This window comes from Choloepus didactylus, chromosome 19, assembly GCF_015220235.1.
Source record: "Choloepus didactylus isolate mChoDid1 chromosome 19, mChoDid1.pri, whole genome shotgun sequence".
Lineage (NCBI taxonomy): Eukaryota > Metazoa > Chordata > Mammalia > Pilosa > Megalonychidae > Choloepus > Choloepus didactylus.
The window spans coordinates 24,046,069-24,334,196 of record NC_051325.1 but is presented as its reverse complement, the minus strand read 5'-3'; the positions used below and the strand labels follow the sequence as shown (position 1 = coordinate 24,334,196).

The 288,128-nt window shown below is 40.1% G+C and overlaps 2 protein-coding genes and 1 long non-coding RNA gene across 3 annotated transcripts; 2 read left to right on the top strand and 1 right to left on the bottom strand.

The window, feature by feature from the left end:
- Nucleotides 1-61,697: 61,697 nt before the first annotated feature.
- MKKS (McKusick-Kaufman syndrome) lies at nt 61,698-69,181 on the bottom strand. Its single transcript, XM_037812421.1, has 4 exons — nt 67,786-69,181; nt 64,816-64,991; nt 63,754-63,864; nt 61,698-62,337 (listed from the first exon to the last, which is right to left on the bottom strand). Exons 1-4 carry the CDS (start codon nt 68,768-68,770, stop codon nt 61,897-61,899), a joined length of 1,713 nt encoding a protein of 570 aa, XP_037668349.1. The 5' UTR covers nt 68,771-69,181; the 3' UTR covers nt 61,698-61,896.
- A 12,768-nt stretch (nt 69,182-81,949) lies between these two features.
- On the top strand, nt 81,950-278,103 carry LOC119516178 (SLX4 interacting protein). The gene is given in 9 exon segments (XM_037812422.1): nt 81,950-83,502; nt 98,982-99,037; nt 213,189-213,278; nt 218,091-218,211; nt 251,234-251,311; nt 254,058-254,146; nt 271,819-271,922; nt 273,064-273,179; nt 273,182-278,103. Coding segments are annotated over 8 exon segments (1,197 nt in total). The 5' UTR covers nt 81,950-83,502; nt 98,982-99,010; the 3' UTR covers nt 273,754-278,103.
- Nucleotides 262,338-265,098, top strand: LOC119516179. Its single transcript, XR_005213216.1, has 3 exons — nt 262,338-262,776; nt 263,865-263,895; nt 263,980-265,098. It is a non-coding gene; the product is annotated as an uncharacterized LOC119516179 (long non-coding RNA).
- Nucleotides 278,104-288,128: the final 10,025 nt, after the last annotated feature.

Genomic DNA, 288,128 nt, shown 5'->3' with positions numbered 1-288,128 from the left:
GCTTGTGACAAGGGCAGAGGCATAAGGCACAAGTGAAAATGAGTCAGCACTTTTTCAAGCATCTGCTTGAGTCACATGTGTCAGTATCCTATTGGCCAAAGCAAGTCACATGGACTATGGATGAAATAAGAATCAAAGGGGAGGGAAATCGACTCTACCTCTTGGTGGGGGAAGCTGTAAAGCCACATTGGCAAAGGGAATGGATTCAAAAGGGCTGAAGAATTGGGACCCAGGGCTTTTCTAAGGACTGGAAGCCCCCTCTATTAACACTCAGGGATAGGGGACCACAGAGGTAAATCTAGATGTGGCATGTTGAAAATGACAAGCACCTGTCACTGTCAGTGAACTCAGTCAGCTTAGAAAGCCAAGAATTAAAGTAATAAATAAAGCGTTAGATCCTGAAATGTCTTAGGGCTTCCAAAATTAGAGATTCTCTACTCTCTGGGCCAGAAAATGTTCTCATTTGTTTTATCTCAATGAAACAGAAATTGCCGCAAATGATTTCACTCTCCCTTTAGTTCCCTTCAAATGCTATTATAAATTATTTATTACCTGGTACCTGCTCTGGGTGGGATTCTCCAACAGTCCAAATAACTCTGGACCCTGGAGCTAGCATTTACACTCAGAAGATGACACAGGAAATGCCCAAGAGGAAGCAGAGCTTGTGCTACTATTATCAGGGAAACCATGCCAATAGTCAGATGCTGGGCAAGGGGTGCTGGTGGGGTTTATGCTCTTTTTGTATTTTTTCTTTTTAATTTTTTGATTTTTTTACTCAGGACAGAAATTCCAAAATTCCTAATGATATCCAATCATAATTTTAACCTTTTTGGGATAAGAAAAGACAAGCATCTCCCTAATTTCTGGAAATATAAAAGTAAGGAAACAGGATGTTTAAACAAGCAAGGGCTTTTAACAGAAGGCCTGCAGATGTTGCAGGTTTCTTTCCATCTCTGCAGATCTCTGGCCCTTCTCTATGAAGGGGCAGGAAGCCTTGGGGCTCTTTACTCAAGAACAGTAGATAAAAGTCATGGTCTGGCAATCCCATCTGTTCCCTTCAAGAAGGCAACGTTATAAAATAATAATATCAGGGCCCCAGGCAGCATAGTTTCCCAAAGGCCTCTGAGTTAACGTAACCAACATTTCCTCCTATATGTAAGCTTGGAGATGGGGAGTGGGAGGAGTAGGCAGACAGCTGGACACACTGTCTACACTGGCACGTGGGGTATAAGAAAAGCTACCATCTGTGCCAGTGCTGAAAAAATGATGATGCATAGAAATGATTTTTAAATGTTCCATCAGGGTACAATTGAATTGCCTCCTTAAAAAAAATACTCATATTTGATACATATGCCGGTTTGGGTGTATTGTGTCTCCCAAAATGCCATGTTCTTTAATGCTGTCTTGTGGGGGCAGATGTCTTAGTGTTGATTAGGTTGGAAACTTTTGTTTGAGTGTTTCCATGGAGACGTGACTCACCCAACTGTGAGTGACACTTGATTAGGGTGTGACCTGTTGATTAGATTAGTTCCATGGAGTGCTTGGAGTTTTGGACTGCTGACACTGGCTGATGCTTTGAGATGCTAGCCCAGAGTTTGCTGCAGAGAATCTAAGAGAGATGAAGCCCAGAGTTTGCCCTGGGATATGCTAAGCAGGACCCCCAGGTTCATTAGAGTGAATCAACCTGGGAGAAAGAACCAAGAACACACAGGAGCTGAGAGAGGAGCTGAAACACAACCCGGGATCAGCAGATACTAGCCATGTGCCTTCCCAGCTAACAAAGGTTAGGTTGATGCCTTGTTTTGGACACTTTTAAGGCTATAGAACTATAAATTTATAACCAAACAAACCCCCTTTATAAAAGCCAATCCATTTCTGGTATTTTGCATAATGGCAGCATTAGCAAACCGAAACAATCCATATCTCTTACTGTAATGATCTCCATATATCCTTCATTATTTCTGTAGAATTCATTTCATGAGAAGTATACATGAAATAGTAACAACTAAGAACAAAGCTCTTTAGGGAGAGACTATGGTGTTTTTGTTTCTTTTGCTGACTTGATCTTTATTTCTTGTGATTTCCAAAATGCTTTCCAGATGAAAATTTTCCTCTCACCTGTTTTAGTTGCCTTAACTGCTCAAGCATGTACCATGAAATGGGTCAGCTTAAACAATGGGAATTTATTAGCTCACAGTTTTCAGGCAAAAAGAAAGTCCAAATCAAGTCACCATCAGGGCGATGCTTTCTCCCCAAAGACTGTGGTGTTCTGGGGCTGGCTGCCAATGAACCTGGGTCCTCAGCTTGTCACATGGCAAGGCACATGGCGGCATCTCCTGGTCTCTCCCTTTTCTTACATGTTCCACTTCTGGCTGCCCCCTCTGTGGCTTTCTTCTCTGTCTGAATTTCATTCCATTTATAAAGGACTCCAGTAATAGGATTACTATTCTGACCCATTCTGATTGGCATGGACCACACCTTAACTAAGTAACATCATCAAAAGGTCCTACTTCCAGTGGGTTTACAACCACAGGAGTGGATCAAGTGTAAGAACATGTTTTTCTGGGGTATGTACAGCTCCAAATCACCAAACACACCCTGAAGAAATATACTGCCTGGATAACTAGACACACAGGTAGAGCAAGTCTATCAGTCTGCCATCTACTCACAGGAGGAAAACGGCATGAATTTGCCAGAATACCCAGTTGTCCACATTTCCAAACCCAAGAAAAATTGAAATTCAATTTCTCTCCTAACACTCATGTAGACTCTAAAGAAAATTCTGAGAATAACAATCAGGGTGATTATAAGCACAACCTGAATTCAGAATGACTTGCTTCAGAAGCATTAAAAGCACGAGAGGGAAAAAAAAATGCAGGGCGGAGAATCAAACATGCTTCTCCCAGGTACAATTACACATTTGAAATCTGTTACCTTACCATGGCACACTTCATACTTAATTTCCCGAATTTTGAACTACTGTCCCCCTACTCCTTTGGTGAAGCCCTTCAACAACGGTTTTACCTGGCTTCATGCCACTGCATTCAACTCCTAGTACTCCTCTGTGCACATGCTGCGAGCTCACTTCCCCAGATCAGAAGAAACAGCAAAGACCAAGAAGAATTTGACCAGGTCTTGAGCAGAGATGCTTAGATGTGTCCTTTCTGGTCGACAGAAACCAAAAATTGAACTTAACTCCAAAGAGCCAGTGCCAAGTTTGAAAGCAGAAATTTGGCCTCCTGTTGTCAGAAATTTTAACAAATACATATTAAGTATCTACGGAATGCTGCAGGCTACAGGGAATGTAAAGATGAATATAAGGCATACTTTCTGATCTCAAGAAGTTTATAATGGAGAAGGAAAATAAGAGCCAAATAACCCTAAAGCCGTTCTCCAAGTGTGGTCCTCATCCCAACAGCATCAGCATCACCTGTTAAAATGCAGATTCTCAGACCCCACCCTCGACCTTCTGAATCAGAATCTCTGGGTGTGGGACCCAGTAATCTGTGTTACAACAGTCCTTCCAGGTGAGGCTGGCGCTGGCTAAAATTTGAGAACCCCTGCTATAGCAAGCAACAGAGCACCAGTGCCATAAGAGAGAGACGAGTAAGGGGAAAATAGCATTCATTTTGGAAAGAGGACTTCCTGGTGTGGCAGTATTTGGTGACACTTTGAAAGTGAAGATACTGAAATGTAGGCGTGGAGTGGAGAGAGGACACTCTGGGTAAGTGAAACAGTGTGAGCCAAGCAACAGAATCAGGACACCAGAAGGCAAATGGAAGAGTCTAGATTGACAAGGATGGAAGGAGATGGAGGTGAGGATCAAAAGATAGGTTGGGGTCCCAAGCTTCGGGCTAGGAGTGTGTCATCTAACTCAGTGGATAAGGAAAAGCCACTCGAGGTTTCAAGCAGAGGAGTAACAAGATCAGAGCAGTGCTTTTGGAAGAGTCATCTCAACGTTTCCATAGGATGACTCAGCATAAGAAGATGGAGAGTAAAATTAGGGAAACAACTGAGCTGATAATTGCAATAGTTTGGGAAAGTGGTAAGTAAAATTTCAACTACAGGGTTTGCAGGGGAAATACAAAAATGAGGAGAAAAATTGAGAAGATTTGAAAAACTGGGCAAACTTTGAAGAACCAGATCAATAGGATTTAGCAAGTAAATTAGAGTTAGGAGGAAACAAATGGGAAGATTAATAATAGATTAGTCACATCATAAATCAAAGAATGAGAAAATTAGGAGGAAGAGCTTTTTTGGGGATGATTTTTTTTTTAACACAGTTGACATTGTGTGGCATTGTGCATCATGAAGTTGGGAATGCAGGAATAGAGTTTATGCTAATATCTATAATATTTTGACCACATAGGCTATGTCTGGCACTGAGCTAAGCACATGAGCTATATAATCTCATGCAAACTTTATACTGATATCTGTGGTCTATTGGTGTGGAGATGCCACATCTGAGGTTTAAATGTGGCATTCTAATGAGTGATTACTTAGCTATTAAGAGCTACAACTATGAACAAGAGCTATGAACTAGGCATTATTATGCACACTTTTATCATTTGAATTTAGGTTCTGTTGCATATAACAGAAAATAAAAAAAAAAAAAAAAAAAAACAGTGGCTTAAGCACACAGGGTTTATCCTAGCATGTAGAAAAAAAAATAGGATGGAGGCAGGGCAGAATAGATACAGCAGCTCCACAAGTCACCAGGTAGCCAAGTTCCTTCTAATTTTCTACTTCAGCTTCCTCCACTGATGGGAGTCCATCCTCAAGGCCACCTCATCATTCAAGATTGCTACTGAAACACCAGCCACCAGAGCAATGACTGCTTGTTGAGAAAAAGGATATAAAGAGCGAGAGGTTGGAAGAAAGGATCCTGGAGAGTGACCTCAAGGAGGGGCCTGGAGGATACACAGGAAAGAGAGAAGGAAACCTCCAGCACCATGTCAAGGAAGGGAAGGAAATACAAGGTTCCAGAATGGAAGATGTCGATAGGGGGTGCCCAATGGTGCCGACCATCAGGACTGAAAAATACTTGTTGAATTGGAGGATTTGACATCTTTGGTGATCTTCAAAAGAACAGCATCATTCAAATGTCCCATGACAGCAGATCTCAGAGTCAAGGAAATATTACGTGGTGAAGTAGTAGAACGATAATTTGTCTTTCATGAAATTTTGTGATACAGGGAAAGAGAGAAATCGGGGTAGTGACTGAGTTTAGCAGGATTGAGATAATATTTTCATTGCTTAGAAGACCTGAACTCAATATTCCTTTATGACATCAGGTCTCACTATAGACTAGATTTAAATCGCTGTTCGAGTGAGTGGGTGGAGGCAGCAAAAAACACCTCTGCAGCTCCAGTACAACTCCTCCCAGGCAAGTCAAAGCAAGCATTTAAAGGGCTGTTATTACACTCTTTAAAGGCTGTCTGATAAGCTTAATTAAGTTTTGTTTTTCCCTCCAAAAACTGGATGGAAACTTAACCGGTTCTGGCTTTGGGTTCTTGAAGAAAATAAATTGCAAAGTGAGAATGTTTCATTAGCCTCCTGCCCTCTCCAAGGTCAGCAAAGGCCCTCTGCGTGCTCTGCAAGGCTGCAGAATCTGGGATGGTAGGGCTGCTGCTCCATTTCAGCAAAAATAGATACCGGATTACAAGGCATTGCTCCTTTTACAGCTGACTGAGGCTCTGGTGCAGGAGATGTTTCATTCTGCAGTTGCAAATACTGTAGAGAGAGAAGTTGGCTGCAGGGCAAAGTGCAGTGTTTTTATCATTTCTTTATGAAGCCGTTTTCTCCCCTCAAGTGGTGCATGCCCAGAGGATTTTTTCTCCCCACAACACACAGCTGTTGCTTCTGTGGTGCTCTGCATGCATGACTTGCTTTGAAGGCTGTTAACAGTAAAGATAGATAGTTGGATCAGTTCTCTTGGTGCCTTTCATTCCTTCCTCGATAACCTTCCACTACCACGCCCAAATCCCTCCCAAGAAACCTTCATACTACACCATTATGAGAGGATGGCCAAGATGGGAACATTTGCATACCTTTGTGTTTCTAATTTTCTAAGCAAATCCAAATCTTCTGAATTTAAAACAGCAACTTTTTTATTTATTTTTACCATATTAGCTATTTTGTGTAGATTTCCCTGACATGCATGCTTGTTGAAATTAAGCGTGTTTCATTTTTATCTTTTTTTTTTTTTTTTTAGCCTTCTGGAAAGAAAGTTATTTAACCTTTCTGAGCCTCGGTATCTCATCTGTAAGTGCCAATAATGTAAAACTTGTAGAGTTAGCATCATTATAATTAATCTACATAAAAAGCACAGCCCAGTTACCCACATATTTGCACACGCAAATACTTCCGGTGATTGGAAGCTTTAAATGGCTGAGATTTATGGTATGTAAATTTTACCTCAATAAAGTTGTTAAAAACAAATCATGCTTTTGCATAAATGCTTTTGCATAAATATTTACATCAACTATATCAACTATGGAAATAGCTAACCTGGGCACCCAGAAGAGTATTTACAGGTTTGACATATGTCCATCGTTTATATCTTTAAAGTTAAATAAATAAACAAATAATAAATGCATTGCTTTCTTTCAGAGCTCGTTCTATAATTCCAACTCTGAAACTACAAGAAGGCCTGCCTTATAAAAACTCCTTCCAAGCATGATTTTAAAAGAACCATAGTATGGATTATCTGTTAAAGGTGCAGGCTGCCTTCCTTGGAGGGTCATTCAGAAGGTCACTTAATCCCTAAACACCTGACAGTCTTCCTCTACTTTGCCTGCCTTGCTTTGGGCAGTATCGGGAGGAACCCTGGGTTGACATTGAGAAAAAGCTGGAGAATCCTTTCTGACGAAGGTCAAACACAATCATCATTTATGGTGTACCTACTCAAAATTGTGGCGCAGCAGCCATTCCTATTTCAAGCTGTAGAGCAGAGATATTTAAACTTTAGTTTCAAAATAAAGTGTGGCATGGAGGAAAAGATACACTTACAAGTTTTTCTGGCAGCCCTCCCTGTTTCTTTTTAAGGATAAAGGAAATATTATTTGCTTAGCTTGTTTACTAGGGCATTGTTGTGTGGAGAACAGCAGGGAAAAGACAGAAGGCTTTAAGTTAAGAAAACTAAATTAATCTTCATGAGAAGGAGAAGAGAAGGGGCGGATAGGGGTTAGTCGTAGTACAACTGGAGATTTGGCGAATGAAAGAAAAAGATTCAGAAAGAGCCTTTAGGAGTGCAACTTTGGGTACAGGAGGGAGTTGTGTAAGAAGGATTATTAGGAAGGCATGTTGGGTAGAATGCATGTGGTGTTTCTTCATCTTTCTGTGGAAAAACTTGTTGCAAGAGTTTCTTATTATTCTCCAAGGTTTTAGATGCAAGGCTCCAAGATTCACAATCAAAAGGCTGAAAAGGGAAAACAGAGTAGGTTAAGACAGCTCAGTCTATTCAGGTCACAAAAGCAGTATTTTTCTCTTAAAATTTTCCATACTGTGGAATACAAGGTAATTTGCAGTAAGGGCAATGATTAAGCAAAGAGTTTTTTAAAGCTTACTTTTCCTTCATTTGATTTCTCCAGCTTTCAAATGTTTTCTGCTCAGTCCATCTGTTATTCTATTTTGATTGTTTTTGACAAACAGATGAAGGAGAACGCTGGTGCTTATTCTGTTTTGCATAACCCTAAAGATACAAACATTGTTTTGGTCAGGTTTTCTTTTGTAGGGAAAAATTGTTGAAGACTGAAAGGTACCAAAAAATTACTGGGTGTTTTCAATGGAAAACTAGTCATTGTCTAGCATATCCTTCCAAATTATCTGATTCTATTGGGTCTCTATAACTTTCACTGGATTTGGGCTATGTAGCTCTGTAAATTGCAGATAACTGATAGGAATGCAAATTATTCTTGCCTGTTGTGAGAAACAAGCACTATTCCTAAAAAAGGAATAAACACTCACCCGATTGCAGAGAAGAAAAGAACTTATTCACAATCTTGCAAGAACCGCGCACAACCAAAATGTGGGGGGTAGCCACACGGAACAATAGACCCAGCATTATTTATTCTCTCGGACTAACCTCAAGTCCCTCCCTTGTTTATCCAGTGGCTGGATACTTCAGAGGTTACATTCTATTTGACAAGCCTAACTAGCCCAGGCAAATTTGAAACATGCAGCCTGCCCAAATTGGAAACATTTGAAAAAAGTCTGGGTGCAAACTTGAAACATTTGAAACAAGTCTCGCCTCTCTTTCCTTTGTTCTTTAACTGCAGAGCCAGTCTGAGCTATTTTAGGAACCTCTACCCACCCTCCCCCCCAAGTCTCCACCTTGCAAGGATAGTGGGCGGATAAACAGGACTGGCCACTGATTACAGCTTGGCTTTTTGACCCTCTGCCATTCCCCTGAGCTGCCCCCACCCTGTGTGTAAGCTAAACTTAATTCTCACACCCATAAACATGCCAATGAATTTGGTGGAGGTTCAATTGATTTCCTTCCTCCTATGAGGAAGAAGCCATTTTTGTACCAAGTAAGCAAATTCAATTCATTTCAGCATTCCCAGTAGCCTACATAGGTGGCTGCTCTTTGGATTCTCCTTGGAACAGATCTTAACATTTTCTTGGTTCCTCATTAATTAATGAGATACAATCACTGACACATGTCCATTATTTATTTGTATGAGAGTCAAGAGTTTATCTTTTCTAAAAAATTATCCTTTAACACTGTCATAAATTGACAGCATTTAAGCTCCTAGGAGCCCAGCTGCAAGTTAGGCTTACTTGAATTTGATGGGACACAATGAAGTGACACTTTCCTTTGGACTGTGGCACAGCAGTGGGTAGCTGGGAAACTGCATGGCTGAATTGACCTCTCCATATCTAGGTCAAGAGTCTCAACTGTGCACATTTCCAGGGAAACCCAGGGGAGCCTAGTTAGATCTGCATGACATTTTTAACTCTGACATTCTGTTTGACTTTCAAGTTTTGCACAGGAGGGAAAAAACCCCACCATGAATCCAAAATGAAGCTGAATAATATATTTCAGCTCTGCACTGCATCATCTAGTCTTATGTGAAAGAAACTCCATTTCAGTTTGCAATGACCTGCTATTTGGCATGAACTAAGCTGTTGTGCAAAGGTTCAGCAGGTACAGACATTGCTGGGAACAAAAGGGGAACAGAAGAGTTGGAAGTATCCAACTCCCCTGAGGGTTGTTTTGAGGGGAACTATATTTAATGAATGGATTTAGCTTACTCTGAAAAGTTACTTTAATTCTCTTTCATTTTCATGTATGAAAGTAAAAGTAACATCGGAGAAATGTGCTGACAACTCCCAGTGGATTAAACACCTGCCATCTTGAGACAGATGTTGCCAAAAAACAGAAAATGATGCAAAAGGTTTATTTTGCGCACATTATCCTATCAGAATTAGAAACACATGCCATGTACTTTCTACTATTCTCAAACTTGAAGTCACATTGTCTCATTTAGATTCAATGTTTGGTCTGTCCAAGGTGCCCTTGGCTTCTTTATTACGTTCAGATGGTTTTTACTTGTCTTTGGCTCTTGGTTAGGGGTTCGGAAATTACAGCCTGTGGTCCAAATCTAGCCTACCACATGTTTTTGTAGAATCCCATTTTATTGGCATCCAGCCACACCCATTTGTTTATGTTTGTAAGATGGCTGCTTTTGCTGCAGAGTTGAGTAGTTGCAATAGATGGTCTACACAACTTGAAGTATTTACTATCTGGTCCTTTACCCAAAATATTTGCGGATCCTTGATCTACGAATGGGGTGTTGTCTAACAATGAAACTGAAGGTCACACGCTTTTTTTTTTTTCCTTCCTTCTACGTTTGGAATAATTTTTTCCCACCTTAACAGGAAGCCTTAGTAAAAAAGCATGGAAGTAAAATCAGCAAAATTTCTTCAGGGAAAGGGTACACTAGAAGCAATTTAAACACTGAATATATGACTGAAAATTATATGCATTGCAGCTGACAATGAAGTCGGTTTGAGATATTACAGATTCTCAGACCCTCCTTCAGAATTAGTTAACATATTGCAGGCAGAGAAATACCATATTTATTTCTAAAAAGAAAGTTCATGATCATTTAAGTCCTCAGCACTTCATATTACTCACTTCTCTTTGATTAAAAAAAATCATCCCGGATTGTAATATGCAGCTCACCCATATTCTGATATATTTTCCCCAAGAATTTGCTACATGTGGAAGGCAGCAGGGAATTACCTTTTAAAGAAATAGTAGCTTCTGACTTTAACTTGATAAATGTATATACAAAAGTAAAACAAATTTACACAACTGATTATTATTTGGAAATGATATTGGAGCCAGGGTTTTAAAATATCAGTCTAGACTAATTCCAGGCCTTGTCACTTCCTCAGATGTCATCAGGCCTGGTCTTCAGTGGAAAGAACTAGGGCATTTATATGCCAAACGGCAGAAGGAAACTCCAAATAGTGAAAGCCCATAGAGAAAGAAAATACAGAAACAAAACAAGGGAGCTGTGCTGGTTTGGATGTATTATGTCCCCCAAAATGCCATGTTCTTTGATGCAGTCTTGTGGCAGCAGATGTGTAAGTGTTGATTAGGTTGGAATATTTGGATTAAGTTGTTTCCATGGAGATATGACCCACCCAATTGTAGGTGATAACTCTGAATTATTTCCATGGAGGTGTGGCCCTGCCCATTCAGTGTGGGTCTTGATTTAATCACTGGGTCCTTTAAAAACACTGGCACAGACCCAGAAACTAGCTGCCTTAGCTCAGATATGCTTGGAGTTGTGGACCCCTGAAGTTGGTTGCAGCTTAGAGAGACATTTTGAAGATGGCCATTGAAAGTTGACGCTGACATTTTGGAGAACGCCATTTTGAAACACAACCTTGGAGCAAGCAGACGCCAGCCATGTGCCTTCCCAGCTAACAGAGGCTTTCCGGATGCCAATGGCCTTTCTCCAGTGAAGGTACCCTATTGTTGATGCCTTACCTTGGACACTTTATGGCCTTAAGACTGTAACTTTGTAGCCAAATAAACCCCCTTTATAAAAGCAAATCCATTTCTGGTGTTTTGCAAAATGGCAGCATTAGCAAACTGGAAGAGGAGCTTTGACTAAAACTTTTAACTTCTACTCAATACAAACTGGGTGCCCAGAAAAACTCACCCTTTTGAAAGTAGCTCTCCTCAATGGTTGAATGCGGTACTTGCCCACACGGAAGATCAGATGCGGCTGGTGTCCCACTATATCCTATATCCCCCTACTTCCTTTAATAACCACTATTTTGCTGTCCTTTGGGGACCCCTCTGGTGTACAGATGCTCCAGTTCCTTTACCCCTCAGGTAGAATAACCCCGATGATCTATACTGGCTTCCAAAGTTTCCCCACCAGTATTAAACTCCAAAACAGTAGCTGGCTTATTAATTTAAATATTATTAGTTCCTTTGCCATCCCTTGTCTCATTTCCATATTCCCCAACTAGCATTCCAGATCCTGTTCACAAAACATTCATTCACTCATTCATGCCTTTCAAGTATTTCTATATTTTGTAATTTATTGAGGTTTTCTTTTTCCCTAATTTTTGTAATGTGGTCAATTTTCATGAATGTTTCATGGGAAATTGGACAGAATGCTCTATTTTCAGAGTACAGTATATATATATATTTCAACCAGTTCTACTTTAAAATTGCTGTTCGGTCCTTCCATATCCTTTCTTATTTTTTCATTCTCTCAAACTATTATAGATTGAAAGAGTTGATTTGAAATCCTCTACTACCAGAATGCTTGTCTATTTCTCTTTGTATCTTCCATAATTTCTGGTTTATGATTGTTGTTGCTATGTTACTTAGTACATAGATATTCATGACAAATATTTTATGTGCATTGCACCCTTCAGAATTACAAAATGCCTGCTGATTTTGGGCTGAATTCTACCTTTTCTTAGATTATGATCATAATTCCTCTTTTTTATTTGCTTTTTCCTATTAGAATTCTGCTCAGCTTTTACTTTTGACCATTCTGTATCACATTTTCAGGTACAACCCTTATATATAGCATAGAGATTGTGTTTCCTTTATAATCCAATCTAAAATTCTTCTTTTTTTACTGTAGTATTAAAATATGTAATATTTATATTTATTGAGATGACATGTTTGGTCATGATTCTGTCATAATATTTCACATTTTCCACTTTCATGTATTGTAAAGATTTTCACTATGTAGTCTGTTTCCTTTGCTCTGTTTTCTATATGTAGTTCTGAGATTTGGGCAAGTCTGCAGTTCAGTTCTGGTGGTTACCTTTATTAATGCATTTAATTCATGCATAATTGTCCCCTCCCATGAGCAATGATAAAAATAGCACCTTTCTCTTCCTTTCCCACTCCCTTTCTCTCCTATAATACCCAATTTTAGTTGATAATATTAGCTTACTTACTGTTAACTTTGTACTGTTAAAAATGTATATATATCTAATACTCAATTAGTCAGCTTTCAATGATGTCCTTTGATTCACAGTTATTAAAGGTGAAACAATTAGCAAATCTATTCCAACTCCTGTCTTTTCCCCCGACCCCGATTTTTGTTAGTTGTACCATTTTTGTATTGTCCATGGTCACCTCAGGTGAGCCCATCACCTTCAGAAAGTGCTTTCTGGGATCTGTTTTTCTCTGTGTACTCTCTCTAATCGCCATGCTTTTGTCCTTCATTTTCTCCTTTCAGCTCCTGCTCCTCTCTGCTGTTTTTTTTAATTTTGCAGTCTCTGGATTATATTTGTTTTCTAGAATCATTGAAGATGGAATTGGTAGGGAGTGTTTTTTTTTTTTTTCATTCTCTTTGAAGATTTTGTATAGTTTTCAGGAACAGAAGAAGAAAAGACATTTACTTATGTAGCCTTATTCATATTAGAAGTCTCTGGGTCTGTATTTTTGTTGTTTTGCTTTCTGATCATTGAACTATTACTCTATCCATGTAGGATTGAGTCTTTCTGAAACATAAAAGGAGTGACTCTAACCGCAGGAATTGTAGGTGTGTTAACATGACAATGAGGCAATCATTTAAGGGGTAATCACCTTGGCAAATCCCAGATTCTCTCTGTTCTAACAAGGCAATTACCTGGGCCAACTTCTAACCATTCCTCATCTGGAAATATCCTTTTTCCACTCTGCTCAGTTTTGCAATTCTAAATTCACAGAATTATAGCTCATTAGCCATAAAAGGGATGCTGAAATTTATATTCTCAGAGAAATTTCAGCCAATAATATTTTTAATGGATGAGAAATGTTTTATACTTACTCTTAATTACTCAAGGAATTTTAAAAATTTGGACATGATGGTAGTTCTCAAGATGAGAATGACAGTAGATGAACATTTCCACTTAGAGTACTTTGGAAAAGTAAAATAAATTGTAAAGTTTTGCTTGTTCAAAGTGTTAGAGAATTGAGGAAAAGAAGAAAACCTATTGGTTAGGTTACTTTTACTCATTTTCAATTCCTGCTCCTTTCTATAATATTTACCTAACTCACACAAAATTGTGACAAGTGTCTGATGGCAATTGACTATAAGGAAATTCCAGTCACTTTTCTATTATAAGTCATAGAGCATGACTTTCAGCATAGTCTTAGTTCTATTCTAAATGTATGGCAAAAAAGAAAGAAAGAAAGGAAGAAAGAAAGAGAGAGAGGAAGGAAGGAAGGAAGGAAGGACAAAAAGAAAGAAAATACACAAGAACGCTTGTTTATTTTGCTAATACAAGGAACCTAAAGATTATTCCATGTTATAGGTTTACCTGAAATGTCTTTACATTATAAAGAATTCCAAACTCAAAGAAGAGGTAAATCAGGGTGGAGTACGAGGGATAGGGAAATGCATTTAATAAAATGATTACTTAAAAAGCAAGATAGACAACCACAAAGATCACTCCAGGTATTTTGTTAAACATTGGCATTCAACTTTCAGGAACACCTCTCCTAACATAAAAACAACTAGAGGGAGATTAGTCCTCTAGATTTTCTTCTTCTCTATGATCAAGCCACTTCATTCAAGAACTTTTCCTCATTAGCAGCCATGTATCAGTCTGAGAATTAAGTCTAAACATGGTGAGCCTAGAATGTTGGTATCACCTAAGATGCACTCAGTTTCCAGGGACATAAGCTGGAAAAGTGTAGTGCATGACGGAGTCCTAAAAAAAGAAGCACAGGATATGTAGGAACATAGCTATAAGCTGATTATTTTCAACAGAGAAAGCTTTGTATCTATGAGCTCAAAGCTGGTTGTGGGCAAAATTCCAAAGCAAATGAAGTTCATCTCCATTCATCTCCCCATCTTCCTCCTTGTTCCATCCCCCTCTACATCCTGAGGTATCCAAACTCAAAACCTAAAGCTGTATCTCTGAACTCCTGCCCAATTTCAAAGACATGAGTCCTAGAATTTGGCTGCTTCTTGTGGCTTTCTCTGATTTCTGGCTTCTCTGACTGTGGTGGGAATTCCTCTCTTTATAACGCCTCCAGTAATACAGATTAAGACTCAATTTGATTCAGTTTGGCCACACTTTAATAATAGCATCTTCAAAAGATCCTGTTTACAAATGGGTTCATACCCACAGGAATGCACATTAAGATTAAAACCTTCCTTTTGTGGGGGACATGATTCAATCTCCAACAATTGTCGATATGCAACAGATTCTGTCTCCATTGACCTTTCTTTTCTTCCTTATGAGTTATTTATTTAACTGGTGGTTTCATCTGAAGTTGCTAAGGCATCGAAGATAGAGCTTGCTGTGCCTGGAAAAGACGCAAAATCTATTTATGTTCCCAAAGCATTTTCTTTTAAATTTGTGAAAACATTTAATGAAGTCAGTTAATTACATGAACTGGTTGGTGAGAACAGAAATGTCAATATAAGCACAATTTTCTAGTTTACTGCATAGCGACAGACATTACCTGAAGGTAGACGTTGGTATGCATTATATATATATATATATACACACACACACTATATTATACTGATCTTTCTTTGGAAATAGCACTTTTCTGATATATATATTCCTTGTAGTGACCTGTCCATTAGGAGCCCAACATAATCAACATTTCTGAGCCCTTAATATGTCCCAGGCATCATTCTAGGTGTTTTATTAAATTATTAACTCATTTAATCTTCATAAAACCCAAGCAGGTAGTTCTCTCTGTTTTATAGAGAAAATCAATGCCTTTGCACACCACTCGAGAGTTCCCAGTCACTCCTGGAGTTAGGCTGAGGCCATGTGTTTAGTTTTAGCCAATGGGGTGCGAGCAGAAGGTCTTCTCCATCCCTCCCTATCCTAACTAGAAGTGGAAGTCCTCAGACAGTTTTGTTTTCAGGCATGGTCAGTTACAAGGGCCTCTGGCACTTCTATCAGAACTTGTATATATGGTTATGGAATCCAGAAGAAAGATGGGAGCTGGAGACAGAAATTCACAAGTCATGGAAGAAGATAAGACCACCCTGTGTGGAGACTTTCTCTCTGTACTGGAGAGAAAAAGGGAAGGAGAGCAAGGAGAGAACCTTGAGGAGCAAGACCATTCAACGTGTGGAAACAGGAAGAGGAGTCAGTAAAGGAAATGGGAGGCATGGCCAGAGAGCTAAGAGCAAACACAAAGAGCCAGATGGTGAAAGAAAAGAGAGAAGAGTTCCAAGAAGGAAACGATGATCAGCTTTGCCAAATGCAGCAGAATATCCTGAGAGAAAAGATTTTTCACACATCACAGGAATGGGTGGGTAGGACAGCAATCTGGTCCAGTAGAACAAATGTAAGTTTAGTAGCCAGAAACCCCTGTGTTCAATCCTTGCTACACCACTTACTGGGTCTCAGGTTTCCATCTATGAAATAAAGAATATTATGCCTACCTCATACAATCAGTGGGAAGATTGACTAAGATAATGTATATAAAGTACGTGAGACGTAAAAGATCATCAATAAATGCCAGGTGCCCTCCTTGGTACTTTCCAGCTCTTTCTTCTATCCTTCAATCTTTTCTTTTATTGCCTTGGACTTCAAATAGTAAACTTTTTGTTTGGGGCAGACAAGTATTTGTCTCCTGGAGTACATGGTGTACTCTGGTGATCTGGAATGGAATGTTCTGTTTTAGCACCTGAATATTATTTGGTTCACTAGTGACCTATCCCTATTTCAGCATTTTTCAGATTGTTTTATAGTTGTTTTTTGCCTATATCTCTTCCTTCTCAATTTCAAAATCCTCAAATGCCAAGACCTTACATTTTCTTCTTCAAATTTACAATATCTATTATATTTTCTATCTATTGCTGCTTAACAATTTACCCCAACATTTAGCAGCTTCAAACAGTAAACATTTGTTTTCTCACAGTTTTTGTAAATCCAGAATCCAGAAGCCTCTGAGCTGGGTGGTTTGGGCTCGGGGTCTCTCACGAGATTGCAGTCAAGCTGTTGGTTGACTTGGGGAGGGTTTCACTTCCAATCGCTCACGTGGTTGGTGGCAAGCCTTGAACCCTTGCCACATGGGTCTCTCCATTGGCTGCTTGAGTGTTCTCATCACACACTGGGTGGCTTTCCCCAGAGCAAGTGATCCAAGAGAGGGGGAGCATGCGAGAGAGTGACCAAAATGGAAGCCACAGTCTTTGATAACCTAATCTTCAAAATGACAGACCACTCCCTCTGCCATAGTCAACTGGTCACACAGATCAACCCTGGTACCATGTGGGAGGAGACTACCCAAGAATGTGAAAATCAAGAGGCAGGATCATTAAGTGCTACACTTGGAGGCTGGAGACCCCACGTATTGCAGTGCCTAGAACATGCTGGGTGTTGAATAAATATTTGGTAATTAATGGACTAATGAATGAATATTCATTATCTTTTCCTTCTCTTCCAATTTTTTGTGATAGTTTACCTGTGTTTTTATTTTATCTTATGTTGTTATGATAACTCCATTAATGGGGGGGGCAGTTGTTATTTGTGGAATTAATTCCTTGGGAACTGTTTCTCTACATTGGAGTATTAGTATTTTTCATATTCTTGGCTTTGTCATAAAATGTTTAATAGGTTCTCTCTCTCTCTCTCCCTCTCCCTCTCTTTCTCCCTCTCTCTCTCTCTCTCCCTCTTTCCTTTTTCAATTTTAGATTCTATATGAGACAGAAATTCCAGAATCAACTTACTTTTGAAAAAACCCTCAAATTACCCTAAAAAATGGTGTGTATCTTTTCAAGTGTAACACAACCAGTTTTTCCTCCAGAGTTGGAACTCTCTGTCTGGTTAAAGCACAGTGAAAGTAACTGGCTTGGAGTCAGGGAACACGTTTGTATGAACAATTGTGTATCTTTAAACATAAGAATTATATTCATATCAGCTACACAGTAGATACAGACTCATGCACACACAAGGGGCAGTCGGGAGCTGGGGGAGCTTAGGGGACAGAGGTTCACATCTCCCATCTCACAGTGACTGTGGGACTCACGCTCCTTTAGTGGAATGGCAGGTGGAGCAACTTAAAAGGTTGTTCGTTCTCTCTCTCTCTCTCCTTTCTCTCTCCAAATTGAATTTGTAAGTTAAATACATTTATGATTCAATACTGACATTTTGAAATGTACAGAAGTTTTCTGATACATCTGTCATCTGTAAGTATTGAATTATTAGATTTATAGGATTTGATTTCTCACCTTATGCTTCATTTTTCCAGCATTTCAGAGCTTTTCTTTGCTTGCTGATTGATGCTAACCCACTGTTGCCTCAGAATTTTTCTAGTTTCTAACACTAGAATACCTGGAAGCCAAAGTGCTTTTCATAGAATATGATAACACATTGAGAGATTTTATTCCCACCATGCAAACAATACTTTAGCACAAAATTACGTGTTTGGTTACTTTATGTTTATAATGATAAGGAGCATTACATATAATTAAATTTATATAGTTTGAAAAGCCACAGAATATCACAAAGTATACAAATCCAAATCTGTAAAAATACATGTACACAAATGAATAAACTTTCGAACAAACCTATCCCTTAACATCTGTTTGTATTGTGCTCATTTGTCTAGTTGTCAGCTAGTACTGCCTGGCAGATAATCAATGGCATCTGACAAACATTTAAGAAAATGTAATATTAAAAGATATATATGGTAGAAAACAAGTTTGAGAAAAAATCTCCTTTTCCAAACAGGAAGATTGTTTCCTTTTAGCAATGTGCTCGCTCACAGAAGACCAGCATCCCATTAGAGCTGAGTCGAGGGTCCCAAACTATCTTGTGACCTGAACAGAAATCTGTAGGTCATAAAATCCTGAATGTCTGCGTTCCATTATCCTTGTTAAGAAAATGCTATCTGAAGCCATGTTCTTTAATGCAGTCTTGTGGGGGCAGACTTATTATTCTCTTTATTAGGGTGGGACCTTTTGATTAAGTTGTTTCCATGGAGATGTGACCAACCCAACTGTAGGTGAGACCTTTTGATTAGATCATTGCCATGGAGGTGTCTCCATCGATTCACGTTAGGTCTTGATTAGTTCACTGGAGTAATTTAAGAGAGCTCATGGAGAGAAGGAGCTCAGAGAAGCTGAGAGAGACATTTTAGAGAGAAGCCAAGATATGTAATCCAGAGTTTGTACCCTGGGGAAGCTATGAGCAGACATAGACCCAGACACCTGGAGATGCAGACAGAAAGACAGCTGGAGATGTTAAGCTAAGAGATGAAACCCAGATTTTGCCCCAGAGAAGCTAAGAGAGGACTTCCAAATGCTTAGAGAAAAACGCCCCAGGAGAACCAAGCAGAGAGCTGAGAGAAGCTGAGAGAGACAGAATCCCAGAGACGTTTTGGAGAAAGCCATTTTGAAACCAGAACTGTTCCAGTTTGCTAATGCTGCCATTTTGAAAAACACCAGAAATGGATTGGCTTTTGTAAAGGGGGTTTATTTGGTTACAAAATTGTAGTCTTAAGGCCATACAGTGCCCAAGTTGAGGCATCAATAGGGTACCTTCACTGAAGAATGGCCATTGGCGTCCAGAAAACCTCTGTTAGCTCGTAAGTCACATGGCTGGCATCCATTTGCTCCCAGGTTGTGTTTCAAAACGGCATTCTCCAAAATGTTGCTCTTGGGGCATTTTGTCTTCTCTTAGCTGCAGCAGCTCTTCAAATGTCACTCTCAGTTGCTCTGAGGTCCTTCTGTCTGTGCATTACTTTATATGACTCCAGTGATCCAATTAACACTGACCCTGGATGGGTGGGGTAACACCTCCATGGAAATTATCCAGTCAAACATTTCACTCACAGTTGATTGAGTCACATCTCCATGGAAACACTCAAAGGATTCCAATCTAATCAACACTAATACATCTGTCCCCACAAGATTACATCAAAGAATATGACTTTTTCTGGGGGACAGATTGTATGCAAACTGGCACAAGAACCCAGGAACAAAGGACCAGCAGACACCAGCCACATGCCTTCCCGCTGACAGAGGTTTTCCGGACACCATCGGCCTTTCTTCAGTGAATGTCTTAATTTGAACATTTTTATGGCCTTAGAACTATACATTTGTAACCTAATAAACCATTCCAGCAGCTTTAGCAAACTGGAACAGGGGAAATTTTAGGTTATGTATATGTTACTAGGATAAAATTTTTTTAAAAAAACACAGGACTATATAATACAAACAGTGAGCTCTAATGTAAACTATAGACTATAGTTATTTGTACAATTATAACAATATTTTTTCATCAGTTATAACAAAGGCACCATACTGCAAAGTGTTAATAATGGGGACTGGGATGTATCTGGAAACTATATATTTTCTGCATGACTCTTCTGAAAACAATTTCTCTAATAAAAAAAATACATATATATATATACACACACACACAAACACACACACACATATATATAATTTTTTTTTTTAATTTCTCTTCATTCCCAAAGACACAAAGTAGTGGAGATGCAAACATCAGTATTATAGGGCCACTGGCCAATTTAGCCAGATAATAACTTATCAAAGGTTTTTATTCTAAATTCCCCAGTAATAAGATAAAATACACTTTTAACCTCACCTAAAACTAATCTACTCTGAAATCTCTACATGCTAATAAATTCTAATGAACACTCTTCACCAATGTTAATTTTTCAATTTCATTACCATTCATCATTTCAGATGTTATTAGTTTAATGTCATTCCTTCCAAACAACTCCATGATGTGAAACAATTTTGATTAGTTTCAACCTGTTTTGTTTCAACACGAATCAGAATTGTGCAAGAGCATTAAATTCCGTTAGAGCCCCCTTTACTCCTGTGCCATTTTGTCATTGTGGTATCGTCAACATCCCTCTGACTGAGGTTAATAATATTTTGTCTTAGCCTGGTTTCCTCTGAAAGCAGAGCATGAGATAATGCAAGTAGTTTGTTTGGGAAGTTATCCCAAGGCGCAGGCGTGAGGGATAGAGGAAGAGCATCAGGGCAAGAGGCAGAGATGAAACAAGAATACTCCATGTGAGTGAGCCACCACTAGGCAGCAAGACTTTCAAAAGAGATTTGTAAGACACATCACAGGGACAAAAGACGAAAGTATTTACCCATCCATCAGCTTCCATCCCCCATTGGTTCAGGGCCATCACCACCCCTGCCGCTCACATCAGGGACATATGTAGGTGCTGAGCAATTCCCACGGGAATTTCCACAAAAGGGCCATGGCTGGACTGAGTGAGTTGTACCTCCATGAACTTGATCACGGTATGTTCTAAGCTGGCCACTGGAGAAAGAAGTGGGGCTACAATGATTCACAGATGAGCACAAGAGGTGTCTGGTACACTTTTACTTTCTGCTAGGATTCAGTGATCTCTTTCCTGCTGCCAAGTGGGTTATTCTTAGTTTATGAGACTTGACAGACAACGGGAGGAGGATGATATATTGAGTGAGACTGTTGGTTTTAGATCAAGAAACCAGGCTTCTGACCTTGGACCAGCCACTTCCTGTGTTCTCCAATCTCCTCATTTCTATAAGAGGAAATTGATAACCCCTTTTCCCTCATGGGTTTACCATGAGGATGAAATGAAATAATATACAGAAAATGGTTAGCACGGGGCATGGTACATAAGAAGCACATGCTAAACACTGGCAATTATTATTCCCAATTTATGGAAGCTCTGTCATGTAGCTCTACAATCACTCCCACTCCCAATAATAACTCTGCTCTGTTAAGTTTCCTTTTCAATTAAAAGAATAAAACTTTTTTTTCTTTTTCCAAAATGGTCAGAGTAAAAGAGTTGGGAATAAAGAGGTACCAGCTCAATTTAATTTCCTTTGGCAAAATGGAGGAAGCATTTATGTTCTACAGATGTTTCAAACAACAGCAAAAAAGCAATCATTTAAGTTAGGCTCCCCTAATTTAACACATTAGATGGAGTGGAGTGTGATTACCTAGAAGTACAATCAACAGTTCTCGTTCTGAAGGAGTTAAAATTCTAGCAAGAGAGAAATGACATTAACGTGAACCCCCACAGTATGAAAAATAAATAAGTGGTCAAGAGAGCAAGCAAAGTACCATTGCAAAGCAGTTCTTGAATAAATTAATAAATGATTTCTTCCAACATTAAATGCCAGTGAATGCATTAAATGCCAGCTTTGAGAGATTAGGGAAGTGTTTACCGGAAAGTTTCAAGATCAGGGTTGTTGTTAGAATTTAATTTCATTGGTAAGAGGGATAGATAGAACAGGAGCAAAGCCCTAGAGACAGGAAAGTTAAGGTGTAGCCCTAAGACAATTTGTTCACCCTTGCTCATGTTTTAAGTTTGAAATGAGCAACAAAATAGCAACAGCAAGATTAAAAGGGTTTTGTGTTTATTCATGGCCTTCTCATATGAGTAGACTGTGTTGATCTGTTGGAGAGTTTATTGCGTCGATGGAGGAAAATATTTTGAGGTCACTTGTAGAAATGAAATCTGTGGAGTCAATGAATTCAGGAGAAGGTGTTCAGGTCCCCCAAGAACTTGTGGAGAAACAGATAAAACAAGGAGGAGAAAAGTGCAAATAATTTACATTCTTGAAACCACAAAAGTGAATTGATCCAGAACACAGTTGGCCAAATGCGAGTCCCAGAGACACTGAATACTTACCCAGTTGGGGTTGCCTTGGTGAGGTCTGCCCTCCCCCATCTGCTAATGAGAAAAAACATACCCAAATGAAGGAAATAGTAATTAGAGGTGGTTCTATAATGGTGCATTCCTTTGCTCAAGTTGGGTGAGGCACTGAGAAGCTATTTGGAAAGCATTTATGTTACAAAAAAAATGAAGTTGAGCAGAAAACAAATTTGAATTACCTAGAAAATAGCTAAATTGGACTTTTCTGGGAGTTTCTGGGCCCAGGTGACGTCTCTCTCCCTGACCTTGGTCAAGGTCAGTCTATAATAAATTTAGTAATGGCATATCCACATGGTTTTGCCTATTCTATTGGCATTGCTGCCAGGAAGGAACCTTGAGCTTGGAAATGAAAAGACTTGGCTTAAGAGCACAGCAATTGCAGGCTGTGCCCTTTACTCTCACTCAACAAGACTGGGCCTCCAATATGGTAGTGGGAATAGTGCATTAAGTCATTATCAGTGGCTGTCATTTCATTTGACCTTCACAACCCCAAGAGTTGAGAAGAACATGTGTTATCATTCCTATTCTATAAATGAGAAAACTGAGCTCCAGAAAGATTAAACAATTTTAATAGTCACATGTCTTCCAAGAAATAGATGCTCTGACTACAAGAAGCAACGCTGACCAGCTCTTCATGAAGCAACATTTTTCTATCTTGTCCATGAACAGTTTCCGGGATATAACTTGCTGGGTCTCTTTTCTGTACTTAGTATGTTTAGGACTTGAACAAAGAGCCCCATATGGTCTCTCAGGAGGCCAACGTATTTCTCATTCCCTCCAGTGTTTCATTTTGCTTCGGTTGATCAATAGTTCATTTCTCATTTCGGGTTTATTAAAACACAGCTCCTCTTCCCAGACAACGGGAAGTCTGAATCAACAATAACAATGTTTGTAGGCAGAGATTCTGCAGAGGGATGTACAGTATGAAATTGCTATGTGAAGAATCTATTTGATAACATTCTAGAATTCTGTAAAAAGGCAAAGCCAATACAGGGCTCATTGCCATAAAGCATAAACACTGTCCTCTATGGTTGATTGCCTTCCTAATGGAGACAGCTCTGGTATGAGGAAGAAAGTGTGCTTGAGTCTCTTCGCTACTGCTTACCAACCACGTTGTGTCAGTTTGGATATATTATGTCCCCTAAAACACCATTATCTTTGATGCAATCTTGTGAAGGCAGACTTATTTTTGTTGATTAGGTTGGAACCTTTGGATTAAGTTGTTTCCATGGAGACTTAACCCACCCAACTGTGGGTAATGCCTTTGATTGGATTATTTCCATCGAGGTGTGGCCCCATCTATTCAGTGAGGATACTTTAAAAAGAGCCACACAGGCCAATACACTTCCTGCAACTGAGAGACACATTTTGAAGATGGCCATTGAAAGCTGACATTTTGGAGAACGCCATTTTGAAACGCAGTCTGGGAGCAAGCAGACACCAGCCATGTGCCTTCCCAGCTAACAGAGGTTTTTTAGATGCCAATGGCCTTGCTCCAGTGAAGGTACCCTATTGTTGATGCCTTACCTTGGACATTTGCATGGCCATAAGACTATAACTTTTTAACCAAATAAACCCCCTTGATAAAAGCCAATGCGTTTCTGGTATTTTGCATAACTGCAGCATTAGCAAACCGGAACACATGTGATGAGGGGGATGGCTGAGCATTGGACCTTAGCTTTGTCTTCAATAAAATGAGGATAGTGTTAAAATTATACCAAGTGCAGCATCACAATCTCCACCTGGTTACCATCCCCTGGCCACCCTAACAGCTGCATTCTGTAATAAATAGCAGGAGAATTAGGGAAAAAAGAAAAAAGAGCCTAGACCTTAATCATAATAGTTATCCTAAATATTTGATCCTCTTTTATTTCCATCAAATTTCCATTTAATTCATTTTAATTTATTTCACAATACTTAGAAATGAACTATTTAATGTTTGTTGGAAGGCCTTTGGACTGCAAGTAAATGATATTCATTTCATCGTAAAGCAGAAGCGTAAAGGTTTATATAGTTTATGTAGTCTTTTGTGCTTCCACTTTATAAAGAAGCAGATTCCTGCAATCATCATGAAATAAACACATAGAATCCAAAAAACTGTAGATAGAAGTAAGCTTGTAAAACCAACAGGTATGGATCAATTAGCTTTGGAGAAAAATAATGTACTCTGATAATCCTAGCCCCAAGGATTATCATCCCTAAAAAGCTATATGACCATCCTGAACATTTCACATAGAATAATAAAAATGCCTAAGAAGCCTCAGGAAATTGGAATCAAATCATTCGGCCCTTGTTGTAATTTAGATGGCACGGGTGGCTCTTGAGTTAAAGAATTAAAAGCAAAAGTAAGAAACCTAGCCATTAACTCTATAGTGGAGGAAAACTAGTATTAGTCTCAACTTTTTTCCAGAAATTCAGTTCTTGAACTGAACGTGGAGAAGAATGAAGGTAGTCACTGAATGAGGAATTTCATTTATATTTGTGATACTTAGTCATCTAATTTACTTCAGTCTTTCAGTTGAGAAAAGCATCTTTTGATTGAAAATTGCATTTCCAGAGCCCAATGAGAGTGACAATTTTGTGAAGAAGAAGCTACCTCAAAAGTTTTCAAAGTTTTCAGGTGACAAAATCTGAAATCATGATGCTTTTTGTGAAATACAATGAAATACTATACTTTTGAACTCTATCACACATGGCAAAGACTGGCTCGATGCACATCAGTCTTGTTTCCCGTTCCTGGCTCACAGGAAAACTACGTTTTCCAGCCTCCCTTGCTCTTAGGTGGGAACCATGTGACTGGGTTCTGAGCAATGGAAAATGAGTAGAAGTGATGTGCCTGGACATAAAACCAGCTGCACAATCCTCCATGTTCTCTCTTCACCTTTTTGGCAACCCTGGAGACCACATGTTAAAGAACACAAGATGAAAGGGGCATGGATGCCTGAGTCACTGCCTGAGAAGGCCCTCCAGGGGGCCAACCGACCAGAAAATTCCATGTTAGATTTTGCATGAATGAGAAATAAATCTTTATTGTGTTGTTAAGTCATGGAGATTTGGAGATAATTCATTACAGCAGTTAGCATTGCTACTCTAACTCAAGTATTGGTAAACTATGGCTTGGATGTAGGCCTCCTGATTTTGTAAATAAAGTTTTATTGGAACACAGCTATGCCTATTTGCTTACAGACTGCCTATGGCTACTTTTGCTCCACAATGGCAGGGTTGAGTAGTTGCAACAGAGAAGTACCCACAGAGCCTAAAGTATTCATTATCTGGTCTTCTAACAAAAAGTTTGCTGGTTCTTGCTTTAACTAATATACATATTAATTGTAATTTAGTTCCAAATTATATTTAGTTGTTTTAAATTTAAATGTAACATAAAAGGCTCAATTAAATTAAGAATTAGGATAGTCACACAATTAGCAAAATAGGAAAAGTCTGACAATACCAAGTATTGACAAGGATGTAGAGCAGCAGGAACCCTTATGTACTGCTGTGTGTAAATTATATGCAAATTGAAACAAACAACCTTGGAAAATAATCAGGCAATATCTAATGTTAATTGGATAAATAAATCATGACATTCATTAAATGGAATACTATACAGCAGTGAAAACGAACAATCTAAAGGTGCATGCATTAACATTAACAGAAGTGAATCTCATAAATATAATATTGACTAAATACAGCAAGTTTCAGAGGGTACATGGAGTATATTACCATTTCAGAAAAGTTTTAAAAGATTAAAAAATACTATATATTGCTTAGGGATATATTCGAGTATGAATGATAAATGCATGGGAATGTCAATCACCATATTTAGGACAGAGGTTCCTCTGAAAGGAAGGAAGATGTAGCTGGGGAGGCAAACATGAGGGCTTCAAATGTCAAGGTGAAATTCTATTTCTTAAGCTGAGTGATGGGAGCATGTTATATTATTCCCGTATTACTCTTTATACCTTTTTGTATGTTTTAAAATGTGGTAATAAAGTATCTTTTATTTTAGAAATAACATTTAGCACAAATAAATTGTTTTAAGTTTAACATTTAGCACAAAATAAATTGTTTTAAGTTTACAAAGAAGAGAACTATTTAATTAAATTAAACCTATTTACTTGGTGGGCTTATTATTAACTAGACCCTGAGCTACTCCAATTCTTAAAAGGTGAATATGCAAATGAACTATTTGCATTTGATAGAAGGTGCTGCTCTCTTGACCTTAGATTAATTCAGTCTATGACTAATTTAGAAAAATAGTGAACAAGGGTCTTGAGTTCCTACGCATTGATCCAAAGTGAAGAGATTATTTTGTGAAAACACTAAGATAACTTTGCAATAACCTAACTGCATATTCATACCACGAAAGTAATTCAGTTGCCTCAGATTCAAAATTCAGACACACTGTTGCTATAGTGCAGAAAGGTCTATGCTTTGCTTGAGGTTGTTTCTTGCTACCTCTGAAATCTATTGCAACCTTTTAATTATACTCAGTGTTGCTGGTTCTACCTAATTATTCTCTAGAGGCGGATCAGAAAATACAGATATGAAAATAGAGCTTGCGATTTCAGTGGAAACAGGTTGGTGGTGGGAAGTGAAAGAGACTGAGAAGTAAATGGGCGATCTATCTTCGTAGTCCATATGCAGAATTAAGATGTTTACAGTCATAGACATTTATGTATTGACACCTTCCTTATAGGATTTCTAATAATAGCTTTATAGCATTTTACAGAAACAGTAATTAACAGGTCTTGGTATTTCAGTTTCTGCTGATGTCTATGCATGTTATTCACTTTCAGTTTGCAAAAATATTCATCCAGTTTCTCAGGATTGTTTCTAGAACGGCAAAAATGGAAGATAGAGTAAATGAAAACCTTCTCTCCTCTGCTACTTCTAGGGTTCTATTTTGAAGAAAGCATGTCTTTTCATAAACTGTGCTTTTTTTCTTATGACAAAATTGAATTTTGGAATGCTACATACACATGCTTCTTCTGTAACATCCCTTGTGTTTAGAGGTCAAGCAGGTTTCTAGAAAAAAAAAATGATCTTATTATGAAATGTAAATGTTGAAAGAGAACCTTTCTTTTACCTTTCAGTGCTTCAGATCAATTCTGCAACCTGACACATTTAGATATCTAGAGGATTTTTTTTTTAAACATCCTCATTTTCCAAACATTTTCAGCATCTTATCAGGAAATTTAGAAGCTGCTGAGCCTGGAAAAGATGAATTTAATCTCAGTGATGTCCTGGGCCCCCAAGAGCCTTTGAGAAAATGCTAGCTGCTTGGAGTTACAAAGCCTGGGAGTAGATAACAGTATATCAGGGAGATGATCTTCTTGCAAGTTTCAAAATCACAGCCATTTCTTACCCTTGACATTACGAAACTCAGATGCAATACGGCCCAGTTCATGTTTGTCATGTTAACCACCTGCACCGTGTCATTAAAGATATGAAAGCCTGAGTTCTGTCAAAGACGAAAACCAAACAAGTCAGGAAATTGATTTTATTCAGATGATCTTCATTGGGAGAACACCCAGTGTTTTGGCAAGTTAGTTTTGCCTTAAACTTTTGTAAGGAGGAGTGGACAAGTGTTTTAGTTTCCTTATTTCTAAAGCAAATACCATGCAATGTGTTGGCTTAAACAATGGGAATTTATTGGGTCACGGTTTTGAGGCTAGGAGAAGTCCAAAATCACGGTGTCATCAAGACGATGCTTTCTCCCAGAAGACTGTGGTGTTCTGGGGCTGGCTGCTGGAGATCTGTGGTTTGGCTTTTTTGCCACATGGCAGTGCACAGGGCAGACTCTCCTGGCTGCCAGGTTCTATTGACTTTCAGCTTCTGGCTGCACCTCGTGGCTTTCTCCCTCTCTGTGGCCTTCCCTATAAGTCCTTCAGTAATGGAATTAAGACCCATCCTGAGTCAGCTGGGCCACCCCCTACCTGAAGTAACTTCATCAGGAGGTCCTGTTATAAGGGTTCTTGCCCACAGGAATGGATTTTTAAGAACATGTCTATCTGGGGTACACAGCGCCAAGTTTACAGGTGAGGTGCTTTACAGTTAGTATTGTTTTGCAATCAGGGGAAGTCTCAGTCAGTCAGCTGAATAGGAAATGTATGTCTCTGAGTCTAGTTAGATTCAGGTGGACAAATAGTTCTAATCTCAGCTAAGCACTTATATGGCAGAGAACAGGGAGGTGGAAGGTGTGTGCCTGGCTTTGTCAGCAGGTTCAAGAAAAAGGGGAAGGGTTTGGGTTTGACCTTGTCACAGGTAAACAAGTGAGTCTTATCTGATTCGTATGGGGAAGCATGGCTCCTTGGGGTAAGTCGTTTCCCAGAACACAAAAGGATGAGGGGATTGCTTAACTGTTGCTATTTTCTGGGAGCACAGAGATCATGCAAAGTTAAGATTTGTCAGCGCCTTCATGCATCTGCCCATCCCACCCACACCAAACTGTCCACCTTTTCTGAAATCAAAACCAATCCTCTGTTGTCCGATTCTACCTCGTTTGACCATTTGCCAGCAAAACATCAGGACTGCCAAAATTCGATGCTGAAAAGGCTGAACTCCCAATGTTGGCCAGCCTTTCTTTATTTTTTTTATTTAAATTTTTATTCTGAAATAATTTCAAACATATAGGACAGTTGCAAATACAATACAAACCCCATACAGAGAACTCCAACATCCCCCACCCCCAGATATCTGTATCTACCAATTTTACATTTTGCTACCTTTGCAGTACCTTTTATTCTCTTTCCTCCTTTCCTTCCTTCCTTCCTTCCTTCCTCCCTCTCTCCCCCCTTCTTTCTTTCTTTCAACTATATCTATTATCTTTCTAACAATTATCTATCTACTCACTTATCGTCTTCTGATCATTTGAGGGCGGGTTGCATATATCATACTCTTTGAACTCATAATCCTTCCATGTACATTTCCTACGAACAAGGATATTAACTTATGTAATTAACTTAACTGCAGTTAATTCAAGAAAATTAATATGGATGTAAAGCTTAAATTTTATATTCCAATTTTTCCTTATGTCCCCTTTGAGCTTTTCTCTTCCATTCTTAGATCCACTCCAGTATCATGTATTGCATTGATTGTCATTAACTCTTAATTGACTTTTTTTAATTAACTATATGAAAAAGAAAATTTTTTAAAAAAGATATACAATTAAAAAACATTTCAAACAAACCATAACAAGGGAGTAAGAAAAAGACAACTAACCTAAAATAACTACTTTATTTCCAATATGTTCCTACTCTACCCCAAGAAAATAACCTAATATAGCAACATTTCTGTGAACTTGTTCCTACCATACCCATCAGAAATTAACAAACTATAGTCATTCCTGGGCATTCCCAGGATGTTAAATTTATCCATGATAGCTTATCTGTTCGTATTGGGTTATCATTCCCCCTTCCTTAATTGCTCTCTATCACTAGTTCCCCTACATTCTACTTTATAAGCCATTTATTTTAGGAGTGTGTTGTTTAACATCCAGGTGTTTGTGAATTCTAAGTCTCTGACGGTTATAGACTTCTAATTGTATTCCATTGTGCTTTGAATAATTTCAATTTTTTTAAATTTATTGAGGCTTGTTTTATGTCCCAGCATATGGTCTATTCTGAAGAAAGTTCTGTGATCACTAGAGAAGAATGTGTATCCTGATGATTTGGGATGTAATGTTCTATATATGTCTGTTAAATCAAATTCATTTATCAGATTGTTTAGGTTTTCAACTTCCCTATTGGTCTTCTGTCTGGTTGATCTATCTATAGGACAGAGTGATGTGTTGAAGTCTCCCACAATTATTGTGGAAACATCCATTGCCTCCTTTAGTTTTGCCAGTGTTTGTCTCATGTATTTTGTGGCACCATGGTTGGGTGCATAAACATTTATGATCGTTATTTCTTCTTATTGAATTGTCCCTTTTGTTAGTATGTAGTGGCCTTCTTTGTCTCTCATAACATCCTTGCATTTAAAGTCTATTTTATCTGAGATTAATATTGCTACTCCTGCTTTCTTTTGGCTGTAGCTTGCATGAAATATTTTTTCCATCCTTTCACTTTCAATTTCTTTGTGTTGCTGTGTCTAAGATGAGTCTCTTGTATGCAAAATATTGATAGTTCATATTTTTTGATCCATTCTGCCAATCTATATCTTTTAATTGGGGAGTTTAATCCATTTATATTCAATGTTATTACTGTGAAGGCATTTCTTGAAATCAGCCATTCTATCCTCTGGTTTATGTTTGTCAGATATATTTTTTCCCTCTCTCTCTTAATGTCCTTTAATGAACCAATATTGAATCTCTTTAGAACTGAACCTTTCTCCGTCTCTCTCTCTCCTTTCTTTGTTTCATTGTCGGTAGGGTTCCCTTTAGCATCTGAAGTAGGGCAGGTCTTTTATTAGGAAAGTCTCTCAGCATTTGTATGTTTGTGAAAAATTTAAGCTCTCCCTCAAATTTGAAGGAGAGCTTGCTGGATAAAGTATCCTTGGTTGGAAATTTTTCTCTCTCAGAATTTTAAATATGTCATGCCACTGCCTTCTTGCCTCCATGGTGGCCACTGAGTAGTCACTGCTTAGTCTTATGTTGTTTCCTTTGCATATAGTGAATTTCTTTTCTCTTGCTGCTTTCAGAACTTGCTCCTTCTCTTCAGTATTTGAGAGTCTGATCAGAGTATGTCTTGGAGTGGATTTATTTGGATTTATTCTATTTGGAGTTCGCTGGGCATTTATGCTTTGTGTATTTGTATTGTGTAGAAGGTTTGGGAAGTTTTCCCCAACAATTTCTTTGAATACACTTTCTAGACCTTTACCCTTCTCTTCCCCTTCTGGGACACCAATGAGTCTTACATTTGGATGTTTCATTTTATCCATCATATCCCTGAGGTCCATTTCAATTTTTTCAATGTTTTTCCCCATTCTTTCTTTTGTTCTTTCATTTTCTGTTCTGTGGTCCTCAAGGTCACTGATTTGTTGTTCAGCTTCCACTATTCTTGTACTATGAGTATCCAGAATCTTTTTAATTTGGCCAACAGTTTCTTTTATTTCCCTTAGATCATCTATTTTTTTATTTACTCTTGCAATTTCTTCTTTATTCTCTTCTAGGGTCTTCTTCATGTCCTTTATATCCTGTGCAATGCTCTTGTTGTTTGTCTTCAGTTCTTTCATTAATTGCTCCAAGTACTGTGTCTCCTCTGATCATTTGATTTGGGTGTTTGGGTTTGGGTTATCCATATCATCTGGTTTTATCATATGCTTTAAAATTTTCTGTTGTTTTTGGCTTCTTGGCATTTGCTTTACTTGATAGGGTTCTTTTAGGATATGTAGGATTATTCAAGGATGAATCTCTAATTTGTCAGATCTATAGCTTTATGGTATACACTTTCTCTAACTAACCTGCAGATGGCAGCCACAAGTCACCTATTCCCCTCAAGTCAGTTCTCCCCAACTTTGTCTTTGTGGTGTATGCCGGTTTGAATGTATTATGTCCCCCAAATGCCATTATCTTTGATGTAATCTTGTGTGGGTGGACCTATCAGTGTTGATTAGATTGTAATTCTTTGAGTGTTTCTTTGGAATGTGCCCCACCCAGCTGTGGGTGATGACTCTGATTGGATAATTGCCATGGAGGTGTTGCTCTGCCCATTTGGGGTGGGTCTAAGTTGATCACTGGAGCCATACAAATGAGCTGACATAACAGAAGGAACTCAATGCAGCTGTGAGCGACATTTTCAAGATGAGCCACAGCCAAGAGGGACACTTTGAAGAATGCACAGGAACTGAAAGAGAAGCTGCAGATGATGGGACAGTTTGAAGACAGCCATCAAAAGCAGACTTTTGCTCCGGAGAAGCTGAGAGAGGGAAAATGCCCCAAGAGCAACTAAGAGTGACATTTTTGCGGAACTGCTGCCTAGAGAGGAACGTCCTGGGAGAAAGCCATTTTGAAACCAGAACTTTGGAGCAGATGCCAGCCACATGCCTTCCCAGCTAACAGGTTTTCTGAACACCATTGGCCATCCTTCAGTGAAGGTACCCGATTGCTGATGTGTTACCTTGGACACTTTATGGCCTTAAGACTGTAACTGTGTAACCAAATAAACCCCCTTTATAAAAGCCAATCCATTTCCGGTGTTTTGCATTCCGGCAGCATTACCAAACTAGAACATGGTGTGTGGGGGTCTGGTTCTTGCAGGGTCCAATTGGTGCACCAAGTTTGGGTGTGTTGTTGGTGCTGTCTGCCCTGAATGTGGGGCGTGTGTCTGAGCAGTTAGGGAGGCAGGACAGCTTTAATAATCAAACCTCCCAGGTGTTCCTGGAGATTTAGGGCTGTTGCAAGAGGCTAAACCTTCATTTCAGTCTCACCACAGATTGCCTCTGCCGCTGACCCACAAGTCTTTGGTATTGGGGTATGGTCCCTGGGATTTCCAAATGGGTCCCTGTTCCAAGCTGTGCCCTTCTAGGGCCTCTGCTGAGGGAAGATTGTGCTACATCACAAGTGTGTGCCATCCCTCAAGGGAAGTTCTGGGCTGCTGGGCCACACAGGGGCATTCCCAGCCTGCTGTAAGGATGGCTGAATGGGGTGTGCCAATTTCTCCCTTTTTGCACAGCTCTGCCTTCCCAGCTCCGGGACAATTAGCTGTGGGTATGTGAAAGGCTATTGTCCATGCCTGACCCTGTGGCATGTGCGCGTGCCACTGGAAACACTTCCTGTCACACTGAGTTTCTTGGTGCGGCTCTGGGCTGTGGCCCCGGCACTGGGCAGGAGCATTCCCAGCCTGCCGGGAAGATGGCTGCAAAGGGCGTGGTTTTTTCCCCTTTTGGCTCACCTCTGCTTGCCTCGCTCCGAGACAATTAGCAGCAGGTGCAAGAAAGGCTATCTTTCACACCAGACATTGAGGTGTTAGCACAGCCCGTTCCTGCCACACTTCACTGTGCAGTTCTCGCTGCTGTATCTGCAGCTGCTTTTGGGTTTTATTAAAAAAGAACTAGTCTGCCTCCAAACGCCAACCCTCGGTTTCCCCACACCACAGCGTGGCTGCTGGATATTCAGCGGCTTACTCACTTGTTTCAGAACACAGACTCCCAGTTTCACCAAGTTCACAGTCCCTGTGCATTTAGCAGAACTTGTCAAGCTGGTGCATCGCTGGAACTGGTGTTATGGGTCACTTTATGGCTTTTATCTAGTATTTTTCATGTAGGTGTTTTTTTGCCCTGTCTCACCTAGCCACCATCTTAGGTTCTCCCCAGCCAGCCCTTCTTTATGTTGAGTTAAGCTCCCAAGAATTCACACATAAATCAGATGCTTATAAATAAGTTGGATGTTGCATAGCAAAATGATGATAAGCCTGTGCTCTGCTTTCGGTCTCACTCTAAATCTTCATTCTGTGTGATATTTACTAGTATTTTCAAGAAACTTTCTATGCTTCTGTTTTTTCTTCTCTAAAATGGGGATACTGCTCCTTCCACTCTTACCTGGTCATAATGGGGATTAAATCTGATGTCTCTAAAACATCACTTCTCAAGCTTTAATGTGTATCAGAATCTATTTTGAGGAAATGGTTAAAATGATGATTTTGACTCGGTAGGACCAAGGTGGGGCCTGAGACTCATTTCCAACAAGCTTCCACATCATGCTGATTCTGCTGGTCCTCAGACCACACTTTGAGAAGCCAGAGTCTAAGCCCTTGACAACACTGCCTGATGCACAGGCAGCAGTTAATAAATAGGTATTCTTTTTATTAGATTATACACCTGTGCATAAGGTGTAGTCACTATTAGAGGAAGCTTGACATGGAACCTTCTGCAAGTTACGTATACACCCTATATATTCTTTGCCTGTATGAATGTCCATAAGTGTAATTGCAAAGAAACAAAATGTATGAAACATATGTGACAATCACCCTTGAACTTTGCTGTCTCAAGTTATGTGTCTCATCATTAGATTTTGCTAGAATTGAGGATACATTCTCACTCAAGGACTGTACTACTCTTGAATGCTTCATTAAGTTTTAATACCATATCTTCCTCACTAAATTTTGATTTCCCTAACCTGCTCCCTGAGAGCTCAGAAATGGTCAAATCAGCATGTCTGGTTTTGCTAAGGGAAGTAGATCCAGAAAGTATAAGAAAGGCCATGACTTTCCATGACATTTTTTCATTTGAAGCCTGGAGCTTACTTTAAAATATGAGATTACTTAGCAAGGTAAGGTTGTCGCCTGTGAGGATCTCCACAGACATAAGACAGAGGGCAACTTCAAGTATCTAAACTGAAAACATTACTATGCAACACCTGTTTTTAAAAGCCCTTTGGAACTACCATATGCGAATAGTGGGAATGTAGATTGGTACAACCACTTGGGAAAATGTGGCAATTCTGTGGATAAAAACTTGCAAACTCGGCTTCTACTTCAGCGTGCATATAGGCAGAAGACTGCCTTTGTCTAAACTCCTATTGAAGACGATGGGAATGTCTTGCTTTGCTATGCTATGTTCTTGCACATAGTACATTCCACTCCCAAGGCCAGGCTTATCTGTTGTCCCTAAACAGCCTTGAGTGCCAGCACGTCTCCCTACCCCAAAAATCGCAATAAAAACTGAGATGAGATTTGCTGGGGAGGACACTCTCTCTTGAGTTGTTCTCACTCTCGCCTCTCTTAACTTTTATCTCCAGTAATTCATTGTGTCACTGTGGTTACTGCTGGACGGGAAACCACAATTGGTGCCCTATGTGAGGCACAGCATCAGGATTTCCAGGTGAAGCAATCAGCATGTTTAGGAGGAGAGAATTTCGTCCAGGCTACAATTTTTCATCCCTAAAGTAAAGAACAGCGGCGCCCGCTTGGGATAGCTGCCGAAGTGCTTAGTTTCAGCGAGTTTTTCTTTCATCATGAGCTCAGGACTTATAAAGGAACAATCTCTATATTTTAAAACCTTACAACAGCTTTTAAAGGCAGCTAAGTGCCCTGTAAAGGAAGCTCAATTACTTAATCTACTTCAAACTATTCAAGCTTATTGTACTTGGTTTCCTGACCGAGGCACTTTAAATTTGGAATTTGGGGAACAGGTCAGCTACGTCCTTAAGAAGAAACATGAATTAGGAAGCAACATATCGGTCTCAATCTTAATGACCTGGGGGCTAGTTCATACCACCCTATGTCACCTTCAATCGTCCCTTCAGCCCACGACTCCCCCTGAGGAGCCTGAAAAAAAAAGGCTGCAATTAGGAGGAAGATTGGCCACCTCCGCCTCCTCTGCCTTTGCAGGATGAGGAACACAAAAAACAAATTTCTATTCCTGACAATTCTCCGTGTCCTGTAATGGAACAATATAACACCTATACATTCCGTTAATCCCTGCCAAAAGATTGTTTATTACTGTTTCAGAATGCATTAACTAAAGTGTTTTAAATATTTAGCATTATTCTAACAAGTTTAATTTTAATGGTAATAGCATGTTGTATAAAAAGTATAAAGAATGTTTTTCTAATGGAAAAGAAAAAGACAAGAGCTTTGTCCTAAATGACTGGTTGTTTAAAAATGTGGGATACAGCCTGCATGGATACAAAAAGTTGCAGAAGGTTTGTGAAGGGGGAAATTTAGTTCTGTAGTCAAAGTTAAAAAATAAATACAGAAAGCTGTAAAAGTTTGTGGAAACAATTATTTCTGTGGTCAAAGTTAAAAAATGGTAAAAATTAGTAATAACACTGCTTAACAATGGAACCTCACAACTTAAAAAAAAAGAGTAGTTTTATAAAACAAAATAGCATTAAATATTCTAACCACCACCTAAAGCAGTAATTAATATTCAGTGTTGTATGTATGTGCTTAATAATTCACAAAATATAACTCCTGCTGTTTTACTATCAACCTAGCCACTATCTTCCCACTTCTCCTATTCTACTTCTCATCATAGTAATTGTATATTGTAAAATGTTTGCTTAAAAACAATTTCCAAAATCACTTTAGTAACTTTTAATATAAAATATTTTTTAAAATGTGCTTTATTAAAAGTTTCCTTAGATTATTAAGGTATTATTTCTTAGTAAGAAGTTATAAAAATGTTTTCCTGAATAATCAATGTAAAAAGCAAAAAATCTGTTTTGTCAAAATAACTTCTTGCATTTCATGTTAACTTTATCAAGTCCTTGGTGGTTTAAAAATATTGTCTTCCCACTTTTAAAAGAGCTAAATCATTTCCTTAACTTTAGTTAAAAATATATATATATATTGTTTCAAACCTAACTTTTAACATTTTGCTTTCTCAAGGTCAAGCCCTAAAAAATATCTTTTTATTCCCAACAGTTACAAAGAATTTGTTCATTCACCCTGAAAAAAAATGAAGTGTTAAAAATGATTAAATTCATGTAATATAAGTTGCAAAAAAAAATGTGTAAACAATGTTATAAAAATAAAAAACTTCTAACCTTTTAATTACTGATCTGCATAATATCAAACAACAATATAATACTGCTAGTTATAATTTCAGTTATTTTTTAAGTGTTATCTGTCACAAAAACAGCCAAATTTCCTTGTAAGTTACATTGTTTTACTCGAATGCTTTTCTGAAAGTGCTTGCAATTAGCTACAAGTCAAAGCTTCATCAACAACAATAACAAAAGACTTAAAAATAAGCAAGATAACTGCCATGCTTTAACAGCAATTGTAGTCAGAAAATGATCTGAATTCTATCATCAAAGTTCCTTAAAAACAGAAATGTCAGTAATCAACACCGTCAGTAATCAAAACCCAAATATGAAGAACTAAGAACTACTCATCGGCTTTGTTGTCGCAGCCTCTGCTACAAACCCTTCTAATTCCAAAATAAAATTTTTAAATAAAAAAGGGGAGATGTGGGAATTCTGTGGATAAAAAACTTGTCAACTCTGCTTCTACTTCAGCGTGCATATAGGCAGAAGACTGCATTTGTCTAAACTCCTATCGAAGACGATGGGAATGTCTTGCTTTTCCACACTACGTTCTTGCACATAGTCCATTCCACTCCCAAGACCAGGCTTACCTGTTGTCTACTTGCCTGTCGATCTTTGTGTCATAAAGGTCAAAACGTCCTGCCTCCCTAAACAGCCTTGAGTGCCAGCATGTCTTCCTACCTCAAAAATCTCAATAAAAACCAAGATGAGAATTGCTCTAGAGGACACTCTCCCTTAAGTCGTTTTCACTCTCGCCTCTCTTAACTTTTATCTCGAGTAATTCATTGCATCACCGTGGTTACCACTGGACAGGAAACCACAGGAAAACTATTTGGCAGAATCTACTAAAGCTGAACGTGTGCCTTATAACCTAGCAGTTTCACTCCTAGGTATGGATCCAGCAGAAAGGCATATATATGTTCACCGAGAGACATGTACAAGAATGCGTGAAGCAGCATGATTGTAATAGCCCAGACTGGTCACGAGCCAAATATCCATTACCTTTAGACTGTTCAAGTCAAGTGGCCTTTAATATTCTCACACAAGAGAATACAACACAACATTGCAGACAGTTGAACTACAACCACCTGCAACAGTGGATGAATCACTCAAATACAATGTTGAACAAAAGAAACAAACAAACAAAAAAGAAATTAAAACAAGGCAAAACAAAACAAAACAAAATGAAGCTATGTTCCAAGCAGCTGGGTTGTTACCCTTGGGATGGGGATCATAAGAAAGATTTCTGCAGTGCTGGCCATATTTTATTTCTTGATTTGGGTGCTGGTTACACGGTATGTAAACTTTGTGATGTCATCTATCTGTTCACTTCTGATTTGTGCACTTTTATGGATATATACTTTAGGCTGGCAAAATTTGCATTACAAAAAACTCTGTGACTATCACTATCACGTCTGGAGTGCTATGGTTTTCTCTGCAGTATGCAAGAGGAAGAAATTACTTGCTTCTGAATTTTTACCTTTGTATCTGATCTGACACATCTTAGCTTAGAAACACAATGCCAAAAGGAAAATTCTCTGGAATGTGCTGAGAAAGGAGGGCTACAGCCTCTCAATTTCCATCTTCTTTTCACTAACCTGTTATGATGCCTTACAACAGCCAATTAAATAATCACAAGAGATTCATGAGAGCCCTCCCTTCTTCCTAAGAAGGAAAACATTCAAGGAGTAGAGAGAATCCAAAGATTTTGGAAACAAAATCAAAAAATCTGAAGAAAGACCAGGGAGATTTCTAGAAGCTGCTAGAACAATGGGTCTGTCTGAGGGTGGGCCAAGACATCCTGCACCACCCACCAGTAACCGCATCAAATGCGTCAATGTGTATGAATTAAAAGAAAGGAAATAAAAGGGAGCCAGCTGTAAACTGCTTGGGGAATGAATCAGCATTGGAAATAATTAACCCACATGCACAATGCCACATCTAGAGTCTCCCCCCACCCCACCCCCACACTGTCTAAAAATCCAAAATTCATCTCCCCACCCAAATCAGTCTCTTAACTTATTCCTTGCAATTGCTTTTATCACAAAGTCTGATTGAGGCTCTGATCCTGGCTCCTGAGGGGCCACTTTTCATTCCAATTCCAGTTTGCTGTGAGAAGAATTTACGAAATGAGCTTTTTCAGTGTAGATCAGTGATGTCAATCATTTGTTTCCCTTCAGCTTTTCCCAATTGCTGTTCGCTCTTTTCTTCTTCTATTTTTTTTTTAACAGCAACTTGCACTTCATTGTTTAAAGCCAAAATCTCTTATCCATAATGCTCAATCAGAAAAAAGCTCTGAAAACTGAAAATTTCTCTTAAATTTAATGGCAAAATGGGAACTCACATAAGGTTGTGTATAATGTCAATTTATCTTGCTTACTATGAATTTTTATATGTTTTACTGCAGAGATTTAAATGTGTTCATTACAAAGTGCTGTTTCAGACTCCCCTGGAGGTGTAATGCAATATGTAATACATGGATGGCCTTACCTTTCCAAACTCCAAAGCACATTTGGGATTGTGGGGCTGTGATCAACAACCCTCTTTAATAGTGGAGATGAACTTGATCAGCTGTTGTTGGAATTTGGGTTAAATTAAGGCAATTGCCTCTGGCCATAACTGTTGTTAAACATGGATATTTTCTCCCAAAAGACTGTGTTAGTTTGAGAGGTCAGAACCAATATTTAACTTTAAATTCAAACTTAAAAGCTAATCCCAAGCTGCTGCCTACAGGACTCTGATTCTTAAGTATCAGATCTTTTTCCTACTGATAAGATAAGTGGGTGGGTGGAGAATGTAAGAAGAAAAATAAAATATGATTATAGCAAACTTTTGATGTATCACCTTGGATGTGTATGAAGCAGATGATGGGAAATAATTTTCAGGAATATGTTTGGTGTGGATTTCGTAATTGATTGGGGTTTTGAGAGTGACGGTCTTAATAGAGTCCATTGCCTCCCTCTTGAAAGGCCCCCTTGTGTGACAATAAGGAGATTGTGAGACTTTCCAAAGTAAGATTTCCGTGTTTTATGGTCTTGAACTTTGAAGACCATGAGTGTCATGCTTAGCTCAAGCTGAGCTGCACAGCCATGTTGCATAGAGGAGGGATGGTAACTAAACCAAAGTTAGAACCTTGGTTCCCCACCTTGGTTGCAAATTGGAATCACCCTAATGGCAGCTATTTTAAAAAGATTGATGCCTGAATCCCACCCTCAGCACCTCAGATTTAATTCTCTGGAAGGTTCTTCGGCTATCAGAATTTTTTAAAGCTCCCCAGGTGATTCTAACAGTCAGGGTCTGGAATTCTGAGTTTCCAACTTGTGGCCTGCCCTAGAGAATTTGGACTTACCAATCCCCACAGTTGTATGAGGTAATTCCTATGATAAATCTCTTAATATTTACGTGTGTGTGTGTGTGTGTGTATCCACACCCTGCTGGTTCTATTTCTCTGGAAAACCCTGACTAACATAAGGGGTAAAGGGGAGACAGGAGGTCTCAGTGGTGTTTATGCTAATTAAGAATTGGAAAGGAGCTCTCTAGACAACAGAATGAGACTTAGGTCTGGCCGCAGCTGACTAAACATAATTCCCATGTTTCACTATCGGGAAGGAGAGTCTTGCATAAGGTCCAGTCTCCAGTCTGGGGCACAGGGGTCCCTCAAAGTCCCTGGTCCTTTATCAGCTTCAGCTGGTTGGAGACAGTTATGATGAAACACAACATTCAGTTTTATCTTCCAGGAAGCACTTCTCAGACTTCAATGTGCACACAATCTGGGAATTTTGTGAGAATGTTGATTCTGATTCTGCAGCTCTGGGATGGGCCTGAGATCCCACATTTCTAACAAGCTGTCAGGTGGATTCGTTTGCAGGGCCAGAGCTTTTTGAGCTTCAGAGTGCATGGCAATCACCTGGAGGGCTTGTTAAAACAGCGCCCACCCTCAGAGCTTCTGATTCCTTAGGTCCTGGGTGGGTCAGAGAGTCTCCACACCCTCCTAGTTCCTCCCAGCTGTCACTGCCGGACTCAGGAACACACTGTGAGTGAGTAGCACTATTGTGGGCGAAAGAAAAAAAAAAGGGGAGGGGGTCAGTTAAATTTAAAAGGCATGCCATCTTATTGGAGTTACTGTTAACAACCAAATATGCATTTTCAAATATAGGCAAGCATCTACATATAACTTGGGGTAAAAATCTCCTTTGTAAGCTTTATATGTTGAAATTCTGTCAGCTGAAATATAATGATGTATCTATTACTACAGAATAAAAATGCTACTCTAGTGATTGTGAAAGCTATTAATTCTATGTACAAAATCAATCCTTAGAAACTTTCAAATTGTTGAATCAGTAAGGAGATAGATGGCAACTAATAAGAATATTAAGAGAGAATGCCTGTGCTAGATAACTTTAGGAAGAGCTCTGTCCTTTTTGAGCCAACAAATATTTATTCAATTTTAAACAATAATGGAAGGCAAAGTAATTGAGATTATATACAAAACATATTTTTAATCTTTGCAGAATTATTAGGTTATTATCTCTTATGACATCAAACAAAATAACCTTTAAACACAGTATTTATTTTTATTTCATTATTTAATTCCATTCATGCCATGAGTTTTTAAAGAAGAAAACCTAGCCCAGAAATTCACCCTAAGTTGGTGATAATTTGGCTGCAGCCCAATATTTATTTTAACATTAGGCCAGTTGGCGTTCAGCCCAAATGAGTATTTGGTGCACTTCCAACATGGATCTAAAGAGCTGAATCTGGGGAGCTCCCAAGATTCTCAATCATAAAACGGTCAGAGGCTTCTACTCCTTGTAGAATTCGCAAGAACAGAAACAGCTCGCTCGTGCTCTCCTCTCCCCTAGCCTAGTCTCCCTTAATGGAGTCGGACGGCTCTTCTGAAAGTTTTGTGAGAACTTGAAACCAGTATTTTGGTCAGCCTTCTTCTGAGGAGTAGGTGAGTTTAGGGTTGGCAGATTAAGTACAGAACACCCCCCAAAAATTTGAATTTCAGATAAACTATAAATAATGTTTAGGATAATGGTGTCCCGTGCAATATTTTTGACATTTCTATATTTTTATTTGCTATATCTGCTATATCTGGCAATACTAGGTGAGGGCCCAGCTTCAGGAAACTTGTCATAAGAGCATTTCTGAAACTCAGTATTTCTTCTCTTCTAACATCAAACAGGAGGCAGGTAGACAAAATGACAGCTCCTTCAAATTCATAAGCTATGGCATAAAAGCAATTTGGGAAGGGCTCCATGTTTTAGGGAAAGTGTTACCTAGTTGTTAAAACACTAGTTTAAAACTGAGATCAACTTAGTTCCAGTCCAGTTCTATCATAGACTAGGTTTGGGATTTTGAGCCAACCATTTATTCTATTTTATAGCTCTATGATGCAAATATTTGTAAGACACCTTATTTACAAATGCCACCAGGGAAGAAAAAATGCTGCCAATTAAACTATGACACAATGCTTAAACACCACTAATTATAAGACATATTTATTTCTGAGATATTAAAACGTAGAAAAAATGAGTGTCTTGGAATTGATAAAATATGGTATTTTGACATGCCTCATTTATATAATGAGAATAATTATCATTTTCTCTCCTGAATACACATAAAGATCAGACCTAAGAAATTAGTAATCATCTCATATTTCCCAGTCTAGTTGTAAATTGTACAACATGGCACTTTTGCTTCCAAGTAGAATGTTTTCCAGTAACTGCTCCTGTAAAAGTAGCATAAAGGGAGGTTAAAATTTCTTACAGTATTTTTTAAAAGGCTCTTTATAATATGGATTAAAACTGTCTTTTGATTTACTGGATGAAGAACCAACTTTATGATAACACACTGTCCTAGTTTGCTAATGCTGCAGAATGCAAAACACCAGAGATGGATAAGCTTTTATAAAACGGGGGTTTATTTCACTACACAATTACAGTCTTAAGGCCACAAAGCATCCAAGGTAACACATCAGCAATCGGGTACCCTCACCGGAGGATGGCCAATGGCCTCCAGAAAACCTCTGTTAGCTAGGAAGGCAGCTGGCGTCTGCTCCAAAGCTGCGGCCTCAGAACGGCTTTCTCCCAGGATGTTCCTCTCTAGCAAGCTTGCTCCTCTTCAAAACATCACTCCCAGCTGCACTCTCTTTTCTCTCTCTGAGTCAGCTCATTTATATAGCTCCACCAATCAAGGCCCACCCCGAATGGGTGGGGCCACGCCTCCATGGGAACATCTTATCAGAATCATTGCCCACAGCTGAGTGGGGCACACTCCAAGCAAATCTAACCAACACCAAAACTTCTGCCCCACACAAGACTACAAAGATAATGGCATTTGGGGGACACAATACACTCAAACCGGCACACACACCGTAGTCCAATGTTGTTTAATTAGAAGGAAGCTATATCCATGAGTTTGTATCATCCACTTGCTCAACCATCCACCCAACACTCACCTATTCATATATCTGTCGATCTATCTATGCATGTACTTGTTCATCCAAGAATCCATCCAACATTTATTGAACTTCTATTCTATGCCAGACACCAGGCTACACTTAAAAAATACAAAGATGAAAAAGTCCTTGCCTTCAAGGAGATGCCCAAAAAAGTACTGCAATACCTATTAATAGATTAGACTTTTTGCATCTGCAAATTTCTGGTAACTAACTCACGTGTTCTTTCACCTGGAATGCTCTCCTTTCTCCTCTCTGACTATTCAAACCCCACCCATTCTTCAAAAGTCAACTCAAATTCTACTGTTCTATGAAGCCTTTCCTGGCTATTCTGAATCTCCCCTTTTTATGCAGTCCTAAATTGTTTAGAATATTTAATTTGGCTCCTTATTGAGTGTTGTCATCTCCAGTTGTTTCATATGCTTAGATTATTCTCATAGGCTATACTAAAATTTTTTTTTATATCAAGGTCTATCTCATTCTTCTGTATCATTTGCAGCATCTAGCTCAGTGCCTGGTAGATAGGAGGCATAATAAATACTGAATAAGTGGATGAATGAATGAATGCTTCGCCCTGTGAGGAGTCCACCCTCCTTCTTTTGGTGCTTCATTGACGTTATAAAAGCTCCACACTAAAGAATTGTCCAGGCTCTATATAGGCTGCCATAGTCTTTGACTTTGCCATCATTCATTTCAAACTCAATTAAACAAGCATGAATTATATGGCCTTCTTATTTACAGTGATGCCTCATTCAGCCAGAATGGTAAGAAGTAAAGGCTGTTCTGGTGACTTGAGGTTTAAGCCAATGAATTTTCTGTTATGCTTTCTGAGATCTATCCACATACCCTCCTTCCTGCCCTCAGTAACCTGGAAGAGGGTATAAGGAACAACAACAAAAATCTTTCTCCCCTGTTAGCTCAGCTTCACTTTTAGATACATCACTTCTCATTGGATAGAAATGGAAAGCAACTAATGTTTGTTACTTTCTACCCTTTTCATGGTACTTAACACAAAGCACTTTCTTTAATTTTTGAAACATTATGAAGACTATTGCCATATTTTACAGTTGAGAAACCTGATGCTCAGAGAGGTTAGAGAAATTGTGACAGGTCAGGCTGCTGATACAATGTGTGGCAGAGTCAGGATTTGAACCCAAGGCCCTCTGATGCTAAGGCCCTTCTAAGTCTTCCAGAGGCTTAAGTTCTAGTTGGCTTACATGCCAGTTGGGGAGACAGACAAGAAAAAGCTGAATAAGTAAAACATTTAGTGTGTTAGGTAGTTATGACAGCTAAGGAGAAAAATCAAGCAGGAAAGGGGGCTATGGCTTTCCTAAGAGGAGGGGAGTTGAAATTTTAAATTTTAGCAAAAGGTCTACTGAAAAGCAGAATTTTTGACTAGTGACCTGAATTAAGTGAGGGGTGAGCCATGTGGAAATCTGGTACGTTGCAGGAACAGGAAGGGACCAGTGTGGTTGTAATGGAATGAATAAGGGGGTGAAGTTGGAAAAGAAGTCAGAGAGGGAACGGGCCAGCCCATGTGGGGCCTGTAGGCTTTACTAAGGACTGTGATGGGACAGCACAAGAGGGTTTGAGCTAAGAAATGCCATGATCTAACTGACTTATTTTTTCTTAACTATTTTATTAACAGTATCTCCTTTCCCTATAAATTAAGAAAAGACTTGGTGGGGGTGGGGGGCCAAGGGTGAATGCTAGGAGACCAATTAGGAGGCTGCTATGATAATTTAATCAAGAAATAATGATGGCTTGGACCAGGTGGTGGCAGTGAGGATGAGAGAAGTGGGTGAATTTGGGATAGATTTAGAAGTAGAGTCGTTAAGATTTGCTGATGCACATGAGATATGATAGAAAGAGTCAAGGGTGACACCTGGGCAATGGGAGGGATGATCTTGCCACTAGGATGAAGAAGACAGTGGGAGCTGCAGGATTTGGGGAAAAGAGCACAAGTTCAGCTTTAAAGACATTAAGAATAAAATGAGTGTTACGTGTTAATGGAGATGTTGGCTGGGAATTGCCTATAAGTATCCTAAGTTAAGAGGAGACGTCCAGTGTGCAGCTTAAAGATGGTGTTCAAAGCCACAAGACTGGATGGAATCAACTAAGAAGAGAACAAAGGTGAAAAAAAAAGAGAAAAGATCCAAGGACCGAGCCCCGAGATGTGGCTGTAATTATCTCCATCAGAGCAGAACATTCTGACCTGCCAGAAGTAAGTGCTGCCCCAGCTTTCATGATCCTGAAAACTTAAGGCAGGATGGGGAATCCATTTGTAGTTGAAATTACAAACATTCATCGGATATCCTTGTTATTAGGGAGAAAAGGAAAAAGAGAGAGCTTTGGAGGTAAAAATAGAGAGTTTTCTGAAGTGTTTTGTCATATCTGCAAAAAATCTCTTGCATGTGGCATGGGCACCATCTATTTAAAATTCCCCTCTAAGACAAGTGGGAATAACAAGAATACGAAAAGCAACCTTGGTACCTGAGGAAGAACCAGTGTCACAGGCTGTGGCAGACTGTATTTTCCAGAGTGGCTTCCATAATATCTCCTATCCCACCTGCTCCTCTTTAACTCCTCCCATGGAGAAGTGGAGTCTGCGTTTCCTCCCCTTGAATCTAGTCTACTTGCAATTACAGTGACAGTGATGCCAAGCGACTTCTGAAGTTAGGTCATACAGGATGATGCCATCTCCACCTGGTTTCTCTCGGGACACGTGCTCTGGAAACCAGACGCCACGCCATGAGGAAGCCCCAGCTGCGTGGGGGGTGCTGTATGAGAGTGTTCTGCCTGGCAGCTTCCTCGGTGTCCCAGAGGGTAGCAGCAGCAACCAATGTGAGGGAGGAAGACTTCGAGAAGAGTCTGTCCCAGCTGCCAGCTGCCTGCAACCGCCTGTGAGATTCCCGAGTGAGAACTGACTTGCTGAGCCCAGTGAACCCCTCCAAACCGTGAGAGAGAAAATAGCAATGCTAAATGATTGTTGCTGGTTTACACCACGAAGTATAGGGTGGTTTGGAGCCATAGATAATCTATACGCAGGGATTTCCTATGACTGAAATTTTTGCTGCCTGATGTGCAATTCTTCTTTCCTTGGGAGTAAAAACTGGGTGAAATGAACACGTTGGAGGAGAATGTGGTCCTCAACCCCATTTCCATTAGCCTCCCACAGGACCCTGGGCAAGTCCTGTCACCTTTTTGGCCCCTGGTTTCTCATCCATTAACAGAGAGAGCAGATTTAGATGGTGGCAGGCTTCTGTCCAACCAAGTTTTTTGGTTTCTCCTTTCTAACATATTAAACTTCCATAATTGATACTCCTCAGATTTGTTCATTTCAACATTTTATGCTTCAGTTTTTAAAAAAGTCTCAGCCCCCAGTGAGTTAAATCTTCATGATACATTTCAGTGAAGAAAGAGTAAAATTGTCAGCAATTAAACTCCAGGCTAAGATATGAGCAAATTGATTTGAAATAACTCTAAACTCATCAGGAAGCACCTTTCACTCAGAAAATGTTCTCAAGTGTTTTAAAATGTTCTGCTGTGGACAATTACCTGTCACTGATGATTTTCCCTCTATCTTCCTGAGGTTGAGAATGATTTAAATCAAGCTTGCAATTTCTAAGTCAAGGCTTTCAAAGTTAAGAAGCTAAATAAGTTCCTGCATTTTAGCTCCTTCTGCTTTCCCTATTCCCTGAGCTGATCCTTTACCCTGATGCTGAGGGGAGCTGATCCCCCCTGCCCAATACCTACCACTCCTCTGGGCAGGTTATAATGCAAGAGAAACTGACCAATGAAGAAAGGGCTGAAGACAGGAGAAGGTTTGCTTTATTGTAGGAAAAAGTGTTTTTTGTTGGTTGTTAAGAATATGGACTTTTCCCCTTTTATTTCTCTCCAAAATACTTTTGTTTAACTTTGCTTGATAATTGTGTGTGTATTAAACCCAAGCTTATTTCAAGCTTATTTATATACTGTATTTTTATGTTAGGATGATGTCTATAATTATTTCCTTCTAAAAGTAAAGGAGTTGTTTACAGTAGGAGATGGATGAAAATTCTCGGAACCATCTATCATCTTGTTCAGGAGCACCAAGATGGGATGTAGGAGAGCCAAGGGGATGCAGGTCAGAAGTATGCAATTTAAAAATTTCCTAAGTGTGTGAGCAAATACACCTATCTCTTCTCCCCTTTTGAGCACATCCTACATTAATTCTTCCAAAATGATTCAATCTTACCCACATATATGTAGTTACTTGATCTATGACAGAGGTGGCTTTGCAGGACAGTGGGGAAAGAATAGTCTTTTTAATAAATGGTGCCCAGTAAAATGGCTATCCATATGGGAAAAATGTAATTTGACCCCTACACACCTTATTCAAAAATCAATTCCAAAGGGATTGCAGATCTAAGTATGAAAGGTAAAAATAATGGAGATTTAAAAAAAACATAGAACATCTTTGTGACCTTGGGTAAACACATACTTTTTAAACAGAATGCAAAAAGCATTCATCATAATGGAAAGAATTGATTAAATTGTGCTATATTAAAATTAAGAACTTGAATTCATCCAAATTCAACTGTAAAGAGAGCTAATACACACCCCACAGAAAGAAATAGTGTTTGCAATGCATATATCTAACAAACAATTTTTATCCAGAATATATAAAGAACTCCTACAAATCAACAACAAAAAAGACAAGGCAATCTGAAAGAAATAGGCAAAAGATTTGGACTCCTCTCAAAAGAGAATATTTAAATGGCCAATAAATATTTGAAAAGGTGCTTCACTTCCTTAGTCATCAGTGAAATGCAAATTAAAACTTTACACCCACCAGAATGACTAAAATCCAAAAGGCAGAAAATACCAAATATTGGGTAGGCTGTGAAGCAACTGGAGCTCTCACAGACTGCTGGGGGGAAGAGTAAGAGTAACCCTTGGCCATATCTGCTAATGGTGGATATAAGTTTACATAACCCAACAGTTCCACTCCTAGCTATACACACAATAGAAATGCATATATATACTTACCAAATTATATGTACAAGAATGTTCTTAGCAGCTCTTTTCATAATAGCCAGAAACTGGAAACAACCCAAAATGCCCATCACTAGAAGAATGGATAGATAAATAAATTGTGGTCTATTCAGACAATGAAATACAAAATAACAATGAAAATGAAACATCTACAACTATGCAAGAACAACATGGATGAATCTCACAAACATAATGATGAGTGAAAGAAGCCAGATTAACAAATAATACTTACTGTTTGAGTCCGTTTAGTTTTGCCTGATTTAAGCCAGATTAACAAATAATACTTACTGTTTGAGTCCGTTTAGTTTTGCCTGATTTTCATACTTTATATAATCTATGGGTTAAGTCAGGATAGTGGTTTCTCTTGGGAACTAGTGGGGACTGGAAGGGGACTCAAAACAGGAATGTCCCATTTCTTGATGTGGGGGCTGGTTATTACGTATGTGTGGTCTTTTTGTGAATTTTCATCATGCTGTACATTTATATACACTTTTCTCTATGTATATTATAGTTCAATTCAAAGCAAAACAAAAATACTATCCAGTCTTTTGGAAGATTTCAACTCAGAATGTAATTACAGGTATTCTCAAATCATAAATTCTAAAATTCTTACAGGTATTCTTAAAAATGATAGAGTTAACCAAATTTGGGTTGTTTGTTTAAAGAATTCAAGTAGAAGCAGCTATTTTAAGGAAGGGTGAGGCAAATCCTTTGATAAAGAGAATAATTATTGCTGATAACATTTTGGTGTTCAGATATTCTCAAAGTAAAAGCCTTTTCTAAGATCCCCTTTCATACACTGATTTTCTAATCAGTAGCTGCAAAATAAAATTAGAATTAAATTCTGTTCACTTGAATACCTAATCATTTTAAGAACTTATGAAGATTTCTCAGTTATGACTTCACTTTTCAATGCTTTTTCCACCTACAGTGAGTCAAGGTGCCCCACAATACTGTTTTCAACTTCAAAAATTATAATAGCACTTAGAGGCAGAAATCTGAAGGCAAACTCTATAAATATTTTCATGGCAATGATACTATCAGAAATTTGAAAAAATTATCACGGCACTAGATAATTTAAATATTTTAAAAAAGCTTTCTAATACTGAATCAGTATGATTTCTTCTCTAAATTGCTACAGGTCTCTTCTGATAGCAAAATATTTGAAACTTCCAAACATATACAGAAATGATATAGAATAATGAATACTCATGTACTCATCATACATTTTCACCATTTATTAATATATGGCCAATCCTGTTTCATCTATATCTCCACCTACTTCCTCCCTAACCTCACTTGGTTTTAAAAAAAATTCTGCACATCATATTTCACCTGTAAAGATTTCAGTATATATAGAGAGATCTTACTCTCTAGAGAGGGTTACTCTTACTCTCCCCCCAGTATATATAGGTCAATATATTGATTACATATAGATACATCTTTTAAATAATGACTTGTTGTAACATAACCATGATATTATCATTACTAAAACAAACTGATATAATTCTTTAATATCAATTAGTGAGTCAGTGCTATAATTTTCCTCATTGTTTCATGTTTTGTGTTTTTTCTTCCCATTACTTTGTTTGATTCAAGGTCCAACCAGGGTCCATAATTGCATCTGATTATTATAGCTCTTAAGTCTCTTTTAACCAATAGGATCCTCACCTCTTCTACCTTTTTCCCCTGCCATTATTTGTTGAAGAAATAGGTGGTGACATCAAAATTTAACAAGTTGACTTCAGTGCTATAATTCTATTTGGATTTGCATTTACTGTTATTCAAATGTGGTTTCTTTGTTGAGGTGGGAAACCAATATTTCTATTACATTCTATGTTCTACCAGAACTCCATTTGGAAATGGAGTTACATTGCTCTGCCCCATTAATAAGTGGCTTTATCAGCAAATATTTATTGAGTGCTAAGCTCAGTACGTGCACTCTCATTATTCCATTCCATCTCCATAGCACCCCATGAAGTAGCTATTACTGTCCTAATTTTACAGATGAGGAAACTGAGTCACAAACAAGTTAATTTGTCTGTTGTCACTACCTAGGAATTAGGAGAACTGGGCCTGAAATCAAATTTATTTAACACCATGATCTTAATGACTATACTGTTCTATGAGCTTAAGCTTCTAGAAAATACCCCCAGTAATAAAGTAGAAGGAAATGCTACCCTTTCAGACCCAATTTGCATATTTTCCTAATAATGTTTCTTTTTACCTTTATTGCTTGAAAGTGGCCTGTGGCTCAGCAGCAGAAATGCAGAATCTCAGGCCCACCCCAGATCTTCTAGATCAGATTCTTTGGGGGACAGTGGCCCAGGAATTTATAATTAGCTCTCCAGGTCATCCTTAGGCTAGCTAAAATTTAAGAACCACTGTTTCGAATTGTCCCAGGCTGGTGATCAGCTGCTTGGTTCTTCTATCTCCTGCTTTGAGGCCAGTTTAGAGATACAAAGACGGTTGCATCTCTGGGTTATGTCTTTGGATTTTATGACCAGAAGAAAGTAATATAACTCAATGCTCCTCTCTCTTCCCTGGGCCTCTTCTTCTTTTATCTTCTTTTTCTTTATCATTTTTTCATGTGCTTTTCCATTTTCTTCCTTTTCCACTCCTGCTCTTGGACTCTGTGCGGCTACTGTGTTAATTCAGAACTCCTGGATATGGAAAAATATACACCCAATGCGATGGAAATAACCGGAGAAGCCCCTCCCTCTCCGGGGTTTATCTAAAGTCTGCAAGTCTCAGCCCGAATGGGCTTGTCTGCTCCCTTTCCCCGGACAGAATCAGTGACAGCCACATTTCCCTTCTCCTGGCGTCTTGAACACACCCCAGGCCAAACTACGGCGCTTGTCACAGATCCTTGAATGCCTGCTGCTCCCCCACCCCGCGGGTTGACTTTCAGAGCCAGTCACTACCTTGTTTGCCCCTTTATCACCTCTTCCCCCATGTCTAGCACACAGGAGGTACTAAAAGGTTTCGGAGTGCCCCATTTGTTGAAAAGACCATTATGACTCAGTTCAGTGACTTTGGGGAAAAAAAAAAAAAAAGGTTTCGGAGTGAATGAAATGAATGCAATGAGTCTTTTCTTCAGCATGCATGTGATGGCCTAATCGCCACAATACAGGGGTGGCAGTGGGTGGGCTGGGGGTGGGGTAAGAGGGGTTTGCGAGAGAAATGCACAAGCCAGAGTTCTGGCTACAACTGTCCCCACCAGGTGGGGGAAGGGGAGACAGGGACAGGCTCTTGTTGCTGGTGGGTGCAGAACTCCATTAGTCACTTTGGCAATAACGAGGTAAAGATTCCACCAGTGGAACCCATCTGCTTGTTAACCTCCTGTCTCCTGTTTCCCAGTGGTGAAAGTTTAACGGCCCTCACCCCATTCTGTCTCTGCAACTAGGTCTTCTTGGAGCAAGAGAAAGAGAAGGGGAGATGGGGAGAAGAGCGGGGAAAGAGGAGACAGTGAAGACCCTTGACTGCTATGAGGAGAACAAGATTTGTTTCTAGTTTAGTAATATCTGCAAAATTTCTACTCTTGAGAAGCTTTTCTCTAGTAAGCATATTTCATATTGCCTTGAATCAACTTCTAAAAAGTACTGAGCCTATTTTAAGTTATGCAAGTAAAATATGCTCACTGTAAACAATTTGAAAAAACACAGAAAAGTTGAAAGATAAAAGTCTCTCATAGTTCCGTTACCCAGAGGAAATCATGAGTAATATTTCTTATGCTATTTTTTTTCTTTGCAGTTAGAAATAAAATTCTATGCAATGATTTAATTTGAAATCTACACCCAAATGGTTCAATCATTTATATATGTTTAAAGTATGTAAAGTGATAAGGGATTGTACCATGTTATATAGAATTTCTAAATTTCTTGGAAACGGGAGAATATCATGGAACAAAATGAAACTTACTCACTCTGTGGTTTAGTTGAGGCCAGAGAAGAGACTCAATCATTTCATAATTTGAAAATCAATACACATTTTAACTGAAAATACTGATACCTGGCCATTTAATCTAAATGTTTTCCTCTTTAAAGAATGTATTTTTCTAGAAGTAAATAAATTGTGATATGTTAAAACATCGTTTGTTCTTATCTACAGAGTGGCCATACCAAAGTCATCATAATTTTATTCATTTTGACATAAAACTCTCATAAAAGCCATGAAATTTGGTGGGCAGGAATGGCAGCCCTAGGAAAACTAAAGGTTTTGAAGATTAAAGTAACGTACCTGTTTGACTGTATCTTGAATTCAGAGTTGCACAAAGGCAGTTTAATACACCTTTAGGCAGATTTATTTTTGTAGCAATAGGAAATTTAAAAGAAAGACAAAGGCAGTGGCTTCCACTTCACTGAAAATAAAAGCAATATTTATTTTAAGAGTCATACTCATTAAACTTTCTTTATTCTATTTGGATGGCAAGCTGTTATTAACAGGAAGCCAAATGTTATTCACAGCACATGTTCAGGGTCATCATTAACTGAGCAAGACTAGCATTTTTGTGGCTTTTCAGACACATACCCCAATTTGGCTTAGTTGTTCCTGCTATTTTCTCAGCTTGCTTGATATATTTTAGGATGTAGACTTCAAGCAGAACCTTGAACCCAAGAAAGGGTCTTTCTTGATGGGAATTTCCAGGTCCATGTTATTATCAGAAGTTTTTTTTGTTTGTTTGTTTTTCTTTTTCAGAGATTTCACTTGAACAGTAAAACTTAAGGCTTTGAAATTGATAATCTTATGGAGATAAAACCTCTAAATTATTTTATATATAACTTATTTTATGTGTAATTTCAAATATTGGGGGCATTATTGACTACAGTCCTTGGTTCTAGTTCCCAAAAGGTGTTTCTTATGGAATAGGGAGGGGTATGAATTTGTAAAAATTGTAACATTACCAAAGAAATGTTCCAACTATCCCTCTTACTAGTCAAATTGTACGGTTGGTCCTAGCCAATTCAATGAGGGTCAGAAAAGGAAAAGAAGAGACAAAACTCTCATTATTTGCAGATGATGTGACTGTTTATCTCCAAATCCAAGAGAGTCAATGAACAACTTATTAGAACTAGTGGAGAGGTTTAGTAAGGGACCCAAATAAAATTTCAGCATATAAAAATCAATGCCCTTTCTATATATCATTCATGAAGGTATCAATTATATCCAAATACCACAATTCCAATTAAAATCCCAAATGCTTTTTAAAAAAAAAATTTATAGACTGTTTTTTAGAGCAGTTTTAGGTTTATGGAAAAATTGTACAGAAAGTGCAGAATTCCTATATACCTTCCCACCCCCACCCCACACAGTTTCTCCTATTGTTAACATCTTGTATTAATGTGGTAGATTTTTTTTGCAATCAATGACCCACTGTTGATATGTTATTATTAACTAGAGTCCATAGTTAATTATATTGAGCCACTCTCTGTGTTGTACAGCTCCATGGGTTTTGTCATTATGGCATGACATCCATAATATCATATATCCACCAACAATATCATACAGAATAGTTTCTTTGCCTTAAAAATGCCCTGTGCCCCACCTATTCATTCCCTTTCCACCCCTGAACCCCTGACAACCACTGATCTTTTTACTCTCTCTATAGTTTTGCCTTTTCCAAAATGTCATATAGTTTTAGTCTGGCTTCTTTCATTTAGCAATATGCATTTGAGGTTCTGCCATGTCTTGTAGCTTGATAACTCATTTGTTTTTACTGCTGAATAACACTTATTGTATGGATTTACCGTATTTTGTTTAACCATTCAACTTGTGAAGAACATCTTGGTTGCTTCCAAATTGGGGCAGTTATGAATAAAGCTGCTAGAGACATTCATGTGCAGGTTTTTGTGTGGCCAATTGCTGGATTATGTGGTTAAGTCTACGTATAGCTTTGTAAGGAACACACTAGCCTGTCTTCCGAAGTGGCTGTACTTTTTCCATTCCCACTAGCATTGAATGAAAGTTCTGTTGCTCCACATTCTCACCAGCATTTGGTGTAAAGTTGGTACTTTAGCCATTGTAACAGATGGTAGTGGTCCAAAGGATTTTTCATGAAATTTAACAAGCTAATTCTAAAATTTTTATGAATCTCCAGAGCCTTGAACAGTGCCTTTTACCATAGTAAGAGTGTGATGTGTTGATTGAATCAGCGGATGAACTGCTTCAATAACCACCTATACGCAGATGCCCACATACTTATTTTTCTAGCCAGATTCAGCTTCTGAGCTCCAGAACTGTACATCCAAATGCCTTCTTAATCTCTTCACTTGGATTAGCAAGAAAGCAATTCATATTCATTATGTTCGAAGCAAAAAGTTTATCCCTCTTGTAAACCCAGCCCTCCACCAATTATTAAGTTGAATAAACTAAGAACAGGAAGCTCTCTTCAGCCATTCAACTGTTGAATATATCTACTGAATATTTCTTGAACCCTTTTGTGTTTCTCCTCTCTGCTCTCATTACCAGCTACCGTGATTTCTTGCCTATTCTAGTGAATAATTTTCCTAATTATTTTTCCCTCCACAAACTCACCCCTTTTCCCCCTGCTGTCCTCCCACCTTAAATAAAAACAAAGGAAGGATTTTCATTGCTCTTAGGCTACAGTCCAAACTCCTAATTGTGGCTCCTGGTCTGGCCCTTACCTACATCTTCAGAATCATTTTGCGCTCTCTAAGCTTTAGCTATAGTGGCCTTCTCTCAGTTCCTCACAAATGTTATGTTCCCTCCTGCTGCAGAGCCTTTGTACATGCTGTTCTCTCTTCCTAGAATGACCTCATTTCTCCTTTATCCTATTTAATGAATCACCTGTAAGATCTCATCTTGATCATCTTCTTTTCCTTAGGTAAGCTCTGCCTGATTCCCATTATCTTCTCTTAAAGCAACCATGTATTTTTTTTCATCATAGGGCAGGAAGTAAATTTACTTTATGTGGGTGATTTTTAGACTTTAAGCTCAATCAGAACAGGGACTGTGTCTTTTCCTTCCTGCCCTGCTATCTCAAGCTATGGTGCTGGGTGCTGAATAAATAAATGGAAGAATACGGCTCGACAGGAAAAATATATGCCCCATGACTTAACGTTGTAGGCAATCAGTAGGTTTTATTGAATGAATGAGGAGAAACTTAATCTGGGTCTAAGAAACCTAGAACCCTGGGTCAAACACCCAACTGCAAGTGCTATGTGTTTAATTTCACATTTTGCAAAGCAGCATCCCAATATAATTAATGCATTCATTACAAGGAAAATCAAAACAGAAAAGAGTCAAATATGAGGTGATACTCTTCCATGCAGGTAGTCAGGATTCAATTTAGAGTAGAGAATGACAAAATACTTCTTATAACGCTCACTAAAGAGCAAAAAATAGTATTTAAACAAGAATTTGAATTCATCTGTTGTTTCATATGCTATAAATTTAAAGATAAAATTTTCCATTATTTTTCATCATCAAGTAAATGTAGCTTAATTTAATAAAAAGTCCATATATAGGAAATTAATAAGTAAAACAAATAAGAAAGTTTAGTAATTTCTCTTGAGAAATTACATGAATTTGTTTTAGTAAAAACAAGTCCTTTAATTTTAATCTTGATAAGTGATCTAAGAATTTTCAAGTTGTTTACATAATTATAAAATAGAGTCAACATATTTTGAGTATATTTACTCATCTATTTTGTGTATATTTACTCATTTCTTATGGTCCCAAATATGTAGATAAGAATAAATGGATGAAAAAGTTTTTTGTCATATTTTAAGCACCATTGAGAACAAATGTTAATAATTTGCTGACAAAAATGTAATTCATTTTTTTTAAGTCTAGGGAATATTAAATTCCTTTGCAATGAAATCACTTACTCAACGCTCATAAATGTATCTGATGCACTGACAATATGTGAAATGTAAAACATTAATCAGTGTTTCTAGTGGACCAAGACTGTCAGGGAGAGTTCATAAATAAGCCCATTGTATAGTCGCTAAGATATCCTAATAAAAGAAATGGAAGGCTCACTTAAGTTACTAAACCTGCAAGAGACTTTAAAATTAAGCAAATGATTGAATATACTTGTAACCATTCAACCAACTTTATAAATTTGTAATTTTGCCTTATCTCAGTTATATTTTTAAAAAAATCTTAATTTTTTTCAGAACTTCTAAATTAATCAGAATTATCAGCCTGGTGGACCCTACTGGAAGATTTTTCTGATTGCAAAATAATTACTAATCATGGCTCCCATTTATTGGGTGTTGATTATGTGCCAGGCTCTGGGCTAAGGGTTTTTAATTCATTTACTCTTCACAACATGAGGTTAAAAATCTCACAAGTATTTAAACTAAGGTCTGTTTGTCTTAAAAACACCAGAATTGCCAAATATGTCAAACACCTGTGCCAAGCCATCTTCTATCTACATAGATTGCATAAATGCACTTATTTCCTCAATTCCATAAAAATCTATAAAGTACACCATCAACTTAATAATAACTTTTTTTTTGGCATGGGGAAAAGAACACTCTGGTAATGTACACTTTGATTTTAGGACATTCCAATTTTAGAAAGGTGAAGTGTGAAAAAAGTGAAAAAAAACCTCACAAATCATAAAACGGTCTATATATTGAGAATTTATAAATAGAAAATCTTTCTATTCAAAATAGCAACAAAACAATGAAACACTTAAAAATTAGTAAGATAAATACAAGGATGTTCATCACATTGTTGTTTATAGTAATACAAAAATTGGAAACAGCCTCAAAGTTTACCAATAAACTTTATAACTGAAATTTCTTCAGATACTAAAAATGATGTAGGTATAATCATTGTATCTGTCCCTGATGTTCATGCCACATTCAGTGAAATAAACAGATTATAAACATAACATACTATTTGAAAAAGTTGTACACAGAAAAAAACTAAAAGAACGCATAGGAAACGTAAATAGTGGTCATGTCTGGGTAGTAGGACTACACTTGACTACATGCTCTGTGAGTCCCACATTTTCCTTTTTTTTTTTTCTGGCTGATTGATGTTTTCCAAATTTTCTACTATTACAACAAAATGTTTATAATAATTTTATGAAATTAATTTTTAAAAGAAAATATATAAAAAAAAAAGATGTCTTCCATGCTAGGTGATCAGTCCTGAGGTCAGGGACTGTGAGTAAATCTTTTTTTAAATGTCCAAAACCACTGACTGTTGTGACTGGCAAACAGCAAGAGGTCAACACTTCCCAGAATGAAGTCACAATACTTAAAAAAAGAAAAAAAGCTAAGGGCTAAAAATACAGGGTATTCATCATATATATTTTCTCCATGTTAATTTTTATGAGGAAATTATCAAGTTGTTTTATTTTCCTTTAAATTCATAATTTATTATAAGTAATGGTATTCAACTGCTTTTAGTGTATCTTGTTGATTCTCTCTTCAATATAAAGCTTAAGCTTGCATAATAGAAATGGTTTTGAGGTCTTGCATTCTTTTATAAGTATTACTATAGTCTTAATAAAGAATTGTATAAATCTACTTGTAATCCAAAAATACAGACTAACATTGGGTTTAGATACATCTACGTTTGAATTTTGTACGAGTGGCAAGAATTTCTGAGGATTATGGGATACCATAGTCATTAATTGGAAACACTGAATTACATGAAAACAGTTATAGAGATATCAGATGTTCAAAATATCCTTTTTCTTCAGATTAAGAGATAGATTTATTTTGACAGCTGAAACGGGGCCCTGTAGGAGATGTTTAGTCTCTTTGACTATTCCCCCAAAGACTCTCAGAAAAGAAAAACCTAACTAAGTAGATGTTTTGGCAGGGTCTGCATTGATTATGGGACTGATTTTTGTATATGATAATCTTAAAAAGTAACCTACAGGATTTGTGTGACTACAAACAATACTATTTAGTTTTAAAGTTACCCAAAGAACTATTTAACAATATAAGAATATGGAATATGATATAGGCACTTAAACTTTCTATCATGTGAATGCCTACATAGCTTTGATTATAAAACTAAATGAGTTCATGGATACCTATGATAATATATAATACATAGTTTAGATATGGAAAATACTTCACTCGACTGATTTAAAATGTCTACCATATAAAGATCCTTTAATGTAGTATTAATGGAAGAATTATATTGATATATAAAACCAAATAAGCACTTTGACTTAAAAGGCTCTTTTAATTTGCTTTAGTTTTCCAATTTTTTTCCTTGCTTCCAAAGTCTTAATGTCTTTTGATTAAAAAGATGCTAATCCTGTTGGACTCCTATGGTTCAATAGACTTTAATACTACATGCTCTGTGAGTCTCACAAAAGTATTGAGCAGCGGTTGCTGTCTTCATTCTCTCCGACATTACTCTCTTTTTCCTTCTTCAGAGCTATCTGGTCCGTTTCCTGAGGTAACTCATAATGCAATCTTCAGCCCCCAATTTTACTTAAAGTCACAAAACAGTGCCTGAGGCTAAGTTGCTTCTTTTCTTGTCATTTATTTCTGCCACAGTGAGCTCGTCTGAAATTATTTTCATCAAGAATTTTGGTTGGTAATTCATCTCAGGAATTTGATGATTTTCTTGAAATATTAAGGTAGTTTTTTCATTTGCACTGTCTTCTAATAAGGATTGTAAATAACTTCGGGAGACGTAAATGAATTTGTAAAAATATTTTAACAAATTTACGACATATACAAAGTGAGAGTGTTCATGTTTGACTGGATTTTGATGTAACTGAATTTTATGTTAAAGCTAAAATGACAGAGCTAAAAACAGCTATCATGAGAAGTGGAGACCCTTAAACTATAAGGTCAATTACAGAGATTCACTGTTACATCAATATTTGGAGAAACCTGGAAATGCAGAATAGGACCAGGCACTCAGGGAAACTTTCATATTCCTCTGTGATACTCTCTTAAGTGCCTGTAAATACTCCATCATAACCATCAAGTGTGATGATGAACACTGCTTTTATGTTTGGACTGATGTTGAAAACGCAGGAGTATGGCATCGAGAACTTTTTTCCCACCTGCGTGGCCAAGTTTTCAGTAATTCTAAATTAGTTTTCTCCCTGCCTTTATTAGATATCTATTGTTGGGAGTTTTGGTTTCCTAAAGCTGCCAGAATGCAATATACCAGAAATGGGTTGGCTTTTAACTATGGGGATTTATTAAGTTACAAGTTACAATTCTACGGACATGAACATGTCCAAATTAAGGTATCAACAACAGGATTCCTTTCTGGGGGAAGGCTGCTGGCATCTGGGGCTCCTCTGTCACATGGGAAGGCACGTGGCGATATCTGCTGGTCCTGCTCTCCTGGGCTTTGGTTTCAATGGCTGTCTCCAAAATGTCTCTCGACATTTCTCTCTTAGCTTCTCCGAGCTCTCTGAGTGTCATCTGTTTTTTATCCTCTCATAGAGGACTCCAGCAAGGGGATTAAGACCCACCTTGAATGGGCTGGGTCACATTTCCATGGAAACAACCTAATCAAAAGTTCCCACTCAACAATAGGCCTGCCCCCACAGGGATGGATTAAGAGAACACGGCCTTTTATGGGGTACATAACAGCTTCAAACCAGCACACTGGGTAACAAATTACAACCTAAACTTGGCTTAAAACATTTATTATCTCAGATTCTGTGGGTCAGGAATCTGAGAGCAGGTTAGCTAGGTTCTTTGCTTCAGGATTTTCCATGTGGCTACAATGGCAGGGGCTAGTTATCTCAAGGTCCCACTGGGGAGGATCCCCTTCCAAGTTCACTCTGTGCTGGTTGGCAGGTGCACTGCGTGGGCTGTTGACCAGAAGCTTCCCTCAGTCCCTTGCTTATGTGGGCCTCTCCACAGGGCAGTTCACAACATGGCAGCTATTCTCCAGCAGAGTCACCCAGTGAGAGATGAAGAGAGAGGCACTTTTATAACCTAATGTGGGAACTGACATCACTTCTGCCGTATTCCATTCGTAACAAAGTCACTAGGTCCCACCCATACTCAAAGGGGCACAATACTAGGAGGCGGGATCATTGAGAGCCATCTTAGAGACTTCCTACCATGTGCAAAATACATTCACCTCCTTCCTAGTTCCCCCAAAGTCTCAGTCCATTACAACATTAGCTCAAATCAAAGGATATCATTGAAATTAGATCCAAGTTGGATGAGGCTCCTTGGGTGTAGTTCTTTACGTATAACTCCTGGACTATAGTTCCTCTCCATCTGTAGACCTGTGAAGCTAGAGACAAGTTACCTGCTCTCCCAACATACAGTGTTGGGACAAACATAGGATAATCACCATTGACATTTCTGTTCTCAAAGGAGGGAAATGGGACACAAAGGATTCACTAGGTCTAGCACATACTCAGGAAGATTATGCAAGGGCCTGAAAACCAGGAGGTTTTCAGGAACATTGGAGCCATCTTGGAGGTTGCCTACCACACTGCCCTTATAGTAATAAGAGAAATAAAACTACAGAAATATTTTATGAAACTGGAGACGTAGCTGGTTTTTCAGTATACATGGCATTGCTGTTTGTATTGTAATTTTTTTCTTTGGCTAAGAGTAAAAATTCTTTTAGATTTCAGGAATACTGTAGGGAGTTTCTTAAAATTACTGTCTTCCTTTATGATAGCTATACATATGATCATTGACTCTTATGTTGCTTAATTTTCTAAAATATTTAAAATGTTTTCCTAAAGTTTAATATAACATCTGTTATGGCCCATACTTATTTCTCTAGCTGCACTCCACGTTTCTTCTTCCATTTATCAATACACCTTGCATTTGCCATAAAATTCAAATGATATTCCTTGGTGCAACATGAGTGTTTCCACTTTGAGTATGGGAGCTGTTCTAGTTTCCTTCTTTGCACTATGGACTGTACTAGAGAAATAACATTGCCACTTCTTTTCCATATGCTGCCTTCTGAAGTCTTGCAAGGATATTCCTTATTCTCTATCAGTCTAAATCAGTGGTTCTCAACCAGGGGCAGTTTTGTCTCCCAGGTGACATGTGGCAATGTCTGGGGGTATTTTTGGTTGCCAGAACTAGAGGAGTAAAGGCCAGGGATGCTGCTAAGTATCTTACAATGCACAGGGCAACCTCCTACAACAAAGAATTATTATTTGGTCCAAAATACCAGTAGTGCCAAGTTGAGAAACTCTAGCCTAAAACAAACCAGTTGTTCCTTCCACTTAAATGTGAAGACAAAAAGTTATTTCACCTTTAGCTACTATGTGCATCTTTTGTTCCTAACCACACAATTCCTCAAAATAACAAAAATGAAAAACTGTGATATGAACTAGCAATGTAGATAAACTAGGTTTTACGTTAATTACTTTACGACTGAAAAATATAGCTTCAGATAAAGGACACTGAGAATACTGAAATTTTACTAAATGTGCAGTTTGAATACTTTCTTTGAGCAATATGTACTGGGTACTTTGTGATACCTTGGAATATAATTTTATACTTTAAACATATTTAATTATTACTAAACTATAATAAGGATACCAAAACAAGAGTATGGATTAGGATTTTTTTTTAAATTTCTGCATGTCCTTAGAATGATGTCAAAATAACAATTCAGAACAATGTATAGTGTTATCTGTGGAATCCCCAAGATTACTATAAGATCTTTCATAAGAGTTTCATATTTTTATTATTCTATGACATTACTATTCAAAAATCATACTTCTTTCCTTAAATAAGTAAATCTATAATTTTTTGAATCATCTATCCAAATATGCAAAAAAAGGAATATTGTGAGATAATGAATACATTCAATATTTTTCTTGATTGACTAGTATTTTTAAAACAAGAAACATGCTATTTTTTTATGTTAATTTTTATCTTCAATGACATATGCAAGATCCAAAATCAAATTGGCTGTCTCCACAGCTACCTGCAGGCCACTAAGCTTAGCAGTAAAGCAGTCCAAAGTCAGATTGACGACTGAGTCAGCAGCTTCAGGTGGGAGGCAGTTTTGTGGGGCAAAATGATGACGGTTGCTTCTTAACAAAGACCAGCTTAGTTCTTCCTGGTTGCTGTATAATCCACAGCCACACCTTGAAAGCAAATCTGGCCAGTTACCAACAGAGGGAGAATTTGAAGGAACTGACCACAAGTGTCCATACTTCATGTCAATGAGAATTTCACCTCCATCATGCTCTAAAGTGCCAGCGAGAGATTCGAGAGCACTGCAAAATGCTTCTGCAATGAGTTGAAGTTCTGTTTGAGTACATCCACCATCTTTGAGAATGCTTTCTGGCTGGTTAAGAATCTGAAGAGGAAAAAAAAAACCATTGAAAACATATGCAGAACAATTACTGATATAAAACTGTTTCTGAAAAATAGAATATCTGATCAAAACCTTACTTATAAGGTTACTTCTTACTTTATTTACTTCAGGGTTTGGACCATATCTTCAATGCTGTATTGTAGGTAAGCATTTATGGAATAATTAATCAGAACTATAGTGCACTAAACTTATAGGTGTATAGGTCTGTTGGCCAGGCTGCAATCCCTTACCCAGCTGGATATAGTAAAAATGTATACCACCAGTCATATTATCAAAATAAGTGACTCAGAATAAATCCCATCATCATCTTACTCTGCATGAAAGTGGGTAGTGTCTACTTAATATATGAAGGACAACACATCATGCACGTGTTTTATATACACAGGAAAGTTCCTAAAGAATAATGTCCCAACTGAAGTATTTATTTATATTCTGCAAAATGTTTGTGATTTATTTTAAAATGAGAACCCACTTATCATTAAGACAAAAAACATTTATGGACATGTGCAATTTTCTTATCAGTGTTTTAAAAACAAATATTTCTCTCTTTAACGAAAAGCTAGTATGACTTAAGAAACTGGTTTTCAGTTTCACCATTATAAAGGTTAATCCTAGAAATTTCAAGATTAGATAGAAAATTAATTGCTAATTAATATATTAGCAAACTAATAACTGAACAGTAGTGGAATTTAGGTAGAGGAATAGTGAATATCCTCACTATTTAAAAAGAATGATCTCTTTTTTTGCCAGGTGGCTTAAAACAAGTGAGATAATCTCTACTGCATAATTTTCTCCATATTGTCAATGCTGTATTGTAGGTAAGGATTTATGGAATAATTAATCAGAACTATAATGCACTAAACTTATTTGACAACAGTCAAGAAATGGAGTTTCCTAGATTAATAAAAAAATCTACTTAATAGAATTACTACATATCATAAATGGATACCAATTTAAAAATTATAATGGAATCTACTACTTGGAATGCTTTAATAAATGGAATTAATTCAATCTTTTCTTGATGATCCAGAAGGTACTCAAGTATCTTGCAGAACCTCTGTACTTCCCCTGTGACTATCAGTTATTGTACCACAGCAGTTAAGATCTCTAATAAGAGAACTCCCATTAACAGAATGCTAGTTTCAACATGTAGCATATGTACGCAATACTCAAAGAATATGAACATTTGCTAATAAGTTAGATTAATAATAATAAGTACAATAATATTACCTTATATTTGCAGGTTTTTCCTTCAGGGTGTCTGAATACAATACTGAGTTAGACTACTGAAAGATAAGTGTTAAAGGCTCCAGGATATTACACTTTGGCTTATTATCTCATAAAACAAACAGTGCTGAGAATTCAAGATAATTTGAAAAAAAGTACTATCTAACTTACCTTGTGTCTGATATATGCAGCCAAATGAGTTTCAGTACAGCCACCTCCCAACAAAACTGATGGTTGCTTGATTGTTAACTGCAATACATGCAGTGCTGTTTGACATGTGCGCTAAAAAAGAAACAAATCCTCAGAACCACACATTCACATCAGATGCAGGAAGAAACATAATCATGCTTTCAAAGCTACATAGTGGAGTCAAAGAGCTTGATTTTAACTGCAAAAGAACCAAACCAAGCACTGCCAAAGTTCTAATGTGATTAATACATTTTGGAATAGTAAAGACTAGAGACTAAGGAAAGTTACTTTTGCCAGATGTTTGTCTTTATGAAGCCAGATTAACATTTCTTTTATATATACTTAGCTCTTCAAATTGAAATTCATAAATGGATGGCCTCAAAATATCTGGGTCAGCAAGGTTTGCTACTGCTTCTATTTAAAAAAATATTTCAGGCTAAATAGTTGTATAAATGCCTTAGAATTTGGAAATAGTAGCACTCGCTATAATCCAGCAGTAATAAACGGAAAAGCACACAGACTTTTAATAGTCCTCACAGACATGTCCTTGAGCATCATGAATTCAAGTTTGTAGCTGTACCCTGGGCCATCACTTCCCTTATAAACTGCATGTTATCACTGGTAGAGAACAACAAACTCTACTAAGAGGTAGATGATCGACACTGACCAGGGAACTCATTTTCTAGGGAATTCCCTTACTCCCTCATGAATAGTGAATTATTAATACACATCAGCATCAAGGAGTACACAATTCAAATTAATTCCTTATGAAAGTTTGCTACATGTCAAGGACCTTTCAGTTGCTTTTAGGTAATAAAAATAATAAGTGGCAGCACGTGCCGAGTCTACTGCAATGCCGTAGGCAATCAAACTAGCTTACTTGTGACTTTTCTTCTTATTTTTGTTGTTTTTGCCTCCTATACTACGTAGTGAAGTTATGGAAAAAAATCATAATTCACTGAGATGAAAAAAGTCATATCTGTCCAAATGACTGTTAATCCCTGTCATAGTACCTTGATATGGAATTTCAGGTTCATTACCCACCTTCAGCTCATCCCAGGCAGTTTCATTTCTGTTGCAGAGAAGCAAACTGCAGACAGTCACTTCATTAGGAACAAGATGAAAAAACTGTTTGGAGCCAAATTTTGCAAAGCACAAATCTTTCACACTTCCATAACTACTAGGAGAGACTGAGCTCAGGGAACCAATAGGTTGTGTTCCTATATTTTAAAGTTTAGAAAACATAAAATGTATAAGCAAAGGTAGAATATACAACCATTTAAAATTATTATATTTATTCCTAGCCAATATAAAAGTCACACAAGCATATCACTTAAAATATGAAAGTGTATAAAGAAATAACATGATGCATCTTTTTAAACCTATGAAATAAGTAACATTCTATTAAAATAATATACAAATAAAATAAAGCAGAAATTCTTTTGATTTACAAACTCTGAAAATCTGTTGCAAGCTATTTCATTCTCTCCCTCCAGAAAAATGGACACAAAACTGTGCATACATTTTTAGGAAATCTAGGAACCTGGAAGCCCATTCTGAGGCTCAGGGATCTCAGATTAAGAACCCCACTAATCTGGAATAAGGTGAAGGACTAATTTTTAAAAAAGGTGTTAATATTTTCATAATAACTTAAATCGCTTAAATAAAGTAAGCAATTCAAATAGCTGTGTAGCTGAATTCCTTTAGAGCTCTATTTAGTGAACATAGAATTTTTTTGCCTAGCAGTTGTTTGTCAGTAAATAGCTACCTAAATTAGGTCAAAATAAAGTTTGTGACACACTTCGGTTCCTTTGTTATTCTTTGATACATTAAGTATTTTGTCTCCTACCTGCCTCATGTACAGATAAAATAGTAAAATTTCACAAATCAATAAAATATGAATAAATGAGAAGTTAGGATGACTCGAATGTTTCCAAAATCTCTAACTGTAGTGGAAGTTATGTAAGAAAAGAAACCTATAACAAACTTGTACAAGAAACAAGTAATGATGGTTTAAAATCTAAAGATTAAAACTGTAACTCTGAGCAACTCACCCCTTTGGGCATTTCCTTTCCTTTTAAACTATCGTTTCAAAGATGTTTTCTTTCAAAATAATGGGGTTAAAACAATAACGTTCAAAAACACTTTAGGCTCTAAAAAAGTTTATAAAGAACCCAGAAAATAACATGAATGATTTTACTCGACTATCCAACCTTTCATCTTTACTTCTGAAGCAATGAATATTTTAGGGTGATCTAAAATTTAAGAAATAAAAAGCACCAAAATCTCATTGTATAAGTTCATGTGGTGGAAATGACAGGGGATGTGGAGTGAGAAGATCCTGGCTTTATGGCTTATCAGTCATGGGATGATGAGCAAGTCACTCATGACATTTCTTTTCTCTGTGGGCTTCCTTCTCCATATGAGAGTAAAATGGGGATAATGCCTACTTCACAAGTAAATCAAATCAATTATGTTTAGAATGCTCTGTAAACCATGACGGGCTTCACACATGCTGGTTGTCCACAAACAATAAACCCCACTACTTAATCTAGACCATCAAATTTTGTTTGAAAGGGGAGAAAGGGGATAATGTTAACATAGATATACTAGGGAACATGGATTAGGTCTAAAACATACTTCACTTTTTCTACAAGTTTATCTGAGCTATGTATAGGAGATTTATCTCCCTTTTTCCTCTTGTCTCAAAGGGTCTCTGCTCCCAAAATCCAGGACTAAAGCTATGGTTATTAATGCCATGTTCCAGCTATATATGGGTCAAATAACAATTATGAACTCGTCTGAAAACTCACACTATTTTTAATATTGTTTCAATGGGAAAGTATGTTTCATATTTTAAAAGCTGACTAAATAATTTAGAATACCCAATATTCACAAGATGAAATTGCCTGATTCATGAAAAACCAGTAAATATTTAAGGCTATGGGTCTGATCCTCAGTAACAACATTGAATTTCAAAGGATTATTTCCACTTCTGAACAACTTCCACTTTGAGGGTCATTTAACAATCTTATAAAAGTAGGGTAATAACCAAGAGAGATTATGTATTCAACACTTGGCATAAATACTGTTCCTTTTTGACGATTTATAAAAGTAAAAATAGTGAACTATAATTTAATACTTAAATAAACAATGATTTAATATTTGTCTAGTAACAAAAATTTGTCAATAAAGAACTAAATGATCATCTAGGTTGTCAATGCAGTCAGAGATACTGAAAAGTGGCTCAAATCAGGAACTCTTCAGCTTCTCATTGTCTAACTCCAACAGCTGAACAAAACCAACTTTCTATTTGCTTTTAATTTGCCAAGTTTGTGAAAGATAGTGGATTTCCTTTCCATTGTAATTGTTATTAAATAAAGCCAATTCAATAGACATTTATGTACCAACTACATCATAGAACATCATAGAACACCTCTTGTGGGCTAGGCCCTATTCTACATGCTGAAAAATAAAAGGATGGTCCCTATTCTCAAGACCAGCTGGAAATATTTGGGTTATTTACAGATAAAACACATACACACACATGAAATCAAATCTAATCAGTAACCCTTATTTAGGCAGTTGGATTTATGATGAAATTGAAAATAAAATGGGTATTCCAGATACAAAGTTATCTTCTGAATATTTAGGAGTTTCATAAAATTCAAATACAAGCATTTGTGTGAAGCATGAAAGATCTTATGAGGATGTTAAGATTTCTCAATAATTCATAAAACAGCTGGGGGTTAGCAGTTTTAGATTCTGACAAACTCTAGTACATTTTGGGGCTGGAAAACACAGACAATGGTCACAATTACTCGACAATTTTTCATACGTGAATGACGAGGATCTTGTTCAGAAGCAACCTTTGCTGCCAAAACTGGTACTTAACACATGTTGTAAAGGTGGTGGCTTCTAAAATTTTTCAAGGCATTAGCAGTAACACACCAAGAATATTTCTTCTCAAAAGTGTGATTTATCAATTGCAAGGAATGCAAGCTGAGGCTTTACCTGTCATTTTCTTCAGGGGCTCCATCAGGGCCACTCCTACTCTGTCTATGGCAATAACATGATGTGTGCTGAGAAACTGTTTCAGTGATGGGTGTATGACTTTTTGGCACATTACAAGATCTACGTGGTCACTAATCAGCTGCCTTCCTAGGTTAAGCAGCTGGTCCAGGACTGCATTTTCTAGAGAAACTCCGTAACTGACCACCACAGTTCCTTCTCCAGTGTCAGAAAGGTCTCCAGATAAAGATGCACAGAAGAGTGCCACCTTGAGGGCACTTGATTTTTTGATAGGTAACATCCTCATCAACTGAACTTCTGATATTTCAATGAGAATTCCAGGTAACAGAGTGGAATCTATAACTCTCTGACCTTTTAAAGGTACAATTATACTCTTTCCTAAAATGATGTGCTCTTCAGCTTTTTCTGGAATTGTAAGCAAAAAGGCTCTCAGAATCAAAGTACTGATGTGATCTATTTCCTTTGTGGTGAGCATACAGGCAGGTTTACTCGTTAATATACTGTGCACCAAACAAAGGAGGATGTGTGTACTACCAAAGTCGACAGGGACATGACAACCACAGACCTCAGACTTAAGATAACTGGTGCAGAGGCTCAAAAGGTGCTTATTTAATCTAATGACAGTGGTGAGTGGCAAATCTATTCTCTGAACATTTTCAATCAGGTTGCAGCAAAGAATGGCTGTGAATAAGCCACAATCACTGAAGCTTGACACATGATTCTGGATGGAAGCTGTCAGGATCTTTAACATGGGATGGGTGACTGAAAGGCAACCGAGCAGGGCTGATGACTGTGAGGTTGTGCACACAGAGCCTCCAATGCCATTGTGTAGCTGCTTCAGCCTCCCTGAAGGGCCATAGCACGACGTTACGATTCCTTTGAAGAGAGCAAGTGTGGCCCTTACTCTCTCACTTGTCAGTGGTTCACTTTTACACACCGAGGGCTTTTTAGCTTCAAAACGTGACATCTTACTTCAGACGGTAACTTGTGAAGACAGCTTTTATTTTGTTAACGTTACTTCCCATATATTACATTGTCACGGGTTTTAACGATTAAAAAAATTACTCTTCAAGAATAAGAGACTGAATGTGTAGTATTGGGGTTATAAAATTAAAGACCTCATGTTTATGAAGCTAATCAGCATATAATGATTTAATGACATATTAGTAATTCGAAATATTTATTTTACTTCATTCTTCAATTTGCTTTGGTTTGCCTCCAGACTGGGATTTTACAGACTCTTTTGCAGTCCTCTGTATAATGTATGTCCCAACATGGATACCTATGAAAGATACCCCAGCTACAAGAAGCCAGTTCTTTTTAATCCAACTGATTTTCATCTCTTCTTTTAATATCAAGATCAGATTCAAAGCTCTTCTTTCTATAAGAAATAAAAATAAAATATTTTAGAGACGTAATCCCCAAACATTTTATAGATTTCAGTTCAACAATTTATTCTAACGCTCTGCTCCTTTTTTACAAAAAGGAACTACTATTGGCACCAGATAGCTAACCAGTCTCCAGGAAATGAGAAATAAAATTCAACTTAGACTTAACTTACCTTCATTCTTTAATGAATCCTCATAAGAAAATGTGCTTGTATTTCAATGATTTTGGAACGCACAACATGGCAAGAAAGCTTATATAAAGTACAGTTATTAGAATATTACTGGCTTCTACAAGAGACAAGCTAATTTTATCTCTACATTATAAACTAGTTTCCTTAACAAGGTAGTAAATATTGTGCCTTGAGGCATAAAATCCTAACACTGCATTAATGTGTGAAAAGACTAAACAATTTCAGGTCATGGACTTTGTCTGTTGAGAACTGGTCCCCTGAAGGTGAAGTTTCAGCCAATTATTAGTAATTTTCAGGAATATGCTATGATCACTACTTGGACAGTATTTAGCACAAACAAAAATAATCTAAGTACTCTCCACCTAAAGTACTATCTAAAGAAGAACATGACATAGTATGGTGGTACAGACCAAAAGGTGATTTGAAAATGTGTGAAGAAGTGAAAAGAATGAGAGATGTTAGGTGAAGTGTTATTTTGGCTGCTGCTCCCAATTTAGTTAAAGGGCTGTGACCATGGCAACTGGGCCTAAATAAAGTAAAGGCAATGTTGGCCAGCTTTCTCCTTACAATGACAAAGCTACAATCACCTTCTTGTATGGCATGAGGAGGAAAAAAACTCTGGTTCATCTCATGCCAGGAATAGCCAAATTACTTACATATTATTTCAATGGTTACTTTAGATTCAATAAAATCTGTGAAAAATATTTAAATGAATAGATGCTAACAACTCAAGAACTAAAAGATTGATGGGAACTTTATAATGGAGAGATCAGCCTAATAACCCAATATCATCTTAGCAACACCAAAAAGGTAACCACCGGACATTATACGTGAAACAGTATGATTCACTAGGATATACGTCATGGTGCCATCCATGAAGTAGTCTTGTTTGAAAAACAGAATTCAATTGAAGCAAGTCTCTTATCTATCAGATTACAGGAAATATGGGAGAGGAACTTGTTAAGAGATAACATGAGAATGTAATTAGCCAAATTCAGAATGTGGGAAATTCAAAAAAGCAGACTGGCAGGGGAAATGTAATACATGAAAAGACACGTCTATTAAATGCAATGTGTGGATGCTGTTTGGATCTTGATTCCAAAAATGACCTTAAAAGGAGATTTTTAAGACAAATTCAGAAATATGAACCTGGCCTTTGTATCAGATAGCATTAAGAAGTTAATTTTCTCAGTGTGATAATGCAGTTGTGGTTGTGTGTGTGTCTGTACTTACTATTATTAAAGATACATATGATACATACTATAGCTTGGAATTTGCTTTAAAATATTCTAGCAAAAAAAAAGGATGAATAAAAGAAGACTGGCAAAATTTGATGTGTTAAAGCTGACTGATGGATACTTGAGGGTTCAATACACTATCGTATCTATTTTTGTAATAAAAGTAAAAATAAAAAAATAGTCAGGGACAGTTACAGCACATTCTTTTGCTGTATTTCAACTATTAGGAATCAGTGTTTCACTCTAAATCCCGCTTTAACTTTTTCTGACCCAAAGTCTGTTAAAATATATGCTCCTACTTGCTTGATAGTCAGTGTTGGCCTCTAATATAGCTGTTTACAATTGCTTTTCTCTGCTTTATTTTTCCTCTAAGAATTCCTTGATTAATAATATCCTTTGTATTTCTTTTGCTAAGAAGAAACTACTTTCTCTTTTTCAAACTTTGGCTACACCAGGCCCCCAAACTCTTATGACAAGAATTAAAGGAAAAATATGATATCATAGGTAGACTGTATATACTCTATAATGATGTCTTTATAGTCTGGAAGACTTTATAGATAAAAATCAAATAAATAATAAACTCTTTAGCTTCCTGCCCATGTCCACTAAAGCTCCACCTATAAATACACATTTTATATAATGTCTTAAGGTTACTCTTCTAAGTTGTTGAGCTTATATTTTACTACCTGGCTTTTTATATTAAATAATTACCAAATATTTTAAACCATAATCCCTGCTCTCTCTTTATGAAAACTTAAAAATAAAATCTCGATTTAAAATAGTGTTGTAGCTAGTAACATAATTTTATCAGAAGTCAAAATCACAGACCTCTTCTAACTGAGAAAAGTCTTACTCAGGTCCTCCTTTCGTAAGGAAAACCTTGAAATGACCTCCCTCATACTAAAATTTAAAGCATATATTACTCACCTGAAGGTCAAAACACATATATTAGAATAGAAAATATTCTACAATTACAGGGTTATAGTTTTTTAACCTGAAACCCTTGGGGCCAGATGAGCTTCATAGTTCAGAATTTTTAGAAATATAATTTAGCGTATATTATAATACTCACAATCAAGATAATTCAGTGAACATTATAATACCCATAATCAAACATAACAATATTCCTGCAGTGAAACTATTCATTATTAATTAGGATGAAGACTGCAAATTGTCTCATAATCAGTTAAGATGAAGTTTTGGTGCCAAAGGAATTATGACAAAATCTTTAGGATTTTAGGACATTTTGGATTTTAGAATTATCGATAAGGGACTACAGACTTGGGTTAAATAACTACATCCTCTTATTTCAGTGGCTCTCAAAAGACACAAATTACTTTGAAGCTAAAATATCAGATGCTAAGAAATGAATACAATTAGTTTTATTTGTCTTAAAAAAAACCAGAATAATAATAAAAGAAAATCTTTTGCAAGTGACAGACTTTGATGCTCAGTAATGGATTTATGACATGGAGTTAGATGCTCCTTTGTACATATTCATGGATCCTGGTGACCTTACTAGTGAAAAGCGCAGGAAGAGTAATTTGGATTGATCGCCCTTTTCCTTTTTATCCATACGACCCTGCCAGGCAAGTATCAGAGGTCTCTGGGCAACAAACTTTTCTAGAGGCAATTCCAGAATGTTATTTTGCCAGTGAGTCATAATAAAAACAACAGGTAATCTTCCAACTTAGACTTTTTTTTTGCTGGAGCTCTATACTTTTTCAAAGATCAAGTTCCCCATTGTTGGAATGAACTATTTGTTGGCCAGATTAAATGGGACTTACCTGAAAATGGCAAGCTGGCTACTTCCCTTGGGGTTGGCTCTTCTGAGGACTTGCAAGTGCCAGACTATCTGGTTCTAGTATGTTGTCCTTACTAGGTATTTGGAAAACAGGGCTGCTTTTGATTCTGTGCCAACCCAAATGTATGAGCCCAATCAAAGGTACCATAACAATCAGAACTTTGTAGTGTCTCCATAAGTACTGAAAGCTCATACTTCAGTATCAGAGTGCACCTAAAAAAAGGTTAACAGTTAAAAGAGAGTCCTTCAAATTACATTTGCAAACCACAAGTACCACATTCTAATAAAAGTTGACCCTTAAACACTTTTAGTTACAGTATACTGCAACGTTAATTAACAAAAAGAAATATGCTGTAGGTGCAAGGGGATAGCAGGAAGTCAGGCTTGGTAAAGTTGTTAAGCAATATTGAACTTTAAGTCAACAGTTGTAAAGAAGCAACATTACCTGTTGAGAAAAATGTATGAACCTTTGGGAACACTCATTCATGGATATAATTTTTACCAACATACTATTCATAATACACTCTGTGAACCTCAACAAAGTTAGATCTTTTTTAAAAAAATTACATTTAGTCACATCTGTAACAGAAGAATCAAATGATAATCCTCAATTACATAGTAAAAATTTAAGTTCCGAATTCTGACAGAATATAAGTGATAGTGTTTCCACTAAGATTGGGACAGCCAAGCATGGATTTCAATTGTAGTAAGAGTTCTGGATTGGACTTTATGTATTAGGATGAACTGATGCCATTTCCACATTTATGTCCTGAACCATTTGCATTTTAGAGTATCACATAACCCTACTCTATGGTAGTTCTGCCAACACACTCTACATTAAGAAATTAAGGGTAGTAACTTGCCTGGAGTTACAAAGCTAGTTGGTTTGAAAAGACATTTCTTTTTGGTCTTTGATTTGGAAAGCCTGGTGAGGGACCCAGGAAATCTACATTCTGATGATCTGTTGGGTTTGGGAACTAGAGTCTGGATAACCTCTAAAGACTCCTTAATTTTTTCATTGGGCCTTAGCAATTGGCTTACAGATGTGTGATGATACAAACGGCCCTACTTTTCAAGCTCCTTTTTGAGCACCAGACAGTAAGAGCTGCTCAGGACTTGAAGGTCTAAAAGACATTAGTGTTCATATCTAGTCTCCTCAATAATTAAGGTAACTTTACTACCTCTAACTTTGTTACTCTCAACATGAGAAGATTATCAAGTCACACTACTTTTATTAGATGGCATCTCTGCTATTCACTATTTACTTTTCCATGATCACTAACCTAACTCAACATATATCAGCTTTTCCCTGACCATTCTTTCTAAAAGAAACAAAACTCCAATTGTTTCTAAAACTAGTCTTTTGTTGTTACTAGATGTAGATTTGTGATCCTTGGGCCAAATTCAAAATCAGAAGCACACAGATACAATGCTAGTGAAATTGAATCAAAGAGGCTTTCCAGAACCTGGGGCTACTGGTGGCTGACACCGTAGTTGTTTCAAGGTTGTGAACTTGATGCCCTCGGCAGAAGCCCAGACCATTAAAATCTGCCCAAAATAGTAGCTTTCCAGGGCCAGTGGGACCCTCTGTTACAAGGGTGGATAAGTGTCACTAGCAGCGTCAGGCCCCTCTTATGACCTGCTGCATTTGCTCCTGCCCCAAATGGGATTGATTACCTTGCTCCTGATAAGATTTCGTACCATTTGCCAATTAAATTAAATTTCATCTTTCCTTCTGTTCTCTCTCTGGGTAATTCTGCCACCCAGGAAGCCACTTAAAAGCTATGCTTAGTTTATGGAAAAGAGAATAGGTTGGATAAAAGGCTATTATAATAATAAAATTGGGATGAATAAAATTCAAAACAAACTAAACTACAATCTGTAACAGGAAAGTTTTGTACTGTTCTCCCCATGTGGATCACAGTGTGTAATGTGCTACACTGGGAACCTTCCTTGAAAAGAGTGAAAATGGGGCCTCCGATTAGGTTCATGTGAGCTCCCTACACTTAATTAACCTGTGGAGTCATTGTGGATAAAGGACAAAGCGCTCCATTTTGTTTACATGGTGTTTAACAGTCTATTATTCTCTTCTACTGAGGTAATTTAAGGATTTATGTGCCTTTTGCTAGATCTAGGTTTTAATTAAACCTAGGAATTAGTATCTATTTTGGCTGAAAACTCATTATTTGCCAAACATCAAGTTAGGCCCAGTACCATACTTCCTGCTTAGTAAAGATGTGGACAGATTTAATGATTAATTGCTTTAATGTTTACTCAACACCTACATGCTCTGTTTTCTCAAATTCTCCCTATCTCATACATTGATTTGGCTAACGGGGGTGGGAGAGCAGGTAGCTTTTTTTCTGGGAGATAATTCTGTTGTCCTTTGAGAGGCTTGGAAAATGATAAGGATGATAGGGCTCTTCACAAAGTATTTTTACAGTCTTCTAATTTAATCCACATAAAAACAATGTATACCACATGGTATATATAACAGTCCATCTTCATCCGGGAAAATGGAACATTTTTTTAAAATGGTGCATTAACTTTAGTCCAGTTAGGTTATTTCACTGAAAGACTTTCCAGGATATTACATGTATTTTGTTGCCTGAATAACCAACTTCCCAGAGCCACACACATTAGACTCTACTAAACATGGCTCATTTGAAAAAAAAAAAAAAAAGGCAACATTATGTTGAAATTTGTTGGTAGGTAGTAAGGTTAATGTGTTACTTATTTTGTTTATATCCTCTGGTTGGGCTTTTAAACAAACATATTTTGGGGATATAATCTGATTTAACATTTTTTTCCCCAATTGTTTGGCAGGAATTTTTTTTTTTTCCTCAAAAAGGAAAATTATTAGCTTTACTGCCCTTTTCTAATAAATATAATACAGGCTTCTTTTTCTTTTTTTTTCCTATATGTATTTTTTTAAATTCAATTTTATTGAGATATATTCACATACCATGCAGTCATACAAAGCATACAATTAACTGTTCACAGTACCATTATATAGTTGTGCGTTTATCACCAAAATTAACTTTTGAACATTTTCCGGGCTTATTTTTTCAAAGTTTACTAAATAAAAAATTAAAGGAAAGAAAGTTAAAAATTTTTGTAATCTTTTTGGTTTCAACAAAAATGTGATAACATACATGTTATTTTGTAAACTTTCTCCCCCCCAAAGAAAGTAAATCTTCATTATTATTCTTAATATCCCTATGTCATTTGATACTCTTCTTTCAAAAATAAGCACCTTGCATTATTTTCATATTTTTTATGTTGCTTTGTTTTGGTAACAACCTTATGAGCCCATTTTACAAATGAGTAAACACTAAAGATTGATTCCAAGATTACTGTCAGTTAATTGTGACACTCCACTTAAATCTGGAATAATAAAAGTCTTGGCTGGTATTCTATCTTTAATAGACAGAATTTTCAAAAGTCACAAATTTGTATCCCAGCTTTGGCAATCCTGAATTTGAAATTCAATCAGAATTTTCAGCGTGTGATGACAGACAAGGAGACTATCTGGAGTTCATGGGGCACACCCATGAGGGTCATGGAAGTCAATACCTTAGCACAGAACATCTGTCATGTTCTTCTGATGCTCATGTTAGGTATGTAAGAGGTTAACAGTGGTCTCATGCCATTTTGTCCAAAATTAGAAGGCAAGAGTCTGTAGCCTCCAAAACCACATGCGTGGCCTACTAATAGTTGAGATTAGCTGGGCTAAGTTTAGTTCAGTTTTCCTTAGCCTAGTTCTCAGTACAGATGAACAAGGAGAGATAAATGAACAGAAGGGAGAGAAGCTTGCTATACTTCCACTTCACTACAAATACCAGTTTTTGAATTCATATAAATACAAATGTGAAGAAAAGAAAACACAGATACATAACTCAAACAAATACTCATTATATTTAAGACATAACTGTGTAGGACAGCAAACTGCACCCCCACTGCCCTGCATCCAACCCACCATTTGCATTACAGAGATAACTATCTTTTCAATTTCTACCATTAAGGCTTCTGACATTCTAACTGCAATTCATTACATTTCAAGCCAAATGAAGGTTTCTTTGTGACACACCTGGACAATCAGGTGAAGGGCAAAAAGACAATTAAATTTCCTAGAAAATCCCAAAAAGCTGGGCTCTAGAGATTACATTACTCTTTTTTTTTTTTTATGCAGAAGCATATCAATTTAAATCACCAAGGATTCTGCTGTTAGGGCTATAGCAACCTGGAAGAAGGGTATTTTCTATAAAAGTTCTCTTTTGCCCACTGGGCTTGTTGGGTGCCATCTGCTGGTCTTTTGGACACAGTGTAAGATAGATTCTTTTTCACATGTTTTTATTGCTGCTCTGTTTCAAGTATTTGAAAACCATTGTTTTAAACTTCCGCCAAATATAATTTAATCATGAAGAGAACATTAGGAATAATGTTAAACAATTAATTAACCCAGCTTTTGTGATGGTGATATCTGAACATGTTTATTATAATTGTATGCCTTTTCTTTTACAATGACAATGTCAGCTTTAACTATGAATTCTGCATTCTTGAATTCCAATCACTGATGTAAAAATACTTCTTTTTTATCCTGAATTATTAAGATAACAGTTCAAATTTTGGCATGCTTTGGTGAATGCTTCAGAAAGGAATACCCATTGTCATACCTATTCAACTGGCTGGCTGTCATGCTAAAGAGAACAAGTTTTTCTTTTTTCTTTCTTTTCAAACGGCATCACCTAAGATAACATCCGTTTTGCTAAACTTTTCCAGACTTTCAAAAATATACACACCAAAAATGTTACTGTCAACTCTTGATGAAATGAATGGATCATTCCTGAGTTCTAACATTTCCGTTCAGCAAAATCTCACCACCTTTCCACTCCACCATTCGAGGCCAGCTTGACCCACCCCTAGTCTGGGCTGCTGACAGCAGAGCAGCCCAGACACAGTGAAGTCAACACAGTTACATACAGTTTACAGTTTCTGTTATTCCCCTGCATCTTTACTGTGAATTCAATGTACTAATAAACAAATATAAACTGAAAGCATCACAAGTTTTATATGAGAATTTCACTAATTGAAGGCCAAATTGTGACCAGTCAGAGGTGGATTGGTGACGAATCAGGAAGGGACAGCCAGTTAACTGGCACTGTGGCTTATCAGAATGGTAGTGGTTTAGAGAGCTGTTTGAAAATCCTTCCGTCCCTTTTCACCGCGGCTGCCATTCAATGCTGTGGTTGCTGGGGGTATCATGCAGACAGCCAGACTGTTCCAGATTAAATGTGTGGTCTCTCACTTCAGCTGCTTGGGCTCTTAGTGCTACAGCAATGTCTTTATGTGACCTTGGCAGCTTTGAATCACTAGTCCCATCTTCCATTGCTTCCAGAACTTTCTAATTACATCATCCTCTCTCTTAACTCAACCTCCCACTCTAAATGGGTCTTCCTACTCTGCATAACCTGGCCATTTTTCTTCCTTGAAAGAACCCAAAACAAATTGCCTAAAGCAGCTGCCCTTTACCAGCCTCCCTTCCAGCTCCCACAAGATCTCATTCCTTTCAAACAATGCATCCAAAAAAGTCTCTTCCCATTCCATCTTAAAATCCAAGGAAACTGCTTTTGTTCCATTCTCCATGGAAAATCCTGACTAAATATAAAGGGCACTGATCCCTCCTCTTATTTGATCTTGCTGAAGCATTTTGATGTGTTCTTGAAACCTTTTTAAGTACTTGGCTCTGTGGGACTTTTCTGTTCCTGCTCTGTGTCCTTTACTGGCCCTTTGGTTTCCACCTACTTACTTTTCTTTATCAAAGACCTACCCTTGGTCCTCTTCTCCCTGTGTACTTGTTTCCTGGCTGGTCTCAGTCGCATCCAAGGTTTCCATTATAATGCAACCACTGAAGACTCCTGCATCTTCACCTCCAGCTTAGACCCAAATACCCAACTGCCACTGTTGCCTTTATCCACAAACAGACTAAACTCATCACATGTAAAAATGAGTTCTCTTTTCCTCCAAACTGCTGTTCCTCCTGTATTTCCTGTTTAGATTAATAAAAGCACTATCTACCAAGCCACTCAGTTCAGAAATTTGGATATAGGAGACTTTGCCCTTTTCCTCACACTTCTCAAGTCAGTCAACAAATCCTGCTGCCATTTATTTGAGCGTTTCCTTTATATAACCCACAGTTCGGAACCTCACCTTACATTACCTCCTTACTTCGAGTGGTTCTCAAAGTGTGGGTCTCCTGACCAGTAGTATCATTTGGGAACTTCTTAAAAATGTGAAGTCTCAGGCTGCCCCAGATCTACTGAATCACAAACTCTGAAGCAGGATCCAATAGCCTGTTTTAACAAACTCTCTAGCTGATTTTATTGCTGAAGTTTGAGAATCACTGTCCTAGCCTATCCCTCCCCTTACCCTTATTAGTCTATTCTGCATACTGTCCATCTTTAAGAAAAAAAAAAATTTTGGTCATGTTTAGTGATGCAAGTTTTTTAGCCTTTAGTGATGTTGTTTTAACCAGAGGTCATAATCTAAAATTTTTAGTACAGCATAAAAAGCCCACCAGGATCTAATCCCTAACTACCAGTTTTCAGAAAGTAAAGCACAGCACAACATTTTAGTATAAATGCATTGTCATGCTGAAATTAGCCAGATGAGTAGTGGAATTAGACTACTTGGGGTTTGACTCTCCACTCTACCAGTTTACAAGTGGCTATATGACCCTGGATAAGTCACTTAACCTCCCTATGCCTTAGTTCAGTCATCTGTTGGAATGAGAATAATGAATTCCACATCACAAGGTTGTTACGTGGTTAGCACAAGACCTAGCACTTAGTCTGGGCTCAGTGATTGTGAACTAGCATTATTATTTTGATTATTTCAACAGGAAAAAAAACATTACTGAGGGCAACCTGGAGTGTAATAAGAACAGGAGAGGACTGGAATGGTAGCCCAGACACAGGGAAGAGGCCCTATAAAGGAGGTCTGCTTCTTTGGGAAGTTTCATTAAGTCAGGATTTGAATAAAATAGCTGGATTCTTAAGAAAGAGGTTCTGAAATCTTTTGAGCTCATACTTTGTTTAGGGTAGGGTAGACGTATATCCATCCCAGGATGTTAAAAGATAGGCAACAGTCAAGCTCCTAAACTGAGAGCCAAGAAAGCTAATTGTGAAGGAAATAGGGAAGGTCATTGACAAAGCAAAGCAGCAAAGATAGGTGAATAATAATCAGATTTGTTTTCTTGATAATGGTTAACAGTTAGAGTTGCCAAGTGATTAAATATTAGTACTAGTATGATATTTGGACTGCAGTTTCAGAAATGTTGTTGGTTTGCTTACGAGCAAAGGCTCTGAGTAACTGATGGGAATCAAATTCTAACTCTACCACAAATTATAACCTCAGGCAAGTTACTTCTCCCCTGCCTCAACTTCAAAATCTGTGAAATGGGGCTATAATACCTACACTGTGAAGACGAATATGTAAGTGTATATCTAAGTACAGTGCCTGATATGTGGGAAATGCTCAATACAAGGCAAATATTATCATCATTGTTGTAAGTATATTAATGATTATCTCTAATACAAATCACATATAAAAAAGGACCTCAGGAAACTCCTGTTTGAGTAGTTATTTATTATTATCTAATATTTCAACTAACTTTTGGTTCTAACATTATGAAGGTGGAAAAATACTGTAAAGACAGATCCAAATACAGTTATGTCTACAGTGTTAACATCATTTAGGGCTCATCGATTTTCAATTCAAATATGTGCGAGATTCATTTTACTCAAATGTTTTCTGAGTGTCTATTGGTGCTAACAAGGCATCAGGCTCTGGGGGGACCTACCAAGATGAAAAAGGCAAGGTTCCTGTCCTTAAGAACACAGGCTTGAGAAGAGAAAGGCACAATCCTAATAAAATGAGATTCAGTGCTGTATAGGAGCTAAAAAGGAAATGCTGTAGAGACTAAAAGCCTTTACCAAGTTGACTCAATTTCAAAACCATACCTCTCATTTTCTCCTCTTTCTTTGAACCAGTCTCAATTCATTTTTATTTACGTCTTCTTCACTTACAGCAGGGAATCAGTATCTATAAAAACTAGTGACTGCCTCCCACTACAACAGAAGGTAGGAGCCTTTTGTTCTGTTTCACTGCTTTATTCCCCATGCATGGCAGGATGTAGAGTCTTGCTCCTTTCGTCCTATACAGGGTAACTCATTCTTGTTCTTCAGATGTCACTTACGCAGGGAGCCTTACTCTGATCAGCTGATCTAAAGGTTTTCCCTCACCTATCCCATTATTCTCTACCACATCTATTTGCTTCCTTCAAAGCCCTAACTACCTTTATGGGGAACGATGTGATGGGCCACCTTGATCCCCATCCAGAAAGAAGGACTTATTTTCACAGCTGCTGGGAGTTCTGAGAGAGTCCTCAGCTGTCAGCTCCCTTTGAGTACTGCCTTGGCTGAAGTGAGTTCAAGTAAAGCCGTCTTTCTAGGGCAATGGTCATCCATCCAATCATAACAGGAGTATAAAGGCCTGGAACCTCACTCTAAGCTGAATGACTCTGAAGGGCCATCCCAGCTCCAGGGTTCCCCTGGGATTGGCAGAGCCATCCCTTGAGATGACAGCTCAACCTTTCTCTCTGCCACATCCTGCTTCCATCCTCTCCCTTCCACAGGTCAGATGATCCACAGAGTCCTTCCTAATACATACCCTTCACACAAATCTCCCCCTCAAAGTTTGCTTCCCTGGGAACCCAACCTGGGACAATATGGAAACATCCTGTTCGTTGATTGTACTGGTTTATTGTTCCTTCCTCCATCATGTGAATGCATATAAACTCCATGAGGTCAGGGACCATGTCTGCCCTCTTCGCTGCTACATCTGCTAACTCAGCATAGTGTCACAGACACGTTAGGATTTGTTAGTAGATAAACTGATGGTGTCAATGAATGAATGAAACTGATGGTACCGAGAGCCTATGAAATAAAAGGCCACCCAACTGCAACAGGATTTGGGCATGGGCCCATCTGGGAGGAAGAAGAAAATGACCTCAGGAGGTCTCCTCCATCTCAAAAGGATTTTGATCCCTATCAAGTCCTGTTCTGCTTGCACACAGTCGGTATTACCAGGCTGTTCAACAACTCTGACCTCCAGTTCCACATCAGAGGGTGGCTCCCACCTCCCAGGTGGCCTCGAGTATACTCTGTGCCCTCCCAGCCAGACACAGGTGTTCAGTGGTCCCTCCCAGTGAAGGGAGAGACTGGGGCACCGACGAGTTACAGGTTCCAGCGGAAGACGCCAGCGCAGGTGCAATCGGTGTTTGGCCTGGAAACACCTTTTCCACCTACTTCCCGGTGTGGCCCCGCGGATGGGAGTGTGAGAACACTTCTCATCCAATTGTATCCAGAATCCTGGTACACCTCCTCACCATCCGTCCACACGTATTCCGTCGGCAGGTATTTACGGCCTATAGCTACTTTAAAGGTAGATCTCTGGCCTTCTTAAAAGGCAGCCTCCCCCTTGTCCCCGCCCCCAAATACCCTTCCGAGAGGACACCGGCGACCTTCCAGAGGTGGGGAGAAGGAACCTTCAAGCTCCCTGCCCCTCTTCAGCGTTTCCATCTGAAGGTTTCAGCGATCTCACCTGCCCACCACCTGCTGCGCTTCCCGAGGCGGCCGCCGCCGCCGCCGCCACCAGCAGGCCCCAGAGGCCAAGCCGCCGCCGCCGCCGCTGATCCCGGCAACCCGCGTGAGTGCTTGGAGACAGAGCATGCGCAGCTTTCGGTTGGCGTCGAATCCGCGGTTATTCCTCTTCTCCGGGTTTTAGGTGAAGCTCTCACCAAACGAAAGAGGTATATTAGGGGACAGTGACCAGAAAGAACAAGGAGGCCTGTGGAGGTAGAATTTACTCAGTGTCAATCTCAGCAGCTTGTTGAATCTGAAAAATTTAAATAATGTATCAAATGGGCTTGTTAGGGCACAACACCTGCCTTATAGTCAGTGATCAAGAGGTATTTGTTGAATTAATCAAAGACTGGCCAACCATCGGTGGAGCGCGCCGTCCGCCAAGACTTGACCAATCACAAAGCCTCTGATTTCGTCGCTCCGCGCCAATTCCCCGCCTTTCCTTTCGGCTGCCTCCAAATTCAGGAGCAAAGGACTAAGCTGCCGTAATTTCCCTGGATCGGGTTGGAGAGCGGACATGCGCAGTACAAGCTGATCGCACTAATAAGCTTCTGCCCGCACTTCGTCCCGTGAGGGCTTACAGAGAGGTTGGAAGCTTTCTAACTCAGTTCCCTTCACGAATTAGATAATTTCCGCGTTATTTTCTCATCCTGCTTGATGGTGCCAGGAAACAATTTTTATTCTCCTGTATCATTCAAAATAATTATGGAGGAAGTTATGTTTAAACATGACTATTTTAATTAAATTTACCCGGCATTGTGAAAGCCGCTTTTACGTACGATTCAATCTGCTTTCCCTATGATCCTCCGCATTGAAAATATTTTCCAACCTTGTGCTAGTAATTTTCCGGCGTCCATAAGCACTTCATAGCACGGAAATGTTATTTTTTCTGCCTCTCGATGACTCAGGTGTCTACTATTGTGGGCAACCGAGATTCGCAGATATGCCAATCACATTCATTGCGTTGCCAGCCTCTAAGTAACCAGCCTTTGCCGCCATTTTTGTTTGGGGCTCACCTTGAAAGCCGGGAAATCGTGAACCGAAGCCATTTTTCTTTTGGGCAGATTTCTTGCGTAATCCAGGCCTCTCACCTAGTGTTTCGTCGCCATCTTAAATCCTGGTTGTGGCTTCAAGCCGGACGCGAAGCTGCTAAGACCATCTTGCATTTGGGCAGCAGCTGCGTGCTTAAACACACTGGGCGATGCCGGGAAGGGGAAGTAAACGTGAAGCGCGAATCCCCAAAGTTTCTGAAGCTGGGCTGGGGGGAGACCCTGCTTCCTGTGTTAGTTTTCATGACCAGGTACTACTCCACCAGTGACCCTGGACAGTAACAAAACAAATAAAAGCCTGAACCCAGTCCCGCCACCATCGTAGGTAAGAACACGGGACTCCTGACAACCTAAGATGTTCCTGCATTTGAATTGAACTGTTTGCCCATCTCCTCTACTAGCGTGTTTGTATGCTTTGGTTTTTGAGCCTTTTCTGAACCCTTCTCCCTGTACTTCCGTCTCTCTTCATTGTTTTCAGAGAACAAAAGTAGCTGTTGTTTATAAGGTTGCGGGAAGCCTGGACTTTATTTAAAGTGGCCGCTTTGGAAAATCTGGAAAATTACCGTTTTCTTTTTAGGACAAAGTGGAGTATCAAACTGATTGTCCCATCAAAGTGGACAGATTATGTTATGTAAATGCAGCTTCTGTCTGTATATATACTTCCCTTTTATTTGTGCCAGGCATTGGAGATTCAGCAATAAACTAACGACGCATCAACAACAACAAAACTCTTTGTCTTGTGGAGCTTACATTCTGTTACCTTTCAGCTACCAGGCTGGGCCAAGTTAACAAAATTCTGTAGTTCTCAGCACTGCTACGCTATACAAACAGATATGCTTCTTTGTCCTTTCTCCGCCCCACCCGCCACCCTTTTTCTTTTTCCCGGGCTGGGGCTGAATTATGTTGATAGTTTTTTCTTGGATCCTAAACCTAAGCAAATGTGCAGGCCAATCGGCTAATTTTACAACCAATATTCAAGTTTCTTAAGGCCTCGCTGCTCAACGGGCCACAGACAGTAGCATCTGCTTCGTCTGGGAGCTTGTTAGAAATGTAGTCACAGGCCCCACCCCAGGCTCATGAATCTGTCTCCCCAGGTGATTCTTCTGCGCCTTGAAGCACTGATTCAGGGCATGAACTCTGTGCTTTTTTTTTTTCAACCTGTGCTTCTTAACCAGATTGACGATGCATTACCAATTTATTACGCGTTTTAAACAAAGTGGAACTTTGGCGTGTTTTTCTGTGCTTTTCGCCATGGATTTGAAGTCATTAGGCCCGTTTAGCATTCTAAAGAGAATAAAAGAAATTTTTGTGTGACTTCTGATACTGATTGCATTCAAAATGTAAATTTATTTTTAAAGTCCTGTCATCAAATTTATCCCTGGTTTGCATTGTAAAACAAGTAAATAAATTTACTGTGCTTCTTGCCTTTTCTCTCATATCCTGTGTTTATATTCTTAGTTTTACTTTACCAAAAGATGAACTCAGTAGCCTGCACGTGAACCATATGGTTCAATAGTGAAACCGTTGGTCCATGATTTACCAAAGCTTTTTATGGCACCTAGCTTTCTTCTGTGTCTTCCTTCAAAGAGAAATTTAAATGTAAATCAGGAGTTCTTTAAGTTGGCTGCCCGTGAATATCACCTAGGGAGCTTTTTTAAAAAAGACTCCAGACCTAGTTTTGCAGGGGTTATGACCCGCTGGATGGAATTAAGCAGCGAGTAAGTTGAGAGAACAGCAAACTGCTTTTGCATTTTCCGCTTTGCTATGTTACGTTTTCTTCCCCTTATGGTTTTACTTAAAATAATTAGGATTTTGAAGGCAACAGAGAGAATCGAAGTAGGAATGTGGTAAACCAGCTGCCCAGTAACTGATGAACTTGCCATTTATTTATTCTGTGTCCTAAGAGGTTGCCCAACCTTTTTTTCTCCTCCTTAACATCTATTAATTGGGAAAAGAAGAATGAAGGTCATTGTTCTCATGTGAATGTTGGGAATTCTAGTGAATACTTACATTCCATGAACGTGAGAAAGAAAAGTATTTTATAAGTGCAATATTCTTTTTGATTTTCACATACTGTATCTTATATTGTGTAGGTAGGAGAGCATGGTGGGTAAGGAAATGAGCTCTAGCCAGACTCTCTGGGTTCAAATCCCAGGTCTTCTGCTTATCAGCTGTGTGATCCTGAGCAAGTTCTAGTAACTGCTCTGTGCCTGTTTCCTTATCTGTAAACAGGTTGATATGAGGGTTATTAGACCTTAATATAAGAAAAGTTCTTAGAACCTGGCACATAGTTACAGCTTTATAAATGTTAATTTACTATTGTTATTTTTAAATTATAATTAAGTCTTTAAGTTGTTGAGGTTTTTTTTGTGCATGCAAATCACCAGCAGGGAAGGCATTGCAGTTTTGTAACTTTTCTCGGCATCCACCCATTTGGAAAAGAGGTTTCTCTAAATACAATTTACCAGACCAGAAAGTATATATATATATTTTAAATGGTCCTTTTTTTAAACAAAACAAAACAAAACAAAAAAGCACACAAATAACAGCCTTATTAAGGTATAATTGTCACACAATAAGGAGCACATATTTAAAGTGTACAATTTGATATGTTTGTAACATATATACACCAGTGAAACCATCTCTACAATCAGGATAATGACATAGTCTTCACCTCCAAAAGTTTCCTCTTGCCTCTTGGTAATCTCTCCCTCTGGCTTCTCTTTCTAGGCAAGCACTGATCTGCTTTCTGTCATTATAGATAAGTTTGCATTCCCTAGGTTTTTGTCTAAATGAAATAGTTCAGTACGTTTTGTTATTTTGTTTGTTTTTTGTTTTGGTCTGACTTTGTTCACTTATGGTGATTATTTTGAGAGCCATCCATGCTGTTGCAAATATCAATAGGTCTTTCCTTTTTGCTTGCTGAGTACTATTCTGTTGTATGGATGGACCAGGGCTTGTTTACACGTTCACCAGTTGATGGGCATTTAGGTTGTTTTTATTGCCACGACACTCATTTTCACATTGCTTTATTCTTCCCCAGCTTATTTAAATTTTTAAAAAAGTCAAATTATATGGTGGCTGAGCCTTCCACATACCATGATACCGGGAGGTGACAGTGGTAAAACATGTTTGCATTGAAACTTCACCTTTGCCATTGGGTAGCTTGGAATTCATGCTTTGTAAGTAAAACATGTTATGGCTTCTTTTAAATGTAAAATGCATACACATTAACTTTTTAGTGGATCGTATCTCTCTAGAAGTACCCGCCTATCATTTTAAGCTTCCTTAAGTCTTTAGAAACTACTATTTATTTGTTATCCATTAGAGATTGAGAACAATAATTAATGTATAATAGGAAGCCTACTTATTAGGTAACAAAGTAATATCTATAAAGCCAGGTCCCTAAATGTCATACAGCTCACTTTTGTCAACAGATGGAGGGTGCCATTTAGATTTTGTGTAAATATAAGTACATTTTTGAAATTCTATTATAGAAAAGCAGTACCTGGTGGTTATTATGATATTGACATTTTGTGCTTGAAGAAATAGAGCTGGTAACTGAAACTGGATTTGATTTTTGGTACTTACAGGATAATATATAGAATATCACTGTTAAAATGCCTTGGACATTTAAAAGTTCACTTTTTGTGTCAATCTTTTGATTTATTGTTCAGTTTGAAAAGATTGAATTTTTTTGCAATTAAAAAATACTTGTAATTTATATACAGTAAAATTTACTCTTTTTGGCAAGAGTTTTGACCAGTACATTGAATACTGTAACCACCATCACAATTAGGATACAGAACAATTCCATTACCCCCTCCCCAAATTCCCCCCTGCTTCCCCTTTGTATAACACCCCATCCCTCCACAATTAGCAACTAGTGATCTGTTCTCTATCACTAGAGTTTTTGCATTGAAAAGATTATTAGATTTTAAGGTGATTGTATAATGATAATCAAGAGTTTTTTTCTATGGTGAAGGTGACTGGAAATCAGTAGTCACTGAGTGGGAAGTGGTTCCAAAGTGGATTGATTAGGTGCTGTCTGCTTGTGCCCTCCCTTTTTTACAATACTGGTTAGGGTTAACATTGAGCACCCACTGTTTACCAGGCACTGGGCCAAATAATTCTATATTTTATCTCAGGTAATCATCCCATAGACCCATGAGATAGGAACTGTTATTATCCCATTTCAGAGATGAGAACACCAGAGGCTTAGAGAGGTTAGTTAAATAGTCTGTCTGAGATCAAATGAAGAAGCAGAATTTGAACCCATGACTGTTTTATTGGAACCTGAGGGCTTGACCATACCATGTATTGATATGTCTGTTTCCAACAAGGTATTAAAAATTAGATGTTTTCTATTAGTGAAGCATCCCAAGCAGGATCTGGTGAGGGTTTTCTGTAGGTGCAGCAGGAAGGAGAGGCCCAGATCCAGGCACAACTGACTGGGTTAAAGGCATAGAGTGAGTAAAAGGAGGGACTCCTCAATGGAATTAATTTTGGCTGAGAATTTCAAGATTTGATCTACATCTAAAGACAAAGAAAAGACAAAATAAAATCCTGAATTTTCTATCATTTAAATTGTCCTCCTTCCATTATTGAAGTGTCCCTGTTTTGTCTTTAAAAAAAAAAAAAAACACACACACACAAAAAACTTTGCATCCAAATTTACCATATGAGTAATAGGAAAAGCCGATTCTTTTTTACACTCAAGTTGCCTTTTCAAGCTTTGTCTACGTTGTCACCAGCAAGACCTTTGCTTTTTTGTCATTTTTCCTTGGTCTTTTGTTAAAGTTTGTGATTTCTTCCTTGACATTGGCTTCTTTCGTGACAATTAGCAGGGTGGGAAAGGGAGAAGAAAAATGAAATGATTTCTTGTTCTTGAATTATTGTTCCTTCAGAGGCTCTGGGGTGTTTTTTTTCCTTTTTTTTTTTTTTTTTTTTCTTTTTTTCTGTATCTGTTCCCATAGCTAATGAAAGTTTTTTAAGGTGATAGAAGGAAGTACAGTAATTTCCTAGATAAAATTTGAAATCTGGTGATTAGAAGCCTAAAGTTAATTTCTGGTCTTGCTAATCTAGAGTAGCTGCTTGGGGTTGTGACATAGCCCAGCAACACTACAGGGAAGACAAATAGGAATTTCAGAGTGCTTTGGGTTTTCCCACAGAATAATCTTGAAGGTCACTGACTTTCTTTATGGGAGTTTATCTCTGCTTTGTATTTAAATGTCAGGACAATCATGTGATATCATTTAATCTACTTTCATTCCCTCTCAAAATTAATTTTCTTGAGGAACTTAGGATCTTTATTAAAGACACAAAAACACAATATTTTTGGTAGGGTCATATACTATGAAAGGCTCCTCTTTGTGAAAGTATGTCCATTTCCATGCCAGAGAACGTGGACTTAAAAATGCAGAATAGAATGAGATACTTTTGCAATATTTATTTTAACTTCTCAGCATGCTTATGTAAATCATATACATTCAGATATTTGGAAACTTGATCTTTCTGGACATTGTCCTGAACTTCTTAAAAACAGACAACAAAATAAAAATTCCAAGGAATTTATGCTGAACTGATAGCTCCAATAGGAAGGTTTTTTAACATTTCTACTTTAAACCTCAGTTACTGCGTTTGCTGCTCCCTCCCGAAAGCAATTTTGAGGGCGTAGCAAGTAATTTTTAAAAATGCACGTTTGCTTTTTTGTTGTGTGCATATTTGCTTTTTAATGATCAGTAAAACAAGTCTAGAAAAGCATCAAGATATTCACAGATTCAAAACTTAATACAGAGGCTAATAATAACTTTTCCATTAAAATGAGTGTATGAATGTTAGTATTTTAGAGACAAAAAAAAAATTGATGTGCTGAAAAACTCCCTCTTAATAAGGCCTAAACTTCTTGCTTACCTCTGTTCTGTTGCCCGTTATTTTCAATAAAAAAGACGTTTAGATCTTCTGTGTATGTGTTTATATGAATTACAACTCTCAACTTTGGCCGCATAATACATATAAATTAGGTATTATTTATATATTGAAGTAGGTTCAGAGTGCTTTGACCTCCTTTTTAGAAGGCTTAATGTTGGATTTGGAATTCAGGGCCAGGAAAGACACATTGAAGAAATGGCGTCAATCTTAACAAAATGGTAAATTAACCCAGTCGATAGCCTCTGATGTAGTAATGTCCACAGGCTGGTGTTGGAAAACGTTTGATGCCTACCTGTGCCAGTCTCCAGAATTAAAGAGCCCAGGGACAGACCCTGGCCGCAGGAAGCTTACAGTCGGGCAGGGAGAGAGCCCGTGGACACGAGTGAGCCAAGTGTGAGAGCGGAAGTGGGTGTGAGGTACCGATGCAGCCCAGAGACGGGCGCTAGCCATTCACTCAGGAGATTCCGTAGAGCGCTCCGTGGAACAGGTGCCATCAGAGTTGGGGTTCCGGAGAGAAACACGCGTTAGCCGTGAGAGGGCGTTCCGTAGCCCAGCGGGGCACAGGCAGGGAGCGCTGAAGCTGCGTGCTCCAGGGGACCTCTCCGGAAGTTGAGGGTTGTGGAGGCATCAGGATGCAAGGTTGCCCCAGCTGTGAGTTGGTCTGGATGGGGATGGGGACTTTGATGCTGACGAAGGGCCAGAGATGCTGTGATAAATCCCAACCATGAGTTTTGAATAGGGGCGGCTTGATCAGATACCTCTGGGGGTAACCTGGGGGACGGAAGAAGTGCAAGGATGGCGACAGGAGGTACTTCAAGAAGCTGTGGTTGCGGGTGACCCTCAGGATCGTCCTCTCTTTGGGATCTGAGACCCCCTGGCATCACCATGTAATGATTTTTTGTTGTTTTTGTGTGTGTGTGTTTTCTTTTTTTTTAATTTTTAGCGAGGTAGGCAGGACCGTCTGTCTGTCATCTACCCTGTCCCAGATGACAGTCTGCCTGCCTGCAACGAGGGACAAGATGTATATGTGTGCTGGCCACAGGTCCTGTCAAATGGTCCTTCTGCATTGAAGCATCATTATTCTTGGGTTTCACAAAAGAACAGTGAGGGACACGCCCCTCAGCTCCCCAGAGGAGGCATGAGACTCCTGATTGGATGTTATACGAGGTTGCCAAGGCATGAATAATAGAAGGAATTAGGAAACTCTCCCTCCCCACCCCCACCCCTAACCCACCTTTCCTTGGCGAGGAGGCAGGGGCACCGCCTTTGCTCGTTCTTCCATTGGATTGTTTTATTTGGGACACTCATCCTATGCTGGCTTTATATTTTGCAGAGACCTCCCAGTTTGTGACACCTCCGCCTGCCCCCATTTCTTTTTGGTGTAAATTGATGAACAGTAGTTTTGATTTTTTTTAAACATTTTATTACAAAATTATAAATTCACAAACATTTACAGGGATTCCCCCTGGGGTACCCTTCATTCTGTTTCCCATCTTGCGTAACTATAGTACAGCATCAAACCCAGGAAATTGACATTGGTGGAATCTACTGCGTTTATCAGAGTTCACTAGTTGTACACGTATTGATCTGTGTATGTAGTTCTGTGCAGTATTATCACGTGTAAATTATTATCAGGCCACCACAATCAAGATACAGAACTGTTCCATCACCACAGACGCTCTCTTACTACTCCTTTTAGCCACACATCCCTTTTCCCCATCCTTAACTGCTGGCATTAATTTGTTCTTCATCTCTTAGAGTTGAGAGTTCACTCTGAGGGCATTCTTATGCACTATATAGATATCCCTTTTTAGGTTTTAGTGTATTGGAATAGCTAGAAGGAAATACCTGAAACTGTTGAACTGCAACCCAGTAGCCTTGATTCTTGAAGGAGATTGTATAACTATGTAGACTACATTGTGTGACTGTGTGATTGCGGAAAACTTGTGGCTCACACTCCCTTTATCCAGTGTATGGATGGTTGAGTAGAAAGAGGGGGACAAAAACTTAATGAAAAGTAGGATGGGATGGGGAGGATGGAATGATTTGAGTGTTCTTTTTTACTTTTATTTTTTATTCTTATTTTTGTACTTTTTGGAGTAATGAAAATGTTCAAAAATTGATTGCAGTGATGAATGCACAACTATATGATGATACTGTGAACATTTGATTGTACACCGTAGATGATTATATGGTATGTGAATATATCTCAATAAAACTGAATTTTAAAAAAGACTGTTATGTATATTCATTATATTAGATGTAATATACAATATGATAAATGTATATGTATCAAACATTATGTAGTCTTTGGAGATTGGCTTTTTTACTCAGCATAATTCCCTTGAGCTCCATCCAAGTTGTTGGGTATATCAATACTTGATTCTTTTTTATTATCAAGTAGTATTCTGTGGTATGGATGTACCACAGTTAGTTTAACCAATCACCCATCGAAGGACATCTGGATTGTTTACAGTTTGGGGCTATTGTGAATAAAGTTGCCATTTGTGTACAGGTTTTTATGTGAACATAAGTTTTCATTTCTCTGGGATAAATACCCAGGAGCGCAGTTGTTAAGTTGTATAGTAAGTCCATGTTTACTTTTATTAGAAATTGCCAAACTGTTTTCCAGAGAGGCTGAGTCATTTTACATTCCCACCAGCAATGTGTGAGTGAGCCAGTTTCTATACATCCTTGTTAGCCTTTGGTATTAATCACTATTTTTAATTTTAGCCATTCTGATACATGTGTAGTGATATCTTATTATGGTTTTATTTTGTATTTCCATGATGGCCAATGTTGTTAAACATCTTTTCATATGCTTATTAGCTATCTGCAGATCCTGTTTGGTGAAATGTTTGTTCATAACAATTGCCCATTTTCTAATTGGATTACAAATTGAATTGTTTGTTTTTTTTACTATTTGAGTTTTGCAAGTTCTTTTTGTATTCTAGAAATATTTTCATATGTCCCAATAATCTTTTGCAACTTCTCTTCACACTTAAGTTCCACCCAGGATCATGCATTGCTTTGAACTGTCAGTCATCTCTTTAGTTGTCCTTTCTTTTTTCCTCAGACTATAGAGAATTTTAATTTTAATATGGCCAAATCTACTATTCTTTCTTTCTTTTTTATTACTTTATTTTTACTTTGTATCTCGTTGAAAAACTCCTTGCTTACCCTGAGTTCATCAGAATATTCTCTGAAGGGACAGGGCACATTAGAGATTTTAATCCATCTGTACTTGATTTTTGTGTGTTGCATGAGGTTGTGGTCCAATGTCACTTTTTCCCCTACGGATAAGCAGTTCGAGCATGAGTTTTTGAATGAATCGTCTAAGTTCTCACTCATTTGCAGTGCTGTTTCTGTCATACTTTATTTCCCTAAATGTGTGGATTTGTTTCTGGTGTGTGGAGTTGTCCCTTTGGCCCATTTGTCTACCCCTTTGCCAATAGATTATTTTATTTATATTATAACATTGTAGTAAGTTTAGCTGTATCTAGTAAGATAAACCATCTCCTTTATTTTTTCTCCTTCTTTAGAAATATCTTGGTCCTTTTTGCTTTTCTCAGGTTCCCTGTTCAAGGTTGTTGTTGGAATTGTATCGAGTCAGTAGATCAATTTGAGGAGGTCCTGCACGTATCTTCTTAGATTTATTCCTAGGTGTTTTATATTTATAAAATGCTATTTTAAATGACATTTTAAAATAGACATTTTATACCTGTTACAAAGAAATGCAATTTACAAATAAGTTCTATTTCTTCCTTTGCTTTTCATTCCATCTCTGTCTATCCTGTCTGTGTGCATTTAGACAAATGTGTGTGCATGTGTGTGCCTGTACATGTGGATAAACTCCCTCTCATTGAGCTCTCACCGACAGTGGACAGCCTTCTCTTTTTGTGATCATAAAAACTGAATGCTTAATGAGATTTTTACAGATTTAGGATGTTAAATTTAAGCCCCATGGTTACTAAAAGGAAAATATCAGAAAATATGCAAGCTAATTGGGGTGGAGAACAGGGTTAATGGAGAGTTAATGCCTAATTGTCTAGGGTTTCTGTTTGGGGAGATAGGAAAGTTTTGGTAGTAGAAGATGGTGAGGTACTGCAACACAGTGAATGTGATTAATCCCACTGAATGGTATGCTTGGGAGTGACTGAGATGGGACAGTTTATGTTGTATATATGTTCCCACAATGAAAAAAACGAAAGGGCAACTAAAGAGACGATTGACAGTTCAAGGCAATGCATGATCCTGGGTGGAATTTAAGAAGTGTGGAAAGAAGTTGCAAAAGATTACTGGGACATATGAAAAATTTAGACTCCTGCACTTAAGGTGAATATACCAGTGAATATATTTGCTCTTATGAAATATACATGGTGGTAAATGTTCAAGAAGCATGATGTATACAACCTATGCTCAAGTGTGCAGAAAATGGATTGGCAGACAGATGGCTAAGTATATAGATGGATTCATAGACTAATGGATACATAGACTGATAGGGCAAATGTAGCAAAATGTTACAATTTGTGGATCTGGGGAAAAAGAGGGATGGGGTACATTGGAGTTCTCTGAAAGGAGTTTGTATTATTCTTATAACTGCCCTGTAAGTTTTAAAGTATTTCAAAATAAAAACTTTAGCATAAAAAAGTGAATGCTTAGAAACTGAATGCTTTGAATGTGTCATCCTTAAGCATATTTGCTACGTTTTTTTGTGAATGCTTTTTTTCTGATTAAATTTCTTTATATTCCTACATTTCTAATACTATAAAATGTCCTCATTTTTTCTGCACCTATTAAAATGGTCTTGTTTTTATTTCCACTTCAGTTTTTTAATGTGATTTTTCTTATGTTAAACCAAACTTCACTTGATAAACCTCACTTGGTTCTGATGTATTTTTATTTTTTTTAATATGTTGTCAGATTCAGATTGCCTCTATTTGTTTAGGGTTCTTGCCTCGATGTTCAAATGTTTAGGCTGTGATTTTCTCTCATATTGCCCTTGTCTGATTATGCTATCAGGGCTTGGGTCAAGTTTCCTTCTTTTTCTCTTTTCTGAGAAAAAAGAGTTGTGTGCTGGCATAATTTGTTTTTTGAACTGCTGTTGGAATTTTGAATTGAAATATAAGAGACTTTAGAAGTCAGTCTCTCCAACTTCATTGTTTTGCTGAGGCAGGAATAATTGAATACTGAGGCTCCAATCCAGGGGACTTTCCACTGTACCATGAGAAATCCCCAGATGGCTCCAAGTCTTCATACTGAAGTACATGCAAATCCATATAAAAGAAGCTTGGAAAATGTCACACTGACCTGACAGACTTGGTCCCTTAGTTTTCTAGGCTCATCTGATTACCTTGAAAAATGGTGAAGGGAGAGGGAGCTGCAGAAGATAGCTCAGAAGCTGGGGATTAGGTAGAAAACCTGCTGTCCTGCTGCTTTGCATAGAACTCAGCAGCTGCAGGGACTTACTAATATGTATATTGTGCAGTGTGATGACTGGTGATAATTTTGATCTGGAATTTTTATGAAAGTGGGTAAAGATTTAACATACCTTTGAAAATTGCTTCTAAAAATAACCAGAGCATAAAGGTTTTGTGCATTAATGACTAGGCTCCAATTATCTGGAACAGGCATTTCTCGAGCACCTTCCAGTGTTAGGCACAGCTCTGAGGACTGCTCTCTTTGAGCACTGCTCCTTCCATGATGGATAAGGAGGATTTTACTGTAACTGGGGTGCAGCAGATTGGCTCAGTCCATTTCAGATTTCAGTTCACCATTTAGTTCCTCTCCAGCACGTGTGCCTAACGCTGTTCTGAACTGAAGGAAGGATGCCTTCTTTATCTGAAATGACCTTAGCAAATATGCAAGCTCAAGGTCTATGCAACCAGATGTGTTATGGGCTTTATCTTGGTAGAATTATTTTTTTTTGGTGCACAAGGAAGTGTGCCATGTCACATAGCATAATGAGAAATTAATTTTTCAAGCTACATTTTCTTTAGCTATTAAGGTTTGGTGTTTTTTTATGATTAGCTGGAGACAGCCATGGCTCATGTTGCTTTATTTGAAAGCATACTTTGTGATTGGAACTTGTGCCTTTAAATGCAGGCGTCTGCAGAAAGTTGAGGCAGGAAGGGCACCCTGGCAGTCCCGTTAGCAGCGACCTTGGCAGTTCTGCAGGGTGACACATGGTGCTCGTTTGCTCTGTGTGGGTCCGCAAGTCTCTGTCTAGCCCTCGGCTGGGCTATGAGCTGCGAGACCCTGGGTGGGTCCCCTAAGTTCTCCTTAGGAGAATAGATGGCACAGCTGTGAGTAGATGGTCTGTAAGGTTTCTTTTAGCCATAAAATTGCAATTTTTTTGTCTTCAAACATTGTGGATACAAATGAAAAAAAATTACACATGCTGAGGCAGACTGCCACATGATTTTAGAAATGGACTCAAAATGTGCAAATTGTACAGTTCCTTTTTCCCATGGAGCCCATTCTACAGTAGCAGGCCACATGATGTCATATAAAAATGCATGCTTTTCGGTTCTAGGTTTCTGTAGATCATAATTTTGAGATTGGGCTTTGATGTTACCTTTTGAAGAATCCAGTCCTTATAAAGTAAATGCTGCTGCTCTTGATTTACTGATAAAAGTAAAAAAGAAAAAGAAAAAAGGAGTCTTTAGAAAAAGAGGATACTGGAATATTATTGTAAGTTGAAAATATAACCTTCACTATAACGTGGCTCATAATCTATCAAAGGCAGATAGGACCTGAAAGCCTTGCTGCGGCCTTCCATGTGGTCTGTCTGTCCTTCAGGAATGGAAGGACATATGGGAAAACCAGTGCATAGTTTAAAAAATAGTTAGCTTGCACATGCTTCGGCTTTGGCTGGGTAGTTGCTGCAGAGCTCTCTCCCCTTCTCTGTGTCTAGCTGGACCATTTGTGTACTCTTTAAGTATCCTCAGTGAGGGATTCCTAAAGTTCCTAGCAGCAGTATTTTAGCCTAATTTAATATATTGAAGGGGACTGATAAATCCTTAATAATTCAGCCAAAACTAGTAGCCAGTAAGGGAAAGATATATTAAACAACAAAAAAAGTGGACCATATCCATGACAGTGAGGATTTGTGGTATTTAAGTTTCTCTTCAGTACAGTATAGCACTATTAACTCATTGTGTATTTTTGAAATCTCAGCCTCACTCACTGGAGACACTTCAGGGGAGCGTTTTTCTGTGTTCAGCAGCAGACTGGTTTTGTGTCCTGTGAACTTATGTAAGGCAAGCTGCTCTGTTCCAACATAATCACAATTTTGTCAATATGGCCTTGGAGATAATCATCTGTGCATTACAGGTTTGCTTTCTGCCTTCATGTGAATGTAAAAAAAAAAAAATTATGTTTTTTCAGGCTCAAATAAAATAACTTTAAAGACTTTATATTTAAAGTTTTCAGGATGACATTTATAAATGTTGGTTTGAAGCACATGTTCCTGATTTCCCAGGAACTTATTAGTTTCTACTTACAACTGTGTTTAATGGGCTAGCTAAGATAAACATCATTAAATTTTTTTTTCTAGATCATATGCATGAAGTTATTCAAGAGAATGGGAATGAATAATTAAAATGGTTTAGGGTTGAGTAAAGATATTTTTGTCTTTTTTAAAAATTTGAATCAAAGGTTACCAGATTTGTTCTAAAAAGGCACCATTGACTAAATAGCAATAATTAAAATTTATTGAGAACCTGGTGTTTCTAAAGCATTATATTGTGGATTTTTATATGTCAATTTTTTATGCAATTTTATTGAGATATATTCACATACCATACAATCTATCCAAAGTTTATATGCCATTTTATTTAGTTTTTGCAATAATTCTAAGTAAGTATTATTCCTATTTTATAAATAAAGAATCTGGGACCCAGAAAGAAATGCTTTTCCTATAATAACACCAATTATTCCCAAACTGCACTGTCCATTAGGCCACTAACCATAGGTGGCTCTTGAGGACTTGACATCTAACCAGTCTAAACTGAGATGTGCTGGAAGTATAAAGAACACACCTGATTTCAAAGATTTAGTTAAAATAAAACTACAGCAAGAATATAAATATTTTTTATATCAATTACATGTGGAAATGATAATCATTTGAGTATACTGGGTTAAGTAAAATATATTATTAAAATTAAATTCACCTGTCTCTTTTTACCTTTATATGAAATGCAGTTACTAAAAAGTTTAAAACTTTAGCTTGCATTGTATTTCTCTTGGATAGTGCTGCTCTAAAAGTTTTTCCTGGGCATGATTTAAAGGGCCAGACAGTTCCACCTACAGGCTTGGGGCATCTTTCCCCACCCCAGTCCTCCCTTCCATGCCAGCACTCTTCACAGTGATTTGCCTTGCTACCTACCCTTTTAGAAAAGCAGCTGATGGTGAATTTGAGGGTTTATTTCTGGACTCCCAAATTTCTCTCATTGATCTATGTATCAATCCTTATGCCAGCAAAGCACTTTCTTAATTTCTGTAGCTTTGTAAGTTTTGAAATGGGGAAGTGTGAGTCCTCCAACATTATTCTCCTTTTTCAAGGTTGTTTTGACTTCTCCAGTTCCCTTGCATTTCATATTAATTTCAGGATCAGCCTGTTAATTTCTGCAAAAATGTCAGCTTAGTTTTGATAGGGATTGCTTTGAATGGCAAATCTGCCAATCCATGAACATAGGCTGTCTTTCCATTGACTTAGGGCTTAAATTTCTTTTAACAATGTATTTTAGTTTCTGGTGTACAAGTCTTGCACTTCTTTGGTTAAATGTATTCCGTGGTATTTTATTCTTTTTTGATGCTATTGTAAATAGAATTATTTTCTTAATTTCAGTTTAAGATTGCTCATTGGTAGTATATAGAAATACAGTTGACTTTATATTGATCTTGTGTCCAACAACCTTGTTGAACTCATTTATTAGTTCTAATAGTTTTTTATGAATTCCCTAGGATTTTCTATATATGAGGACATGTCATTTGTGAATAGAGATGGTTTTACTTCTTTCCCAATCTGGATGACTTTTCTTTTTCTTATCTAATTGCCCTGGCTAGAACCTCCAATACAATGGTAAATGAAGTGGCGATAAATATCCTTATCTTATTCCTGATCTTAGGGGGAAATATTCAGTTTTCACCATTAAGTATGATGCTACCTGTGGGTTTTTCGTAGATGTCCTCTGTCAGGTTGAGAAAATGCACTTTTATTCCTAGTGTGCTGAGGTTTTTGTTTTGTTTTCTTAAATCATAAAAGAATGTTGGATTTTGTTAAATGGTTTTTTTTTTTTTTTTTGCATTTATTGAAATAGTATGTGTTTCTTTATTCTATTAATACGGTGTATTATATTGATTTATGTATTTATTTTTTATGTTAAGCCAACCTTGCTTTCCTGGGATTAATCCAACTTGGTCATGGTATAGAATTCTTTTATATGTTGCTGGATTTGGTTTGCTAGTATTTTGTTGAGGGTTTTATCTATATTCATAAGGAATGTTAGTGTGCAGTTTTCTTTTCTTGTGATGTTTTCTCTGGTTTTGACAGAGGATAAAATGGCTTCATAGAATGATTTAAGAAGTTTTCTCTCCTCTTCTATATTGTTGAAGGATTGATATTAATTCTTCTTTAAACATTTGATAGAATTCATCAGTGAACCACTCAACTGGGTTTTAGTTTTTCTTTGTGGGAAGTCCTTAAGATACTAATTCAATACAGTAGTTTTTCCATGACAACTAAAGTGAACATTTATCTCACAAATACCTATTGATATTTGATTATTCGGCCAACCCTTCTCCTATGTAATATCCAGATAGAAAGGGATTTTGATATACTTACTTATAACCTTTTTTCTTTTGTTAAAGGTTTGTGATTATTGCAGAATCACTAAGCCATGGCATCAAAGAAATTTGCTGTTAAAGTAAGTAACATTTAATAATCTTCATAAAAATGATCAGTCACTGTCTAATATAACTGAATTCTGTGTGAACTGAAAATTGAACCACTGAACTTTCCTTCTACTCCTTGAATTTGAGAATGCTACTTGAGAACACATTGAAAATTTTGTATTTTAAGAATGAAACGGAGGATAATATTAACAGTTTATGTAGTTATGGGAGTTTCTTGCATAAAATCTGTTGTAATATGCCTTTTTGTCATAAGTTAGTCCTTAATGTTAAAAATTATCCCTCATATTGATGTCCATATATGATTTCTGTTCATGATGAAGCAGATAAAAGGTCACTGGAAAGAAATAGCCAGCAAATGCTGCACCTAGGTGGATGTCAGGAGAGAATTCTCTTGGCTGAGTGCCCTCTCTAGTTTTCTTCTTGTGTCTCTTCTCTCTCCCCTTTTGGCTGGGGCTGAGACCTTCACCATGCGGAGAGATAGGAAGATTTCTGTGTGAGTAATGGTGGAGAATGAGAGCAGAAGAATTAATCAGTAGTGTATGGTCTTGGAGATATTTTCGTATGTATTGGTTATTCTTTAGGACGTTTTCTGATTGCTAGTGTTATATATATATTTTTTTTAATCTTCATTTTATTGAGATATATTCACATACCACGCAGTCATACAAAACAAATCGTACTTTCGATTGTTCACAGTACCATTACATAGTTGTACATTCATCACATAAATCAATCCCTGACACCTTCATTAGCACACACACGAAAATAACAAGAATAATAATTAGAGTGAAAAAGAGCAATTGAAGTAAAAAAGAACACTGGGTATCTTTGTCTGTTTGTTTCCTTCCCCTATTTTTCTACTCATCCATCCATAAACTGGACAAAGTGGAGTGTGGTCCTTATGGCTTTCCCAGTCCCATTGTCACCCCTCATAAGCTACATTTTTATACAACTGTCTTCAAGATTCATGGGTTCTGGGTTGTAGTTTGATAGTTTCAGGTATCCACCACCAGCTACCCCAATTATTTAGAACCTAAAAAGCGTTGTCTAAAGTGTGCGTAAGAGTGCCCACCAGAGTGACCTCTCGGCTCCTTTTGGAATCTCTCTGCTACTGAAGCTTATTTCATTTCCTTTCACATCCCCCTTTTGGTCAAGAAGATGTTCTCCATCCCACGATGCCAGGTCTACATTCCTCCCCGGGAATCATATTCCATGTTGCCAGGGAGATTCACTCCCCTTGGTGTCTGATCCCACGTAGGGGGGGAGGGCAGTGATTTCACCTTTCAAGTTGGCTTAGGCAGAGAGAGAGGGCCACATCTGAGCAACAAAGAGGCATTCGGGAGGAGGCTCTTAGGCACAACCATAGGGAGGCCTGGCCTCTCCTTTGTAGCAACCGTCTTCCCAAGGGTAAAACCTATGGTAGAGGGCTCAACCCATCAAACCACCAGTCCCCTATGTCTGTGGTCATGTTAGCAACCATCGAGGTGGGGTAGGTGAATACCCCTGCATTCTCCACAGGCTCCTCAAGGGGGCACTACATCTTTTTTTCCTTGTTTTTCTTTTTTTTTTTTTTTTAACTTTCCCTTCTTTTTTAAATCAACTGTATGAAAAAAAGTTAAAAAGAAAACAAACATACAATAAAAGAACATTTCAAAGAGACCATAACAAAGGAGTAAGAAAAAGACAACTAATCTAAGATAACTGCTTAACTTCCAACATGTTCCTACTTTACCCCAAGAAAGTTACCTAATATAGCAACATTTCTGTGAACTTGTTCCTACTATATCCATCAGAAATTAACAGACCATAGTCATTCCTGGGCATCCCCAGAACGTTAAATAGCTTATGTGTTCTTCTTGGATTATTGTTCCCCCTTCCTTAATTGCTCTCTATTGCTAGTTCCCCTACATTCTACATTATAAACCATTTGTTTTACATTTTTCAAAGTTCACATTAGTGGTAGCATATAATATTTCTCTTTTTGTGCCTGGCTTATTTCGCTCAGCATTATGTCTTCAAGGTTCATCCATGTTGTCATATGTTTCACGAGATCATTCCTTCTTACTGCCGCGTAGTATTCCATCGTGTGTATATACCACATTTTATTTATCCACTCATCTGTTGAAGGACATTTGGGTTGTTTCCATCTTTTGGCAATTGTGAATAATGCTGCTATGAACATTGGCGTGCAGATATCTGTTCGTGTCACTGCTCTCCGATCTTCCGGGTATATAGCGAGAAGTGCAATCGCTGGATCGAATGGTAACTCTATATCTAGTTTTCTAAGGAACTGCCAGACTGACTTCCAGAGTGGCTGAACCATTATACAGTCCCACCAACAATGAAGAAGAGTTCCAATTTCTCCACATCCCCTCCAGCATTTGTAGTTTCCTGTTTGTTTAATGGCAGCCATTCTAATTGTTGTTAGATGGTATCTCATTGTGGTCTTAATTTGCATCTCTCTAATAGCCAGTGAAGCTGAACATTTTTTCAAGTGTTTCTTGGCCATTTGTATTTCCTCTTCAGAGAACTGTCTTTTCATATCTTTTGCCCATTTTATAATTGGGCTGTCTGTACTATTGTCATTGAGTTGTAGGATTTCTTTATATATGCAAGATATCAGTCTTTTGTGAGATACATGGTTTCCAAAAATTTTTTCCCATTGAGTTGGCTGCCTCTTTACCTTTTTGAGAAATTCCTTTGAGGTGCAGAAACTTCTAAGCTTGAGGAGTTCCCATTTATCTATTTTCTCTTTTGTTGCTTGTGCTTTGGGTGTAAAGTCTAGGAAGTGGCCGCCTAATACAAGGTCTTGAAAATGTTTTCCTACATTATGTTCTAGGAGTTTTATGGTACTTTCTTTTATATTGAGATCTTTGGTCCATTTTGAGTTAATTTTTGTGTAGGGTGTGAGGTAGGGGTCCTCTTTCATTCTTTTGGATATGGATATCCAACTCTCCCAGCCCCATTTGTTGAAAAGACCATTATGACTCAGTTCAGTGACTTTGGGGGTCTTATCAAAGATCAGTCGGCCATAGATCTGAGGGTCTATCTCTGAATTCTCAATTCGATTCCATTGATCTATATGTCTATCTTTGTGCCAGTACCATGCTGTTTTGGCAATTGTGGCTTTATAATAAGCTTCAAAGTCAGGGGGTGTAAGTCCTCCCACTTTGTTTTTCTTTTTTAGAGTGTCTTTAGCAATTCGAGGCATCTTCCCTTTCCAAATAAATTTGATAGCTAGCTTTTCCAAGTCTGCAAAGTAGGTTGTTGGAATTTTGATTGGGATTGCATTGAATCTGTAGATGAGTTTGGGTAGAATCGACATCTTAATGACATTTAGTCTTCCTATCCATGAACATGGAATATTTTTCCATCTTTTAAGGTCCCCTTCTATTTCTTTTAGTAGAGTTATGTAGTTTTCTTTGTATAGGTCTTTTACATCTTTGGTTAAGTTGATTCCTAGGTACTTGATTTTTTTAGTTGCTATTGAAAATGGTATCTTTTTCTTGAGTGTCTCTTCAGTTTGTTCATTTCTAGCATATAGAAACATTACTGACTTATGTGCATTAACCTTGTATCCCGCTACTTTGCTAAATTTGTTTATTAGCTCTAGTAGCTGTATCGTCAATTTCTCAGGGTTTTCTAGATATAAGATCATATCATCTGCAAACAATGACAGTTTTACTTCTTCTTTTCCAATTTGGATGCCTTTTATTTCTTTGTCTTGCTGGACTGCCCTGGCTAGCACTTCCAGCACAATGTTGAATAACATTGGTGACAGCGGGCATCCTTGTCTTGTTCCTGATCTTAGAGGGAAGGCTTTCAGTCTCTCACCATTGAGTACTATGCTGGCTGTGGGTTTTTCATATATGCTCTTTATCATGTTGAGGAAGTTTCCTTCAATTCCCACCTTTTGAAGTGTTTTTATCAAAAAACGGATGTTGGATTTAGTCAAATGCTTTTTCAGCATCTATTGAGATGATCAATTGATTTTTCCCTTTTGACTTGTTAATGTGTTGTAAAACATTGATTGATTTTCTTATGTTGAACCATCCTTGCATGCCTGGAATGAACCCCACTTGGTCATGGTGTATGATTTTTTAAATGTGTCTTCGGATTCGATTTGCAAGTATTTTGTTGAGGATTTTTGCATCTATATTCATTAGGGAGATTGGCCGGTAGTTTTCCTTTTTTGTAGTATCTTTGCCTGGTTTTGGTATTAGATTGATGTTAGCTTCATAAAATGAGTTAGGTAGTGTTCCATTTTCTTCAATGTTTTGAAAGAGTTTGAGTAAGATTGGTGTCAGTTCTTTCTGGAAAGTTTGGTAGAATTCCCCTGTGAAGCCATCTGACCCTGGGCATTTATTTGTGGGAAGATTTTTGATGACTGATTGGATCTCTTTGCTTGTGACGGGTTGGTTGAGGTCTTCTATTTCTCCTCTGGTCAGTCTAGGTTGTTCATATGTTTCCAGGAAATTGTCCATTTCTTCTACATTATCCAGTTTGTTGCCATACAGTTGTTCATAATATCCTGTTATAATTTTTTTAATTTCTTCAGGATCTGCAGTTATGTCACCTTTTTCATTCATTATTTTGTTTATATGGGTCTTCTCTCTTTTTGATTTTGTCAGTCTAGCTAGGGGCTTGTCAATCTTGTTGATCTTCTCAAAGAACCAACTTTTGGTGATATTTATTCTCTCTACTGTTTTTTTGTTCTCTATGTCATTTATTTCTGCTTTAATCCTTGTTATTTCTTTTCTTCTACTTGGTTTAGGATTGGTTTGCTGTTTGTTTTCTAGCTTCTTCAGTTGATCCATTAGTTCTTTGATTTTGGCTCTTTCTTCCTTTTTAATATATTCGTTTAGTGCTATAAATTTCCCCCTCAGCACTGCTTTTGCTGCATCCCATAGGTTTTGGTATGTTGTGTTCTCATTTTCATTTGTCTCCATATATTTAGCAATTTCTCTTGCTATTTCTTCGTTAACCCACTGATTGTTTAGGAGTGTGTTGTTCAATCTCCAGGTATTTGTGAATTTTCTAAGTCTCTGATGGTTATTGACTTCTAATTGTATTCCATTGTGGTCAGAGAATGTGCTTTGAATAATTTCAATCTTTTTAAATTTATTGAGGCTTGTTTTTTTTTCCAGCATATGATCTATTCTGGAGAAAGTTCCGTGAGCACTAGCAAAGTATGTGTATCCTGGTGATTTGGGATGTAATGTCCTGTATATGTCTGTTAAATCTAATTCATTTATCAGATTGTTTAGGTTTTCAGTTTCCCTATTGGTCTTCTGTCTGGTTGATCTATCTATAGGAGAGAGTGATGTGTTGAAGTCTCCCACAATTATTGTGGAAACATCAATTGCTTCCTTTAGTTTTGCCAGTGTTTCTCTCATGTATTTTGTGGCACCTTGATTGGGTGCATAGACATTTACGATTGTTATTTCTTCTTGTTGAATTGCCCCTTTTATTAGTATGTAGTGGCCTTCTTTGTCTCTCAAAACATCCCTGCATTTAAAGTCTATTTTATCTGAGATTAATATTGCTACACCTGCTTTCTTTTGGCTGTAGCTTGCACGAAATATTTTTTTCCATCCTTTCACTTTCAGTTTCTTTGTGTCCCTGTGTCTAAGATGAGTCTCTTGTATGCAACATATTGATGGTTCATTTTTTTTTGATCCATTCTGCGAATCTGTATCTTTTAATTGGGGAGTTTAATCCATTTACATTCAACGTTATAACCGTGAAGGCATTTCTTGAATCAGCCATCTTATCCTTTGGTTTATGTTTGTCATATTTTTCCCCTCTCTCTATTAATATCCTTTATTGTACCCATCCCGAATCTCTTTAGTACTGAACCTTTCTCCAAGTCTCTCTGTCCTTTCTTTGTTTCTCTGTCTGTAGGGCTTCCTTTAGTGTCTCCAGTAGGGCAGGTCTCTTGTTAGCAAATTCTCTCAGCATTTGTTTGTCTGTGAAAAATTTAAGCTCTCCCTCAAATTTGAAGAAGAGCTTTGCTGGATAAAGTATTCTTGGCTGGAAATTTTTCTCACTCAGAATTTTAAATATATCGTGCCACTGCCTTCTCGCCTCCATGGTGGCTGCTGAGTAGTCACTACTTAGTCTGATGCTGTTTCCTTTGTATGTGGTGAATTGCTTTTCTCTTGCTGCTTTTAGAACTTGCTCCTTCTCTTCTGTGTTTGACAGTGTGATCAGAATATGTCTCGGAGTGGGTTTATTTGGATTTATTCTATTTGGAGTTCGCTGAGCATTTATGATTTGTGTATTTATGTTGTTTAGAAGATTTGGGAAGTCTTCCCCAACAATTTCTTTGAATACTCTTCCTAGACCTTTACCCTTTTCTTCCCCTTCTGGAACAGCAATGAGTCTTATATTCGGATGTTTCATATTATCTATCATATCCCTGAGGTCCATTTCGATTTTTTCAATTTTTTTCCCCATTCTTTCTTTTATGCTTTCATTTTCCATTCTGTCATCTTCCAGGGCACTGATTCGTTGTTCAACTTCCTCTAGTCTTGTACTATGAGTGTCCAGAATCTTTTTAATTTGGTCAACAGTTTCTTTAATTTCCATAAGATCATCCATTTTTTTATTTAGTCTTGCAATGTCTTCTTTATGCTCTTCTAGGGTCTTCCTGATATCCTTTATATCCCGTACTATGGTCTCATTGTTCATCTTTAGTTCTTTGAGTAGCTGCTCTAGGTGCTGTGTCTCTTCTGGTCTTTTGATTTGGGTGCTTGGGCTTGGGTTATCCATATCGTCTGGTTTTTTCATATGCTTTGTAATTTTCTGTTGTTTTTGGCCTCGTGGCATTTGCTGAACTTGATAGGGTCCTTTTAGGATTTGTAGACCAATTGAAGTCCTTATCTCTAATTTATCAGATCTACAGCTTCGTGGAGTACACTTTCTCTAACTAACCAGCAGGTGGCGTCCACAAGCCACCTGTTCTCCACAAGCCAGTTCTCCCCTGCTTAGCCTTTGTGGTGAGTGGGGGAGTGAGTCTTGTGGGGTCCAATTGGTGTACCAAGCTTGCATGTGTAGTTGGTGTTGCCTGCCCTGTATATGGGGCGTGTTTCTGGGCAGTCAGGGATGGGGGGTGGCTCTGACAATCAAATCTTCCTGGTGATCCTAGAGTTTTAAAGCTGCTGCAATAGTCTAATCCTTCAGTTCAGTCCTGCCACAGTTTGTCTCTGCCACTGACCCACAAGTCCTTGGTATTGGTGTATGGCTCCTGAGACTTGCAAGTGGGCCCCTCTTCCAGGCTGTGCACCCCGGGTCCTCTGTTGAGGGATGACTGTGCTATGTCACAGGTGAGTGCCGTCCCCCAGGGCAGTTCTGGGCTGCTGGGCTGTGTAGGGAGGCTCCCAGTCTGCTGAAATGATGGCTGAATGAGGCTTTGTTAATTCACACTGCTCCTCCTTCCCAACTCTAGGACAATCAGCTGAGGTTGCAGGGAAGGCTAATGTCCACGCCCAGTTTTGTGGTGTGTGCCTGTTATTTGAAGCACTTCCGTCACACTGGGTTGTCTGGGGCAGCTCTGGGCTATGGGGCTGGCGATGGGCAGGAGTGTTTCCTGTCCACCAGGATGATGGCTGTGAGCGGACACCCCCCTTTTCTTGGGAAGTTGTGGTGTTTAGTGAATTTTCTCAGCCAGTGGATTATTGCCTTTTGTCTCAGAGCTCTATTAGCTCTGCTCTTGTCTTGACCTGCCCAAATTGCAAGTCTTTGAAGCTTTCTGTATTAGGCTTCTTAGAGTAATTGTTTTAGAAAAAGAAAAAAGGATTAAAAAAAAGGGCCCTCCTCAGAGATCTAATGGTCTATTGAAATGCTAAGAGACAAAGCAATTAGGGCCATTAAGGAATGGTCCACAGGGCAGAGAGATCAGCTTTTCTTCGGGATTTGCATATGCGCCTCAGGGCCTGAGGTCTGCCCTTCCCCTTTCTATGTTCACCAGAACTCCAAAAATCCTCCGCTTTTATTTTGGAGTTTTTCGTGTTGTTTTTTTCTATGCCTGTCTCCTCTCTGCTGGGCTGGCTGCTCTCAGATTCTCTGGTGTCTGGTCTCAGTCTATGTATGGTTGGAGTTTGGATCAGTAGAATGAGTTTCTGATAAGGGCTGCCACTGCAGTTCTCCCTTCTCCTTCCCGGAGCTGACAGCCCCTCCTCCCACGGGACTGAGCCTGGCAGGGAGGGGCGCGGGTCCCCTTGCCGCAAAAACTTACAGATTTCGCTGATCTCAGCAGTTACACGTTTTCATGAGTGTTGTATGAAGTATGCCCAAAGTCAGATTGCTCTGTGGTGTCCAGTCCATGCAGTTCCTGGCTTTCTACCTACTTTCCTGGAGGAGTAACTAAAACATACAGCTCACCAGTCCGCCATCTTGCCCCGCCTCCTGCTAGTGTTATATTAAAGGCAAATTCAAAACAACCAAATAAAAAATTATAAGGTTAATTGGTTGATCAGAACAGAATATTTAATATGCAATTCTATTTTATTTTCAACCTCACTGCTTATTTAGATTTACCAACGTATTTATGAATTTCATTGCTCACAATTCCTGTATCCATATATTCTTTAGTATCCCTTTCTTTGAAGGTCCATAAGTTGTCAAGCTCCAGTAATTGTCTGTCTAGAATTTTTATTTTGATCTTTATCCAGAAAGATATTTAGTTGGATATAGAATTCTAGTTTGAGCATTGCTTTCCCTCAGCACTTTAAAGATATTTTTCTTTTGTTTTCTGGAAACTTTTATTGTTGATGAGAAGTATTTTAGGAAACTGTTATAGCTTAAAAACCACCCTAAAACTTAGTGGTTTCAAATACTAGCCATTTTAGTATCTGTCACCATTTTGTAATTTGCCCAGCATCCTTGGATGGTTTTCTTCACCATTTGATACTGACAGGAGCTATAGTTAGCTGGGGGCTCAACTCACTGAAGTGTCTTAGATAGAATACTCATATGGCTGGCAGCTTGTGCTGGCTGCAGTTGGAATCTCACCTGGGGCTATTAATTATAGCCCTTCAGTTCTCACCTCCATGGCTAGCTACCTTTGTGGCTGGGGCATTGCATACCAAATGACTGAGTTTTAAAGATAGTGTCCCAGAACACAGGTTCCCAGAAGAAAGAAGTGTAAGTTTCCAGTCCTCTTAAGGCTTGGGCTCAGAAACCCTAGTTGCCACTTCTGCTGCCTTCTATTGGTGAGAACAGACACAGGTCCAGACCAATTTTGAGGGAAGCTACAACTCTTGACGTGTATATAGGGAAGAGGAGATTGTTGGGGTGTATCTTTAGAGACCAGTTACTAGAGAAGTCTGTGATGGTCTAATTGATTCCTTTTGTGGTTATCTGTCTTGAGTCTCTAGTTGTTCTTAACATTTGGTCTTTGTCTTTGATGTTTCTTCTGTAGTTTCACTATGAACTCTCTAGGTATAGGCTTGTTTTTATTTATCTGGCTTAGGATGCAATGTCTGTCTTAAATTTGAAGACTCAAGTCTTTTATCAGTTTTGGAAAATTCTCGACCGTTTTCTCTTTAGGTAATGCTTCTCATTCTTTCTGTTCTCTTATCCTGGAACTCCTATAAAAAGTTGGTTGAGGATTAATTTGTATAAGACCGATCAACTGCAGGCTAGTGTGTATTCAGAAAAGGACTGGGCCTCTTGTGTAGCACTGTTGAAACTGGTTTTGACTCAGTAGGGTTCACAAAGCTTGGACTCTAGACCCCTGATTATAGTCAAGATGGGTCTGTTGACTTCCAAACCACAAACTCCAAATGTGGCAAATTCTACTTCCGTATTGCCCTGTCTCACAGCTGTGCCTACAAGCCTTGGAACCCTGGGTGTTGCCCAACCAAGAGTATAAAGGAGGATAGGAATAGAGGCAGGGTTCTGGCACATCAGATTAAAGGTTCTACACTCATCCTGTGGTGATTGTATCCCTGCATCTGATCACAGAGGCAGGGGGCTGGTACTTCCCTAATCACTTACCTCCAAAGCCCCACAACCTAAGTGTTGGGATCCTGGTCTCAGAGTTTGACATACTGCAGTGTCCTTCCCCAGGGGGTGATGGGCAGCTGAGGTCCTGCACACCTGCAACTGATGCTGTCACCATGTGCCTTCCTGCTCTAGGAGTGCCTCTGGTGCATGCTGCTTGGCCTTTTGCCCTTTCCTATTTTTCTTCTCTTTCTCTTTTTGCACTTCCACTGGAGTGCTTTTTATCAGACCTCTTTTAGTTCATGAATATCACTCTTCATTAGTATTTTATCTGCTCTTTAACCTCTTTATTTTTAGTGACTGGATTTTCATGGAGACTTTGGCTGTAATTTTTTTTTAATTCAAATTCTACCAGTTTTTATTTATAGTACTTGTCCTATTTTTAAAATATGGTTCCATTTCCTTCTTTTATCACCTTAAACATTTTCTATTGGTTTATTTTATAGTCTCTTTTAGATTGCTGTATTATTTCAGTTCTTTACTACTTGGAGAGTAAATTGGTTATTGAAATTGCTGGATTGTTGCTTTATGTGATTGTAATTTTTAATTGTGAGCTTATTTTCAGTCACCTCCTTGTTCCTCCACCCATACACACACACTCACACACACACACACACACACACACACACACACACACACACACGTACATGGGTAGAAGACTTACAAGTCCTAGTCCTGCAGAGCAGTTGAGCAGTTTATTTCTGCTGGAGCCAGTGGTTTTGGACCAGATTTTATATTAATGGCATGGTTTAGGATTACACCACTTTTCAGGTAGCATAAATTTAGAATCCACAACTGAGTCAGGCATAAGCTTGGTGTTTTTAGTATTTTTTACTATTTCCTATTTCTTTGCTGTTTTCCCCTCTCCTCCCCAATCCCCAGACCCTAGGTGGATGTGAAGCTTCCATGTTGCTTTCCTTGGTCAGTGAGCAGAGAGTTCCTAGCTGCCTTTTCATGAAGCCTGCAGTTCCTCAAAAGAATGAAGGAGAAGGCTCTATTGATCAGCTTTTGCCCCAAGAAATTTATAGTTTTGGTTATGGACAGGCTTGCACATAAGAACCAGAGGGTATTAAATGACATGCTTTACAAATTGAGTACTTATGTATGTACTGAGCATTGTATTACTAAAATAATACAAAGAATTAAAAGTTGAGTTTTTCACAACTCTGGGTTTAATTGAAATGAGCTCACCCCCAGCTCCTCTTTCTCTAATATCTCACTTGGGCTTTAGGACATCAGCTCTCAGCCTTCCTGGCACCTATGACCTGGCTCCCAAATATTCTGATACCCAGGCTTAAACCTTAAATTCATGATTATTGATTAGTCTAGTTACAGTTTTATTGATTTTGTTAGTCTTTTCAGAGAGCCAATTTTAGGCTTTGATTTTTTGTTTTTCTGTAGTATATTTGTTTTCTATAGTTTTGATTTCTTTTCTGATCTTCATTATTTCCTTCTACTTTTTTTTGAGTTACTCTCTTCCTTTTTCCAGCTTCTTAAGTTGGAAGCTCAAATAATTTATTTCCAGCCTTTCATTTTTGGTCGTATATGCCCTTAAAGCTATAAATTTCCCTCAAGTTATCCCTGCTTTAATTGTATCTCTCATGTTTTGATAGAGATGCAGCTAAAGTAGGGATGTTGTTATCATTCAGGTCAAAATAATTTCTCATTTTCATTGTGATTTGTTTTTTAATTCTTGGCTTATTTAAATGTATGTTGTTAATTTCCAGATATTTTGGGATTTTTTAATAATCATTTAATTCCTCTATTTTGGTAAATGTTGCAGAAGCACTTGAAAAATGCCTAGGGTTTTCAGACGCAATGAACTATATGTATCAGCTGGGTCAAGTTTGTTAATTGTGTTATAAAAATCTGCTATGCATTCACTAACATTTTGTCCACTTGTTCCATTGGTTGAAAGAGGTAGATTAAAATCTCCAGTGATTTTAGATTTATGTATTTGTCCTTTCAGTTTTTTTGATTTTTGCTTTGTATATTTTGATGTTATATATAGATTGTATGATATAGTCTTTATTTGGGATTCCTCGAGAAAACATGTGTCCTCTCTTGTTTCTTAAAGCCAGTCATTCAAAAAGCCCTCTCCTGTGCACAGAGTTTCCAGTCAGCATTTAGGTGTCTGTCCTTAATTATGAATGGACAAAAGAGGATCACCAGGGATTTAAGGAAAACTTGGAATATGAGAAACAGAGTCCAAAGTGAATGAGCAAATTTGGGGAAGTCAGAGATATTCTAAGGAGCAAAAGAAGACTTCAGAAACATTATAATTAGTATCTTCAGAGCAATGAAGGAAGCTATTATAACCATGAAACAACATCAGGATGTTATTAAAAAAAGAGAAATTTCTGAAACTAGGAAAGCACTCTTCTAAATTAAAAATATAGAAATGAAAATCCCATAAATTATTGGAAGAAGGCCAAGGAATCCCCCCAGGAAGTAGGAAAAAAAGATGAAAAATGGGGCAGAAAACATGGGAATAGTAGAGATTCCAGTCTTGCTATGAAAAATTGGAGTTCTAGAAAGAGAAAACAAAGAAAATGGTGTAGAGGAAAATTATAAAAGAAATAATAAAAGAAAATTTACCAGAAATGAAGGGTGTAAGTTTCCTGTTTAAAGTAGTAGATACCCTGCAGAGCCAATAAACAGAGTTATACCTAGCCATCATCCTAAAATTTCAGAACACTGGTGTGCCGGTTTGTATATATTGTGTCCCCCAGAAAAAGCCATGTTCTTTGATGCAGTCATGTAGGGGCAGACATATTAGTGGGGATTAAGTTGGAACGTTTGGATTAGGTTGTTTCCATGGAAATGTGCCCCACCGAACTGTGGATAATAACTCTGACTGGATAATTTCCATGGAGGTATGGCCCCGTCCATTCAGCAGGGGTCATAATTAGTTTACTGGAGCACTATATAAACTCAGACAGAAGGAGTGAGCTTGCTACAGCTAAGAGGGACACTTTGAAGAATGCACAGAAGGTGAGAGAGTAGCTGCAGATGAGAGACAGTTTGAAGATGGCCGTTGAAAGCAGACTCTTGCTCTGGAGAAGCTAAGAGAGGATGGGCACCCCAAGAGCAACTGAGAGTGACATTTTTGAGGAACTGCAGCCTAGAGAGGAACGTCCTAGGAGAAAGCCATTTTGAAACCAGAATTCTGGAGCAGATGCCAGCCACGTGCCTTCCCAGCTAACAGAGGTTTTCTGGACACCATTGGCCGCCTCCAGTGAAGGTACCCAATTGTTGGTGACTTACCTTGGACACTTTATGGCCTTAAGACTGTAACTGTGTAACCAAATAAACCCCTTTTTATAAAAGCCAATCCATTTCAGGTGTTTTGCATTCTGGCAGCATTAGCAAACTAGAACAACTGGGAATATAAAAGAAAAAGAGATCAGATGCAGAGGTTAACAATCAGAAAGGCCCCAGCCTTCTCAACAGCAGCATTTGGGAACTAGGAGACGGTGAAACAATTCCTTCAGTATTCTAGGGAAAATGGTTTCCAACCCAGAATTCCATTCCTGACCTAACCCTCAATCACATGTTAAGGTGGAATAAAGACATTTTCAGAGGTGCAAAGTTTAAGAAAAACTTACTTCTAATGTACCCTATTTCAGGAAGGAAATGGTCTTCCAAAACAAAGGAGTAAACATAAAGAGTGAGATATGAGATCCAGGAAATAGGGAATCGAACAGGTGAGAGCCTAAGGCAAGACCAGGATGCTCACTGTGATCTATTCCAAGAAAACAGCCAGTCCAATTTAGAAGGACACAGGGTTCCAAGAGGGCTGTCTCCAACAAAAATGAAATGGATAAAATCCTTCGTGTATTTGAGTTTGTTGAGAGGTGATTCTTAGGTCTCTCAGAGAGTGTGGGTATGATCTAATGATGGGAATACGGGAAACTAAACAGAGGGAAATGATGTAACCCTTACCTCTAGCAAAGAATAGAATGTGCAAGACAGGAAGGTAAACATAGTTCACTACATGGCTCAGCTTTGAACAATGTCTACATTTCATAATATTGTGAACTCCAGATATTGGAATACTGGGAAGGAGTTATGCATGTGAGCGGCGTGTGTGTGTGTAAGTAAGCATTAAGTCCTCATAGTATATAAAACCGAAATTTAAAAAAATTGTATTATGAACATAATATTTAGAAATATGGTGGTAAATGCCAGATTAATTAGTGTTCAGTGTGGTTGCCCCTGGTGAGTGAGAGCCAGGGTGGTGGAGGCAGGATGGGGCAAAAGAAGATTGTTTTTGATGGATCATTTTAACCTATGCATATGCATTACAATGATAAAAATTTAATGAATAGATGAAATTTAAAAGGAATTAACTAACCTTGGCAAATTTTTCATACACATGCATCTACTGTCAACTGTCTGGGTTGAAAAATACTTGGGTAGAGCAAAGTCTCCAAAGAAACAGAAAAACTAATGGATGCCAAATATTTTACCACTTGCGTTATGGTTATTTAGTCTAAGACTTCCCCTAATGTGGTATTAATTATCCATTCAAGCAACTTATCGTTCTCTAAACGAAGAAAGATCTTCTGACCTTCCTGCATGAGAGGGCTTCCTCCTCTTTTTTTTTTTTTTTTTTTTTTTTTTAATCATCATTTTATTGAGATATATTCACATACCACGCAGTCATACAAAACAAATTGTACTTTCGATTGTTTACAGTACCATTACATAGTTGTACATTCATCACCTAAATCAATCCCTGACACCTTCATTAGCACACACACAAAAATAACAAGAATAATAATTAGAGTGAAAAAGAGCAATTGAAGTAAAAAAGAACACTAGGTACCTTTGTCTGTTTGTTTGCTTCCCCTACTTTTCTACACATCCATCCATAAACTAGACAAAGTGGAGTTTGGTCCTTATGGCATTCCCAATCCCACTGTCACCCCTCATAAGCTACATTTTTATACAACTGTCTTCGAGATTCATGGGTTCTGGGTTGTAGTTTAATAGTTTCAGGTATCCACCACCAGCTACCCCAATTCTTTAGAACCTAAAAAAGGTTGTCTAAAGTGTGCGTAAGAGTGCCCACCAGAGTGATCTCTCGGCTCGTTTTGGAATCTCTGCCACTGAAGCTTATTTCATTTCCTTTCACATCCCCCTTTTGGTCAAGAAGATGTTCTCCATCCCACGATGCCGGGTCTACATTCCTCCCCGGGAGTCATATTCCACGTTGCCAGGGAGATTCACTTCCCTGGGTGTCTGATCCCACGTAGGGCGGAGGGCAGTGATTTCCCCTTTCAAGTTGGCTTAGCCAGAGAGAGAGGGCCACATCTGAGCAACAAAGAGGCATTCAGGAGGAGACTCTTAGGCACAAATACAGGGAGGCCTAGCCTCTCCTTTGCAGCAACCGTCTTCCCAAGGGTAAAGCTTATGGTAGAGGGCTCAACCCATCAAACCACCAGTCCCCTATGTCTGTGGTCATGTTAGCAACCATGGAGGTGGGGTAGGCGAATACCCCTGCATTCTCCACAGGCTCCTCAAGGGGGCACTACATGTTTTTTTTTTTTTTTTCCTTGTTTGTCTTTTTTCTTTTTTTTTAACTTTCCCTTCTTTTTTCAAATCAACTGTATGAAAAAAAAAGTTAAAAAGAAAACAAACATACAATAAAAGAACATTTCAAAGAGACCATAGCAAGGGAGTAAGAAAAAGACAACTAACCTAAGATAACTGCTTAACTTCCAACATGTTCCTACTTTACCCCAAGAAAGTTACATAATATAGCAACATTTCAGTGAACTTGTTCCTACTACATCCATCAGAAATTAACAGACCATAGTCATTTCTGGGCATCCCCAGAACGTTAAATAGCTTATCTGTTCTTCTTGGATTATTGTTCCCCCTTCCTTAATTGCTCTCTACTGCTAGTTCCCCTACATTCTACATTATAAACCATTTGTTTTACATTTTTCAAAGTTCACATTAGTGGTAGCATATAATATTTCTCTTTTTGTGCCTGGCTTATTTCGCTCAGCATTATGTCTTCAAGGTTCATCCATGTTGTCATATGTTTCACGAGATCGTTCCTTCTTACTGCCGCGTAGTATTCCATCGTGTGTATATACCACATTTTATTTATCCACTCATCTGTTGAAGGACATTTGGGTTGTTTCCATCTCTTGGCAATTGTGAATAATGCTGCTATGAACATTGGCGTGCAGATATCTGTTCGTGTCACTGCTTTCCGATCTTCCGGGTATATACCGAGAAGTGCAATCGCTGGATCGAATGGTAGCTCTATATCTAGTTTTCTAAGGAACTGCCAGACTGACTTCCAGAGTGGCTGAACCATTATACAGTCCCACCAACAATGAATAAGAGTTCCAATTTCTCCACATCCCCTCCAGCATTTGTAGTTTCCTGTTTGTTTAATGGCAGCCATTCTAACCGGTGTTAGATGGTATCTCATTGTGGTCTTAATTTGCATCTCTCTAATAGCTAGTGAAGCTGAACATTTTTTCATGTGTTTCTTGGCCATTTGTATTTCCTCTTCAGAGAACTGTCTTTTCATATCTTTTGCCCATTTTATAATTGGGCTGTCTGTACTACTGTCATTGAGTTGTAGGATTTCTTTGTATATGCAAGATATCAGTCTTTTGTCAGATACATGGTTTCCAAAAATTTTTTCCCATTGAGTTGGCTGCCTCTTTACCTTTTTGAGAAATTCCTTTGAGGTGCAGAAACTTCTAAGCTTCAGGAGTTCCCATTTATCTATTTTCTCTTTTGTTGCTTGTGCTTTGGGTGTAAAGTCTAGGAAGTGGCCTCCTAATACAAGGTCTTGAAGATGTTTTCCTACATTATCTTCTAGGAGTTTTATGGTACTTTCTTTTATATTGAGATCTTTGGTCCATTTTGAGTTAATTTTTGTGTAGGGGGTGAGGTAGGGGTCCTCTTTCATTCTTTTGGATATGGATATCCAACTCTCCCAGCCCCATTTGTTGAAAAGACCATTATGGCTCAGTTCGGTGACTTTGGGGGCCTTATCAAAGATCAGTCGGCCATAGATCTGAGGGTCTATCTCTGAATTCTCAATTCGATTCCATTGATCTATATGTCTATCTTTGTGCCAGTACCATGCTGTTTTGGCAACTGTGGCTTTATAATAAGCTTCAAAGTCAGGGAGTGTAAGTCCTCCCACTTCGTTTTTCTTTTTTAGAGTGTCTTTAGCAATTCGAGGCATCTTCCCTTTCCAAATAAATTTGATAACTAGCTTTTCCAAGTCTGCAAAGTAGGTTGTTGGAATTTTGATTGGGATTGCATTGAATCTGTAGATGAGTTTGGGTAGAATTGACATCTTAATGACATTTAGCCTTCCTATCCATGAACATGGAATATTTTTCCATCTTTTAAGGTCCCCTTCTATTTCTTTTAGTAGAGTTATGTAGTTTTCTTTGTATAGGTCTTTTACATCTTTGGTTAAGTTTATTCCTAGGTACTTGATTTTTTTAGTTGCTATTGAAAATGGTATCTTTTTCTTGAGTGTCTCTTCAGTTTGTTCATTTCTAGCATATAGAAACATTACTGATTTATGTGCATTAATCTTGTATCCCGCTACTTTGCTAAATTTGTTTATTAGCTCTAGTAGGTGTATCGTTGATTTCTCAGGGTTTTCTAGATATAAGATCATATCATCTGCAAACAATGACAGTTTTACTTCTTCTTTTCCAATTTGGATGCCTTTTATTTCTTTGTCTTGCCGGATTGCCCTGGCTAGCACTTCCAGCACAATGTTGAATAAAAGTGGTGACAGCGGGCATCCTTGTCTTGTTCCTGATCTTAGAGGGAAGGCTTTCAGTCTCTCACCATTGAGTACTATGCTGGCTGTGGGTTTTTCATATATGCTCTTTATCATGTTGAGGAAGTTTCCTTCAATTCCTACCTTTTGAAGTGTTTTTATCAAAAAGGGATGTTGGATTTTGTCAAATGCTTTTTCAGCATCTATTGAGATGATCAATTGATTTTTCCCTTTCGAGTTTTTAATGTGTTGTAATACATTGATTGTTTTTCTTATGTTGAACCATCCTTGCATGCCTGGAATGAACCCCACTTGGTCATGGTGTATGATTTTTTTAATGTGTCTTTGGATTCGATTTGCAAGTATTTTGTTGAGGATTTTTGCATCTATATTCATTAGGGAGATTGGCCGGTAGTTTTCCTTTTTTGTAGCATCTTTGCCTGGTTTTGGTATTAGATTGATGTTAGCTTCATAAAATGAGTTAGGTAGTGTTCCATTTTTTTCAATGTTTTGAAAGAGTTTGAGTAAGATTGGTGTCAGTTCTTTCTGGAAAGTTTGGTAGAATTCCCCTGTGAAGCCATCTGGCCCTGGGCATTTATTTGTGGGAAGATTTTTGATGACTGATTGGATCTCTTTGCTTGTGATGGGTTGGTTGAGGTCTTCTATTTCTTCTCTGGTCAGTCTAGGTTGTTCATATGTTTCCAGGAAATTGTCCATTTCTTCTACATTATCCAGTTTGTTGCCATACAGTTGTTCATAATATCCTCTTATAATTTTTTTAATTTCTTCAGGATCTGCAGTTATGTCACCTTTTTCATTCATTATTTTGTTTATATGGGTCTTCTCTCTTTTTGATTTTGTCAGTCTAGCTAGGGGCTTGTCAATCTTGTTGATCTTCTCAAAGAACCAACTTTTGGTGATATTTATCCTTTCTATTGTTTTTTTTTTCTCTATGTCATTTATTTCTGCTTTAATCCTTGTTATTTCTTTTCTTGTACTTGGTTTAGGATTGGTTTGCTGTTCATTTTCTAGCTTCTTCAGTTGATCCATTAGTTCTTTGATTTTGGCTCTTTCTTCCTTTTTAATATATGCGTTTAGTGCTATAAATTTCCCCCTTAGCACTGCTTTTGCTGCGTCCCATAGGTTTTGGTATGTTGTGTTCTCATTTTCATTCGTCTCTATATATTTAGCAATTTCTCTTGCTATTTCTTCTTTAACCCACTGATTGTTTAGGAGTGTGTTGTTTAACCTCCAGGTATTTGTGAATTTTCTAAGTCTCTGATGGTTATTGACTTCTAATTGTATTCCATTGTGGTCAGAGAATGTGCTTTGAATAATTTCAATCTTTTTAAATTTATTGAGGCTTGTTTTATGTCCCAGCATATGATCTATTCTGGAGAAAGTTCCGTGAGCACTAGAAAAGTATGTGTATCCTGGTGATTTGGGATGTAATGTCCTGTAGATGTCTGTTAAATCTAATTCATTTATCAGATTGTTTAGGTTTTCAATTTCCTTATTGGTCTTCTGTCTGGTTGATCTATCTATAGGAGAGAGTGATGTGTTGAAGTCTCCCACAATTATTGTGGAAACATCAATTGCTTCCTTTAGTTTTGCCAATGTTTCTCTCATGTATTTTGTGGCACCTTGATTGGGTGCATAGACATTTACGATTGTTATTTCTTCTTGCTGAATTGCCCCTTTTATTAGTATGTAGTGGCCTTCTTTGTCTCTCAAAACATCCCTGCATTTGAAGTCTATTTTATCTGAGATTAATATTGCTACACCTGCTTTCTTTTGGCTGTAGCTTGCATGAAATATTTTTTTCTATCCTTTCACTTTCAGTTTCTTTGTGTCCCTGTGTCTAAGATGAGTCTCTTGTATGCAACATATTGATGGTTCATTTTTTTTGATCCATTCTGCGAATCTATATCTTTTAATTGGGGAGTTTAATCCATTTACATTCAACGTTAAAACCGTGAAGGCATTTCTTGAATCGGCCATCTTATCCTTTGGATTATGTTTGCCATATTTTTCCCTCTCTCTATTAATATCCTTTATTGTACCCATACCGAATCTCTTTAGTACTGAACCTTTCTCCAAGTCTCTCTGTCCTGTCTTTGTTTCTCTGTCTGTAGGGCTCCCTTTAGTATCTCCAGTAGGGCAGGTCTCTTGTTAGCAAATTCTCTCAGCATTTCTTTGTCTGTGAAAAATTTAAGCTCTCCCTCAAATTTGAAGGAGAGCTTTGCTGGATAAAGTATTCTTGGCTGGAAATTCCTCTCACTCAAAATTTTAAATATATTGTGCCACTGCCTTCTCGCCTCCATGGTGGCTGCTGAGTAGTCACTACTTAGTCTTATGCTGTTTCCTTTGTATGTGGTGAATTGCTTTTCTCTTGCTGCTTTCAGAACTTGCTCCTTCTCTTCTATGTTTTACAGTGTGATCAGTATATGTCTCGGAGTGGGTTTATTTGGATTTATTCTATTTGTAGTTCGCTGAGCATTTATGATTTGTGTATTTATGTTGTTTAGAAGATTTGGGAAGTTTTCCCCAACAATTTCTTTGAATACTCTTCCTAGACCTTTACCCTTTTCTTCCCCTTCTGGGACACCAATGAGTCTTATATTCGGACGTTTCATATCATCTATCATATCCCTGAGGTCCATTTCGAGTTTTTCAATTTTTTTCCCCATTCTTTCTTTTATGCTTTCATTTTCCATTCTGTCATCTTCCAGGTCACTGATTCGTTGTTCAACTTCCTCTAGTCTTGTACTATGAGTGTCCAGAATATTTTTAATTTGGTCAACAGTTTTTTTAATTTCCATAAGATCATCCATTTTTTTTATTTAGTCTTGCAATGTCTTCTTTATGCTCTTCTAGGGTCTTCTTGATTTCCTTCATATCCCGTACTATGGTCTCATTGTTCATCTTTAGTTCTTTGAGTAGCTGCTCTAGGTGTGTCTCTTCTGGTCTTTTGATTTGGGTGCTTGGGCTTGGGTTATCCATATCGTCTGGTTTTTTCATATGCTTTATAATTTTCTGTTGTTTTTGGCCTCGTGGCATTTGCTGAACTTGATAGGGTTCTTTTAGGGTTTGTAGACCAGTTGAAGTCCTTATCTCTAATTTATCAGATCTACAGCTTCGTGGAGTACACTTTCTCTAACTAACCAGCAGGTGGCGTCCACAAGCCACCTGTTCTCCACAAGCGAGATCTCCCCTGCTTAGCCTTTTTGGTGAGTGGGGGAGTGAGTCTTGTGGGGCCCAATTGGTGTACCAAGCTTGCGTGTGTAGTTGGTGTTGCCTGCCCTGTATGTGGGGCGTGTTTCTGGGCAGTCGGGGAGGGGGGGGTGGCCCTAACAATCAAATCTCCCTGATGATCCTAGAGTTTTAAAGCTACTGCAATAGTCTAATCCTTCAGTTCAGTCCTGCCACAGTTTGTCTCTGCCACTGACCCACAAGTCTTTGGTATTGGCGTATGGCTCCTGAGACTTGCAAGTGGGCCCCTCTTCCAGGCTGTGCACCCCGGGTCCTCTGTTGAGGGATGACTGTGCTATGTCACAGGTGAGTGCCGTCCCCCCAGGGCAGTTCTGGGCTGCTGGGCTGTGTTGGGAGGCTCCCAGTCTGCTCAAATGATGGCTGAATGGGGCTCTGTTAATTCACACTGCTCCCCCTTCCCAGCTCTGGGACATTCAGCTGAGGTTGCAGGGAAGGCTAATGTCCACGCCCAGTTTTGTGGTGTGTGCCTGTTATTTGAAGCACTTCCGTCACACTGGGTTGTCTGGGGCAGCTCTGGGCTATGGGGCTGGCGATGGGCAGGAGTGTTTCCTGTCCACCAGGATGGTGGCTGTGAGCGGACACCCCCCTTTTCTTGGGAAGTTGTGTTGTTTAGTGAATTTTCTCAGCCACTGGATTATTGCCTTTTGTCTCAGAGCTCTCTTAGTTCTGCTCTTGACTTGACGTGCCCAAATTTCAATTCTTTGAAGCTTTCTGTATTGAGCTTCTTAGAGTAATTGTTTTAGAAAAAGCAAAAAGGATTTAAAAAAAAAAAAAAAAAAAAGGCCCTCCTCAGAGATCTAATGGGTTATTGAAATGCTAATAGACAGAGCAACCAGGGCCATTAAGGAAAGGTGCACAGGGCAGAGAGATCAGCCTTGCTTCGGGATTTGCATATGCGCCTCAAGGCCTGATCTCCGCCCTTCCCCTTTCTGTGTTCACCAGAACTCCAAAAATCCTCTGCTTTTATTTTGGAGTTTTTCGTGTTGTTTTTTTTCTATGCTTGTCTCCTCTCTGCTGGGCTGGCTGCTCTCAGAGTCTCTGGTGTCTGGTCTCAGTCTATCTATGGTTGGAGTTTGAATCAGTAGAATGAGTTTCCGATAAGAGCAGCCACTGCAATTCTCCCTTCTCCTTCCTGGAGCTGACAGCCCCTCCTCCCCCGGGACTGAGCCTGGCAGGGAGGGGTGCGGGTCCCCTGGCCGCAAAAACTTACAGATTTCGCTGATCTCAGCAGTTCCACGTTTTCATGAGTGTTGTATGAAGTATGCCCAAAGACAGATTGCTCTGTGGTGTCCAGTCCACGCAGTTCCTGGCTTTTTACCTACTTTCCTGGAGGAGTAACTAAAACATACAGCTCACCAGTCTGCCATCTTGCCCCGCCTCCTTCCTCCTCTTTTTGACTGCTGTGGTCCTGGGCTGGAACTCTTCCTTATAATTGCCTCTTAGCATAGAGCTCCAGGAAATGGCAGCTGTGGATATGAGAGTCCTTGTAGCCACAGCTCCCAGGGTCTGTTGACTTCTGGGCCATTGCAGCTTATGGCAGGGAGATATAGGTCCTTTGCTTCAGGGACTCCTTTCTGAATTGGAAGTAGTGGAGGCAGCAAGCTTGTTTTCCCAAAGCTCCATAGCAACCTTGAGCTTAAGCTCTGCACCTACCCCAGTATTTTAGAACTTCCAAAGCTATAAGCTCTTTAGTGTGTGGGGAGATGTCCAGATTAGGGACCGGCAATGTATGGCCCCCAAGCCAGCTGCTTGTTTTGTAAATAATGTTTTATTGGAACACAGCCACACTCATTTGTTTACATATCGCCTATGGCTGCCCTCATGCTACCATGGCAGAGTTGAGTTGTTGTGACGAAGACCTCATTGCCTGTAGAACCTGAAATGTTTAAGAAAAAATTTTCTGACCCCTAATCTAGTGTAGCAACTGTCCAATAGAACTACAATGTTTGCTACATACATAATTTAAATTTTTCTAGTAGCCACCACATTAAAAAAGGTAAAAAGAAACAGATGAAATTAATTTTATTAATATACTTATTTAACCTAATATATTCAAAACATCATCACTTTAACAGTTAATCAATATAAAAATTATGAACAAGGTAGTTTACCATCTCTTTTTCATAGGAAAACTTTGGAATTCAGTGTGCATTCTATATTTAAACCACATCCTAGTTCCCATGGACCTCATTTCAAGTGTTCAATAGCCACCCGTGGCTAGTGGCTGCTGTGTTGCTCAGCACAAATTCTAAATGACTGCATTCTCTGTTCTCCCACCTCCTTGCACCTTGTTGGAGTAAGTAATGAGGTTACCTTGGGTGAAATTGCCTACAGGGGTGGGGTAAATTAGCAAGGACAAGGCAAGGCTGTTTCCTTTCCAAGTGGAAGCTTGAAAGATAGACAAGGACACATAATGTATTAATCATGGATGTTTATCCATTGAAAGAGAAAGTCAAATGAAAAGCACTTTGAATAACACATATGGTTAAATTGTCAAATCCATATACATGGTGTCTGCCTTCAAAAAGTTTGTGTCCATTCTCTGTTTTAGAGGTGTTTAAAAAACTAGACAGCTTTGCCAGGCCTTACTCCCAATAATAATTACATCTTATGGTTTTAAGTATTCATGTGGGGTTGCAGTGAAACAGTACTGTGAAAGTTTCCTACCTCATTGTCTGTTTCTGTTTGTAGATCATTTCCTCTGCTTCCTGCATCTGTTTTCTTGGATTAGTTAGGTATTACACCAAAGTCTAGAATTCTCTTGGCTACAAAGCTTGCTCTGCTGCTTCCCCTCCCCCCAGTCTACTTTATTGTGGGTGGGAAAATTTTTGTTGGGAGGGCTTGATTAATTAGAAGGGATTCCTGGCTTCCTTGGGGTGGCAGCCTGGGAAGATTACAGAACCTGGTTTAGTGACAGGCTGATCTGTATTTAAGGAAAAACTGGGACCAGCCAGATTGCCCTGGAATGTGGCTCTGGCTTTGTCTTCTTCCACAGGGAATGTGTAATGACCCCCTCCTCCTCCTTCCCACCCTGTCTAGGAGACTTAAAGCTTTTACTTTTGCTGTTGATAGTTGTCTACTTTTTATTCTAGAGGAGGAGTGGGGGATGGATTGGAATTTTGGATAGAAAGTCTGAGTCATTTTCTAAATCTAAAATAACGGGTTTAAACTGTTATTAGTGTTTAGGAGGAGGGGATTTTCCGTTTTTAAAATTTTTAAATGTCCTTGCATCTTCACTATCTTTTTCTTTTCACTTCTTTGCAGCAATTACAGTTTTATGTTCTGCTCTGAATTTCAGTTTACCTTAGTCTTTGCATTCCTTAGAACAACCACAGAAAAGAGAAATATGTCCAAGAATCTTTATAGCAAAAGTGAAAAGTAATGATTTAAACTTCCAAAGAAAGTTGAATAGCAAATGGATAATCATTAGGCCTTTGTCTTGCTAGGTTGCCTGAATGATAAACTTAAATTCTGTGTCCCCTGAGTTTTTAGTCTACCTAAGGGAGAATGTGGTACGAACTTAGTCTTCAGGGCTCCTTTGAAAATTGATGCATTGCTTTTGTGTATTACATTGAAAAAATGATGTATGCAAATATTTTCATGTCAGTTGGGATCTAGATACTGATTTTGTACTAAACTTTAGGAAAGAATGAAACTGGCAGGCCCTAACAGAATAAATCACACAATTTAAAGATCGCTATGGGTTGTTTTTTTTTTTTAAACCAGAAATAAATTTGAACGAGGAGGGTGCAACCTTTATCCCTGAGAATATTTTTATAAAGACTTTGTCTTTGCAAAACTTTTCCTGGTGACAGAAGTACATCTGTATTTCTTCTCTTAATACTTAAACTCTCCATCTTCCAGTTTCTCCTTAATTCTGCCTGTTCCTTGGAAGAGCTTTAAATTTTAAAGGCATATAGGACCAAGGAGAATTTGCCTAGTTAGTTTGATGAAATGATCAAACTAAAGTAGATGGTTATTCACCTCCCAAGCCCCCATTTATATTATCTGTTCTATTTAAGCTGGACACTGTATTCAACCAAGTGGATGCTGATAGAAATAAAATTCATAAAAAAGTTCACTGAGAGTCTCCTGATTAATTTTGCCATAGGCTTAAAGCTTTTAGGTACCTTCTCAGGGCATTTGCTTTGAGTGTTGTGACTTTGAAACAAAGATTTCTGTGGACTTGAAATGAAGCTACCTTTTCAGAGTGTTCTCTCCTGCCTTTCTGGCCAGATACCCAGTTTTCTGGACTGTATTTTCTCCCCTTATGCCCATATGTTTATTCTTTTGTTTGGATGATTAACAAATTATTATATACAGCCCTGATTTCTCATTTTCTTTTCAATGTCAACTTTCTACCAGCCTCCGAGAACTTGCTGCCTAAATTGATTCTTAAAACCTCAAACTGAGAAATGAGCTTACCATAGTTTCCCTTTTGCTTTTCCAGAGCTTTTCTTTTTATAGTTTGTTTTGTTTTGTTTTTCTTTGCAAGTCTCTGGTGCTACTCTCACATGCTCTAGGCTTGCCAAATTATGATATCTCCTTGTCTTTCATTCAAAGTTACCTATTTAATGCATCCATCTTCTGCTCAGTATCTTGAATTTGCTCCTTCTCATCCCATTTCTTGCAAATTCAAGCTTTTATCATTTTTGTTGTGTTCATTTCCATGTTAGTCTGTGAACCATCTCTGTGCCTTCCTTGTCCTGCTAGTCCAGTTCATTTAGGCAAGTGACAGGATAATGTTTTCTTAACTCCCCTTTTCATCATGTTACTTCCTTGCTCAAGTGCTCAGAGTAGTTTCTTTTGTTTAATCAGATCTAATCCAAACTCTCCAGCTAGATTAAAGACCCTCTGATAACCACTCTCCCTTTCATATTTAACTTTGACTCATTTTTAGGAACTTGGGATCATGGCCCATCTATTCCTTTGAAACAGATTTATTTGCATTTCCTGTAGCGATCTGGCCTGTGGTCATCTCTCTTGTTATTGCTCACTTTTTCTTTCTTGGTCCAGGCCCATGTGCTTTTTTTCAGGCTGGACCAGTGACTCCCTTCTTTGGCACACCATCCACATTTTTCCCCCATGATTATGCTCTCACGTTACGTTCCTTCCACCATTATGTGTAGCTGTATTGTCACTTTTTACATTTATTCTCTAATTGTTTTATGTATACATATACACACTCTTACACTTGCCCTAGTACCAACCACATGGTTATTCTCCAAGATGAGGGACCTGCCTTCTGCTCCCTGAGTCATCCTGGACATTTCTGAAGCTCCCAGTACCCCTGGCTTTCCCTGTTACCAAGAAAAGTTTCTTTCCTCATGGCTCGTGGAGAACAGGGAAGTAACTCCAGCTTCGAGTTACTTCTTACTGTCCCTTTTCAGTTCCAGTCAGGAAATGTTGTAATCTTCAATTTGTGGTATTTTTTTTTTTTTCTTAAAAAAATTTCATCTCAACCTATTTCTCCTTTTAGGAGTCCACAGTTCCACTTTGAAAATATTTTTAATAATTCTTTTGAAAACAGCCTCCACTAATAACCAAAATGACACTGCATAAAATTTACTTTTATATTTCCTTCAGGAATGAAAATTATTTCAGTATAATGGTTTTAATTATTTGGAAGTTATTATGTTTTATTATAATTAACACCTTAGTGTTAGACTTTGATACTTTTTTTCTAAACCTACATCCAGAGCATGTGCTCTTATTACTTATTCTAGTGTAAAACATAATTCTTGTTGAAAAGTAGACACAGGATCTCTGACCAAATATACAAACTCCCTAGATTCTCTCTGAGGGCTGTAGAGGGCATCATGGTTCTGTGTTTTGTAAAGGAACTATCTCTTTGCAGACGTTGTGATCCAGGCAAGCACAGCAATTAAAGTGTTGTTAACATCACTGCCTCATCCCTAAATTATCCTGCAATCCTAAATGTCTGTGTATATTTCTATTGCTTTTGCCTAATAGTTTTCCTCACTAGGAAACAACACCTCTGACTGCTGCAGTGGAAAACAGTAAGGACAGCCAAAACTATCAAAGTGGCCTCGGGGAAAGCATTCTCAGAGTGACACAAGAACGCCTCTGTGTGCTTCCTTTCCTCATTTAGGACCTGGAAATGATAGGCTGGGACCGAGGCTCCCCATTGTCCTTGGAGAGCTTTGAGACCCCAGCCTGGCCCTGGTCCTGGCAGTAAAGGCCAGAGGAGCTGGATTGGAACTTGGAAGAAGCCCTAGAAGTCACAGTGTTTTGTTTTATTTTTATTTTTTTACCATGACTGCCCTTTCATCCTCCCCTTTCCTTATTGTTATGTTTACTCTTAGTTTGGGGGTGCTTAGTTGAGGAACGGAGGGGCGGGATGGCCGTGGCAGAGTACCTTACCTTCTACAGCTCCTGGGGAGCCTGTGGAAACAACGTTCCCCTGAAATGATGAGAGTGTGCAGCAAAGTCCGTAGCCAGATAATAAGGTCAAGATGTACAGTGTTTATGTATCAGGCACATAGATGCTTCTCTGGTAGTAGGTAGTGTAGCCTCTTGGAATATCCCTGATTAAATGCTACAGAAGACTAAGCCTTAGTGTGCATCACTTTGAGTCAAATGAGTAGCATGTTGCAATGATGTTCTGATTTGAAGACTCCTAGAAACATCAAGTGATGCATTATTAAGAACAACCTCTCCTCCAAGCTATATTTTGCAAATGTGATCTGAGGTGGAAAAGTATGTTATGTTGTTTTGTGCAGCGTGCCTAATTAGTAGCATCATGCAGATTCTGGAGAGACATGTGCTGGGACTAGCATCCCTGTTCTCGTCACCTGGAAAATCATCGTATATTAAGAACTAGTAGTGAGATCATGTCTAGTTCTAAATTTCTGTGATTCTCTATACTCCAAGTTACTCTAGGTTCTTTTATAGTACTTCTTGAAATTCAGGTCATCAGCTTTTTGAGGAAAGAACTCTAGAAGATGAAATTAGCATTGAACTTTGAATCAAGATTCTGGAATTCACATTCTGGTTTCACTTGTCAAAATCTGGTGAGTTGGGGTGAATTGTTTTACCTCTCTGAGCATCCGTTTCTTTAGATATATGATAGGAATAAAACATATTTCACAGAGTTTCTTCTGGGTATCAAATTAATAATAAAAGAGAGAATGCTGAGAAAGTGTTTGGAAAAATAACATTTTATGCATGTCATGGCCCTGTAATTATTTTCCAGTGATGTTCTCTTTAATATTAGAAGAACTTGGCTTTGGCTTCTTATTTGTTCCTGGTAATGGAGTAAGGATGAGTCTAATTTTTTTCATATGAGTGGTATCAGTTAGCAAATTTTCATTTGTCACTGGCATGTGAAGCCTGAGTTGGGCACTAAAAACACAGACAAAGCTGATGATCATCTGCTGCTATCATTGGGGGGTGGGGGTGGGGTTGCAGTACAGTTGAAGCAATGAGAAATTATTGTTTAAATAGCAGGGGAGTCATTGAAGCACAGAGATGCCACAGCACCCTGCATAGCTGAGTTAGTGGCCGGTGAATACAGTCATTTCATTCAGCTCTGTTTCCGAATGGGTTGTTGGGGCAAAGCCATTCGGCCTATCTGCCAGGTGCCCTTGTTGTCAACTTACCCTGTGGGCTGAGTGGCAGCTGCCCTGGGCTGGAAGTCAAGGGGCTTGGATTTTAGACCTTTTCATGGATTCCTGACTATGGGCAGGTCACTTAACCTCTTTTGTTTCCATTATCTATAGCTGTGTAATGAATCCTCAAACTTTCTTCTCACAATTCTGCGGGTCGAAAAGTCTACCTGGGCAGTTTTCTGCTCCACGTGGCATTGGCTGAGGTCACACATGTGGATACATTCAGCTACCACTGGGCTAGAAAGTCTGAGAAGTCCTCACTCATAGGTTCAGTGCTTCTCCCTGGTGCCTCTCTCTCTTGAGGGTGTACCGTTATTCAGTAGTTTAGCTTGAGCTGCCTTACAGCATGGCGGCTGGCTTCCCCAGAGAGCATGAGCGTGGAAGCTGCTAGGCCTTTCAAAAGCTAGGACTGGAAGTGGCACACTGTCACTTCCACCATGTTCTGTTGGTCACAGCAGATCACAAGGTCGTGAGGAGAGGAAGTAGACTCCACCTCTTGTTGGGAGGGAGGTTTTGTTGGTGGAGACCATTTGCCAAAGTTTCTGTATCTGTTAAGTGAGTTATTGATTTAGGGAGTCTCTAAGGTCCTGTCTATCCTCATATTTCTAAAATTCTGTAAATTTTTATTTGAGGAAATTTTTGTAAGTGATATAGTGGCAGGAATTCTGGGTTTGAATCAGGGCCTTAACATTGACTAACACCTTGGAAAGTAACTTCAGTCTTTCTGGGCTTTTGATCCCATTTGTTAAATAGGGTTGCTAGTAGCTCACATCTAGGATAATTGTTCATCTTAGCAAAGAGTCATCACTGAAAATCCATCAGCATCCTTCCCATTTCCCTTCTTTGTTACTGGAATATGGGCCTTTTAAAGGTCAACAGTAGTCAAAGACATCCATGGTGGTTCTTTTTATTTAATTCTAATATAAGTTGTTCAGGTATTTAATTGTGTTTCACGGGTGTTAGGATATTTTTCTAAGACCAGGAGTTCAAACATGACTGTTAAGTTTGTTTGGTTTGGTGTTGTAAATTATACCTAGTACATTGTTGTTTTGCAGAAAGCAGGCCTAAAAATAACTAGTTTGACAATGCATTTTGGTTTGGGAATTACTAGCTTTTTGGGCATTTCCAGTAACTTTTGCCTGGAAGAAAGAACAAGCCGTACAGTGTGGCCAGCGTTCTAGGCTGACTTATTTCAGACTGTGGTGGCACTTAGCCTGCCGGCCAGGACTGCTCAATGAGAGTAGGGCATGTACTTTCAAATACCATGCTAAAGGATTAAAACCATGCATGTCAGAAAGCCCAGAGGCTAAGGGGAGTCAAAGAAAAGAAAGACTCTCTTCTCTAAAGTTGTGGTTCCTGGGCCCAGCAGTATTAGCATCTTCTGGAGTGATTGCAGTATTTTAATCTTAGTATTATTGTGAGGGTTAAATGAAGTAATGCATATATGAAGTGCCTAGCACAGAACCATGGAATCATTTCAATAAATGTTAGGCATTATCAATCATTGTCGTCATCATAATCAATGTTAGTCATTCTGATTAATATTTTTTTTGCCAGGATGTTTAATGAAGCAGCTTATTTTGCAAACATTTTTAAAGCTACCGGAAAGTTCTGGTGAGTCCTTTTCAAAATCTTGCCAGTAGTCTGTTGGTTTAAAAATATTTCAAGTTGTCAAGTAAATGAAGACAGTGAAGGTGCTTCTTATAAAGTCCGTAATTTTGATGAAGATATTCTTCAGTCTAAAGTGAGGTGGAGAGATCATAGGACACAGTTATGCATATATATTCAGAGCCTTAACGTTTGTGGGAATCATTAATGCCATTTCATAAATGGCCATGTCTTAGCTCTGGAGAAGACTCTTAAGAACCATTCTCTCTTTAGGCCCCCTTTCTTTATTTTAGACACCAGATCCCTTGTTTGAGTCTCTGTGTGTAGTGTTTTGTTTTGTTGTTTTGTTTTGTTTAAATTTGTGGTCAAATAAGGATCTTGGTTAAACGCAAAAGGAAGGCCAGCTGGGCTTGGGGGCCTGGGGTTCAGGGCTTGGGATGGTATCAGGATCTTCTAGCTGGCTTGTTGCCTTGGCCGGCTGCTTTGTCCACTTCCTCTTTTCTCTCCCTTACCACCGTGTTTAAGCCAAACTCCCATAAAGAAAAAGCAGTTTATTCCATCTTTGGGACCTGCTGACTCAGAGGCAGCATACTCTGGGGTGACACTGTCTGACTGCTGAGCTGAAGATTGTAATGTGCCTCCACCTGCCATTTGCACCTGTCCCCAGAACTGGGAGCATTTGCTTTCCTGAGGAAGCTCTGGCTTCGGGCCCGAGGCCTGAACTATTCTGTTACCCTCTCCTCGTTGCTTCTCATCCTCTTTTGCCTTCTTTGGGCAAACACGTGGAGTGGCTCATGAAGCTACTCAACATCGGAGGATTGTCTATTCAAGCACAGCAGGGGGCCTAGAGAGCATCCAACTCGGGTTTTCAGTCTTCTCTGGAAACACTGCATCATATGGAGTGGGGGCTGGAGGAGGCTGAGCCAAATCTCTGTTTCCGCTCCAGCCAGAGTGGCTTGGCTGCCATCGGTTTGGTGTATTGAAGTCCTGCATAGAGTTCAATTTGGGTGCTAAAAATAAAACATAAAGCACATGCAGAAGCATTGGTGTAGTTCAGCTGTTTTGTGGACCAGATGAGGAACCCAAATCCCTGTGGGGCGGAGGGCAAGAATCTCAAAATGGGCCAAGAGAACTTGGTGTCTTATTTAGAGGCATAACAACAATATTGGGCTGGTGTAACTGCTAGCCAAGACTCTTTGGAGGGAATTGACAAACCTTTGCAAACTACCATAACTGAGAAAACATGCTTTATGATAAGGGAGCAGGCATGTCTGGGAGTGCCTGGTAGAAGGGAGGCTGCTGAGATTCGCCAGGGCAGGGAGACAGCCCTGGGCTGTCCTGGGTCTGCTCCCAGGCAGGTCTACCGTGGGCCTGTCTCAGAGGAGCCACACCTTCATCTCTGTGTCATCTTTGTTATTCTCCCTCTGCTGGCCCATCTCTGCTCCTCTGTGCACGTGGTAGAATGGGGTGTCTTCCCACCTCCTAAGCTACATATCACGCAAGACTGCTGGGCTCTGTGCCCCAATAGCAAGTTTCTGGTGGTGTTGGAGGATTGAATTGTGTACTCTGCTTTGGTCATGTTCTTGGTCTTGGTCTGTATTCTGGTGGGTGTGAACCCCTTGTAAATAAGATCTCCTCAGGATGGTACTTTGGTTAAGTTGTGGCCCAGCTGAATCAGTTTGGGCTTTAATCTGGATTACAGAGTCCTTTATAAGCAGAGTGAGAATTAGATGGAGACAGAAGCCACGGGGAGCAGCCAGAAGCTAGAAGTCAACAGAATCTGGATGAGAAAGGAGAAGGTGCTGCTATGTGCATTGCCCTGTGACAGAAAAGCCAAGGGTCATCAACTGCCAGCCCCAGAAGGCCACAGTCTTCTAGGAGAAAGCATCGCCTTGTTGGCGCCTCGATTTTGGACTTCTCCTAGCCTCAAAACTGTGAGCCAGTAAATTCCCATTTAGGCCAACCCTTTGAATGGAATTTATTTTAGCAGCTAGGAAGCTAAAACAAGGTGAATTTGGCCAGGTGTCCACCTTTGCTCTAATGACTGCAGCTGCCATGCACATGTCCATACTTGGGGTGGCAGTTGTCAGAAAACCAGAGACAGAGTCCCCCAAAAGTTACGCAAAAGTACTTTAGAGGCTTTACTGTAAAATTTCTCCTTGGGAGTCCCATAGATGACTTTCTTACAGAGAATGATAATGAGTACTTAAAGTTTGTAGAGAGGCCTCAGGGACATCCAAGAGGTAGTTGGAATAATCTGACCCTTGAGAAGATTCTCTTGGTAGCTAGGGATGAGGATGATCATAATTACTGCTTCACTTACAGCTTGCAATTTGCTTTATTATTGGTATGCATGTTGAGACATTTAAGGTTATTAACATCCCTCAGTGTGTATAACTTATAATAGTTAAACCAAAATATTGCAGAAACCAAGAAAAGTATCACAGAGGATTTCAATCTACTAAAATTGCTGAATGTCTACTCTGTATAAGACACTGTGAGTCATGGTTGGGGAGGTGGGGGACCCAACCTTTAGTTGCACGAATCTGCTATTAAATCTTAAGCTCTGAGCACTGAGTGCATTCCAAAGAGCTCCTAGTCAGCTGTGAGTCTGCATATTTGTTTTTGACTCAGCATTCCACTTGTACTTCCTCCAGTGTGTGAAACAACCAAAACCATGCATGTAGCTTTATTATTTTTAAGTGTCACCAATTACTGCTGTTAGCCACCATGCAGTCTTCCAACAGCTGATGAAATGCTTGCTTTTTTAAAGATTGCCTGATGGAATCAGATGTTGCTGTATCAGTTCCTATACTGCTTCGTCTCTGTTTCACTTCCCACAATGACTGATTCTCCATCTGCCATGACAGTGCATTCCTGGGCTGCCCCCTGGCTGGGTTGGTGACTGGAATGTTTATTTTTAGGGAAAGTTAAAATTATCCAGAGAAGGGTGTCTTCTGTAAAATTTATGACTCAACCTCTCACTGTAGGGATCATGGGAGGGGGTGTGTGTATGTGTGTGTGTTTGTGTGTGTGTGTGTGTGTGTAGCTTAAAAAAAACCACAACAACCTTTTATAGAAAATTTAAACTCTATCAAAAGGAAAGAGTGAACCCGTGTACCTGTTTTAGTTTCCTGGCTGCTAAATTAAATACCATGCAATGGGTTGGCTTAAATAATGGGAATCTAGTGGCTCACGGTTTTGAGGCTAGGAGAATTCCAAAATCTAGGTTTCATCAAGGCGATGCTTTTCCCCAGGAGACTGTGGTGTTCTGGGAATGGTTGTTGGTGATCCTTGGTCCTTGGCTTTTCTGTCACATTGCAGTGTGCATGGCACCCTGTCTCGGCTTCTCCTTTCTCCTCCGGGTTCCATTGACTTCCAGCTTCTGGCTGCTCCCTGTGCTTTTCTTTCTCTCTGTGACCTTCTGTGTAAGGCCTTCAGTAATAGGATTAAGACCCTAACTAGTCTCATCAAAAGGTCATATTACAAGAATTAACACCCTCAGAAATGGATTAAGTTTAAAACATGTTTTTCTGGGATACATAGCTCCAAGCCACCACAGTACCCATCACCCATCTTCAACACTGTGGACAATTTGAGTTAAGTAATATTCAAGCTGAATTCTAGTAGTAAAAGGGAATGCCACTATGTGACACCAACTTGTGTTTAAGCAGATTTTTCTAAATTTTGGCACTTTTACTAATTCTCCATTGTGAAACCAAAAGAGCCTTAGTTCTTTCCTTTGGTCTTCAGTTTAAATTCTAAGAGACATTCTCACAAGTCTAGTAAGATATTATTAGGGTTTTAATGTGGATCTTCCCATGACAAGAGCAGACACTGAAACCACTGATTTTGATCACTTGAGGTTCTGAAAAAAGATTGTAGCATTCCTTAGATTCCTGATTTTTACCTGCTTTTCCTACTTGTGGGATCTTGGTTCCTTCTCTCCAACTATTAAGTGTCAACCTTCATAGGATTGTTACAGAAAATGTATTTAGTGCAATGCCTGGCAATCAGTAAGCATTTATTAAGTAAACCTTAGGTATTAGTATTTAAATTAATGATACCAGCTAGGAAACAGGCCAGTTTTCAGACAATGTAGGCTCCTTCTCATCCACTTTAAGCATTTCATTTTATCTGCTTAAGATACAAAGTTCAAGTCTGTTCTGGTGTTTCTTATTATAACCTCTCTCTCTCTTTTTTTTTTAATTTAGTTTTATTGAGATGTATTCACATACCATACAGTCATCCACAGTGTACAATCATTTGTTCACAGTACCATTGTATAGTTGTGCTTCATCACCACAATCAATTTTTGAACATTTTCATTACTCCAAAAAAAAAGAAGAAAAATAAGAATAAAAATGTTAGTAAAAAAAAACACCTAAAACATCCCATCCCACTCTATTTTTCAATTAATTGTTATCCCCATTTTTCTACTCATCTCTCTATACACTGGATAAAGGGAGTGTGAGCCACAAGGTTTTCACAATCCACACCATGCAAGCTACTTAGTTATATAGTCATCTTCAAGAATCAAGGCTACTGGGTTGCAGTTTGATAGTTTCAGGTTTTTCCTTCTAATTATCCCAATACTCTTAAAAACTACAAAGGGATATATCTGTGTAGCCATAAGAATACCCTCCAGAATGACCTCTTGACTCCATTTGAAATCTCTCAGTCACTGAAACTTTACTTTGTTCCATTTCTCTTCCCCCTTCTGGTCACCATGCCAGGTCCAGGCTCATCCCCGTGAGTCGTGTCCCGTGTTGCCAGGGAGGTTTACACCCCTGGGAGTCATGTCTCACGTAAGGGGGGGGGGGGGGCAGTGAGTTCACCTGCCGCGTTGGCCATATCTGAGCAACAAAAGCGGACAACCTTTCTTTTAAAAGCTATTGAGACAGCAAAAAAGGGGAACTAACACTTATTGACTACCTACTGAATTAGGTATTTATCGTACATTATCACATTTAATGCTCACAACACTGTGAACTCTACCTTACCATGGCCAGTTAACAGATGTAAAGGACAATGAAGTTGGTAATTTGTCAGGTTGGAGATAGGGAGTGTTAAAGCCGAGTGTCAAGCCTGGGATCTCTGACTTAGTCATATGCTTTGGTGAAGAAGGTTGGAGCTGCTAGCTACAATTTTGGTTGTAAAGAGACTGGTTTAGAATTGACATCATCTAGTAATACAAGTATTTATAGTGGGTTTACAATTTTAAAAAAGTTTTACTAACTACATTACTAACTGTTGCAGTTTGCTAATGCTGCCGGATGCAAAACACCAGAAGTGGATTGGCTTTTATAAAGGGGGTTTATTTGTTTACACAGTTACAGTCTTAAGGCCATGAAGTGTCCAAGGTAAGTCATCAACAATTGGGTACCTTCACTGGAGGATGGCCAATGGCGTCTGGAAAGCCTCTGTTGGCTGGGAAGGCATGTGACTGGCGTCTGCTCCAAGTTCTGGTTTCAAAATAGCTTTCTCCCAGGACGTTCCTCTCTAGACCGCAGCTCCTCTTCAAAATGTCACTCTCAGTTGCTCTTGGGGCATTGATCCTGTCTTAGCTTCTCCGGAGCAAGAGTCAGCTTTCAACGGCCATCTTCAACTGTCTCTCATCTACAGCACCTCTCTCAGCTCACACGCGTTCTTCAAAGTGTCCCTCTTGGCTGTAGCAAGCTTGCTCCTTCTGTCTGAGCTTATATAGTGCTCTAGTAAACCAACCAAGGCCCATGCTGAATGGGTGGGGTCACATCTCCATGGAAACTATCCAATCAGAGTCATCACCCACAGTTGGGTGGGGCGCATCTCCATGGAAATGCTCAAAGAATTACAATCTAATCAACACTGATATGTCTGCCCACACAAAATTACATCAGAGATAATGGGGTTTGGGGGGACATAATACATTCAAACCGGCACACTAACTTTTACCTATTGTATTAAAAACACATTATTTTAGGAACTTAGGAAGTATGGCAGATGTAAGATTGTTAGAGGGGACCCTGGAAAACCTTATTCTTGTTCGTAATTGTGCCCCCCCCCCCATAGTCCTTTAGGGGAATAGATGTACTGAAGACTGTGGCTGGTCAAAGGTCAGCTTCGGGCTCCAGACTCTTTTGTAGAATCCTGATGAATGAGGCCTCTTGTGCCAGGCCCTTCTGGGGGTTGGAGCCCTGCTTGATTGTCTTGGCTTCCCAAATGGGGTAGGGGGAAAGAGTGTGCAAAGAGGGAAAGTGAGAGAAGAAGGTGTTGGTCCTAGAGAACAAGAGACATGTTATCTCTGTTGGTGGGGACAAGAGAACTGCCCCTGGTCCCCCGCCCCCAAAAGCTAGAATTCCAGGAATGGGCTGGCCATTCCTCCCTAACTTAGGCGTCTGCTCAGATCCTGACCTGATCTTAGGGAAGAAGTTAGGGAGACTTGAGAAGTAGGCAGGAACCTTGAGATCCACCTGGGGGCCAGCAGTGACTACAGGGTAAGTCGAGAACAGTCTAGGCGGGCAGCTAGTCACTTGTGGCTACAAAACAAAAATCAGTGGCATATGACTTCTAGATTCTTTATGTATGTCTCTTTTCTCCTTTGGGAAATTAAAAACAAATCTGAAACACATAAAGAAAAAAATATTCCATATTCTCACCACTCACATTCTATATTCCCATTATTAGCATCTTGCAGAATTATCTTCTGGACTCTTATTTTTAAAAAAACAAGCAAAGAAAAAATACTTTTTAAAAAAATCACCCACATTTCCACTTCTGGCTATAAACTACAAAGAATTGAAGCAAGGATTTGAACAGATATTTGTACACTGATGTTCATAATAGTATCATTATTCACACTAGCCTAAAGGTGGAAGCAAACCAAGTGTCCACCAGTAGATTAGGGATAAACAAAATGTCGTATACACGTATAATGGAATATTATTTGGGAAGGAAGTTCTAATACATGCTACAACATGGATGAACCTTGAAGACATTCTTTTGAGTGAAATGAGCCAGACACATAAGGACAGATATTATACAATTCCAGTTATATGAAAAAAAAAAACTAGAATACACAAATTCATAGAGACAGAAAGTAGTGAGCAGATTTCCATGGGTGGGAAAGGAGGTAAGCGGGGGAGTTAATTCTTAGTTGGTGCAAGGTGTCTGTCTGGGTACTGCAGAAGTTTTGATAGTGAATGGTGGTGATGGTAGCACAACATTGTGTATATGATTAATGCCTCTGAGTGGTATGCTTGTGAGTGGTTGATATGGGCAATTTTATTTTGTATATATATTACCACAATTTAAAAAAAAGAACAATGGCAATTAAATGTCACACATGATCCTGGACTGAATCTAACAATGGAGGAGAAAATGTGTAAAAAGACATTGGGACAACTGAAAAAAATTGGAGTGTAGATTGTATGCTTCATATCAACGTTAAATTTCTTGAAGTTGATAACTGTATACAATGTGGTTATATAAGTGAACATCCTTATTTCTAGGAAATATATAAAGAAGTAATAAGTGTTGAAGAATTATATATGCAATTTACTTTCAAAGATTTAGAAGAAAGGAAAGAAGGAAGAGAGAAGGGGAAGGAAGGGAGGGAGGGAGGAAGTTAGGAAGGAAGTTAAATGTTGGTAAATCTGGGTATCTGATAGGTATACTGAAGTTTTCTATTGTTTCTGTATTATTTTGCAATTTTCTTGTAAATTTGAAATTGTTTAAAAATAAAAACTTTTAAAAAATCACCCATTTTCATTATGAAGAAGTCAAAGATAAAAATAAAAATCACTTCATTTCTTCCTGGAAAATAATACTATTGTTAGTGTTAGATGAATACTATATGGATATTACCACCTATACAGATAGAATGGTTTTAGAGGAAGATGGAAATACTTTCATTAAATGTGGCATATTAAAGCTATTATACTAATTAAAAACATTAAATGTAGTTTCACTTTAATAGTGGAAAAAGAAGCTTCTTTGAAATGTAAGCAATTGTTGAACCTCAAATTTCTTTTCCTCATATAGATTTTATTTCCCAAAAGTTCCCACTAAGATTAAAATTACTTATAATGAGTTCAAACTCATTTTTTAAAAATTAAATTTCAGTTTTAAACAGTGTTGATTAACCCCTTGTTATGAAAGACAGAACAGCATCTCACTGTTTGTTCTATCCCCTACCTCCTCATTTCCCAGGACTTGTTGTTATTTATATGTGTTTCAGGCTTATAAGATTTACATTCTTGTCATATGCTGTCCAACATAGCAGCCACCAGTCACATGTGGCTATTTAATTTTAAATTTACATTTAAATAAAATAAAAAATTTAGTTCTTCAGTTACACTAGCCATATTTCAAGTGCTCAGTGGCCGGATGTGGCTAGTGGGATGTGCAGGTATACGTTTCTGTCCTATTGGACAGCAGTGAGTCCTATTGGACAGCACTGTTCTGGTCTGTAACTAATCCTCATGGTTATTTAAGTGTTATTTGTATATTTAAATGGATTAAATGCTCCTTTCAGTGCTGTGATTCATCTCCTAATTAGCTGCATTTCATTGTCCAGCAGTTTTTATAAGAAGAGGATATAGGTGTTGCATTTCTTGAATTCTTTCTTGTTTGAAAATGTCTCTTTTCTTTTATACTGGAATGACAGTGGTGTGATAACCTTGGCTAACACTTCGTAAGAAAATTTTGTTCACTGCTTTCTGGCATCAAATATTGCTCTGGAGATATTTCCCCCATTATATAGGTGATTTACTTTTTTCTTCTTGGATACCTAAAATAGTTTGTTTTTTCTTGACTTACAAAATCTAAACTAGAGTATCTCTCAGTGTTCTGCATTTTTCTTTTTTTCTTTTTCCGGAACATTTGCTCTTTGGTCTGCAGATTCTCTCATTCTTCATTCCAGAAAGATTCTTACACGTTTTCACATCTTGGAATCTTCCACCTGTTCCATTTCTTAAATTGTCTACTTCAGTGATATAGCCTCCTACTAAATTATTTTTGCCTGGCTTCCGTATTTGTTAGCTTTTCTCTAATTGCTTTAATTTCCTTTTTTCTTTTCTTTTTAATTTTTTTTTTTTTGCTTTTAATATGAGTTCCCCATAATTATCCAAACCTTTCTACTGTCAGTAAATCAGTCTTCAAGGCCTAATTCTTGTCTGTCTTATTTTCATTTATTTCTTAGTTCCATAATTATGTTGATTTTGATTCCCAATTTGTTTCCTTCTTTTTCCTGTATTATCTATTGCTGTGCACCAAATTACCCCAAAACTGTAGTGTCTTAAAATAGCAAAATTTATCGCCCGACAATTTCTTTGGATCAGGGATTCCCACGTAGCTTAGCTGAGTGCCTCTGGCTCAGGGGCTCTCCCAAGCCTTCAGTCAAGGTGTCATGGAGCAGCGGTCTTCTCCAGGCCCCTTTGGAGGAGAATCTGCTTCCATTCTCACTCAAAGGGTGTTGGCGGGAGGATGCAGGTGCTCACTGGTCGTTGGCTGGGGATACCAGATGTCCCCAACATGTGGGCCTCTCCATAGTGCAGCTCACATGGCAGCTGACTTTCCTCAGAGCTAGCAGGAGGGTGCTCAAGGTGGAAGCTGCCATCATTTTGTAACCTGATCTCAAAAGTGACATCCCATTATCATCTCTGCACCTTCTGTTAGCTAGAAACGAATCATTAGATCCAGCCCATATAAAAGGGCAGGACATTATACACAGGTGTCAAAACCAGGAGATGAGGATCATTTTGGATGCTTCCTACTGCACCCCCTTTTTTTAAATGCAATTTTATTGAGATATAATCACACATAACATACCATCATTCAAAGTGTACAATCAGTTGTTCACAGTATCGTCATATAGTTGTACTTTCATCAGCACAATCAAACTTTGAATATTTTCATCATTCCAAAAAATAAAATAAAAATTAAAATAAAAAAAGAACATCCAAAGCATCCCATTCCCCTCCCAGCCCCATTGTTCATTTACTTTTTTTTAATACAGTTTAATTGAGATATATTCACACACCCTACAGTCATCTACAGTGTACAATCAATTGTTCACTACCTCACCCCTTTTTAATTTTATTTTGTTTATCATCTGTTTTGGGGCTCTTGTTTTAGGGACTTTCCCCACTTTTCAAGTTGCTCTGTTACCTGAGGCATCCTGACACTCCTTTTCACCACATCACATTTCTTTTTAGGATGGACTGTTTGCTTCTGCACATTTTGGACCTTTTTAATATTGTGCTTTAGATAGAAGCACAATAAAAGCCGTACCATTTGTTTTAATCTTGGTCTTGCATGGCTCTATTCAAATGTTCTATTTGCTTTGATATAGTGGGAGTGACTCTTTAATATTCTTACCTCCTTAACTGAGGCCAGTTTGGTTTTCTTTCAAACTACAGTTTGAGAACTGAGTATTTTTGACCAACCCACTTTTTTTTTTTTTTTTTTTGTGGCTGCAGAGGATGATTCTTGGAGGGACAATGCTTAGTTGAGGCGAGGTGGTTATACATGAAAGAACCTGAACCCTACTCTCTTCTGAGACTGTTAGAGGTCCTGTTTCAGAGTTCACTCCTGGCTGGGGAGGGATGGGGGCAAGGCTGGACCCCTTTCCTTTGGCATGCCCACCCTCTTGTAACTCTGCCTTTCACACGTCTGTTTCCCACATTCCAGAGAAGGAAAGAAAAGCTTATTTCCAGGAGGGGGGTAATGAGAGGAGGGACCTGTTTGGTGTGATGGAATGGCCCTAAAACTAGGTTGTGATGACAGTTGCATAACTATAAATTTACTAAATGTCAACAAACTGGAAACTTAAAGTAGGTAAATTTTATGGTATGCAAATTATAGCTTAATAAGGCTATTAAACCAAAAATATGTCTCTTCTGTATGCTTTTTTTTTCCCCAGGTTATTGGCAAGAATTTTCAGGGTGGTGATGCCTTACCAGCCCCAACCATTTACTGTTCGTGCTTATTAATTCATTAATGAACATGTATTGTCATGGATAAGAAAAACTGAAGGATAGTTTTATAATTAGTATGGAACGAGTTCTCTTAGCTTTACTAGCAAACAACAGTTATCACCAAGGTTATATAGAATTGATTGGATGATAAGCAAATGAAAAAGTCCTACCAGAGTGTTGCAAAATGCAAATTAGATTTTAATCATTTCTGGAGTATAGAAGAAACCAGTAGCAGAAAGGAAAACAATTTAAAATAATACTTTCCAAAAAAGATTCTATGATGAGATACCTTTTATTTGTTTCATTCTAATATCAAAGCATAGAGTATATTGGAGTTAAATCTTGATGGTTTTAGATATAGTGTAGCTGAAAGTATTCATGAATAACCTCTACTTCTCCTTTTAGCTGAGAGTTTCATTCAGTTATTCAAGAAGTGTTTATTGGGGCTCATTACTCTGGTGATCGACTAGGAGGATAAAACAAGGAATGTGGCAAGCTTTCCATTAGTCAGCCTTCCATTAAATGACGGGTAAAAACTTGTGCTTGCTTGTCACTGCCCAAGACACTGTGGAGATACCAAAAGTATGAAGTCCTTGGGGAATGGGTTGTGTCTTTTGAATTCCTTTCTCATATCTCTAATATTTTGTATATTACAGGTGTGCCATAAATATTTAATGGATAAATGAATGAAAGAATAAGTAAGATGTAGTCCTTATCTGTAAGATATACACATGGAAAAGGTCACTGATGACACAAAACCCCATATAAATCCTGTGCATTCAAATTAGTGCCCAAGGGAAAGGATGATGGTGGCTTGCAGTGGTCACAAAAGCCAGTGGAGTTGGCAGTACCCAAGTGGGCCCTGATGAATCGGGTGTACCTGAATCCCTGACAAAAAGCAGAGAATGTACTCAGGGATGCCACACATATAGGCTCCAGTGGCTTGTTTGTAGGACCTTGTCTGAGGACCTTGAAGAGACAGGACTTACTGAAGCAGAGGGAAGAACTGCGAAATAGAATTGAATAGAAAGAGTGCGTGCAGATTGTCCAAGGGCTTTCAAGTCCCAGAGAAGATATTAGGCTTGTTTTGCGGGACATTTGTGTATTCTTGAGCCAAGAAATGATTACATTAAATGTTATAAACTCAGTGTTCAGTTACTGATTGACTCTATGGATAATTTGCACACCCCCCCCCCCCCCCCATGTCTTCTGTGCAAGATGCTTATAGAATTAAGAGGGGTTTGTATGTTTGGTTGTTGCATTTTCTTTTTTTCTTTTTTCTTTTTTTCTGGTTTGTTAAACCAAAAAAAATTGTTTAAAAACCTTTTGATTTTTATTTTTTCTAGAATCTGTGGGGATTCTAACAGTCTTGCAAGTAAGAACAAGAGTGCTTTATTTGAAATATGCAGGCAGAAATTCAATGAAGATATGTTGTTTGCAGGATCCCAGGTGGATGGAGGAGTTTAGAGATGAAGAGATTCCACGCACAGAGTGGTTAAACTATTAGAAAGGTGGTGATGAAATGCTCCTGGAGTTGGGAGGAAGAGAAGGGGATGTTTTCTGCTTGGGAGTCAGGAATTGAAAGACATGACATGTGATCCCTGTATCCCTGTGTGCCAGGTTCTTTCCTGTATGTGTGTGTGTGTGTGTGTGTGTGTGTGTGTGTGTGTGTGTGTGTATTTTAATCCTTGCAGCTTCCTGGTAAGATTTTTATCCCTATATACAAAGGAGAAATGAGGCTCAGGGCTGCTGTACACAGACGTGAGCATTTAAGTCATAGGTCTGGATAACGTTGCCAGTAGAGAGAATGTAGATAGAAAAGACAGTCAGTTCTTATAAAAGAACTCAGTATTGTTTACGTCTTCCCTGGGATCAATGATCAGACATAGTGGATAACCAGGGCAGCTCAATGTCCCTGTTTACAAAATGTTTAGCTGAGGGAATTAACAGTCCTTTAAATATTGCTTGAAATCAAATTTGGTACACTAAACATTCTACCCTGACATTTCTTGGAACATGGAAAAACTGCCCTTTTGAAAAGATTCTAGTCTGAAAGGAATTTCTCCATTTGGAACCCAGTAATGCCTGAATCTCTACTTTCAAACTTACTTTGTTTCTTTTGAATATTCAAATGAAGGGTACAATTAAGTGCCATGGTTAGTTGGCTCGATCTTTTGATTCCCATCCACTTCAGTTCTTTGGACCTCAGTGTCCTGTCCTCCTCAGTACAACCCCCAGTCCTCTCCAGCTCTGAACTTGTCTGCCCTGAACTGTAGAAAACTGCTCTTCAAGGCAGGAGCTCTTTGACAGTTAACAGCAAACTAACAAAAAACCCAGCATCCAGTCTGATCCTGCTCAGCTCTTACTTGTTCAGACATTTTTGGAGCTGTAGTAACTTGTTAGATCTTGTTCAGTAAAACCTAATTCCCAATTTTCCAAGGCCAGCTGTAGACAAGGATTCTAAAGGCCTTAATGGAAAAGGGTGGGTATGTGTTTGTCAAAAGGCCACTTAGAAAAATCAGTTCCATGTAATTTTTAATACAGTTCTTGGGATAGATGTTTTATGAGTCATTATTACAGATGTCATTAATTTATAATGGAAACTAGTGAGACAATACAAAAATTATCTTCAGAGTTGAGAATATTTAGGCAACAGGGTGAGTGATGACTGAACAGTTTGAACAGAAGTCCCACCGCCAAGGAGGAAACCCTAAGCTACAGGGTGAGCTGTGGGCCTCACTGCCTTTGACCCCACTTGCTTAGCCAGCCACTTGCTGAATAACTTGGACAGCAAGTATGACTTGGAGTTGGAACCCCAAAGCCCTCAGGGTTTCTTCTCACCAAGGAAGCTCCCCACCTGTGTAATTACTAGGCAGGCCAAGATGCATGAGAAGGGCAACATGGGGGGAGTACATTCAGTTTGTCCTTCCTCCACGGTCACGCTGGAGCATCCATGTTAGAGATGAGGGCAGGCCCATTGCGAAAATATTTTAGGCTTTCTTTGTGAGGGAAGAAGTTAAATTATATTGGTGAATGTTAATGACCAAATGGGGTAATGTTTTCCCTTTTCTGGGTTTCGGATGTTTCGTTGTCTTTTGCAAATACACGCTCATTATGTGTGGAAGTCACATCTGACCTGGTAAGTAGGGCTTATCATCTGTGGACCCCGTGACATGTGTATGCTAGTAGTAGAGAGAAGCTCATGAGTAAGAAAGGCCACTGGCTTGGAATTGGGAGAATGAGGTCTGCTCATAGTCCCAACCCCCTAAAAGTCAAAACTGAGCAAGCCTCTCAACCTCCTGGACTTCTGCTTCCTTATTTGTTAAATAAGGGTATCGGAGTAGATAATGGCAGGGCCTTCCTCCTATGACATTTGATGATTAATACTTCTGCAAGTGCATTCAGTTTCCAGCAAAGAATTGTTGTTGTATTTCTTAATATAGCTAAAATACGCAAAGAGTACGTTCTCCCCAGTTCCTAATTTTGTCCTTTTCATCCAGCAGTCATTGATGATACTTCCCTCAAGCTAAAATATTGGGCAAGGGTGTCCCTTCCAAGTTGACACATACAACAAATGACAGCTTGTCTAGACAGTATGTAAGAATAATAATATATAGCCAGGGAACACGCCACTTAAAAATGTGTAGCTCTATTGTACTGGTTTGGGGGTAGCAGATTTTGGAAGTCATTTGGCGAACTTTTCTCCCCTAGTTTTGTAGAGTGATTTCTTTTAGGCATCCATAGGCTTATTCTGGTTTTCCCAGAGGAGCCCACCACATAGATACAGGCCACTGAGGTATTTACTAAATGCTTCACCTGGGTAAACACAGAGCAAGCAGTATCCCTGCCCATAAGGGTGTCCTTCACATCAGACTCTCGCGGAGGCCCAGGAGCTCTGCTTGGGCTCGTCTTCCTTCTTGACAGTCAGGAGATTGCAGTTGGTCCATGGGATGCAGCAGAGTCAAGACGTTCTGTGCAGCGCTGTCCCAGAGGAAAGCTCCCACATCTTCACCAATATCTTTCCTTACAAAAGCAGCAGCTGAAACTGCAAGATAGTGGACCTTCTCTCCAGAGTTTTTCTTCTCTTTCTTTTCCCTGGTCCCTAAATCACAGTGGATAATTAAAAAAAAAAAGGCCTTAAACTCTTTAAAGGAAATTAAGTAACAAAAACAAAAACAAAAAACCTTATGTGTTTGATTCAAAGTACAGAAAGGAAATCTTTAAAAGAAAATAAATGAAATGTTTGATGTCACTTGCTTATGTCCCATATGGGGCGCTCTCTCATGTTCTTCTGTTTTCCTCAGAACACTATTATGCCTCATCTACTAGAATATTCCTTCTCACTTTGCTGGAACAAAGAGACCAAGGAGCCAGATTAAGCCCAGGAAGGAAGTGAAAAGGGGAGTGGGACTGGCTGTGGTGGGGTGTGGCTGGAAGGGCCTTTGGACTCCTTCTGTCCTCCTTGTGCTCCTTAGGGAGAGAGGGAAATGGTTAACGAGGGCAGTTTAACCCTGTTCAGCCAAGCTAAAGGTAACGGTTTTATTCAAATGTTTAATGAAGCTTATCTGGCTCTTCAAGAATTACCGTTTGTCTTCTGAAGGGGTTCTCACAGGAGATGTGTCACTCCTAGAAATCCAGTTTCTGACTTAAATTTTCTTCTTTGCTTAATTTTACTGCACCCTTTTTTTTTTGGTATTTAAAATCTCTCTCTCTCTGCCTTAAACTTTCTTTGTATTATTCTGTGCATAAAAATAAAAATAGTTTGTTTATGGTGATTTGTCATTTCATGTTGTTCCTGAATACAATATAATAAAATGTTCCATTTCTAGATTTTTCCCTTGAGTCTTTCTTTGTGCTGGTTGGAAGCCTCTACATGAGTAGAGCAGTGGCAACAAAGGAGATGGTCAGCTAATTTGTTCCGTGTGTTTTTCTGTAACGATTTTCTGTAATGTTTTTCTTCTTATGGTGTCAAGTGTCATTAAAAATAAGATGGCCTTGTTTAGGTTAAGATTCATAGCTTCATAGATTCTTCTGTGACATCACCTTGTTGGGACTAGTCATTCAATTTATGAATTTTCCTTACTCTTTAATTCCAGTGCCTTTTTCTGGCGACCTCGTGTTTTGTCATTTTATTTCTTCCTTTGTGCCTTTTCCAGTGGACCCAGAAAGAAAATGGAAGGACTTGAAACCATCATTATTGCTATTAGTTTGGAGAAGTTTGAGTGGGTTTGAAATTATTAGTCAGATTTGTGGCTTAGATTTTTTTTTTTTTCTCCTTGTTTGGTTGTTTATTTAAAAATGTCTGTCCGTTTTCTTTCTCCCTGTGAACATAGTTTGCACAGTGTCCAGTTTGCATTCATTCTGATTTGAATGCTCTGATTCATTGGCTCTCAGCTTCTTTTGTGCTACAACATAGATGTCTTTCACATGCTTCACACACTCACAGGGATGTATCCAGGGTTATTCAGGACTCCAAGGAGGCTACTTGTAATTCCATGCCTTTCTTTCTCATTCAGGATAGAGCAGTGGAAAGCAATGAAAGAGAATTGTTTGGTCACATTGCCATCAGTCCGCTCCACTTTTCAAAAAAGCGAATCCTTACTAACTTTGGTATTTGATTATTGTCTTGCTTTATTCATTTGTAGATTTAATTGAGTCTTTAAAACAATTGGCTTATATTTGAAATATTAACGCAATGGATAATGACATAAGAGACACCCTTGTATTTATTCCCCCAATTTAAAGATTTCGTAACATTTTGCCAAATACAGGCAGTATCTATCAGCTCCTTTTTAAGAAAATGAAGAAATTAATTTATTTACACTTCCTGTTGTTTCTCTCTCAACCTCCCTCTTTTTCTCTTATTATTATTTCGTGTAGCTACAGTTAATGTTTCTCCCCTATAATCATATTCACGATGCTGTTTGGTTTTGGTTCTTTCTGTAAGTGGGTTTCATGCTTAACACCTACTGCCTGCACTTTTACCCTGCCTTCTCTCAGTGGGCCAGATGAAAACTTTCAAGAAGGGCTCCTGGGTATTGCTTTCCCTGAGGTTTTGTTTTCTCAATTTCTACCTGTGCCTGTGTGCTGCCTGCATTCTAGAGCAACCACTTAGATGAGTATAAGGTTCTTGGGTCTAACTTCCTTTACCTCTGAGCTTTCTAGACTGTGCCATTATCTCCTACCATTAACCCGTAAGGTGCAGCATCAGCGCCATCTCAGATTTTCCCCCCGTCACTGGATTTTTCTGTGCATAGAATTCTGCCATTTGCTTTTTTCAGTCTGCTTTGTTGGCATATGGCCATGTCGATTAGCTGCATGAAGCTCCAGTGATGAATCTGTTGTGTTGCTTTCCCTTTTGTACGCCATTTATTTATCCATTTGCTGATGAACGTTAAGTTTTTCCTAATTTTATGCTATTTCCAGTAGTTTGCCATGAATATTCTTGTGTGTCTGGAGGTGCCCTGGGTTCCCAGACGGGGAATTGCTAGATTACAGAGGACTTACCCTCAGCTTCTTATCACATTTTTGCCTCAGTATTACAAGTTTTTATTCTTTTTTTATGAAAATTATGCTCCATCTCTTTGAACCTCCCAAACATACTTGTTTCTAAGTTTACTAGACTGTTCCAGAAAATTAACTTTTTCTTGGTATTAATTTTTGTTGCTCAGCTTTTCTTAACATTAGAATTCTTCATATATTTTGGAATTTTGGTTTGTAAGCTCCCTTTGGTTGTTTCTTTTTTCTCTGTTGTCCTCTGTACCCACTACTCCACCCTATCCCCTGCTTAATTTTGCATTTTAAAATAATTTCCTCTTCTCACTGAGTACCAGCTCTGTGAGAACCCCTGGCCCCCAAGTGTCTTGAAAACTGCACACAGCAATTTGCTTGACCTAGGACAGCTGAGGTTTGACCTATTCTCCTTGTAATATCAGATGTTAACTGTAATCTATGCCCCAAACTACCTCCTCCCTGAGACTCCCTGAGATACCGTTATCTCTATAATCTTCCCCTCCTCCCTGTTGATTATAATCAACCCCTCCCTATGTTGCACAACTGGGCTCCCTGCCTTATGCTCTCATACCCATTGAGATGTCGAGTCCTTATAACCAGCTTATTCAGCCCCCCAAAGAGTGGACTGTTTCCATGTTGTGCTCTGAACTGGCCGCCATTCAGAGCAGCTCCTGAATCCATTTGGAGAAGCTCCTGATTTCAGGGCAATGTGCCTCGACTTCCCCACCCTGTAGGCAAGCCCTATAATAAAAGTTCATGTCTCAGAACGTGTCTGGTGCTTTCTTTAGTCCTTTGGCTACAAAAGCCCTCTTGGGCCATGACAAGCTCCATCTTCTCCTTGCTTCTCCATCACAGAAGGTTTAGAACCAAGTCCTGTTGTATAGTTCATCATTTCCAAAACTCACATTTGTTCATGTTTTAAAATCTTTCAGACTAGAATGCATCTGTAATGAATGGTGTGTCATGGTTTAGTTGACAGTATTTTTTCTTAGTGGTACATATGGTAATATTATGCCTTATATGTGCTTAATTTTAAATCTGATGAAATAGGTAATATATTTCAGGTCAGCATTCTGGCAATGAAATAGGAGATGTTCATCTATTTGCCAAGTGGGTGGGTGGCTGTGTTCAGGTTTTCCCTCCTGAGGCTGGGTCTGTGTTCTGCTTCCCTGTGATAGCAGCTTCCTATCATGCTGGTGGCCTAGGTCACCTGTTAGTTCATCCCCTAGTTTCTCTCTGGGGAGACCCCCTCCCCCATCCCACCCCACCCAAATTCACACATTGCTCTCCTTTTACTCTGCAGGAATGAAACTTCCCACTGATCCTGTAGGACTTCCATGGCTTCTACTGTGCCGCTTACTTATTTCAGATCCATTTCTGGCTAATGAGATGATTATCTGAATTTTGAACCTGGGACTTTTCTATCATTGTACTAGTTTGTTGATTAATTTTTTTAAATTTCCCATTGCCACAGGGGTGTTCAAAATGTGAGCTTCCACCATGTTGGTGGACTTATGTCATTAATTGTATGTGGCAGAATTCATAATCGGTATCTGCCCTTAAACCTGTTGTATTTGAATCTGTTGTCCCTTATTCTGAAAAGTCAGTTTCTTAAAAATCCATATTAGCCTTCTTTTTTAAAAAAATCATCTTTCTTTCCAGTTCCTGCTTGAGAGAAATTTCTTTTTGCAATCATATCATATTACCCTGTATAGATTATAACAGTGTCTGTTGTTATTGGTTTCTTTTCTTCTAAGTAGGAAAAAGAACATACAGCATTTGGACAGTAGCTTCTCATTGAGGATGATTACAGTTAAAAATGAAGTATTTGTTTTAGATGTTAAGACATCTTCACTTATTAATTTGTGTCTTTTAATGATCATTATCTTAACTAGATGTGTGAACAGATGATTTTATTTTACATTTAGCGATTTTATTAATTGATTTCTTTAGTGACAAACAATTTGGCTCTAATACAGATTTTCTGCCTCTATTCTTTATATCATATATGGCTTTATGCTCATAAATATTTGCTCCCTTAAATGTTTTAATTAAATGAGAGACACTTGTCCATCTTCAAACCTTTTTTTGACTCGACCCATGGTAACAAATACATTTTACATGGTTTCATATATACACGCATATACCCCACGTGTGCACACACACCATACATGCACGTATGCATTTTTAAATACTATTGAAACTAAAGTGTCCCAAAACAGTATTTAGTTTTGTAAGATGTAAATACTTTGCTTCATTCAATTGTAGACTCTTCATTATATTCAGTTAAAAAAATATTGGTCATAAACCTATAAATAGAGTTCAGGAACCACTAATGGGTTACTGTTTGAAAAAGTGTCTATTGTATATTTGATCATTTTTATGAAAGTTAATTATTTAATATGCCTCACTTTCCACTTACATTACTGGCACAGAAAATGTTCATATATACTGTTAATTAAACATATGATTAAAAGTATTACCTACAGATAAGACATTTTCTTGTGTCCCTGAAAATGCTAGAAGGTGTGATTGATTATACGTGACAGAAAACAAAGTCATATTTATCCCTTTTCACAGAGGATAACATAGAATCTATTAGATATGAAATAAAATATAAATAGAAATTTAGCTCTTTAAAAATCAAAATGATAAAAAACAATTAAATACTACACTTCCATCATAAACTGTAACCTGTGTTTAACTTGGTAGGGAAGAGTGAGTATAGCTAACTGTGACGATGATTTTTATCAAAGATACAAATAAGCTCAATAACTGAATTCAAGGAAATGCCACATGTCATATACAGAAAAAGAAAAGCTGTGGTTAAAACATAGCTATTGTACATTTCTTAAATGATTTATTTATTTATTTATTTATTTAAGAAACACCCCTTGGTCAGGAGACCAGAAGATAATAAAAAATCCCTGCTCCTTCATTAGACATTGTTATCTGAGTCCTGGGGATAGGAGAGGGCTTTGCTTTTGTGGTGGTGTGTGTCCAGATTCTGCCCGTGAAAAGTGTGGCTTTTTCCTGTGTGGAAAAAGAGGGACTTTTCCAGGGGTCTTGCCCCATCCCATCTGTCAGTTGCTCATTTGGGGATTCTATTTTGTAGCCAACTTTACATTTTATAGGACAGTGTCCTGGGCAAAGATGCTTCGAACCCCAGACATCAAATGCGCAGCGTTTGACACAGATGAAGCTGTGTCAGCAGGGAGATAGTGCATCAGAGTGTGGTCTGAACCAGTCAGTCTTTTCACGTGCTCTTTGGGCCTGGGCTTCCTTCTCCACCAGTCTGATGATGTTTGATGAAATCAGTTGATGACTTGGTGTACTTGAATTATACCCAAAAATAAATCATGAGATTTCCCAGATAAAATGCTAGGTAAAAACCCTGCAGTTACTATAGAGTAGAAACCCTGGTGGTGGTGGTGGCTGTTGTAGTGGTCACGATGACCAGCATTGATTGAGCCTGTCCAGAGGCCCCTGACAGTGTGCTAGTAATAATAAGCTTTGTACTTGGAATTTCACAGCCGTCCTGTGACTTCTCGCCTTTGTTTCCAATGAGGAAACTGAGACAGCTCCCTGCCATCCCAAGCTGTCTGACTCCAGAACCTCTGCTCTTAACCCATACAAAAAAATGTCAATGATACTCCAAAATGGAACTAATACTTCGATTTAAATTGGAATTTTATTTATACCCTCTTCCCCTGTGTCCTCTTCTCTCAGAAAGAAGTGAGTAAGTAGCCAAGGAACCAGAGCTAAAAGAAGGAGCCATCGTAATCTAGACGTTGAGTCTACCTTCACTGAAACATTGGAATTTGGCTGTTCACAGTAGCCCATGAGCTGGTAGACCCTCCCGTGGAAGTAGAGGTGCAGCTATCCCACCACCAGCAGCTCTCCTTCCTTCAGGGGCTGCTCATCCTTGGCTGGCAGGGGTATGGCAGCTAATGATAAGTACAGCTCTCCACAAAAGGCTCCTTGTTTTACCTCTTTTCAGCTGTTGCCACCCCGCTCGGTTCTTCAGGCTGGCAGAAAGGGCTGCCAAAGACCCTCTCCTGACAAAGAGCTGAAGTCTTATTGCAGGGCCACAAAGAGATGGTGGTAGTGCCAGATGGCAAGTTTTCCTTGCTCGTACTTACCCAGGCAAGCGGGCTTTAAAAAGCCTGGTGCTGAAATGAGAATTGTTAGCACCATGAAGAAAAAAAATGTATGTCCTAATATATTAATTTTTTCTTACTTTTTCCTGAGACAGAAAGTCAAAAGACCTTTTAGAAAATGCACTTTTGCTTTTGCAAGCAGGTTTTGAATGCCTGTATGAAAATGTCATAGGCACAGTGTTTACCATGCTCCGGTGAATAGGGAAGCCATTTCTCCTTAAGGAGATGTAGACAAGATCCTGCATTTGCATGAAGTCTCACTGAGCAGAATGGGTCGATTTTTCATTGGGTGAAGCCAAAGCCCTCCTCTGCAAATGGCACTTTATTATTTTTTTCTTTAGGTTAGGTCCTTGGAAGGAGGTTAACTAACTGTACCCCCATTAGCAAAGATGTATAATCCTCAGTGCTGGCAAAGGTGTGGCAGTTATCAGAGTAGCTTTCTACCTGGTCTCCCTTCAGTCCCTTCAGTCTGCCCTCCGTGTGGCCACCAGAGTGATCCCGCACAACGCAAATCAGATCAGGCCAGTCTCTGCTCCCCTGGTGAGTCAAAGCCCACGTCCTCCCAGCTCTTTGTGACCTGGCTGGTCTCTGCGTGCGTGTTTGCACACACCCATGCCCACTCTGCCTCAGCACATAGACCTCTTGCTGTTGCTTTGAAGATTCCAGCCCACATCTCACGGCCTTTGCTTTGGCTTCTCCCTCTAACATACTCTCCCTTCAGATATTCCTTCACTTCTGGTATCACCTCTTTGAGCCCTTTCTTGATCACCCCATTTAATCTGATGTCTGCCCCATCCCCAACATTTCCTTTCCCCTTCTCTGCTTTATTCTTTTCCACTGCTTTCATCATCATATACTTTCCTATATAGTTACCTTTTGTCTTGTTTTGATTTCTTGCATTACAAAGCAAGCCTCATGGAAGACAGATTTTTACCTGGTTTATTTACTGCCGTACCCCTAGTGCCTAAAATAATGCCTTGTACACACTATGTGCTTAGTAAATATTTGGTGAATTTGCAGCATGTACCAGTAGCCCTTAAAAATGTTGCATCTTACCCTGTAGACTTGACCGTTTGTACTGGCTTTCTTGCTGTTTGACCTTGGCGTTGGTCATTGTGATTCTGGCTCTCCATCCAGTCACAGTGCCTTGGGCTGCCTTGCATTATGTACTACCCAGCTTTCTGTCCCCTGACATGCCCTCTTGTCAGTGGGCTCCCTCTGGGTGTGAATGGGACCCTTTTATGTGTCAAGCATAGGTGGGACCTATGGTGGGACCCAAGGCTGTCTAGCTCCTCTTGGGAGCTCCTGGGTCTCCAGGCCCACTGTCTTCCAGAATGCCACAGGGTTAAAGTAAGCTGCTGAGTCTTCTTAACAGCTGCAGGTGGCTAAGTGGCTGGATTTTAGGTTTAGGTGGCCTAGAAGTGGAGCTGGGTTGGATGGACCATTGAAGCATCTTAAAAAGATTGGAGCCCGATATTACCAGCTTGTTGAACTGCTTCCCTTAGAAATAGACACACGTGCAGTTTTCTGTAAACCTGCTCTTTAGGTCAGCCTGCTGCCATCCTGCTGTAGGAGGATTTGATGTTTGTTCTAGTTTGCTAATGCTGCCGGAATGCAAAACACCAGAAATGGATTGGCTTTTATAAAAGGGGGTTTATTTGGTTACACAGGCCATAAAGTGTCCATCAACAAAGGGTACCTTCAGTGGAGAAAGGTCATTGGCATCTGAAAAACCTCTGTTAGCTGGGAAGGCACTTGGCTGGCGTCGGCTTGCTCCTAGGTTGTGTTTCAAAATGGCCTTCTCCAAAATGTCTGCATCAGCTTCCAACAGCCGTCTTCAAAATGTCTGTCTCAGCTACAGCTAGCTGCGAGCTCCTTCTGTCTGAGCTTATATAGTGCTCCAGTAAACTAAACAAGGCCCATGCTGAATGGGTGGGGCCACACCTCCATGGAAATTATCCAGTCAGAGTTATTACCCACAGTTGGGTGGGTCACATCTCCACGGACACTGAACCAATAGGTTCCAACCCAATTTGCACTAGTATGTGTGTCCCCACAAGAATGCATTAAAGAATAAGGCTTTTTCTGGGGGACATAAATATATAAACCGGCACAGTGCGCATGACCCATGCTTTTGCAAGAGCTTCGCTTTCATCTGAAGGGCAGCTCCATTCACAAATGTCATGATTCCTTTTTGCAGCTCAAGACAGGAATTGCTCTTTATGAGGAAAAAGCGGCAACCAGGAAGAAAGCCTAGGTATTTTGTAAAAGCAGAGAGCAGAGTTGCCCTTGCCTTGACAGCCTAAAGCTTCCCACAATACTGTTGTCTTTGATGATTGACTTGTAGATCTGGGGACTTGGTTTTTCAAACCCTGGAATATCGTTCAGGGAAGTGTGTCAGTTGAACCACCTCCTTCCTTTGAGACCCAGGTGCCCTGGAAGAATGGACAGATTAGCTGTGGATGAAGAATTACCTGAAAATACAGGAAGAGCCACCCTCCTGCAGGTGTCGTGCTGGGCTCTTGTGGGAACTCCTGGGCCTCTGGTGGGATGGACCGAGAAGGCTACAAAGGACAGTGGAACTACGTGGAAAGGCAGTTAGAGCCCCCTGCCTGGAAACAGCCCCTTCCCCAAGGCCTACCAAGGGTATCCTTATGGCTCCTAATTTTAGTCATTGCTCCGTGGTGTGGTCGTGTAGGAAGCAGGAGGCACCACGGACGCTTTGTGGAGTTAGAGAGAACATATCCACTGTGCTACTCTATCACATTTCTGCACTGAACTTGCTTTCCTCTCCTTACAGCACAGGAGACCATCACTAGAGCTGTGTTGTAGGAGTCCTGGAAGTTAGAGGGGCTTGTGGGGTTTTCCTGGCCAGAAGGATGGTGGCCGCCGTGGAGGGAGGCCATGTGAAGTGGCTGTGATCTACCACCTGCAGGAAAGAGTGTGCAATGCACACCCAGCAGAGCTTCAGTGGCCGGAAACGTGGCTGTTCCGTATACCCAAGGTGAATTTAAAAATTGACTTATTTACAGTGTTGTCAGAGCAACAGGAAAACTATTCTGACCTATAGCCATGGAAGACTCTGTAAAAGAACTGTAGGAGGAAGAAAAAATAATGCCAGGAAATTTTTTTTTTTAATGAAGTACCATTCCTTCACTTATTCAGTCAACTGAGAATAACGCTTTGTGCATTTAGCAATCAAATGGGAAATGACATTTCACATTGCAACATGAACCTGCTTACATTAAGTGATTTATTTTTTTTTTGTTTAGACACATTGTACTGAGAGCTTTTGTCGAGCGGAGAGCCATTAACAATGTGAGAACCAGCAGTTCTCACTAACTTGAAGCATTTGGGACTTAGAGGAATGATAAATGCAAACAGCCCAGAATCCAGAACTGTCTCTAGCATTTAAACTCTAGACTCTGGGAATGTGTGCACGTCTTCAGTTAGTCAGATGTAGATAATTTTTCTTTCTGTAAGGTCTTGTTCACTTATATCTTGTCTGGACAGCGTGGGACCCCTGCTTAAATTCTGTTTCTAGCTTGAAGAAATACTAAATGATTGTAGACCAAAGCCAGTGCTCCTTGGGAAATGGGCAAGGAACAGGAGATGGAGCACATTCGCCCCTCTGGCTGGGTCATTAACTTGGGGGCTCCTCCCCTGGTGGGAGCCCCTGGGAGAGATGCCTAAGCCCGCACTGAGCTCCTGGGCCAAGCCCAAGTACCACCTCTCCGTGTCTGTCCTGAAGGGCCCGTGTTTGCTCACTGTGTCACTGATCTTTTCCACCACTTGACTCTGGGCTTGTGGTTAATGTCGTGCTCGGCATATTTTTATGTGATCTCGACTAGACATTAGTAGGCCAAGGACCTTGGGGGCTGTTTCTGCCATTTCTCTTTTTCTCTGTTTATCTCTATATAATGTGTGTGTTTTCCCATGTTATGTATGTGTACATATAACCCAATTACATCAAATTGTTGTTTTCCTTCAAAAATATATTAAAATTAGACATTTAAAAAGCCTCCCCCTGCTCGCTCCCCTTCCAACCTGCCCATTTATGAGTTCTCACATGGTAACATCTTGATTCCCAATTTGGCCCTGGAACTGCATAAACTAGTTTGTTGCATGCTGCTCCACTTTGGATTCATGGTTATGATTTTGAAACTTCGGGACCACACACAGATAGCAAAGTCTCTGGCCACTTAAGCATGTAAACAGTCTGGCTTTTTATAAAGTGGAAAAATATTTCTTGTGCACTATTTTAACATGATCAGCATGTTGAAACTTGGTGTGCAACTGTGTCAACATTTCCTTGGCTCTAAAGCTGGAACCTGGAGAGCCTCATGGTAACATATAAAATGTGAAGCTGGTTTGTTTACTACTGGGATTTCAGCAGCAATTAGTCTGAAATTGACTTCCAAACTTGGGATGCATAATAGGTGAAATAATTACTTCTGCCTCATGATTATGCTAGTTAATATAATGATTCTTTGTCAGATGGCTAAGATTCTTTCAGGGAATCAGAGGAAAATGGGTAGCTGGATTATCATGGCATCTCTTTGTAGAAAAGCCCACATTGAACCTAGCCAGATGATGTCTTCTTTTGCTTCAGATATTTACTGAACACCTCAAATGTGTCAGATTCCTTTCTAACCTGTAGGGTGTATGGGTTAAACAAGACAGGCAGGCTAGGCTGCTGCATCCCCTTTCTCACTCTCGTAGGGAAATAGTGCACAGGTGATCCGGTGAACCAGCAAGAAGTGTTTGTGATTGCCATGAAATGCGTTTGTTCAACCTTAGATGTCCACTGAGGGCACGCTGTTTTAGACTCTTAGGATGCATCTGTGCAAAAAGCAGACAAAAATCTCTTCTCTTCTGGTCTTTACTTAAAAGTATATGTGATGGTTAGGTTCATGTGTCAACTTGGCCAGGTAATGTTACCCAGGTGCCTGGTCAAGCAAGCACTGGCCTAGCCATTACTGCAAAGATATTTGTGGCTGGTTAGTAAACCAGAAGGCTGGTTTATTAAATCATCAGTCAGTTGACTGCACCTGTGACTGATTACATCAGTGAAGGGTATGTCTTTGAATTCAATCAACTGGATTTAATCCAGTCGGTTGAAGCCTTTTAAGGGAGAAAGAGAGAGAACCTTCACTTCTTTGGCTAGCCAGCGTCTCCTGAGGGTTCATTTAACACTTTCATCGGAGTTGCCAGTTCGTTGCCTGCCCTATGGAATTTGGACTCATGCATCCTGCCCTATGGAATTTGGACTCGTGCATCCCCAAAGTTGTGTGAGACACTTTTATAAAATCTCACATTTACAGTTATGTCATGTTTCCATAGTGAACTCTAACTAATACAGCTTGGTACCAGGAGTGGGGTGCTGCTGAGTTTGCAAATACCAAATGTGCCAGTTTGAATGTATTATGTCCCTCAAAATGCCATTGTCTTTGATGCAGTCTTGTGTGGGCAGATGTATGAGTATTGATTAGGTTGTAATTCTTTGAGTGTTTCCATGGAGATGTAACTATAGGTGATAACTCTTGATTAGATAATTTCCATGGAGGTGTGGCCCTGTGCATTCAGTGTGGGTCTTGATTAGTTTACTAGAGCACTGTATAAGCTCAGACAGAAGGAGCAAGGTTGCTACAGCCAAGAGGGACACTTTGAAGAATGCACAGGAGCTGAGAGAGGAGCTATAGCTTACAGAGACATTTTGGAGACAGCCTTGGAAAGCAGACTTTTGCTCTGGAGAAGCTAAGAGAGGACAAATGCCCCAAGAGCAACTAAGTGTGACATTTTTGAGGAGCTGTAGCGTAGAGAGGAACGTCATGGGAGAAAGCCATTTTGGAACTAGAACTCCAGAGCAGACGCCAGCCACGTGCCTTCCCAGCTAACAGAGGTTTTCCGGTTGCCATTGGCCATCCTCCAGTGAAGGTACCCGATTGTTGATATGTTACCTTGGACACTTTATGGCCTCAAGATTGTAACTTTGTAACCAAATGAAGTGCCTTTATAGAAGCCAATCCATTTCTGGTATTTTGCTTAATGGCAGCATTAGCAAACCAGAACACCAAACATGTTAGAATGGCTTTTTAAATGGATAAGGGGAAGATTCTGGAGGAGTTGTGAGGAGTTTGATAGAAAAGGCCTAGATTGCTTCAAAGAGACTGTTGGTAGAAATATAGATTCTAAAGATAGCTCTGATGAGGCCTTGAACAGAAATGTTGAATGTGTCGTTGCAAACCGGAAGACAGACAGTAAGCAATGGCCAAAATAAATATGTTCATTATATGGTGTGTTGGCAGGTGGTGAGTACTATGAAAACAGGAAAACAAGACAAGGTGAAAGGGATCAGGTAGGAGGTGTGTGTGTGTTTGGGGGGGTGGTGGTGGTGGTGTAGCTGCATTGAGAGACTTGAGGGAAATAAGGGAGTTTGCTCAGTAGTGTCTGGGGGCAGAGTGTTCCAGGCCACTGGGAGTCTTAGTGTGTTTGAGGAATCACAAGGAGGCAAACACGGCTGGAATGGAGGGAGCCAAGGGGAGGAGAGTAGAGAAGTCAGTCTGTAGAGAGGAAGTCAGTGTGATGTGACGGTGATGAGGATTGCTCTTTTAGACACAGGATGTCAGGGAGACCTTCTGATGAGGTTGTCACATCTGAATGGAAACCTGAAGGATGGGCAGCGCCTGTCAGGTGGAGAGTTGGGCAAGTTCCAGGCAGAGAAACAGCAAGGACAGAGGGCCTGAGGCAGGGGAGGAAAGAGGCAACTATAGCTGCCCTGTGAAAAGGGGAGGAGGCTGTGGTGAGCTGGGGTGGGAGACAGATCAGGGAGGGTCGTGAGGCCCAGGGTGGATTTTATTCTGTGTAAAAGGAGATGTAGAACGAGATGATCACCTCCTTTTACTTGACCCTGTCTTAAGAGTTCAGAGGATGAAAGACGAACATGGCACAAACAAAACCTAGGTACTGAAAGCTTTGTGAGGACCAGATTTGATCTTAAATGAGATCTGTTAACCAGGATTCTACTTTGGTGTGGATTGATCAGGATTCTTCTGATAAGCATATGTCCACTGACAATTTGCTCCCACAGTAAATGGCCCCAGATTGCTTTGCCCATAAACTCGGCTGCCTGCTTTTTTTTGTTTTTTTTAATGAAGTTCAGTTTTATTGAGGTATATTTGCATACCATACATTCATCCATGGTGTACAATCAACTGTTCACAGTACCATCATATAGTTATACATTCATCACCCCAATCTATTTTTGAACATTTTTCTTACATCAGAAAGAATCAGAATAAGAATAAAAAATAAAAGTAAAAAAGAACACCCAAATCATCCCCCCCATCCCACTCTATTTTTCATTTAGGTTTTGTCCCCATTTTTCTACTCAACCATCTATACACTAGATAAAGAGTGCGGTCCACAAGATTTTCACAACCACACTCACCCCTTGTAAGCTACATTGTTATACAATAGTCTTCAAGAGTTCAGGCTACTGGGTTGGAGTTTGATAGTTTCAGATATTTACTTCTAGCTATTCCAGTACATTAAAACCTAAAAGGTGTTGTCTTGGTAGTGCGTAAGAATGTCCACCAGAGTGACCTCTTGGCTCCATTTGAAATCTCTCAGCCACTGAAACTTTATTTTGTTTCATTTTGCATCCCCCTTTTGGTCAAGAAGATGTTCTCAATCCCACAATGCTGGGTCCAGATTCATCCCCGGGAGTCATATCCTGCATATTGCCAGGGAGATTTACACCCTTGGGGATCGGGTCCCACGTAGAGGGGAGGGCAGTGAGATCACCTGCGGAGGTGGCTCAGTTAGAGAGAGAGAGAGAGGGCCACATGTGAGCAACAAAGAGGTACTCAGGGGGAGACTCTTAGGCACAATTATATGCAAATTTATCCTCTCCTCTGTTGTCTGCTTTTGCTAACCTTTGCAGTCCTCCCTCACCCACAGGCAGGCGGCTCTCTTTTCTTGCTGTAGTTAGTGAGCCTGCCTCTAATTCTGCTTCCTTCCCATTTTTCACTTCTAACTTATGAGTTCCCATCTGCCTTGGCATGGGAAAGCACATAAGCAAATTCAGTGAGTTCTCAGTGAGGCCACCCGAGACTCTGAGGGGGTGGCTCTCCACGGAAGGTTCTCCGGGGGTGTTGGTTAGACCTCCCGGCCTGACAGCTCCATGCTGGCTGGCAAACACATGTGGATACCTGGTCTCTTTCAGGTAACTGAAGCTAAGAGCAGCGTTGCTATATGAGACTTTGTAAGCATGCTTTGCTCGCTCCAAGTCATGGGTTCATTTTATCCTCCTTCCATGCCAAGGGCTTCAGCCCCCTTTCCCTGTGATTCTTCCCTCCTTATCTCACCCAGAGTTCAGGGCAAAGGGTCAGGTGGTAATTCCATGTTAGAGAGATCTGACCGTAAAATTGTTCGGGAAAGTCATTGCCAGGTTTATAAGGCTTGTTGTTTTTTTTTTTTGTTGTTTGTTTGTTTGTTTTTTAACAACCAGTCATTCAGTCATAAGGTAGTAGGAAACACTGAAAAAATCTCATTCAAGCTCCTAGCTTTTACAGCTGAAGAAACTAAAGCCCCGAACTAAAAATGACTTGACCAAGATCATGTGGCGCACCAAGAACCACTGAAGTAGTCTGGCCACTGTGGTCGAAGGGGCTTTTGATTTTTGGCTGTGTTATATCTGAGCACAGGGGCTGGAAGTAGGGCAGCCTTAGAATTAATGTAAAGTAGGTGGTCTCCCAAGCTTGGTGGGATATCACCTCAGTGCAGGCCAGATTTTCTATAGATTAAAAAAAAAAATGGTTTTGAAACCTGTTGACTGTGTGGATAAGGGTTTATCCACAAAGATGTGGATAATAATTGCAGGATTATTTATGATATTGAACACTTGGAAATAACTGGTCCAACATTGGGGTGATGAATAAATAAATTTTAACATATCTATGTAATAGAATATTATGCAGCCATTAAAAATATATGTACACAGTTGTTAATAATAAAGGGAGAGTCTCTCATTATAGTATTAAGTCCAAAAGGCAAAATTAAGGAAAAAAGTATGTAAAATTGTATATACAATATGATCTTAACTATGTCAGAAGTTTAAAAAAAAAAAACTGGAGACTGCTTTTTTTTTGTGGTGGGCTTTATTATTTCCTTTCTGTACTTTACAAAATTTCTTGGATGTCCAAATATTATTTTTGTAAATTAAAATATATTGTAAGTTATTAAAAAATAAGTTAAAAGAAAATTTAAAATTCCTTTTTCAAAAGAAGAAAATGACCAAAGCATTTACTGGTTGCTCTTCCTGTGGGGTTAAGGGAAAAAGGGCACCATCGTGGCAGGATGTTACTGTCTTGTAATGCTGTTGACGTTGCTAACTGCTTTTTAATCCTTGTGTTAATCCTTTGTGGTACATACCACAAATTTGCTGTTGGAGAAATTCAAGGTCATATATGATAGGTAATTTACCCAAGGTCACAGATATAAATGGTGGAGCCATGATTTGAACCCAGTCTGATGGTTTTAACGTAAGGATGGGGAAGGGGAAAGGGGGGTGGTGGCAGGGCAGTTTGGGGTGAAAGCTCCTCTGGTTGGGGAGACAAAATATGAAATCATATGTAAACTTCCCGGTACAGAACAGAGGGAAGCTTGGAAGAGGAATGGTACTTGCTATGCAGACCACCGTGCCACCGTATGCAGAGACAGGATGGACTGTTTTATGACTCCTAAATGCAAGCCACTCTGGTACTTAACCAAAGAAACAGTGATTTGTTCCAACTCTGGAGGAAAAAAATGACCATGCTCTGTTGATTTCTAAATAGACTGTATTGTATTAGTTGCTTAAGATCTTTTCAGGAGAGAGAAATTTTCATTTCTCACTGAATTTGGAACCCAGTCGTTGTGTAAGCCCTGGTTCCGCTCTGCGGGCCTGTAGGTGGGTGCTGCTTTTGGTGTGTGTGGGCAAGCCGGTGAGCCTGGAACTTAATCTTTGCCCTTAGAGAGAGGATGAGCAAGAATGAAGGGGTGGGGAGGCAGGGCAGGGAGAGGGGGTTGTTACCATGTGTGCCCCAAGTCATGCCACATCAGCTCACCTCCCCACTTTTGGATGCAGTGGGAGAAAATGTGCAGAACTGGTGGTTCTTGACTGCTGTGTGCCAGACAGAAAGTTCTAGCAGATGCAGCCTCATTGAGTCTTTTTACTGCAACCTTTTGAGGTAAGAATCATTATCCCATTTTTCAGTTAAGGCAAATGAGACTCAGCTAGCACTTGGGCGAGTTGGAATTCATATCTGTGCCTGCACATGTCCAAACCCAGGTCATTCCTCTGTTTGCAAGGGAATCAGGGAGAAGGCAAAGCGCCTGGCAGAGCATTGTGGCAGAGCGGCCACTGTTGCCATGCTGCAGGGTGAGGATCTGGAGGGTCCTGGGGAGCTATGTGGTTCGGCTGTAGACCCACCCTGCCGGCCTCCCTGCCACATGGCTTTGCTGGGAAGGCAGATGCAACCGGGCTCGGAAAAGCTCCAACACAGATTCTGAACCTTGGTCTCCTCCTCCTGCCATCTAGAAACTGAGAAGCATGGGAAAAAAGGTTTTCACCCTATAAGGACAGCTCTACCAAATGGCAGTGATGGCATGGAGGGTGGGGGGCATGGGGGAGGCAGGTGCTGTTCCAGAGGTGTAGAAGATGCTTTTGCTTCATTAGGGCTCAGCTGCTTCCTCTTTCCATCAAATCAAAGACTGAACAGCAAACCATGGGTTGGTTTATTTCTCAGGACTACTTTCAGATTGGCTTTCTAGAACGCTGTCTACACCCACTGCGTGAATGAGCGTGCATCGGGGATCACCTGCTAAGAGACATGGTGCCCGATGCTTCCACCCATCTCAGCCCTTTGCTCTCCTCCTGCCCCCATGCTCACCTCATTCCTTCTGCCTTGCAGCTCCTCGGTTCCCTGGTCATTTCTCAGCGTGTCCTTCTCTTGCCACTGCCCGTGCTGGGATTCTGGTGAGCATTCTGGACTGGCACAGAGCTGCTGCCAGGGTTTCCCATGACTAGGTGGCTGCAAACCTGCTCTCCAGGCAGACTTGGGCAGGTAGAAGCAGCCTAGAGTTAGTGCCATTAGCCAGTCCTGGTGTGATCTTGGACTTGACCCCTCAGGGGTTCACCTTGCCCTTCTGAGGATAATCATACACATCCAGCAGGATTAGTATGAGCAAGGCATGAAGCAATGTCTGTGAAAGGGCCTAGCACCCAGTACAGGCTTCCTTCCTTTCTCCTCCTCACCCTGTTTTACTCTCCTCTCGCCCTGCCTGAGGATTCCAGCACCCAAAGCTGTCTGATAATGTGATAGAAAGGACATCAGATTGGCAAGCCACGGTCTCCTTTTTCACTCTCTAGCTCTGAGACATTGACCAGATCACTCTTTTCTGAGACTTAGTTTGCTCATCTGCAACAGTGGGACTAGAACTGCCCCAATTTATAAACTGTAAAGTACCACGCTAAGGGGTAGCAGTTGTTATGCCTCCCATTGGCTTCCTGACCTGGGGGAGAGGACTTGAAATGGGATAGCATCGAAGGTTCAAAAACCTGTGAAATTAAAAAAAAAGAACAAATTAAAAAAAAAAAAAGAAAAACACAAAACATAAAATAAAAACAAAACGAAACCTGTGAAATGGCATTTCATGCTGACAGTTCAAGAAAAAAATTGTGCATGTTCCAGTAGTACAGTGACCTTATCCAATATCCGTTTATCCATTTAGCCACCCCCAGCCTCAGTGGCCTTATTCTCAGAGTATGTCAGCTGTGATTTCCTAAAGCATGCCCATGTTTTCTCCTTCTCCCCCCCCCCTTTTTTTTTTTAAACTCTTGGTTTGTGTTCAGACTTTGAACGAATGGTCCTCATGTTCTTAGGGCACTAAGAAGCACACGAGTGGGATGCTGCTTGTGGTGACACATCCCTTTCATCCTGGATGACAAGCAGCTGGCATTGCAGGCTCATTATGCAATGGGCTGTCTCCCTGCCTGCCATGATGGGTGGGAGCCCTCTTATTGGAGCCCCACTAAAAAGAAGGCATGTTGCAGGGAATTTCTGTTAGGGAGCTGGGCCTAGCCTCAGACTCCTGGCAAATTATTCATGAGCCCAGGGTGAGTGGATCCAGCATGACTTGGGCACCATGAGCCTTTGCAGAGTCCTGCCAGCCACAACCGCCGGGTACATTGAGACTGGACCACTTCCAGGGTTGATTCATCCAAACATCATGGCATTGGTGCCATGGTCTTCCTCTCCATTCACCTTTCTGGGTCTATATTCTTATTCTGTTTTCAGTTGCCAGTGGTCCTTTAAAACTTAGGAAGTTTGCAATACATTGTCCTTGTGATCAGCTGACATCTATTTCGTGTCTGGTGTATGGAATTGTGCAAGACTTTGTTCTCCCTTTCCCTATCAATAACATGAGGCTGATGGTGTGTCCTCATCTTTCTGGCACATGTGAAACTGTCATCATAATCTCAGAGGAAGAAGCCTTGGAAGTTATTAGCATAAATTCTCATCCTTCATCAGTGTCTTCTGCATTCTTGCTGCCGTCGGGTCATGGCATCTGTGGGGACAAAGTCAGGGATTTTGAACTTTCTCCTTCATGGGAATGCCTGTTCGTCTGATTATCAGGCAGCAGTAAGGTGATAAGGCTCTTCCTTATGTTGAGCTGAAACTTCCCGCCTATTGTTTTAATTTTGTCACATGAATATGTCTGCCAGCTATACAGTGATAACAACGATAATAATTACATGATTAATTTAATACAAGCAGCAGCAGCAGCAGCTGGGCACTCTCCATCTCCTTGGATTCTCACCACCTCCCTGTGAGGAAAGTGCTGTTACTACCCCAGTTTCACAGGCAAGGCTTGGAGAAGGGCTGCACCTGCACTTAGGTAGCAAGACTCCCAAGCCAAGCACTCCATCGCCACATCGTGCTGACTCACCTACCTCACGTGACAGCCCTTCCTGTGTGTGGAAACCACAGCCTGTCCTCCCCAACTCCAAATCTTCCTCTTCTTCCATTTAAGTAGTTGTGCTCCTTGGACATTTCCACGTGCAACAATGTTTCCAGATATCGCACCAGCTATGCATACTTCTTTGGATTCTTTCTAGTTTGACAGAATCTTCTGAAAATGTGGTGCCCATGTGGAAGCTATATTTTAGTTTCATTTGAAATGTGAAGTGCACACATAGTGGAAATCCATTCTTATCATTAGAGAAGAGAAGTAATTTGCTCTTTTATTCTTGTCAGAGAATAGCCCACAAACGTGAGGCTGTGGGATTGGAAGGCAGTGTCTCTGAATTGCCCAAGCTGAGAGCAAAAGGCTAGCACACTTTTCTGTAAAAGGCCAGATAAGTATGGTCGGTGGGCAGTACTGCTTCTGTTGCAACCACTTATGAAAGCAGACACAGACAATATATAAACAAATGAGCTTGATTGTGTTCTAGTAAAACTGCATTTACAAAAATAGGCAATGGCTGGGGTTTTGTTTTGTTTTGTTTGTTTTCCTTGAAATTTTGTTGAGATATAGTCTGGATCATAGTTCACGGTGAATGGGTTCTTTCTTGACAATGAGAATGTGTTTACAAGCAGTTGTTCAGGGTCCTAGTTGTTTTGGCATCATTATTGATGGCATCCCCTTTCTGTTTCAGATGTGTCTTAGTTGATAAATTAATGTACTGTCATCCTACTATAAAGCCATTTTAAGGTTATGAATGAGATTAAGGTGGAATAGAAACTCAGGTTTCTGACCTCACTTCAGTCAGTTATTTTGTATTACAACAGGATCTTTGCGAATCAGGTGAAACTTTCTATAGATTCCTAGCTGTTCCAGTCCAGGGAGAGGCCTTGCCATGGAGGGAAGTGCGGGGAGAGAGGGGGAAGGGCAGACACCTCCCACAGGTGTATCCATGTTTGTGGAATACCACCTGTGTGCCGTGTGTTGTGCCAGGGGCTTTACAAGGACTGTCGCCTGGAATATGCACTAATCCCATGAGTTAAGTACAGTTACTGTCCCCATTTTACTGATGAGGAAACTGAGGCACAGAAGGTTAAGAAATTTGCCCAGGAACATAAGAGTTAGTGACTGACCTTGGATTCAAACCTGGTGTGTCTCACCCTAGAACTTGAACTCTAGGGCTGAACGAGAGTGAAATAATTAAATCTAATTAATCAGTCAAATGGAAGCGGGACAAGATCAGGGTGAGATGGAATCATGATCTTTTCTGAGGTAGAGGAGGTGGCAGACATCAGCTCCCAGGGAGTATTGGGTGGAACTTTCATTGGGAGTCAAGAATTACAAAATTCCTAGGCCTTATTAATAGCTGGTGGGAAGGGCCATTCTGGTCAAAATGGACCCCCGGGCACTGGAGGGACTTGAGGCCAGAAGATGCCCAGTGGGCCAAGGCCACCTTGGAGTTCAAGGGATGTGGGGCTGGAGGAGGGGTTGAGGGTACTTTTGCATAGGACCTGCCTCGTGTGTGCTCAGGGCTTTGGTGGCTGGGCTGAAGGACAGTGGGAACAGGAGGGTCCCAGCTTTGCTTCTTGCTGGCCAGTGCCCATCTGCGGGAGAGTGAAGAAGTCAGTATGCAGTGCAGTATCTGCCTGGGGTTTAGGTATCCACTTCACTGGGACAGTGGAGAGAGAGTGGCCCACACTGGTTTCGGGGCTCTGATAGTTTAGGCCCCCAAAGTTCTAGCTCAGTGGTTTAAGGAGAACACCGAGTTGTATATAAATTTGAAAGGGAGTTGCTTTTTTTTTTAGATAAACCTGAGCCAAAAGAAAATCTTTAAAAATCATACCCATCAGCTCTTATTATTTCTGGGTGGTATTTTTCTGTACAGTTTCCGAAGCAGTGACCCTAATCACAATGAGGACAGTCATTTGGAGCTTTTGTAAACTACTCACTCAGAGAAAAGTGCAAAGAAGGGTGCCTGCAAGTTTGGTTACCTCTGGGTGGGGGTGTGGGTGGGGGTGGGGGGCCGGTGGGCTTGGCTCCTGGCCCCAGCTTTTTCACATGTATGCTTCGAGGTATATTACATTTGGTGTGTTTCCCAGACTTTCAGTGTTGCCCCAGGACAACTGTGTAAGTTCATTTTGGCCTCAGGACAAATGAGGGGATGTTTCCTGTTTGCCTGACTCTTGCCCCAACTTCTTTCTCTGTTCTGTTAAGGCTTGGCTAAATTCTTTCCTCTTGTATTCCACATTTTAACTGCTGTTAGGGCACCAAGTAAAAAAATCTGCAAACAGTTAGCTTTCATGTTTGAGGATTCTGGTCAGAAACATGCAAAAGTTGAAGTTCTCAGCACAGAAAGATCACCCTCTGCATGATGCATTAAACATTTAATAACTGCAGTAATAATCCCCCAAAATTTTAATGGGCCACATGGGAACCTTAATGTGGTTAAAAAAAAAAAAAGTGTATTTCGTCACTGTCAAGTATACTTGCTTCAAATTGAGAGAAATTCTTCAATGCAGCTTTTGAGCAGTTAGAAGTTTATAAGCCTAGAAACAAGTAGCGTATTCTGAAAATAATTTTTATGTAGAAAGAGACAATAGAAATAGGGTAAGTATTAACCTAGTTGTTTGGTGTGCTGCATTACAGTTTAATTCTTTTTAGGTTGGGAAAAAGGGCATCTGCTGGGAGTCAGGTTAAGCGATTATGTGTAGGGTTGGCAGCAAAACCAGCATCTGAATGCAGGTCTCACTGTCCCCAAGACCTTGGTCTTTGGAAGTGTGGACTGTTTGAATTTGGCCCTTTTTGAAGTATTTTTAAAACTATAACCCCTTTGGGGGAGAGGGGAATTGAAGGTGGATGTGTATTGCATTAAATCGAATTCATGTTTCTTCCTAAGTTGGACCATTTTTTAAGAAAGTGTTCTGCTGGTAAAAAGTGGTGTGCATTTTGTATGTTGTTGTTGCTTTCAGAAGCTGAGAAAGAAATTATTAAAACAACAGCAAAGCCTGATAATGTAATTACCAGTTTTAATTTGTTTGGGCTTGTTTTAAATTGGCTTGGCTCCTTACTCCAGATGAAATCTAGTCAAAACACTTAGAATTATAATGTGCATAAATTAAGGACTTAGGAAACTGATGTTTCTCCAGTATTTGGAAGGAAATGATGTCCGAATACAATTCATAACATCATCTTAGCTTATCACTTCACTAGCCAGCCATTCACTGTTTCTGAATGATACTTTTTTAATAGCTTTAATTTGGTGGTTGTTTAATTGAAAAATATAGGAAGTTTTCCTATAGTATCATTTCAGGCCTGTTTGGTTGATATCAGATATTGTTACCGATTAGTTAGTTCTTGAAGCCAATATTTTAAGAACAGTAAAGTCTTTAAACCCTGTTTTTGCTGTGTAGTCACCTGAGAACACCTCTCTCTCCGGCTTCTTGAGGCTGTTTTTGTCTGCTCTACGGTATCTGACCTTGTGCTTTCTTTTGCATGGTTAGGTGCACACACACACACACAAATGTAATTGCTGGTAAATTTTCAGTCTTTTGAGAGGAGATTTAGTTTTTAGGTTCACAGAACATATCAGACTATTGATTATGGTAGATAAATAAGGCGGTTCCTGTTATTGAGCAGAGCTGAGGCATGACTTTAAAATAATGAGGTTTGTTTTGCTGCAAGACTTATAACCTGACTCTAGAGGCTGTTCTAGAAGAGACATTTCTGAGCCTTGGCACATTCAGGAATAAGCATTGTGCCTTCTAAGATGTGTGTGTGTTTGCATGTGTCAGTTCTGGGATCTTTTATAGTAAATCGAATTCATTGTTTTATGACCTTCTCCACTAAGATGGATCTAACAGGGAGCAGAAAGCCACCCCAACGAGAACAGCCAGTGATACAAAAATCAAGTAATTATAAATTCAGTGCCTTGTGTTTTTAGAAGGAATTTGCTGGCATTAGCAAGGAAAGCCCCAAAGTGGCTTAGTTTTCTCCGTTGTCTGTCCCTTTAACGGGATGAAAAATGTCTGGGCAGTTAAGGCTTTGTTCTAAAGTGGCCCATAATTTTGTCTGTTTTACATCCCAGTGGATTCCTAAGTCCAAATATGGTATTGCTTCTCAGAAAGGTCTCCATTTCTTTCCCTTCAATCTGTACAATATTTAATAGATTTATTTTGAGGTCAGGATTATCTCTTAGGTTGACCCGAATTTAAAACCTGGTAGAATATTGTGTTTAGTAAAGTAAGAGCTGAGAATAAGCATGGGAGGAGCTACATATGTCCATTCTGATAATTTTAAATTGTCAAGACTTTGTATCTGAAAAAAAAACGTTCTTAAGAATTTATGAAATTGTTTTAAACTCGTCTTTTCTCCTGGTGCCACGCCATCATCTCTCATCAATCCTTTGTATATATGCACTACACAAAAAAAGGCTGTGCTTCTGTAATGCCTGCTGTGCTGGTTTGAATATGTTATGTACCCCATAAAAAGCCATGTTCTTTCATTCAGTCTTGTGGGGGCCAACCTATTGTGGGTGGAATCTTTTGATTAGGTCTTCCCGTGAAGATGTGACCCACACATTAGTGGGTGGGACCTTTTCATTAGCTTATTTCCATGGAGGTATGACCCCACCCATTCAAGGTGGGTCTTAATTAGTTTACTGGAGTCCTTAAGAGATCTCACAGAGATAGAAACTCAGAGAAACTGAGAGAGACATTTTGGAGATACGCTAAGTTATGTAATCCAGAGTTTGCCCTTGGGAGAAGCAAGGAGGACCCACAAGAGCTGATGCAGACCCAGATGTTTGGAGATGCTAAGTTAAGAGATGAAGCCCAGAATTTGCCCTGGAGAAGCTAAGTGAGAACCCACAGATGCTTAAAGAGAAAGCCACTGGAATCAAGCTGAGAGCAATGCACCTCGGGAGCAAAGGACCAGCAGACACCAGCCACATGCCTTCCTAGCTGACAGAGGTGTTCCGGACGCCATCGGCCTTTCTTCAGTGAAAGTATCCTCTTTTTTATACCTTAGTTAGGACACTTTTATGGCCTTAGAACTGTTAATTTGTGAACTAATAAATCCACTTTATAAAAGCCAATCCTTGTCTGGTATTTTGCATAATGGCAGCTTTAGCAAACCGGAACACCTGCCTTCATGCAGCTGAGGCTGGGCTTGTGTTTTATAGACTGCCAGAGGCCAGGGGGTACTGCCAGGCTCCTCAGTCTGGCTTGACAGGGAGAAATTTGGAGCGAGATGAGGAGAGGTGGGACGAAATTCAAGACTTAAGATGGACAGATGCAGGAGGACTGTAGGTGAGGTAGACATGAATGGGGTGCTCTTAATGGAAATGAGGCACCCATTGTATCTTCCCACATATTGGAAAGATACAATGAAAATGAGAAGTATCTGTTTTAGAGAGGTGGGGTATCTTATTGGTTAGAATTTTCAGTTCTGAAGATAAAGGGCCTGCGCTGGACTCTGGCTCCCTTCTCATGAGCATGTTGACTCAGTGCCTGCTTTTCTCATCAGGACGCTGGAAGGGGGGATAGAGTCCCTGCCTCACAGGTTGCTGCAGGGACTAAGCGAGGTGAACATTTCATGAGCTTAGAGCAGCACCTGGCATTTAGGAAGCCCTCGGTGCGATGCGACCAACCCTGGAGGTAAGTGACCCAGGCAGGTTGTCATCGACCAAGCTTCTAGCTGCAGTTTTTCCATCTTACCATCAGCCTGATCCTGGGCTAATCTTGTGACTTCTTGAGGACCCAGTCAATTTTCACGTCTGGAAAATGAGGAATTGGATATCCAAGTTCCTTCCAGAATGAAAATTTTATGTTTTAAAGATGAAATTGTATTTCTCTCAAAAACCCAAACTGAGAATAATTAGTGCTTTAAAAAGGAAGAGTCATATTTAGAAAAATAAACGTGCTGGTAGGAAGGCACACTTGTCAATCTCTGGAAACTGTTGATTACATGGACAACATTGTTGTTTTCCTGTTGGACTCTGCAGAGTCTTGTTACCCTAACAGATAGCCATTCACCACCAGCACTAGAGGCCTTTCTAATGAAGACCGGGGATAGCTGCCTAAAACAGATGATTGAAGTTAACCATGGAAGGGTAGTAATGCGTTTAATATTCTTTCTTGCTTGGTATTCTGAAAATGACATTTGTATAAATCCGTTGTAGTGAAATTATCACATTAGAGTTTTTTTAAAAAATTATACTTTATTAAGGTAAAATGTACTGACTATAAAATGCACCCATTAAGTGAACAGTTTGATGAGTTTTGACAAATATTTACATCTGTGTAATGGGTAGCACCTTATAGACTTTACAAAACAACTTTTTTTGAGATGTAATTCATGTATAAATTCCCCCATATGAAGTGTATAATTCAGTGGTTTTTAAAATTAGTTTCATATAGTTATGCAACCATCACCACAACCTAATTTTAGAGCACTTCCATCACCCCAAAAAGAAACCCCATACCCATTAGCAGGCACTCCCCATTCCTCCCACCCTCACACTCCCAGCCCTAAGGAGTCACTAATCTACTTTCTGTGTTGATAGATTTGCTCTTTCTGGACATTTCATATAAATGGAACCACATAATATGTGGTCTTTTAGTGAGTGGCTTCTTTCACTTAGCATAAGGCTTTCAAGGTTCATCCATGTTCAGTATGTATCAATATTTTCTTTTTCTTTCTTTTTTTTAACTTTTTATTTTGAAATAATTTCAAACTAACTGGATAGTTGCAAACATAGTACAAACCCCGTATTTGAAAAGTCCAGTATAGCCCCCACCCAGATACCCAGACTCACCAACTTTTAACGTTTTGTCCCATTTGCCATATTATTCTACCTAGCTACCTATCCATCTTTCTATTTATCTATTTTCTAAACATTTGAAAATGTTGTCGGTTATTTACATCATGCTTCTTGAACACTTAATACTTCCATGAATATTTCCTAAGAACAAGGATATTCACTTATGTAACCACCTTAAGTATAGTTATCAAGCTCAAGAAATTTAACATGTGTTGCTTTTAATTGTCATTGTCTCTTCAATCTCTCTCCATCTCAACCACTCAGAAGCACACCATTCAGTGGGATTAATCGCACTCACAATGTTGTGCTACCCGTACTACCATTCGTTACTAGAACTTTCCCATCACTCCAGATAGAAACCTTGCATCCATTATTCATTAACTCCCTCTTCCCTTCTCCGCTGCCCCTGGTAACCTTCTCTCTACTTCCTATGAATTTGCATATTCTTTCTATTCATGAAAGTGGAATCATACAAAATCTGTCTCTCTGTTTCTGACATTTCATTCAACATGATGTCTTCAGGGTTCACCTATGTAGAAGCATGTTTCAGAACTCAGTAACGTAACTAAGTAATATTCTGTTGTATTAATATACCTCATTTTGTTTATCCAGTTATCTGTTGATTGACCTTTGGGTTGCTTCCACCTTTTGGCTGATGTGCATAATGCCGCTGTGGATATCAGTGAACATTATCTGTTCAAGTCCCTGTTTTCATTTCTTTTGGGTGTCTGCCTAGAACTGGGTTTGCTGGGTCATATGGTAGTTCTATGTTAAACTTTTTGAGGAATTGCTTAATTGTTTTCCATAGCAGCTGCAGTATTTCACATTCCCACTAACAGTACTAAGCTTTCTATTTCTCCTTCTCACCAGCACTTGTTACTCAGTGTGTCTGTGTGTTTTTAATAACTATTCTAATAGGTGTGAGGTGGTATCTTTTAATGGTTTTGATTTGCATTTCCCTAATGGCTAACAATATTGAGCATCTTTTCATGTGCTTATTGGCCATTTATATATCTTCTTTGGGAAAATATCTAAGTCCTTTGTCCATTTTTGTAGTGGACCCCTTAGAATCCCTTCTCATTTCCTTTTGTGCGTATTATTCCAATATTTTCTTTGTGGTTACCTTGGGGCTTAAATTTAACATCCTAAATGTAGAACCATCTCGTTCGGTTTGATACCAACTTAACTTATATAACATACACATACTATGTTCCTATACCCCTTTGTCCCCCCATCTTTATGTAGTTCTTGTTGCAAATTACATATTTATGCATTATAAGTCCAAAACCATTGATTTATCATTACTTTTTATGCTTTCACATTTTAGATCTTATCAGAAGTAAAAAGTGGAGTTACAAACCAAAATACAGTAATGACTGGCATTTATGTTTATCCATGTCATTACTTTTACCAGAGGTCTTTATATCTTCATGTGACTTCAGTCTATTGTGTAACATCCTTTCCTTTCAACCTGCAGAATTTCCTTTAGCCTTTCTTGTAGGGCCAGTCTAGTGGTGACAGACTCCCTCCACTTTTTTTTTTATCTGGGAATGTCTTTATCTCTACCTCATGTTTGAAAGATAGTTTTGCCTGATACAGAATTCTTTGTTGGAAGTTTTTTCCTTCAGCACTTAGAATATGTCATCTCACTGTTTTCTCACCTTCAGGCTTTCCCATGAGAAACTGATACTTAGAAATATTGAGGCTCCCTTGTCCATGAAACGTTGCTTCTCTCTTGCAGCTTTCACAATTTTCTCTTTGTCTTTGTCATTCAACCATTTGATTATCATTTATCTCAATGTGGGTCTATTTGGGTTTATCTTGTTTGGAGTTCATTGAGCTTCTTGGATGTCTATATTCATTTATTTCATTGAATTTGGAAAGTTTTCAGCCATAATTTCTTTGAATAGTCCTTCTGCTCCCCTTTTTCTTCTCCTCCTGGGACTCCCATGTTGCAAATTGATATGCTTGATGGTGACTCACAGATCTTTCAGGCTCTGTTCCCTTTTCTTCATTGTTGTTTCTTTCTGCTCCTCAGATTGGACAATTTCAATTTTCTTATCTTCAGGTTCACTGATTCTTTCTTCTACCAGCTTCAATCTGCTGTTAAACCTCTCTAGAGAATTTTTTATTTCCTGTTACTATGGTCTTTAGGGCCTGTTTGGTTCTTTTTCATGATTTCTGTCTCTTTATTGACATTCTCTTTGTGTTCATCTGTTGTATTATTAATTTCCTTTAGTTCTTTGCCCCTGTTTTCCTTTAGCTTATTGAGTATATTTAGGACCATTTTTTAAAAGTCTCCCTAGTATGTCCCAGGTCTGGTCTTGCTCATTAATGGTTTTCTTTATCCTGCACATTTGCACAAGCCATCCTTTCCAGTTTCTTTGTATGTTTTGTAATCTTTTGTTGCAACCTAGACATTTTGATGTTTTTATGTGTTATCTCTGAAATTTAGACACTGAGGCATCTACTCCTTAAACTTGCTTCTAGCTAGTGTTATGACAGAAAAAGAAATCACCTTTCTCCCTCTTTGTACATCTTTACACATTGGCTTTGTAATTGCTCTCCTTTAGAGCTTATCTGTCCTAACAATAAATTTGAGAATAGCTGAAGGCAGAAGTGTAGGTTCCTTTCCAGTCTCTTCTGTGCATGCCCTGGGCATATGCATATGGCTCTAGGAATTCCCCTGTTTACAGGGATCCGGATGTCCCTTCTTCCCTAGGAAACGAGGTTTCCTCACAGTCCTGGGCACCGCGCTGTATATCCTACTGCCAGCAAATCTTTGCCCCAGGCAGCTGCGCTTTGACTATTCTCCTATAGTTTTCTGTAGAAGAGCTCTGTGAGCTTGTCTTCTGTACTTGGGGAAGGTTCTGGGACAGCTGGCCTTCTGTGCGTGCCCTGGGTCAGTCCTTAAGGATGCCCCCAGGCAGATTGGCACAGATATACATACTCCCAGAATATGCATGGGGTTACTCTGTTCCATTTGGAACCAGGACCAGAGACCAGCACTGGGAGTGTGGGTTGGCTCTGTGTGGGTCAGTGAGGGAATGGGGGAAGGGCCAACAAGGGTGCCAGGAGAGCCTACTGGTTTTTTTTTGTTGTTGTTGTTGTTTTTTTAATTCATTTTTATTGAGATATATTCACATACCATGCAGTCATACAAAGCATACATGCTTTGTTCACAGTACCATTATGTAATTGTGCGTTCATCACCAAATTTAATTTTTGAACATTTTCATTACCACACACACAAAAATAATGAGAATAAAAATCAAAGTGAAAAAGAACAATTAAAGTGAAGAAGAACACTGGGTGCCCCCTCCTCCATTTTTCTACTCATCCATCCATACACGAGACAGAGGGGAGTGTGGTCCATATGGCTTTCCCAATCACATTGTCATCCCTCACAAACTACCTTTTTATACAATCGTCTTCAAGATTCACGGGTTCTGGGTTGTAGTTTGATAGTTTCAGGTATTTACTGCTAGCTATTCCAATTCATTAGAACCGAAAAAGGGTTGTCTATATTGTGTATAAGAGTGCCCACCAGAGTGACCTCTTGGTTCCTTTTGGAATCTCTCTGCTACTGAAGAGCCTACTGTTTTTAAGTTGCTTTTTCCTTGATTTGATGCTTGCCTTGTTGCTGCCAATCCTTTAACTGTTGTGGGAAAGATGGTTCTGTCAACTGTTGTTTGTTGCCTGGAGCCCTAGAATGGCTCAGTGTACCATCTTGATTATCCATGTGTGCTGGTTTGGATGTATTATGTCCCCCAAGATGCCATTATCTTTGATGCAGTTTTGTGTGGGCAGGAAACCTATTGGTGTTCATTGGGTTGGAGACTTTTGATTGGATGTTTCAGTGGAGATGTGATCACTCAACTGTGGGCGAGATTTTTCATTGGATAATTTCCATGGAGGTGTGGCCCCACCCATTCAGCATGGGCCTTGATTAGTTTACTAGGGCACTATATAAGCTGACAGGAGTGAACTTGCTACAGCCAAGAGGGACACTTTGAAGAATGCACAGGAGCAGAGAGAGGAACTGCAGTTTACAGAGACATTTTGGAGATGGCCTTTGAAGGCAGACTTTTGCTCCAGAGAAGCTAAGAGAGGACAAATGCCCCAAGAGCAACTGAGAGTGACATTTTGGAGAGAAGCTGAAGCCTAGAGAGGAATGTCCTGGGAGAAAGCCATTTTGAAACCAGAACTTTGGAGCAGACACCAGCCATGTGCCTTCCCAGCTAATAGAGGTTTTCAAGACACCATTGGTGATCCTCCAGTGAAGGTACCTGATTGTTGATGCATTACTTTTGACACTTTATGGCCTTAAGACTATAACTGTGTACCCAAATAAACCCCCTTTTGTAAAAGCCAATACATTTCTGGTGTTTTGCATTCCAGCAGCATTAGCAAACTAAAACAGCATGCATGTCAGTACTTTTTTTAAATGACTGAATAATATTCCATTGTGTGGCTATAACACTCTTTATTTATCCATTCATCAGTTATGGACATTTGGTTTGTTTCTACTTTTTGACCACTATAAGAAATACTGTTATGAATCTGTGTATGAGTTTTTGTATAGATTTGTATGTTTTCATTTCTCTGGGGTGTGTATCTAGGAGAAGAATTTCTGGGTCATATAGTAACTCTAAGTTTAACCCAAGAGGTTGTGTCATTTTGCATTCCCACCAGAAATATATGAGGGTTCCAATTTCTCCACCTCCTTGCCAGCACTTGTTATTGTATTTTTTTTATTATTATTATTATAGCTATCTGAGTGGATATGAAGTGGTATCTCATTGTGGCTTTGATTTGTGTTTCCTTGATGGCTAATTCTACTGAGCATCATTTTATGTGCTTATGGTCCATTTGTATTTCTTCTTTGGGGAAATGGCTTTTCAGATCCTTTGCCCATTTTTAAATTCATTTATCTTTTTTATTATTGAGTTATAAGTGTTTTTCTATATTCTGCTCACATGTGCTTTGCAAATATTTCTTCTCTCCCTTCCTTCATTCTCTTGCCTTCTTCTTGCCTTCAAGAGGTATTTATTAAGCAACTCCTTTGTGCTAGGCTCTGTGCCTGGTTCTCTTTATGAACTTAAATTGCTTAAAGTTGTAAGTTTTAATTATCTGGAAAATAATTTTACATAGAGAAATCCATTTGTTGTAATGATAAATAAAGTACTTTTTACATTATATCCTTATGAGGCTAGAATACCTTTTGGGATCTCTGTATTTAATAACTTGGTCCCCTCACCTGCTTTTTAAAACACATCATAATGACTGTGTTTATAAATGGCATTTTAATTGCTAAAACTATATCCAGAAAAGTTTATGTATATATATATGTTTATGTATATATATATATATTTATAAATGGCATTTTAATTGCTAAAACTATATCCAGAAAAGTTTATGTATATATATATGTATGTGTCAGTATATCAGTGATATCTTTTAAAATCTTATCTCTTTGTCTCTCTTATTATTTCTTACTATTGTAAAACTGCTTTAGTCAACTGGAAAATCTATTATTATAGCATGTTAAGATTCTAAAAAAGTGAGTTTTGCATAACATGTTGAAATAAAAATATACTGAATGTGTCTGTTGTGTGCTATCTTTAAGTCTGACCACTTCCTTGGAGCAGAAAATCTGGACTGGCCCCTTCAGATTTTGCAGAGGAGGAATTTGAAGTTAAGATATTTTTAAAAAATTATTTTTTGGTGGTAAAATGTATATCATATAAAATTTGTCATTTTAGCCCTTTTAAATGTACAATTCAGTGGCATTAATTACAGTCACACTGTTGCATAACCATCACTATTTATTCCTAAAGTCGTTTCATCACTCCAAACAGAAATTCCATTCCCATTCAGCACCCACCCCCAACCCCTGGTAGCTCTAATCTACTTTCTGAATTTGCCTGTGATAGGTATGTCTTGTGAATGGAATCACACAACATCTGTCCTTTTCTGTCTGGCTTATTTCTCTTAGCATAATCTTTTCAAGGTTCATCCATGTTGTAGCATGAATCAGAACTGTATTCCTTTTTATGGCCGAATAGTATTCCCCTGAATGTATATGTCACAGTTTGTGTATTCATTCATCTATGGATGGACACTTGGGTTGTTTTCACCTCTGAGGTTAAGATTTTTGATTGAATACAGCACTGAAGTGGAACCAGAACCCACCTTGCTGCACCACCTTCCTCTGACACCAGGAAGGGACGGCTTCATTCTTTGGGCTGACCAAGCCATAGCGCAGTAAACAGAACTAACTGGAGCTTCCATTAGCCACCGTTATGGGACATGAAGAAGCAACTATGGCAAGTGTGATAAACTGCTGAGAGAGACTGGCAGCTGGAGGGTGGGGAGAGGTTGGTTGAAAAGCACCGAGAAGTTGAACAAGAATTTGATTAGATGTGTCTTGACATGTAAGCACTCGAGGTAATTGTTAGTAAGGTAAAACTAGAAAATATCTGTTTTGATCTGCTGTCAATAGAAAATGTAGGGTGTGTTGCAGTTAATGTGGTAAAATTATTAGTGTGCTCTTTTCCTTGTCTATTTTGAAAAAAGACTTTTTAAAGGCCACCCACTATATCAGTGTGACATAAATCAATGTTTTTCAAATGTCTCCTCTTCCCACACCCCCGTTTTTATAAAGCTCTGGAACTTAAAAAAATAAAGTGATATGTGGAAACAGTATGCAAGCCCATAGGGTGGGGGTGCTCTGGTTGTAGTAGGAGTGGGAGCCTGTGCTGTGTACTCCCCAGCCCCCTGCTGTGGCTCCACCTGGAGCACAGCAGAGGAGACTAAAACCTGGATTTTGCTGGCCCATTGGTCCCCACCCACATGCAAGTAAGGACCTCAGCCCCCATTAAAATGCCCTCCCCCCACCCAGGTCTAGGTGTTCAGTGGGAGAGACAGGTGGAGTGGGGAGGGGGGGTTGTTTTTCTTCTTTCCAGAGTTGGAGCTTTTAATCCACCCCATGCCACAGCAGTTCGGCTGCAAAACAGTAAAGGGAACATCTCCCCTGCCCCTTAGTGTCACCACCACAGGGTCGCTGGGTTGCTGGGGCCCTTTGTGAATACAGAGTTTGGTAGGACAGCAGATCCCAGCCATGACAGTGGGTGCAAAACCCCTGCCCTATGACCCTAAGCTCTCACTGAGCCCGGCTAACCCTGCAGTTTCTCCTTGCCATTTAGTCTGTACCTCTCCTGGCTCCTGTCCTTGCCTGCTTTTGCTAGACATGCCTGTGTGTGTGTCTGAATCCCAGTTACAAACAGAAGTCAGAACTTTCCTCTGCACGAGACTTCTTGGCACTGGATGAATTAGTGGGTACAGATCATGGAGATCCTGGCCAGCCTTGTCTCAAGGTCAGTTCTGCCTAGAAGGGATACTCTGCCTTAAGATATTGTGACCAGTCGTGGAGAGATTGAAATGGTCCATAGCTTTCTCCTCTTGGTAGAAGTTTACATTAAATTTGTTTCTAATGATAAAATGGTACATAGTGCATGTTCATCGAATGAATGAATAATACATTGTGGGAGATACTACATTGGAACTGTCTGCTGGAGAATGTGTTGTGTGAGAAGCTCATGTTAAGCTTTCAGATCATGAGCAGATTAAGAAATCTTTTTAAGAATTACCTCTCATTATATAGAAGAAAAGTCACATCATTTAGCTGTAACAAAATTCTTATTTGAATCTACTGAATTCATTTTTTTTAGTATGTAAATAGATGAAGTATCTTTTTGTAAAAGACTGAATTGGTGGGACAGGGCGGTGGTATTTGGAGGTCTGCTTTTTGTTTGTTGTTTTGTTTTTTTTTAAATTAGTTTTATTGAGATATATTCACATACCATACAATCATCCACAACGTACAATCAGTTGTTTGCAGTATCATCATACAGTTGTGCTTCATCACCACAATCAATTCTTGAACATTTTCATTACTCCAAAAAATAAAAAAAATAAAAATAAGAATAAAAATAAAAGTGAAAAAGAAGACCTAAAACATCCCATCCCCCCACCCTATTTTTCAGTTATTTGTTGGCCCCATTTTTCTACTCATCTGTCCATTCATTGGGTAGAGGGAGTGTGAGCCACAAGGTTTTCACAATCACACAGTCACACCAGTGTAAGATACATAGTTATACAGTTGTCTTCAAGAATCAAGGCTACTGGATTGCAGTTCGACAGTTTCAGTTATTTTCTTCTAGCTATTCCAATACACTAAAAACTACAAAGGGATATCTACATATCACATAAGAATACCCTCCAGAATGACTTCTCAACTCCATTTAAGATCTCTCAGCCACTGAAATTTTATTTTGTTTCATCTCTTTTTCCCTGTTTGGTCTCAATCCTATGATGCCCTGTCCAGGCTGATCCCCAGGAGTCATGTCCTGTGTTGCCAGGGAGGTTTAAACCCTGGGAGTCGTGTCCCATGTAGGGAGGGGAGGCAGCAAGTCCACCTGCCAAGTTGGCTTAGAGAGAGAGCAAAGATCTCTCTCATGATACATGAGATCATGATACATGCTTGCCCACATTTTATTCCTTTGAAAATTAGATAACATTTTGTCCGAAGGCCTCATCTCCTCTTATTCTGTGTATGTCCCTGGGTGTCTTAATTTGCTACTATCTATCATACTGATGACCCCCAATACATACATCTAGCCTAAATTCCCAGGGCTTGCCTTTCCATCAAACGTCTGAAGCTTAGTGTGTCCAGAAGTCTGACCAGGATCTCCTGCCCTTCCACATTTGCTTCTCTTCCTCATAAATTGTATATCACTTTAGGAAATTTCCAGTTATTTATCTTTTCAAGCTAGAACCACAAAGTCATCTTCAGTTCTCCCATTCTTTCACTGTCCACTTTTAGAAATGTTGCTTCTGCTGCTATTGTGTCATCTCTTCTTGCCAAGACTCTGTAGTAGCCACTTAACTAGTTTCATTGCTTTCAGTTTCTCCTCTGCACCCATCCTCCCCCTTGGAGCTGGGGGAATTTAGCAGTCTTATACTCTTGCTTCCTTCCTACTCATTTAGAAACTCTCTCTGTGTCTTCCATAGGTGTATCACAATGTTTGGTTAAATCTGTATTTAATATTTATATTTTTATAATTATTAATTTTCATTTTCATTGCAATAGAACCATGATTCCCTTTTCTTATTGTTACAATGTTTTGTTTTTTCTAGAATTGGGTTGCCTTTTTTCTTTCTGCATAGTTTTCTTTGTTCCTAACATTACTCCAAAATTATCCAAATGAACGTTTGTAAAGTCCTTCCAAAGAGTATTTTCTCATGATCAAACCCATCATGTAATGTACCAGTTCGTTTCTTTTTCTTTTCTTGGAGACTTCATCCTGCTGCTTTCTTGACCAGCTGTGTTTGAGGCTCAATGCATAGACATCATCTTTGGCTTAGCTTCCCCTGTGTGGGATCCTCTGTTTACTATAGTATGCCTCTCACTTTCCTGGTTTATTCTTTTGTTTGGTGGAACATATTTCTAGTAACTTCCTGGAAAAGGGATGTGAATGTGGAGCATGAGGTCTTGGAGGTCTTACGACTGAGTGTCAAAAGGGTGTCACTGAATAGACATTTCTCCAGAGAAGATACACAGATGGCCAGAAAGCACATGAAAAGATGCTCAACATCATTAGCTGTCAGGGAAATGCAAATCAAAACTACAATGAGATACATTTCACACCCATTAGAATGGCTGCTATTAAAAAAATGGAAAATAAGTGCTGGAGAAGATGTGGAGAAATAGGAACACTCATTCATTGCTGGTAGCAATGTAAAATGGTAAAGCTGCTGTGGAAGACAGTTTGTTGGTTCCTCAGAAAGCTAGTATAGAACAACCATATGACCCAGCAATCCTACTTTTAGGTGTATACCCCAAAGAATTGAAAGCAGAGACTTGAACAGATATTTGTACACTGATGTTCAATTATTTGCAATTGCAGCATTATTTGCAATTGCAGCATTATTTGCAATTGCCAAAAGATGGAAGCAACCCAAGTGTCCATCACCTGATGAATGGATAAAGAGAATGTGGTATATACACACAATATTCAGCTGTAGAAAGGAATGAGGTCCTGATACATGTGACAGCGTGGATGAACCTTGAAGACATCATGTTGAGTGAAATAAGCCAGACACAAAAGGACAAATATTGTATGACCTCACTAATTTGAAACAATTAGAATAAGCAAGCTCATAGAGTCAGAATCTAGAATATAGATTACCAGGGGATGGGGTGGGGATAGGGAATGGGACATTAAGGCTTAAAATGTACAGGGTTCCTATCTGGAATCATGGGAATGTTTTGGTAATGCATAGGGGTGATGGTTGCATGACATTGTGAATGCAATTAACAACACTGAAATATATATCTCAATATTCCCTTTTAAAGGGAAATGTTAAATTGTACATATGTTAAAAGAAAAAAATTTTTTTAAAGTCCACAGAACTACACTGCACAGTGAACCCCAAGTTAAACCATGGACTTTAATTAATAGAACAATTTTTAAAAATGTGCTATCATCAGTTGTAACAAATGTTCCACACCAATACAAGGTGTTGGTGGTGGGATGGTGTATGGGAATCCTGTATTTTATGCATGATTGTTTTGTAAACCCACAACATCTCTAATAAAGAAAAAAAATTTTGTTTTAAAATGAGGGTCTCGCTCACTGTTCACTGAATCCCTTTTCCCTACTCCTTGCTGGACCTGCCATCTGGATCCTTTTTGTTCTAGCCTATGTTTATAGCTTCATCATTCTCTCCTGCATGTGTTTGATGTCACCCTCTACTTTCACAGCTCTGCATTTGTTCATGCTTTTTTATCAGATCAGAAAGTCCAATTTTCCTTCGTGGTAAGAGTCTAGTCATCAAACTAGATGTCTATTGAGGTGAAAAAAATTATAGTTGAGAAAGAACATGATTTCTCTTTTGGCTTAGCAAAGCTGCAAAGGATAGGTTCAAACACGTATAGAGGAATTCTTGGATTTGGCTTTGTCACCTGCCACGATCCTTTTTGGAATACGTAAGGGTATAATTCATTAACAAATAAAATTGAGTGTTTCTTTAAAGAAGACAACTTTTAGTATAGTGGGTAACTTCAGAAATAGTAAGCAAACTAACAAACCCTGACTGTTTCTCTGAAATGTATCTTCAAGATTGCTGCTTAGTTATCACTTCTGTCAAATTATGTTTGATCTGCTGAAATAGTTTTATTAGGTCTCTGTATTATATATATAATTGTTTCATAGAGCTGGTGTAACAAGTTACCACAAACCAAGTAGCTTAAAACAACAAATTTATTATCTCATGGTCCTGGGGGCCAGAAATCCAAAATCAAGGAGTGGGCACGGCTGCATTCCCTCCAGAGGCTCTGGGGGGAAAATCTGTTGTTTGCCTTTTCTGGCTTCTGGTGGTTGGTGGCTTTCTAGGCATGTAGTTCCGTGTATCTCTTAGAAGGTTACTCACCGTTGGATTTAGGACAGACCTGGGTAATCCAGATTGATCTTTTCATCTCAAGATCCTTAACTTAATCACATCTGCAAACATCCTTTTTCCAAATAAGATTCACAGATTCCAGGAATTAGGGCATGGACTGTATCATTTTCGGGGCTACCATTCAACCCATACAACCTCCAAAGGAAGGTGCTCTATGGTCTCTGCTGATAATCAAACGATATGTTGCTCTCTGGTCAGGGTGATCACGCATCAATCAGTATTGATGATTGCCTACCATGAACTAGGCTCTTTACTAGCTTCTGGCCTTACAGAATCCAATAAAGACAAACTCTTGCCCCTCAAGGAGCCCACAGTGCTGGCAGAGAGGCCAACTTCCGCGTGAGTATTCAAACCGGCTATTTGAGTACATTCTTCAATAGTTATAGAAATAAGGAATTATAAATACATAGAGAAACTCTGGCAGGAATATTTGACATGTGGAAGGTGCAGAGGGGACTATCGGGACTAGTCATGCTTTACCAATCAGAGATATTTTGAGCAGATTTTTGGTATAAGTGGTTTTATGATGCAAACATGAACTCTTTGGTAAAATCAGTCATTAAACTTTCTGCAGAATCCTCTCAGTTTATTCAATATAATCACATTTACTTCTTACTCTAAAAGGGTACTTCATCCTATCCCCGAGGAAGATGTTTTTTTATAAGGTAAAAAGCACATGGAAGGTTGCCTTTGGCATTTGGAAATGCGTTACTGCTTTCATTTGTTTTAGGGTACTTGATTGCACTCAAATCATTTCTCTAGGGTGTTCTTATAAGGCTCTCTTGGATTCAAGTAGTAAGGAAGAATGACTTATAAATCTGAAATTATCCTTTCTGTTAGAGGTACCCAACCAGGATTTCTTTATGGTGTGGTGTGTTTTGGATAAGTGTTGTTGTCGTTAATAAAAGTACCTAAATTTGTGAGTGATTTCTTTATGTAAGAAGTATTGACACACATTTAAAGTTATCCATTAACATAATTACTCCTTTTCATTTACATTCCATCCTGATGTTTCATTTGAGGAAGAAAGGGAAGCGGGTACAGCTGGTGTCCCTGTAATTGTATGTAACCTCCAGCCTGCCTTATCTGTGCACTCCTGGCACAGATGTCGTCCTCTGTCCTTTGTGTTCCTGTTTAAAAAAAAAAATGTTGACAACCTGGTGGTGGTTCTTTTCTGAAGTAATCGATCATTATGGGTGTTGTGCAACCCATAAGAGTAGAATCAATTTTACTTTTTTATTTAAAGTTAATTAGAAAATTGTTTTATGTTCATAGAAGATAATTTAAGATGTCTTGTTAAAAAGTTTCCCAGTTAAGCATAGAATTCTCATATGACCCAGCAATTCTCCTTCTAGGAGTGTACCCCAAAGAACTGAAAATAGGAATTCAAACAGATAGTTGTACACCAGTGTTCATAGCAGCATTATTCACAATAGCCAGAAGGTGAAACAGCCCAAGTGTCCATTGACAGATGAATGGATAAACAAATATGGCATATGCATACAATCGAATATTATTCACCCATAAAAGGGAATGAAGTTCTGATAAATGTTACAACATGGATGAACCTAGAAAACATGATGCTGAGTAAAGTAACCCAGATACAAAAGAATAAATATCGTATGATTGTATGTTTATGAAATATCTAGAATAGGCAAATTTATAGAGACAGAAAGTAGATTAGAGGTGAACAGGGACCAGAGCAAGGGGGCAGTGGGGAGTTAATGCTTAATGGGGACAGAGTTTCCGTTTGGGGTGATAAAAAAGACAACATTGTGACTGTAATTAAAACCACTGAATTAATACACTTAAAAATGGTTAAAATGGGATATTTTGTAGTATTTATATATAAAACCACAATAAAAATTAAGAGAGGAAAAAATAACTTTAGGGAAGGAATTCCACATGTGAAACGTTGATGGTCACTGTGCTATGCTAAGAAATGAAAAACCTTCATTTCTATGAAAAAAAAAAAGTTTCCCAACTTTGTACCATTCTCAAAACTTTTCTGAAGTTTGAAAGAATATTAAAATAAAAGAGCATCAAAATAATGAAAAACAGCTTTGTGCTTATTTCAAGAACTGGACCCTTCATTGGAACATGACATTAGTCGGATAAACATAACTTTTGAAATGTAATTAATTTTCATGGTGCACTTGAATCCTTCAAGTGGAATTTGTACCTACCTTTGTCACCCATCTTCCTGTCCCTGTCTTTTACTCTCCCTCACCTAATACTCATGAATAATTACAATGGCAACAACTAACATTTACAGACTAGAAAATAATTTTATGAAGGTGTCCTGGGGCTGAGGGAGCATTAAAGTTCCTGTAGAAGTTAAGCTTCATGGGCATTGCTGTAGTCATGGTTTTCTTTTCCTTTCCTCCTCCTCCTTGTCCTCCTCCTCCCTCTCTGTCTTCCTTCCGTTTGTCCATCTTTCTTTTTAACTTGTGTTGTTATTGTACTAGACTAGGTCTTTGGAGTAAGCCCCTGTATTATTTAGGGTTCTCTAGGGAAACAGAATCAACGAGAGATATCTATGAATATAAGATTTATAAAAGTGTCTCATGCAACTGTGGGTATGCATGAGTCCAAATTCTGTAGGGCAGGCAACAAACTGGCAACTCCAATGAAGATGTTAGATGAAATCCTCAGGAAACAAATTGGCAACTTTGATGAACGTGTTTGATGAACTCAGGAAACGAACTGGCAACTTTGACGAACTCCTCAGGAAACACTTCACTGGTTAACCAAAGAAGTGAAAGTCCTCTGTCTGTCTCACTTAAAAGTCTTTAACTGATTGATTGGATTACATCCAGCCAACTGCATTCTCTCATTGTGGAAGACACTTCGTTGACATCATCAGTCACAGCTGCAGCCAATTGACTGATGAGTTAATAAACCACCCTGTTGGTTTATTAACCAGCCACAGATGTCCTCACAGCAACGGTTAGGCCAGTGCTTGCTTGGCCTGACAGTTGGGTACCATCACCTGGCCAAGTTGACACATGAACCTAACCATCACTAAACCCCTTAACTATCAGGGCAAGGGAGGGGAACCTAAATCCGTCAGCCCAGAAGAGAAAACCCTTGCCATCCAAATGAAGCTCCATGCCCCACTGGAGTGGCTGGCCTGTATTCACCCCACTTGTCATGTTGCCCGGGCTTGTTATGTTTGGTCATTCATGTTAGATGATTTTGCAATATGGAATTTTCCTTCTGAACCTAGATGCAAATATCTTAGACAGGCTCAAGCTCTGTAACCAAAAGCTACCCAGTCCCAGGTCGAGGCTGTTAAGAGATTCATGGAGCTTTCCTTTCTGTATAGGACTTAAAAACAGTGATACTTGTTCATTATTTCATTTTGGTCTATACAAGGAAAGAAATGTGGTGATACCTCAGCAATTTGTTCACATGGATTTCTGAGTCTGTCTGCTTTCTGTTGTCTTTAATATTTTGTATGTTTAAATTTAGGATGGTGTCTAAAGACAAAAAAATCGATTCAGATGTTGCTTGCTGCTTTAACATTATTAAAAGTCCTGTTTTTGGAGAAGTAGGTAGCTGTGATTTTCCTGTCATTCTATAGAGATACTTAATCTTTTTATAGTTTAATCTCACATTTGTTTTCAGTCTTGTGGTAGAAGGTAAAGAAAATAAACGGCTTGTGGAAAAGTGATCCTGATCACGCAATCTTTTTTTTTAAATTCTACTTTGAGAGTTCCATATTAGTAAGAAAGGAAAAACACCAAAATCATTGAAAATTCAAGAACCCTCTCTCCATAATTGCCATCATATAAAATGTTCTTTTCAATTCTAGTCCATCTGGTTGTAAACAAACTTAAGCCAAAATTAGCAATATTCTCAATGCCAGGAGAATTTGGTGAGGTTGGGGAGCCTTAGAAGCAAGTCAATTTGACAATTTTTTAATTTCTCCACTAATGGAGGAGCTCAAGTCCATGTGCAGTTTGCAGACATCCACCTACAGAGCGAGAGTCGGGAGTCACAGTTGGCAGCAGAAAGATTCCAGTTCTCTCTGTTGCAATTTCATCTGCCTAGCTAATAGTCAGACCCAGAACACGATACCCTCAAAAGCTTTGGAAATCCATATGGGAATCCAGTTATGAACAGACCAAGACTCCATCTACTTAATATTTAATATCTGGGAAGCCGCTTTCTAAGCTGAAAAAAAAAGTTAAAAAGTTTTACAGGGACATGAATAAAGACTACCTTGGAAACAAAAATAGGGTAAGAAAGGCTTTCCTCTGTTACCTGCCCCACAGTAAGGCTAAGCAGTCTCAGCTATATGGCTTTGAAGATTTGAAGTAATACACTGGTTGGTAATTTCATTTATTATTTAGTCTTTATGTTTGTGGTATGAGTTAGCATGTTTAGATAATTCAGCAAATCTTTGGGCTTTTTTTTTTTTTTTTTCCTATGAGATCTGTTTATACATTTGGACATAGCAGTGAACGTAGGGCCGTTGTTGCTTTGTGGCTTTCAGCTTTTGATTTGTCTCTGAAGCTGCCACCATGACGTTAACCTTTGATGAAGTTAAGAGCATCAGAGGGTGAAGGAAAACGATCACCAGCAGTTAATAATGTCCTGATGTTTTGGGAGTGTGGGAAGAATGCCCATTTCCATGAAGGAGTCTGGAGGCCCCCATGGTGAGAAGCTCCCCTGACCACATGTAAACGGAGAAATAGACTTTAAAATCAGTTTTGATTAAAATGGGAATTTGAGCCTGCTGCTTACAAGCAGCCATCTTGCTATAAATTATTTATGGCATGAGCACAAGGGTTTCATATAGAGGCTGTAAGCCTTTTCCCATTTTGTTTCAAAAACTGGTTTGGTTATAAAGAGAAAATAATTTATTTTGATAATGAAAAAGATTAAAAATATAAAGGGGGGTCGTTAGTTCCTAAAGTTATTATAAGGTAGAAAATAAAGACAAATTAATAATACTTTTCAAAATAATCAATGTTGCAGTTGGATTCTTTGTGACAGGGCAAATTACAGAGCCCGGCTTAAAGTTTGTCATATTAGATATGCAGTGAGATGTTCTTGCAGTGAGTAAGCCAGTGACTTACAGAGCATGCAATTTTGGAGTCCTCAGCTCTGGACAAATATTTAGGTTTATTCCTGTGCTAACTGGGTTATACTCTGTTCCCTGTTGAGACTCTCTGTGACCAGGAGATGTGGATGGCCATGCAACTTGCCATGTTTATCCCTTTTCTGGGATCAGATCCCCATCTCTGGTTGCTATATCTTGCTCTGGGATCGCACCCTCACCCCCACCCTTGCTTTGACCTGCCTTCCTTGAGGAAGTTTAGATTCTCTCTTGGGAAACGGGAAGTTTAGACAAAGATATGGAGACTGTTTGCATGAATGCTTGAGAGGATGGTGTACTCTCTGTTTTCATTGTATAGGTTTGGATATATATCAATACCTTATGTATTATGTGTCCTACATAATCTTATTTATCTGTTTTACCTCCTTGATCTGACATGAGCTGACAGAGGTGAGAGTAAGTCTTCTACTACTCTGCTTCTTTTCATTTCTCTTGTTTTTAAATGTCTGTTTGTTCAATAAATACTTGTTGCTTGCTTCCCATTCTCCAGGAATGGTTCTGAGCTGTAGGGATGCAACTTTGACCAAGACTGACAAGGCCCCTGCCCTCATGGAGCCAACATTTTAGTTGGGGGAGATGGACAGTGCACAAGGGGGAGAAAAACAAGATAATTTCACATGCTGAGAAGTGTGACGAAGAAAATAAAAGACGGTGATTGCTAGGTAGCGACGGAAGGTGGTTCCAGTTTTGTTAGGATGATCAGAAAAGCCTCTGGAAGGGAGCAGCATTTGAGATAAATTCTGGGTAGACAGAAGGAGGCACCCCTCAAGGGATTTGGAGGAAGCAAGTTCTAGCAGAGGGGAGAGCAGCTGCAGAGGCTTTGATATAGAAGCACATGTGGCATTTTGGAGGAGCAGATTTTGTGATTTTTTTTCCTATCTGCCTTTTCATGCTCTGTTACATGGGATCCTCCAGATAGCTATAAATTTCTTTATAGCTTTTATCGTCCGCTATTAGAAATGCCTTGCTTTGTCTCCTTTAATTCTCGTTGCTGCAGAGTTAACAGTTTTTGACATTGCATCCCTTGCATTGTTTTGTTTACAGTTGCCCGCAGTGCTTTGGCTTTACTTTTACTCTCAGCCTTGCTGGGCTATCCAGATGTTTCTGTGGTTGACTGCCGTGGTCTCCAAAGTGGTGTGTGTGTGCCAAGTAGGGTGTGTGTGTGTGGGGGGGGGAGGGGGCTGTGTGTGTTAAATGATCCGCTGTGATATGGACAAAAATGAGAACCTTTATCTTTATTTGGTTTATTTTAAAAAATTAACTAGGAGGTTGATGACAGTGTCCTCACAAAGTGACTACATCTGGAGGGTCCTTTGGGAAGGTGATGTGAGGGAGAAAGAGGGTCCCCTCTGTGGAAAGTGGCTGTGGTGGCCTCACCTGTTGGTTCACTCTCATGATGCCGGGACACGGTGCAGCCCACGTGGTGAGGGGTGCTTAATCCACGAAAGCACAGCCTGCCTAGGTTCCCCCCTCGCCCCACCCCCTCGGTGGCATGGCATCATGAAAATACCCAGTGCCTTGAATGGAAGTTCATACCCTTTTAGTCCCCTCTACCCCCGATGCTGGGTGCATGTGCCCAAGCTGAAATTCAGACTATGACATTTTAAATCCTTGATGGGTGGGAACTGAAGGGAAAAGAAAAAAATGGACTCTTATAAGCTACAAGCAATACTTTTCTCTCAAGAGGGAGAAATATTTCAAAACCTCTTTGGGAAAACTGCTCCAATGAGCCTTACGTTTGGGCTAATAAAGCAGAGATCAACTCTGGAATGGAGAGAAGTTGGAGATCCAGTAACTCCTGAAGGGAAAAGAAGGTTTGCCAGGTGCCTGAGGCTTTGTGACTCTTGTTTTCCAGATGGTTCAGTCCTTTATTAGTGAGACATCCCTCAGTCTCTCTTAATGATTTTCGCCTTTAATTCTATTTTGTCTAGTTTTCATATAGCCCTCCCTTTTTTTGGCCCCTGTTTGTTGGGTAGATTGATGTTGCTGGGAGTGAGAGCTCAGAGCTGTGCCTCTGTACACCGGGCGTGTGTCGCAGCTAAGGAGGGATGAGGGTGATGGAGGGGGTAGGTGGGTTCTCCTGCCTGCCAGACCCCTTGAAGCAGTTTGAGTGCACTGGGGGGTGGGGTGAGCAGGTGCAGAGCTGAGAACTCAAGGGGTTTTTCAAGACTCTGGGTGCCATCAGAACTCCCCACCTCCTTCCTTTCTCCTTGCAACACACTTATTGAGCATATTTTATGGGCCAGGCACTGTGCTAAGCATCAGGAGTTCAACAACTAGCAAAGGTAGACACAGACCTCATCCTCTCTTGGATGAAACTGGCAATCAGACCAATCACACAGAAGCAGAAAAAACTGCAGTCTGGAACCAGCGCATCAAGAAGAGGTGCATGATGATACTGGAAAGATGAAGTGTGGGCTATCTTGGTCTGGAGCCCCAGGAAGATTCCCAGAAGGAAGGGGCATTGAGCCAAGACTGAAGAAAGCCCCAGTGGGAGCCAGGGTGGAGGTGGGGGTGGAGGCAGGGATGGGGAGTGCCTTCCAGTGGAGCCAGGATCCTGTGTGTTTTGTCCACTGCTCAATGTTCAGTCCCTGGCTTAGGGCTGGCCCCTGGTGTACACTCAATAAATAAAAACTGAGCGAGTGAACAGAAGGCCAGCATGGCTGAAGCACAGAGCACAAGGGAGAGAAGATTAACAGGAAGCTAGAGAAGCTGGCAGGGGCCAGACCTCACAGAGGCTGGTGGGTAAAGAGACCGTTTTGAGACCAAAAGGGGGTTTCTGTTAGTCATTATTCCTGGACAGTAGGCTGTAAGATGGAACTGACCCTGGCAAACTGAGATGGATGATCACCTTCTCAGAGGCCACCATAAGGATTTTAGTCTGTGTTCTGAAAGCACTGGAAGGCCCCTCAAAGGGTTTTCAGTTTGGATGGAGGGGGTGGGGCATGGCTTGATCAGTCTGGCAGCAGTTGGGTAACAGACTGAAGGTGAGTGGACGCAGGAGACGTGGGAGACACTCTTGCAGTGGGCCAGGCAGGAGAAGATGGTGGCTCGGACTGGAGGCAGCGATGGGGAGGGTAGAGAGGAGCAGAGGCAGGGAGGCCCAGGGATGATTCGGAGAGAGATGTGTGGCATAAAAATGGCAGGGCAAGGTGATGGGTTGCTGTGGCTGGTGAGGAAAGGGTGGTAGGTGTAAAGGTCTCAGAACAGGGGAGGGGTGGTGTCCCTGGCTAGGTGGGAATGGGGAGGGGTTAGGTCTGGGGAGAGTGTGCAGTTTGGACCGGGTTGAGAAGTCAAGGTATGAATTTCAGGAGTTTCATCCGTAGGCTTATGAGTTCTGAACTTAGGAGAAAATAGTGTAATTCCATCAAGTTTGCCTGCAACTCCCTTCCCCACCCTGTTCTAACTACCCTCACCCCTCCTCCTGCCCATCACTTACGCTTGAAATTTCATTAACCAGAAACCAATCCTGTACGAAAAGCTACTGATTGTACCCTTTGGATGGATTGTACAGTATGTGGCTACATATCAATAAAAGTGCTAAAAAAATAACCCCACACAATCCGTTCCTTCATTAGAGATAAATACTGACCAAGCCTGCGTACTGGAGCGAACAGTTGGTCAGGGGGAGAGGAATTGGGTCAAGTCCAAAGACCCCGAACTGGAAAAGTGCTATTTTGGAAGGTGAATTTGGAAACACTTGGAAGGGAGAAAGGGAACCAGACTTGGGGTCTGAAGATGCCCCCAAATTGTCTAAAAAACCAGGGTACTGTGGTAAACTTCAGTCTGAATTTAGAAGAGCTTTTATGGTATGTGTAACGTGTACACTTTTAATGTACTGTTGAGCAAATAACTCCTCTCCATTCCGAGATCTGCTTTTGGGATATGAGGAGCTAACATGGTCAGGGAGAATGGTATTAGGTGTTTGCAATCAGCAAGCTTCTATGCCACCAGTTGGAAATGTTGGAATGGTTTGGTCTTTCAGCTGCGTGTTAATTCATCCAAGAGCAAGGAAAGGCAAAGAGTCTTGTGTCTTGGCATGTGTGACACCTAGAAGCCAGCAGTTCTGTGAGCTGTTTCATGAAGGCTGACTCCCATGGTAGGTGTTACCTTGACTGCAGGTAACCGGCTCGGCTTGGAGAGCAGTGCCAGCCGGGCCACCGTTGCCCTCTTCTGGTGAGGGGCTAATGCTACAAATAGACTTGAGTTTTACAAGGAAGGAGCACTCAAGCTCGTTTTTCATTTTTGGTCGACTGTGCTGTGCCAGCTGGCCTAAGTCCCTGTAATGAAATGACTGGTTTAACATGTTGAGTCCTATATCGTTTGTAATGTATACTCAAACCATGGAACCACAAGAGGGTCTAACCTTATTTACAGTTTTGGCCCGCAGAGACTACCTTGGATATCCCTATCGTTTCCCACAGTTGGGCCATGTTCTGCTTGGCGAAAAAGATTTCTTTCAGCCTTTTCTCTGCCGATGAAACCCTGTCTGGCTGCTTCATTAACATGTGTGAATTTGCATCATCAATAATGGCAGCAAACCGAGGAATATGGTTTTGATCACATTTTAGTATCTAATATCTCTGAAGCATTAGGGCACAGAACATTATCGGCCTGGAATAAACTTCATATTCAGTGGGGGCGTGTCAGCATTTCTTGGTGACATATTTACACGGTTTATAATTTAAAGATAAGTTTATGTTACATGGTAACATTTAAGAATATGTCTAAACTCATGCCATTGGGAAGGGAGTGAGAAGATGGCGTCACTGTGGCAATTTCGACAGTTCCTGTTGGCTGGCCTCGTGCTTAGACTTTTCAGATCCATCTTTGGTTGCAACCTCTTCTTCCCTTCCCAAAAGGGGAGAAGTAAGCACTCAGGTGAACTGAGTGGGCCTTGCTCTTTAAAGGAACCCCGTAGTGAATACTTGGAAGAGAAATGCTATTTGGTGAGGCATGGAATCACTTCCTTGATAGAACTTTTTAAAATTCAGATTTAAAAATGACCCATTAAGAAGCTATTCGGCCTTTAAAACCTGAAGAGTATGACAAAGAAATACTGGCTATTGTTTTGATTACTAAAGATGTAAAGACATAATGTTGACCTTTTAAAGCCAGATCTGTTTGATATTTACAGTTCAATGTAATTTTTCTAGGAATTTAGTAGTCACAGAAAATATATCAAATATCATAATGATGCACGAGAATCCTTAAGTATCATCCTACCTATCCCTACGCAAAGACCCCTGTGCAAAGTGCCTGAAATAAAAATGTTTAGATAACAAAGAGTCTCTGGAGAGAATGGGCAGAGCTACCGCTATCGTGTAGATTTTACACAATATTCTGTATTCACTCACATATTCATTTATCATTCAGGCCTTGTTAAACTTAACAGTGAGTGACATAAGAACACTTTGTAGAATGTTCTGGACCGTGGGGAGGACCAGAACATTCTACAACTCAGGAGCGCTCTGGCCAGGGGGTTTTGCAGTAACTTGACTCTGGGCTATTTGTTCCTCCTCTTCTCCCTCCTGGCCTAAGGTCCCTGGGGACTCTCCAGAGCCTGAGAATCCTGCCGGCTTCGGGTCGTGCCATCTAGAACAGGCTTCTCCACCTCAGCACCACTGGTGGTTTGGACCAGATGGTTCCTTGTGGTGGGAGGAGTCCTCCGCATTCTGGGATGGTGGCAGCATTCCTGGGGTCTGTCCACCAGATGCCGAAGCACCCTCACCCCAGCCATGGCAACCAAAAATATTTCCGGACATTGCCATGAAATTGCCCTTAAGAACCACAATTCTAGATTCTGAATGATGTGTTCCTTCTTCCTTAGATTGGGTACATGGGGGTGTTGTCACACTTGACCAGTAGGTGCTGGTTGATGGCACACAGTGTATTTTAGCCTGAAGAGTTTGTAATTTGAGGAATTAAAGGTGGGGAACAGGTTTCTCTTGAGGGCTAGGGCCCAAGGCTGAGTTAATCAGGAGGCACATACTAAAAATAACTTAGCTTTTTTTTAACCAAAGAAGAAAATATTTAATGCTCTTGTTAAATTAAGAACAAACTTCATAAAATTTTATTTCATAAAAATAATTAACCGTACCTTTACACTTGTCCTGTTAAGGCACGGAGGAGCAAGAAGAGCTGTAAGGGAAGGACAGAAGGAGACTGATAGATGAGTAGAGATGAGGACAAGTTAAATCTGATTTTTGGAAAGAAAAGGAATTTGAGGAGAGTAGGAGAGACTGAAGGAAGGATTTTAGATTTTGAATGTCTTAGAGATAGATCATTGCCTGCTGCTTAACTAGTTGTAGGATTCTCATTTCAAAATTGATCACTTATTACCTACCATGTTTTAAAGGGATTAGCCAATTTATCAGGGTTCATAGATGTTCAGTTGCTCCAATTTGTAAATCTTCGGAGACTCCTGTCTGAAGCAGCATTGTATTGGGGGGGAAGTGGTTCGTACAGGGAAGGTCGTCATACATTCTGGTTTGTAAAAAATGGTCACTGCATTATCACCAAGGAGAAATGAAATCAAGCAGATGCCAGATTTGCTCCGTGTCTCTAATTTGTAAGGAGAAAATAAGATAGTATCCTACTCTTCTTTTTCATTTTCCAAGTTTGAAAGGCATGGACCTTACTGAATACAAGGAACAATTATTAAATTGTTCAGAGTATATGCATTCTCCAAATTTAAATAATTGGAAGGTGATTTCAGCAGTGGTTCTCAACCCCGTCAGCACATGAGAATCACATAGCGAGTTCTAAAATACACTGATGCCCAGGTACCATCCATAGAGAATCGGGTTTATTTGGCCTGGGTTAGAAGTTGGACATAGATATACAAAACACACAAACAAACAAAAAACCCACATGATTCTAATGTGCTTCCAGGGTTGCAAACCACTATCCTAGGCCAGTGATTCTCACAGTGTCTTCTCAGGGCCAGCAGCATCCCCAGGGAGTTTGTTAGAAATGCAAATTCTTGGCCCCACCCCAGGTGAAAAAATAAGAATCTCCGAGGGTAGGTCCCATTAATCTGCATTTTAACAAATGAATCTGATGCACTTAAGTTTGAGAACCACAGTTTGAGGCAAGCGTTAGTGGTGCTCAGATGACACGGAATCCCAAGAATCAAGACTCTGTGATGGTGGATGTTGGAAATATTGCTCTAATTCAGTGATATGGCCCTGGGAGTTCACTGCCTCCAGAGACTCTTCACTTATCCGAGCAGAGGAATGCCTGGAAGATGTAACTTTCCACTGAGAGCCGTTAGAAGGCTTAATTGCTAATGCGTGGGTAGCAGCTGATACTAAATTGTCTCTCTCACTCATTTCAGCTAAGCTTTCAACCTCACTCTCAATATTCTTAATTAATGATCCTTAGCTTCTGAAGCCATTTCATCAGTTGTCTCCAGTCCCAGCACGTTTCCCTTTTGAGCATCCCTTGAAGGGGGTGTAATTCCCAGTAGTCAATTAGAAAAGGAAAGTAGAGGTGACTCTAAACAAGTCCTGTGACCAATTAACCACCTCCCTTTATTCCTTTGTAGTTCTCTAAAAATGTATCAGAGGAAGAAAAACTCGGCCCTGATCAGAACACTTCTCCTGTGTTTGTCTCCCATTCTGTGCTTTTTGGTACCTCAGTTTCCTGCCGTAGGCATGAATTGGTTGAAAAGTCCCTTTAAACTCTTGTTCATTTCATAGAATCGTTCCCAGTGATGAAAGTAGTTATAGGATTGTTTCCTGAGCACGTGAATCAGAGTAGAGCTGGAAAGGAAAAATCAGTACCAAACCTGAAGGTTCATTCTTGATGAAAGCCAAGGATTTAGGAGTGATTACTGTGGCTGCAATGATTTTAAGAATTCTACTTGAATTTTGTTTTCTGAGTTGATAAAGCAGGGTTAGGGTGGCAGAGGTGAAAAGTGAAGGGAAATTTAAACTTCTAAATCCTATAATTGGTAGGAACAGTTTTTATTGCTTCATTTTCTATTTATGAGGAAAACACCCTTTAAATAAGGCAGTTCTATTGGATCAGCACCTTCTGTGGTAAAGTTCATGGAAATTTCCCAGGTTAGTCCCTGTCATTCCCCTCACGTGCTGACCTGAGGAGGCTTCTGGAATTCCCTGCGTGATGGGAATCCCCTCCTGTCACCGGGCACTTCCTATTATGGGTTCCCAATGTTGTTTGCTCTTGTGGTTTAAGGCTCTCACCAAAGTAATTGAACAAGGATTTCTGAACCAGGGGTTGCTTTAGGGATGTTTCCATGCTGTCCAGTCTGTAGCTATTTAAATGAATTAAATAAATTAATAAAGTAAAAAATTCACACTGGCTACATTGCAAATGCTCGATGAACCACATGTGACTTCTGACCAAGGGATCAGACAGACCAGATCTAGAACATGCCCTTCATCATCATGGAAAGTTTAATAGGACAGCACTGGTCAAATTTGTCCCCCTCAGTTTTTCAGACAGGAGCCTGATGAGTTGGGATGCTAGAACTGAGAACAATTTCACTATTTGTTAATTGCTCCCAATTTGTAGTTAACTATTTTTTAACTACTACTGTACTCTATTTTTCTTCTTTAAATTTCATCCTAACAAATCTCTGCAGGCGTTATTTTTTTTAATTCAGTTTTATTGAGATATATTCACATACATACAAATCATCCATGGTGTACAATCAACTGTTCACAGTACCTCATATAGTTGTGCATTCATCACCCCAATCTATTTTGAACATTTTCCTTATACCAGAAAGAATCAGAATAAGAATAAAAAATATAAATAAAAAAGGACACCCAAATCATCCCCCCCATCCCACCCTATTTTTCATTTAGTTTTTATACCCATTTTTCTACTCATCCATCCATACACTGGATAAAGGGAGTATGATCCACAAGGTTTTCACAATCACACTGTCACCCCTTGTAATCTACATTGTTATACAATCGTCTGTAAGAGTCAAGGCTGCTGGGTTGGAGTTTGGTAGTTTCAGGTATTTTCTTTTAGCTATTGCAATACATTAAAACTTAAAAAGTGTTATCTATATAGTGCGTAAGAATGTCCACCAGAGTGACCTCTCGACTGCATTTGAAATCTCAGCCACTGAAGCTTTATTTTGTTTCATTTCGCATCCCCCTTTTGATCAAGACGTTCTCAATCCCACGATGCTGGGTCCAGATTCATCCCTGGGAGTCATATCCTCTGCGGGCATTATTGACCCCATTTTACTGATGAGGGAAGGGATTGAGATTCAGAGATGCTAAGAAACTCACCCCAGCCATATGGCCAATAAATATTGCAGCCAGTATATGGACACATCTGCCTGATTCTAAATTCTGGCCTTTTTATATTATAGAGGTTAACAAGTTCACCTATTCTTGAGGTCCATATGTCCACATCTTTCAGCATATACTAAATAACCAAAAACCAGTAAGCATCAGGTTGAGGTGGCTAATCTATTTAATGCAGCAAATGCGGCAGATCCCTTCCTGTGTGGATTTCATTATTCCTGTCTCCCAGACCTGTGTCCTGTAATAACAATGCAATATTTATCCAGCTGTTCACTTTCATGTTTGATCTCCTGGGTTGGGTGGTGAACAAACCACCTCCTGTGGCAGATGATTTCCTTTTTGGAAAGCCCTGTTGGTCAGAAGTCTTCCTCATCTTGAGCCAGCACCTGTCTCCTTATGGTTTCTCTGCTTTCACCTGGTTCTCTATCTCCTAAGGTCCTAAAGAACTAAAAAGGGTTTTCTTCCACCTTTAAAAGTCCTGTTTCTATTTTTTTCTTCTTTTTTTTAATGGGTTAATTATTCTTCTTTCCTCAACCAATTCTCATGACGTGATTTTAAGTGTCTCTGCTATCCTGGTCACTCATTCTACTATATGACAGTTTGTCTCAGTTTATATATTGGGACTCATTGAGCACTAAATGCATAAAGCACAGCCGTCATATCAGCTTCTTCTGGCTGCTTCTGTTAATTCCTGATGTGGAGCTAACATCATTGATAGCCACAGCATTTTGTTGTCCAATCATAGTACTTACTCTTTTTTTTTTTTTTTATTAAATTCAACTTTATTGAGATATATTCACATACCATACAGTCATCCATGGTGTACAGTCAACTGTTCATAGTACCATCATATAGTTGTGCATTCATCACCCCAATCTATTTTTGATCATTTTCCTTACACCAGAAAGAATAAGAATAAAAAATAAAAGTAAAAAAGAACACCCACATCATCCCCCCATTCCCCCCTATTTTTCATTTAGTTTTTTCCCTCATTTTTCTAGTCGTCCATTCATACACTGGATAAAGGGAGTGTGATGCACTAAGGTTTTCACAATCACACTGTCACCACTTGTAAACTACATTGTTACACAATTGTCTTCAAGAGTCCAGGCTACCGGGTTGGAGTTTGATAGTTTCAGGTATTTACTTCTAGTTATTCCAATACATGAAAATCTGAAAAGGGTTATCTATATAGTGCGTAAGAATGTCCACCAGAGTGACCTCTCAACTCCATTTGAAATCTCTCAGTCAGTGAAACTTTATTTTGTTTCATTTCACATCCCCCTTTTGGTCAAGAAGATGTTCTCAGTCCCATGTTGCTGGGTCCAGATTCATCCCCGGGAGTCATGCCCTGCATTGCCAGGGAGATTTACACCCCTGGGAGTCAGATCCCACATAGAGGGGAGGGCAGTGAGATCACCTGCCAAGGTGGCTTAGCTAGAGAGAGGGCCACATCTGAGCAACAAAGAGGTACACAGGGGAGACTCCTAGGCACAATGATAAGCAGGTTTAGCCTCTTCTTTACAGTAACAAGCTTCATAAAGGCAAGCCCCAAGATAGAGGGCTTGGCATACCAAACTGTCAGTCCTCAATGTTTGCATAGCACTTACTTTTGATTAAAGACCTCCTCTGTGTTTGGGCCCGTAGTTATTTTGGAGCCACATGTTGGCCCTTACATGATACCCTTGTCAAATTCCATCTGGTTAAACTGATCTCATCTCTCAGAGTCCAAGATGTTGACATCCAATGTTTACTACCTCAGATATTCACTGTCCCTCCTATGTGGCATTATCCACCTATGTGGTGAATATGTCCGCTACTTCTTCATCCCTATCTCTGCTGAAACGCAGAACAAGACCAAGGTCAAGGAAAAAGCCCTTTAGCCTCTCTCTGTGTTGTTGTTTGGTTATTAATGGCCCCTGTGGTTATGGTTGTTTAGCTGGCTAAGAATCCAACTGATTTTTGTTTTATCCATTTGTTTTTCTGTTTGTGTGTGCTTTTTTTAATTCAGTAGACCTCATTTGCTCATTCATAGATTCAGTCAGTTAAAATGTATTGAGCTCCTACCATGTGCCAGGCCCTTCCCTAAGCACCGGGGATTGAGTGCCTAGAAAAAGAGCTTACATTCTAGTTGGGCCAGTGGCAAGACAGAAAGTAAATAAATCAACGAATAAATACACAACATGCCAGGTTCTGGTTAAGGGGAATTGTGGGGGGAAGGGGAATGTTAGTGCTTCTTTAAGTAAGGTGAGCAGAGTCTTTTCAAAAGTGAGGGAGGAGGCCTGTGGATACCTGGGGAAAGGATATTACAGGTAGAAGGAAGAACAGGTATAAAGGCCCTGAGTGAGGATATGCTTTGCACATTTGAGAAACAGCAAGAAGACCAACATGGAGAGAGCAATAGGAGATGGGGGTGGAAAGGAAGCCAGGGGTCACATGGACCTCTGTAAGGTCTGGGAAGGATAATTCCAGTTGCCATGTGGGAAGCAGACTATTAGTGGCCCAGAGTGGGAGCAGGAAGAGAGGAGGCTGTGGTGGTTATCCAGGCACTGATGGTCAGCATGGTAGCAACTAAGACGGTGAGAAATGGACAGTTGAATCCTGAGCCTGCTTTGAGGGTAGAACTGCTAGGGTTTGCTGATAGATTGGCTGTGGAATGTGAGAGAAGGTGAGGCATCAGTGATGATCCCATGACTTTTGGCCTGAACAACTGGAAGAATGGAGTTGCTGTTTACTAAGCCAGCTAAGCTAATCCTGGTGGGAACAGGTTTGAGGGTAAAAACATGAGTGGTTTGCTTTTGAACTTGGTCAACTGGAGATGCCAATTGTATGTGCAAATGGAGATGTACAGAAGGCAACTGAAAGAATACATGATAAGCGTCTGGAGATTGAGGGGGTGGGCCAGGACATAGAAAATAGGTTAGGCACCCTCATCATGTGAATGGGCTAGTATCTGAAGCTCTGAGGCTGAGGAGAGGATGGATGGAGAGGAGGAGAGGTCTGAGGACGGAGCCTTGAAGGGCTCTCCAGCAGATAGAGGTCTGTGCAGGTGGAGGAGCCAGCAAACGAGGCTGAGAAGGAGCAGCCGGTGGGGAGGAAGATGAGCCCAGAAGGCAGGGTGTCCCCAAAGTGAGAAGTGAGGGTTGCAAGGAGGACGTGAACCAGCCACTTGGTGAGGTGGTCACATCCTTGTGCCCAGATTCTTGAGCATTTCCCATTGAATTCAGGATAGCCACCAAAGACCTTATAATGGCCCCCTAACCCTTGGCTACCTTCCAACCCCGTCTCTCCATGCTGTTCTCCTTACTGTTCCTCTACTTCAGTAGAAAGGTAAGAGTGATGTGAGGATTGGATTTGGGTGTGGCCACATGAAGGGTGTTGGTAACCTTGACAAAACCTGTTTTGGTGGAGTGGTGCCAGATTCCTGGCTGAGGTGTGTGTAGGCTTTGTCTACCACATTTCACCAATCACTACAGTGTAGGAACCTTGTCAAAGAAGAAAATGCAATTAGTATTTCATAATTTGGGTTTTCTTCTGGATCCCCTCTAATAATCTGTTTGGGATTAAGTTGATAGTTGCAAAATCCACCTTGATCTCCTTTTTGCAAAGTGTGATGCCATTTGTCCCTCTTTAGCCTGTCAGTGCAACTCCTGTGCTTTTCACCATCCCCGTGGTTGAAACACACTGCCGTGTCCCTTCTCTCTGTGCCCTGGTGTGGGTTCCTCTGAGCCCAGTAATTTGAAGTCATTTATAATAATCTCCCTGTCTGTTTTGGATTTTTAGTCCCTTCCTTCCATTTCTGGTCTTTCCTTTCTGTTTCTTCCAAAGGCTCCACCTTGATCCAGTAGGTAGATCTCTTTTTTTTCCCCTTGGATTTCCATCACCATCTTCATTGCCCTAAACCACAGGTGAATTTTGAAGACCTGATTGGTTAAGATGCTCAGTGAGGCATTATCATCTGTGGTTCTCAATCCTGGCTGCACATCACATTGAACTCTGGAGGGCTTTTGTTGTTTTCTTTTTAAGGAAAATGATAGTTTAAAGGAATTATTTTCTTAACATTGTGATAAAACTGTGATGTTCTTTATGAATTTTAGAATTGTAATATTCTGATGAGCTGTCGTCTTCCATTGGTACATGGTGAAACCAAATCAGATAATTTTTTTTTTCTATTGTAACCTGAAAAATAAATTCCCGAATTGTACAGATAATGCTATGAGTAGTTCTCAGAGATACATAGGGGCTTACATCAGTGGTTCTCAAACTTGAGCTTGCATCAGAGTCACCTGGAGAGCTTGTTAAACCATAGGACGGCTGGGTCTTATCCTGAGAATTTCTGATTGGGTACATCTGAGTGGGGCACAGAGTTTATATTTCAAACAAGCTCCAGGAGACATTGATACTGCTGGTATCTTGAGAACCAGTGGCTTTGACTCTGGGCTTCAGGGGGTAGATATCCTTAAGCTTGTGTACAGAGTGCTGTCCTGAGCGGGGAGAACCCAGATAAGTATGGCAAAGGCAGAAGTGATGCTGGCCTTTGACTCTGTTGGCCCTCTCTGAGGTCCAGGTCTCTAAGCCCTGCAGAAGTGGAAGCTCCTTATGTGCTCTGGGCCTTAAGGGGTCCTCATTCTAAAGTGGTGTTTTGGTTTGCAACTGTGTATTTAGATCCTACGTGCCCTGCTGTAAAGGCTACATGTAGCCCTATCTTTGGCCTGTCAAAGTTGAAACTGGAGAGTAAGACCCATACTCAGTTTAGAAGAGCAAATGTGGCCCTGTTTATCAACAGTACTTATGCAATAGTCATATCCCAGAAGAAATTTAAATTACATTAACTGGATTGAGCAGAGAGTACCTGTCCCAGTTTTATCTGGAAAGTCCTTTGTTACGTTTGAAAGTAGGTGAGAGGATTCCAGAAGAAAAAAACACTGAAGTGGGAGATTCCTTAAATTATTTTCTTTTCACATTTAACAGAATAAGTGGAATTGCCCCAGGTCATCAAGAATCCCCTAAGTATTTATTGAAAATTTTTTGGTCCCATCCGAGAAGGTAGGAAAATTATGCCATTTGTCTTCCATCTTCTTTCCTTTTTCAAGAAATCTCCCTCTAAGACTAGCCACCCTTTGGGACAGCTCACGAATCTAGGCGTGATCATTAGGAGGATATTTATAATATTTTTCTTTTCTTTTCTTTTTTTAACTCACGTCTAATTTGTCATAAATTTGTCTAACTCATAGGCTGACCTGCCTTTCTTTTATGTCATAGAATATTTTTTAATATTTTAATTTAAGAGGGTCTTTAAATTCAAACACATATTGCAAAGCTTCTTGAAAATACATACTGGATACAGTGGGGAACAGAATTTGAGGGGACCAACACCCCTATCCAGCTATTGTTTCCCAGTCTTCCTCTTCAGATTACTAAATGGTTGGCCTAATTTAAACCCAAATGTGCTCCTGACTGGCCTAAATGTTGGAGGTGTTGCATGTGAATGTTGCTTGTTTTCTCGCCACTTAAGACCCTTCAGTCAAGTTCCTGATGACAAGTTTGTAATAATTTCCATCAGGCTATCTTTTTATTTCATGTTCTCTGTTGCAGAAATACCCGAGAGAAGAGTTCGTATTTTTACCTTGCAATCTGGTGTGATTACCTGCCATCCGCTGTTCTGAGAAGCATGTGTGGCCAGAGTAAAACCGTGCAAGAGATTTATAAGGCATTTATTTACTCTTAGTAGGAATAGGGGGAAACCTGTGCCTCACCTATTTGTAAATATTATGGAACTGGCAATTCAGGTTTCATTTGAAATGCCCAGGAATTTTAGGCAAGGATATTTTCTGCCTTTGGAGTTGTTGTTGTTTTTTAAAGGGCATCCAAGATTTCCTTCTTGAGCCCTTTATCATGACCAGCACTGTGCTGAAGCCCTTCTCTCGTTTAATCCTCCAAACAACTCCTTAAGGTATTTTTCATTATTGTCCCCATTTTACACTGGATTTGCTTACCCAGAGTCCCAGAGCCATTGAGGGGCAGGGCTGGGGTCTGAACCCAGCTGTCCCATCCCCACGCCAGTGCACTCCTCCCGCCGCCCAGACTGTGTACAGACTGAGGAATGTGCACCTGCAGTTTCCAGAGGAAAGAGTAATTTCTTGAAAGTCATCTGGGAAAGTGTCTGAAGAATTAAAAATCAGTTCTTACCTTTCAGAGGGAGTGACCAACTCAGGGCCTGTTTCTAACTGCACCCTTCATGGAGTAATGGATTTCAGAGTCTGTGATTCAGCCTTGAGTATGATGCAGAAGGTCCAGCAGCATAAGTTAAATTTAAGCAGCCCTTTGTAACCCTGCTTTGGTTGGCCATTGCTTTATTCCCCGCAGCACTTTGCTTCCCTTCCCAAATCTTATCAGCCAGGACTGTGATCTACCCTACTGGCACTAACTCTAGGCAAAAAAACAAAAACTTTCTCAGTTGGAGACCAGAGACAATTTACTGAAGGAACATCAGCTTCTTACTCTATTTTTGTTCCTTTTAGAAGCTGTCATCAAACCTATTATTTCTGCTTTCCCTCATCTTTCTTTCTCATTCTTTTGCATTTGTTCCTTATCCATGTGGAATGTTTTCCCGACCACAGCAGTAAATCTGTTGAACAACACAAACGGGACTGGAAAGGTGTACGCCCCTAACCTGTAGTGAAAAATCCCACAGCAGACACAAAAACAGGAGAGAAACTGCCTCCCCTCCCAATTCCTTTTCCCCTCAGGCGAGTCACACCCTTCCCTGCATCCCTTTCATCCACAAAAAACTTGAGCTCAAAGATCTAGTCATCCGTTTGCAGTGAAGGAAGCCCCACAGGATTTCTGTCTGATGGATCCGATTCACATCATCAACTGGGATCCAGCTCATTCCACCTGACTGATTGGCACAGCACAGCACAGTGGTCACCACTGCCTGTGGTCTGTGTTGGCAGCATTCTGGACATACATGGGGCCACCTTAGGTGTAAATCAGGAGTTTAATTCTGTTCTGTGTCTTGTTCTGAAGGCAGGGCACAGGTGAGGGCCAGGTAAACCTGGATTCTCTGTTGCAGAAATACCCGAGAGAAGAGTTCGTATTTTTACCTTGCAATCTGGTGTGATTACCTGCCATCCGCTGTTCCGAGAAGCATGTGTGGCCAGAGATTCAGTGCAGTCATGTAGAGGAGGGCTGGACTCAGCAGCACACAGTTAAGTGGTTAGTGAATCTTCACTATTGCAGTTGCCAACCTGTTTGAGGTTTTGCTATTGGATTAAGTGTGGAGTGTCCCAGTAGGATGACTCTTTATCCTCCCGTCCCCTGACCTGTTGACTGGTCTACCTAGAAGGTTTGCTGGTTTCTTTTCCTGACTGTAAATGCCAACCTTGGATTTCTTGGGCCAGTATTTTACATGAGGAACAGGCAAGGGGATTAAACTGACAAAGTATTTGCATGGACTTCTCTTCAGCTGTTAACTCTCTGGGTAAGGATCGTTAGTGGGCTGATGACTAGATTCCAGGATGTTGGTGCTCATGCTTCATAACTGCATCAGGAGCCTGAGGCAGTGGGAGCAGTTACTGGGTGGTGGGACAGGTGTTACTAGTTTCCAGTAGGGTGAACTAGTTCCTCTTTCCCTGCTCTCTTCCTTTGCAAAATGTATTCTTAATTGTCTAATAGCTCTTACAAGTAGAACAGTGGCTCTCAACTGGGGGTGATTTTGCCCCCCTAGGGAACACTGGGCAATGTTTGGAGATAGTTTTGGTTGTTGCAAGTGTTGGGGTGGGGTGGGGGGCACTGATATCTAGGGGTAGGGGCCGGGGTGCTGCCAGGCACCCTACAACGCAAAGCTCAGCCCTCACAACGAATCCTCAGGTCCATAATGTCAGCAGTGCCACTGCTGAGAAACTAAACGCTCTCTGTGACAAAAGCGTAAGGATTTTATTATCTTTTTTTTGTATTTTTTAATTCAGTTTTATTGAGATATATTCACATACCATACAGTCATCCATTGTGTACAATCATCTGTTCACAGTACCATCATATAGTTCTGCATTCATCACCACAGTCTATTTCTGAACATTTTCCTTACATCAGAAAGAATCAAAATAAGAATAAAAAATAAAAGTGAAAAAAGAACACACAAACCATCCTCCCATCCCACCCTATTTGTCATTTAGTTTTTATCCCCATTTTTCTACTCATCCATCCATACACTAGATAAAGGGAGTGTGATCCACAAGGTTTTCACAATCACTCTGTCACCCCTTGTAATCTAAATTATTATACAATCGTCTTCAGGAGTCCAGACTACTGGGTTGGAGTTTGGTAGTTTCAGATATTTACTTCTAGCTATTCCAATACATTAAAACCTAAGAAGTGTTATCTATATGGTGTATAAGAATGTCCACCAGAGTGACCTCTCATCTCCATTTGAAATCTCTCAGCCACTGAAAGTATTTCATCTCATTTTGCATCCCCCTTTTGGTCAAGAAGGTATTCTCAATCCCACAATGCCGGGTCCAGATTCATCCCTGGGAGTCATTAGAATTTTATTATCTTGATCTAGAAGTGACTTTGAAGAAACTTCTGTCTCTGTTGTTTATTACCAGAAAGAGGGATAAACTCTGTGTGTGTGTGTGTGCGTGTGTGTGTGTGTGTGTGTAATGTTCCCCCAACTATTACCTGTTTTATAATTAGTCTTCTCATACAACAGGCTAGTTTGTTCTTTTACCTTAGTTAGTGTAGATGTCCCATGTACTTTTGCTTTGGCAAATACACCAAGAAATAATGTTCATCAGAGCTAGATACTCTATAGGGATGTCACTGAGAATTGTTTTTATACTGCAGTAGGTGGTAACTATCTACCCTGGCATTTTTTCACGTGGCAATTATTACAGCCACTCTAAATGGAGTATAACGTTGGGACCTAGATCTGTCCATATAACCTTTGTATTCTGTTAACTTTTCTTTCTAAGAAGAATCATGCCCCTTGTTCAAGGTAATCCCTTAGATGGTCTTTTAGCTGAAATGGGCTGGCCTTCTCTTTCGGCGTATGTCCTTGTTATGGTCCTGGGTTTCTACAGGATGTCAACGCTGCCCACTCTTTCTCAGCTCTAAGGTTCTCCTTTTAACTGGCACCATGGAATACTTGCATTTCAGGTGCCTGCTGGGAAACACTTCACAGGTTTGACTGTCTGCAAGTGTCAGTTTCTCTGGGGAAATGAGTGTTTTGGAGGGCTGACCCCTAGGTCAGGCCTTCTCCAGCTCTTCCCACTGGAGGATTTCTAAGAGCCAAGGAGAGGAAACTTGAACCCTTGTGAGGTCTGGGGGGAGAAGGGGAGAGAGCCCAGCACAAGTGAGAAACATATTTTAAAGGAAATGGTGATTCATCGCATGGGCTGAGTTCAAATCCTGTTGGCCTTTACTGGTATAGTGACCCTGAGCAAGTCAGTTGATTTTTTTGCTTTGCTTCCTTGGTTTGTATGGAACAGAAGACCACTTCAGTTGCACTGTGTGCACACATGGAATTTACTGGAAGGATGGAAGCAGTGGGGCGTTCACTCCTTCACTGCTGGCTTGTTCCAGCCTGGCACCCCACAGTGGCAGCTACCATAGCTGAGCTCTTGTTACCTCTGTTCAAGCACAGAATCAAGCTGCCCAGGGAGGGGAGCCGAGTGGGCCAGCCCAGAATCCTTGGTTCAGTCACCCGGAGCCAAAGGGGGTGATATGTTTACAGCAAATACAGCTGCCGTCACTCCCAAATAAAGGGCAGTGGGTTCCAGGCTAGACAGCCTTGAATGTGCCGTCACGTGGGTCTGGAAGTGAAGTCCTGGGTGGCCTTCCACAGGGGGATGGATTTCTTTAAAGTCAGGAATGGCAGTGGATTCTGGAGTCCAGCAGATTTGGATTTGATTCCTGGGTGTCTGTCATTCACCTCTTGTAACCTTGCACTAGTCGTCATCTTCTTCAACTATTCCCTTATCTATGACGTGAAATTTTATTTCATTTTATTTCATGCCATACCATATGCAGTTTGTTTTAACTTGACGATATTAAAAATATTTTTCCTAAAATCTTTTAGTAAAATGGATAACTCCAGGGGGATAATTGCCAGAACTTTTATGAAGATCTGTGGGAGAAACATCTTCCTAGATTGAATATCAAGAATGGTTGCGTTATCCTCAGCACTGATTTGTTTCCATCTGATGGACTCCGGCTCAGCCTTTTGTGTTTTACATTGGTGACTAGGAATTTCAGAGCCAGATGTTAGAAAGATTTAGGACTTTATGGTATGAATTCTGTAGGCTCATCGTTGGCTTCATTTTTTCCTTATTTCTCCCATTTTAAATCTTTGCCTTGCTAATGGAAGCGGGTTTAAGGCCGCTTCCTGAGATGTCAGGTGGGTGTGCCCTGTTGGTGACAGTTAGTGTTGCTCCTCAGTGACAGACCAGCACATACACAGATGCCTGAGGATGTCCCCTTAGGGTCGGAACTGCACACGCACTGTGGGTATCATCGCTCTTCCCTGTCCCTCACGCCCAATCGCATCCATCCTGTCTCCTGGGCCCCTTTCTCTTCACCTCAGGATCACCCTCCATTGTCTGTGTTCTGGGCTCCTGTGGTGGCTGTAAACCTGCTGTCCTGGCTCGGCTGGCTCCCCTTACTCACCCAAGAGCTCTGCAGCCCGCTGGGCTCCTTGGGCCCCGCAGCCTCCCCCAGGGCTCCTCTGAGGTCTGGCCCTCCTGCCCAGCCAGGCCTCATCTTCTCATGTTGCCCTACATTTCTGCATTACCAGATGTTTCTGTCCCCCAAGCACCCTGTGCTATTCAGGCCTCTTTCCCTGTGTGGCCTATAAAACCCCACTGGTGTTGAATGAATGAATGAATGAGTGAGCAAGAGAATGTGAGAGTCTTCCAAATATCTCAGCGTTCTGAACCTGCCCCTGAGATGTCTTCATGTGGGAGAAATGTAGTGTTCTCACCTTTATGTTGCCTTAATGTAAAATTAGAAGAGGATTTGGAAAATATTTCAGAATAATTCCTAGGAAAGAGGGAAAAAGTAACCGGCATGCCTAATTGGCAGGGAGTGATCAACACATCAGTTTGCAGTGAGGTAATCCTAGGATCCTTGTATCCCCCCTTTTCCAAAGTATTAAAAATGACTGGTTGTCATTAGTGATGACATAGTTCTTGCCACTCCAGAATAAGCAGTGGGAATTTGTTCTGTGCCTCAGTGCCTTGGCTACCCGGGAATGACCGTGCCCCAACCATGGGCTTGGTGTCCCCGGTTTGCAGTTAGGGTAACTGAATGGCTTTGATTATCCCCAAACTCAGAGCTCAACATGCGTTCATTCCCTCATTTCTTTCATTAAATGTCAGCATTTACTGTGAGCTGGTACTGTGCTAACCACTGGGGATACAAATCCACTGCGGTTTGCAGCCCGTCTCCACCCAGGAGCTCATGGTCTAGCCCGGGAGGCCCTTTTATGGAGCAGGCTAATGCAGAAATAAAGGCAGCATGTGAAGGATGGGTCTGATCCAGAGGAGGGAGCAACAAGCTGTTCAGAAAAGCTCCCCAGAGGCCTGACTCACTCCTGCAAAGTTTTGAGGATGCAGGGGAGTTCACCAAGCAGGAGAGCAGCGGGAGGTGTTCTGCAGCCAGGGTGGAAGCAGCATGTGCAGGAGAGCAGTGGGTGACAGACAGAGGCAGGGCCGGTCAGAGGCCCGTGCGTGGTCCTGGGAGCTGGGACTGCCTTCCCACCGGAAGCAGGATTTGTGCCTTAGCGACTGCTCCAGCAGTGGCGTCGAGGGTGCACCCGGGACACCAATAGAAGCGTCTCTACTAGTCCACGTGGGAGATGGTGTGAGCCGTGGGGCAAGAGGGGAGGGCTGTTTGAGAGTGCTTTAAGAAATCAGATCTACACGATGTGGTGACTAATGGATTGTGGAGGGTCAGAGAAAGGGAGGATTAGGGGTGGCTCCCAGGTTTTTGGCTGGAACCCCTGGGTGGAGGGGGGGTTGAAGCTGGACCCAGAGCTCTGATCTGCTGACTCTGCCCAGTGTATTTGCATGTGAAGCCTTTTCTAGTTGCCTTTGGGCTGTTAAAGAGAGAACTCTGCCTGTGTAAAATGACCGGCTGTGGCCTGAGAAAGAAGGGATGGTTACTGAGTTGCTTCTCTCTAGAGAGGGCTAGAAAGTCTGTCTTCTGAGAGTGGAAATAACCTCCTCCTAATTAAGGAGGAGGAGAAAAGGAGGGAGAGCTGCTTGCGGTGGTAAGATTTTTTTTTTTTTTTTTTTTTTCACTTCTGTTTACTCATGGGAGAAAAGCAGCACAGCTTTGAGAGCAGGGAACTTGAGAGAGGCAAAATACCTCCGATTAGTGTGGGAGTTTGAGAGAAGCCACGCTGGAATCCTCAGCACTGTGGAGGGACAACCCCACTGTCGGGGAGGGGCCGTACGGCTGCCAGAAACCCCGGGAAAGTTTAAGCACCAGAGAAGTTTCCATGATTTATTAAAATAATAATAATAATCCATCTGTTTATAAGCACAATTAACTAGGTAAAGGGGGTTCAAAGTTACAAACTGATGAGAAACTACCAAACTGAACCTTCCAGAAATAGTATACTATTACACAGTATAGTATTTAGTTCAAGTTGTTCAAGCATCAGTATTTTTCAAAAATTATTTTTGCTAACGAAAAAAGGGTAACAGAGTGTGGTTCAGACTGAAGACCCAGGGTAGCGTGCTGACAGGACACCCCGGTAAAACACGTGTGGCCCCCATCTCACTGCTTTGGAGGGATTCTTATTCTGGGAACCCTGGGTCCTCCAAGAGGCCCATGATAGAACTCACTACAGTAGTTATGAGCTCTACTTCTATATGACAAGATCCAATGCCTTGATAAACAAGTATATGCATACTATATCTTGAATTTCCTTTTTAAAAAATTTGAGATAGTTTACTCAAATATACTTTATAGAAATATACTTTAATATAATTGGTTTTCTTTTCAATCCTATGTGTTTTATTTTATGCATTTAAAGAAGATATATTCTGAGGAGATTTCCTCAGCTTCCCAGCTGGCTAGAGGTCCACGGCGCACGAAAGGTTAATAATCCCTGGCTAAGATCCTATAGTTGTGGCATGCGACCTCCACCTGGTGGCAGCATACGCCTTGAAGGTTAAATCTATAATCAACAGTTGTGAAGAAACTTTAAAAATAACAATATACTTGAGTTTGGTTTTCAAACATTGTTGACCACAACCCACAGTAAGAAATAGGTTTTGCATCATGACTCAGAACATTTATACATAAGTTTCACAAAACAATACTTGGTCTTACTGTGAGACACCGATATTTTCTAGTCCATTCCAATATTCTTTTTGATTCTCTTTTGTTAAAATAAAATGCTGGTTGCAACACACTAAGCTGCAAAGTACTGGGTCACAGTGCACAGCTTGGTGACATCACCGGGGGCTATCTTTGGGCAGGCCTCACAGGTTATTACCCAGTAAACTTCATTTTGTTCTCCCCCCACATATCTTCACCCTTTCAGGGACATAACACCTGCATTTTAAATTACTGTGAACAAATATGATTGTTTTTTTCACACAACATTTAAAATATTATTTATTCTTGCTGTATAAATTATATACATCATCCCAGAAAGTTCCTTTGTGCCGCTTCTCAGTGGACCCCTCCCTAGGCAACCACTGTTCTGATTTCTCTCACCATAGATTAGTTTTCCCTGTTCTAGAACCTTGTATAAATGGAATCATACATGATATATTCTTTTGATCTGGTGTCTTTTGCTTGATACAATTTTCTGGAGACTAATCCAGTAGTTTGGCGAGTAGCATTCCATTGTATGAACATATCACAGTTGTTTTCACTCTGCTGTTGATAGCCCTTTGGGTTGTTTTTAGGTTGGGCTTTTATGAATAAAGCTGCTATGAGCATTCACGTACATGTCTTGTATGCTTTCATCTCTCTTGGGATGTGTTCCAGTTTGCTAATGCTGCCATTATGCAAAATACCAGAAATGGATTGGCTTTTATAAAGGGGATTTATTTGGTTACAAAGTTACAGTCCTAAGGCCATAAAAGGGTCCAAACTAAGGCATTAACAATAGGCTACCTTCACTGAAGAACAGCTGAAGGCCAATGGTGTCCGGAAAACCTCTGTCAGCTGGGAAGGCACGTAGATGGTGTCTACCTTGAGGTTCTGGTTTCAAAATGGCTTTCTCCCAGGATGTTTCTCTCCAAGCATCTGGGCGTGTTCTCTTAGTTTCTCCCAGGCAAACTCTGGGCCAGCAAAAGTCTACTTTCAATGGTCATCTCCAAAATGTCTCTCTCAGCCGCTCTTGGGGCATTTTGTCCTCTCTTAGCTTAACATCTCCAAACATCCTTCTGTCTGCATCTCCAAGCATCTCCAAGTATCAGCATCAGCAAGATTCTGGGCCTGTGTGGCTTTTTTTAAAGGACTCCCATAAACGAATCAAGACCCAGGCTGAATGGGCGGGGCCACCCTTCCCTGGAAATAATTCAATCAGAGTTATCACCTACAGTTGGGTGAGTCACAGCTCCATGGAAACACTCAATTAATAGGTTCCAACCTAATCAACACTAATACTTCTGCCTCCACAAGATAGCATTAAAGAACATGGCTTTTTCTGGGGGACATAACATTTCCAAACTGGCATAGGGATAAAATTCCTGGAGGTGGAATAAACGGGTCAACAGGTAAAAGTATGTTTATAGGAAACTGTCAAACTGTTTGCCAAAGTGGTTGAACCATTTTACATTTTCCATTAGCAACATACGAGAGTTTGGTTGCTCCACATCGTTGCCAGTGGTTGTTGACATATGTCTGTGTGGTTGTATCTCTTAGTGGTTTTTATTTACATTTGCCACATGACTAATGTTGTTGAACACTTTTCATGCTGTTAGCTATTCATGTCTTAATTATGAAGTGTCTTTTCAAGCTTGGGTTGTTTGTGTTTTTTTTTTTAATGTCAACATGTAGCAGTTTTTTTTTTTTTTAAAACGTATTTTGTACACCAGTCCTTTATGTCATATATATATATATATACAGTTATATATATATATATGTATACAAATAATGCATATTGTCTCCCAGTCTCAGGAATGCATATTCATTTTATTAATGGTATCCTTTTTCATTGCAACAAAGTTTAATTTCAACAAAGTCCAATTTAATAATTTTCTTTTATCATTAGTGTTTTCTGGGACCTAAGGGATATTTTACTACCCTAAGGTTGGGAAGATAGTTTCGCCTTTTATGTTTAGATGTAAGATCCATCTTAAATTAATTTTTGAGAATGGTGTGAGATAGGGGTCAAGTTTTTTTTTTTTCCCATATAGATATCCCATGTTCTGACAGTATTTATTGAAAATACTTTCCTTTCTTCATTGAATTATAGCACAGAATTTAAAACAAAACAAAAACAAAAAATCTATTCTGCCAACATCCCTCTGGGTCCCTTAGACCATCCATAACCTTCAGGCTTGGTCTTCTATTCTTTCCGAGATTAATTTGTCTACGGTTATCTTGAGATTCTCAGAAGTTACTTTACTTACAAGGTAGGAGGATTTGCAAGGCTACATGTTTTTACAGGGTCTACTGCTGTGGTCAGTAGCCACTAACCATGTGTGGATGTTTAAATTATTTTAAAATAATTAAATTAAAATTATATTAAAATAAAATTAAAATTAAATAAAATTAGAAATTCAGTTTCTCAGACCCAATCACCACATTACATGTGCTCAGTAGCCACATGTGGCTATTTGCCAACCTACCAAACAGCATATATATAGAACATTTCCATTATTTCAAATGCGCTAGAAGGCAGTGGATTATGGAATAAGAACAGACGCAGGCTTCGTACATTCTGTAGCATATTGTAATGAAACTTTCTTGGTTTTGATCTTCATCATCCAGCTTCTACCTTTTTCCCTTGGTTCTTTCTCATTCTTCCTTGCTTTCATTTCCATTGTTTCAGCTGTCTTAAAAAATGCAATAGCTTATATCTGTTCTTTCCTATGTAGAAGGAAGAATTCCCCTGGCTGTCCAAGTAATAATTCCTTTCTGGAACCTACCTTGCGCTGACCTACTTAACTTCTCGCAGTGCGTGATAGTCTTCCAGCTGCCACTGGGCGCGCAGGCTTTCCCCCTTTGAGGTGTGGCCTAGAGAGATTTTATCTTTTACCTCCTGGTTAAAATTGTATTTCTCCTTAGCATTTCCACTATAAATTTAAACTTTGTAAAGGGGTAGTAGTTACGACCCATGGCCCTGTCCCATATTAAGATTTCTGTTCACTAATGAACTTTGTTGCTATTTCGTCACGAGCAGCCACATAGGAATGTGTGAGATTTTCGCTCTTGCTTTCTGGGCGTGAACCCCACGGACACTGACTGTGCCGTTGATGTCTTGCAGTGTGGGAATTTTGCTGTCCTGGTGGATCTTCATGTATCACCTCAAGGGTCCAACAACGATACCAGCTGGTTTTCTGAACAGAAGAAAGAGGTACAACCAAACTGTTTCACCACTTAATTGCAAGGAGCCTCAGTCCTTTGAAATAGTCACTCTTTCCAGCTTTCATTTTCATTATGAGTGACAAAAAAATATTATGAATGGTATTTAACTCTTGGAAAACAACTGTTTGTATTCCCAATGATAAACTCCCCCCATCTCCCCAACAGACGCTGAGTTTTTTTCCTTCAGAAACCACCTCCTCCATGTAATTTCATATGCTGCTATATTATTTAAACCAGAAATTTCCTACTCCTTTGTTTCTGGGGAAGGGGTTCTCTATATTAAAGAAAGAAAAAAGTGAAAATGACTGTTCTAGGTAAGGAGACGTTTCATCTAACTGGTTGTGGCGGATACGGCCAGCACCTGGAGCAGGTGTGGAGGTTAATACAAGGTTGATCTTTCTTACCTGCCTCAAATCCTCCTCTCTGCATGTTGTCTCCTCCACCTTCCTATTCTTCTGAGCCTGTAACAACAAATGAAGAGACATTTGACTGGGTCCCTTCCCTACTCCATCAGTCAGAAAAGCACTGTGCTAGCTGAGTGACTGGGAGCATAATGTCTGGCCCAGAGCCACCCCATCAACGAAGTGTTAGACCAGGTGCTGTCACAGTCCACACCTGGCCTTGCAGCTCAGCGATCCCATCCAGGTGCTTCTGTGGCCGACTGTTTATGGGGACACCCAGCTCTCATCATGCACCTTGCTTCCTTCTCCAGATCCCTGCTTACCAGAGTGCAGGGAAAGTGAGACATTGGCTTTTACCGAATTGTCATGGTACTTCTTTTCACCTATAACATTCTTTTTTTAAATGCAATTTTATTGAGATATATTCACATAATATACAGTCATCCAAAGTGTACAATCAGTTGTTCACAGTATCATCATATAGTTGCACATTCATCACCACTATCAATCTTTGAGCATTTTCATTACTCCAAAAAATAAAATAAAAATAAAAATAAAAATAAAAAAGAACATCCAAAACATCCCATTCCTCCCCCTCCCAATTGTTCATTTACTTTTTAAAAATACAGTTTTACTGAGATATATTCACACACTCTGTGGTCATCCACAGTGTACAATCAGTTATTCACATCACCATCATACAGTTGTGCATTCATTACCAGAATCAATTTTTGAAACTTTTCCTTACTCCAAAAGAAAAATAAAAGCAAAAAAGAACACCCAAATCTTTCCATCCCCTCCATTCCAGCCTATTCTTCATCTAATTTTTGTCCCCATTTTTCCACTCATCTGTCCATACACTGGATAGAGGGGGTGCAAGCCATATGGTTTTCACAATCACACAGTCACACTGTGCAAGCTACATAGTTATACAATCGTCTTCAAGAATCAAGGTCATTGGGTTACAGTTCAATAGCTTCAGGTATTTCCCTCTAGCCATTCCAACACACTAAAAACTAAAAAGTGATATCTATATAGCACATGAGAATACCCTCCAGAGTGACCTCTCGGCTCCATTTGAAATCTCTGTTTGCTATCTCCCAGCCAACCTTATTTTGCTTCATCTCTCTTCCCCCGTTTGGTCAAGAAGATTTTCTCAGTACCACAGTCCTGGGTCCAGGCTCATCGCTATAATTTTCTTTTGTTACAGTAGCTTTTTACAGCTAGAAATGAAAATAAATTTTATTGAAAGGTAGCATATAGAGAAACTACTAGTGATAGTGGCAAAAAAGACTTTCCTGTGATATTTTTGCAGTCTGCTTTTGGAGATCATTAGATTCCCCCACCCCACCCCCACCCTAACAAGAAAGAACGTACAGAAGGCAATATATTTTCAGTCAAAAGGTAGTACTTTGCTGTCATAATTTTGCAAAAGATACCTGTTGGCCCTAAACTGGGAGAGGGGGGCACAAGACACAATATGTTGGGGTTTATCATTCAGGTAAATGACTGTGGACTTAATATTTAGCAGGCCAACATCTCCTATTACTGTGTACCTCTATATAATCCCATTCTTTAGCACACTAACACACGTCCCATGATTCAAAACAGTTAGTTCAGTTCCCCAAGGTGACTAACACACACTGAGGGGAGCTCACCCGAAAAGCCTCTCACTTCACTTACATATTAGCAGTGTTCTAGAATATCCCGTTCCAGATCCGTATTTTCCTCTATTCCCTCCCAGCTTTACCACCTCATCCTTACACTTTTCTTGTTGACAATTAGTTACTTTTGCCCAAGAGACAGTTGACTTGGAAAGCTTTAAAATAAAGCCGTGGGTTTGTTAATCACCCCCTAGCTAAATTGTGAAGCTCGGTTTTTCCAGGGTGCCACACACACCTGCTGTTTCTCCACCTAGTAACCTGCTTCAGGGCAGCAGGACGTGACTTAGCAAAGATAAAGATGTGAAATGCACGACTGGACCTGCTGAGCTCAGCTGCAGCGGCAGCTGGCAGAGATGCCTATCAGACCAGCAAGCCAGGCTTGCCTCTTAAAGCAAAGCAGATTGTTTGCTGTTTCTATTTTAAGCTTTTCCTTGAAATATGTTCACTGGTACTGCAATCGCAGTGCATGTGGAAGAAAGGAGAAACGCTAGTCGAGTAAAGGATGTGACGTTACTTTATGTTCAGTGTCTCAGTGCTCTCATCTCTTTTCTGATTGGGATTTCATGAGCCACCAATTTGATTGCATTTTAACAGTCACTTGATGCAGTGGAAGTCTAATAATATCCAGTTCCTTTGAGAAAAAGGAACCAATTGCATGTATTAAACATGTTTACTTTGAGCCTGGCATGAGTAGGCTTTATACCCAAACAGTTGAACTCAGGCTTTTCCATTTCAGAATGTTAGGAAGCAAACATAAGCCAGCCCCTGCTGTCCCAGAGATGCTGTCTGTTTCTCCCTCTCGCTTACTGATTTTAACTTCTTCTCATCTGTCCTTCAAACTTAGGTTTTTTCTTTACCCTTACTTTGCTGTGGTTCTGAAGAGCATGCTTCGTTAAGTGATATAGTTGGTTACTGTGATGTCTTGATCACATTGTCACACTTGAGTCATCGAAGAAAAGCCCCATAACTATAGGGAGAAAGTGTATGCGTATGGGTCTTTGCTTTATTTTTGTCATGCTATTTTTAGTTCTGGCCTTATAGGGTGTTTACTGCCAGTTTTTAACAATCCTTGTTTTCATGTATGTCTTTTACATATTTTCTAGCCCAGTCATAGTTGAACCCTGCATGTGAAGCAAAAGTCTTTAGTTGTTAAAACAACACTATAAGGCATGGCTGCTTTTCTGTTGTGTGAGCAGTGCCAAAACGCTCAGCTGTAAACAGATATCTCTGTATTCCACAGGGCACTGCATCTTTGGGCTGCAAAATGAGAAGCAGGAGGAGACCAGTGTTTGTATTTTATCTAGCAATCACGTTTGTGACTTAAGTCAATGGGCTGCTAAACTGTTTGAGGAACACAAGCATTTATAATAAAAGAGAAGTTTGGCTAGAATTGCCTTTAGAAGCAGCTTAAAATTTTGTTTCCCATTTTAATTTGTGAAGATTCTGAGAGATCAACTTGAGATGGCATTGCAAGAAACCAGTGAAACAGGTTTGAAGTGACCTCGGCAACGCTGAGCGTTCTGCATAGTCTTGGAAATTGAACCAGAATGATCAGTTCTTAGGTACCAAGTCTTAATCTAAATAAAGAAAATTAGATTTCTGTGCAATTTTTTCCCCTCTTCCTACATTAGGTTACATTTTTCTGGTGGTGTAGCCAAAATGGACAGGATGCCTTCCCATTGTGTGGTTGGGCTGTTAAAGTTTTGTTTTTCTTTTTGTAAATTGTACTAGTAAAAAACCATAGACAGACCCAGAAATCTGCTAGTGATATGGTATGTTGAAATTAAATTAAAACCACATGTTTCTGTTGCCTAATAAATATTAATTTACTCTGGAGAAATATGAAAGTTCTCTTCTTTTCATCGTTAGTGGGTGAATGTAACACAGTTTCAACAACAGCAAATGGGCATACCATCATCAACAAGCATGTGCAGGGAAATCAGAAGACTAAATTTCAGTGCTTTGTTCAACCCACCGCTCCATGCTATTCCTTCTTCATTAGATTTGTAAACTTGAAGCCAGAAAATAATGAATGATGGTGTTTCCATTGAAGAAGTTTCTTAACCATGTTTGAGACATGGGAGATTTTAATGTAAAAATCATTGTTTCTGGTTGGTTCCTCTTGAAAAATTGGAAGATTACAAAAGTCTGCTGAGACTGCAGGGTGCTCTGCACCCCCCACCACTCTGGGGTGGGGTCTGGGGCTGGGTCTGCCAGTGTGTGATTTTGCACTCACTTCTGACTGGCTCCTTCCCTTCCCCACGGTCCCGGCCCAGTCACTGTGGGCATTTCAGTGGGGCCCTTGCTGCCAACCTGTGTTGACTGCATTTGACTTCTCTCTTTTATTTGTCTCAGTACAGCAGTTGCTTGGTATTAATACAAACACATTTCTTTACCTCACTGATTTGGTCACCCTGTCACACTAATTTTTACATTGAAGCAAGAGTGATTTTTTATCTTTCTTTTAGAACGGTGAAACTGAGGTGGGGAGAAGTGAAATGAATTTCCGAGAACCCAGAGTGAGCCAACGTCATGGTTTCGAAGAAACCTCAGTAGCAAATTTAAATCTGCAGTCATATCCCTCAACATATATGACATTCCTTTCAACATTCCTAGCTAAATTATAAAGCAAACAGAATGAAATGTCCAGTGTTGACTTTTTAATATGTACTGTGTTGATCTTTCTGCATTGCACTGAATTTTAGGATGTTATTTCCAACTTTTTATTTACTTTAGGAAGTCTGTTTACTGCTCAAAGAAACCATTGATTCAAGAGTTAAGGAGCACTTGGAAGTTTGTAAACACCACTGGCCGTCAAATACAGAATTCACAAGATCCAGTCCCTTGTCCTTAAAAGGTAGGCATGGAGCACTTTGATTTTAGACAAAGAAAGTAAAATTTCTGCTTTGTTAGAAATGGCAGTTATGTTTGACTCCGACTGTTGTGTTAGCATAGTGATACATTTCTAAAACACGTTCTCATGAAATGACTTTATTTGGGGAAAGAAAATTAATTGAAAAGCCCCGAAGGGCTTTTAATGGTAGCCAAACTATATGAAAATATGAAATGAAGCATTCCTAAGGAAACCATAAGTTCTTTAAAGGCTTTTTTTTCCCCTCCATAATTAGTCTTACAAATGGGTTTACATTAATAGTGACTTAAATTGATTTGGGATTTTATACTTTTTAAAACGCTTTCCAATATGTCACCCTATTTCAGTGGTTCTCAGCTGGGGCCAATTTTTCTCCCTGGGAGACATTTAGCAATAGCTGGAGACAGATTTTGTTTTCACAGCTTGGGGGAGTGCAACTGACATCTAGTGGGTAGCACCAGAGATGCTGCTAAACACCCTGCAATGCACAGGGCAGCCCCCACCACAAAGAGTTACCCAGCCCAAATGTCAAGCCCGACCGAGGGTGGAAAACCCTGCCCTATTTTCCTACAAATACTATGAGAATGGTCTTATCTTTCATTTATAGGTAAAGAAACTGAGGGTCGGCAAGGTTAAGTGCTTGCCCCCCCAGAAAGATAGTCTTGAGGACAGGGATTATCTTGTTTTTTTTGCTATCTTTCCCTCTCGTTTCCCCTCTCCTCAGTATTTAACCCAGTGCTTAATGTGCAGAATCAGTGGTGCGTTGAATGAAAGGGTACTTGGGGCGTGGGGGGGCAAGTGGCAGATCCTGAATCCAGACCCAGCGACTCTGACTCCCAGCCCAGTGTTGTCTCCACTCGATCATTGTTCTGCTTTTAATTCTTCCATTTTGGGTCAGCACTCATAGCACTCTCTGCGCTACAAATACGGACAACCCTGTGTCACCCACAAAGGACAGCGGGGACCAGATCATGCTAATGCAACAAGGAGTTGGTCCCCTCTTTGGGGGGGAAAGTGTGTCAGGTGCCCTCCTTTGAAGGTGTATTTGATCCAAAGCATTTACCCTGGTCCAGCTGTTAAGGAAGCAAGCAGATTAATTTGACCTAACCCAAAAGCCTTGAACAAATGGGATTTTCAGTCCAAACAATATTGTGTTAGATGATGCTTTCTGGTTTTTAGCTCAGTAATGTTATAAATTTTGAGAAAAGTTATGGGAGCTTGCATTCCTTGTACCACAGCAAACCTGGTTATTCTCACCTTCTAACTTGAAAAAAGGAAAAGGAATGGATCAAGGTTCCAAGACCTCCATCTCTGGTGCAGCAGATACTGTAAGTTAGCGTGATCAGTCCTGTTTCTCAGTGACCCTACCCTTTCTCTTGCCTTCCTCCTCAACCGAGCAAAGAAAGCAAAATACTCTATTTCCCAGCTGCTTTCACAGCTAGAAAACACAATTCTGGCGCAAAAATGGGAGTTAAAGCCTTTCTTGGGCTCATATGAAGAAGTTTATTTTTAAACAGAAAAGTGCTCTTACTATGCATACAATTATGTAACCTATTTTTTCCACTTAATATATTATAAAAATCCTTCCACACATGCATCACCATTTTGAGTAACCACAGAGTATTCAATTAAATGTCCATATTTTAATCTATTGGGGGGGGACATTTAGGTTGCACCTAATATTTTCATTTGCCGTAAACAATGGTACAGTGAACATCCTGATAATATACATATTTGTACACTTCAATTTCTTTATAGTATTTCTAGTTGAATGTTTATATTTTTATTGGTTTGCAAATAAGCTTCTTAAGGCTATTGATGCTTTGTGTGGTCAATATGCTGCAAATCTTTTTTCCAGTTTGCCATTTGCCTTTTACTTGGTTTATTTAATTGTATGGCTGCAAACAGGGAGAGAGTCCTCCATGGTGTCTCTAATGACCACTACTGGGACGAATGTCCCTTGTGGACCCTTGTAGAAGGGTGTGTAGTGTGGGAATGTGGTTGATTGCCAGAGGAACCCAGTGATACATTGTGACATTGTGCTGTTCATTCTTTGGAAAAAGCGTTGTGCTAAATATACTTCTTTGAGCGTAGGATTGGTTTGAGAACACCATCTCCCCTCACCTTCCTTCTCACTCCCCATTCTTTCCACTGCAAGCAGTTAACCTTGAATTGAACATGTCCGTTGATCTTCATACCTTAGCCATTGGCCCCTTCTCTGTTGCCTCCAACCAGTCCATGCTCCTGCCTCACCTGCACATCTGGACAACTGCAGCAGCCGCTTCACTGGCTTCCTTGCATCTGCTCTGGCCAATGCCCCACCTCCCACCCACACTGCAGGTAGTGTGATCATTTAACTTCACAGGGCTGATCCCCCCCTCCCCCCGTTTTTAAAATTGTGGAATATAACGTATGTACATAAAAGTGAAAACTTTCAAAGTATGATTTAACAAGTAATTAGAGAGCAAATTTCAAAGAATGTTATGGGTTACAGTTCCACAGTTTCAGTTCTTTCCTTATTGTGAAATATATATACAGAAATGTATATAAATACAGAATTGTATTATCATCAGTTTACCTGCCTTTCTCCCTCACCTTTGGTGATAAAGATGGACTCTGCCACCCCCAGAGCCTCCTTTCTTCTCTAGATTACCTTACTGCTGAACTCTCGAGTATAAACTGGTAACTGTGCTTCTGGTTCTAAGTGCTGAACCCCAGACTAAACTGTTAATTTCCTAAAGGTAAGGACACGATTCCTTCAACTCTCTCACAGGTTTCCTTTTCACAGGTGACCGTGCTTACCATGTTCTAGGCCGTGCACACCCTCGTGGATGAGAGCGACCCACACAATGCTGCACCGCCACCTTATATTGTTTATTAACAAGCATCGCTAACCGTGGACACCGAACGCACACTTTTACTCTTTCCTGATCTATCTGCCTGTTCTCAGCTGCTACAATCTTCCGAAATGCCTTTTTCAAAAGCAATTTCAAAGCCACTGACCATGAGGTCATGGCTATTTCCACGTCAGTATTAAGCTCTGTGTTTTACGGTCCCTGAAAATAGAGTGGCTGTGACTGCCTGGGTAGTTTCAGCTGTGTGATGTGGGTGTTTATGCTCTCGTGTAAACTGGACATTTTCTCTCACCTGCACGTGTGCCTTACCTCATCCAGCTCTCATGTGCTTCAGCAGGATGTGCACACTTAATATATGACCCTGGATAAGCTGCGGCCCCTAGATGGTAACTTCACTGATTGCGTTAATAATATTAATATTTACCATGGTTTTATTTTTCTTTATAAAAAATAACATAAATGACTTTGAGGCCAGTTCCTTAATCATATAACAAAGGAATACAAAGAGTAGTCACAAACCCAAACAATGAACATTTAACACGGATGGTCACCAGTAGCCTTGTCTTAAGATGTACCTCAAATGTTATTTCTGTAGATTCGGTAGAAAATAGTGATGTAAGAAAGTTTCTTAAAGACATAATTATCACTTCCCGTCAGTTCTACCTCATTCATATTTGTCCCCTGAGCCTTGCCAACATCAGGTATACCAGTGCTTTTAATTTTTGCTAGTCTGTCAGGCCAAGAAGCAAAAAAGAAGACATTGTTTGAATTTACTTTATTTCTGTTTTTTCCCATTGTCAGTCCCTTGGTTAAGGCCCTCCTTCATCAGATCTTGAATTACTACTATAGCCTCTCGATTATCCCCCCAGTTCATCCACATGTCTGCTAACGCAATCTTTAAAAACAAATTTATTCTCTCAAAGCAACCTTTTGAAAGCAAAAATTTGATTGTCCCCAGTTTAATGCCCTTCTGTGGCCAGGAACATTAGTTGCCTAATGACCTTTTTTGAGTTTCTTTTCTGCTTAAGGTGAGCCAGAATGGGTCTGGCTCTTCAGCAGAGAAGTTGATTAAGGATATCATGCAGCTTACAGGATCTCCAGGAGGGCCAGAGAGCCCAATTCACAGACAGGACAGCCCAGCCTGACCTGGGGATGGCTTGGGTACAGGTAACATTTCATCTGCTGTCTGCGACCAGTGATGCCCAGCACTGGGCATCGGAAGCCATGCCCGGTGTCAGCCTCGGCCCCAACCTGCAGAAAAGCGGCTCCCTGTGTGTTCTGTCTGAGTCCACTACACAGTAAAGCTGGACCTCATGCCTGTACCCTACCTGCAAGTACATCAGGCCCTGCGAACTTTTTGACTTTTACCTTGGGAAGGTGGGACTTATAAAATATGGGGATTTACCAGTATGTCAAGAGGTTGTTCAGAATTTTTGGGTGGATGGATACAGGTTACAAATATCCAATAAAGTTTTCCCCTTGGCTTCCTTCTTCTGTAACTTCCAAACAGTAACAACATGCTGTTACAGCCTAACACCACAACTTCCCCAACTACAAAGGAAGTGTTTTCTTCATCTCCTCGAAGAGAGATGATCCCAGGTCTCATCAAGTCCTGGCTCCAAGTCCAGGATTTCTGAATGATGTTTATTCCTCCTCGAGTTCATTCACAGCCCATATTTGTAATTGGAAGCTTATCAACTAAATTAAAAGTTAACTATTGCCAACATTCCCTAAATAAAATCGCAGGGAAACAGAAAGCTAAAGAAATTAGTTAATGTATAAATATGCACATGATGCAACAAGTAAGAAAATACAAATTGATGCTACCGTTCTTACTTTCGCAACCAGATATACTAAATAGTTGGTGTTTATATCTTCCCTCTTCTAATGCTTATTTCATATTCTCTTTGCCCTTACTCGGTACCTCAGCCGATCAGGATTCTTTAACTGGAAGGGTGAACCACACCTTCATTCCTGAAGGATTTTAGCTGTTGATGGTCCTGTCTTCATAGGGTTGCCATAGTCTTTAGTTAACTTTTAGCACTGGATATGCTCTACTAGGTAGAATGATTATAATCCTTGTGTTGAATCCATATTCCTCTCTGCCCCTCCTGTGCCATCTTGAGCAGTCATTGGACAACAATTCAGCTCCTCTTTTGGCCAGTTTGTCTGTTGGTCTAAAGAGCCTGAAACAGTTACATGGCACTTTGAACGTTTAGTCTGACTCATTGTTATCTTCTCTTTTATAACCTTCCTTTGGCTAGAGAAGAAGCAGAGTCATGGAGATGGAAAGCAAACTTTTGGTGAGGTGGTCACGTCCCAATTCTACTCTTTGGTTCTGGAACCATGTATTCTGGCCAAGGAACACATACTGTTCTGCTGATCTGACCACATATGGCATCCTTTAGGATCTTACCCTACCTTCCACAAGGTCTGGCCTTACAGTTTGCATCATAACTGTATTTTCAGTTGACCTCTCCATCATTGTGTAAGGCCAACTGTATTAGAACCTTGCATGATTACTTCTAGGGCCACTGAATTTTATGAGCTCACTAACTTATTTTGTTCCCTATAAAATGAGTTTTTTGATCAGAGGCACTGTGGTGGTGATCGTGAATGAGGCCTTCATTAAGTCCATGGATGAAGTGGCTGGCAGTAACACAACAGGCTTAGAGGGCATGTCCAAATCCAGAATAAGGGTCCATTCTAGTGAAGATAAATTATTGCCTCCCCAGTGATGAAAGAGGTCCAGTTTAATCCACCTACCACCCCTGGCCCATCTTTCTGCCATATGAGAGTTGTTGATGGGGAGGCTCAGATTAATGGCTGTTGCTGATAAAATGGACACTTGCCAGGGCTCAGCTTTAGTAAGGGTTTGTCTGTGTTGTTGATCCCAAATGTAATGTTCATCTTTGCCACCATGGCTACATTGTGCTGAGCCCTCTTGTCAGGTATTTTGGGAACCTGGGGAAAGGAGTTGACCAGTGTCATCTTATCTACTTCATTACAAGAACTTCTCTATAATGGAGCCTTTTCAAGAACATTCATATAAGTTACATATATTCTCGCAGTCCACATAGCTTTTTCCCAAACGTTCTTCTCACCAGTCTTCTGAGTCTCTAGCCATCTCTTTAAACCATTAGCCACTGCTAGTAAATTAGTGTACGTTTGTATCTCAGGCCATCTCCCCGTACAGGCCAAGGGGTCCCAAAATACACCATTCAGCGTTATGCCTCCTGGACAGATTTTCCTTCTCTACCCTGAGTGGGGTTATGTCATTGTAGTCATTCACTTCTGGCCACTTCTAACCTATGGGGCAGAGCCATCTATAAACAAGAAGCAAATTTAAAAAAAATTGTGGTTTTATATATATATATATATATATATAACATAAAGTTTGCCATTTTAACTATTTTAAATGTACAATTCAATGTCATTAATTACATTCACAATATTGTGCAACCTTTACAACTATCTCTTACCAAAACTTGTTTATCCTAAACAGAAATTCTGTACCTTTTAAGCAATAACTCCCTATTGCCCCCTTCTCCCTACCCCCCAGTAACCTCTAATCTATTTTCTGTGTCTGTGAATTTGCCTATTCTAGACATTTAATGAAAATGGAATCATATAATATTTGTCCTTTTGTGCCTAGTTTATTGCACTTAGCATCATGTTTTCAAAGATTATCCATATTGTAGCATTGTATCAGAACTTCATTCCTTTTTATGACTGAATAATATTCCACATTTTGTATATATCACTTTTTTTAATCCATTTATCTGTCACTGGACACTTGGGTCATTTCTACCTTTTGGCAATTGTGAATAATGCTGCTGTGAACATTGGTGTACAAGTATCTGTTTGAGTCCCTGTTTTCAATTCTTTGGGTATACACCTAAGGCATGGAATTGCTGGGTCATACGGTGATTCTATGTTTAACTTTTTGAGGAACCACCTCATAGTTTCTAAAGCAGCTGTACTATCAGGCACAAATTTTTATCTGCTGGTCAACTGGTCACTGAAGCTGTCACCCTTTCAGGTCACTTATGTAGGTCTGAGAAATGCCCAAAGTACACACCAAAGTTTTTGCTTGTTTCTTAGCAGTAAGGAGGACAAGGTGCAAAAACCTGACTCTCCTTTTGGATGAACTGTATTTTCAAAGGTTTTACCTGTCACTGGTATGCTTGTGTCTTGGTATGACATCTAGAATACTACAAAAAAGCCACCTCCTGCTCTGTAAGTTCTATCGTAGTGCCAGTAGGCCAGAAAATTTCCTACAAGATAGTGAGATAATCAAGGTCCCTGTGGGTTGGATATGTCATTGAAACAGATTGTTAGCAAAGCAATGAGGCAAAGCAGTATAGCTATCCCTGTCAGTGGATAGAAATTGCTTCTGTATTCTCTGCTCATTGGGATAGAAAAAAACAGGTTTTTCCAGCTCTGAAGTGCTGATGCCAGATGCTGTAGTGCTCCAGTTGAGAGACCACCTCTGGAAAGAATCTTTGCCTAATTCAACTTACATTAATCCACCATCATTTTCTAAGACCCATCTGTCTATTACTTAGGCCATACAAGTCAGTGAAATAAGAAGGCTATATGAAAAATTGGCTATTTCAAGTTTCTGATGAGAGAACTTCAAGACTTCCGTCGGGACTTTCCTTACCGCAGTAGTTCTGTCTTCTTGAGATGTGGAATCACATCAGCTGAAGAGTAAATCTATCCCAATTCTACACTCAGCAGCCGAGAAGGCAACTATAGGAGATTTTCAGGCTTGCTGGGCCCTTTGTGAGATAGATGTAAGCCAAATTTCTGTTTCTCATACTCATGGATCACCATGCCAATCAGGAACCCCAAGGATTAGCAGTATCTCAGAGCCAGTGTCTACTAATTCTCAAATCTTCTGGGTATTTCCCTTTTCTCAGTGTGCATGTATCCTGGTAAGCAGCTCTTGTACTTGTAATGTTAGTGAAGGGTTCTTACTCAAGGGCTGTCTGGCTCTCCATTCAAGGAGATAGAGGGTCTGTGAACTGACTCAAATCTGAGAACTGGCTGACAGGCTGTGACTCCCCTTCAAGATGGCTCAACTCAGGCCACTGTTCACCAGATCTAGATTTTTTTTTTCTCTCATACAGTTTAAGTAGGGCCTAAGTATGCTCTCAGTCTTATCTGGGGTAAGGACCCAATCACTAAACCATTACCAAAGACTTCTGTGAGTTGAACCACTCTGACAGGTTTCTTACTGAGGTTGCTACTGAGTCATGGCTCTCTGGTAGACCAGGTGACTTGCCCAGCTATGGGCTTTGGTTGCCTGCAGACTTCAGATCATCCCATCACCAGCTGACTCCCCCGCTTTTGGGCACCATGTTCTTCCTGGTCTTTAGCCCTCCCAGAATCTAACTGTCAGTCCCTGAGGGTTGTCCCTCACCCCCAGGGGGGCTGCCAACTCAGGAACAGCCTTGGGCTCCAAGCCATTGTGCAGAGGTCTTGGGGAACACAAGGAATCACTTGGCACAGCCTGGCATTCTCACACAGATCTGCGCTCCTTTGACATCCTGTAATGAGGTGTGCTTGACCGTGGCATGGCTGGATGTACTGTGTAGCTGTGTCCCAGCAGAAGGTCCTTGGTCCCACCACTGACCACCCTTTCTATTGGGCAAGCATGAAAGTCACCTTGTAGGGACCGGGGTGGCAAACATCTAGGCACCAAGCAGTCATGCTGTTCCGGAGAGTGCTGGGCAAGCCAACGGACCAGTACTCAGGGACTTGGGCAGCCCTCCAGCTGGACCTGTGAGAAGTGGAGTTCCAGGAGATCCCGGGGTAGGAGGGGAGTCATTGGTTCCAGATGACTTTGGCTGGCAACTCTGGGAGAGCTTTCATGGTCATTGATCAGCCTGACATTCCACTGTGATCAGCTTACTGTCCCCAGAACACCATGCTTTGCTTCTGGTTCTTTGCATGTGCTGTTTCCTTTCTCTGAAATTCTCTTTTTCCTCCCTTAGACTGGGCCAACTCATCATCATCTTCCAGGCCTGTACTTACTTTTTCAGAAGAGGCTCGTCTGATTCTGGTTTCTTCTCTTTAAGGGAGGAGCTGCCCCCCCGAGTACATATTTCACCCTCTACAGTAGTAGCACTTAACCATTCCAGTTGCCTCTTTGCCTCCCACCTGGACTTCAGGCTCATGAGGACAGGAATCTTATCTGGTTTGCCTTTTGCATTTCCAGCACCCAATGCAGTGCCTGTCACTCAGGAGGAGTACAGCAAATGTTGGAAGAACTAAAGTAACAAATCGTATCTACCACTCACCAGTTGCAAGGGTGTTTGCCAAGGCTTTATGGCATGTTTTCATCCTAACACCTTCCGCCCCTTCAACAAAGGGTGGAGGCAAAAGTGGTCTGTGAGTTACAGATTATTAAGCAGATTTTCTCATTTGGTTTTCAGAAAGTCAAAACCACATCCTACCCCAGTGTAAGAGAAGGCTGTAATACTTTCTGACTTGTCAGCAGTCAAGGACTGAAAATATCTTCCCTCCAGCCCTGCCCAATACCAGATGTCCAGTGTTAATACCACTACTAGTTACCTGTTACTAATAGTAACTTGTTAGCCAACCCTAGGCTAAATCCTCAGACAGCCCTTTCTAGCCAGCATTCTTAACCGTTGTTCTGAAGATGAGAACCAGACTCGGAATTCAAGTAACTTGCCCAAGGTCACATAGCTAGTCAGTACGTGTCAGAGGCAGCCTGCAAACGCGGGTGTCTGGATGTCTGGCTTGTCTCCAGTGCTTCAATATCCCTATTCAGGAGAATGTATGTGTGTGTGTGTGTGGGGGGGTGGTGTCCCCCAATCAAAATTCCCTCTAATCATAAAAGCAAAGCTGTCTTTAAATTAACCATTTGGAAGCAGTGTTCTGCTTCAGCTACCATGTAGATATCTTTATTTTAGATTTTATAGCCCCTATTCTCTGATTCACAAGATGGAAAGGGAGAAAATGAACTCCAGTGCCAAGCTTGTCATCCAGCTCCAAGCCTTTCCCCCAGTGCATCGTCTAAATAGGGTTCATTACATTTTTGTTTGTGATGCATTAATAGTAAATTCTTTTTTATTGCCTATTATTCTATTTTGTATAACCTTTTCTTGCAGTTAACATCTAAGAAGCCCAGGCCTTTGGAAAATGCTATAAAATAAATTCAATTTTCTCGGGTACTGTGGTTTGTGTCTGCAGTGGCTTTCTGTTTTGGCTCTTCTTCTGAGCTGAACACCCCTCCAAAATCTTAGCTTAAATCTCTGGCTAAAACATGTGGCCTCCGCTCATTCTTCTGTGGCATCCGAGGTATCTCATGTGAATGGTAAAGGCTGAATTACCAGGCTTCTTCTCTTCGTTGACACCCACGTAGCATTCTCTGGTGGGCACATCACCACCATGTTAGGAAATCAGTGGGTGTTCAACCAACAAGAGGAGAAGAAGAAAAAGAAGCGAATCGCCAAAACAAGCAAGTACTTCCTATTCTTCCCTCTGTCCGAGAAACGCTCCCCACCTCTCCCAACACCCCATGAGTGGAACCTGCCAAAGAAAGCTTTCCCTTTTCTCTCCAGACACAAGCTCGATTGTGAGCCCTTTTCCCCGGTGTCTTCCCCAGCGCAAATTTGTATCTCCAGTGTTTGTTTTGGTTTGTGTTTATTTTCCCAGCCCATTGAAATTGGCCTTTTCCTATTTAAAATAAATTTTGGAAGCGAAGCACTCTTCCCTTTGAGCCAAGCCCTTCCTCTGTATAAACGGTCAAGCGTTTTTAGAGGACAATGGAATCTGGCTCTTCAGACACCATCCTTATAGTTCCCTTTCAGACAGTGATTTCTTACAAATTTGCAAGAAACCCTGCATAAAACATAAGGCCTTGACAAATAATGCTGCCTTTTTACGTGAATCAGCCCTCACAGAGCAGGGTTAGTCTTCGTTCGTGTTGTACATGCCAGTCCTTAGGCATACAATTGCACCGAGGCCCAAGCACGGCGAGGTGGAAGGTTCTCAGGCTTCCATGGTCAGCCTTGGAGGACGAGAAGAGGAAGAAACTGGCACTCGTGTGGTCTTAGAAAGAGTAAAACAGCACCACATGCTTTCACTTACCTGCTGTTCTGTTAAATCTTCTTAATATTTAGACGTCGTTTTTTCTCTTCACAGCCCTGTATAGATAGAACTAGCTCTATCAGAGAGTACAGTGGAACATGTGTTTTCTTTTTGCACATGTTTAAAAAGCTTTAGTTATTATTTACATTTCTTTCCATAATGTACTCATTTGAAACCTTTTCTAGCCTTTCATCCACACACAAGAAGCTTGAAAGAGCATTAATGAAAGCAAGTCCTCCAGTGAATGTGCCATAATTTCAACAGAGATTATTTTTCCAGGAATGGGCGTTTGTGAAATGTAAAGTTTTGTACTTTTTACCAAAAGTGTCCTAAAGCGGCAGTGACAACCCAAAACCCTTTGTTTTCTCAAAAACTAGAGAGACTTCCTCAACCATTTATTGCAGTAAGTGGAAAGAAAAACAAAATCCCTAAGCTTTTTTTTAAATGTAATTTTATTGAGATATATTCACACACCGTATAATCCATCCAAAGCATACAATCAGTAGCTCACAGTATAATCATATAGTTCTGCATTCATTGCCACAATCAATTTTAGAACATTATCATTACTCCAAAATAAAAAATAAAAATAAAAAAAGACCACCCAAACCATCCCATACCCCTTACTCCGCACCCCCCTCCCATTATTTATATATGTTTTTGTCATTATTTTATTACTCATCTGCCCATACACTGGGTAAAGGGAGTGTCAGTCACCAGGTCCCGGCATCACAAGGTCACACAACAAAAGGTGTATAGTCATATAATCATCATCAAGAATCAAGTCTGTTGGATTATTGTTCAATAGATTCAGTTCTTTCCTTCTAGCTATTCGAAAAGGTCAGAAGCAAAAAAGGAATAAATATACAATGTGTAAGAATAACCCTTAGATTGACCTCTTGATTCCATTTGAAATCTCGCAGGTACTGAAACTTTGTTTCATTGCTTTTCCCCCTTTTGGTCAAGAAGGCTTTCTCAGTCCCTCCATGCCAGGGCCAGGCTCATCCCTGGGAGTCATGTCCATTGTTGCCAGGGCGAGTTAAACCCCGAGGAGACATGTCCCACATAGGGGGAGAGTGGTGAGTTTATTTTCAGAGTTGGCTGAGAGAAAGAGGCCATATCTGAGCAACAAAAGAGGTTCTCTGGAAATGACTCTTAGGCATAATTGTAAGTAGGCATCCCTAAGCTTTTAAAGGTAATGTTTCCATTTGTTAAAGTCACCTGCTATAGACATTGCCAGAATTGCAGTGACCTTTTGTCTACTTTTTAATATTATAAGAAGTTAAAGTACAACAAAAAAACTGATATTCAAGACTTCAAAAGGTTTGGATTCTTTTCACTTCCCCAAAGTGATTGTCAAACTTCAATATGCACCAGCTACAAGACCTTTTCAATGTTAATATAAACCTTATTGGAATGATCCTATTGGGCTGTGAGTGTACTACTTCTTTCTCTCTCCTTCCCTCTTTTTACACCAGAGAGACAATGATTTTTCTCCCATAAAACAAAGTCTGTATTTCCATTGCTTAGTTTCAAATTACAATGCCAATTCTGTTAGAGCTTTTATAGTTATGCATCTCCAATATCATTACCCTCAAGTCTGCTTGGGCTTGCTCGCATTTACTTGCCGACTTTCCACTCCTAAATCTTTGCATATTCTGGAACTGAAACGTTCAAAACAATTCCACCTAAGCCTCTGGGACTCTTGAGTTCTAGAAAGAGCTTTGTCATTAGGGGCTGATATGTAAGACTTTTTTTTTTTTTTTTTTCAAGGAGTTGCCCCACTTGGCTGAGAGCCCTGCCCTTTTATCAGATACAGGAAGACTATTTATTATTAGATATTCCAGAGACAGATCCTGTTTGGGGGTCAGGTAGAACTGGTTGGCGGCACCCCTGCGCTGCCAGGAGTGGGAGGAGAAGTAATGGGAAAGAAAGTTCCTTGCCCATAAATTGATATAGACATGAGATAAAAACCTTTCTTCTGATGATTTATTTGTTTTGCCACATTTCCAATGCTGACAGCCAGATGGGAGGCCTAGCATTCTCATATTTTAACCAGCAGAGGAGAGCAGTCCTGCCCCTGTGAAAATTCTGGTCTATCCACACGTGTTGGCAATGTGGTAACCTGGGGTGCTGGACAAAAGCTTTAGCTTCCACATAACACATGTGTGTGTGTGTATTGGGGTCAGGGGGAGAGTGTGTGACCTCTACAAGGGCTGATGTTTCCTTTGGCCCAACTCTGATCGAAGTCCAGGGAGGTGGGGACCTCTGTACCTGAGGGCTACCAGCGAATGAGGAAAGCCTGTGTTCCAGTTTGCTAATGCTGCCATTATGCAAAACACCAGAGAATGGATTGGCTTTTATAAAGGGGGTTTATTTGGTTACAAAGTTACAGTCTTAAGGCCATCAAGTGTCCAAGGAAAGGCATTAACAGTCGGGTGCCTTCACTGGAGGATGGCCGGTGGTGTCCTGAAAGCCTCTATTAGCTGGGAAGGCACATGGCTAGTGTCTGCTCCGGAGTTCTGGTTTCAAAATGGCTTTCTCCAAAATGTCAGTGTCAGCTTCCAACAGCCATCTTCAAAATGTGTCTCTCAGCTGCAGCTTCTCATGAGCTCCTTCTGTCTGAGCTTATATAAGGCTCTAGTAAACTAATCAAGGCCCACGCAAATGGGCGGGGCCACACCTCCACGGAAACATTCAATCAGAGGTAACACCCTAACCAAAGGCATCACTCACAGTTGGGTGGGTCACATCTCTATGGAAACAACCTAATCCGAAGGTTCCAACCTAGTCAAGACTAAATACATTTGCCCCCACAAGATTGCATCAAAGAACATGGCGTTTTTGGGGACATAATACATCCAAACTGGCACAGCCTGTTATGTCTGTTAGCCCACACAGCAAGCAGTGGCCTTTCTCACACATGTTGCATATATGTTTTCTTAATGTGTGGGATGACAAGGTGCAGTGGGAACCATTTACCTGAGCATGTATGTTCTCTTCCCAGGAGGATTCTCTCTGTTAACACTATAGCAATAGCCTCAAGATGTCTAGGAGGTGCCAGTAGTGTTTACCAGCTTGTCTGTTCCCTTTTTTATCTTTTCCCTTTGGCCAGGGCCTCCAATCAAAATGCCAAGATTTAAAAATTCCCACTAATATTAATAACCAGCAGGAATCTTGAGAGAGAAAATGAATAGTAGTTACCTGACACATTAAATATCAGTAAAAAGCCTTTGGTTTTGGGCAGGTGTAAAGGACAAGTGAAGAGGCCCTAATGTGGGATAATACACTGTGGTTTACAGCTTTGGGACTGAGTTTTGCTAACTAAATCTCTTGGGAATTTGGGGGACTACAGCCCAAATGATGATTAAAACCAGAGAGCTTTCACTTTCAAATTTCCCTAACATGGCACCCTAATTATTCTCATTATTTAGAATAAAAGTACAGACTCTAAAATTGTGTTTTCTGTAGTAACTAAATATTTTTAGTTTACCACTGCAGTTATTTATAATCAAAACAATTATATATTCATTGTGATAACTTCTCTAAATAGGGGAGAGTGTATCTGCTCCCTCTAGTACAATGGGCAGTTATACTGTTTTGAAATGAATTAGCCCCAGAATTCTGAGTGATATTTGTGAAGCATTGGGGACCCCTGTGCTGTTCCCAGGGAGCTGAGTAGAGGCGTGTTTAGTGTGTGTTGAGGTACCCTTAATTGGGCAGCTTGTTTATATTTGTTGTTCTGCCACACAGTGTCAGTACCTGAGCCTAAACTCCAGTCAAATTTAGATTTCACCATTTGATCATGAACAGTGTTACCTAATGGGAAACTTGGCTTAATCTACTTTGTGACATGTCTTGAGAAAATGATCCATGTCTATATAATTTAAGCAAAAATAAAACTAACTCCACATAACCCTGAACCAAAAAAAAAAAAAAAAAAAAAGAGATGGACTAGTTTTAAGTCAAGATCAAGTTGCAGTTCTGGGACTGTAGATAGGTGTGTATGTCCCACATAAGTGTACGTGTGTGTGTGTGTGTGTGTGTGTGTGTGTATTTAATGAATATATAGTTACACGTATACCTACAAATATAAGTTGCTACTAAAGAAAATAAGAGTTACAAGGCCTGAAAGGGGACATCAAAAATATGATTTCCTTACAGATATTTGCAGGAATTTTACTTAATTGCAACCAGAAGTCTGACCTGGAAGTGTAGTGTTTTGACCCCTTAGCTGTCTGGTTTCCTAGTTGCAGTGTTTTACTCTCCCCCAACTGTGAGAAAATCTATTTTACCCGGTTTTAACCCTGTGTATTCTTAGAAACACCGTGGTAGAAATTATTCCCTTGGGGGAAAAGAAACTCTCATTATTTACAAGACTTGACTTGTAAAAGTTTCTCTTGAATAGAAAACATTTTTGAAACACTTAGCAAATCTTTCTTTATAAAAGACTTCTTTGAAAATAAAACAGCATCTGGGTTTCTCTTCAAGGTAATGCAAACTTTTGGAAGACTAAGATTTTTGCATTGTGTAGGTTTATCCTTATTTTAGTAAAATACCAACTTTTTAATAGTGAAAGGGTACAGAGCTTATAAATAGTCTTCTTCTGAGGAGCTTTTTAAAATACTTTTTTCCCATTTCTAGCTTCGTAAATTTTTTTTTCTCTAGTGCTATGGAAAAGTAAAAATTAGACTGAATAAATTTTGGGTAGCTGTAGGAGTGTATGGTATCCTAATGGACTAAAAAGCCCCAGTGAAATTTAATTAGGATAACTCTAGGGCAAGGAGGCCAACTGCCAGAAAATTATAGAATTCACACATCAAATGCTTGCAGCACATTTGCTGAATGTAGTAAAATTATGGGGAGCATCCCTTCCGTGTAATCTCTTGTAGTTTCCAAGTTTGATTGATTGATCATATATCCCATTTTTTAAAGTCTCAGGCATTTTCAGTTAGAGGAATGCATCATCCTTCCCAACTATTTGATTTAGGGATTTAAGAATGAGGAAGTGATGGTTCCCATCCATTTAGAGGAAGAACATTTCTCCCATTCCCCTCCCTCCCTTTCTTGCACTCTGTCTGTATCTATGTGTTTTACTGAGATATAATTCCCATACCATACAATTCATCCATTTAAAGTGTACCATTCAATGGTTTTTATGTACTCACAGAGTTGTGCAACTTTTATTGCAATCAATTTTAGACCATTTTACCACCCCAAAAAGAAATCCTGTAGCCACTTCCCATTTCCCCCCGATACCACCCACCCCTCTCCCAATCCCTTGGCAAACACCAGTCTACCTTCTGTCTCTACGGATCTGCCTATTCTTGAACTTTTATATAAATGGAATCATACAATGTTTGGTTCTTTGTAACTGGTGTATTTTACTTAGGGTAATGGTTTCAAGGTTCATCCATGTTGTAGCGTTAACAGTACTTCATTCCTTTTTATGGTTAAATAATATTTCATTGTATGGATATGTCATTTTGTTTATTCAGTTATCAGTTGATGAACATTTGTATTGTTTCTACTTTTTGACTATTATGAATAACTCATAAATATTCATATACAGTTTTTGAGTGGGTATTTTCATTTCTTTTGGGTATACACTTAGAAATGGATTTGCTAGGTCATTAGGTAGCTCCGTGTTTAATATTTTGAGGACCTTCCAGAGTGTTTTCCAAAGTGGCTGTGCCATTTTAAATTCTCATCAGCAGTGTATGAGGGTTCCAATTTCTCCACACCCTTGGCAACACTTGCTATTATCTGTCTTTTTGATTTATAGCCATCGCAGTGCATGTGAAGTGCTGTTTCATTGTGGATTTGTTTTGCTTTTCCCAGATGACTAATGATGTTGCCCATCTATTTATGTGCTTCTTGACCATTTGTGTATCTTCTTTGGAGAAATGTCAATTCAGATCCTTTTCCCAGTTTTTTAATTGTGTTGTTTGTCTTTTAAATTATTGAGTTATGTAAGTTCTTTATATGTTCCAGATACAACTCCCCTTTCAGGCATATGATGTGCAAAATTTTTCTCGTTTTCTGTGGGTTGTTGTTTCACCTTTTTGGTGGAGTCCTTTGAAGCACAAAGTTTTAAATTTTGATGAAAGTTCAATTTATCTATTCTTTTGTTGTGCTTTAGGTGTCATATCTAAGAAACCATTGCTTAATCCAAGGTCATGAAGATTTATTTATTTATTTTGTTTTCTTCTACGAGTTTTGTAATTTTAGCTCTTAAATTTAGGTTTTTGATCCATTTTGAATTAATTTTTGTTTACGATGTGAGGTAGGGATCTAGCGTCATTCTTCTGCATGTGGCTGTCCAGTTGTTCCAGCACCATTTGTTGAAAAGACTCTTCTTTCCCCATTGATTTTTCCTGGTACCCTTGTCAAAAGCCCATCAACCATATATGTGAGAGTTTATTTCTGGACTGTCAATTCAATTTCTGTATGTCTATTCTTATGCCAAAACTACATTATCTTGATTAGTGTAATAGAGATCTTTTCTTTTTCTTCCCAGTAGGGTCAAAGAAGACTTTTATAGGTCAGGATCAAGAGTCTATTTTAACATACTCAGTGTAACCATTATTTTAAATTCTTATAGACACTTGATTTTTAATGAATTAAAAATACTGTTGACTTGAAAAATATTTTCCAGGTTTTGGATTAAATTAAACTCTTTCAGAAATTTGTCAACTCTGCTTATTCCATTGCAACAAGTTCAATAAAGAGAAAAGTGATCCTTATCATAGTCCAGATCTTCAGATTATCCATAGTGATTTATCACTATTTATAAGGTATGACTGCAGTGCTCATGGGTCTCAGTAACTTCCATTTAAAATCCTTTATTTTAGCTTTTAAAGTTGACTACAAGCTAAAATCTGACTTCCTTAGCAGTGTAGAAAAAATATCTTATAATCTGACCTTTGCTTATCCCGCCAGCCTCACCCCTCACCTCTCCCCATCCCTTTGTGCATTCTGAACTCTAGACCTCAATTTACCCTACTGGTGGTTCCCTGGAGCCAGCAGGAGCCGTCTGTGGTTTTGTACTTGTGGATCCTTGCAGTTCAGTGTCTCCTGCTCTTAGTTCTCCTAGCTTAATCCTCTTGATGCTTCAAGACTCTGCCTGGCTGGTTCCCTTCCTTGGGGATCCCCCCTCCAGTTTAGTTTGCTGCGCTCCCTTGTTTAATGAGACATGCTCCTCTCTTGGCATCCACAGGTCCCTGTGCATGCCTTTGTTGTAGCACTCACTCTGTGCCAATCATCTTTGAACTCCTCGGTCTCTCTCTCTGACCTCATGTAAGCCCCTCAAGAGCAAAGCAGGGCCTCAGTGGCACTTCTTTGTAGGCAGGTGTGCAAATTGCATGAGGTGAGTGACTCTGGTTTGATTATTACTGTTACAGAAAAACCTGAGTTTGGACGGAATGAGGAAAATGTAACCCTTTCATGTTCACACTGGTTCCTGTAACTCCTACTGAGATCATTTTCAGGGTCAGAAAGAGTAAAATGTCTACTCATTTGGACTTGTCATGTTTATGGAAATACTCCAGTTTGGTGCCAGCCTTCTCTCTCACTGACAGCTCACCATCAGTGTAATATTTCATAAAACCATCTGTCATATAATTCCCAGACAAAGATGTTCAGCCTAAAGTTGTTTAACACCATTGACCTTACTGCCATTTCTTTAAGGAATCTTTTATTTTTTTTTTCCTTTTCCCCTAAGCCCATAGTAGCTTTTCTAGAAAATCTGTGTTTTGAGGCAGGACCTGAAGAAAAGTATGAGTTATTCCAATGCCTGGGGAAGAGTTTTTCAACTATGGAAGTTAGCAGAGTGCCCCAAGATGAGTTCAGGTGGGCAGAGAAAAGCAGGCCTGTGGAACGTTAAGTATGAGTAGACCACGGGGCAGGCTGAGGGATTGGGAGGTGATGACAGGAGGTGTGAACCCTGAGGAAGAAATGATACTTCACTTCATGTGGAAGTTTGGTGACACTGAGGAAAGACGAAGGCAAAACATAGTCAACCAGCAAGAAGCAGAAGGCTAGGAAGGGAAGGCAGTGCATGAGTCAAAAGGAAATACATCTTTTTACGCCCTTGTTTGGGTGGACATTGCTTTAAAGCTCATAGCTGCTCTAGGACCCACTGCCCTTTCACAGTGCCCAAAGCACTGTAGATTGTCAAGTATGTTCAAATGCCAAGTGGAAAGGCCTCTATCCACTTCCTAATATAACAAATTAGGGGAAGAGAGGAAGCTGCTATGGAGAGAAGGGAAAACTATGACTGGAAACATCTTCAGCTTGAATAGAGTGACTGAGAGCTGAGTGGTACCTTGAAAATATTTGCATTTGGAAGGTGGTAATAGAAGAACGGTGAAGAAAAGTGTTTCTGTGGGATGGACCTCCAGGAAGCTGGGAGATTTGGGATAATGAAACGCTTATGATATGCCTTTGTAGGGGCGATGGTGCATTCTCAGCATGCAGCAAAAGGAAAATACTCAAGTCGAGTGAATGTGGAGTTTTCATGGAATGAAAGAAGTATTATTATTCTACTCCTGATAGCAGTCTACTCAAGGAGATGGGTAGGGACAAGAGTCCCAGAGAGGAGGCTGGGATGCAGGCTGTATATTCTTGCTCTTACTTTAAATTCCCTTTCTGTGCCTGGTATTTCCTTGATGTTTCATTTCTTTTGAGCTCAGTTACATATTTTAACATTTTTTTTCTTTTACCTGGACTCGACATGTTTTTAGCAGGAGGGTCTTCTTTATCTCTGTCTGCCAGATTCTCTGTTCCAATTTGCTAATGCTGCCATGATGCAAAATACCAGGAATGGATTGGCTTTTATAAAGGGGATTTACTAGGTTGCAAATTTACAGTTTGAAGTCCATGAAAATGTCCAAATTAAAGCATCAACAACAGGATACCTTCACTGAAGGAAAGCCAGTGGTATCGAAACACCTCTGTCAGCTGGGAAGGCACGTGGCTGGCATCTCCCGGTCCTTTGCTCCTGGGTTATTTCAAAATGGCTTTCTCCAAAATGACTCTGGGCTTCTGACTTCACTGCTTGCTCTTAGCTCCTGGGCATCCTTGCGTCTTTCTCCCAGGGTGTTTCTCTCTGAGCGTCTGGGGGTCCTCTCTTAGCTTCTGTGGGGCAAACTCTGGGCTTTATCTCTTAGCTTGGTATCTCTCAAATGTCCGTCTGTCTGCATCTCCAAGCATCACCAGGCGTCAGCATCTGTGTCAGCTCTTGAGCTCTCTTAAGTACTCCAGTGAACTAATCAAGACCCACCCTGAATGGGTGATGGCCACACCTCCATGGAAATGACCTAATCAAAGGTCTCACCCACAGTTGGGTGAGTCACATTCTCCATGGAAACATTCAATCAAAAGGTTCCAACCTAATCAAAAGACTAATAAGTCTGCCCCCACACGATTGCATTAAAGAACATGGCTTTTGTGGGGGATGTAATAGATTCAAACCAGCACATTCCCAGTCGCAGGTTTTTGCCCTTTTTACTACAAGGTTATATTTTTAAAGGATGGTGCACTTTTTACTGCATACAACAGGTTGATAATGTGACTTGCATCTGCAAGATGTATCTATATTTATATCTACTCCTGTATGTATATCTGTAATTGGTTATATTTTCAATTTTGGCCACTAATAGGTAAAAGAATCTCAGCATAAAGTTACTACTGTTCTATTGTAAATACAATAGTGTGTTTATTTGAGGTTTAAGGAAGATGGAGCTTTACAATCACCTATTGGATCTTATTTGTTTCCTTTAAATTGTTATCTATTTAGAAAAGTTATTCTAAAGATTGTGATTACAATTCATAACATAATAATGAATACTTTTGCATTCCTTATAAAATGTTCTTTTCAAAGTTAGTAAATTAACTATAAAAGCAAGCTTTAATCATTTATAGTCTGAGACTTTGGAAGAGAGTATAGTAACACCAAGTATCTTTTAAAACAAAATGCATCGTCTTTAAGGCCCATGAATATGTTCATAAAATGGCAGTGTTTCTTTTTAAAAAAAAACAGTCTTTTCTCAAAAGAATCTGCACTTTTTTTCTTAGCTTATTATTAGTAGTAGTAACTTCACATATATATGTGAAAGTAGAGAGAATCATATAGTGAAGTCCCACATATCCATCACCTGTAGTCACATTTTTAATACAAGGCCAATGTTATTAACGTTTATATTCCTACCTACTTTACCCTGCTGCACCCCCAGATTACTTTAAAGTAAATCCTAGGCATCATGTTATTTTACACACAAATAATTCAGTATATGTAAACTCTAAAAGATAAGAAGTCTTCTTTTTTAATGGTCACCATGCCGTAAAAAAGAAACAAATGATTAAAGTCGCTGAATATCCAGTTAGCCTTCAGATTTCTCTGCTTATCTCTTCGATCCTTTTATAGTTGGATTGTTCGAATCAGGCTCTAAACAAGGTACGTCCACACTTTCATTGCATTTGGTTGATTCTCTTCTACCATACATGAAAATGTCTTTTTAACCAATAGACCTCCCTCCCAGTTTTTTTTCCCCCTTGCTGTTCATTTTATTGAAGAAACTGGGTCAAGTGTCCTCTGGGATTTTTCACATTTTGGATTTGGCTGACTGCATCTGCGTGGTGTTATTGACGTGCTCTTCCAGCCCCTGTATATCTTGTAAACTCGTAATTAGACCCACAGTCTTGGCGAAGTTCAGGTCTCTTGTTTGTTTCTCTTATTCAAGAATCTTTTGTGGTTGGAGGGGTGTGTTTCCTGTTGCATCACATAGGGGGACACATGATGTCTGGTTGTATCTTTTAAAATTTCATTTTAAAAATGTGTATGCAATAAACGTGGAGTTTCTGATTTATGATTTTTTATTAATCATTATTTTAGATTTGTTCATTTGGTATTTATATTGCCAATAAATACTGTGTAAGCCGCACAAAATAAAAAGACCCCTTTATATATTTTTCTAAATTATGCCTTATTCAGACAATTAAGATGAGAATATCAAGGCAGTATTCCCCAAATAATAAAACCTGAGTCATGGCCTGCATAGTTAGTTGCCTTTTTAAATCTGCATCTCTGTGAAGTCTGATTTAGCATCTTAATTAAGATCATAAGGCATTACATACCTCTCACTTTAATTTTTACATATCAAAATGATAGAAATCTTATGTGAACTCCAAAGACTTATGAAAGATAAAAAAAACGGAAAGTAATGTGATTTCTTTTTTCTGCAAAAAAGCAGATCAATAGTTTAAAAGAAAAAGAAAGAAAGAAAGCAAAGAAGGCATGGAACCTGCTCTTTGAAATCCTCCAGAGGTACGATAATAATTGAGCTAATATGCATTGGCTTCCCACAAATTGCTTTGGTAGTTTGGGCCTTGAGTGCCTTAGAAATTAGCTTTCTCCCCATGCTTCTAAACTGTTGCTATAGTACTCCTGCTAAAGGCCTGTTTGTTTGTGTTGGAGGAACTAAAGTAATTTCTCTCTCATGTTCACTTACACAACTTGCATTTTTTTCCTTGTCTTCCGAGAACTCTGTAAAGCACCACCATTACTGTAGCAAGGCTTTTGCCACTAATTTCACTATAACATACCAGTAAGTCAACAAAATAAGATTTCTAAACCTGACTGTGCATCAGAATCCCCTGGAGTACTTTTAAAGAATGCAGTTTGCTGGCACCCACCCCAGATCTACCTCAAATTCTGTTTGGGGGCTGGGGATCCAGGAATCTGTATGGTGGGAAAAGGCCCCAGGCCTGGAGATTCAAATTCCCCAAGTGATTTTGATATGGGCAGTAGATCACGACTGGGAATTTAGACTTGAGACTAGTAGATGGTTGCTTAAACTTCATAGTGGTTTATTTAATAGCTGAAAGAGGCAGCAGGAGAGATGGTAAACTTTGGGAATATTTAATGTTTTCATCCATGACTTGAATGAATGAATCAAAAATGGGAAAAGGCCTAGCACTTTGTAAAATGGGATATAAATTCCAAACAACTGACAGAACTAAGAAGAATGTTATAGGCAGATGCTGAGTAGAAAATATAGAACAAAAAACAAACTACATAAACATCAGAGGAGAAGGCAGTGACTGCATGACAGGAAGGGCAGAGCATTTAGAGGTAGCAGACACAACTCTGCAGCATAGTGCCTGTTAGAGACGCAAGCATGGTCCTGGGAAACGGAAGCAGGAGTGTGGCATGGAAGAAACACATGATGATCTTCCTTTAATCTAACAGTTTCCCCCTGAAGCTCCCATGCTGGCTTCTGCTTCTCATCTTTACAGAGTTCCTGAAAGTTTTGTGTTCTCTTTCTACCGCCCTTCATTCTCCCACCCTGAAGCTAAATTCAAAAATGCTACCAATCACCTCTTAATTGCCAAATATTAGTGTTTTGTTCCACTTCTCCTATTACTAACTGCCCTTTGGCATTTGATCTTTAAACTCTCTTTTCCCTTAATTTTCAAGACTTTGTTCTCTTGGTTATTTATCCCTCTTCCTGTCTAACTACGCCTTGCTGGCGCCTTCTTCACTGCTGACCCTTCAGTGCTGGTTCTGCCGTGGTCCTCTTCATTTCTCACTTGACATGCTTCACCATGGACCTTTTTGCCCTTTGGCCAGAGTAGTCAGAATAAGTATCTCTAGTCTTGACGTCTTCCTTGAACTCCACACCTGATTTCCATTTGCTTTTCAGACATCTTCACCCAGATATCTCATCAGTCCCCTTTCTAAAGCTCAGTTTGTTATCCTTACCAGTGTCCCCATCGTCTCTGTTCCCTGGCAAGCCACGATTGACGTAATCAACAAAGCTAGAAAAATCGACATCGTAATTCATTGTTCTCTACACAGATTCAGTTGATCCCCGAGACTGTCTCTAATTCTGTTTCTGAAGTGACTCTTGAATGTTTCTTCTGTTAGTCCCATGACTGCTGGTGGTCCTCACTCTCTCTCTCACTTGGCTTATGGTAGCTTCTACCCATTTCAGCTACTCTGCCATATGAAAATGCAGGCCCATGTGCTACATATTCTAATTTTTCTAGAGAAATGGAAAATCCACGTTTTTATATGAATTTTCCCCACCCTTAAATGTTGGCAACTAATTTAGAAAATTTTACGCTGCTGCTTGCATCTTTGTAGGCCACAGATTTGTGATCTTTGATTGAAACATAAGACAAAAGTATTATAAGAAAATGGTAATGTGATGGGGGATAGAAAAAGGCTTTATATGAGAAATTAAAAAACACAACATATATATAACTAAATAAAAGTGGAAAGCACTCTGTCAAAAAATACTGTAAACACTGTTAAAATATAAATAAGTCAGGAGAAATGTTTTCAGATAAAAGGTTAATGTCATTATTAAAAAATCGTGCTTACAAAGAAATAAAAAATTAGAATCTATACCCCCAGTAGAAAATGAACAAAGGACTTATAATAGTAAAAAAGAATTATATTAACATCTGAAATAAAGTTCATTCTTACATGCAATCAGAGAAATGGAAATGAAAAGCAATGAGTTATGACTGTTTACCAGTTAGGTAGGCAAAGATTGATATTGCTAAATGCTGTTGGAAGTATGGGGAAATGGGCTTGCCATTTGTACTGTTGGTGGGAATATTGGGATTTTTTTTCTGGGGTGGAACATGACAATATTGTATCAGTAAAGGTTCCAGGAGCAAATTAGGATAGGAGAAAACAGATTCAGCATTAAAAAAAAATTTTTTTTTCAGAAGGAGAGAACCAGGAAAAAAGAATGGAAAGAAAGAAAGTGAAAAAAACATGGAAGAAGGAATTAAAGTGAAAAGACTGAGGACTTTACAAAATCAGTGAAGGACTGTTCTCTGATTCATGAAAGCCTAACAAATACCAGCAGGATAAATTTTTTAAAATATCCTAGACACATTGTAGTAAACTTCAAAACCCCAAAGACTTAAAAGAGATCATAAAAGCAGCAGAAAGAAAAATACAGATTGCTTTTAAAAAAAAAATTTAAAAATGGAAACAAAAAAACCAGGGAATGACTTCTTCAAAGTGCTGAGCTATTAAGATTTATTATAAATAAAAGTCAAATAATTAACACTATGTGTATTGACTGATAAATCAATGCTGTAAAATCACCCAGCAAGAAAAGCCTGTATATGACAGAGCTGACATGGCAGATCAGTGGGGGAAAGATGTCCTGGCATCTTTTGTTGAATAGTCCCAATTGGTTGTTCATTTGGGAAAGAATAAAATTGGATTCCTAACTGATACCATATACAAAGCCAATGTCCATAACATTGAGTTTGTTAATAAATCAAATTATAAAGCAGTACTTACTGTATCATTCCATTTTGGTAGAAAGAAATAAGAACATAAGTGTGACTATATATGTTGAGGAAAGGTCTAGAGGATATGAAAAGTCAAGGTGACAGAAGTGACTGAGTAGTCGAATTCTTGATGATTTAACTCTATACTTTTCTGTTTTTGTCATTTTTTTTTTTACTACTTCAAGAATACATTATTTTTAATTAGGAGACAGTTTTAAATTAATTTTATTTGTACACCCTCCATAATCACCAGACATATACTCCCCTCCCCCTTTTCCCTAGAAATCTACTTTATGTCAGGATTTGCTATATCTAGGCATTTCTTATAAGTGACATTATTCACTATTTGTCTTTATGCGCCTTGCTTATTTCACTGAGCATAATGTTTTCAGGTTCTTCCATGTGGCAGCATGTCTCAGAATGTCATTTCTTCTTACATCTGAGTAATATTCTATTGTGTGTTTGTACCATGTTTTGTTTATCCATTCATTTTGTTGATGGAAACTTGAGTTGTTTCTACCTTTCGCCTATTGTGACTAATGCTGCAACAAACGTTGCTTTACAATTGTCTATTTGAGACCCTTTTTTCACTTTCTTTGGGTATAATCGTAGAAGTGGAATTGCCAGGTAATTAACTTATTGGTGGGTGTATTTTAACTTTTTGAGGAACTGCCATATTGTTTTCCATAGTGGCCACACCATTTTACATCCCTACCAACAATGCTCTAGAGTTCCAATTTGTGTTTTTTTGGTGGTAGCCATCCTTGTGGGTGTGAAGTGGTATCTCATGGTGGCAACCTCCAAACTGCCTCTTCCCCTCACAAAAGAAAAAGAAAATTTCATTGTCATTTTGATTGGAATTGTCTGGTACTTATTAGGCATTCAGTACATATTTGTTAAATAAATAAATATGGGAACAATTCATATCTTTGTAATAGTTAGCCTTTCCAGCCAAGAACCTGGCTTAATCTTTCCAAGTCCTTTTTTTTTTAAATTAATGTAAGTTTTGTCATATTTTAGTTCAGATCCCACACATTGATATAATTTCTAAATGAATTTTTAATCCCACACATTAATAATTTCTAAAATTGTCTTATCTTTCCTTTACCCTCCAACTGAGTATCTTTAATGCCAGCAGTTAGAAGAGTCAGACGGACAATTTAAGCATAGAAAAACATGCCCTGTGTTGTGAAGTTAAGGTCCTGGGTTTGTTTCACTTAAAATAAATGACTAAATTGAGACTGAATACCCATCTTCAAGCATTTGGTAATAGCCAGCCTTCCTTTAGCTCTGCCGTAGAGAAGAAAATGAACTTCCACTGAAGTGTGAGGAATTTAGATTAGAGGTTGCAAACTGGCAGCAGGAGGCTGAGTTGGCCCTCAGAAGCATTTTATTTGGGCTGCACAGTAGAATTTTAAAAGTTTGAATTCATTGGGCATTTAAAATTTAGGAGATTTCACATAAAAACCTGGATTCCCAGCTTTTCTGGAAAGGCCTAAAATCCAGTAGCCCTGTGCCCTACTTTCCAGTGACAGCTGATGGCTGGAGTTGAGTCACCGCTGTCTCTTTAAACAAGGCGTGTGGCCTCTCCAGTTCTCCACAGTCAGAACCCAGCCCTTCTTGTTACCTGCCTTGCCCCTTAGGCATTTAACTTTGCAACCTGGATTCAAATGGGAGAGAAAGAACTGAGTGGCACATGGGCAGGGGTGGCATCTTCTCATTTGGCATGTTGGTATTGTTTTTAAGATATGCTTAAATATGGTCTTGGCTGACGAGAGGGAAGTTGACTTTATGGCTTCTCGAGGTTATTTCTTGTCCTGTGGTTCCCTAATGCTGATAGAATTGTCTTGGGGTTCAAGAACTCTTTTCCTCCTTGATTATGACCATAGAAGCTCAGGGTTGGAACGGAACCCCTGCAAGACAGGCAGCCACAAAGGACTGACATCATCTAGCGGTCCTCGCCTTAGGCCCAGGAAATGTGAAAGCTATTGCTGGGGACCTGCCTGAGCAGCTCACAGTGCAAACAACAGCTACCTCATTCAGAACGTGTATTAAAAGCCTCTGTTTCTTTTATGCAGTTATTTAAAGATGAAAGAAGGGTTTGGTAGAGAAAGCTGACTTTTCTAAGTGCACTGTATGATGTCGTTACCATCACTATGCATGGTCTGTCTGAGTTAGGATGGTGGGAACCAGAGTTTTGAATATCATTTCATCTGTGCTTGCATATTATCTAAACATACTTTTCATATTTAATGTTAAAGGCATATTTTTATAACCAACAAAGTGGGAAAGGGGTTTGGGAAAGATATCTGAAGTGATAGTTTTTCAATTTGTTTTCTTCCAATTTGTGCCTGCCTTGGGAAGCTTTTTCATAAGTTTTTACAGTCATCAGTGGGTCTCCTGGATAATAAAATTAATAGCACAAGCAGCCCGTGGTTTTACATACAAGTACAATGAAGCGACAGGTAGCAAATTTAGTTTTTTGGCATAAATTTGACCTCAAGTAATTATTTTCTGCACAATTTTTTCTTTTCTTTCTTTCTTTTTTTCTTCATGGACCTAGCCAGTGTGTCCCATTTGTTTTGGCATCAAATAGACATAGCTTTATTGTGACTCAGAGTCCAGTACTGTCCTTATTTAATGACATGAAATGTTATCTCAAGGGACCCTTTTTGGAGTCTCTAAATGTCTTGGGTAATAAGTGAAATTTTTAGTCCAGGACCGAATATTCCACTTCTCCGCCCAAATTGTTTCCTACTTGTGGTCTTAGACTAGATCCTGAGTTTGTATTCTTAAACTCATGCAAGACTCTTTAATTTTTGGTTCCCACAGAACAACCCCTTTCTTCAGCCCCACCCATCAGTAGCTGAGGTGAAGGTCACCCTTAGTCCTATAACATGTTTCAAAAGGTTCCATGAACGCTTTTCCAGAGTCCCTATTGTACACTTAGTTTCTCTTTATGTTTTAAATAGTGATATCAAACTTATGCTTTTTCTTCCCTTTCTGCTAGGCTTTCTGATAAGGACTGTGCCAGTTTGGATGTATTATGTCCCCCAAAACGCCATGTTCTTTGATGCTATCTTGTTGGGGCAGATGTATAGTGTTAATTAGGTTGGAACCTATTGATTGAGTGTTTCCATGGAGATGTGACTCAGTCAACTCTGGGCAAGACCTTTGATTGGATAATTTCCATGGAGATGTTACCCTACTCATCCCGGGTGGATCTGAATGAAATCACCGGAGCCATATAAAAGTGTTCACAGACAGAAGGACGGGCAGCTGGCCAGCCAAGAGGGACACTTTGAAGAATGCACAGGAGCTGAGAGAGAAGCTGGATCAGCAGATGCCAGCCATGTGCCTTCCCAGTTAACAGAGGTTTTCTGGACACCATTGGCCTTCCTTTGGTGAAGTATACTTGTTGATGCTATAGCTTGGACACTTTTATGTCCTTAAGACTGTAACTCTGTAATCCATTTCTGGTATTTTGCATAATGGGCAGCATTAGCAAACTGGAACAGAGACTGATGTTATTTTCCTAGTGGACAGTTTCAGAAGTTATGAGTTAAAAGTTCATTTTTCCTGAATTGAAATAGCTTCACAACACACATATTCTTCATCTTTTAACTACATTAAATGTTTCCAGTCTAGCCTAGCCACAAGACATGGTCAATACTCAGTCCATTTCAGCCCCTTCCGTCCTATCCTCTCATTCAGTCTCACCCAAATCTTCAGATGGAGAATGAGAACTGGCTTGTGACGTCAGACTGGAAACAGTCGTGTGCCAGAACTGGTAGGTAGTACGGAGCCGCCTCTGGGTTAATGCATCCACAGTCTGATTGCCACCCTCCAACCTGCTTAGGTAAGCTTGCCTTTGCTAATATTTTAAGTATCTATAAATTTAAGGTTTGATTTTTTTGAAATTATCTTTAGAACTAAATCTTCAAGTCATTTGTGGTCCGTATTTTGAATTGTAATTACAGCTTTAGTTTGAACGTGTGGTTTGCTGTAGCAGTTAATGAAGAAGTCAAAATTATTAAAGGGCTGGCATTCTAAGAAAGTATGCAGGTTAGAAAATTGTATTTAGGCAACTAAGATTAAAAAGAAAAAAAGTAGGTTCAAATCCAGAGCGGAGATCATTCTATAAGATAACTGGCCTGATCTCTTCCAAGAGTTAGGGTTATGAAAAAGAGGGAGATTGTTCTAGATTAAAGGAAATTTAAGAAACAAAAACATATGCAAGTCATGATCTTTGGTTAGGTCCTAGTTCAGGGGGAAAAAATCAGTGATATTCATTTTGGGGACAGTTGGAGAAATTTGAATATGGATTGGTTATCCGAGCAGCAATGTCACGCTCATTTGTTGTGATAACAGTATTTTGGCGACGTGGGAGAATGTCCTTATTGATTGAGAGTATATGCTGACATATTTAGGAATGAAGTGTCATGTGTCTCATTTATTTGAAATGGTTTAGCAAATATACACATGAAATATGACAATATATTAACCATTGTTGAATCTAGATGTGAGTTTTTGTAGCGTTTGTGACGCAGTCTTTCTACTTTTCTGATTGACATTTTTCATAATTGTATGAGTGACGGTACTCATGAAGAAGCCACCTCGGGGAGGAGTATTTGGGGGGCCCAGTAGATCTTCCCTAGCCTGCCTGTGCTTTGGAAGAAGGCTTTGGTGGAGGAGAGACACGCAGGTGGAGGGTGGAGTCCCTTCTCAGCTGAGCTTTCCTGCCAGGTCATCCTCAAGGCTTGGCTGGCCACAGCAGCCATGTACCCAGGCTCCACCATGAATGGTCTTACAACAGCAGCGGGAGAGGGCTTTCAATCCTTACGCGCCACCCCAGACTCCCCTTGGCAGCCTCGGGGAAGTTCAAGTCACCTTGGCCGGGAGTCCACTGGAAAACAAGCCGAGGTTGGATAGATTTACAGTGAAAACTCCATGTCGGATATTTGCTCTCGGTGTCTTGGGACTATGAAATATAACAACCCAAATAAATGACCACTCCCTTAAAATGCATTACTCATTGGAGCACAGTACTACTTAAAACGAATCTACTGCCTTGCTAAGACAAGAGGGAATTTCTTCAAATCATATTTGATTTTTTGTTCCCATTTTTGCCTTTCTATTCATGAAGTCTCTGAGTCTCTAATAAAGCCATTTTTGAGCAATTTATTTTAGACAGAATATGTAATAAAGTAGCAGAATTCTGGTTTGCTCTTAAAACATGGAGCCTGCTTTCTTTTTTTCTCAGAAGCATTACTGATGCCATCACTCCCATCCTTCCCCACCCCCCCCCCCTTGGAATATGTTTGGTGAACAACCAGGTGAGCTGGAAGAAAGCTAATGTAGTAACAGGTCATCACTGTGGGCTTCAGTGGGGGTTGGGAGATTGCGAGTAAAGGTTAGAGGAAAGCCCAGCAGCTCTTTCCAAAGCAAGGGACTCAAGAGGCCCCACAGGGCCAGGAGACATCCATAGAGCTGGGAGGCCAGGGGAGAAGATGAATTCTTGTTGCTACTGGACAGTTGCATTATATTAAGCAATTCCAGAAATATAAATTATTTCTAGAAATACACGTCCCTGAAGACTTCTAGTGGAAAGAGATGCTTCCATTACAGAACTATCCACTCTTTAATCCCCATCTCTTACTGTGTCTAAAGGCTGTCTTCTCAGATTTAGTAGGACCACAATAGCTAGCAAGAAGACAGATGGACTTAAATGCAATGAAGCTTATCACTTCACGATTCCCATCTTGCCTTGTTTTCCCCAATTCTTCTGACCCAGGCATCTGCATTTAGAGCACCAGTGTAGCCATCTGGGGAGCTGGTACCCAGAGTAGAGAAAGCAGAAGGTTTCCTGGATACTTTGCCCAACTGCTGTTTAGCTTTAGAAAACAAACTTTGCTTTAGTCTGTATAAGTAAAAATCTCAGTGGTCTTCCAAAATTGAGTTCATAAACAGCAGAGACAAACATGTAATCTTTAATACTGCTTGGTAGATAAATGAAATATATCTCCTTCAGTATGTCAGTTCAAGATGTTTCAGGAAGCAGGAATTTTCTCTGTTTATATATCAAAATTAGTTTGCCATAAGTACTGACACAAGTAGTTTTGTGTTTAATCTTTCTTTAAGTTTCATATGACCAGTGGAATTTGGACTAAGCAGGTGCAAATCTTTTTCACACATTAAACTTGCCATTTCTCTTATAGGGGTTTCTCCTTTGAAACCACTTGAACATGAGCCAATCCTGGTGTCTCCATAAACCTGGAGATTATGCTTTCATAGATGTCACTGTTATTTTGCAATCCCGGTGACTGAAGTGACTGTGCTGTTGAAACTGTAGCTTGTTTAGACAGAATGTCAAGTCTGTGGTTCTTGAATGTCCTGGCTCTTTCTTCAGGACTGTAGGAAGGATGCTGAATGTAGATGTGGAAACTTCTTTATTTGTGTTTTTTTATATACATATTATTTCAGAATAATTATAAACCTGGACCTTGGAGAGTCCAGTGGTCCTGCAAACTACCTCTTGCAACTCCCCACCCCTCCAGTTCATGGATAAAATACCATCTCAGAGGGTCAGAAATTTCCGGAGGCTGTCTCAGAACCTGGAGGCCCTCACCCCTCTCTAGTGGGCTTTTCATTTCTGATTCTGCCACTATGTACCGACTATGTCAACCAGGAATATTTTTACTTGATCTTTTCAGGAAAGTCATCTACTGAGTGAGTTGATGCCTGAGAGAGAGAGGTGGCAAAGGGAGGGAGGGAAGGAGAACTTCACTGGCACTTCCATGAATTATTTGAAATTCTGCCACCTTCCTCTATAAGATGAATGTGAATATCCATTTTCACTTTTTTGGGCAAGGATTTTTTTCTCTTAACATTACGTTTGTGGGATTTATTTCTGTTGCCTGTATTTGTAGGTCATTCATTTTCAGGGGCAGTGTAGTATGCCACTGTGTGATGTACCATAATTTTTTTTTTATTCTACTATTGATTGGTTCTGGTTTGGGACTATCATGAAAGGTGTTGCTGTGAACACTGTGTGTTCTCTAATGCTTTACGTGCAGCTTTAGTAAATACTCAAGCATTTTTCCAAAGTGGTTGTACCAAGTTGCACTCCCACCAAAAGTGTATGAGAATTCTAGTTGTTCCACATCCTTGTCAGCACTTGGTGCTCTCTCTTTTTCATTTAGGCCAATCTGCTGAGTTGGAGAATTTTTTTTATTCATATGTTTCTTTTCATCTCATTCTTTATTAAAGCTTTGCTGTACTTGAACTAGAATGACTTGTTTGCAGGCAAAGTATAAGCATCTTCAAATAGGTATCAGACAGTTCTTTTCATAGGCTAGTAAGTAATAAGTATCAGAAGGTGCCCAAGCTCTGTACACCAGCTCAGACTGAATTCATCATTCAGATTTTCAGGAATGTTAGTCAAAGCTCCTCATTTATTCCATGTTACAGATGAAGCGACTGAGCCACTTAAGCAACTAGGGACCATCCAGGGATTATGGCCAGTCCCAGAAGAGCCACGATTGTGATGTTCACCCCTTCCTCTTAAGTGAGGCCCTCTGTTGACTCTTTTTTTCTTTCCTTTGCTAAATAATTATTGAATGCATACTGCATGCCAGGAACTTGGCTGTGCCCCTGGGACTCAGTGGCAAACAAGCTTATAATCTAATGATGTCTTCTTTCATTTCCAGGTTATGGCTTTCAGATCACAGCCTATTTCCTCAAGAGAGGGATACGCCTCCGCTGCATCGGGGGCTCACGGCATGGAGGTGAGAAACTCGTTTCTTGGGTCATCAGGCATTTTACGTAGTGAGCTTATCCTGGAGACGAATGAACGTGAAGGAATGAAGATTCCTCCTTGCTTCATTGCTTTCATATAACTGAAGTGCTAATTAAGAGTATTTCCAAGCATTTGTGATTTCTGTTTCAGTTCTCACTGTGTTTACTGGTTGTCTGAGAACACTGAGCTGAGCCACACAACTCTTTACTTTCCTGATGTGTCTCAGCACTTTCGTTGACTGTCCAGTGACTCAACACGAGCCTGAACCATGAGTCACCTCCTCAGTGTCTGTGTGCACTAAGGCACTAGATAAGTATAGGGCACGTGTGTGCATGTGAAAATGCTTTACCAGCCCAGAGTCATCAGAGCCCTCCACAGGTGTGTGACAGGGCCGACTTTCCCCCTTCATTTCCCCAAGTCAAAATGTTCACTGAGGAAATGATGTCAGATATGCCCAGCCAACAATAAAGTAAAATGCTAATGACCATTCTCCAGGTTCATCCGAGAAAAAGAAGGTTCTGGAAAGAAAGTTTTGCTCAACTTCCTTAGATGAGTATATAAGATATGAAACAGATTTTTAAAAGTCTGTTTGCTCTTGGAAACGTTATGATTATTTGTGCTTTCTTAATTTTAACTGTTGCTTTGATAGATCACCCTGTTAATGGGGCCTTCCATTTTGTTCAATTCTCTTAGTAAAAGAACTTGGTCCATGTTTCATCTGTTAAAATATAGCCTGGCTACCTTTCATGGTAAGGACTTCCGTTGCCTGCATCTTATATTTAAATATTAAAATAATACAACTCTTAATTATGACTCGAAGGGTTCAGCCAGTGCTTTCTATATATACAATACCTGCCAACCAAATGTTTAAAAATCTACTATTCTAGCATTCTTATTTTTCAGAGGAAGAAACAGTGACACAAATAGAAGGAATTATTTGACATAACTGATAATTTTGAATTCTAGTTCTGATGCACCACCGAACTGTACTATTTAGTTTTTGTTGTGTGATTTTTGGACAAATGTTCTGAATTCTGTGGCTCAGTTTCCCTGTCCTGAAAGTGGAAGCAGATTACTTACCACTTATCTCAATTAGATACTTTAAAAAAAAATTAACAAATAGCCATGAAGATAATTGGGTTGTTTTCTGGCTTCTTGAAGTCCATCCCTCGTCACCTAGCTAGATTAATATCCATGTGGGGTCAAAGTTTAAACATACCCAGGCCACCACGTGAAATGGGGGTTTCTACATGAGAAGCACTAATGGGAAGTAAGACCAGATGACAGGTCAGGCCCCGATCATGGAGGGCTTTGCATGTTTGCACATAACGTAGTGGGCACTGGGGAGCCATGATGGGATTTTGAGCAGGGGGAGTGCAGCGGTTTTCTTAGAACTGTTAATCTGCTTGCACTGAGTAGGGTGAATTGGAGCAGCCAAGAGTGGCTGCCAGGAAGACAGCAGTGGTCCAGGTGGGAGGGAGGCGAGTGCTGTCACGGCAACAACAACTCCTTAGGCGCTTTGTTATACCCTAACCTGGCCCAGTGGTGTACAGTGTTAACTGAGGTTAAATTGTGTGCCTGCATAATTGACACCTCCATGCTTGCTTCCAAGGACATCAGATTGAAATAGATTATTATCTCCAACAGTCGGTGCTCTCACAGTGTCAAGCATTGTTGAAAATGTGTGACATATGCAAGAGGCTTCATTTATCCAATTTATAATATCTGTCTTTAAAAAAATCGATCACATCTAAGAGGGAAGTTTGTTAGGAAAATGGCTTTATTTCTGTCATGGATATGATAACATGTGCACTATTTAAAAATTCAAGCAATAAAACCAAGAAGATTGAAGACACACACACACACACACACACACACACACGCACACACACACACCTCACCCACTGTTAGCATCAGCTTGGCATCACTCCAGTGCCACGCCAGGGCTGGGTGGGGGCTGGGTGAATGAATGGATGGATGAATGGACAGGTGAGAGGAGAGATACGGATGGCATTTGTGTTCTTTTCATTGAGTGTTGGCGAGGCCAGTTCTGTGATTCATTCAGCCTTCCCCACCTGGAGGTCAATGGTTTTGCTTTAAGAAGTGTAATGATGAATAGATTAATGTAATTATGGTGTAGTATATCACCTTTACTATGGCATAGTTAACCGTTTCTTTTATAGGGTAATCACTAATTCCTCATAGAAACCAGTGTTTTCATAGGCTGATTCAGATGGGGAGTTTGCCCTCCAGTTTGGGAGACCTCTCTAAGACCAACTGGCCAAGGAAGTGAGAACTAGTAAGAACTAGTAAGAACATCGAGAGGTCACGTTTTCAGATTTTATCTAGTCATCTTCCTCCTCTTATGGAAGTCGGCACACTCATTAGAAAATGTTGATTCTGTTTCCCAAATGTGAGTTCCAAACAGAACTCAGCAAACTGGCATGGAGGGAAGGCTGCAAAAGCCCTACCTGGGGTTTTGATGTGATAGATTGGTCTGGGGACTCAGGTGGACCGATTTGCAGCCTGTTTTGTGCTCCTAGAGTTTTGTGCTTGCCCTGCCCTGTTGGTGGCAAACACTGAGGGGAGAGGAGGGGAGAAGAGGGACAGGTCTTATATATACATGCATACTGCTACAGCTTCAAATAAACAAACACAAAATCTGGGACCAAGAACCTCTGGTGTTTGTAGTGTTTGGATGCCTTTGGTAACTTGTTTTCCTTCATTTTGTACAGAGCTCCGTGTATTTCCCGACAGATTTGTGGTCTGTGTCAGTCAGCTTGCATTTAATCAGGATCTTTTGGCAAGTCAGAATAAAGAATTGGTATGTATGAAAAAGTTCTATAAATAAATCTACGTAAATGCTGAGTTACTGTAGAAAATAGAAAAAAGAATTGTCTTATGTTGTCATCCAGTAGTTAAGCACTCAACATATGTTTTAAGGAACCAAAAGTGTCCTACATATTTTTCATGGTAAAACTGATTGATGGGTCCCCCCCAAGACCCCTTAAATATTTAACTTGATCAGCAGTATATTTACCATATCAATTTTAAATGAAGAAGCAACACATCACAGAGATGTAATAGTATTTAAGTGAAATAAAGCAGATTCTTGAAATGAAATGAAGCGAAATCCACATGTTTCCACTGGAAGCTTTTGCTGGGGTCAGTGGCTTTTGAATTTTATTCCATGGTGAATCACTGAGATTTTCGTGAGAACCAGTGCTTTTCCCCAGTGTATTATGTCATAGCTGATGGGGTCCTCTCATTCTCTCTCTCATTCTCTCCCTGTCTCTGTCTGTCTTTCTCTGCCTCTGTCTTCATCTCTGCCTCTGCCTTTCTTCTCCATCAGGGGACTGTTTGTTTCATTAGAATTCTTTATAAATTCAGGCAAATAGATACAGAAAACTCACTTGTCATGCTACAGCTTAAAGCTTTGTCTTTTAAACTTAACAGATACAGCTTGACATGGTGTCCTGGTGTGTGTGTCCTTGCGTGAGTTGTGTGTGCACATGCACACAACCCTTAAGTTAGATACTGCTTAAGCAAACAGGATCTCTCTGCAGTCATCATCCAACCCACCTGAACTTATCTCTGCTTTAACATTTGCACAAACTTTTTCATGTTTTTGGGCATATGACCTGAAAGTTGAACAAAGAAGAAAAATCTAGCAGACATGAACCTGGCCCTGAAGTGTGGCATGATTATTATGCTTCTGAAATAATTTATGAGCATATTAGATTATCCCTGTTGTTTATTATTTTTTAATCCTTATGAAATGTGAAATTTGGCCCATACAGTTGAAAACCAGCTTCTTAACTTAAATAAATGCGTAGGAAGTGTTCAGAGGCCAAAGGGTAAATAGAGACCCAGGAAAAGTAAAGAGCAGAGAGCTCATATTTAAATTCAGACACCTTTGTTTGGAGCAGAGAAGCTCTTCAGGAAAGCCTGGAGACCCTTATATTTCCTCCTCATCATCCAACAGTAAAACTCTGAAGTATACACATTTAATGAAATGAATGAAGCAAATTTGGTGAAAAGTATTCGAAGCTTAATTGTTCTTTGAAACGTTTCCAGGATGTTGAGTTATCTTAGTAATTTAATAAATACTAAAGGAATAGTGCTATTGGCACACAACTATAAATATAATATAGCTTAGCTTATTCTCAGAGCGAGGATAACATGGATGTATGGTTTAAAAAAAACAATAACTATCTGTACCAGAAAGTATTACTGCTTGCAGATGGAATACAGAAGAAATTAGATCTTGTATCTGATTTGAAGTATTAATACTTAATATCTTGAATTATTAAGAGGGAATTAAAACATTAGCTCAGTACAAATGAATTATTATCCCCCTTAGGGGCACTGGTATTTATACAGATGTAAGTTTTCTATAGCTGCTGCGATACAAATCCCATAATCTGGAGGACTCCTAAATGTCATTCGGAAAAGTTGACCAGTCTGAGCCTTTTACATGAGTGAGTTGTTTCCATAACTTTAAACTCTTCTGATATCTAGTGATGATACGCCATTGGAGTTCACCAAGTTAGCTTATAAGAAAAAATGCCATTTGCATCAGTATCTTTCATGGTTTTGAGTGATTCTCTTTGTTGTGGTCAGTGTGTCTCTTCAGATGCTCTCTTCCCCACCTCTCACCACCTCTTCACATACACTGTCCCAGCCACACACACGAGTCCCCAAAACCCAGCAGTACTCAGAACTTCATCCCCGGGACCCAAGCTCTGTGCACCCCTTCTGCTTTGCAAGCCCACCTGTGCACCTCCTCTCCTTGCAGCTCTCCAGCCCACCACTTCCTTAAGGTTGTCACCCTTAGAAGTGATAAAATACCCAGGTCAAGTAAGGGGCCCTCTTCTGCAAATTGCTCATCAAGCCAACATCACAGTCCTCCTACCAGAAGTGCCTCGAAGCTTTATCCTCATCGATATTTGACCTCTGGGGAGTCTTCCTGTCTCAGCTATGTAAGGATCAATAAACACTCCTTCCCTCCCAGAAATGCCTTTTGCCGGAGAGAAGGAATTCTTACTCCTCACTGCTATACTTCAGATGCTCAGAGCCAGTGATGTCAGGCTCTCCGGAGTATTCCTTGAACTTTCCTACAGCCCTGAATTCTTTTATCAGTTTACATTGATATTCATCAAAGGCCAGGCTCCATCTCATTTTCCCTTGCTAGTGATTCTCATGGAACATCTGGTTGGACCAGCCTGGGAAACTGGCTCCCTGCGTAGCAATGTCGGGGGTATTTCTTTGGCAAGAAACTTCAGTGATTTTTCCTGTAATCATTCACTTAACTCCCTCTTCCACAGCCACAGAAGCAGTGGGGGAGCGAGTGAGTACCTGAGCAACAGCCTGTGCACCTTATTAGTGTGTAGCCTGGAGTGGCCTGGGTTCCTTTTCTTTCTCCTCTTTTTCCCCCCTCTCTTTAGATCCTCAGGGTCCAAGTGACATTTGTTAGGAAATCTGCAAGTGCTGACTCGGGACTCCACGTCAAGGCACCCTTTCGGCCTGTAGACAAGGAAGCCAGTTGCACTTAGCGCCCTGGTTTGCAAGGATGTTGGCAGCAAATATCAGCTCTTCCAAATAGGGGGCAGATCGAGCACGGCCACACTGCCCCCCGAGCCTGGCGGCACCCAGGAGGTCTGCTCCCACTGGCAGCCTTTCCCTCGTCCACCCAGGGGCAGTGGTGCAGGGAGGTGCTCTGTGTTGCAATAGCTGTGCTCCAAATGCCCGTGTGCTGTGGATGTGGGAATTGTGATGTGTACTTTGGGGAAGAAAGGCATTATTATGAAATGAGTCATTGTATTTTTCTTACTAGAGTTTCTCATCAGAAATCTCAAAGCTCTTGTAGTCTCAGTTTTTCACCTCCTGCTAGAAAAGGAGCTGGGGGATCTTTTTGAGACTTTTTTTACCTTTTTTTTTTTTTTTCCTCACTTCTCCCCCTGCCCCCAACCCAAAATATGAAAAAAATTAAAGTAAGTTTTTATTACACTCAATTATATTCCATCTATATTCCCTGTGTAGAGACTGTTCTCTTTCTCAGATGTGAAACCTGGAGACTTGAGGAAATTTAATATTATTTATTATTTCTCTTACTTCTTTATTGAAGTTGATAAATAACCATACATATGGAGGTAGGTATCAGGGCATTTCAGGATGAGCACAAGGCTACTGTCTCATAGTGAGTTGGTACAGCCTCTCCTTCCAGTTTCTGGAGATTCTTTCTGTTCTCACCATCACATTGGAACATACTTTGCTGACTGCTGACTCTGCCAGCAACTCTAGTAGGCCCTGGGGAAACAAAGAAAAATAAGACAGTGCCCTTTCTTGCAAGGAGCTTATATTACAGTCTGGCGGACTGTGGGTATTGAAGGATTTCCTGGTGACCTAAAATATGTAGTTCACATAGAGCCTCCTTTTCTCGTAGAGAGGTATCTGTGCCGCATCTGGGTCCTTCAGAATCCAGTTGGATCCCTTCTACCTATTCAGAAGAATGTCCCAAATCCCAGGCCTACTGTCTTAGTTTTAAACCTAAGCTGATAGATCTTTGGTAAAGTGGAACATACTAGTGCTGTGTACAAATGGAGGCATAAGTTCAGGTATCTGGGTTCCCTGCTTTAGGCTCCGGTGGCCTCGTGGCCGAGGTGTGAGATGGGTCATCCGGGGTCTGTGGACGTGCCCCGGCCACGAGGCCAAGTCCTCACCGTGGCATCCTCTCGGTACAAGGACACGGCAGTATCCTGACAAGAAATAGCATTTAAGCACGAAGTTGGACACATTCCTTATGACAGACTCCTGTTCAGTGTTAAAGAATTCTCCTTCTAGTTTATGAATATAAAATGGAAATGAAAATGAGCCTAACGAAGCAGTAACTGCCCCAGCAGGGGTAGTTTTTGGTGTGCTTGTTGGTTCTTCAGGCTCATAGCCCTCCTCTGAGTCAAGGGGGAGGCTGCCAGTTTATCTCAGAACTCCTTTCTCACACTGAATTTCTATCAGAGGAAGCAGATAAAAGTGTAGCAAAATAAAAACCCTAAAATAACCTTGCACAAAAAGATGACTTGTAGATTTAAAAATTGTGAGGCAAAAAAGCAAAAAAAAAAGCGGGTAGGGTTATATTTTATCTGAGGAAAGTTTAATAGAAATTATAATTAGACCTTATGTTTTTAGAACAGAAAAAAATAAACTTAACAATTAACTTCTGTACCCTGATGACAGAATTATTTAACTTTTTAAAGGAAACTTCTGCATATGTGTAAAGCAGGGATTTAAGAAAAGAATTCTTTTTTTTTTTTAAAGTAGTGGATGGCTTTTCCAGGTTTCTCATGATGTATCATAGACTTTAAAAATCCCTTCTCGTTTTCTATTGTAGTTCTGAAACAATGCTAGTATTGAATTACAAGGAGACCATTAGACGAGATTCCTTTAGTACTTAGGGAAAGTTCCCTGCTTGGGGAGAGGCTGTTTCCATATTTCACATTTCCCAGAGTTCTGAACTTAGTTTTTTACTTAATAACTGATAAGGTTTTTTTCTTATTACCAAAACTGTGCATGTTGATTGTGGAAAAAATCTTAGAATCCATATATACAAAGAAAATGAAAATTGGCCGGAACTCCTAACCCAATGGTAACCTCTGTTTAATATTTGCTCTATGTCCCTCCAGTTTTCATACTTGACAACTGAAGTCTGTGTGTCTTTATTTCAAATAGGACCCCACTCATTTTTAAATTGTGTTGCTGTCCATTTTTCTGTTGTTGTCTTTGTGTTTCACAAACTCCTTACTAAATATGAACTCCTTATATCGTAAAGAAATCAACTCTGCGAGTTTATCGTTTACCTTTCAGTCATATGTCATTGTTACATGGTGCGTGTTTATGTTCTCAAATTTATGTTTTCCATAATGATTTATGCCTTTGATGATTGTGGTGTTATGTTCTTCAAAAGTATCTTCAAAATTAAGGAACTATTCACTTATATTTTTGTGCTGGTTTGGATGTATTGTGTCACCCCAAACGTGATATTCTTTAATGCAGTCTTGTGGGGGCTGATATATTAGTGTTGATTAGCTTGGAATCTTTGGAATAGGCTGTTTCCATGGAGATGTGACTCACCCAACTGTGGGTAATACCATTGATTAGATTATTTCCAAGGAGGTGAGGCCCTGCCCATTCAGGTGGATCTTGATTAGTTTACTGGAGCCCTATAAAAGCTCATAGCAGAAGGACCTCAGAGCTGCTGCAGCTGAGAGACACATTTTGAAGACAGCCGTTGAAAGCTGATGCTGACATTCTGGAGAATGCCATTTTGAAATGCAGTTTGGGAGCAAACAGATGCCAGCCACGTGCCTTTTCAGCTAACAGAGGCTTTCTGGATGCCATTGGCCTTCGTTTGCTGAAGGTATACTTGTGTTGTTGCCTGAATTTGGACATTTTCATGGCCTTCAGACTGTAAATCTGTAACCAAATAAACCCCCTTTATAAAAGCCAGTCCATTTCTGGTATTTTGCAAAATGGCAGCATTAGCAAACTGTAACAATTTTCTTCTGGTATTTTATGTAATGTATTTTCGTTCCTGGTGTGATCCTCCTTGTTCTGCATATTGAGCAGATCACAGCGAGTTTGGACAGACATGCTCAGTCTGCCTCTGTGAAAGGCCCTCGCTGTTGGCACACGCAGGCCCGGGAGGCGTCTCCAGGCACCAGGCCATCTTTTTGCCCCCCTTCGCAGCAGGACTTCCAGATGCCTGCTGCCTCCCTCAGCTAGAGCTGCCCTCTCCTTTTCCAGCCAGTTGTGGTCAAAGCATGGTCACGAGAGAGTAAAGGGACAGATTGGGGCCACCCTCAGCAGGGCCCCTGGTTGGGCAGTTTCCCTTGGATAGGGACAAGAAATACAACTGGCACTGGCACCCACCTACCCCTGGAGAGGTGGTCCTAATGAAAATGCTCATGGTGGGGATGAAGATATTCTTGGTTGGTTCAATCTGTCTGGAACAGTTCTTCTAGACTATGACAGATAAGAAAGATATTGCTCAGGTGAAATCATGTTTTAAAAGATTATCCTTTGCTTGTGTGTTACCTGAGGTTTTGTTCTCCTCTTCTAATAATAAATTTCCCCCACATTTAGCCAGCAGTATTTGTGAAGAGATGGCACACACGTACACATACTCTCTTGACTCCCCACGAGAACCACCCTTTGCTGATCGTGTTGGAATGGGTTGTATCTGAACCCTCTAAACCTTTGTGTTTTTTTCTTGTAATGCAACTTTTCCATGCAGAGACCTGTAATCTCCCTCTGATGATTACTTAGATTATAGATTGCATATTCTTTTTTTTTTAATTAAATTCAGTTTTATTGAAATATTTTCACATGCCATACAATCATCCATGGTGTACAATCAACTGTTCACAGTACCATCATATAGTTATGCATTCATCACCACAATCTATTTTTGAACATTTTCCTTACACCAGAAAGAATCAGAATAAGAATAAAAAATAAAAGTAAAGAAGAACACTCAAATCATCCCCGCCATCCCACCCTATTTTTCCTTCAGTTTTTGTCCTCATTTTTCTACTCATCCAACAATACACTAGATAAAGGGAGTGTGATCCACAAGGTTTTAACAATCACACTGTCACCACGTGTAATCTATATTGTTATACAATCATTTTCAGGAGTCCAGACTACTGGGGTGGAGTTTGATAGTTTCAGGTATTTACTTCTAGCTATTCCAATACATTAAAACCTAAGAGGTGTTATCTATATGGTGCATAAGAATGTCCACCAGAGTGACCTCTTGACTAGATTACATATTCTTTTTTAATTAGTAAAAATGTGGAGGGGAATAGATCCCAGAAAAAGGATCAGCATTTGAAATAAGAAGCCCTGGCTTTACCACTGCCTCTCCCTCACCCGCTAGGTGACCTTGGACGAGTCATCTGGCTTCGCAGAGCATTGTCCCCAGACCTATAAATAGCAGCAAGATTGATGCTTGCCGGATAAGGTTTGCCAACTCTTCTGAAGAATCAAGTGAAAGAATGAATATAAAAATATCTTGTAAACACTGAAGCACTTAGGCATTATTAATTATCATCACTATATCATCATCTCCATTCTTCCCTAGGAAAGAGTTAATTTAAGTACCATTAACACCAGATAAGCCGATTGCTATACCTCTTACCCTCCCTGCTTGAAATGAGAAAAATACCTGGCAATATCTGCCCAGAAGATTATTTTTCCAACAGGCTCAGAGCCCTGGTTTTTTCATTTGCTTCTACTTGCTGGCTCAGCTTCCTTTTGCCTCCATAAAGAATTGAAGTAAAAAAAGTTAGGTGATAAACCCCCATGTAGCCAGCTAGTTAGTGGTAGAAAAGGGGATACTGAGAGTCTGAGCTTGTGGCCTTCAGTGGTAGCTCTGTTACACATCACCCAAAGGAGGAGGAAGAAAATGGAGGCCACCCAGCCAATGGCCTTTCATTTCCAGGAGCTGCCAGAAGACTCACAACGCGATGTGGCCTTGGAGCAAGGACCCGTTACTTCTCTAAAATACACAAGAGTTGGGCAACAATAGACTTCTCAGGCCTGAATTCCTAAAGGTGCATGCTCCCCAACAATCCCCACACAGGCAGAATTGGACGTGCGAGGAGATTCTGTTTGGAAAGTTCATTAATAAACAGATGATTTAGAATTTGGTACTCGTTTTCCCACAGAAACAGTGTCATAAATGGGAGCGAGGTTCCCAGACTAGTCCACAAAAGCTGTTACTGTCATGAGATATGAGTGTTGCAAAGAGGGGGCCTTGCTGTCTGTGGAGGGAAATGGACAGAGCGAGTCCTTCAGTGTCTCTGGGCAAAGGGCCAGCTCGGAGCAGAATTTTGAAATGAGACAGAGATGCCTGTGGTGTCTTCTCACTGGCTTTTTTTCTTTCTTTCTTTTTTTTTTTTAAGGGAAAATACTGGTCTTTTACTTAGAAGTGACAGAATTAAGGCAAAGGACAAAATATGATTGCATAAGATATTCACATTATAGACATAAACCTCATATCTGCATAATTTCCCTCACATTTTTCTGTAATCCCTGTCTTTTTAAGGAGATATTATGCCAGTTAACATCTGAGTATTGTCTATGTGCTGGGCAGGATTCCAAACTCTTCCACAGACCACGACTAATCCTGTAACTCTTACCAGGAAGGTCTATTATCAGTGATAGACATGAGGAATCGGATGCAGTAATTCTCAACGTGCGTTCCCCTGACCAGCAGCGTCAGCATCACTGGAGAGCTTGTTAGAAATGCAGATTCTCAGGCCCCACCCCAGACCTACCAAATCAGAAACTTTGGGCTGGGGCCAGCAATCTGTTTTGACACACCTTCCAGGTGACGGTGTTAAATGCTCGAGTTTGAGGACCACTGAGGGAAACTGAAGGCTCAAGTTCACACAGGTACTAAAGTTGAAGCTAAGATAATAAGGCAATTTTACTCTATAACCTGCGCTCTCATTCATCAGTACACAGCCTCAGCCAAACAATTATAAAAGCAAATAAAACTCCTTACATCATCAGATGGCAAATGGGCAAAACTTAGGAATGATTCAAGATGCAATAGACTGTTTAATAAGTATGAGGGGGAGGAGAAGATAGCCAGTCAGAAGAGTGATTATGCAAAGCATTTAAATGCACAACTGACTATAGGCTAATGATCGTTAGGAATTATTTAACAACAATATTCATGCTAAAATGTTAAGTAAGAAGAAAAAAATCACAAAAGTAAAGCTACACTTAGAGTGCTTCAATTGAAGCAAAAAGAAACAATGATCTTCAATAGGAAATTACTAGAAGAATATACACCCCAAAATTCGGTGACTGTGTTTGAGCGTCAGTACCACAGATGAGTTTATCCTTTTGTTGTCTTTTCTTGATGTCCTGGATCAGCATGCATTTGATTGTCTCCATGAGGGTAGAACTTCCTGCCCATGGCCCCTGCCCTCGGTGGGTACGGGGAAGGCAGGGGTGTGGCCTGGCGTGAGTGGCTGGCCAGTGAGCGGGGTTTGGTGGGGGTCTGTGGTGCCTGGCGTTGTGGGGTGTCGTTGGCAGCACCAGGTTGTCCCCTGGTCACAGGTGTGCAACCACTGCAGTCTTGCACCCTGTGGGCAGAGGCGGCGTTTGGAAGGGCCGGTATCAAGGAGGTGCCTGGGCCTTCTTGCCTGAAATCCTGTCCAGGTCCTCACTGGCTTTTATGCCTTGTTTCCTGTCGATGACCAGGGCATCTGCAGGTCCTCTTCCCGCCAGCCCCACTGGAGCCATGGTCGGCTCTATATTTACCCACTTCTCCCAGCCATGTGGGATGTTAGGAAGAAGGTGTCCCGAACACAGCGGTTCACACCCCTCCTTGAAGGGCTGTCAGCTTTCCTGCAGGTGGTGGCATCTTTTGACCACAGACCTCTGTGGGGGGAGATACTTTTGGACAAGGGAGCCCCCAAACGTGGGCCAACTCTACCTGAACTTTCCTTAACTTTCTATTTATTTCACAGATATTTCCCTTCTTCTGCAACTAAACTGGAGGTATTAATGTAGGATTAATGAAGTCCTTGAAATTTTCCCTGTGTTTTTCGGGTCAAAGTTAAATAACTTCCATCCGATTCTCAGAATCAGCAGTGAACCTTCCAAGGTTAAGAAGCAGTGGTCCAAGCCTACACATTCTTTCAAGTGTCCAAGCTTTGTCACCCTCATTTATCACCAGAGACTCGACAATGGGGAGTAAGGTTGGTCGGATTTATATTTAGGTTCTTGAGGGTAGGTGAATGGCAACTGGAAAATCCCTGTGAAATGTGAACTTCCTGCAAAATAACTTCCTTGATTTTTTTCACTGATTTCACTTTAGGTTAACGTTCTTTGCAGCTGCTTACTGGTACTTCCCTAGATCTGCAGAAGATGGTTTCATAGTCATCACCTCAGAAGAAAAAGAAAAAAAAATTTTTTTAAATTTATTTTCAAGAAAAAACTATTCACTGCTAAGCCAAGTGGCGGCATAATCAGCAAGCCTCCTTAGGGACCTGTCCTGTCCTGAGAAGGCAGAGGAGCGCAGTGACAGAGGAGGGACGCGAGGTCAGATCCACGCGGAGGAGACCTGGCCGTCACTGTGGGAAATGGGCGGGGGCCTTAGCCTCACAGCATCAGTCTCCTCATCCCTGAAATGGGGAAGGTCGTGTCTGCACCATGGGTGTCTTGTCAGGACTCCTTTACCAGTGCTAGCCCCTGCACCAAGTTCTCTGAGGTGTCTCAGTCACAAATGGTAGCTCTCGTCATCTTAGGAGGACCCTAACTCGTAAGATGCCACTTTCCCCCTCGTTTTACCTGTCTGCTTCTGTTCCTTCCATTCAGTGCACATGAACGCATATGTTTCTCTACTCTCTTGTAATTGTTTATTACAGATCTACCTCTCCCTTTTCACTTCCTTAACTGATTATTCATCAAATCATTTGAGAAAGTATTAGAAGTGAAATTTGGGAAAATGAGACTTCTTCCTCCCTTTAAGACGCATGGCTTCTGCATGGCCAGGTTGCATCATGGTCTAAGACGGTGGCCACTGACCTATGTCATGCCCTTCTTTTGTATAACTCACCCCACCCATCTTACCATGTCACATTTCAGAAGGCTGATGCTTCTCAAAATCAGTAGGCATTGCAGCCAACTAAGTGAGTTTTCTTTTTGCCTTATAAAGCCATAAAGAACTGAAGATAGTTCCAGTGTTATACTTTAATATTATTATTTGCCCCACCCCCCAATAAGCTGATAACATTTTATGTTCTTGCTCTGCATTCGTGTTTGCAAAAGGCTTTTCATTGTTTGTAAAGGGCATTCGCATACAATAACTTATTCAGTGCAACAGACCTGAGAAGAGATTGTATCAGTCTTGAACCTTTTAGTTTTCAAGGGACAGGAAGGCCAACTCAAATTGGCATACCAAAAAAGGAAGGTTTTTGGCTTGTTAGCATGAAAAGTCCAGACTTCAGGTATGGCTTGATCAAAGGCACAAAGAATGTTATTAAGACTCAGTTTCTCACCATCTTTTGGCCCTGAGTTCTCCTGTGTTGGCTTCATGCTCAGGCTACATATGGTGGTTCCATCAGCTCCAATTCTATGTGCTTCCAGGGAAAAGGAGAGCTGACCTCTTCCCAGGACACTTGTGACTCATGCGACTGTTTGAACTCACATGTTCAGTAAGTTCAAATGGGCCTGAATCATTTTGGAACCAGGCATGGGGACAAGGCCTTCTGAAATGCATGGACATTGGATGGGTGGGTGGGTGGGGATGTGATTCCTCAGAAGAAAATCTGGGGTTTTGTTTCTAGGAAATTAATGAATGAGTGTCCACTATACAGATATTCTCATGCTGCTGCTGCTGCTTCTTTTTTTTTTTTTTTTAAATAAATGAAGAAACTGATGTTCAGGGAAGTTAAGTGGATTGTCCAAATCTCACAGCCAAAGAGTGATCAAGACAGGGCTGGACTCAGATTCAGAGTCCCGTCCCTGGTCCACTCTTCCATCTCCTACCATGAGGACAAGTGATGATTGGCCACTGGGCGCTGTAGAGGGAGCATCTCTCACAGGGGCCAGGCCTTGGCCTTCAAGACTCATTTCTGCCCCTAGCTATAGGTGTGGCCTGAGACACTTAGTCTTTCTGGGTCTCCTCCTTGACTGTCAAATAGAATAACACCTGCCCTGTTGAGTGCTCCGTGAGGTGCAGATGAGAGTTGTCAGGAAAAGGGCTTGCAGGCTCGCGTAAGTTCTCTACAGTTGCAAGGCATCCTTGTCTTCCTAAGAACCCCATATGGTCTTTGTAGGCATCAGGTTTTCTTTTACAATAATGTCAAGGTAATTTGATCAGTGCTTTCCAGTTTACAAAGTGTGCTTCATACACTTCACTGCATTTAAATTTCCCAAACAGTCCTGAAAGGTAGATGAGAAACTAACCATTGGAGCGGTTGAGAAACTGGCCCTGGGCCAAGCAGCTAACAGGGCAAGACCTTGGATTTCACTCCCTCTCTCCTCTGTGCTCCCTCCTGTCATCCCACAATTGTTAATCTGATTCAGCCAACCCTGGTGTGTCCTTCTCAGCAGATGTGATCAGGAGGAATCGAGAAACAGTGGCATTTTGAATGTGACCTAAGACTATATATTCCAATATTCTACCATGAATTACCTACATTTAAAATCTTCTGGCTGGGTTATTAATTATTTTCATAAGAGAACTGGAAGAAGTTCATGTACATAGCCATGAGAAAAGAAATCCAGCTCTCAAAAGCTAAAGACTGAGAGTACCACTTTACTACATTAAGTACTACCTTGAGAAAAATCTTCATAGCATTGAAGAGCTGTTTTCCCCATTTGTTGCCATTGTATGAGGTTCTACAATCCTGAAGACAAGAGTCTGATGGGATAGCACCTGTCGTGCCCCTTCCAGCCTTGGCTCGGTGGGCAGGCAGTGTGGCTGCCGTGAGCCAGGGTTGGCCAGTGCCCCCACAGTGCTCTTGGGGGTACCAGCAGCCCAGTATCATGGCCCCCCTCAATACCAGCCTAGACTAATACTGATGCCCTGAGAGCAGCAGCTGGATGCTTGAGAGCTCGCAGCAGAATTTTCCCAGCAGAGGCCACGCTCATCAGGTGGATAGTGGCAGTGCCATCCTCTGCTGTTTTCCCATGTTGAGTCAGGTCCTGGCCACAGCATCCATTCCTGGGGTGTGGTAAGGACCATAGTTCCTGACTCATCAGGCTGTTTTGAGGGTGACAGTGGAGCGGTGTCTGGCACCCAGTAGGAGCTCAGCACATGGCAGCAGGTGGCATCCCTCCCAGTACCCCTATTTCCGAGTCCTTGCTGACTCATCCTCCCAACCTCCCATCCACTACCACCCCATTTCTCTGCTCCCCCTTACTGCAGAACTCTTGAAAGGTGTTGTCTAGATCTATGCTGGCCAGTACTTGTAGCCACTGGCAACACTTGGCTATCGAGCATTTGAAATATGGTGAGTCCAAAATGATGCACTGGAAGTGTAGAATACACATTGGATTTCAAAGACTTGGTATAACAAATATACAAAATATCTCAATGTGTTTATATTGATTATACGTTGTAATGATAGTATGTTGTGTATTGGTATAAATAATATATATCATTCAAATTAATTTCCTTTTACTTTTTAAATGTGTCTGTAGAAAATGTTGTCACATATATGGCTCACATTATATTTCTACTGGAGATGTCTGGTCTGTACTATGTCTTCACTTCCCTCTCGAACCCGCCCCAGGTAGCCTGGGGTCCTGGCACTCTACCTAAAACAGCTCTTACCAAGGTCACCCATTTGACCGATGACTTCTTACTGGTAACCAGTCTGCAGCGTATGACATGGGGACACTCTCATTGACGCGTTTCTCTTCTCTTGGCTCCAGGGACATCAAGTTCTCTTGATTTTTCTCTTTTCTTACTAGTGGTTCCCGCATGGTCTCCTTTCCTGGAATCTTCCTCATCTTCTTGGTTTTTGTTTTCCATCTGAACGCACTGCCTAGAGGAGGTCTTCCTGACTGATGACTTTCAGTACCACTTGTCTTGGTGCTCACAGGCCAGCCCTCTCTCTTCCCGGGAGCTGTGCGTCTTCACTGCCAACGCAACCTCACCGTTCAAACAGTGCTCTTGCCCAGATGCTCACGTGGCTCACGCCTCCTCTGGGGGAGTTCACCTTGTTACCTGCTACCGCCCTCACCAGCCGCCATATCTAAAATATCACCCTGTGACCCTTGGGATGTTTATTTCTCCTTGTAACCTCATCACCACCTGACGCATTATGTACTCACTGTTTGTTGTCTCTCCCAGTTGGATGGAGGCTCCTCCACTAGAGCAAGGACTTTGTCTGTGGGTCCATGTCCTTTTCCCCAATGGCTTCAAACAAATGCCTGACACAAAGTTCATTCAGTATTGCCTGAATGGATGATTCTGCCCACCCTGTTTAGTTATCAGTTCTCTGCCTCTTTTTAGGGCAGAAGTTCAGGAGCTCTGCTGGGCCTCAGAATTTAGGAAGCTTGCTTGCCTAAAATGCACATGCCCTGGCCCCACCCCCTTGAGATCTTGGATTCTGGGGCAGGGTCCAGAATATCTTAATAAGCTCCCCAGGTGATTTTGATGCTTGGAGTAACAAGACCACACTTAGCATAACCTTGTCTCATTGTACCATTTTGTTGTTAATCTCCTTGTTCTGCTTTGTTGAGTGTCATGTATATCAACAGTTCTTGAGTCACCTAGGAACCTAAATATAGGCCTTCCAGCCCTGCCCCAGAGCTTGTGAATCAGAACTTCCTGGGATGGTCCTGGGAATCCATTTTTTTTTTTTTTTTTTTTTTTTTAATGTGCTCTTGGTGGCTCTAGTGAGCAACTCTTCTTACCAGCCTTGGGAGGCTTGGTAGTTATGATTTATAGGCTCTGTGAGGAGGTTAGAAACTCAACAGCTGGCGTTTTCTCCATCTATTCAGACCAACCTCTCTCCCCTTCCCTCGTTACTCCAACACTGTTCTGTTCAAAACCGGTATTCAGTCAGCCATTGTGGGGTGAACGTGGTTTATCCAAATTTCAAACTGCCTTTGTGACTTGAACACCAGCCAGCATTTCTACCTACATTTTCAGACGGACTTATTTTCTGATCAGAGGCAAAATCATCTCTTAGCTGCCCAGCTCATCCTGGTGGGGGCCCTCTTTGCATTGCTTTCTGTGCAGCAACTTAAAACGACTTGCCCGGCCTGGCAGTTGGCATTGGAGTAACGTCACCCTCCGTTGTGCTCAAACCCTCACCTGCTCGACTCTCCCTTTGGTCTTGGAGGGGGCACTTGTACTTTGACTGTCCTTGACCTTGGGGTGCATTCACTGGTCTCCAGAGCATCCCCCAGATTGAGACAAAAGGCCTGCACCCCACCCCAGGGCCTGCTCCAGTTGCTGAGAAGAGAATTTCCCTAAGTTGAACCGCTTTGGGACCACTGATCTTGCCCTGCTTCTGTTCATTTTGGCACCGGAACTATATATTTACATGCTTTACAGACAGAAAGTTTTAAAACCAAACTGCAAAACTCTCAAGTACCTGAGCTCTGTGGGGCACTCACTCTGGACCTTGGATGCCAACCGGTAGCCTCTTTGAATACGTTGTCTTCATCTCTGTTCCTTGCAGAAGATGTTGGGGTCAGTATTCACAGCAGGATCTGGAAATGAGCAGTGTCATTACTGTGAGCCTAGGAGGCGTTTGCAGCCTTCTAGGCGCACACTGTCTGTGCCTCCGTTTTGCCTCTGGAAAAGCACAGATTGCATTTTGATGCCAGATGTGAAAAGTCATTAGTAATCAGGACTACTCCCTTTGGAAAATCCTGTTCCCAGGTGATAGCTGCTTCTGCAAGACTACTTGTTTTGGGGGGTGGGTTGGGGGACTGGAGGCTCAGATTTAGTGACAAAGGGGAGTGAATTGACCTTAGAAGTATAAGAAGAGATTTCTAATGAGACCTGATAGTTCAAGGGCTAAAGGAGTCTAATCTTTTTTTATCCTTCTGCCCACCCAGTCTTCATACAAATGTAAATATGCCTTTTCCAACAAATTGTCAAATGTGGTTTTAATTTAACAGGAGACCCTGCCTTGCCTTTTTCTTTCTTCTGTTTTTCTTTCATTTTCTCTTTTCTTTTGTTCTTTCTTTCTTTCTTTCTGAAATGAAGTCACGGGTTTCATACTTTTTGAACAGAACATTTCCTTCTGCCACACTGTCACTTTTTCTGTTGTCCTTTTGTCCTTTTTCTTCCAAAGACATTTTCCTCCTTTGTTTTGGTATCAGAAGAATTTGGAACGAGAGCCCATTGCCTTGTTTCTTAAAGAAGTTTTTGAAATTCCCATAGGAATACATAGTGCTTTTAAAATTGAATTTAAAAATAAATAAGTTAATAAAGGCAGAGATTGAATCCAATCTGAGATGTGAAGCCAGTGTCACTCTCGCAGCACCATACTTCACGTGGTGTGTGCAGCATCCATTGTTGTTATTTACGACCCCGTCTGCCTTCCATTGTGGACTTCTTCCAGCCTTGGGGAATTTACATCATTCCTAATAGCAAAAGGCTTTCTGGTTCCCACAGAGTTGTTCAAAGCCTGACTCATGCTCCTTATGTTAATTGTTCAGCTCTGAAAACACAGCACTTACAGGGTGTGGTTGTAAGGGGAAAATCTACTGTACTTATAGGGCATGTTTAGAAGTGTTTCACACATAAATCTCCATTGCCCACCCCCCTTTCTCTGCCCACCCCTCTCTCTAATTTAATTTTTAAGCTGGAGTTCTCTTTGGTCAACGAGTAAGTCTTAGAAAACAAAAGGGAGAGAGGCGCCACAATATAGTATAATCCAATAAAACCTATAATATTCTGTTCACTAACTCTTAAAGCTGGTTTGGTCTATAAGTGGATATAATCTTGAGTGACATTGGTCTGGGCCTGAAACCAAAGCCAGGGTTAGAGAGAGCGGAAAGCCCGTGCTCAGTGGTGGAGGGCAGTAATTGGGTAAAGCTCAGAGCATCGGCCTGTGGGACACCCAGGCATCCTGCTGACGGCCACCCTCCACCAGGCCCCTGGGGACGGTCATTGTTAATTCCAGTGTAATTCTAGACCAAGGACTTATGCAACTTACCAAAACCATTGCATAATTTTACCAAAATTTGATGGGAAAAGGTACTTAATCAGTGCCGTAGAAAATGTGAAAAGTTAACTCCTTGTCTGGATTATTGCTTGCTAACACAAAGAAAAAGATTCCGCAAGCATGAAATGGGTCACTGTTGGTGAAGGTTGGGAGGTTTCTACATTTTATAATTACTTCCTTATGAAGCTTCCATGGGAACCTGTAAGGATAGATAGATTATCTAAGAATTCTAGAAAACCATGGTAGTACTGTTAGTTTAAGGGAAAAAAACTCCTAGTTCTTTAATAGCCAAGAATCACAAATTCCAGTTTTCAGAATCTCAGCATTAAAAGTTTTAACTCTCAACATACTTATATCACAAAGGCTGTGTTGTGTGTTTTTGTAAACAGAAAATTGGGGAATTCTTTCAATAAGGAGGATATAGACCCCTGTGCCACCAAGTCTCTCTGGAAGGAAAAAAGCTTTCAAACAAGCTGCTGTCTGGCACAGAGATGTCAAATATTGGCCAAGAGAATCCCTCATGGTTTGGAAGTGGCATCCTTTATGTTACGGTCTTGTTTGTGGCAATATTAATGTATGAAATGCCTGGGCTGGGAATCCAAAAGAAGTGACAATTTATCAAAAAGCTCTAGATAAAAATCGAATAGCCTAACCCAAAGATTTTTTTTTTTTTTAATCTTTACACAAATGAACCTGTTCATTTGGGGCATTCAAAGTATAACTGTTTTTTCTCACGTTTAGCTAAGAGATTTCTAATTTGAACCTTTGTTATCTTTTGGAGTCGACAGAAAGACCCCTTCGTGGAATGTCTGATTATTTTGCTGCATGTGTGGAGAGTCCACTTCTTCCCAATGCAAAGCGTAGAAGAAATGCGCTGAAAGAAATGTAGGTTTGACATGTTTTCTGTCTCATGCCCTCTGGCACTGTCCCAATGCTAAGTCACATACTTCTCTTCTCCAACACTTTCTCCCTCCCTCCCTCCCTCTCTCTCCCTCTCTCTCTCTATCTCTCTCTCTATCTCTCTTTCCTCCTGTGCAGTGGGATAGAGTCCTTGCTTCACAGGTATGTTGCAAGGGGTAATTAATTACAAGCTCTTTGAAGATGAAAATCACCTGTTCGTGGCGTGTTTCCTATAACTTTCGGAGTGACTACAGATGGACCTAAAAAATATTGTCCTTTCCGAAGCTGCTTATTCCAACCCTAATGTGATTATGATAATCCTCGTTGCCCCTGATAGCAGCCATAAGAACATGAATATACATTTGTTTCCAGACAAAAGGTTAGCCAAAATAAATATTTCAACTTCAGTATTTTGAGTTTGGCGATTGGAAAAAATGTCTTGCCATTCACAAGCCTGCAAATACATGCTGAAGTCAAGGTCTTTAGTCTCTAAATTCTTTATATGTAGCTTCCACTCTGCCCCTTATGCATCTTCCATAATTGTGCTTTCTTTTCATGCTATCTGGAATTTCCTCCAGGATATTTCAGGTTCTTTTTACTCAGCCAACCCCCAGATGGTTGATGAACAAGACTGACACCAGCTAAATGGTGACTGCATTTGAGTAATACCTTAAAACAGCCTGAGAGAAGTTCCAGAAGATTATTCTTTACTCACAAGTAGGAATTGTGGATGTATGTGCTTTTGGATGTATTTCAGCATCTACTCATGGGGGGAAAAATCAATATAGCAAGTATAGGCAATATTGACCCTTGACATTGGAAATGAATATTCTCTGTCTTAGTTAAAATGTGGGCTCCATCATAACTCCACTGATAACCCAGTGATCGATAAACAAAGTGTATCCTAGCGGCTTGGAAAAAGGGAGGGTTGTCATTGATCCTGTCTGCATTTAAACATACACTTGGAGGATTTTTCCAGATTTGGAGGAGGTGAGGATGGGGAGGGGGGTAAGGCGGTGGGTGGGCCATGGCCCTTTTTTTCAGGGGAAGGAAATGAGTTAAGGGGCTTTTGGAGGAAATCATTCCATTACAACTTTACAGAATATAAAATCCTTTTTTGTTTTAGAGTGAAAAGAACAGAGACAAAGCAGCAGCAGTGTGAGCAAGTCACAGACCAGCAGGGACATTGTGGGAACATCAGCGACTGAGTGATTGCAGAGATAGCAGGGAGGAGGGATGATGGTAAAGTCCCTCGTTGGAATCCACGGGACAAGCAAAGCATTACATAAAGGCAGCTGAGAGCCACTGGGGACTTCCTGTTCAAAAGCTGGAAAATGTTAATCAGACCCAGCCAGAAGATACTAGCAGCCAGCAAAAACCTCATCCTGGGGAGCGGTTGAAGACAGAGCTTCGAAGTGGGAGCCCTGTCTGTAGCTGTGAGTCAGCATCGCCAGGTCCAAAACAAAGTCCACGAGTGGCCAAAACACAACAGAAACCCAGGAACTGCGACTTTGCAGAAGACTTTGACCACCACAAGAGAGTTTCTCTTGGAAGTAATCAATTAGTCCCAAGAAAAATAGTAGTGGAAAAAAAAAGCAAAAGCAAAGCTGCCAGGTTTTGGCTGTCCTTAGAGCTGTCAGATTGGGGGTTTCTTTTGAAAAAAGATTTGGCAAAAATCACGTCTAATGAAGAATTACATGTTTTGGAAAATCTCTCCTCCAGACCACTTAGGAAAGAAAATAACCCAGGGCAGGCACGGCAAACCAGCTCAGCCACAAACACAGATTATCTGCAATGCCTCTATCCACTCACTTAGAAATGAACTGCAGACGTTCAGGGCAGCCCAACCGAGAAAAGAAAGAAATACAAAAGAGGCCATTAATACTAGAGAGGATTGCAAAGTCGTGGTTAGGGACATGGAGGCCTGACCTGTGAAAGGAGAGCAGCGTGTATATATGGTATGATTTGAAAGGAATTAGAATGATTATTTTAAATAGAAAAGGTCTTTCTGTGTTAGGGTTAGCTTTCAAAGCATCACCTTGGGTGGTTGTATGCTTGCTCCTTTTTCATCCTGCTTTTTCACTGTCTTCAGAAAAGTGTCTTGATGGTAAAGAAAGAGCGGTGGACCTTGTTGGTGATTCCACCTGTTTGTATGAAAAAGCCAACCAGCTGCCTCTGCAGCAGTTCTCTCTGCAGACCCTGCGGTGGTTCATGGAAAGAGTGCCACGACACTGCAGCTCAATTCTGGGGCCACAGTTTACCCTCCTGCTCCTCAGCCTGAGGATGTGGTGATCCTGGTGCATGCACAAGTTTAAGAACCCTGGAACCATTTGGAGACTCTCTAGTGTTTATTACCTCTAGTTCATCAGCTGGGGCCCATGTGTGGACGTGTGCACTCTCGGGCTCCCTTAAACCTCTAAACCACCTGGGGTTCAGCATATGAGTCACTCTCTTCCCAGATTCTACAGCAAGGTGGCCCCTGTACCCAGGGGGCTGTTACGTAACCTAAAAAATTGCCAGAAGTTTGTGGATAATTGGGCCCAGAGTTAAGGGAGGACAAGGGAGGGGATGGCCCTTGCCCTTGCTTATAGATCAGGCATATCCCTGTCCCTGCCCTTCCCCCCAACCCCCCACCCCCACCCTGCCTCCAAGGTTCAGAATTGTCCAGGGCCCGTTTCTCAGTTGGAAGATTTCAAAGGCAGTTTAAATTCCAAAACAGGAGATTTCCATTTGCAGTGTCACCCACTCATATCTCCAGTGGGCTTGCTAAAATTCATATAGTGAATCATAGCAATGACTTATTTTGGATGGACAACTACTTAAGACTTTCTTAACCTAAGTTCATTCTAAAATAGGAAACTGTTTTCAGAGGCCACCCATCAACTGTATCTTCTTTTCTGCTCAACAGTGGGTGGTCGTTTGCAGAAGTGCCACTCCTAGTAATAAGGGAAATCTCATATATTCCTAAAAATTTTGGCGTTAGGAGAAAAATAACCTGCCCCCAAAGCCCAACAAAATAAAAGAATATGGAAATAGGCACAGTGTAGGTTCGTGCTGGAGACTAATTGGTGGTTTCTTCCACCTCCTTCTGTCCAGACTTCCTCATGTCTCCTCTCCCCACGTATACTATAGGGTGAAACTCATTAGAAACCACCTACTTCATGGCACCATTTTGGACCATAAAACTCAGTTGTGGTCACCAAGCCTGGCCATGGATATAGGTGCTATTACCTAGACGTTCCAAACCCTGCCTGGAAATCTGTCTCCTTCCTGCAGTCAGGCTTAGAAACTTCCTGAAAAAGTGGGGGAGCATCAATTTCCATGGCCTATCATGGGCCCCCCTCATTGGTGTGCTAACCACTAAGACGGTGTGTCATCAAATCTTCTTAAACAGCTCTAAGAACAGTTTAAACGGAGGGCGCAAATAATAATCCAGTTGATAGGCCAGGAAACGCTAAGTTCCCTGGAAGGTTCTAGAACGAAAAAGACATCCATACCAGAATACTAGCTGCCTCCTGCCCCAGAGCTCAGAGGAGGTGTTTGAATAGGAGCCACCGGAGAAAGTTTTGACTGAGAAGGAAAAGAGGAAAAGGGAGGAATGACTAAGAAGTCTTTCCTGTTCATTAGTTTGCCTAAGTCTGAGGTTAAAGCCAGTACTTGTACTTTTCATGGCTTTCTTTCAAGAAAGTCTTGGCTTTAGAGTTTTGGTATATTTGGGGAAATCGCAATTCCTGTTATCTAAGAGGGAAAGTAGCCACTTTGATTGTGAGATAGATGTGTTCTTTCGCACAGCCGACATGTTTGTGGGATTTTAAACAAGGGATGAACTAAGGAGCAGCTTTCAGCCCCCGCCCAGTGGCATGCTTTTGAGGAATTTCGCCTTTAAACGTTTTCCTTCCACATATCTGAAACACCCCTGGATCTCTTGTTTCTTGAGTGGTTGTGTGATTTTTTTGGATATTTGGAAGTACAAAGGGGAAAAATGGATGCAAGTTTTTTTTGTTGCTTATTAGGTGAGAAATGAAGGGCTCTCTCTCTCCTGTTAAGAATGATATGTGTTTTGATTCTCTTAATAATCTTAACAATTCAGCATCTGAAAATCTGAGACCCTGTCAGTATTCTTGGTCAAAAAGAACAAGTTCTCCAGCCACTTACTTAATACCCCAAATTAAATTTATTTTCAGGTCCCCCTGACTCTGAGGCCTAGAGGAGATGTTGAGCTGATTTGATTGATATGACATCAAAATCCCTAATTTTCTCGGTGTCATGGTTTCTAAGCCACCTGCATGTGCTTTCAAATGACTGAATAGATGGATGTTGGGGTTTTTTTTTTAATATATATTCATAAACAAGAAATGTCTGGAAATAATCCGTGAGGTTTTTCTTATACATTTTTTTTTTCTTTGCCGCTGGAGGCTGTCATCCAGATATGTGTATAAATTGTTAAATGCAAAGGAGCAAACATTTGGTGGGGGGGGGGGGATGTGTGTACGGTTTCTTGTTCATTTATTCTAATACTAAAGAAATATGGAAACTATTTCAGTTTATAAAAGGCAAGAGTCATAAAAACCCTTTGTATTTCGTTTTCTGAAGAAGATAACTTCTCTGTGAATGATGTATCTCAATATATATCTTGGGCAACAATGGGATCACAGGCCCATGGTTTCCTTTTGGTGACAGATTTGGATTTTAGCATGGATTGTTGTGCATCATTGGCGGCCTTTGATTCAGAAGGAGCTTGGTGAGGGCAGAGCACATAAAGGGAAGGAAAGTCCTGTGCCCAGGAGAAGGGCCTGGGATCCCAGTGTCGTGACTCCCAATTTCCTTGAATTCCTTCTTGGCAGGGCCCACAGTAAAATTTCCACGTCATTTCCTTTTGAGGTAAAAAGTGGCTTTCCTGGGTGCCCCACGTTTCTCTGTTCAACATGCTTTGACTTGAATATGGAAACCATTTTATGTTCCTCTTTTCTCTTAAGAGGAAATTTCCAAGCTCAGTTTGTCAAGACAGGAGAGATCATTCTTGTTGAAACACTAATGAATTGAAACATGTCGGAGCAAGTAAAAAATCAAAATTAGGCTGATTTCTTTTAAATTGGCTTCCTTAATACAAAATAAATTTAGCACCATAAAATGAAGTTAATTCAGGTAATTGCTAAGTACAGAAGCCTGGCCATATGTATCACTGGATATTACTATTTAAGGTCATAATTCAATTCTCAGAAATCTGCAGAACTCCCTCTAATTTTGGTTTCTGTATTTACTTAACAAGCCAGGGAACAAATGCATGTCTTTGTGGCTGAATAGAGGGTCTCAAATGAATGAAATTATCTTTATTGTCTGGAACCACTCAGTATTGGGCTGAATTTAATCACATTCAAATAAGTTTTATTATGCAGCATGCTATTATCATGTGTTACTTTATAATTGCTGTGACAGTTCCTTATTGGAAATCTTGATTCTTTGCTTAAACAAAAATCAATAAAATCATACATCTGACCTAAAAGCATCTGAGCAGGCAACTGAAGGTGTGAATTTGACAGATCCCCAGAATAACAAAGTCAAGCATTGTGGTAATCACCAGGGGAGCTCTTTCATTCCCCATTGGCCTTCTTTCTCTCTTTAAATAGTTTAAATACTTGCACATGCCTAGGGCATGAAACTTTTATGTAATGGAAATGAACCTGTTTTGTGGATTTTAAAAACCAAAATTGTTGTAAAAAATTAATGTGTGTCTCTTTTGTTCTTCAAAACAAGTGAATTAACCCCAAGGAACATACATCCCCAAAGCCCTTTTCTAAACATGCTGTTTAAAATTACGTTCTATTTGTAAGAAATGTTTCCCTCCTTAAAGCAATTCTTAGGTTTTGAATACTTTGCTAAAATAAAGTAGCTTTACATTTGAGCCATCGAATTGAAAAATACAGGTATGGAAAGCCCAGTGTGTAGCATTGTGATTAAACTGCCCCCTCAAGGTTCTGGGGTGCTCCTTAAAATGTGGATATGTTCCCACTTCTCCCAATTGTGAGCTAAGATAGACCTCTCGTGAGTGGTTAAAGCGTGTGACCTCAACTCCTTTTCTGAGAATCTTGACGTTTCCCACGTGGGTTCATGTTCATGTCCAAAGTTGACTAGTCCTTATATAGCACAGATAAAGTCCTGCGCTGACTCTCTCTACACTGCCATTTTTTTTTTTTTTTTCAAATTTGAGTTTTTATGTTACCTGCTTTTTTTTTTTTAATTCACTTTTATTGAGATATATTCACATACCATACAGTCATCCATGGTGTACAATCAACTGTTCACAGTACCATCTTACAGTTGTGCATTCATTACCCCAGTCTATTTTTGAACATTTTCCTTACACCAGAAAGAATCAGATAAAAAATAAAAATAAAAAAAGAACACCCAAATCACCCCCCCCCCAATCCCACCCTGTTTTTCATTTAGGTTTTGTCCCCATTTTTTCTACTCATCCATCCATACACTGGATAAAGGGAGTGTGATCCCCAAGGTTTTCACAATCACACTGTCACCCCTTGTAAACTACATTATTATACAATCATCTTCAAGAGTCCAGGCTATTGTGTTGGAGTTTGATTGTTTTAGGTATTTCCTTCTAGCTATTCTAATAAACTAAAAACTAAAAAGGGATATCTATATAATGCATAAGAATAACCTCCAGAATGACCTCTCGACTCCATTTGGAATCTCTCAGCTACTGAAACTTTATTTCATTTCATTTCATATCCCCATTTTGGTCAAGAAGATATTCTCAATCCCGTGATGCCAGGTCCAGATTCGTCCCCGGGAGTCATATCCTGCATTGCCAGGGAGATTTGCACCCCTGGGAGTCAGATCCCATGTAGGGGGGAGGGCAGCGAGATCACCCGCCAAGGTGGCTTAGAGAGAGGGGGCCACATCTGAGCAACAAAGAGGCACTCAGGGGAAGACACTTAGGCACAATTATAAGCAGGTTTAGCCTCTCCTTTGCAGTAACAAGTTTCATAGGGGCCAGCCCCAAGACAGAGGGCTCAGCACATCAAGCCGTCAGTCCCCAATTTTTGTCTACACTGCCTTTTATTACAATATTCCAAGTGTCTCTCACCACTTATAAATATGTTTCCCTTTGAGTCTTGTACATAATTTTCAGAAGCATTTCGTTATCTAATAGTAATAGTACAGCATCCTGAGGTAAACATACCACCTCTATCCGTTAAATTCCTCCATGTGTGTAACACAGGTTTTGCACACTGGCCACTCATTAGAACCACATGGGCAGCTTCTAGTTCAATCAGAATCCCTGAGGTTTGGGGCCTGGGCATTGGCATTTTTTAAAGCTCCTCAAATGATTCTCATGAGATGCCATTGTTGAGAACTGTTAAAAAATGTGTGTGCGTTATGTACTGGATATTAAAAGCAACAGGACCTGCAAAGAGCTGAGTAGCCTTTGCAACAAGGGCATTCCGCAAATCTCAAGTGTAGACTTTCCCATTGAAATGAGTAGGAAAGGCTTTGGGGACACATCGTCCATGGATGTATATTTTAATCATACCAAGAAATGTGTTTTGTTTTCTCCTTAAGGCCCATCTACTTGAGTTTTGCTGCTTGAGACACTATACCTCAGAATATGTCAACACTGAGAAGTTGTCCCGCTCATAGAGAAGATGAGTTTTTAAACCACTTAAATAATTGTCTGATTTTTACATAAACCTCTGGGGTCTGGCTTTGATCCGTGATCATTAATATCATTTAATAGGCGCCCTAAAAGCGCGTGTGAATCTCAAGCTTAGTATCTGGCAGGGCAAGGGAAGACTGAATGCTTTTAAAATATTTTGGCTCCCAAAGCACATCTGAAATAACCCTGTGGGAAAATCTGGAGAAATTCTCATCCTCCGAAGGATTACCTCGGATGAGACACTGACCTTGTCTTTGTAAGTTCAGTTATGTGTCTTAAAACCCCATTCATTACCCAGCCTGATTTATTTTAGGGGGTGCAATAGGCTGTGGGAGGGGGTTCTGTGACGATGTGCAGGTTTTATGTTTGCTTTTAGTTTTCTGCACAGCCCCAAAAGATGTTTTAACATAACGAACATATTTTGTAAAAAAAAAAAAAAAGACCAGCAACTTTGTGAGGTTTACTGCAGCTTTTCTCTCAGAAATGAGGACTGAAGAAATCTCTCCTTTGCAGCCTCCTAAGGCTGCCAGCCCCCAGAAGGCCGGGTGTGTGTGCACGGGGTGAGCCGAGCGCTGACCTCTGCCGGGGGAGAGATCAGTGGGGCAAACAAGACTCAAAAGGGAGAAAGAAAAAGCAGCTCCTCAGCGGGGAGTTAGACTTGCTTGAGGGCAGAAGAGGTTTTATAAATGAGTTTGCAGTCTCCCACGCCCTCTTGCTGGCTTTTCTATTACTAGTATTCTCTCTGCACTTTAGACACACATACAAACACACACAGGGACACACACACACACACACACACACACGCACAGCTCTTTGTCCACCCTCTGGCTCCCCTCTCTCTCTCCCTGCCCCTGGACCTGGGGAATGGACTGGCAGATCCTCTCCAGAGGAGGCAGGTGATGTATTGACTGGGAATTTTTCTGGGCCCAGTGGCTCTCGAGGCCTTTTAGTGTTCCTCCTTAAAATTCTTGACTGGTGAGAGGAATGCAGGAGGCTCTTTCCCAAACCCACTGTGGGTGACTGGGAGGCTTAAGAGAAGACCATCCTGTTTCTGTTGTCAGAGAGAGAAGGTGGAATTGTAAATTAGGACAGCCTCCAGTCAGGATGTGGGAAACTGGGCCGAAGCCTTTGGGATGTGTCCGGTAGGAGGAGACTGGAAGGATCTAACCCAGATGACGCCAGAGTGAACTGGAGCTTGTTAAACAGCAGCACTGATTTGATGTGTATGTTCTTCAAATTCTTCCCTGGTGAACCTTCTCCCGGCCCTGTTCTGCTCAGCATCATGACCCCCAGAGCAGAGAGGCATGTGTGTGAGCAGAGCCCCGGGCATCTAGAAAAGTATTCTCAGGCTGCTGTCAAGTGAAAAGTGCCCGGTCACTCTGAAAGCACTTTGGGGAGGGAGAGCGATCTGTGTCAGGCATGCAGGGGATCTGCGTTGCTTGTTAGGGTTCTTGTTTTGATGTTAATAAGAATCTCCATCTGGAAGGACCTTCTTTGATCTTGCCTAAAAGCTCTACTATGCAGACCCAAACAAATGGACTGTCCATCCATCTTTGAATTTTCTACAGCAAACTGGCCCTCTTTTCACTTGAAGACAGTGTTTCTTAGTACTGGGTTATCAAATCTCGTGTTCTTTGGGGTCCTGGTTTTAGAAACAATTTGGGCTCTCGTGTTGCATGTTTGTCAGGTCTAATTCCAGGTCCTGATAGTATTTTAGAAAAGCTCACTGAACTTAAGGGAAACCTTAACTTTTCGTCCCCAGCTCTGCATGTCTACGTGTGCTAGCTGCCCACCATGTGAGGGTATAACTAGGAGAAAGGAGATTGTGGGAGAGAAAGTTGGGCGTGACATCTTGCCGTTTCTCCTTCAACCAGGGGAAACAGCCACTGTGCCAAGGGGACAGCCAAGGAGGGTGCTTCCTTTCAGGAAAAGGCTGTTTACTGGGCAGGAGGGGGAGTCCCGTTACAGAGTGTTTCTGAAATGCCGAGCCTGCACAAGCATCGCCAAGAAAACAGAAGTCAAACATGACCACGTCTCCTAAAGAGAGAAAACTGGCCCATGACCATATGTCTTGGACTCCTTCAAAGCCAAGCACCTAAGTTACTTATTTGGCCCTAATTTTATAAAACCAAGGGTGTGTAGAGGAAAGAGCTATGTTCACTTCTCATCCCTGGCAGACTGTAGACAGCTGTCTACATTTATAGGCCACACACTGTCATAGAATTTAATGGAGCACCAAGGTTTTGCTGCCCAGTAGTTTATTCTTGATTGTCTTAAGTGAGCTTTTGTTTCTGGTAAACTGGTAGCAGGCACTGAATTGATGAGGGAAGGAGCTGACGTTTTGTGCAGTCACCACCAAGTATAGCACCTGCACACGACATGGCCTGGTATGACTCCCTTCAACAGGAAGAGAGGCCTGTATTAGTTTCCTATGGCTGCATAACAACTTGTCAAAAGTGTGATGGCTTTAAACAAAAATTTATTGTCTCTCAGTTTCTGACACCTTTTAGCTGGGTCTTCTGTGTAAGGTATCATAAGGACAAAGTCAAGTGTCGATCAGTTGCATTCTCATTGAGGCTTGACTAGGGAAGACCTGCTTCCAAGCTCCCTCAGGTTGTTGGCAGCAGTCAGTTCCTTGTGGTTGTAGGACTGAGGTCCCCTTGTCTTGCTGAGGACTATTCTTGGCTCCTAGGGGTTGCTCTTAGGTCCTTGCCATGTGGCCCCTTCCATCTCAATTACGGAGAAGCTCCCTTGAATTGAATTTCTTTCAAGGTTTGAATCTCTCTGGCTTCCTCTTCTGCAACCAGCCAGAGAAAACTCTCTGCTTTTAAAGGGCTCCCATGATTAGGACAGGCTCACTCAGATAGTCTCTGCATCTTAAGGTTAATTGATTTGGGACTTGAATTACATCTGGAACATCTTTTCATAGCAGTACAGGCATATCTAGTTTTATTGTGCTTTGCTGATACTGCGTTTTTTTTTTGTTTGTTTGTTTGTTTTTACAAATTGAAGGTTTGTAGGAACCCAACATCGAGCAAGCCTATCGGTGCCATTTTTCCAACAGTATGTCCTCGCTTCTTGTCTGTGTCACATTTTGGTAATTCTTAGAATGTTTCAAACTTTTTCATCATTATTTTATCTGTTGTGGTGATCTGTGTCTTTAATGTTACTATTGCAGTTGTTTTGGGGTGCCCTGAACTGCACCCATATAAGATGGCGAACTTGATAAATGTTCTGATTACTCTACCAACTGGCTGTTCCCCATCTTTCTCCTTCTCCCAGGCCTCCCTATTCCCTGAGACACAACAATATTGAAATTAAGCCATCTAACCCTACAACGGCTTCGAAGAGTTCAAGTGAAGAGTTGCAAGTTTCTTACTTTAAATCAAAAGCTTAAGCTTAGGAAACCAGTGTCAAAAGCTGAAATAGGCAAAAGCTAGGCCTCTTGCACCAAACAGTTAGCCAAGTTGTGAATGCATAGGAAGTTCTTGAAGGAAATTAAAAGTTCTACTCCAGTGAACACACAAATGATAAGAAAGCACAGTAGCCTTATTGCTGACATGGAGAAAGTTTTAGTGGTCTGGATAGAAGATCAAATTAGCCACAGCATTCCCTTAAGCCAAAGCCTAATCAAGCGAACACCCTGGGTCTCTTCAATTCTGTGAAGGCTAAGAGATGAGGAAGCTGCAGAAGAAAACTCTGAAGCTAACAGAGGTTTTGTTAGTTCAAGAAGTTTAAGGAAAGAAGCTGTCTCCATAACATAAAAGTGCACTTTGAAGCAGCAAGTGCTGATGTAGAAGCTGCAGCACATTATCCAGAAGATCTAGCTAAGATAAGTGATGGAGGTGGCTATACTAAACAACAGATTTCCAATGTAGATGAAACAGCCTTATATTGGAAGAAGATGCCATCTAGGACTTCCATAGCTAGAAAGGAGAAGACAATCCCCGGCTTCAAAGGACAGGCTGACTCTTGTTAGGGGCTAATGCAGCTGGTGACTTTGAGTTGAAGCCAAAGGTCATTTACCATTCTGAGAATCCTAGGGCCATTAAGAGTTATTCTAAGTCTACTCTGCTTGTGCTCTATAACTGGAAGAAGAAATCCTGGATGACAGCACATTTGTTTACAATATGGTTTATTGAATTCTTTAAGCCCACTGTTGAAACCAACTACTCAGAACAAAAGATTCCTTTCAAAATATTACTGCTACTTGACAATGTACCTGGTCACCCAAGAGCTCTGATGGAGATGTACATGAGATTAATGTTGTTTTCATGCCAGCTAACACAGTATCCATTCTGCAGTCCATGGATAAAGGAGTCATTTTGAGTTGCAAGTCTTATTATTTAAGAAATACGTTTTCTAATACTATAACTGCCATCAATAGTGATTCCTCTGATGGATCTGGGCCAAATAAATTGAAAACCTTCTGGAAAGGATTCACCATTCTAGATACCATTAAGATCATTCATGATTCATGGGAGGTGGTCAAAACATCAATATTCACGGAAGTTTGGAGGAAGTTGATTCCAATCTCGAGGATGACTTTGAGGGGTTCAAGACTTCAGTGGAGGAAGTAACTGCAGATGTGGTAGAAATAGCAAAATAACTAGAATCAGAGTAGAGCTTGAAGATGTGATTGAATTGCTGCAATTTCTTGATAAAATTTGAACAGATGAAGGAAGAGTTGCTTCTTATGGATGAGCAGAAAGTGCTTTCTTGAGATGGAATCTACTCCTGGTGAAGATGCTGGGGAAAGTGTTGAAATGACAACAAAGGACTTAGAATATTACATAAAGTTAGTTAATAAAGCAGTGGCAGAGTTTGAGAGGATTGACTCCAAATTTGAAAGAAGTTCTTTGGGTAAAATGCTATCAAATGGCATTGCATGCTAAAGAGACATCTTTTATGAAAGTTGAGAGTCAATTGACGAGGCAAACTTCATTGTTGTCTTGTTTTAAGAAATTGCCACAGCCTCCCCAAACTTCAGCAATCACCACCCTGATCAGTCAGCAGCCATCAACAGCAAGGCAAAACCTTCCTCCAGCAAAAAGATTATGACTCAGGACTCAGACGATGGTTAGCATTTTTTAGCAATACAGTCTTTTAATTAAGGTATGTACATTGTTTCTTTTAGACATAATGCTATTGCATACTTAATACACTACAGTATAGTGTAAACATAGCTCGTGTGACTTGCTTTATTGCGATACTTGCTTTATTGCAGTGTCTGGAACTGAACCTACAGTATCTCCAAGGTATGTCTGTACATAGAACAGTGTTTGGTTGAATAACCAGTGGCTGAGACTCTTGGGAGGTCATCTTGGAATTCTCTCCTGACCCTGCTCTTAGCTCTTCTCTGCAAGGCCCCAGTTTTATTGCCAGGAACGGAGACTGTCATTGGAACTAGCTGGATTCCTTAATCTTTCAGTGGACCCAACCTTGTGTCACAGGATGCTTAGAGAAATTCTTCTTCCTGTAGCCCTTTTCATGAAGACTAACAATGGCACCTGTTTATTATCTTCACTTGACAGATGAGGAAACTGAGGCACACCGAAGTTCAGAACATTCCCAAGTTAGTTAAGTGCAGAGCTGAGCCTGAAATCTAGGTCTGTCCATGCCCAAAGCCCAGACATTCTGCTGTTATGTGCAGGCAGAAAGTTCCATGCCAGGAATCTGGAAGGAAGAGCTGTGATGGGAATCAAGGAAGTCTGGCTCCGGAGTGCATGCCCGTGACCGCGCTGCCTGCCGCCCCATTCTGCAGGCTAAAAAGGTGAAAGTAACAGCCACGTGACCAGTTGGCCCAAGCTGGAGGCAGAACTCGGGAGCAAACGCCCGGACCTCTTTTGCTAACTGCGCTGTAGCCGACACTGTGGGACTGAGAACACACAGGAAGTTAGACCTAACAGGGCGGGGGATGTGGAGAACCCGGAGGTTGTGGTGAGGTCTTCCCCTCCTCCCCTCCTCCTCGGCCCTTCCCACTCCCTCTTCTTTTACCTCAGAAGCACTTTTTCCCTGCTTTTGTGCAAACTGGCTTGTTCTTTCACATTTGCCCTGTTCCTTTCTGTTTCGTGCCTTGAATTCTTTCAAACCTACTTCCACAAAACATCCCTGCAAAGCCAGGGAGAGCCCCCTGAGGGTGTCTGATGGTTCCTGTCTGGAGCTTGGAGGGCTTATTTATGTTTCTGTCTCTGGGATGGGCTTTCCCACCCCTCCCCCTCTCCCCAGTAACTCAGCTGGGTGCCTCGGTGCCTAGGAAACATCTGCATAATGTTTCACTCTGGCTTACCCTGACACGATAAACAGGTTAAAGATGACTTGTGGGATATGTTTCTAATCCTTCAGCGCTGGGTGGAGAGAGAACAGAACGGGGGAGTAGCCTTTTTGGGGTGTTGGGTGGAGGAAGCAGAGCTGCCCACAGGCAGTCCCAGAAACTCCCAGATGTGTCTGTGCTGGTCCAGCTGCACACCGGGAGCGGTGCGCTCCATCGCTTTCAAGCAATTTGGATTGTAGCATCTTTGGAATACTTGGGTGGTTTTTCAGTGATGACCTGGGAGGAGCCTGCCAGGGAAGGCAGGAGTGTTAGGGATCATGGGGTGGGAGCTCACTTGGAATCACCACTGCCAGCCTCACCAGCTAGGAACCTTGCAACTGCGTCTCAGTCGGGAAGAGCCCCCTTCGCCCTGAAAATGCCCCTAAAGCGTGTGTGTACATGTGCATGTGCAGGAAGGAGTTTGGATGCAGTGGAGCCCATTGATTTCCTTTCTGAACCTCTTTTCCCGTGATTCATTTTATAATTCTCTGAAGCAGAAACTTAAAAGGAAATCTGAAACTGCCCAAGAACAAAGGAACAACCTACCAAGGGGCAGGGCTTAGTCTGCCTTGGGTTTGGACAACACCTCTTGCCCCCGGATTTAGAAAGGCGTCACTTTTTAGGCAGAACCTGGCGAAGGCAAAGTGCAGCTCTGTGACACTGTCTTTGCAGCAGCTTCCCGTGACCTCCTCTGAGCCTTTGTATCTCCTTCATGTCAAGTGCGGCGCTCCCGGTGCTTCACCTGTGAAAACCACCCCAAGGGCAGGATCCAGGCACCAACCAAATTCCCAGAAGAGGAAGAAATCCCAGCAGCCCAGGAAGCAGGAGTTCTGGTCCCGGCGGTTGGTAACTATGTGTATGACCTCAAGCGAGTCCTGGAACCTCTATAGGCCTCAGTTTCCCTCCTGAGAAAATAATAAGGGGTGGTCCCTGATGGCGTTAACACCCAGTGGGCCTAAGATGAAGGCTTTTCAACCGCACAGTCCTCAGCAAGGATGAAATAAAGTGGCTTTTTACTCAGCAGGTGGAAAACAGAGGGCAGAGCCAAACTATATGGTTGCCAAGTGGGCATCATGCAGCCAGCTGCTAACTTTCTTTTCCTCAGGGATCACCGAGGAGCCCCATTTGCACTGCCAAGAGAGCGTCCCTTTAAAACAAAGTTGTTGCCTTCATGTTGCTGCCATCTGCCTTTGCTCCCTGGATCATTCCACACTTGGGGCCGTGGTGTGGATATTCGCAGGGGACCAGCGGGCAGGACCTTAGTTCAAGGTGCTCGTTGGATTCGAGAGCCTTTCCTCTCCAAGTGAATTTTCCTGGCTTGCATGCACAGGTTAATACTGGACCCCTGGGTAATGATACATAATTTGGGACTTGTAAAAGCTGCCTTGGACTTGAAAGAAATGCACTCTAAAACCAGGAAGGTTGTGCCTGGCATGCAGGAGCAAGTAATACGAGTGTAATGTCTATCCAAAGCAAGGGAACCACGCCCTTTGGACAGGATTTCAGGGGGTGCCATGCAGGTGACCCAGCCCCTCGCCAGCAGGTAGTGGCTCCACTGCATCCTTACGGGCATCACCCACCACTGGCTCGAACTTTTTTTCTCTGCAAAGGGAAATTCGTTATTTTTTAATAGACCCAGAAATATCTCACGGACTTGAAGTGATGCAAGAAGAATGCCCTCATGGTTACTAAATTTTGTTTTTTTAAGACTTCTGGGGCCAGCATGGTAAAGAACTGCCTGGAGGCAGCCTTCTAGCTTAGATAACCAGGCTGTCGGTTGGCACTGTTGGAGGATGACATAGCCTGAGCGGGATGTTTAGCTGCTTGCGGGGTGGGAAAAAAAAATGTTAAGAAAAATAATTGTTGTTTTTGCAAACTATCCATTTAAAAACAGAACCTCAGGAAGCAGATTTCTGTTCCAACGCTTGGATGAATCAGAGCTCACAAAATATAAATACACATTAGCAGGAGGAGGCTTCCCATAACCCGTGTGCTTGTGTGTCTTCCCAAACCAGAAATCTCTGAACTCCTGCTTCTCGCTCCCAGCAGGGAAAAGAAGAGTCCGCAGTAGAGACAGAAGTGATGGAGCATTGCTCGGGCCCAATTTCAAAATCCTATTTGCATGTAGGTTCTGGAGGATTTTCTTTAAAGGCAATTGGTTTTCAGCTGCAAACTTTCCCACTCTTGGACAGACATGTGTAAG

Excerpts from the sequence above, each read along its gene's own strand:
- MKKS (XM_037812421.1), bottom strand. The coding sequence starts at position 68,770 with ATGTCACGTTTTGAAGCTAAAAAGCCCTCGGTGTGTAAAAGTGAACCA. Across the intron at positions 64,992-67,785 it reads GCCCCTGAAGAAAATGACAG|GAACACAACCTATTGGTTCC; the intron begins GTAAAGCCTCAG and ends TTTAAAATATAG. Across the intron at positions 62,338-63,753 it reads CTGCATATATCAGACACAAG|ATTCTTAACCAGCCAGAAAG; the intron begins GTAAGTTAGATA and ends TTTCCTCTTCAG.